Here is a 231181-nt window from a genome sequence, read left to right as displayed (position 1 = left end):
AACCCTTCGGTTAATGATTAGCAATAACTGTAAGCGAGACGTATTTAAAGATAAATTTTGCTCACGCAAACGACTATCAAAACACTGCGGAATGTTAAGATCAGTGTTTCTTAATCAGGTGAATGGTTCACCCCAAGATGAATTAAATTTTTGCGGGAGTGAACCAACCAAAAGGGGTGAATAAGGGTGAACCGTTAGAAATGGATTATAGCTTGCGAGCCGGGCGGATATGTCGGGTGGTTTTATATATAGACGAGATAGTTTTATCATATCATGAGACAAAGGTGAATGAAATCCGGAGATGGAAGCTAGGGGTGAACAAAACTAAAAAAGTTTAAGAAGCTCTGGTTTAGATCACCACTATAATTTGACTGGTAACACCAACACAAAATGCTTTTATTAAATAAATGGTTTCTACGTAATTTTTAGGATAGAACATCACACTGTAGAACCTATCGTTTTGACAAACAAATAATGCTCCTTACATTTCCATACCTATGTTAAAAAATTAGACATACAAAATGCGGCCATGTGGTGTTTGGGCAGTTGAAGAACCATGGAGTTATAGTAAACGTCGGTCATAAATAAATTGCAAAGGTTTTCACAATCAGGGACAGTGACAGAAACAAAGCGGGAGACGTAAATAAACAAATAAATAGGCCAAAGTTAAAAGTTTACCAAACCTATATTTTTACAGGTATTTAAAGTTTAAAATTGAGTATAAACATTTACTGAACAAAACATTACCCAGGCAAGAACCTCAAGTGAAAATGCTATAAACAAATTTAAACCCAAAGCTTACGTAAGTCGAACTATAGTTTAATTATAGCCATGTACGCAGTACCTGTGGATATCCTTTATTAAACAATTGTTGTGACCCTACGTTAACAACTGCGGCCCAACACTTAAAAAATCGATGCAAACATGATCACGTCGACGTCGCTAACATTACTCATCACCGAAAAATAGAGGTCAGAGGATCGCTTTGGTTAGAATACGGGGCATTCTAGACCTTGGGGCATAACATAGTTTTTGGAGATTTTAAAGTATTACAGTGTCGCCTCGCACAAACACTAATTTAGGGGTTGTTTCAAACGGAAAATTCGAACTACAAGTGCATAATTGTAAATTGTCAACGAAAAGGTGGTAACTATAACGTTTACACGATATACGGGGCTTGTAGACCACGGAGCATAACGTGATTTTAAAAGAAGGAGTTTACTTTGGTGCAGGTAAACTTTTAACTTAGTTTGTTAAGTTTAAAGGGGGTGAATAGAAACACCATATTAAACATAGGCCAACAAATGGAGGATTAAAGCGGACAAAACCCCACACAGAAATACATTGTTTAATTTTAGATTGTTTGGATGAATAAAATTGTGTCCGACACAGTCCGCTAAAATTTGATGTGTTGCTACTTTCGTCAAAATGTATTTAGGAGTTGCTTCACACAAAAAAGTCGAACTAGTTCATAATTTCAAATTGTCAAAGAAAAGGTTATAACTATTACGTTTACATGATATTTTTACGTTAAAACGATCGCTCAGGTCTAGCGTGTTTGTTTTGTACATCCCTTAACTATTCGCCGATGCAAAAAACATAACTTGGCACTGTATTTGATGAAATGTAATGTGGTGTTTCATCACCACAATGGTTTATAAAACGGTACCAAAGAATATATCTGGACAATAACAACAGGCAACAAACATTTGTTGCAAAAGGTTCTGTCTAAATTTTAAGGCTATTAGGTGAGTTTATTTGTTCAGCAGGTTGCACACCTTACGAGCGGTTACTACCATAAGGCGCGTTGTAAGTATTGTACACCTCACGACACCCAGGCGTACGATTGCCCGACCACTGGGCCATATGCCGCCATGCAAAAATATAAATCGAGCCGAGTGTCACTTGACGGCGCCGATTCGCAAAAAAACACGGAAAAAGCGGTGCCGCAATTCCGGCGGGACCGGCTCCGATCAGATGCATGATCGATATGCAGATGGAAGCCGCCCTTGCCGGTGTCGCTAGTGTGATTAACACTTCCTCAAAAATTCGTCCATCTGTCGTGCTTGCGCTTTAGCCTGGGCGAACGCTCGCCAAGCCGTGCCTGAAAGAACGATGCTGGCTTGGCCTACATTGCGCCAATTGGGTCACGCGATTGGGATTCGCACCGGTACGAGATATGTCGCTTAATCGGTATCGCAGGCGTGTCAGACTTCCTAGCAGTCGATCGCGGCCAGCCAACCGGTTAGCTTTTAAATCGAGAAGGCTCACACTTAACCATATGCAGTCTTAGGGGACGGAGTGCTTTTGTACTTTGCAGGCAGCAGTTTGAAGCAAACTATGGTTATAGGGGGCAACTAGGTTTATGTAAAACGTGTACAGGGATATAGAAAGCAGCCAGGGATGTACGAAGCAGCTAACTACAGTACAGTCCTTTGGAATGTATAACAAGGCCTGCTTCAAAGCTTATCGTGGTTACATTTTTGTATAACAAGGTCTATCGCAAAACTTATTTGGTTACATATTTACATCTGTTTTCAACAATGTTAAACAAACTGGTTTCCGTATTTGTGGGTACATGGTAGTTCAAAAATGAACACAGGAGAAGTTTTAGTTATAAACGTCAAATAGAAAAAGTTAGTCATGAGAAGCAAATTGAAAATTTTGATTCTGTTTGCAAAAGTGTTTTGCTAACGAAAATGTATTTAAATTGTTTGATATAAGTGATAGGGTACTCGTATGTTAGAAATAAATAAGTTGAAGTTACTTAATCCTAAAAGCGTCAAACCGAGAAGCACATTCGAACTTTTCTTTAGAATTTAGAACTTACATGGCGAACTTTACTTTATACAAAAAAATAATCTAGTGTAACTTCAAAGATTCGTCACAAAACAATAAAGACAAGTTTTGCACCAGGATTACATTTCATGTATAGCATGCTACGACAATTTGATCTAGACAGCGTAGCTTGATTTGCATAGCGCTGATTCTCATTATCGGCAATCAATGCTAAATCGCAATTATTTCCAATAATAACAATGTGTGCCTTTCCTATTGGATTTCAACTGGTGTCCCGCTAATCTAATTTTCAGTCGTTATTTTTAAACGATTGGTGTTTAAGATTAACAGTGTTGGCTGAGTTATTTAATTTTAAAAAAGTAATGCCTCGTTCAAAACAGAAAAAGCAATTGTGGTGGTTTACGATGGTCGATGGGTATCAATAAATTGCCATATTACTCGAAATTTATTACTTTACTTCTAATAAAATGAGAAAGGTATTTCGTTTACACACAACACAATACACGTCACAAGACTACCAAGCAGTTTAAGCTTGGACCAACGTTGTTTTTACGAATTTTGTAAATTTGACATGTTACTTTCTTTTTAGAAAATGTTTAGGCTGTTTTTTTCAAACAACTGAGTTATCAAATTGAGAAATTGGCGAACAAATCAACTTTTATCGGACTGCGTTGGACACATTTTCTCCATTCAAACAATTTAAGGTTTGTTTCAGTTGTTGTCCATAACTTATCGCCATTCACTTGTTGAGACTTTTTTGAGTTTTCCACGTTGAATTTATTCGAATTTTATCGTACCCAAAATTATAAATAAGAACAGCGCAGAATTACTCGAAATCTGTATTTCATAACAGTAAAACAGTGATAAAGCCGACTTTATATAACCTTCTAAATAAATTACAAATATTTCGTCACCTAATATGTTCCTACCAAAACTTTAATAAGATTCATTCTAGGTTTCAAAAGTTCAAACTCGCATCACATCAACCAATCAAGTCTTTAACGGTTCGTTGGACCAAAAATGGAGTCCAGCGGCGGCGGCTTCATAGTGGGACTGAACCTGTCGCTGTTTACCAGCAGCAGCAGCGGAGGCAACAGGACTTCGCCTTGTAGACACAGCGCCTTCAGTTCGGGATGCTCGCCACCAAACGACATTCTGCTGGAAGACATGATCGCCAGTCTGCTGATTCTGCTCATTGCCTACCTTACCCTGGCCTTTACTGTACAGCAGTGCAGGCGCAGGGTGCCCGGCTACCAGTCGTCGCAGTTCGTCTGATCGTATAATCGATAGAGCTGTTGCTGCGTTGAAGTGTGTTTGCCTCGTTGAAGTGTGTAAAGCCGAGCGCATGAGTTCCTGGGTCGGTTTGCTGAAGTCAAATATGAAGCTGATATATTCCACCTTGCTTTGTGTATTCTGTTGCATTTTGTATGAAAGACAGACTGGCTTACTGGAGAAGCGCAAACTAATGGCCAACCGTTTTAAAATTCGGGCGCTGGTCTATAGTGTCCTATACCACAACGCATATTTCTGTATGTGGGTTGGGGTGCGGGTTAGCGTTTGGGTTAAAGAGGTTAAGCAATATTATTAAATAATAATACTTGAACCACCCACACCCAAACGCTAACCTGCACCCTAACCCAAATATTGTGATTTGATTTAGGAATCGTTTCAACGCTGTGGTACTAGACCAGCGTCAAAATTTGCATACTGAAAGAGCAATTTCGATCTTATTTAGTTGGGCCGTTTTTTTAAACGGTATGTAAAGAAAAATTCGGCGGCTTCATTAAATCGCAACTCTAACGACCTATTTATCTGCATCCATGGGTGCCGCCGGAAATTTCCCAGGAGTATTGAAAATAATTGTCTAAATGCGAACGTGTTAGGACACTGATAACGATTTAAACCAGTGGTTCCCAAACATTTTTGGCTCGCGGCACACTAAAAAATCTTAACTATTTCGCGGCACCCATTTAACAGAACAACAATAGAGTAATTTTACAATCTCCCTTAACACACGACGAATTATTTGTAAATGTCTCAATATGATTAATTTGTAATGGGTGGTGCGTATTGAAGTTTAAAATGCTTGCGTGTATGCCTTGATAATGCAAATAACTCTCATTTCCAAATTTCAAACAGTATCGCGGCACACTTGACAATCTCTCGCGGCACACAGTTTGGGAATCACTGATTTAAACAATGGTTTAAATTGGTGTTTGAAACCTTGCAAAGGAAATTTGTTTTCGATTTCTTAACTATACGTTTTTAACAAACCTGGATGTTGAATTTATCGTTATGACGACTCCCGCAAAAAACTCACTTGTTTATGCATAAACTATCTGTTGTTGCGATTCGCTTTTTTACGAAGTAACCATGCAAACGAATTGTCGCAATTATTGTGACCGACAATCATGTTTTGTCTGAAACGAAAAATTCTTGTGATGCAAAGTTATTGACGTTTTTCAAGAAACCTTTTAGAAGCATTTCTCGTTTAAAATAAAAAAAAGTGTGTATTATATACGTGGTTGTAGATTTTTTTATTTTTTCTTTAAACGATTTTTAACATAGAAATACAAGGGGTAATATGTAAGTAGAAATACCATGTATAGGTAGAATAGATATGCAGTATAATATACAGGTAGAGAATAACCACATATAGGTAAATATGCAAAGTATAGCACAGGTAGAAATACCGTGTAGTCTATGGGTAAAATAAAAGGAAGCACACCATTAAAACACTTTTTTAAGCGTAAAGGCATTATTAAGACTGAATTATACAGGCCTAGTGGTATTATATGACTGACAAGATAAAAAAATAAATACAATATCGCCTGAGTATAAGGTTTTCTATATAGGAATATAGCACGGACATCAGTGTGGGCCCCTCTCTTAGACAATTGAAGAGAAGACGACACAAGGCGCAAAAAAATTGTCGTATTACATGTATTTGTCTTTTAATTTTGCTGTATTACATTCCTCCCAAAATACCTTATCCTGCTTAAGAGTCCCGAGTCCGACTCTGGTCAAACGTGTGATTTCGTCGAGTCCCGACCCCGGCTCTGACTAACTCGCCTGTATTCCGCCAATTTACCTAAATACGGTGGATATTCCGCAATCCGTTCATATAGGGGTAATATCCGGCATATATGCTCATCCGCATTTACAATTTACCATATCATATTTGAAAATTTGGTACGTCGGAATCGGGACTCGGTAAGTTTTACGTAGTCTTACTCGAGTCCCGAGTCCTGTGTCCGATTCCAGCGAAACAAACCGAATGCGACTCCGACTTCATAGCCCTGGTCGCAAGGCGCACCACTGTGCCTCGGCATACCGGTTGCGGGGCTCTGGTTTAGCGCATCATTGGAAAAAACAGGTAGATTTTATGGAGAAAGCCCCGGAACCAGTATTTGTGGTGAAGGGTGGCATAAAAAGATTTAGTTGCAACCAAAGAAACTCAGAAAATGGCAAAACATAAAGAAACGGAATTGTAGAAATGAACAAGAAATATCTATTTGTAAGTCATGAAATGATAAAATCAGTGGTGAGATTCAGCCGGTTCGCACTGGTTCTATAGAACTTTATGAGATCGGCGAACCTGTTAGCATTACTGGTTATTGTCAATGGATTTTTGCATCTTATCTTATACACCGATTTTGAAGCTCCAAGTAGTTCACGTGCTGTTTTTGAAACTGTGCAATGGTCAAGTTAACATAGCGTTAATTTTTTTAATTGTAACAGTTTTACTTTTTTGCGTCATAAGTTCTAATCATGAGAAGACTGCTTTTTAGTGTCGCTGTTAGCAGTGATGGGATTCAGTCGGTTCCAACCTTTTGCTGGAACCTGGGGTTGCATCCTGTTATTGCAACTACTTTTAATTATTTGCCGAAAAATATGACTTTTTGTAACAGAACCGGCTGAAAAATATGACTTTTGTGATAGAACTGGCTGACAAAAAATTGAATCCCACCACTGGCTAAAATGTATAGTTGGACTCCTCTGGTCAAGTGGACCATTGATGGTTTCACAAATGCAAACGTGATACATTTCGCCTATGTGCTTCGTCAAGACAAATAAAATATAAAATACGAAGGGGAAGAACGTAAAATTGTGGCAAAACTGTTGGATATTTAGTTCGCAGTCGCATTTTATACACACATTTAACAAAGATAAGTTTGATAAAATTAAAGACAACACCTTCACAACATCTCGGACTTTTCAGAAAGGTTCGTTCGAGTGGCGCCGTTTTTTATCTGCACAAAATATACATGAAATTATTATCAACTCCTTATTTTGAATGACGAGGAATACATTTTTCTTTAACAAATAATAATAAACATTTCGCTTCTGGAAAAAGGTTTACTTTAGGGATTTACACATTAGGATTTGTTGTTCATTAAATGAAAAACTGATAAGGGTCATTACGACTATCTTAAAGGTCGAATCTTGCTTTTTAGGGGCCCCAAGACTTCGATGCCTTATGTATGTCATTCAAAATATAAACATAATAAACCACATAAGATATAATCAATCGAAAATATAGAGAGGTTTAAGGTGATAAAAATTCATTTAACCGGGCCACTGTTTAGGCCTGAGTAGTCTGACCAACTCGAATTATTTCATTAAACACTGAGGCACAATTGAAAATTTGACTACGAAGATTTCTGTGGTGCCCCCCTCCCTTGGTGCCCTATAAACACTTGCTTAATTTGCTTTTCAATCCAGCCCTGAAAATAATAATGCGTCGACATTTTTTTATGTCTGCCAAATTGCAGTCGTACGTCGTTGCTGCAAACTCAGTTTTGGAGTATAATTGCTGTGCTGAAGGTTTTAGTAAGACGTAAACTCAATCTACTAATAAAAAACTGTGTTCATATGTCGCTTGCTTACCAGAGGATCGGCGTGTTCTTTGTGCGGGTTGTTGAAATCCGAGGCTTCTTCCACATTTTTTGCTTCTTCAGCCCCGCATCTGCAAAAGTCTTTCGCCTTTTGAGGCAAGCAGCGGAAAATCGGGTGATCGCAAATGCGATAGAGCAAGTGGGGATCCACGTTTTTGCGGCCTTTGTAGCCACCTAAATGTGCGTGTTTAAGTTGACCGTTTTAACGCGTGGTTTCATTAATTATTTTATGATTTAAACAAAATTTTACAAGCAACTAGCAAGTACGATGAAGGATAGAGGTAAAACTATATTGACTATTAGTCATAAATCTATAGGTTTGCTTTGAAATATAACGTTGGCGTGATGTCACTTCATTTGTTCTTACATGGCAGACATAGTTAAATGTTTTCTAAATGATAAGCTTCAATTTTTTTTAAGTTTAAGAATGCTGTTTGAACGTTTACAAAAATGGAATATTTCTGTTTATTTTATTTTTAGCATAAAACGTTCCCAGCAGAAAAATAGTAAATTGCTGTTTAATGTTTAGTACTCCGATATTATTCACTGGCGGTTCAACATTGTACCTGTAGCAAAGCTGACAGTCAGCCCCACCACCATCGTGAAAAGAAAGCCAAACGCGCTGTAGTAAACATACGACATCGCGTACAGCTGGGCGATGGCGGGCGGTGCCTCCTGCGGCGACGTCACCAGAGATGACGTCACGTCCTCGAAGGGTGACGTCACTGTCGTCATGGGCGCGACGCTGGTGAGATTGGTGCAGGCGGCGGTGCTGTAGGACAGCTGTCGGGCGAAATGAGGCGGCGGTGGGTAGATTTTGGAACCGACAAAGATCCACGTGGACGAAGCTACACCGACTAGAAGGCCGCTAAGGGCGCCCTGGAGGAGGTATGCAAAATTTTAATGTTTTTTACACTATATTTTTTGCTAGTAACATGGTATCGTATTGTTTATGTTAATGTTGGGAATTAACGAGAGTTTTAAGTTCTCTAAACAGACAAAATGCTGGAAAACGAAGTTCCATTCTATATATTTTTATTTAGTCTTTCTGTGAAGCCTTTTGGGACTTCACGTTTTAATTTTGTTGGTCATATAGTGTTTTTTAAGGTTTATCACAATAACTTGTCTCACGCAATCGAACATTCCATTTTTTATTGTATAAAGTGTAAGTAACGTGTAAGCTTAGTTTTGTTGCAAGATTGACAAACACAATTAAAAACGTATATAATCTTTTATAAAAGCTGCTTCAACAAGTTATCAGCAATAATCGGTATCTACTTTTGAGGTTATATACAGCATAACAGAATAAAATAAGGTACAATCATTCTACTTACGGCCGAATTGGCGCATGGAAAAATCATTCCAAGGGTGAAAAGACCCACAATGGGTCCACCAACGATCCCCATAAGGCTTATGGCTGCCTGAAGAATAGCCCCCAGCTTTGAAGTGAGGTAGGCAAATAAAATGCTCAGCAAACCGTAAACCACTACCAAGCCTGGAATTAAACGTTATTTATGCTGGGAGAGAAGTTTTGTTGAGACAATGGAACAATTCTAATAAGCGAGTGGAATTAAAGCTACATCATCTTTGTGTCGAAATGTCGTTGAACACTTAAAAAAAACAACAAGCAAAAAAGTAGTAAACTATGTCACACAACATTTTATAGGAAATAATGTATATGTCTTAAACATATTAAACAGATACTAAAGCAAGCTATCAAAACAAAAAAGTTTTGCAACTCGAAACCGCATTTCACATTTACAAACAAATGCCGATAAAGGTTGTTTATGTAAATCCTAAGAGTTTTGTTTTGTCCTTAAATAAAATTTAGTTGTCCAGCCAAAATCTTTCGAGAACCTCGTGCACACGATACTTTAATTACAATACCGTAGAATAGTAAGTGAGTTTATGCAGTGCATTCAGTATTTAACTTTTGCCTAAAACAACACTGGAAAGAGATACGGTCACGGTCATGGCCAATAAAGTTGTCAGGCGATGCTTCCTGTGGCTATAGGTCGCCACAAAAAAGCAAGTCACGCATAATCGTTTGACACACAGGAGTCGATAGGACTATAGGGACGATTAGTAACGGCACTCAACCGACAACGGGACAGATTACGTGACGATACGATCTTTCGTCAGATTTTCGCTCAACCCACGCAAACCGCAAGACTTAGCAGGCACTTTTCTTTGGTTTTTCGGTAAACAACGAACTCAAACACTTTCGCTCATTCCAAATTGGTTCTATACAAACTGATCTTTTAATGCAGGGGTGGCTAACTCAAACATACCGGCGTGCCCACTTTTATCTTATAACTTCTTCCCGCGCCAAAGTTTAGTAACTAATTTCGAATTTTGAAAGCGCATTTTTACAAGTAATAAAAATATTTTTTTGTACATGAAAAAACATTTCTCTATTTAATAAAGCAAACCATTCATATTTGACCAAAAGCTTGTATAGGCTAAAATTAAGGGAGTGCTAGCCTCCACTACAGTATAATGTTATGATATCAGAAGTAATTTTTAGTCGTCGTTATTGTAGCAGTTGTTTAATATTGTGAAACGATGGCAATTGGCTGTATAACAGATTTGGCAAATTGTTGTCAATTCACTGAATAACAAATTAGGTATTTTGGGGGGCTTGCGCGCCATTTTTTATTATGTTGGACACACCTGTTTTAATGGATGTCTGGCATTTCGTTAAACGTCTTAGATCTAGTGATTTCTATTGTTGAAGCTTGTGAAAGGTATCGGGTTTACTGGTCGAATCGCTATACATTTGGCAAGAAACATCGTGTATCGCCATCAGGGCCGGATCTAGGCCTATAGGGGCACGAAGTAATGGCCTCCCTAAAACTGTTTTTCGAACAGTTTTATCTACTGCGCAATTTTTTGCAATACATTAACTTTCTTGTGATATGTCTTAGCCTTAAAAAAACATTTTTAACCTTAAAGACTGGCATTCTACGTACCATATATCCTAAAATGTTAGTTTATCTAAACGGTATGTAGAAATTTTCTGTACTGTACGCGAATTATTTCTGTATTTTGAATAAAGAAAACGCAGATTTAGATAAAATTGTTTACTTAATGCCCTTTTTCTGTGTCACTATATAAAATAACCATGTGATTCTCTCCAAAATAAAAATTTTCGCCTAAGTTTTCAAGAAAAGGGATTGATTTGTGCTTGTGCGGATCGGTAACATCTTTGTATTGTAAAATTGTATGGTGTTATTAAGTTTACTTTTTTATGACGGCACGCTCTGACGTAAACTTGTGACGCCTTATTTCATGCTGCTAAATAGCCGTGAACACTGTTAAATTTTTTTTATAGAATTCTTACCTGCAAGAAGAACCCGTTTAGTTTTACCCAAAAATTGAACAATAAAAAAACCTACAATGAATGGTTGACCAAAACGCAAATATAGCGTTATAATTTGCATTTAACCTCAATCAGAGAGCTAAACAATTGCAAATCTGGTAGTACAATTTGGCTAGCGTACGGTCAAATTTACCACGCCATGCAATTTAGTATAAGAATTACGCCATAAAAAATTATTAATCGTTTGGAATAACTAAACCCACAGTTACAAAAACACGCCAGGTGAACAGAAAATTGTTGAAAAAAAAATCTTTGTAAATGGCCGTATTTATCTAATTCTAAACAGGGTAATCAATCAGGTGGCACTTTGTAAAGATAAATTGTATTGAATTCTCTACAAGCTTTCGCACAACCTTGTTTCATCAGGTCAAAGTAGAAATGCCCTGTACAGTGCCACCTGAATATCTTGTTTAAACAAGAATCAAATGCAGAAAGTTTGCAGCATTACCCCTTGAAAGCCAGAAGTACTTTTCTTCGTCCCAATCGAAACAGGGTCGCAGGAAATCCTGGACGGTCACGCTTGAAAGGGCAGTGATTCCCGTCGACACAGAACTGCGCAAAATTCAAATGACGTCACTTTTAATTTCCTGGCAAAATGTCGGTAAGCTCGTTCAAAACGGTCGGGGAAAATGGAAAACAACGCAGAGCATTGTCTTTTATGTCGGCCTAATGGCGGCCAGGATTAAATCGTGATTGAGGACTGACAGATTCCAGGAAAAAATCACTTGACAGAATAAAAAAGGTTTCTTAATTTCATGGTCGAACTGACGTCAAATTTTTTGCATTTTTTTTTCAAAATTCAAATTAAACGTGTGCTTTGTAGTTCCGGCAGCAAGGTGATAAGCGTGATCGACTGAGAGTATATTTACCAAAAAAACACTCGTAACATGCAAGAAAAACAGATAACTTTGTCTGCGCTGACCCAAAACCACATTGCAACATCATTGTAGTTCCTAACGGTTACTTGGGGTTTTTCGTTCTTATTGTAGTTTGTGCCGCATTTACCCGTACCCGTTTGAGTCCTATAGTTAATGGTGCGTGTTCTACTCATATAGCTGCGTTTGTTTTGCGCAGACATACTCCCGAAGAGATCATTTCAACATATAGTGCCTTTTCGCCTTAGCCCTTAGGCCAAATCTGATGACGATTGAAGCTTTGTTTTCCAGTAGATTGCTAGTTATCTATTTATGACATTCCGAAACTCGTATTTTATTTTGATAGCCCGATATTGTTGCAAATAAGGATTTCCGATTCCGATACAAATAATGTCATTTCTGTAAATAAATAAACGCAGATTAAATCAAATAAAAATATTAAAAAAATTACCCTGTTAAGGGAAAACGCTCAGTTAGATCACAAGGCATGGATAATATGCCTAAATTAATTTTGTATCGCACCAGACCCGATACCACCAGTTTGCATCTGGTATCGACAGCTATGAAATACCTCAGACACACATTTATATTTCTAAAATTTCTGTATAATTTGCACCTTAGGCTTCCTGAATAGACGCTTGATAGGAATAGACCAGGGACTCCTGGGTTGTTTCTAAAGATGTCCAGCGTCATGTAGGCTATTAGCTAAAAGAATAAATATCAGGTCAACTATACTGATATGACAAGAATTTCACTGCACAACAAACACATTGGCTTGAATAACGGAAAATACTATAGACATAGAGCTATGCGAACAAACACGTCCCTGCTTTTTTGTAGTTTCGAAAAACACTGGTACAAAAGACCGGGGATTACTGCAAAGTAAACTTACTTGATCGTAGTTCTTGACCAGTTTTATCGATACCGGGTCGCACCCTGTGTAGTAGGCGTACATGGTTAGTCCGCACAGAACTGCAAGCCCATTAAGGATAAGCAGACCAACCCAATTCAAGTATATGGACCTGTCGAAAAAAATTATTAAAAACAGATATTAGTGAATTTCTTCAAAAATGAGTGAATTTCTTCATGTTACAGAAGCTTTAAGGGGCGAAGTGAATCATTTGATTAACTAAGGATTTTCATGGGAGAGAACTATAGCCTGCGGAGAGTCTCGAACTTTTACCCTCGGCACTAGCGGGACAGTTGCTTTACAAAATTAGCTCCACAGGCACAGAGAGGAGCAAGTTAATAAGCAACCATGACACCATTTTTTGTAAGTTTTTTAATACACTGAACTTTATATTGACAAGAATCTATAGAACTGTACCAAGTCACTAAAATGTTATACACATAAGTGTACATAACAACTGCGATCTAGCCCTTCAGCAAAGAGTTTAGATCTCTTTAAATTAGTTCATAAAAAAGCAATGTTGGCATTGGTATAACATACTAAACCAAACACGGATTCAATATAAGGTTAATTTACTTACAGTTTGGCGTCCCTCAATGTTCTACACGAAAGGTATCTTTGCACCTGGGCTTGATTGACAGCCCAAAGGTAGAGGGAAATGAACACTGCCCCAACGTTGATTGTCCAAAAAGAATGTCGAATCCTAGGGTCGGTTTCGAATCTTCAAAGATTGAAAACGGAACGGTTTTACTCACAACGGGCTGCAATATATTTTACCTTTTAGGTAATGTCAACTGCAGTTGACTTTCTCCATTTTTTTATAATTCCTGGCGTATTTTTTGACAAGTGAAATTGTTTACTTTGGTTCAACTGGAGTGATGATTAATAATAAGTTAGGAATACAATAACTCATACACAAACATTACGATTTTGCTTTCAACAGAAGATAAAAGTTACATTACGGGCCCATAGAAATAAGAAGCCATTTTATAAACGCCATATTTAACAGGGCATTAACCCTTTCTACAATTTGACCTGCTATTGAATCTTTCACTGGCTCTTAATACATATACACAGCTTGATTAAGTATAGCCTTTATAAAATGGCTTCTTATTTCTATGGGCCCGTAATATTACCTTTATCTTTTGTTGAGAGCAAAATCATGAAATTAAATGATAAAAAAACGCTACAAGTGGATCATTCTTTTAAACCTGCTCATTCTAAACTTCTGCTCAACCCAAAATTCTAATCAGTTTTCTACAGCCTTTAAATAAGAGTCAATGACACGCTTAAACTGCTACTTTTCTCCTTACATCCAAAAAGCGAGTCTTCCTCCTTCGGCGCTCTTTTGCCAAACGTTTCCGAATCCTCCAAGGAGACTGCATCCTTTGATTAAAATCGAGAGGAAGCCCATCACCATGAAGATGCACTGAATCGCATCCGTCCAAACTACAGCCTTAAGTCCTCCCTTTAACGGAAAACAATTTTTTACCATGTCGGTTGAAGGATGTCATAGAAACAAACGGCCGGTAAAAGGAAATCAAGTTTTTAAGCGTAACTCTAAACTCGATTTAGACAAGGATTTGACTAGTTAGGACAAAGTTTGTTTGCCGGAAAGGTATAGCCAGTAAAAGGAGTGTGTAAAAATTCGGAGATATTACTCTATAAACATCTCGGCGCGCTCAGTTCGCTCAGGTGACAAATTGCGAGTGGTCACAAAAGAAGTAGTTGAGGAGAGGTTTCTGACGATCAGAAAGAAACAACACATAGCGGTTGTTATGCACCTTGTCGTAAAAACAAAATTTGAGATGTTTGAGTGTTATTTTCGATTCACTTTTTCTTAATGAAAAGCGGCATAATTTGTCCAGGCAAACCCTAGTATGAGCTCGTCATTGTATGTTGTAAATCCGTAGTTACATCTAAGTTCCAATAACTTACTTCCAACCAGTATTTTAAACAAGTACTTTCAAAATGTATTTTAAACAAGTCACTTCATTTAAGTTATTTGCAAAATAATTTAAGCCACAGTCAAGTCAATTTTACTCAATAGCAAGAATCCCAGTCCAACTCATTAGTTACGCAAGTCAATTTTAAGTCGCATCATTTTCTTTAAACATAACACAAAACTTTTAAGATGTTGAGCATCTTCCATTCTGATCAATATTTCGCAGAGCAAACACAAAAACCGAAATAAATAGAACGTGAACACTCATTACATTTAATATTGTATAAAAAAAACAATTTTACAGAAAAGCATTCAATTAAAACACCTCAGTCTTGTGTTAATGTCTGAATTACAATAAGTAAAGTTAAGTCATTTTACCCAAATAAATTAAGTCAAGTAAATCCATTTGAAAATAGTAAATATAAGTGCACTTAAGTCAAGTCATTAACCTAAGTCATTGCTAGACCGCTCTCAAGAGACAAATACTTACCAAAGTGCTGTACAAGATGCAGATCAGTCCCGTTGCGATTACTGAACCCCACAGGTTCAAACCGGTCACTGCAGCAAAAATAGAAAATCAGTAAAACACTTTAGTACGAAAAGAAATGGTTACACCTTGCCTTGATTCAAAGCTAAAGCAGGGGCGTAAACGACGATGCCGATGTAAAGAATGGTTTGAATCATGTAGATGAGGGTTGCCGCTAAACGAACCGCTCGGTTGAAGCGGTATTCCAGATACTGTGTGACAAAAAATGGTTGACGTTTTCTGGGATTTAAAATGGTTTTGTACGTTCAGTGAAAACAGAGCATTATTAGTTTTAATTTTTGGAGAATGTCATCTATTTTCGGGGACACCGCAAAAGTGAAAACTACACTGAGAGTAAGGTTTTTTAGGCCCTATTTCAGACATCTAAATTGGTAAACGTTTTTTGCAATATAGAGCCGTTTAAGAGTATTTTAGCAATTTAATAATTTAAATAGGTTTTATTGTCACCGCTTGAATTACGCTCATGTCGGCCATACTTCATAAGGGTGGGATTTCAGTATGACATGCCCCTGTTAATTAGCATTCAAATATAACAAAACCTTTTGTCAAACATAACTGCGATTTATAATTAAAGCACAACACCGCGTTGGAGTAACTTACCAAATGACAAAAAATAATTTTCGGATTATAAAGACTCACCTCGTATACGCTGGACAAGCCCATGTTGTAAAACGTTGGAATGAACACTTCTGCAGTTATGATGGTGACGGTTAGAAATGCGAGAATATACCTGCAAAGCAAACCGGTTCAAATTTTAACAGTATTAACCAGCTTAGATTTGTGTATGCGGACTTCAGACTGCGTTGATACCGTATGTATAGCACATGGTTAGGCTAAGTGGTGAAAGTCAGCTGAAACGGTCTGGAACGGCGTTCAGGTAAATTAATATTTATAAATACGCCGTACAGGAAAAATTGTTATATTGTTTCCAAGGTCATGTCCCTATTCAACCGGGCTATCCCACATATTTTTTTGATGTATTTAAAAGAAGATTCCAGTTGCATTATTGTGCACAACATCGTAAGACAACCTTATATTTCCCGAGGGTACTTGTTTCAGACGTCTCGCTATGACATAATTTTTGACGTAATCTTTGACGTAATATGACACAATTTTTGACGTAATCTCTTAAAATAATGGCGCCCTGATAACAAAATTGTTTGTATTTCCGTTTATTTAAACGGTTAGCCATTTAGTAAAACATCCTTTAAAGCAGTGGTTCTCAACGGGGTGCAGCGGCACGCTAGGGTGCCATTTCTAATGCTCAAGGGTGCGGAGAGATATTTGAGAATCTTTAAGAGTCTGATTTTTGCTCAACTCTTAAAACTTTTTTGTCAAGATTAGAGAGGAATAAATCCAATTGCAACTTCCTATGTTGTGTAGAGTTAATGTATTTTGTTCCAGTTACGCTTATTATTGTGACTTTAAATTACCTACAAAAATCTTGTAGGGGTGCCGCAATCTATTTGTTAATTCTGAGGGGTGCCGCTAGCCATAAAAGGTGAGAAACACTGCTTTAAAGTAAGGCGCTTAAGCCCTGGCTGAAAGTGAGTACGTAGACATTGTTCACATTTGGATGCTCTACAAGCCAGTGGTTTTTGACCTTTTATAGTGTCACCCCTGTGGAAAATTCAATTGACTATAATTACGCCTTACTGTTAAAACTGTTAAAACTTACAATACACTTAATTGCCCTGAAAATTTGTAATTAAATACATCTAAAAATGTCAAACATACCCCTTACCCAGTTTAAGAACCACTGTTTTGAGCGATATTTGCAAGGAAAAATTCTCACCAAGCGTAGGCTACCCCGAACCGGTAGACCTCAGCAGGTGTTCCCAATATAAGCACAGCTGACATGAAGGAGACGGATAGGGAGAGCGCCACGGGATATGGACTCATCGTTCTGCACAGAAAAGAACATCATGGATATTGCCATAGGTTTTGGTATACAGGGAATCTGGGATCACTAAGTGAAGGTACGAGGTTGAATTCAGAAACGCGAAAATCTGGGTATAGTATAAAGTTATTTGATATAAAAAAAATAAAACTTGAATATGTTTAAAAAAAGAAATAACTATAGACAACTGTAACAAAAAATCGTTCGCGTCAATGATAAAATACAAGTCGAGATTTAAGCATTTGATACAATCTACAACTAAGTTAGATTGTTTCTTTTAAATGGCATTTGACACAAACCCTGTTGTTCGAAATGTGACTTTCGTAAATATTTTAGGTAAAAATAAAATTGCATAACCACGTAGCAAAGAAAGTTTAATGGGGCATCATGTTAACAACAAGTTTTTTTTAAGTGAAGTCCAAGACAAAGTAATCCAAAGTTTCTCGTTTCAGTTGTGTCCGAGTAAATTTTGAAGGTTGTGAGTTTTCTGCAAAACATCTCGTGGTTTGATGCACAAAAGATGTCTGGCTGGTTCATCAGCGTATTCAGAAGAAAGCCAGGGTGCACTAAAATTCTCCAAATGCAGCTAGCGTCACATTTTAACAAGGGGGGCTTTCTACGGGTCAAAAAACTATTTACTCGAACGTGATTATCGGCAAACAGTTTCGGGCCCAAAAGGCCGGGGATGTTGGGTTCTTAATTGTTTTTACGGTCGCTGCTGTTTACTTTGTTGGCGGCAACTTTCAAGTAGCCCCGTAAGCTAATCGGTATCTTGCTGACGCACGCCTTACCAAGCAAAACCCAAGTGTATACACGGGTCTACAAATCTTTGCCGCTGTTTACGGATTTGCCCCTTCGTGATGTGACGTAAATAAAGGAAATACGTCAAGGCGAGTGAAGTGATTTGAATTGATGCCGCGGTTGTCATGATATGGGCAACACGTCGTGGAACTTTTTTTCTATGATCAGTTGCTGTTTGTACATATTAATAAGCGAGGTTAATTTAAGGCCCTAACCTTGGATAGATCTGTTGGGTTTAAATTGACAAAAATCAGTTACGGATGGCCTTGATCCTTAGCGCTTTTCGCCACTTTTAAAGTGTCGTTGATTTTGTCGCATTTTAATGATAAGGTCAATATTACGCTGGTCATATCAGACAAATCGATAGGTCGCTTTTCCTACGTGGCTGACAAATCCCGCAAAATCTAGGATTCGATTAAATTCCTAAAATTAAATAAGCGCATGGACCTTTAAAAGTGAACTTGACCCCAGTGTATTGAAATATGGCAAAATACTGAGATATCTCATGTCGTTCTGATCTTAATCTTGTTGTTTTAAAATTTGGTTATATTTTAGCCACTGTAGGGTCTTGTCCCCTAGTTTTTGCAGCCCTGCTTTTAAAGGATTGGCAAACAAAACTGTATTGGTACAGCTCTTAAATTGGACATACATATATTTACATGGATAACAGCGATAAAAGTTTCCGTAAAACTTCTGAAACAGGGGCTCTTAAACTAGGATCAATAGATCATCATTTGGGGGTTCGTGAAAATATTTAGAGGTCCATGAAGGTCAAATTTAAATATTAGTGGATGTTTAAGAAGGAATCAATTTTTTAAAGAAAATAATTTAATTAAAAACAAAGTTTCATCACTGAATGTATTTTAACTCCGTTTTATCGACATCATCACCATATTTCTAAAAGTCTATTTGTATTCTGATTTAAATTTATGAAAAAATCAGCATATTTTTGAAGTCTCCTTGATTGTGACGTCAAATTATGACGTCATTTTTGAAAAAAAAAAAAAAACCTGTAAAGCAATGCAGTTACGACTGTCGAGGTATTCCTTACCTTCCGGCCAGCAGATATTGGTCGGTGTTTTTCTGCTTTCGGTCTTTGATGGCGAAAAATAATCCGATTGCGGTGGAAAAGGCCAGCATCAGGCCGAAAATCACGTAGTCGGCGGCACCGAAACTGCGCTGGACGGAAACCATTCTGATCGCCGAGAAAGTTCAATCAAAACTTAGGAAAACCTTTTTGGAATTTGACAAACGAACAGCAGTAAGACTTAGGTCAGTAATTCTCAAACTTTTTCGCTGCGAGCCAAAAACGAAAGCGTAACTACAACAGCGAAGCTTTGGCGACCCAAATGTCTCTGCTGAAAATTTAGATAAATCTTTCTCAAAATCAATATTAAAAACCCAAACATATATAAATATTTTAGTCGGCGACCAACCAAATCAAACGGAGACCCCGAACCATAGGTTAAGAAACACTGGGTTAAGCTAATGAGATGTGTACCTGCGGTTAGAGTAAACGTTTTTCACCCGACAACCACAGCCTACCTCGTTTGTTTTAAACCATGTTTTGCCGGCTTTACCGAAACAGGCAAGACAAATGATAACTGGGGTCATTGCACGAGTATTTTTAGTTGCAAGAAATTGTTTTAAGATGGAAACGCTGCTGCGACTGCAACGTTGAACTTTGATAAATGGTGTGAGTGTCAAAACAATATTTCGTGCCAAGCACGCTTGTGAGCTGCCTTTTCGGACTCCTGCAATCTATTGCGTCGCTGGCAGAGATATCGAGTTACCAACGTTTCCAGCACTTGGACCGCCACAATTTGTCGGCCTTAATCAGCTTGTGGTTCGTGTGAAAAAGTTCTTTAGTTATTCGCAAACAGAGCTAAAAGCTATGGCCTGAAGTATTTGGCAGGCTTCGGAAAAGCGGTTTGAACTTTATTTAAAAAAGAAGAACTGCGTTACGGCATTTACAACGATCACAAACAAGAAGTTAGCCTATATGCCCACTTGATTTTCATGACATATCAATTTCTTTTAAAAGCCTAAAACTTCATTTTCACACTTAACCCGAACGCCCCTTCTATAGAAATCTAAAGTTTGATTATATGGACTAATTGATAACATTTTATGCATAATTTCGTGCGGCTAATTCTTTGTAGTGTTACAAACACTTTTGGCCTGTTATATAAGGCAAATTAACCTGTATTTTTCATAATTGGCGTTAAACCACATAGCAGAGGGTATGTAAAGCTGTAAAACGCGTTCATAGTTTTACATTATGTGGTGGCGACCCCTTTAAACCCAAATGTTCAGGTTTCACAACTTTGCAGAATATACCCACTTTTTTACACTTTTAAACGCCGCCAGGTTATTAACCTTTCGCGGGTTCATTTTGTACTTTTCCCCTTGACATTTCACGAAAGAAAAAACACACTGGATCCGTAAAATCGGACAAAGGGACATCTTGAATAACAAATTTAGGCCTGCTTAGAACGTGCCTCACACAAAATGTATTTTAGAACTGATTTTGTTAAAATTTAATTCATGCAACTTTAAACATGGTTTATTATAAAAAGTTTTAGCGTTTTTGCCCAAAAAAATTAAATAAGGTTTCGGGTTAACCTATATCATTTGTACATCTAAAAGCCCTTAGAAATTGTCACCACAATCGTGATGCAATACGATTTTATACGACATTTAATAATAGCATCAATTCGCTCGAGTAAAATCATTTCTTGATGTTGTAATACCAGCCAATAAAATCTACAATGGCCAATTGTTTATCTTAACATGTTTCCCAAAAGAAAGAGTTTCGTTTTTTAGGAACGCTTTTTAATATACAGATTGCATTTAAAAAAGTTGCCCGCCGTTGAAATTTGAAAGCGATTGAATTAGTGTTTCTTAAACCTAAGGGTCGTGACCCAAAATAACACTTAAGAAAATGTGCAAGCAATACTAAGACATGGGTCATATTAACCAAATTTAAATCAAATTTAGGCTAATATATGTTGTTTTGTTTGATTATAAATAGTTCAATGAAAAGAATTAAGTAGTCAAAGATTCGCTGTTATACTAAAGCTTGGTATTTGGGTCTTTGTGGAACAGTGGATTACATGATCAATAGAGTAAATTGATGAAGCGGTTGTCTAACGTAACTTATACTGCGTAACCTGCACAGGATATTAGCCACATACATCCGCGAAGTGTTGACGTTGTCATTCGCGTTGCTGCTAGCGAAATTTTATCAGTGCAATGTGGCTTATCTCCTAGTCGTATGACCGCCCCTAACGCTGGCTGAATATTTGTTAACCGAGTGATTTTAAATTAAAGTGTCATCTTGATTTTTAAGTTCTATCTTAAAATCTGCTTAAATAATGCATCAAAAAGTGGAAAATCAAAATAATGCACAAAAATGTTTTAAATCGAAACAACGCGTCAAAAAGTATCAAACCTAAACGATAAGGAGCCCAGCAACATATCACCTGAAACATTATAACACTGCTTCATTCGGAATGCCAGTTCTGATAGATAAACGCACATTTGGGGCGCATTCTTAAAAGTCACATTTTCGGCACCAGAATTAAGTACAAATGCAAAAAAGGGGATAATTATGCTACAAAGGCAGCCTCAAACATTATACATGGCAAGTTTCCTGCAAAACTGTTGCGCTCTTTTTGTAATTTAGACTGCATTTATATGTTTGCAAGTACTCTATACTAGAGAGTTTTTTCTGTTACAACGGAATCATTCTTCGTTTCCGAATCTACTTTTATGCAATTGGGCATCAAAACATTTCGCCTAAATCTCACAGTAATTTTAAGCGTTCCCCAACACAATAGCGTTTATTTTTTGCTACACTGCTTTGTTAACGGACTTTTCCGCTAAACGTACGTTTTCCCAAGTAAGAATGCAGCAATTATCTGCCGTTTGTTTTCTGTCCGGGGGCATTCTGCAGCCCTTTTTCTTATCTTGTTATTGAAATTCCGCGATAACAATTTTTAACGGGATGCTAAGACCCTCCACGGTGCAACTGCTCGCTATTTTTTGAAAAGAGAATTGCATTTAAGAGATCATTTCCGGCTATTTCCAGCTTTATTTTAACCGTAATTTGGGTTAAAATATCGGCGTTTCTGCAGGCGTTGAAGTGCAGTTAATGTAGGCCTACTCGTCACCCCTAAAACACTTTTGCACGACCAACAGATTGGGTAGCCCTGATTTATATAGTACTATCTAATTGATCTATTTCTGAAAATGATGGAAAACATTTCGGTATTTTTAATCTAGAGAGACAAGTATGTCATTAAAAATCTGTGGTGTCAGTTGTTCGCCATCCCTGGTAGGCCTATAGTTCAACACATAGCCTTAGGATTAGCACATAATACCGGCATGATTTTTAAGAGGATTTCAACCTAAAATATCACTAGCGTATTATAGCTGTGTAACAACGCATTGCTGCGCCTTGATTGTCCCACAATACTAGATCGTATTTGTCTATTGACAAAACAAAATTTATGAATAAACTTGATGAATTTATGCGTATATCTGCTTGCTGTTTTTATAATATTTTGGGGGGGTCTCACATATGATGAAAACTGTTTTTTCATTGAAAATAGTTTTATTTAGGTTGTTCCATCATAAAAAATTATTATCGTTTCATGATTCTGTTGTTATGGGCTATTTTGTATCTTATTTTTTTGCATGGGAACCTTATACTAGATAACGGCTATCTCTGTTTTCAGCCAAACGGTCTGTAAACACACATCAGTCTGCGAATCGTTGGACTTAACAACTCAAACGAGGCATAATTTCATTTTATGCTGTGGCACAATTCCAACAGTTGGCTTCCTTCTCGATTCTCCTATAAGCAAAATCGATCACGATCACCTATAAGAGAACTGAGCACGATTTGCAGCACTTTGCTTCGTCGACTAAGCTTTCATTTGTTTGCAAAACAAGAAAGCATATACAAGCAGAGCTAAAACCGTCGGTCGCGAAGTCTGCCTTGCTGTAAAGCGAAACAAAAGGAAAAAGGCAATTACCGATTGCGGGGTGTAGTCAAAATAGCTTTCTAATGTTAATATTGGATTATCATCAAAACAAACAAAGCATTTACGCCCAGTAACTTGATATATTTAGCTAGTACCAGACTTGGACAACTAGATTTTTTTTAGCTTTTCAAAATTAGATTCGAATTAAAATTAGAGCATTTCAGTTTTTCCAAATTAGATTAGAATTAAATCTTTTTGAGTTTTCTCAAATTAGATTAGAATTAGAATTACCAAATTCTTAAAAAAATCGAATTGGAACTAGAATTGGAACTACAATTATTACATTTGAATATGCAATCAATTTCAGTAAATCGTAAATTATTCTAATAAGAAAGTAAATGGTAAATATATATATGTGTGATAGTTTTGATGCCTTTTAGCATAAAGAATATGCTTTTCAGACTGTAAAAATTACGTTCCAACCAAAGAGTTTGAGTTCAAATTCTTTGTTTTGACTAAGAGAATAAAAATGCCGTTGGACAAAGTAGCATTTTTTGGTAAAATCCGAATTAGATTGAGAACTAGAATTACACAAGCAATTCACAAATTAGATTAGAATTAGAATTAGCCGCATTTTGCTCTAATTCAATGAATTAGAAAACTAGAATTATCTAGTTGTCCAAGTCTGGCTAGTTCTTGGTACTATTTTTTTCTTTCAATTTTACCAGAGAAATAAAAATAGGAGTTGCTCTAAGCTGCCAAGTCACAAACAGCACGATAACATGCGAACATAAATATTATCATTTTGCAAAAGCAGGTAAAAGCAGACGGAATCACAGTGGCAGATTAAAGTACGGGAATGAAAAGGTAATTTAAGATGGATTGAAGTACGCGATAGGTGCTCATTTCTTCTTGTTGTGAACCTGAAAAATACGAAACAGTGTTCGACAAAACATCATTTAACAATAAGAAATGTTTTTTTTTCAAACACTAATTACAAATTTTATGACGATCGACGACAGAATAATTTGAGAAATATCAAAACAAAAAATTGAAATACTACAAAAGTTATGACGACAGAAAGATCCTAGAACCCCCCAACAACAAAAAAATAAAAGTAATACAAATATTTTAATGCGAAATTCAAGTCAAAATAACAGGTTTAATAAGACTTCGTTTACAAAATCATAACCTTTAACAAAAAATAACAATAACGTTTTCTTGGAACACTTGAAAAAAGGTTTCAGTAACACGAAGCATTTCACCTGTTTTGCACTTAAGTATCGAAGTAGGGGAGGCACTGGCCTGCTGGCCATGGCGGGAGTTGTGACGTAGGTTCTGTCGTCATTATTGTCCCCCTTCATGTTCAGCGACACGTTGGAAAGGGTTGGTGTGGTACTGGGCCCCGATGTGCCTAAAATCATGCGGTAAAGTATGTTTTAAATAAATAAAATCTAATCAGAAACAAACTAATAAAGAAAAAATGTGTGGAGATAATTGAGACGTTCTAGACCAGCGGTTCTCAACCAGTGGGCCATAAGAACATTTTAGGTGGGCCATAGACCAATTTAAAAAAGCTAGATTTATTGAAGAATTTAGTTTAATCTCGGTCACTATACTTTACAGGAATATTAGCTTGGGGAGAAATTGAGAAGGAATGTAAATAAAACGTAAATTTCTTGTTCAGAAGCAAGTATACCTTAGTAATACACGGTTGAATAAATAATCCGTTTTGACATACGCTCCGCTATTTTTTGTTACAAACATTTTTGATAGTTTTATTTAACCGACACGGACAGTTTGAGTCAACTTTCACCACGGGATCCAATACCAGGCTTCAAAACCACATCATTTATTTCATAAAACAAAAGAAACAAATGTACCCTTCTTGAGCCTATATATACTTCTGCGTTTGTAGTCTAGTCCAAAAATTCTGTATGGTTAAAAACGAACTTGGAACTGGAAATAAAAAGCAAGCCTTTAAACAGCAAAGGTAAATTACCAAGTGTTTAAGGCGTTTTAAGCGAAACTATATTTTGCTGGTTTGCTACTCTTCTGAAACCTGGGTAACAAGGAACATTAGTTAACACAGTGTATAGTTTTAAAAACGATTTACTTGGCTTAACTTCCCATTAAGTTGTTTTAGCAAATGATTTCAAACACTCTATTTATCGTTTTAAAACACGCTTTTACCTGAAGTGGTTTTCAAAAATAACTCGACTAAAACTGTAGCGTTACGCCAAATATTCGCCCCGGGTATGACCAACCGTACAAACAGCTTGATTCGTTCGCGAAACGTTTGAAAGCGATCCAATACACAACACCCAGCCAGCGAAACAAAAAGCCAAAAACAAACCTAAAGTGACGGCGGTGCACTGCGCCGAGTTGCCGTTGCCGCCCGCACTTTGTCGATAATGGGCGTCGGTCCAGTGTTCTGCGACCTGGGAATTGCGTCCGGTCGTCCTCGACCCGATCCGGATATTGGTCATCGAAGAGTCGGCGTGCTTCTCAATGGTCGCGTTGCCCTGAAAAAGTGCATCGTAAACTTTTTAGTTTTGTTTACCCCTAGCATCTATCTCCAGATTTCATTCACCCTTGTCTCATGATATGATAAAACTATCTCGTCTATATATAACAGCACAAAATGACTTCGGTTGTTTCGCAAGCTATCATCTATTTCTGACGGTTCACCCCTTTTAGTTGGTTCACCCCTGCAAAAATTTTATTCACCCTGGGGTGAATCATTCACCTGATTAAGAAAAACCACCCTAGAGCAGAAAAAGAAAGTGTAATGGGTGAGAATGAGGAGTTTCGAAACCTGTTAACGGAAAAATGCGGCGAAGCTTGGGACTTGGATAAAACAAAGCAAGGGCAAGTTAGGGATCTTGGATAATATCGGATCGGGATCGATAGCTAAGTCCGGTTGTGTAGTATAGTGATACTATAGTTAGTTTGATACAAAGGTGGTGTTGGTGGCGTCCGATACCTATATACTTTCAAATTCAATCGTAGTCTGTGTTTTTTTCGCAGCGTTTTCTGTTTTTACAAATAGGCCTACACTTTTTGGAAAATAATATTTTTTAAATTAACAATCGAAGGTAAATTAATAATCGAGGTAACCGGGGTTGCCCAAAAAATTAAATTCGATATTTTTGACAAAAGTATCTCGATCCAAACCGAAAACAAATGACGTCAATATTAGGTCCGATCCAGAAAAATGCATAAAATGTGTCATCCAATTGTAAACATATTTTTTTCAAATTTTCCGTTCAGGTTAAATTGATGAATTTGATAACAAATCATGTTGGAAATTCCTATAATAATTTGAAATCGAATGTACCGATACAACCACTTGGTATCGGGCACCCGCTCCAATGTACACGGCTTGGCAGCAGAAATAAACTCGGACAAATGTTACCGACTTAGTTCAAACTTTGAAATCCCGCCTCTTTTGCGCGTCAGAGAATTTCCAACAAACCTGCGTGTACGCCGTGGCACCGCCGTCCGCTCTCCTCTCGATGACGTCATCAGACATTCCGATGCCGTCATCGCCTATGACGCAATCACGGTCGGTTTCGGCCTGGTATGGATCGGCGGGCGACTTTCGCGACGCTCCGTGATTCCGTCTTCTTCGCTGTTGCTGTTTCTTGCCGCTAAATGTCGCTGTTGTGCTAGCGTTGTCAACGTCATCGTCGGAGAACATTTCGTCTTTAAAAATGTGAAACGAGTTTGTTGAGAAAAATAGTTAAATTTAATTTAGAAGTAAATTATTAAGAGCTTAAGGGCTGGAGGTTGTAGCAAGACGTAATAGGAACATCAAAGCCCATACAGAAGTAAGGAGCATTTTGAACGTTTGGAAGAACCCTCTATTGATTTTCAACATCAATAAATTACTTCAGTAATATAAATGTCCGATATTTCAATACTAGGCAAAAACACTTGCGACATAAAAATATACCTAAAACAAAAATAAACGCATGAGGAAATCGTTAAATATTCCGAGAGCGTTTTTAAGGTTTTTGGTGGGCCATGGACTTTTTACAAGGCTTTTTTATTTTGTGTTTGGGCCAATAGAAGCAATAACTGCTTGAACATACAATTGATTTGTTTCATGTGATTTGGTATAACGCATTATTTAATTGCCGCATAAGAGAAGCAACTTTTGAGCGTAATGGTTGGAGGTTGTAGTGCGACGTACTACGAATATCAAAGCCCATACAGAAGTAGGCAGCGTTTTAAACGTTTCGAATATTTTCAAATCAGTAATGTTAACAGACAACCTAAGCATTTTTGATAAATCGAGGTGTTTTACAGAAGCAAAAGTCTAATACATATGTGTGATTATAAAACGTCCTTTAGTATATATGTGGCTGGCGAAATTTTACTCCGTTACAGACGTTGTGATACAACCCAAATTGCAAACCAAATTTTTGTTCTGTTATTTCGACGCGCCGGACTCAAATCAAATGCATACAATTTAAACGACTAATCCAACTCCACTTTACATTTCACCTTAACGTCAACTCGATTTCGTGGAACACTGTACACATTGCATTTCAAAGACTTGGTTTAAATATAATCTCAGTCGGCTTACCGTCGTCGAACACGGTCTCCAGTCTACGCTGCGAATCGCGACGCAAACTTTCGGTGACGTCATGCTGCTGATGACGTGTCGTGTTGTTGTAACGTGACAGCGGGTCGTCGGCGTCGGCCAGGGGACGAGTGCGCTGTCGGCCGGCGAGCCCGGCAGGGTTGCGACGTCGAGGCCGTTGGCTAAAGCTGGGAAGGCGAAAAAGACCAGGGCTTAAATAATTTGGGCCCTTTACCGCTTTTTTCAGGTGGGCGCCAAGTTTGTAATGACGTATGTATTCTAAACCTTTTTATATTTGGACTTTTCTTAACAATAAGATTTTTTTGAATAAAGCCCATACAAAAGTAAGTGTCATTTTGAACGTTTCAACTAACTCTTCTAATTTAAAAGCACGGCTGTGCGTAAGCTGGGTAATTTCAAAATTACTTTTACAGGGTTATTTTAACATATAATTGAGTTGTGACATTGCTCAAAAAAAAAAACATTGCCGAAAAAGTAGTGCAACCTTAATTTTTTAATGCCCTAGCGTTGGCCTTTATTGAAAACTTCACGAAATCGACTAAAAGTTATTTTTATATTTTACAGACAACACACTGATAAACAGCAATTTTGTATCAAAGCTAATGCTAATCTATAATTCGGTCCTTTGAAAACCTATGTTTAACCCCAACAACAGCACTTTTAGTGTAACATGCAAAAGTTGTGGTCGCCTCTACAAATAATTACAACCTATATAAACTAGGGTTTAAAATACGTTAAAGAAAGCAAGAAACCTGAAATTTAATGGATTGCCTGTCAAACGTTATATACGAATTTTAAAAAACGTCACGGATGGTGCACGCCGAAATGGAGTAGCTTGGCATCGAAAAGATTAGATAGATTCCATTAACTTAACTTAACAACTCACGGTATGCCGTCGTCGTGGTTTTGTGAAGTTTCTTCGGAGGGTTTTTTGAACTGATGGTGTTTGGGCTGGGGATGGTGATCCACGCTGCGAGAAGATAAATCATGCTTTTAATCTAGGTTTGCTCCGGCGAACAAGTTTCTTAAAATAGGATTTACTGTCTGTAATTAAGCCCATATTTAATCTTTATACCAAGTTTATTTTAGCTGATTTGCTAAGGAAAAAATATTTAGTAGTCGCGTGTAACGCCCAACTCTATTCAATATCGCCCGAGCACCTTCCTCTATACATATGCTATAACTCTTTCTGTATTCTATTTTATTGTTTTTCACGTTACACAACATGAAAAGAATTTGAATCTAGCCGGGTAATCAGGTGGCAATATATAAACAAGACAAATTGCATTGAATTTTCGACAAGCTTTCGCACAATAATAAAGATTAAACTAAGTATAGAACTTAGCAAACCGAAAATCAAGTTTGTTTGTTTGTATGTAATAGAGCTTTCGCACAACCGCGCTTCATCAGGTCAAAATAGAAATAAAAGCAAAGCAGATGCGTTTATATGGTTTATTTCTTTAATGCAAATACTTCTGGTAATCCTAGTACAAATTCGAAATCCCCATCGCTATCCCACTAGCTACAAAGCGTCATACCTATCCCTTGCTCCCTCCAACCAGTTCCTCAAAATATGATTTGTATCCGAAAATCTGTGTTTTAGCAGTAATTACCCCCATAACCTTTTTAGGAAATAATTTAAAAAGTTCTATTCGCAGCCGGCAATGAAAATAAAAAGTTTTATTTTTCGTATTATGTTTGGTTGTTTAAGGTTGCACAAAATGATATACCAAACTTCGTAAATGTCCGTATTTGTCTTCCAATCTTCACACCTATTTGGCGTGCCTGACATTATACAAATCTTCGTAAATGGCCGTACTTTTCTAAGAATTAGATAAAACAAAATGAATCTTAATGTAAATATAGTAAATGTGTTTTGGACTAACAGTTTCTTCTTTAAAGTAAACGCTCCTAATAATCCTTTTACAACCAGAAAATTATCATCGTTATAACACAGCAACATAAAGCGGCATACCTATCCCTGCCTTGACCCATCAGGGATCTTCTCAGCTCGGCGATGTTAGCCACCACTGGAGGCACCCGAGTGCCACTCTTTGGCACCATCGAGAGGCCGATCCGATCCGACATTCCTGCAGTGGTTATAACACAGGCTTAAACACGTGAGAACAGTGTACAGTGATGTCACATACAGCGAAAATATTTAGTCAATCTTGGTTGCCTTAGATAAAATTAAAAAGTTAAAGTTTAGAGTGAATTACGTACGAGATTATGAGTTTTAACATTTAATAATTTGCCAATTGCATTTTTTATTTCAGAAACAATCCCTACAGCATTTATACAGGCAATTAAACAAAATATAATAAGTCCAGGTGAGTGTAAGATTAACAAGGATTGGACAATGACTATTAACCCATACAATTTTTATTATACCAATTTTTAGTAGTCCGTTTTCAGCTAATAATGGCAAAAACGATGTTCTGGCTTTTATGTTTAGTTAAGCTTGTCGGATAAAACAATATAATATTATAAACGGTTAACTCGAGCCCAAATAAAACGTTAAAGGAGAACAAATTCGAAATACAGGATTTAAAATCTCATGGTTCTGCCGGCGCAGATTTGAACTAACTATGCTATCGCTTGTGTGTTGGTATTCGGCAAAATGCGCTCACCGAAGAAGGAGTCGTCCGTTGTGCGGTGATTCTTCGCCTTATAGTGGTTGCTATGGACTTCCTCAACGCTTTCGGCTGGTTTCGGTTTGACGTAATATCTGGAACAATCAACGCATTGGCGGGATTTAACTAGTGAGCCATATTCGTAAATACTTTACTAGTACTGCTAATCAAAATGTCGCGTTTCATTATTTATTATGTGAAGAAAATAAACTGCACATATGTTAACAATTTCAATACGTTAAAAAACGTTTTTTAAAAAGCGTTGAGTTGTATTATACTATGTATGTCTAAAAAGCTAACAGCGATTTAAAATGAATGCTAACACAGCCTGGCATAACATCCACGTCATGTTAAACCTATAGCTGTAAACCAAACGTGATTTTCCAATGTTCTGCCCAATGCTTCCAGGTTGTGATACAGTAGTTAAACTATACAAAGCTTGAAATAATTTGCATTTCTTAAGTTGCAAAAGTTAAAACTATTCCATACTGTATGTTATGAGATCGGACATATAATAAATAAATCAAAATACCAGATGTGTATGGTTTTTAATGATTTACCTGTTGCTTTTAACCGCCAGATTGTCTGTATCAGTTTCCATTATGACAGCATTGTTCTTCTTGACGCCGCTGGGAATAATGGAAACGTCGCTGGACTTTGGAAACGCCAGCTCGCCCTATGAAGTAAAGTGTAGATAGCTGAACACATTGCCTTAACCAAGGTGAAATATGACGAAGGCCTTAAAAGCATCACTGTATTTTTCAAAAGGCGTTCACCTAACTTTTTCAAAAGGCGTTTCACTTAAAATTTAGGGCGTTAATCAAGACATCGCCAATCATGCTTAAACAAAACTTTTAAACATCCAAATTAAATAGATTGAAGTAAACGGTTGAGGAAGTTTGAACAGAGTTAAACGTTATCATATTTGGGAATTACCTTTTTAAGTTTTTGTTTTTGAGTAGTGTATTTGTTTGATTATGAAAACCATACAAAACGAATGGTTTAAAGCTTTTAAATGATCCTAAACGCGGATTCCTAGAGGATTGTTGTTTAGCGCGGTTATTGTATTCTAACATTGAACGTATTGACACTTTAACGACCTTATTGCAAACATATACTACAGGTCGAGAACAAGTCGATGCCATGAAGATTTGTTGATTTAAATCCTTAACGTGGATATAACAATGATCTGTTCAATTGATTCGCGAGCGCAGTTATAACCAAATCGTGTTGACTTGTATGAGAAAAAAGCCATTTAAGCTCGCGTGCAGATCCCACGCAGTCTATTTTAAGCAAACAAAAATCAGAATTTGCACAACAAACTTTTCTAGGGCGTTTTAAAAAAATCCAAACCTGTATGAATCCCTTCATCTCTGTTTGGTTCAGTGAGGTCGGTCGCTTCGGAAGCGCTATGGAGTGCTCGGAAGAGGACTGATGGTGGTCTGAGATTCTCCGTACTTCCGAAAGGTCGCTGGGGATCTCGGGCGCGTGCTGTCGCCGGGCCAAATCACCCCCGGGTGCCGCCGGACGCCGCCGGGCCGAATCGTCCTTGGCGAGGGCGGCTTCGATGCCGTTTTGGAACGGTTTCAGGTTCGGTGGTTTTCCAGGGAAGAGCCTTTCGTTTTTGGATTCGTTGGACCAGATCTTCTTGTGGCGATCCGAGTTTCCTCGCGGACTCGCGTCTTCCTCATCCTCCGCAGGTTTAGGAGGACTTTTGGTGGACTCTTCGGATGATTTACGATTGGTGAAGACAAGTTTTTGTTGCTGCTGTGAACGCGGGCTGCCGAAGGAAAGGGTGGTTCGCTTGCGGCGTGCGTGCTCTTTTTCCTCCTCTTCTTGCTGCTCCTGGAGGAGCGAGGAGCCACTCTTCTCTGCGCCGTCCACGGGAGGAGCGTCTACCGCGATTGAAGTTTCGGGAGGAAGGGCGAAGGCCGACTGCTTATGAAGAAGAGAGAAAATTGTGGTTATGGGGTAGAATAGGAAGAGAGCGTACACCTGAAATAGCATTTTCAGCTCTTTTTTAACATATTTTGATTCGGAATCTCAAACAGCTATAATAAGACTTTTAAATGTCATTGGCATTGCACTTAAAGTCTTTGTCCCTTACTTTGTTGTAATTGATCCGATACAGCAGGGGTCCGATCAACCTATGTTTTTAACGTCATACACGGCGAATTAGTTACGTATAAGGTGGAGAGGCTGATTACATTTTTTATGTGTCGACTTTTCGGTGTAGAGATGCGACATTTGGTAAGGCTGATTCCGTTTTTAAGCGCGTATTGATATGTTTCATGCTTTTTACCAGGTTCATTTCTGATGTTTGCAAATAACAAACTGATATGAACTAACATATTAGTCGGGAACAACTGAACCAGTGGTTTTCGACGCATCTGTTTCAAGGGTTCGGCGAGCACGTCCTCTGAAATATCAATGCTGTTATTTCAAACTAAATTTGAAACTCTTTTATGTGCCACCGGTATGACGTAACGTTATAAATTGAAAGTTTGCCAATTACATAAATGCAAGTTTAAAATTTGAATATGCCCAGTTTCAGCTGCTTGGAGGAAAGACACGAATACTAATCGAAAATTTGGGGTTCGACAAACGCTTGCAGAATAACATAGGGTTTCGACAGGTTACCAAAGGTTAAGAACCACTGAACTAAATAATCCCCGAACATTTGACCTTACTTTTTTTCTTTAGTATGACAACTATTTTTTCCGATTAACAAAGCCAAGAGATAACAACTTTTTATGCATATCGTCGATAAGCTTCATTAATTAGTAATTACTATACAATAAAACACACCTTTCGAAATTCTGCTAAAACTCCACACTGGCTTAACTGCAAACAGAAACAAATCGGCCAACAGGCCCAATTCGACAGATGGCCCAAAAAATTTTAACATAACGCTGTAAGTCCAAGGCAAGTAATAAGTCATAATTAGAGCAGGTCAATTCCAAGTTAAGTCATGGTCATAAAAACTAACCTTAAACTATTAAAGTCGGCTAACCCGTCCAATTATGAGCAATAACTAAAATACTTAGCCAAGTCAAGTCGTTTGAAAACAATAACCTAAGTGCATCTAAGTCACGTAATTGACTTAAGTCATTGCAATACTAATTTCCACACCTGCTCTGGCTCGAACTAAGGCGACAGTGGCGAGTGTTGAGCCGAAAGCCTGCAGAAAAAAGCCACGCGCGCCGATGCTTGTCGAGAAGGTTGGGTGAGACTTTTAAAAATTTTTGCTTCGACTTTTGTTTTTTAGCTCAATTTGAAATGTTTAACGTTGATGAATTTTTGAAAAAATATTAATAACCTATATCGCTAAATAACTAGCGGCCAATTCCTCGCTCTTTTTCAAGAGTAGACTCGTAGATAGCACTATATGTGAGTCACTTACGGCACATTTTGATTTCAAGGCCGAATATGACTGAATATTAATATTTATAGAAATGAAATGAATATAAATATTTTATAATTTTTTTAATAAAAGTCTATTTGCTTTTTAAGTTGGGTTGCTTTGGGTAATGTGTATAAATTTCTAATCGATATCTTGTTTATACTTCAGGATATATTACACAATTAAATGTCGAGCAGCATGCTTCCCTCTGGTAACTTGACGCACACCAAAATGCCAACCAACCTTGAACTTTGAGTTTCCGACGTTAGGGAGCGTCCCACCGCCTCCAGCTTGGGACAGCAACTGGCCAGGATCGTTCTCGCCTCGGGGAGAGTCCCGGGCCGCGTGAGGGAGGCCTTTTGTTCCAAAGGAGGCAGAAACACTTCCGCCGCTCGACTCCGAACTCCTGTGATCGAGATCAGATTAGTCCCGGAACCATTTTGTTTGGGAAAGGGTAGATATTGGACAAGAGAATAAAAGCTTTATATGAGCTCAGAGGGCTGCGGGGTCAGTTATAATCCGACTTTGGTTTAGAAATGAAAAATCAAGCATCGGACATCCCTAGTCGAAATGTTAATCAAAATACTGACTTGAACTCAGAAAAGCAATGTTGAATATATATTTTCATATCAGTCCGAACTATTAAATTCTGCGCAAAACGGATCAGGTCTTAACCATCATTAATATCGTATAACAGTACAAAACTTAATAAACCGAAAATCAGTCTGTTTGTATGTTATAAAAAGATAAACATATTTCGCTATAAAGCATCATCAGTATCTAAAAACATAACACAACATAAGTCAAAGTACGCTAATAAAAACCTAAACCAACTGTTCTATGCAAGTGGTGCGCTACGCAAGCCGCAACTGCTGAAACTAAATGACGATGCAATCAGTAAAGTAACGTAAACTGATAAGACAGATAAAAGCGCGCCATGAGGTGGAAAATAAAAAAGAGAGGGCAAATAGAGAAAACTAAACCAACAAATTAAAACAGCAAAATAAAACACTATTTAAAACGAGGTAAAATCAGTTTTTGGATGTTTATGCTAGCAATTATAAGGTTAAGCCATTTGTCCTCGCACAGGTCTAGTTGGTTGACAAACTAATTTTATACCTTTTGTGTGGAATGAGGTTAGATGCAGATGAAGTCCGAGTTATAACTCTTGTTGTCTTGTCATGCGATGACGTGAGTAGGGAAAATTCAGGAGCTACGCAGACGTAGAGTGTTAGTAAGTTTTATTGGAATACTAACGTTTTGATGTTAAGATACTAAAATGAGGGCTTGCTGTCGTATAGGTAATCGACAGGAGCATGTATTGGACAAGTTGATCTGGATAAAAAAAATGTAAAAGGCGTGCATGGAATTTACCAAGTCGTGCACACAAAGACAATATTTTGGTTAGTTTGTTTGACATGCACTAACAGACTATAGTAGTCGGTTAGATTGAAAAAGGTAGGTTATAGTTTTGGAATATTACGGCGAAAACTTATCTTAATTTCTATTCAAAAATCAAAATAACCGTTGTGACTTCAAAAAAATGTTTCTTACTAAATCTTGCACTATGCTGAACGATATCGCTTGTGGTGGGTATAAAAATTGGAAACTTGAAATTAATCGTATGTGACGACATGTAAAGCTAACAAAAAGTGGGAAGAACTTGTTAGTAGCATAGTAATCTAAAGAGACTATATAGAGTAAAGTATAAGCTACAGAATGAAACCGTTTTGTTTAAAGTCCATTTGTTACTTCCTAGTTGTCCAGTTTATATAACCTAGGTTTTGTTTAATTTGATAAAAACAAAATTTATAATTACAATTTGTTATCGATTGTTTAATAAATTGAAATAGGGCAATTAGGTATCACTATATAGCCTAAAGACACATTGTATTGAATTTTCGACAAGCCTTCGCGCAACCGTGCTTCATCAGGTCAAAGTATAAACACATTCCACCCGATTAGTGCCATCTAATTACCCTATTTTAAATTAGACAAATACAGCCATTTACAAAGCTACTGAATCATGTTAGATTGCAATTTGTTCTCAACCTAATCGTATTGCGTTGTACATTTAAAAACTTGGAAAGGGTAATTTTAAATAAAATCGTAAAACTGATCCAACCAAGGTTAGTCAAAATAAAGTTTTATGAGGGAAAGTAACGAGTTGTTCCACCTGAAGATTCGCTCTGGTCTTCGAAAGGATTAGGATGTTGCTTGATCGCCGATCTGGCTCGTTCGCTAGTTGCTGACGAGATTCTCTGAAAAGACAATATATCAGAAATCTTTCTCCCAAAAAAATATCTACCCCCCAAAAAGTACGGATATTTTAGACCTGAAAGACAACTGCTAAAGAGTTATTCGGAACGTTTAAAACGACACGTATAGGGTACTTCTGTATGGGCTTTGATATTCTTACTACGTCATACTACAAACCTCCACCCATTATGCTCCGCAGTTTATTGTCAGCCAATATGGAGAAAAAAAGAAGATGTTGAAAGTGAATAAAGGGTTATTCGAAACCTTCAAAATGACACATACGCTTTGGGCTTTGGTATTTAAAATCGTATCAAAAATCCTTCTTTACAGCCAATGAATAAGGTCAAAGTATTTAAATATAGGGAAGTATCCTACCCTAATTTTTTATTAGCAACAAAACAACTGCAGAACGCTTACCTGCTTACCACCGCTCTCTCTCCTCTGTTGCATAGCAGCTACTGCGACCAAGTGTTTTTGCGCCAGCAGCCTCTGCTGTCCCGCGCTCAGTTGCCTTTTCAAAGCCGACTGGCGAAGTATTTCGTATTGCTCCTCAGCTGCAAATACAACAAAAACATTTATGGCTTTCCACGTTTAGTGTTTTTTTTGTCGGTAATGGTTAGTTTTTCGTCGTCACTGGTTTAATTGTAAAATATATATCAATGTAAAATTTATATTTTAAATTTAAACTACTATATTTGGCATTTTATACATGTTTGCTTTTACCTATATATACCTTTTAAAATGTGGCGGTGAACCTTGCAAATGGAAACAAACGCAAATGATTTGCGTCTACCGCTAATTCTCTTAAATTTCTTGTAAAGGTCTTATAAAGTTACATAATATTTAAAGAAGTGTATGCTCGATGAGCTAAGACGAAAGAAAATACACCAACAACCGTCATCAAAATAAATTGAATTACACCACAAATTGACAATGAACACTGCAAAGGTTAAATAAATAAATACATGTTAGCGTCACACGGTTAGTTCACGATCTTATCTTTTTAACAATAACTGTTACTAAGTATTTTAGCAAAATTAAAACATTTAAATAGATGTAAGGCTTTACAATTTATTGACGACACGAATAAGAAGATTTTCAGACCGCCAAGCATCTTTGAAAAAAGGTTAATTGGCATGAGGTGGAATCTTTAGTCATAAATATATACTTAAATAATTGTGAAAGATAGAACTAGTCTTACAAGGGTAGCTACTCAATTTCGAAATAGTTTTCCCACTTGAATATACGATGTCAAATTCTTTAGCCGGACAAAAAGCAGAAGGAAGAATACAAGTTTTTTTCAATACAGCAAAAATAAGCGCATTGTCAGCAACAGTCAATCAATTGTAAAGCATTTAACAGTCTGTTGCAAACTCCAAGAAGATGGTTCAAAAGGAATTCAACAATCAAAAACACACTCGATCGCCTAAAAAACGTCTACATGTCAGCTTTGCCGAGCCACGCACTAAAGCAGCTGTTGCCATTTTTGTATTTGCTGAGAATAACCTAATAAAATCGAATTAACCCTTTAAATATGTAACAAAATACGACTCCAATTTTTTTCTGTAATAAACAAAAGAAAGCTTGATAATGAAATCAGTTAATGTTTAACTGAAGATGATGTCGACCTTTTTGGCTTTGCAATTTATTATCAAGCTACATTACAGATCCGTGCTGGTGTAACCAACAAAAGAAAGGTTCCGTAATACTTTACAGCTAAATATCCCCTCCTCCCCTCCCCCAACACAAAATAAATATAAAAGCAAATGACAAAAAGATGATAAAATCATAATATTATTATTATTACTATTTTTATTGTTTATATTGGGATCTAAGCCTGTTCCAACCCGTCTAGTTGTTGATCTTTTATCCATATCGTAAGATCTAAACAGAACCATAAAGGTTAAAAAAATATCTAAAACAACTTTATTTAAAGAGAACAGAATACTATAACTGCACAAAATGCATATTCAGTTCTTTAAATAAAATTCAAATATAAATGAATGAGAATAAACTTGCGTAACTATAGTATTCTGCTTTTGTTTTGCATAAAGTAGATCTTTTTTTATAACCCTTGTGGTTCTGTTTGGAAATGACAATAAGCTAACTCTTTTTGTAATCTAGCGGTATAGGACCGCCTATACAACATTCTAAACATGAATCCCCTGAAAAAGAAAACAAATCGCCTATTTAGGTTGAATAGCAACGGTTTAAAAACCACTGCCCGTGAAGCTTCTACGAATTGCGGGCTTGTCTTCAGGTCTTAAACTGGTCGACTTAAGGCTAAGCAGGGCAAGGACACGATAACAAAGTATACTTTCGTTAAAACGTTAGTCGTCAACCCTTGGCACACGCACACACACACGTCACGAGCCGAACCCAAGATGGCCTCTTTTGTGACGTCATCGGCATCGTCACTGTCCGTTCCGCTAGAGTTGGGCTGCGGTGACCATTGGCAGGACGCGTTCCGCATGACTGGCGAGCTCGACTGCGATTCGTCCGATCCTGGTTCGCGGCGATTTTCGAAATCGCAAATACGGCGGACCGCGTGAAAAATCAAAGGTTAAGGAACGCAAATCTGTGAATCCTTTTGCGTGTTCCAACGACTTTAATATCAACGCGTTTAAAGGTACACATTGAGGCATGCATTTCTGTCTTCGTAAATGGGGAATTGTGTGGTAGAAGTAATTAGGTAGAAACAATCTGGTAAATTTGTTGTGTGTTTTAAGGACTAAATTATTTAAAAATAGGAACCTACCCTAAATGCAATTCCTTTGCCGAAAAACGTATATGAAAAAGTCTCGGCAAAAAGCAAGTCGGTTAAACGTTTTGTGTGTTCTTACGACTAAACGCACTTAATAGAACCCACTCTGAATGCAATTATTTTGCTGAAAAACGTATATGAGGAATTATCGGCAGAAAGCAATCGGATGAGAATCTCACTCTGTACTTCGATTAATATTCTAAACGTGTGCAGTGTGGTATATTAATTTTGGGTGTACCAACATCATAGGGCAGTATTGCATCCAGTTACAAACATCGCTGAAACGGCTTTGGGCATAAACAAGAAAGGTTAAGGAAGCGAAAAAAAAAATCGGATGGAAGAATTTGGTTTTCTAACAAACTCAATTGGACAAAGTTTAGAAATGATTTCCACATTTAGGCTCAACAAATTAGGATAAGGTTTAGGTATAACGCTTTTTCAGTTTGCTTACAAGACACATGGCCATTGCTAAAGCTATATATATATGCACTACATCTCACCGGACATCATTCCGAGATGGTTTGCAAGATACTGGACGGAGAAATTACCTTCGGGTGCCTTTGCGCCATTGCTATAACGCAACGGATAATCTGCAATGACACAGGAAAACTTAAGATTCGTTTGCAATTGGTGTAACCAGTGGTTAGTTTTACTTTAGTTAGCCCCTTTTGAAAAAGTTTGTTCTACTTGCGATGCACCTAACTATAGGAATTTATTCACTTTTATTTGCCACAGAAATTTTATCAATAGTTGCGCTTTTTCAACAGAAATCACTATTAATAGTAAACTATAGTATATATACGAAACAAAATTATTGTTCGACGCCCTTGAAAAATTGATGCGACGCACAAGCTCGTAGCGACAAACAGTTTGAGACCACTTGGTGTGATTATTATAATACATTTGTGCAGGACAGTGGTTGTTAGACTTTTTTACGCGGACACCTATTTTTTGCGTCGTGTGAACGGTGATTGGCAAGACATTTTCGGAGATTACGTCATAAATTGACGTTACAATACAAACAGACTTTAAAAATCTGCTGTTTCAGGTCCAGATAATGTAAAAGTGAAATCGAGCCTCAATACATTCAGTGCAACAATGTTTTAGTTTTAATTAAACTTTTGTTCGAAAAATTAATTACTTATAATAAATATATACTAATATTTCAATATGCCTCCATGGACCCCCTGAAACGAGTTCATGGACCCCAGTTTAAGAACCACTGGTGTAGGACAATGAAACACTTAAAGCACTTCCGCTAATTGCTCTCGATCAAGACTCCCGAAAAAATAACTTTTTATTAAAAGAATCGCACAAGCTTTTCTACGCGCTATCATTTATTACAATAAAGCGTTGGACTCAAAACAATGTCACGAGTTTGCGTATTTTAACCAACCTACCTTTTTTGGCGTCGGGAACCATAAGCACTCCGCTTCGAATGTAGGCCGATGTGAGGACTTCCAAATAGTCCGACTGAAGATAGGACGTAACATTGTAAATATGTCTTGTATAAAGTTTTAGCAACATAAACGAAAGGCAAATCTTCAAAAAAAGGAAAGGTGACAACAACATATGATCCGCATGCTATGAAATAACAAATAAAATGAACAGTGGGGTAAAGGTTGTGTTAAAGACTGTTTGTGTTTTACAAAAACAGAAATCCTAACTAAAATGGTTTTGTAGGAAAATGGTTACACCCAAAAAACAATATTTAAAAGAACTATACAAAGTTTTCTGAAAAATAATACCGCCTATACTTCCAATTTTAATTAAGAACGCCCCATACTTTGTATTGAGCTAAACAATAAGACTTAAAGTTTAAAAACCAAATCACAGGATTAGACATTTTTGTGTTTCTGTTGGGGTTTTCGCATTAGAGAACAGTGATCGGCAAGCAGAAACCTGCTGTCAATGGTTTGGATTTGATAAAGATACGTCCTTTAATTGAATGGAGCTAAGTCTGCCTTTTAAGCCAGTATCGGTCTTAAAATAATGAGTATCGGCCTTAAAATAGACAAAATATTTAGATGTCGTTATGCGTTCAAAAATCGTGTGGCATCGGTATTGATCCGATACAAAATCAATTTTCACTTAATAAAATGTCTGCGGTTTAATTCAGTGTTCAAAGTTTAAAAAGTAACGAAAATATAGCATTCTAACAATCAAAGTTAAATATACGTTTCCTAGCTGTAATGCAAATTTGAGCTTCACAACCTATAAAATTCACTGTGAACAATATTGCCTTAAAAATTAAATTGAGCAATATTGCCTGTTCGACAATAGTGATAACGCAATTTGGAATCGGATCAAAAGGCTGTACATTTTTTAACAAAACACAAAAAATCGAACATCCCCAAATGATACTATAGAGAATTGCTACTCAACTCGTTTGCCAATGAATCCTGTACGAGTGACGAATATCCCCAGTAACGGGTCGACATACTTCAACGACACAGTGGCCAGCTGCAGTTGAAGTATTGGTTAGTTTCACAAACACGCGGCAAAAATGGTGGTTCTTCGACGGGTTAGTTGTTGATGTTGGAAAAGAACAAAAACGGGCATGCAGAAAAGGTTAAATGACGCCGAAGTTAATAATGCGGACACCTGAAAAACGTTTTTTTTACTCACACAAACCGTTTTTTTTATAAAACGCGAAAGTAAATCAAGGTCTATTACCTAATCTTTTGCAAACAAATTTAAATAAATCGAAACAAATTTAAATGATAAACTCTGAGATTTTTCTAAGGCTTGCGATACAATGACTTGCGTAAAATTAACCATAAAGCTGAACTGGACTGCTGGCTGTTTTCATACTTTCTACAGTTAGCTAACTTTTCAGACAAATGGCACCTTTCAAATGAGATAAATGGCCGAGCTTTTTTCTTACTATGTTTAACTTATGGCGGCTAAATGTAAGTACAGGAGCAGAGCTTTTCTATATTATAAAGTAAATGACTACAACCGACTAATCCAAGTCAATTTAATGCTGTGTACGACTAAAGCAAGGTATAACAACTTACTAATTTGGTTTATTGTTCTTCTTGCTATTTGTGGTGAAAAATCATACCAAAAACTTGCATATGAACGTTGCATCCTGTCGGTGCTAAATTTCAGACTAAAACTTGTATTTCAGGTTGAACGAAAAGCACGAGCAAGAACCAAAAAAACGATAAGCGCCGAAACAAGGCTTCAGGGCGGCGCCAGGGGCCGTTTCCTTTCCTTGTCAATGCTGCCGGCGCCGCTGGTGTGCTGCACCTTCAGGCCGATGTGCTTGGATAAGTCGTTGGAGCAGCGCAACGGGAACCACTTGTGGCGCATGCTGTCCAGGAAGCTGGAAGGCACCTTGGCTGCCAGCCTCGTATCTCCGGTGCTCAACTGGGTTGCTGAAGGCGGCGTGCGGCGGTTGGCTCTCTTCACCGAGCCGACCGACTTCTTGGCGGTGACTTTGAGCAGCTGAGCGGTGGTCGGCTGCGAAACGCTCTTCTGCGGGGATCGGTTCGTCCTGCTCCTGCCGCCAAGCGCACGTGGTCCAGCCTTGGCCCTCGCCTGGTAAGCATCGCTGGCGCTGGGCGCCGACTGCAGCTTGCGCGACTTTATCATCGCCTTGGCGCGCCCGCCCTCGGGTGAGGAGGAAGACGGCGACTGGTTTCCGTTGCTCTTGATCTCAAGGATGGAGGGTAGGTTTCGCAGTTTGTGCAGCAAACTCTCGCCGGCGTAGCACGCCTGGTCGTTGATAGGCGCTAGTTTCTGGCCCCCGTCGCATTCTAGATTATGTGAGGACGCGGGGGCTTTGGCCGGACTTGCGGCTCCAGCGCCACCGGGAAGGATCGCGTCAAAGTGCAGCATGTCGCTCAGGTTGACCTGGCCAGGCGACACAGCTCTCGTTTTGCAAACGCTTTGGCCTTCGGCGGGCTTGGCCTGGTTGTGGTAGCGCAGGAAGGGCTGGCGCGTCTTCCTGTCGAGTTTAGGCGGCCTCTGAGCCGGCTGATTGCTTTCTCGCTGCCGTGGCTCGGCGGGTTGGACGGCCACCTGCGTCATGCTCTGTTTAGTGAGCGCTTGCACGTAGTTCTCGATGCGGAAGTTGGAGCAGTCGCCAGAGCGCATTCGTATGCAGGTGGGAGTCGGGCCCAAGGAACTGGTCCCGGCGCCGTTCGGCTGCTGGGTGCTGCTGCTCAGGGACGTCTTGGCCGCGCTCGGCGCTGAAGTGATAAGCTTCTTTGGCGGCTCAAACTGCACGAAGGTGGCGCGGTTGGTTTGCAGCTGCACTACCGGCCTTTCCAACTTGCGTAAAGAGAAAAAGAAAAACGCCCCTGGTCAGCTATACGTGGGAACGTGCTGCCTTTAAACTAAAGCGACTCGTCTTACTAGTTGCTAATGAAAACGCAATCCAAACCCATACAGATGTTAAGCATGTGGCTGGGTTTTAAAGTTTTTTTTTCGAAACGCCAGCCAACATGGATTAAATTTGAACGGGATTTGGTTTACGTTCTTTGGCTACCTGTAACCTAGGCTAGGCTTATTTCTTAATTTTGCTGCACTAAAACAAAGATATATGTATGCATATGAGTTTATTTAGCCTTGACTGACCTCGGCTGATTAGCTATCAAGTTTTTAAAGGCTATGCTACAAGTTTTATTAAATAGCACTTTTTTTCCTTGGAAGTGTTTATCTTTCACTGAAAATGACTAAATAAGTTTTGTTTTAAATAAAGTATGAACTTGGCCAGATAACTCCCAACACATGAAATAACAGCCCTTGAAAACTATACCTTCTGATTCGCGTTTTGTTAGAGCACCAACGATATTTAATAAACAAAAAACACCACCACCAAGAGTTAAGTACACACTTAGCACCAAAAGTTAACCCCAGATACACCTCAATACTTTAGCACCCCATGCTAGTAAACTGCAAGTAACAAACACGCACCTTCTTGGCTGAACGGTCGTTGGTTTGCTGAGAGCGATCGTCTGCAAATGCGGAAGCGGAGTGGGCAGCGGGACGAGCGGAGGTCGAGTGATCCTCCTTTTTCCGTCCTCCGCTGTTTTGTGCGTACCTGAATTAATCATTTTCGTTTAGGTATCAATAGGAATGACGTATATTAGACATTTTATCCTGAAACCGACAGCCTATATTGCGGGAAAAACTACCGCCGATTCGATCCGATAACAAATGACGTCACTGCTATGGTGAAACAAGAAAGAATTGGCGAATTTAAAGGCGCAAATGTGATGATTTTTAGGTTGCTGACAAAAAACTGCTAGCTGGAAAATAAAGGTTGAGGTAAGACTTATAGTAGGAATATAAAAACCTATACAGAAGTGTAGGCTGCATGTTGAGCGTTTTGAATATATCTAATTCAATTTGTAAATGCTCCCTACTTCTTTATGGGCTTTGATATTCTTATACGTAAAGCTGAAAAAATTTTCTGAAAAACTTTTATTTGAATTGGAACTGGGTCAGTTTTATCGTAACTTATATTTATTTGGTATTAGATCGGTACCGATATCGCCCATGTATCGGACGGGTACCGATAGTACCACTTGGCATCGGGTAAAAACCCCGAACAAACTACTGAAAAGCTATAGGCAAGATTTAGTAGACACGGTAACAGTAAGCTTTTTGGTGTTATTAGATTTTTTTAATGCTATAGCTATACAGCAGAGATGGCCAAGCCAGCGCTCACGAGCCAAATACATTCATTTAAAAAAAAAAAAGAACATTGACCAATAAATAATACAGGACGGGGTACATCATTCGCACGGACTTTTCAGGGTTGTTCACCATTTGACCACTTCTGGATATGGAGTACTGTGTATGAATACTGATTTAAATGTTTGAGTTCATATATAAGGTTATTTTTTAATTTTGTTTATTTTTTTAAATTTGTGGACTTCCCAGGATTTCATGAAGCCATTAAAAAAACTATTACAGTCTTATTTCCACAAAGAAAGGTCCGTATACCTTATTGCCTTGATTTTGTCGCCGGTTGGAATCTTGGCGCTGTGAGACATCACCTTCGTGCTTTCAGTCGAAGCGGGAACAACACTCTGCAAAAAAGATCCTGGTTAGAAGTTAACGACACCTCAAAAGGCCACGCGAAATAAAACACGATGAGCCCTATTTTGGTCGTAAAAATATAGCAATACCTAAGATTGCAGCGAAAGTGTTTATAGCTTAAATTCAATGCGGTCGTTGTTTCTTTATGAAGCGTTGGAAAGTGCTTTTGTTTATGAAAATGCACACGCAAGGAAATTGCGACATCATAAAGGTAAAATACTAGTCAAAAGCACGTTTTTAGGTTTACTGGGTTACAGTCACTAAACAGAAAAAGGATTTTGCGGGCAACTTGACGAGATATAAGAGCAGGACCAGATTACCTCCTTTCCGTGGCCCTATATACAAACACTTAACAAAATTAGCTTCACCTACATAACTAAAGGAAATTCGTGGTGTCCCACATATAAGAATTTACTAGTATATATGATAAGACAAAATAAAGGTTAACATTTGTAAAGAAATGAATTTCTATTATTTGGCATTTTTTCTACGTCTATGAAATGCAATGCCAATCCAGCAACAAGTTGTTTTGTCGCCTGCCTTTTCCTTGATGTCCTAAGCACGTGCTTGCGCAATAGTTAATTCAATATGAAAAAGATATACACTTGTCTCGTATGTGTTGTCTTTGTAAAACTACAATCCACAATAAAAAAACAGCAACGGACAAGAAAAAACATTTTATTCGTCTTGACAATCATTGCTGTTCGCGACAGCATGTGACATGTATGTTTCTATATGTTATTTTTAATCTTGAGAACCGACACCTTCAATTTTTGCTCGATTATTTTTCAAAAGCGGAAAGAAGGGATCCGCAAAATAATTTGTAACTGGCACACATCATTAATCACGCACTGTTAACGTTGGACACAAAATAAACCAAATATCAAATTTTTTAAAAAGCCATATTTTTCTCGTGAGCTTGGAATATTTGGTGAAATTCCCTCAATCGAAGTAAGGTCATCGGACCTCAAAGGAAACTATTTCAAAAGCCCTCAGCCGTAATTGTGGCGCCACAAACAGCCTGCGGCGAAACTGAATAACACCGAAAATAGTTTCCCGATTGTTACAAGCTTTAATATTTAGCCAATTTTGCAAGCTGCAGCTCCTTTTGCAAAATGCAATCTTTCAGTAAATGTTGCAAGCTACAATTATTTTTGCAAAATGCAATCTTTCCAGAGAATGTTGCAAGCTACAATTAATTTTGCAAAATGCAATATTTTTAGTGAATTTGGCAAAATGCAATCTTTCAAGCGAATGTTGCAAGCTGCAATTCCTTTTGCAAAATGCAATATTTTTAGTGAATGTGGCAAAATGCAATCTTTCAAGCAAATGTTGCAATCTACAATTATTTTTGCAAAATGCAATCTTTCCAGCAAATGTTGCAAGCTACAGTTCTTTTTGCAAAATGCAATATTTTTAGTGAATGTGGCAAAATGCAATCTTTCAAGCGAATGTTGCAATCTACAATTATTTTTGCAAAATGCAATCTTTCCAGCGAATGTTGCAAGCTACAATTCTTTTTGCAAAATGTAATATTTTTAGTGAATGTGGCAAAATTCAATTTTTCAAGTCAATGTTGCAAGCTGCAAATTCCTTTGCAAAGTGCAATCTTTCCAGCTGATGTTGCATTGTTGCAAGCTACAATTATTTTTGCAAAATGCAATATTTTTAGTGAATGTGGCAAAATGCAATCTTTCAAGTCAATGTTGCAAGCTGCAAATCCTTTTGCAAAATGTAATCTTTCCAGCTGATGTTGCATTGTTGCAAGCTACAATTCTTTTTGCAAAATGCAATATTTTTAGTGCATGTGGCAAAATGCAATTTTTCAAGTCAATGGTGCAACCTAAATTCCTTTTGCAAAATGTAATCTTTCCAGCTGATGTTGCATTGTTGCAAGCTACAATTCTTTTTGCAAAATGCAATATTTTTAGTGAATGTGACAAAATGCAATCTTTCCAGTCAATGTTGCAAGCTGCAAATTCCTTTGCAAAGTGCAATCTTTCCAGCGAATGTTGCAACCTACAATTCCTTTTCCAAAATGTAATCTTTCCAGCTGATGTTGCATTGCTGTAAGCTACAATTATTTTTGCAAAATGCAATATTTTTAGTGAATGTGGCAAGCTACAATCCAGCGTTGGAAGAGCAATGACGACGAACCACTCTGTTAGGAATGATAAAACCTCGATATAGCAGTATTGTACCACGTTTTTTTTATGCGTAAATCATATCATGGAATGGACCGGGGAGGACGACAAAACATGAGCAAATGGGTTGCTTATACAACACGTGCGATCGGGAGAAGTATTCCAATTACAACCCCCTAATCTATACTCGTAATTTTAGTATCCCACGTTATTATTATGTTTTTAGAATGTTTCCTTTTCCCGAAAAACAACGGGCGTGAGTTTTTTAAAAGCCAACATCAGGGGTGGATTTAGGGGGGAATTAGGTTATGGCACTCTAAAACTGTGTTTTTGGTGTGTTTTAACTGCACAAATGTTGAATATGTTTCTAGTATGCCTTAGTCCACTGTGATAAATCGTTTGAGCTCAAATGCGCTGTGTTTCGTATCGCATCCACAAAAATGGAAGTTTGGAAAGTTAAACGACAGAAAGAAACATTTGCTGTTTGCGAATCGACAACACTTTTGTAAGGTGGCTTTTTGCACTGTAAGTAACACCTCTCCAAAAAAACTTTACCGAAATATTTATCTATATTATCACATTTAGATGTAAAGTTGCGAAGTCATGTTTTAAACGAAAGGTGTGACGTTACTTTATGACGTAACTTTGTGTCGTCATTTATTAAACCAAATTCCAAACACCCTAAACAAAAATCCTGGATCAGACCCCTTTGCCAACACAGCGGAATAGTTAGGAACAAAATGAAATAGATTAGAAGTCGGCTTGATTGCCGTGTGAATAAGGGCGAATTGGATCCGCAGGCACATTTTCGGCGCCACCAGGGCACACTGGCAAAGTAGCGGGAGTTGCGGAAATCGTTGCCGCTTAAGTTGACCAAAATAAAGATTTACGAATCTCGCGGGACGATGCGAAACCGGATTGCAGGAATGAGCTGTGATTGGGCGACTACAAGGCGCCTCACATCGTCCTGGAGTTTCCAGAAACTGGCGGCAAAATCCCAAGCTTGGTCTGTCAACGCAAACTCGGCTGACAAAAAAATCAGGAGGTCGGCCTTTTACAGTTCAACTTTTTTTTGCATAATGACGAACAACGTTGTTTTTTGTGTGTGTTTCAAACATGCATAGACATGGGGGATATATAACCAGTTTTGGTAAGCGTCACCACTAAACGTTAATGTCAAGAAATATTTATCACCGTAATGGTTGCCTATATACTTTGGAACACTATATTATACGGATCTGTTCATAAGTTTATCACTGATGATGGCATTAGAATTTGCCGAAACGTTTGAAAATAAAGCATGTCACTTTTAACGTCTATTTGGGTTGTTATTTTCACCATTAAATTTATCACCGTTTTTTTAAGTTTCTCGGCCGTTTCCATTCTGTTTTTAGACCCTTGTTTAAAATTCAAATATTTATTACCAGCAGACTCCCGTGTGAAAATACGACACGAGGAAATTGTCCAAATATACTCTTTTAATTATGCAAATAGTAAACGGCGAAGTAAAAGCCGTTATTGGATATGAGAGTTTGATAGTCAAAACAAGAGCTTGGGGAGTTCGGATAATTTTCACATAAGCTTATTTTATAAGATAATATTCGATTGAACGTTACAGTTTTTTAAAGAAACTTTACGCGGAACTACCAACGTTGCATGTTCCAGTTTTGTAATGACTTGACTTTAACTTTTCTTACGTCTTTTTGACAAAATGACCTAACTTGACTTTGTTTTGACAAATGACTTGGGTTTCACTTAAGCGTTTTCTTTAGTAATTGTTTTCTAAAATTGGGTTATTTAATCTAATTTTTGCAATTAAAACAATCTTCTTGCCATATGTTACGTTTATTTTATTTATTATCTTGCTCAGAATCGGACGAGTTTACCAGTTTTAATAGTTAAAAGTTTTATTTTTAAGACCGGTGCTTGGCTTAAAGTTCGCTTGCTCTAATTATTATGACTAAGGCTGGGAACTTTATTTATTCGAAAAGACTTGATTTTGACTTGTCTGGATCTTAAGCTATTTTAAAATTACTTGTTTACGACACTGGCATATACCTGAAGTTAAGCCCTAAAGAGCAATTTACGTGGCTGAACTATAAAAAAAAATCTTAAAGTAAAATGTCAAACATAAATACAAACAAAATCGAGAAAAATCTCGCTGTTTATCAATAGATAACGACAAGATTTACATAATAATAGGCCGGCACTTACTGTATATACGTAGGCCGGCACCAATATACTACTAAGTTCAAACAGAAGTTCGACAAGATCGTAACAAAATGAAATAAAAAGAAAAGTATTCTTATTTCCTGAACAGGCAAGTTTAATCGGCCAGAATGTGTATTTAAATGGAATTGTTTCAATTATGTACAACTTATACCAAAGAATGTAAACATGCGTTAATGTCGGTCGAATAGGCAATAGACAAGTGGTTCTTCCCCTTTTTTCAGGCGCGCCCCCTTTGGTAATTATCCTATGCCTTGCGAACCCCTACGAAAAGCAATTCGGTATTTTTCAATTACATATCAGTAAGACAACATTAAAAATAGTAAAGGATATTGTTGGTCGCAAATTTTTTTTTTTTATTTGGTTGAATTTGCTAAACTGTAGATAATTCAGGAGACATTTCGCGTTGGGCACACAACACATTGCTCGTGCTCGACAAATTGATTTTTACCGGACTGAGTTTGACAAACATGTCTTAATTGAGTTTCAAAAGATGTGACGACACACAATACAACAGCAATATTGCAAAATATCATACATTCGCGAAAAAAGTTCGAGCCCCCTGTTGCTAGCCTGGTCAAAAAATATTACAAAAAAATAGTTGGAGAGGTATAAAAATAGTTCGTTTATCTATAAGTTGGCAAAACTGTAATTTAAATTGGGCCGTTATGCAATGGTACTCACTAAGATTTGACAGGAAAAAACAAAACTAAGAAAATAATTTTTTTTGCAGTTTCAATGTTAAAGTTAACAAAAAACAGAGTTTGTACATAGCTGTAGAGTAGTAGTGTCCATCCCAAATGCACAAGTTACCCAAGTTTCCAACCCATGCGACAATTTACAACCATACCTATGACTAAATATAGCCTAAATCAGTCGTAAAAAGTAGCAATTTTAGTTCGAAAACCGAGAAACTATAGAATTAGTATACCGAAGCTCGCAAATTGCAAAACCGTAAACTATTCATTCAGTTACTTAACTACACACGTGTAATTTTAATTTAATCATGGGACTTCATTAAAACAGAATAAACACGAAGCAAAACCATTAAAATATGAAGTAGAGTTAGCGGCTCCTAAGAATTGCTTGGCGCCCCCTGGTTAAGAACCACTGCTATCGACTATAAAGAATGTGGTTTTGTTTCGATAATCTTAAATCGTTTTGCGCATAGACGATGGGTGTGCCCCCTTTTTAACTACTGGCCAAATTTGCGTCCGGATTACATCGCGGCCCAAAAGCAACCATTTGACCAGATTTGACCAGAACCATAACCGAATTGCTAGCAAGCTAAAGTCTCTATTCGCCATGTGTTAATTAGCCAGTACTGGTCGACGAGGGGATTTCGTGTAACGCAGGGGTCGCCAAACATTTTCTATAAAGGGCCGGGTAGCTGCAAGGCCTGGCTATTGTAGGCCGGATAACTCTGGGGATTGGGAATCGCGTTTGGATATAACATTTTGTGTCATACTGTATTAACTTGATAAATTATCGTTAAACGAAAAAAAATAGATTTTGATTATGCAACACAAACTGATGTTAGCTTCAATAAATTGGCGTTTAGTTTAAAATGTACACAAAATTTAGTTTAGAATTGTATCCGATAACGTTTTAACTGTACTTTATCTTTAGTTTGAAAATATGGCGAGGGTCGGTACAATTAACACTGCGGGCGGATCTGGCCCGCGGGCTGTAGTTTGATGACCCCTGGGCACTGTGGTACCCTATATTTTCGAAAAAGGCCCCACTACGGACGTTAAACAGTTGCTAATTTCATCTAACACGAACATGGCAAAGTCCATGTTTGTGAAGCACTTTTAAATGCGCGACAACATACAAAACATAACTAGTATTATTATTCTTTATAAATTTGCCTATAGAAAGCATGACAAAACCAATGGGTGATAAGTGATAACCATATAACCGGGTCTAATTGAAAGCCATGTAATCATGTCTTATTCAGATTACCTTATCTTGTTTAAATTACCATGTCTTATTTAAAAATCGTCAGAGTATACGTGTTACGGGCCTAAAACGAAAGCCTGTCGCGAGCCATATTTTTTCACTTTGCATTCAGACCGTGGACTGCAAGTTACACACCCCTGGCGTGCACAATTAACTATTTTTCACCTATATGCCACCAGTAGCCAGTAGGCATATAGAAAATGGTATTTTAAATTATTTTGTTAAAAACCCCGAAGACATGAATTTCACACTACGATAAAGTTAAATATTTTCGTAAAACGTAAAGATTTCGTTGCTGCGATTTTCAGCTCAAGTTAAGTTACCACATTTCACCTGATCATCCCTCAGGAAAAAAAAAAATTTCTCGCGCAAGAGGAGCTTGGTCTTAAATTGTCAAGTTTAAAATCAAATTTTAAAGCCCACAAATTAAGTCACCCTCATTGACAGCATTACATCAATGCTTATTGGGTATGAGTGGCTATATCAGTAAAAAATTTAATTATGCAAGACGTATAGAGAGATAGTAAACTTAAAGGCCGCTGCGTTGCACACTGAATTTAATTTTCTTAGTTTAGTATTATATTTTTTTGTAAATCAACAAGCTTTATGTAGTGACCACTCTTGTAGACAAGTAGATATGTTTAAAAATTCGTAGAACGGTGGTGGTAAGTTTAATTTCCATTGCTTTTATTATTTGCTTTGGCCTGATGCAGCTGTATAAAAGCCTGTTAGTATTAAATTCTACTTGTTTGTTAACAGTGTCATATATTAACAGCTTTCTGTTTAGATAAACGGCTACAAATCGAAAACAATCTTTAAAACGAAATATTCGTGAATTTATAGAGCTACAGTAACTTAACAATATAGTGTTGTTGTTTCTGCCGCTTTGAAGAAAATATTTTTTATTCTTTATTCAGGAAATATTTTTCCAACTATAATCAACACATCCACAGCTTTTGAATATCTATGTCACAAACCTCATGTAGCACCAATCAAACAAACAGGATTATGTCGGGGTGTTCAGATGAATCCTACACGGTTTGCAGTCCGATTTGACCTCCTATAGTTACAGCAATCTCAGCAGAGAAACCAAATGTTCGCTGACAGCAACACAGCTCCAAATAAAATCAATACTCGAAAAGATAAAGAAAAGGATCAAGTTTGCCAGGCGTACGCAAAAAACGCCTTACTCCAACCGCTGGGAGACTATAAAAGCTCATCTGCGCTCAATGGAGGAACATTACAACCATAGAGAGTCAAGATGATTGGCCGCAAGAACGAAAGAGCGATTCCAATATATTGTGCCGTGCTAGTTTTGCTGCTGGCGGACAAGGCGCTTTCCGTTGCCCAAGTTCAGGCAAATGACTTAATGGTGTGCAAACCACAACGAAGTTATAATGGAACTTTTCTGCGTGGAATTCCTGGATACGCAGGAAAAAGAGGCCCGGAGGGCAAGGCGGGAAGGCCAGGGCCAATCGGGCCTCCAGGTCCACCAGGTATAGGCCAAAGAGGCCCGATGGGATCGACAGGCAGCCCAGGACCAGTTGGGCCACCAGGTCCATCGGCTATAGGACAAATAGGCCCAAGGGGGTTTACAGGAATGCAAGGTCAAGTCGGACGGCCAGGTCCACCGCCTACAATCAACTGGGAAAGGATTGATCGTAAAATCGACTTGAAAGTAAAAGGTAAATTATAGGGGTGTAGTGTAACGCAAAAGCAGTGGTTCTCAACCTGGGGTCCGCGAATGTGTTTTATAAGGACCGCGAAAGAAACTCTTGAGTTAATAATAATTTTAATCGATGCTCAAGCAAAATAAGAAAACACGCTTCTGTGTAAGCGAATATACCTATACGGATAACAAAAAGATAGCTGAAAAGATATTCCACATACTGCTACGCATTAAAAAGCCAGTTTCAAAGATAATACAGAAAAAAGAATAGTTGTAAAGTACCTTACTGACCCTTAACGGCCTTTATTACGTCACAGTCGTTGATACGTTCGTATTTAGTAGGTTTTATTGTGAAACAAAGTGCATGTTTTGTTGTGCTTCACAAATAAGCTCTGCTGATTGTTTATTTTAATGATACCGATATTCAATTTCGGCTACATTTTATGTTTTCCATTACTGCTATAGGTAAAGTGTATATTTTTACATCTTTTCAGGATGCTTTTAAAACGAAAATGGTATAGAACGATTGATGTAGTTATTCAGATTGCATTTTCGGATATAAAGTCAGCTGGAGATAACAGTTCAAAATCGCCATTAAAAAATGTCCTGTAGTGATTTTGGGAACAAATTATTGCTTTCAAATTCACCTTTTTGTTCTGTTTATTGCCCTTTATTTAAAAATGGACCGATAATTATGTAAAAAGTTGTCAAGGTATCAGCAAGTATTTTTTTTAAAGTGAATAAACTAGTTTAGAATTTAAAAGCCATCACAGAGTTGGTGTATAGCATTTTGTGAACAGAAAAACATCTTTATTTATTTACAACACCAGATGTTATTCGAAACGTTTACAAAACGCTGCCCACTTCTGTATGGGCCTCCAAATAGTCTATCCACGTCCAACTGCGACAACAACCAGCCATTATGTTCCAAAGTTAGCAAGCTTACTTATACCAAAATTGCCTTTTTTTAGAATTGCAAGGATGTCCAGGAGTCGTTTTCAACGGCGATTGTTTCTGGTTGCCCATCACCGTTTCGACAAGCAGACACGGAAAGGGAAAAGCGGCCGCGGCAGAATATTGTCAAATGTTTAACGGCGGCCTGATCGACATTGAAAGCGAGGAAATGTATCGGGTTCTTTACGCGTACATCCAGCGAAGTTGGAACATGTACGTAGACAAACAGATCTACACCAGCGTGGCCGTTTGGCTGGCCTCAAGATATGTGGTAAGAGGTTTTTGTTTTTTTACAGGCCACCAGGGTTGGGATTTCGCACTCTCCCGCTCACAAATGTTAGCGCAATTCGATCCGGATTCCGGACAATTGCTGATTGATATTAACTCGTTTAACTGGCTTGACTGGCGACTGTAAATGTACTTCCATATCAATCCTACCGACCGGCATTAAATCGCATTGAATGCTTCTATTGGTACCATACAACGCTATACCTTATGTAGTCAATTGACCCAGCGGTTCGCAAACTCTTTTACAAACTCTCCTTTTTGGCGGCCCGCTTTTGCTTCCTTGAAATTACAGCGGACCCCATTGGTTTCCTAACAAGGTAACTTAAGAAATTACGATAAAAAAAATTACTTTAATACTTAAAGCACTATATATACACTCTTACAAACTAATTGCTGAAACAGCTATCAAACAATATATTTAAAATACGTTTCGCGGACTTCTTAAAGCTTATTTGGACTCCAGCCATAAGATCGAGATAAGCACAACACCAACGTCCGAACAAAACACAACTCGGAATAAGGCCAAAATAGGACTAATACCTAATGGTATTTACCTGTAAATTGGAATAAGTCCTAAATTCGTCGGCTAAGACTCAAAAGGTCGGAACCAGCCCTAAACAACACTTAAACGAACCCCAAACCCCATCCCTAAGTACATCACTAACTCCCCAAATAATTTCAACACAATAATCCCAAACAGGACCAAAAATCCGGTGCCAAAACAGCGGCGCCCTGACGGCGCCGGTCAGACTAGGACATCCATACGTATAGTCACCAAAACGACCGATGGCCCACGATCGTCCCATACCCACAGGTTCGGGCGTTATTTTGGCCATTTAGGCCTTACTCCGATGAATATAAGCGTTATTCCGATAAATTTAGGCCTTTTTCCGAAGAATTTAGGCCTTATTCCGATAAATTTAGGCCTTATTCCGGCAGATTTAGGTCTTATTCAGAGGATTTTGATATTATGCTATACTGGATATTACTGCGTATTTGGCTGTATTATGTCGTTGGTCTTAATACTATGGTTTTATAGATTGTTCTGCTTTATGTATTGTTGCTTTTTATGTCTTATTGTGTGTTCCCACTTCTTTACCAAAGCCCAGGGTTGAGCGGTCGCCAGTTTGAGAACCACTGTCCTAAACGTAATGATAATGATAAAAGGGCGCGACCAACAAGGGCATCTTAAAACACATAACGACTAGACACATTTTTCCGTTTGTAAGTTTCACAGGCCTGATGAGGGTCAAAAGTTATTTTTTCTGCCCCTATCCTATCTGTTTAACGTTTTCTTTCACTTTTTTAGAACAAAGTTAAAGCTGAAGCCTATATATATAGCGAAACTCGCGATGTACGGTATTATTAGATTAGACTCTATACCCAAAGGCTAGGGATATTATTGGTTCTCGTCAGATAGCGATACTATAGCTATAAAAAACGACATGGGTGACACTTTCTTTTTTTTGTAATAGTTTTTCTTTTTAAAAACTTAGTTTGTCAGAAAATAGCAAACTAACAGTGTGACTAAGCTTCTAATAAGCTAAAACAAATAAATTTTAGTTGCAAAAATTGATTACCATGTAATGTTAAGTCAGACGGATATGCGCTTTACCCCACTTAACGGGTAGCGGTATAGAAATACACTTTGTTTGCCATACCCGAGTAATATTGACTTATGAAACAAATCTAGGTCGATTTTCACTTTCAATTAAAACCTAAACTTCGATTTTCAAGTTTTTAATTAAAACCCAAATTCATTCACGTTTGCAATTAAAAAACTGTCAGTCATTTTTCCTCTACGTTCTTATCCCACAGAATGGACAGGTGCGGAGTTCAACCGGGGGTGCAATTTACACTAAGTGGTATCCAGGATATCCGAAAACCGGTTCGGGTGTTTATTGGGTGATCAAAACTTATCCGACAAGGAGGAATTCCGGCCTGAGCAACACAGCCAACCTTGACCTAAAGACCCAGATGCCTTTCTGTCGTTTGCCAATCACGCGCTATAATTAAAAAAACAATTTGCACTGTTAATCGCCGCAAATGTATGTTGGCATGGCGTTTTCTTGTATTTACACGTACACGTTTAATTCACACAGCTTCTTCTTGTGTTTTGCTTTCTTACTGTAAATACACTTGGCCAAGTCGCATGGCTTCACCTTTGTATGATCATGATTCTGTCTGTGCGCGGAAAGCAACTACACAAATCATCTAAATGTGCTGTGCGCCTCAGAGAAAACACTACATGCCAAATATACCGTAATATACTTTTCAATATTTGACATACTCTAAGTAAGGACGTATCAGCTAAATTATCAGGGAGTTTTAGGCTTATAACGCCACGCCGAACGGTAAACGCACAAATAAGTTGTCAGACTAATGTTTTCTGATAGAGTGTTAGAAAAAAACGTGGCAGGGCAAAACAGCCAACTTCAAAGTTTGTTAACGTATAATCTTAACAAGCTAATATCCTTAAATATCAACTCCTAAGCATAAATAGCAAATGTTAAACACCACACGCTTCTGAGCACTTCTTTCAGTAAACAAAATTACAGTCACGCCGACAGGCTGTATAGACGAAAACACAGTTGTACCTGTGGTGGCCACGTGTTAATGTGAGCGATGAAAGGTTGTAATATATCAGCAATATAACTCTTACTGTTTTATAAACGTGTGTATTTCACCTATTGCTAACATGCTAGTTTTTGCGACTGAACATAAAAGCACTTTTACTTTACTTTTTGAGGTTGATTACGTTATATAAATGTTAACTAATACTTTAATGGAACTAAAGCGCCCAGTTGAAGTAATATTTTCGTGTGCGCATCATGCACACTCACACATTTTTTAAATTTAGAAAAAGCGTTTTCGCAGACCTTAGGTTCACAAATTTTGTAAATAAAACTGATAAAAGCTCCTAGGTGTGAACAAGAAATTCTACCAAATAGGCAAGCAGCTTCTATATGATGCCCTATACCAGTGCTGTTAAAAGACTCCAGACATATAGGACTACTATAGCCGACACGATAAGAATTTTGGCAGGTTAAACATTAAAATCGAGATAACAAAGATAGCTAGTTTTGCTTAAGGGTTGTCACTTGGTCACCAATCAACTTACCAGGTTTTCTTAAAATACAAGTAACCTTATTAGGCCTCATTGTTTTAAAACCCGTTTTAAACACAGATCAAACAACAAATACCGCTTAACAACAAGCGATTTACATACAGAAAAATGTTCAGATTGACAGGACCGAATCGAATCATAAAAGAGAGTAAATCTGACAAAGCAACAAAACTTCAAAATTACAATTTTAAAATTTCATTTAAAACAAATATATAAAATCTAATTCAAAAAGGCCAATAAAGAAACATGGCGCTTTAGGCCATTTATTTGCTTGAACTTGTACTTAAGAAATAAAACTTCAACTTACAAGCAATTAATTAATTCTACAAAAACAAGTATTGCGGAAATGGTTTACTTGCACTACTGTTATCCTATTAATTACAATATAAAAATTCGAGTAAGAAGTTTTCACAAAAATACTGTGACCACATATTTAACTTGACAAATGGCTTAATTAACATGTTAAAAAGTTCCAAAAAATGAGCTTTAATAGTTCCATAACTTTGTAGATAACCAGGGAGAACCTTACACAGCGGGCGTCGTGTTTCCCCTTGTGTAGCACAACTGGAATTTCCATGCGGAAGTCACACAAAAAAAGACAGCATAGTCCAAGCCACAAACGAAAAAGGCTACGGAAAATCATATTATTCAACTGAAATAAGGTTATAAAACCTAGTACCGACCACCAATCTTACCCACACGACAAGAGAGATGTCTAGAAGCAACAGCAGAGGAAGAGTTCTCCAGCTTGGCTTGACATTGCTAGTTCTGCTGCAAGCTTTCAACCTATTAGCTCACGCCCACGAACAATCCAACGACTTCTTGGTCTGCAAACCGATCGGCAGCCTATTTGAGCTTCAGCAATCCAGCAATGGAAGGAACTCAACGTCATTAGGAGGAATTAAAGGACCTTCACGAGAGAGAGGCCCGAAAGGGATTCCAGCTCCGGCTGGCCCTCCAGGAACAATGGGGCCGAGGGGATTTCCCGGGAGTGAAGGATCATCTGGATTAGAACCCTAATTTGATTTGGACGGCATCAATCAGACGCTCAACTTAAAAATACGAGGTACGTTTAGATACATGCATTGCCCCATGTTGTAAAGGAAAGAGTAACATTCACCCAAACACTGCTGTTTCACCTAGAATTTTCGAGCTGTCCCGGGGTCCTGTTTAACGGAAGTTGCTTCTGGCTTCCCATTACTGTGACAAGGTCAACGGAAAATTGAAGCGAGGAATCTATGTCTAATGCACAACGGAGCCTTGGTCGACATTGAAAACGAAGAGATGTACTCGGCGCTTTACACCTACATTCAACGGAGTTGGGGCATGTACATCAACAAGCCGGACTGGGACCGGGTCACTGTTTGGTTGGCGTCAAGCAACGAGGTTTGAAGGAAGAATCAAAGTGCCAGATTTTTAAAAGCGTCTGAATCTGTTTTTTTTTTCATTCTGCAGAGCGGAAGGCTGCGGAGTTCGACTGGAGGCCCGGTTTACGTGAAATGGTACGAAGACACAGAGACGTTTGGTCGGGCAATGTACTGGCATATTCGAACCAGGCCATCCAGGTCAATTGAACGAACGGGAATGAAGGCTGCGCACAAGATCACCTACACAGATGTCGTGCCATTTTGCCGCCTAGGAGAGTAGAAACGAGAGCCCGTTTAACGTATATATAAATTATTCGAATTAGACAATTGGACTGGTGTAGAGAAATGTAAATTGCAGCCCTTGGCCAGCCATATACTTCCTAAAAAACTGTATAAATCGCAATAAAAGACAACGTGTTACTTACTTGTGAACAAGTTAGCAAGAGTCCAAATTTGAGAAGAAACTAGGTGAAACGAAAATAATTAGAAGCATTTTGACTCAATTTAAAGAAAAAAGGATAGAACAGTTGGACACACCGAGCCAAACGTGACGTCAGATTGGTAAACGATTGCAAGCCAATAATTGCGTGATGCTCGTTAATATATATATCGAGACAAAAAACAAAAAAATATATCAACTACAATAATTTTACATCGAGGAATCATACCGAAATTGGAATAAGATTAAAATTAAACAAACAACTAACATTAAATTAACAAACTAAGTGGGAATTAGTCCCAAATCGGTATAAAAGCGAAACCGTTAAACAACCTTTTATCTCAACCAAAACCACAAAACCTATCTTTATTACGAACTCCGCTAATAACTTTGCCTTAACTTAGATCAGTGGTCGGCAAACTGTGGGTCGCGGTTGGACCGTCGGGCCATTTTTAGTGGGCGGCGGGTTACTTTCGAATAGCTTTGTGTTATCATGTAGTTGCGGGCCGCGTGATAACAATACATTAATTGCAGTTTATTTAAAAAGTGGGTGTGGCAGATATATTTTAAATTAGCTCAGCTTGAAAAGGCCCACGTGCCAAATATGGTCCCGATAGCCTATCGAACTATATTTTTTGCCAACTTTAAATGTAAACGAAAAATTTTTCGCGCCTGGCGCGCATACTTTTTCGTTTTATAGTATGTTTTACCTTACATTTAAAAGATTTGAATAAAATAAATCCAATTATAACTTCCTACGTTCTTTAGAGTTGATGTGTGTTGGTTCAGTTGAGTTGATGTATATGTTGTTTCCGTTTATTGAGACATTCTAGTGAATTACCTACAGAAAAATCTTGTAGGGGTGCCGCAATCTGTTAATTATTTCTGAGGGCTAGCCATAAAAAGCCGAGAAACACTACATTATGGTATAGTAGTGTTTTGGGCATCAAAGCGGCGTGTAATATTTCATCTTAATATCAAATATCCTGAATCCGACACTGTTTTCGTAGCGGTTTACGTATTGGGCCTTCAATAGCTCTGAAAAGAGTACTTTGGGCCGCGGCAAAAAAAGTTTGCCGACCACTGACTTAGATATTACTCTACATTTTATTTTATTATGAAGTAGGTCGTAATACGATGCCATTATATTTTTTATGTATAGACATTGAACTTTATAGGGTACCGTATGCTTGTGTGTTTCTCATTAACTAGGCAAGGCGAAGCACAGTATCTAGACCAAAACGCGCTTTATAGACAAAGTCTAACATTATTATCTTTCAATTTACACTGAATTGCAAAACTGCAGAGAAAGTATTTCATCAATCGACTAAATATCAGTATATTTGGCAAAAAGAATGTTTAAACAAAGAATTTTTGCATTTGAATCGGTGGCAAAACATATGGGCAAAGCAATAATGCGGAAGTGACATGAATTAATCAAAATACTTATGTGACAGACCAGAGACTATTGCAGTCGCACCCAATAGCGACAATAGTTTATTACAATATGCTTTAATTCAGGCGGGAATTCCACAAGGTAATAAAGTTGGGGGCATGACAAACAAGGTATTAAAAACTTAACGGGTTTTACTCGGTTGCAGTGGTATTCCACATTTCTGCTCAGTTTATCAAATTAACTTATCAATTAACTTTTAACTTGCGGAATATGAAAAGCATTTAAATTTCGCGTGGATTCGATCTGCTCGACCTATTTTGCCTTGTTATTCATTCCTAAATTGTATATCAAAATTGCAAAACGTTTCGCCGCACAATGAAGAGTCTCCCGAGCGAAAACGGTGTGTCACGACACACAATTTGAGGGTCACTGTAATGCAGACAAACCAAACACGTTTTTTATATGTAAAGCAATTTTTACTAATTTTAATAAAAAGGATATCTAACAATAACAAACCAGGCCGTTTTGTTAAAAGAATTGTTTTGCTAAAAACGATAAGCTAGCGCACCAAACGTTTCCAGGTCAGCCAAAATGTAAATCCACTCAATAAACGACCCCAAAACAGTGGTTTCCAAACATTCTTGATTACTACCCAAATTTTATTTGCAAAAAGTTTAAAATGGTTTGATGGCGTTATACTTCGTTGACCTATTTACAGCTAAAATATTGTTTCATAATCAACTGAACATATATTAAACTAATGCATATTTTATTAATGGAAGTGACTCGAATCCCGCCAAAACTGCTCATGATGCAATAACTTACTACAAAACTAAATAAATCCGTTTTATACAAGTCCGATCTATGTTGGGATCAATTGAACTTGAATAGAAAGAAAACAAAACATAGATTATATGTTTACAAAAGTCCTTTTTTTGTGTCTCGGTCCAAGAACCACTGTTCTAAAAGATACATAGGACAAAGAAACACACAGCAGCGACAAAGGTTGAAAAGCGCTCTGCATGAATAGCAACACGAAATCACAGGTTTATGAAATTAGGGGGCAATTTTTTTTTTTCTTAAAAAAACCTGAAGTAAGCACTTGGCCAGCAACGTGCTAGGAACATTTGCTGCAACAAAAGTCTGAAAAAGAACTCAGGGAAGCCAGGTGCGAACTAGAAAAAGGCAACCGAAACATTATCCAACTTCTGCAAGGTTATAAAACCTAGTACCGACCACCAATCTTACCCACACGACAAGAGAGATGTCTAGAAGCAACAGCAGAGGAAGAGTTCTCAAGCTTGGCTTGACATTGCTAGTTTTGCTGCAAGCTTTCAACCTATTCGCTCACGCCCACGAACAATCGAACAACTTCTGGGTCTGCAAACCGATCGGCAGCCTATTTGAGCTTCAGCAATCCAGCAATGGAAAGAACTCAACGTCGCTAGGAGGAATTAGAGGAACTCCAGGAAAGAGAGGACCGGGTGGCAGGCCAGGTAATCCTGGGCCTCCGGGAAGAATGGGGCCCAGGGGCTATCCAGGAATCCCTAAACCGCCACGACCGCCGAGACTTATCGATTGGAATAGAATCGAACAAAGAATCGACTTGAATGTGAAAGGTATTGTTTGAAACGTACATTCCTTCCTATAGAATATTTTGCAGCGGTTCTTAATTTTAACCAATTGCGAGTTTTTAAAATTGAATAAAAAACAAAATAATAACCTATTCCAGGTTATTAAGTTAGGATCTGTAATCATAGAATAAAAACAACACTAGAACGACATGCTAAATTGCATTCATTTGAACCTCGAAAATTTAAACAACTGATAGGTTGGTTTGGATAAATGTACTACAGAGATCTAAGAAAGCATCGCAGAACATAGTCAGAATTATTAACATCAAATGGTAGTAATATTACTCCTTAGGACAGAGGTTTTTAACCTTTCAGAGACATGGCCCCTTCCATTGGCTCTTAATACTTTGTGGCCACTCTTGCTCACGACTTGGAAAAATGTCTAAAGTTTCAAATGAAAACGACAAATTTGAGTTTAACTGGCTATTGCAGTGATTCTCAACCTTTAATGGCTAACGGCACCCTTTGAAAAATAATAAGTATTTTACTGAAGTGTTGCTCTTAAAAAAACTCAAACATGTAGGAATAATGTCATTAGATATAATGATCTCTAAACGTACACAAAGAGTTCTATCAAGAAGCTTACCACTCCGACCCCCGCCACGGTTTAGAAACGCTACCTTATGGGGTGCATTATTCATAAGTTGCTGCTCGTAGATAGTCTTGTACGGTTTGCGTTTCCAGAACGAATGAGTTGCCGCGGCGTGATATACAACGGGCACTGCTACTGGCTTCCTGCCACGGTGGCGCCGAGCAATTACGGAAGTGGGAAAGACTACGCGGCGGAGATTTGCACGTTCTTCGGCGGCTCTTTGATCGACATCGAGAGCCGGGAAATGTACTCGGTGCTCTACGACTACATTAAGAGAAGCTGGATTATGAACATCGATGAACCGTCTTGGACCAGCGTCAGTGTTTGGCTGGCGACAACATACACGGTGGGTGGAGTGTAGGGATGTCCGATAATACTGTAAGGGGGCCGATACCCGATGCCAAGTGGTATTATCGGTACCCGTGTGATATTTTTTCTAGGCTAAAGCTTTTTTGGCTTGAAAAATGGAAGAAATACGTTTGCACGGTCCAATATGGTTACTTTTTTCCTCTTCCAAAATACTGGTATTGGTATAAGAACACACAACCCTATAGTTTAAAGCAGTTTTAGACAAATAGTTGTACCGACGACTTTTGGTAAGGTTAAACAGGTTTAATACCACACTGCTTTAGCAACACATTATTTTAAGTAATTATTTTTTATTGCAGAAAGCGTATTATTTTATTTGTTTTAGTTTTTCAAGGTATCTTGATTTATTTTTTTTCCGGATATCAAACATTTGTGCCAAAATAATTTGCTGTTTTGTTTGATTGCAAAACTGCATTATTTTTTTCTAACCAGCAGAACGGCATGGCCAGGGGTTCGGCCGGTGAGACGTACGTGAAATGGTACGAGGGACACCCCAACACAAACGGCGATGCGGCAATGTACTGGGTGATCGGAACCAAACCGTCGCGTGCACTCGCACATACCGGGATGAAGGCAACTCAAAAAACCACCTACACAAATGTAGTTCCGCTCTGTGGCATGACACACTCGCTAACCCACGAATAGACCGCGCGGTTGAGATTCTTACGAAATTTTTTGTAAATAAAATGACAGAAAACGGAGAGTGGACATAAGGGCATTGCAAACAATATTTGTAAATAGCCGTATTTGCCTTATTCGAAATAGGGTAATTAGCTGGCACTGGATAAAGACAAATGGTTGTGAAAAAAATCGCAAAAAAGGTTGCCATTGTAAATCAAGGATCTTAAACAAAACCCACATGTACTTTCAAATCTGAAACAAAACCCCATGTACTTTCAAATCTGAAACAAAACCCCATATACTTCCAAAGCGTAAAATATATCTTGGCAAGGTTTACTAAGAGTGGATTAAAAATTACTAATCGGTTGTGAGCAAAGTAAAATGCTGACATACGTCTGCAAAAACGGAAATTTTTAGGTTTTAGTGCTGTTAATCATCTTGATTTGGCAGTGATGATTCGATTACAAGGACATTACAACCTCTCGAAAGGTAAGCGGCGAAACTTCATAGGCGTAACATAAAACTGTATAGAGCCGGAGAGTGCAAAAAACGTTAAGCAACAAGGTGACCAGCAAAGTGTAAAATAAGCCAAATTGTCAGTGGTAAATGAAAAGTAATATTCGAAACAACATTTTAAACAAGACATAAAGGTTATTAACCGAAATTATACAAATTGCAGTAACTTTAACACATTTCGTTCGTAAATCGCAATAGATGGTAACCAGGGAATAAAAATTTTAATTTTAAGTTCATTTACCGCTGAAACAAGTTGTACCTGTTTTTTGATAGTAAAATCGACAGTAGGTTTGAGTAATACAGTCGAACATAAACCAAGCAATTGCCAACAAGAATAAAGCCTGCCACTCACTATTTATTTACAACCACTGAACCATACCATTTTACATTGATGTGTGATTCTAAGAGAAAATAACACTGACAGATAAAAAATGTGAATGTTTAGGGGAGTAGTGTCAAACTCGGTTAGTATTTTCTTAACTAAAACAAATTAAGCTTAACTTCGTGGGACACGCCAATAACTCTGTTGAAGCAGTTCTGGTCAACGATTATCATTATAGGATAACAGTGACTTCAGATAGGCCCTCTTCAGTTAATACTAAGTCAATTTGGTAAACCAGGATTAAGCTGAAGCAAGACAAGACAAGAAGTAAGTGACCAGCGATGAGATTATACCTTGATTTTATTTAGCCTTGCCTTGCTCGTAAAACATTCCCGAATGGGTGATTTCACTATGAGCTTTTTTGAAGAGAGACATCTAACATATTGTTATTTAAAACTATAAGATATATTTTCGCTTTTGCTCGTTAACTATCAATAACCAGGTAATTAGCCAGCAAAATTAGTTGTCTGCAAATTTTAAACCCATTGCTGCAAAGAAAACGGCAATTTAAAGCGCGCTTTAAGTCTATACAATTTAAATAATCGATAGGATTAAAGTTATGTGTCCATATTTGGTCACAAGTCGACCGCCTCAGGACCGTTACCTTGACGGGAATTACCCGGCTGCGCTCTCGCCGAGTGCGCATTTTCTTCTTGCGCTGCAGCTTGGGGGCGATCGCGAGCAGGTGGACCGGAAGTCCGTCGTCGCAGGACGAGTCCGACCCGGAAGTGTCCGACTCCATGTCGCTGTAGTAGTCTTCGATGTTGATGTCCTCCGATCCTGGATCGCGTAAATTGTTTTTTCAATTATTAAAAAAAAGGATTTTTTTATTTTATTTTTTTAAAAAGGGAATTTTTTATTTTATTTTTTGAGAATAAGAATTTTTTTATTTTATTATTTGAAAAAGGGGAATTTTTTTATTTTATTTTTTTAAAACGGGGAATTTTTTGTTTTATTTTTCTAAAAAGTGTACTATTTTATTTTATTTTCTGAAAACGGGGTTTTAATAGGAAAAACACGAAGTAAAGTCAGGGTAGTCCACACTGCATCTTGGGCTAAAATATCGTTTGTGTGTTATTCGCGGGCCGCGTACTTCCATATTAACTTGGTATAGGATCGGCACCGATGCAACCCTAGATCACACGAGTGCTGATACGACCACTTGGAATCAGGTATCGGCTTCGATCCGGTAATATCGGACATATAAAAATATTCCTATAGGAACGACTGTTGTAAAACTGAACAAAAACTAGCGTTTTTTAACAAAACGTATGGAAAATAAATGTAACCTTTTGTAAACAGTTGAAAAACTGGAATCCACTTTTGAACGGCGAACACCAAATAAATTCAAGAAATAAAAGAAAAAACATAATCTCAAAGAACGGTTCAAATCACATAAAAAATGTTGTTTTCTACTCGAGTTTAGCGACGGCGCAAGAGTCAACGCCATAAAACAAGTGACATTGTACAACCTAAACCACGTACCTTGCAGACGCAGCTTGCGCATAATCTGGCGGCGCATGCGCTCCTGTAGTTCGCACATACACGCCTCGGCTTTGGAAAGGTCGGGGTCGCAGTAATCCAGTAACGTGTCGCAGAAGTGGTAGCCGATCAGCTCCAGGTCGTGTGACCCGAGGTGAGTGTCCTTGCGCGCTCCAGGCAACGAAGTGCCGCCGAACGTCGCCTCCAGAGTGTAGCTGAGCAACAACATAGCAACGTTATGCGTACAGGGCCGGATTGAGATTTTGATGGACATGGGGCTATATGATATAATTGCTATAGTGCAAGTTTTCTTAACCTCTTAAACATGGGTGCGAGAACTGTTAATGTAGTTAACGGTTCTACTTGTGTTAAAATAATTAACTGTTTTACTTGATAAACATAAAGGGCTCGAAGAGAAGTTCTAGTTGTGTTAATGTTTATTGTTGAAAGATGTCTTCACGAAAATATAGTTTTGTCAACTAGAACTCGACACAAAGCGCGATGCCGCACCTGTGTTCTTTTCGGCGATGTGATACAACGTACGTTTTTCTTCAAACACATTGCGGCCCCAGATGATCAGTCAAGACCAATCAGCGAACAAAAACACAAGAAAAACAACAAATCGTGTGTATCGCTGTTTATATGTGCGGTTGGTTGCAATTTGTCGCTTTATAGGAAATCTGTCTTGCATGTTATGCCATTATCTTGATGAAGGCGTCTTGTATAGGACGTCGATACGTCGATTGTTTATAATAAAACTGCTGGATGAGCAGCACTCCGTTATAGAACGTTATGCGGTGCATACAGGGCCGGATTGAGATTATGGAACTGGGGCTATATGCTAGCGCAGGGTTTCTTAACGAGGGGTGTGAGGACTGTTTCTAGGGAAGCGGGGATGCTAAATCAAACAAAAAAATGTTTTACTGTAACATATTTCTTTGCTCAGTTAAATGTAAACTAACTCACATCTTTAGTGTTGTGTTACTGTGTTATCAGTTTTGGTATAAAAATAAAAGTAAAATGGTTTTGTTATTTGAACAATTCGAGAAGGGGGTGCGAAAACTGGTTGGTGAAAAAGAAGGGTGCAGCAAGGAAAAGGTTGAGAAACACTGTGCTAGTGTGTTGGGCCTATTCAAATCATCTATGACGTCACAAATTTCGTCATAACGTTACGTTATAATTCAAGTGAAAATAAGAAGTGGGCGCTGTCGAACGACTAACATGTAACACTTTATTTTTACAACCATCGCAGTGTCCTTTTGTTTGATGGCCTGGGGCTACAGCCCAATCAGCCCCAGCCTTAATCCGATCCTGGTTACCTAATATGAAGAGGATTCTGGTGTACAGGGCCGTAATCCCAACATTTTAATCGATACTTTTTGGTGTGCAGGCGAACTATGCACACAAGATAGTTGAAGTATACGACGATTCTTTTGCTGACGTCGTCTCAAGCGTGTAGCTTAACGAAAGATCAGAATCTTGTTAAACGTGGATAGATATCAGGTGGTGGTTTATTGCGATGCTGTTCAGCAATAATGAAACAAAGATTTTTTTGTATGAATTAAAAAGTAGCACAAACAAATCAGTCAGTTATTTTAGCAGGTGGCTGAACGTCGCATCTAAAGTGCAACTAAGCGCCAGCATAAAAACGTTCGGTTACTGGTACGATGCCATGATCGTTTAACAATGTTCGAAATGTATAACAATTTGTAAAGTGGACCTCCGAATGGCGTTGATTTGTGCTGTAAAGTAGGTCCGCCATCATCCGTTAAGGTCGTGGGCGCATTTTTAGTGTGCAAGTGAGTGATTATAGAAATGTTACAGATCAGGAAAGGTTTACACCGCTTTATAGCCATTGGTGAATAGGGATAACATCAAATAAACTAAAACGTCGCCTAGTGTATAACCAAACAAAAACTAAGGCTAGATCGTGCTCCTTTATCCAGTTAAGCAATCGTGTTTTTTGGAAAAAAAGATGGTCTATGCCTACACAGTAGCGCCAAGGCAGTCATACCTTTTACGTAAAAAATGGTTCGTTTACAAGGACCTTTATGTAGATAGCACAACCAACTTCCAAGTCTCCGTTAGTATAGGTTTCAAGAAGTAAAACGTATCTTTATACCACACCACCAAAGAGATATACTTGGGCCCATCATGTAACCCAGAGCAATGCTCCAACGCTTACCTGTTCATTATGCCGAGGTAGAACATGACGATCCTTCCGGTTCCTTCCTTGCTCTTCTGCACTTTGTACTTGCAGCTGTCGAAGGCAAACGACTGATGCGCGTTCTTGGAGAGCATCAGCGGAAAGATCTAGATCACAGCTTTCGTGTTAGGTATAGTTATCCCTGGATCCTTTAATTAGCCCGTCCAAAAAATTAAATTATAACATTAAGACAAGTTATGAGCTAAAATACTTTTTTATATAAAAGAAATTTCTTGCAGCCAATAAATAAATAGTCTTGCTTCGAATCAGTTGAATAACTACATTTTGACGAAACTTTTAACGAAACGACAACTTCATAAAGATTTTTTCTAATTATAATATAATTGAAAAAAAAACTAAAAAAACGCCGGTAAATTGAAAATTGGATTGGAACTAAAATTAGGCCGCTCAATTAGTTTACAAATTAAAACCATACAATTTTCAGCATACTGCCATAATACGACGAATTGAACAACTAGCATTATCTCGTTGAAGTCTGTTCAGGTATAACACCGATGCCAACAACAATTGTCAAAGACTTCGCGCGCTTTCGGTCGCAGAGTAACTGTATACCACAATAAACAACTACAACGGATACAAGATCGCGTCCAAACGCTCGACAACGGGTCAATCAAACAACAGCAACAACAACAGCAGTCAAAGACTCACGCGCTCTTTAAAGCGGCGCTGCGGGTTGTGCTTGTTCTCGCAGCCGTAGATGAAGATGTTGTTCTTGCGCGAGTGGCCGTGCAGGTCGCAGTAGAGAACCACCTCGCGCTCGGCCCGCAGACGCTTCACCATCATCTTGGTGTGCCAGATCGACGGGAACGAGTCCTTGAGCACCGACTTGTAGTTGCGGTTCAGGTCGCGCCCGGCCAACGAGCACCTGCGCCGAAACGAGATTTTTTTGCAACGTGAGAAAGGTTCCACTTGTAAAGTTGTTCTTCCGGTAATATTTTGTTAGAGCAGCACAACGTTTCGACCACCTATTCGGGCAATTTTCTTCAGGGCTATATTCCCTAATAGGTGGTCGAAACTTTGGTATAAAATTTTGCCGGAAGTACATTTTACAAGTGAAACAATGCCTGGTAGCAGCGGCATATTTAGTGAGGGAGGTTGTTCGTTCTTTCTGGGCTTCGGCACTTCAGACAGCGAAAACGGCGTTCAACCGATACCAACTGGTCTAATATCAAGATTCAATTTATTAAAACAGTTAAATTCAAAGGATTGGAGCGCGATTCGTATTTTGTTGGGTCAAAGGCTTTTCTTAGCAAATAACTTGTACTACCAAGTTTTTTAACTAGCTTTCCAGATGTAGGAAGGTACTGCATCGTAAATAACGGAATACGCATTCAGTATAGTGATTTAGTTAATATTGAACAAAGAACAACAAGTCCACTCACATAGTATCAGCGATGTAAAATTAGTAGTGTTTCCTTATGATTTAAGGTAAAGATGAAACAGGGCGAAGAAGATCGGTTTAAACTCAAAGAAATGTAACCGGCTTTCGTGACAATTTTTTTCTGAAGAAAACTATAAAGTAAACAGTTGAATTACCTGTAATTTCCCACGATTACACCGTCAGGATTCAGCATCGGAACAATTTTGAAAATAAACGTATCGCGCAGCAACTGAAATAACAACAAGGATATTTAAAAAGGGGATAGCACATAAGCCGTTTAAACAATTCTACAGAATAAAAAATATCGATATTACATAGAATTAAAATAGTTAAAGCTAACGATACACAAACGCTGCTAAACTTTATACACCTCTTTTCAAAAAACAAGCTTTATTTTCAAACCGTTCCAGACTAAACAACGAATCCTGTGAAAACTGTACAAACATTTCCAGAGCTAATTTCACTCCAGAGCGGGAAATCAAATGTGGGTCCACGATAAAAGTGACTCGTTCTGCAGCGATTAGAACCATATTGTAAAATTAACAACTTGTTAAAACTACAGTAGCCGTCATATCATCTATATTTTTACAACAAAATACAATACGTTAGGTTGTAATGTGTTTTTCTCGAATAAAAAAGTAAAACAACATAAAAAGCTTGAACATTTATGGAACAATATTACCACACGTTTAAATGAGTTTGACAAAACATAAGCTCTAAATTTGCGCAAAAACAATAAAGCTTCTTGGCTGCTGTAATACTTTCTACAACATAAAATTTGTTTAGGTTAAAAAAAATTTGCTTTTTAAAATGGGCCTGAAATATTTTCATTACACTTTTATATCAAATATGAATTGAGCCTCTACCTTAAAAAGTTTAACCCTAATTTTTCTTCACTTTAAAACTGGTAACAAATGCATTCAGTACAGAAGCAAACAGCCAATCGAAATACGTTGCAATCACCGCCTACAACTTCCGAATACTGCACAGCAAATGCGCTACGCTAATCAACTACACTTTGTTGAAGGTTCGAGTTCAAAACTAAAAAAAAAAATACAGAAAGAAGGCAGCCGGAAAACGTAAACAGGCCTCAAAAAAGGTAAACCGGCTTTTTAAGAGGCCAATAAAACAAGCTTGGGGATTAAATTAAGTTAATTCTGTTGGACGACAAAGATCTAAAGAAATATATATGATTGAAACCCTGACGTACGTTAATCAACAAATAAACCCTTGTATCAATCAGGGCCAACTTAGGGGAGTAAGAGGCTATATGCCCTTCAAACTTAATGCTTTTTTCCCCAATTTGAACTACGTAATGACAAAGTTCTCAAGTGAAGCGATCCTTGTTTGGATTTGTAATATATTTTTCCGTTTTGAGAAAATCTTCTTAAGGGTGCTCTAAGAACCTTTACACGTCCTAATTCAAGCTAGAAAAACTTAATTTATAGGCTATACATTGGCATTTTTTATCCTTCCGAGATGTTTTCCGTCTTATATGTATGAACAATACCACGAGAGCATAAGGACCGCTCCCAATGTAACGCCCTTAATTTAAAAGTATTATGACTTCACTTCAACTGAACATTAGCCCCCCAAGGACTGTATCTATCCTTACCTTGCTATAATAACTGGTATACCTTCTCGAGCTCTTAAAATTAGCTTCTCGGTATAAAAACAGATCGACAGAGGTTGTCAGCTAATATATACATGATACATCGGCTATAACATCGTTCTGCAAAAACGACTTGCAACAACGTTATGTTGGATATGGAATAAGTCTTCTGAACGATACATCTTTAAGTACAAACACCCTAAATTGGTTGCCGGCCATAACAAGGGTCAGTATAAAAAGTCAAAAGTCTATATTTTAAAAATCTATAACTATATTTGAATTAAAAACAGTCTCAAACTAGGTGTCAGTGCTACAGAAGTCAGCAAAAAAATATATTGGCAAAAACGGCTACAGAAAAAGTTGTTACTGTCTCTCATGGGGGTCAGTAGTAAATCAGACCTTAGAAAAAGCCAAGAAAAAATGTGCCGGCCGCAAAATAGGTCGGTGAAAAAATATTTGGGCGAAAAACACCACAAAAGCTTGCAACAAAGCTATGTGACTAAAGCATTGGTTAAAAAACGGCTTAAAATTCTTAGAAATGCGATTTTGAGACAAACGGGCCAATATTACAGGCACAACAAATGCTAAAAAAAGATTGAAAAAACAACAACTAAAACAATAAAAAGACAAGCACCTTGGCGTCGGCCGAGCTACCGGTGAGGTAATCAAGGAAGCCCTTCATCATCCACGAAGCGTTGGTCTCGCCCGGGTGTACGCGCGCACTCAGAACAACCGCTCGCTTGGCGCGCGAAATCTCGGGGTTGCGTGAGGGCGACGTGATGGTTAGGATGTAGACCAGGTTGCCTGCAAAACAGGGGGCGAAAACTTTAAAGTGAATGAAGCCAGGTGACACCGCGGCACTCCCGACACTCGACGAGATCTCGCCAAGTTATACGAGTAACTTGCTGTAGATCAGGGGTACATAATCTAGGGTCCATGGACCACTTGGGGGTACGTGAACTAGTTTTGGGGGTCAATGAGTCCTAATTGAAATATAAGTCGATATTTGAAATAATATCAATTTTTTAAAGAAAAAAAATTTACTGAAAATAAAACGGTTTTGCACTGAATGTATAGTGAATACTTAGACTCCTTTTCACGTTTACAATTTTTTTGGCTGGAAACAGCACATTTTTAGTTAGCGATAATTTATGACGCCATCCCTAAAATTCCTTGCCTACCTTGGTCCACGCGCAGTAAAACCAAATTTCAGACGGTGCGCGGTAAAAAAAGTTAACAACCCCTGAAAGGCAATCGACAACCACGATATATAAAGCTTTCTGTGTCAGAAACAATGGATACTTTCGTTCAAGATATACAAGTCGATTTATAGGCTGGATATTTAAACTACTACAAGCAGGCGAGGCACTTTTATGTATTAAACCATGCAGGCTGGTAAATATTTAACCTGTACGTACGCATCGCAATATACAAAATAGATAACGATGATATTTTTTCTGTATTACAACACGTAGATATTTTTTCTGAATTAAAAGTACAAATAAGTGGTACGTGAGCACTATATTGGTCAAGTCAACTTTACGAAAAAAATCTATATTGTTTTATTGCGGCTGCCGTAAGTTTTAATCTAGCTTTACCACATTAAAGTATCCTATCTTCCTAAATATATGGCTTATGAGGTTACAGGGTTTAATTTTTTTTTAATACCTAAAATTAAGTAGTTTTTTTACTGCAGCTCTAACTTGTGATATTGTCGATCCCCGTTTGAAACCTATGAACGTATTACAACTGATCCTGTGGTCTAATGCAGCGCTTTTATTTAGAAACTTTTTTTTTTGAATAAAGTAGGAATATTTCGCATTTGATTTTAAAAATAAAAGCCTGTAATATAAGGTTTTCCAGTCAAAATGTGCGCGTCAACTCATAATTTTTGACCATATGGGTATCGGACTATCGCTACAAAACACCAAGGCTTGTGAATTAACTCATTGATTTACACTTTTGATATACACCAGCGTTAAGCAATTTTAAACTTAACAACCCTAAAAAACATTTGTTTCAAGTTTCGCTTTTTTAACCACAGCAATGACGTCATTTGGTATCAGCCATTCGTCAGTTACGCGTGATTAAGAAAGGTTATAGTTGGTTACCTGCGAGTGTCCTGCATAAGACGCGTTGTTTGCAGAACCTTGAGCGGACGGGATCGTTAGCTAGCAACAAAAGATACTCCTGGAAAGTAAAAAAGGCAATGTTAACCCCCAAAGAAAGTAAACACGTAAGGCCAAGAAATATCGAGACCTTAAAACAAAGTTAACGACGAAAATAGCAGTGACAAAAAGAGGCTATAAGGCAGAAATTTAACGATGAACAAAATAAACTGGACACATACGAATACTATGGAATTTAAATGATGGTTTACATACAACTTTTTTTTTATATATAAACGTTTTTGTCGTAGACAGGCTAGTTGTTAATTTTATACGTATAGAGTCGGAGTATATCGTCCTATGACATCTTATCAAACAAATAAATTTGGCCAACGGGAATATAGATGGTTGTGACTTTCATACAGAAAAAAGCCAAACCAAATTTAAATCAAGTACAAAAGTAAATGTTTCGCACTTAACATAAATTAAATTCGCTTCCAGTGCTTTGGTATTATATGGTTAGTGTTGGTAACTTTGGTATTATATGGTTAGTGCTCGTAACTTTGGTATTATATGGTTAGTGCTGGTAACTTAGAAACTATCTTTGCCAAATTATTGAAAAAATTATTGAAAGCATGACATGCGGCTATTCGGTCCAAACAGTTTCGCCACTGCAGTAGTACAGCTTTATCAACAAGCAAGTGAAATACCTGCAGGTCGGTGTAAGTGTAAGGGTAGCAGTGCGCGAAGTAGCAGGAGTCCTCCTTGTAAGGGAACTCGCACTGCCAGGTGAGCGAGTAGAAGCAGCGGCCGTCTCGACTGCACAAGTTGTTCCTGTAGTAGCGAATGTTCGTGCCGAACCGGGTCCAACCGATCTACGAAGAAAACACGTTTACAAACCGGCTGCCGAATGAAAGGAACGTGCTGCGTACAGGCAGAAAACTGCAGACGGACAAAAACAGGTAAATGGACAACAAGAAACGAGCTGACGAATATATTTAAAAGACGGATGGATAGACCCTTCTACACAAAATTGCGTACAGACTTAAACCGACAGGCCTACAGACATAGACAGACAGACACAACTAGATACACAGATGCATACGCAAAGAGATACAGAAACAGACGGACAGAAAGGCGAAACAGACGGACAGAAAGGCAAAACAGTTACACAAGCAGAAATAGGCGGATAAAGAGAAAAAAACAGTCACACAAGCACAAATAGGTGACAAAGAGACAGAAACAGGCAGGCACTAACATGCTGGAAGGTAAACAAAAACAGTTAAGCAGACAATATACGGAGAACGACTAAAACAGACAGACAGGTGGACAAAGAGAAACTAGCTGACAGACATAAATAGGAGGATAGATCAACAAAAATATGTGGACAAACACAATTAGATTAACAGGGTAGCAATCAGACAAAAACAAAAATACAGACACAAAGTAAACAGAGGACAATAGGTAGACAGATAAACTGCAACAGACAGTCGAACAGACATGTAAGCTGGAGTCACACAGACACAAACAAGCAGCTTGCTCTGTTATACAAACAAGCCAAAAAAGCACAGCAAAATGTGATGTCATCTTGTTACAAAATCAGTTGTATAGCACTTGAATTTTGTGCATTTATAAAAAAAACGCGGTCGCCCACCTTGTTTTTCTTGGCATTGGCTTCAGAGTAGAAGACGGGTTTCATGCCCTGGTTGTACAGACTGGACGGCTTCATGAGGTTGACGATTGTGAAGCGGTACGTTCTCTCAGGGCGCATATTGCGCACTCTGCAACGGCAGATAATTGTTTGTCACAAACTCTAGTACAGGGGTTCTTACTAGTACAGGGCGGAAACACGGTCGGCAACAAATTTTCAAAAATGACGTCATAAATTTACGTCACAATACAAATACAATTTCAGAACTATGCTAATGATTTAGGTAGAATGGAGTCCAAATACATTCAGTGCTAAAACGTTTTATTGTTAATTAAGCTCTTTTCTTAAAAAAAGTAATTTACTTTCGTAAGGGTTCATGGACCCCAGTTCAAGAACCCCTGCTCTAGTAGGTATCAGGTGATTTTGGAATGGAACCAACACACGATGTCAAGTGGTGGTATCGGCACTTTTGTACTATACCGGTGGGATCGGTAACGATCCGAAACAATATTAATTTAAGCGTTTCAGCCAAGGCTTGCGATAAGTGATTTGCACTTTAAAAAATTTGCAAGCATTAAGCAATTTTTAACTTATTGTGTTTGCGTGTTTGAATTTCGCTTATTTAACCGCAGTTATGATGTTATTTGATATCGGACGGGCGGCACTTTTTGCCTAAAATATAAGGTAGGATATACTGCCATAGCAGACTACTTTACAGCGGTAAAACAAATTGAGTTTTTTGCTTTCTAACACTCACTTACGTTGGATTTAAAAGGTTTGAAACACACCAATAGTATTCGCGATACGATATTGTATTGCATTGCTTAACAATATGTGGTCGGGTTTTATTATCAGCGCAAAGGTGGCAATAATTATCCAGACAAAATGTTTTTATGGAGACAAGGAAACCAACAGTAGTGATTGACAAGTCAATAGTCAAGGCAACGGTATAGTTCGAATACTTAAAATAAATCTTGATAATGATTCTCAAAGCCACATATAGGTCGAGGAAATCGACATCATTTTTATAAAGACGCATTTGTATCATCAGCAGTTAATGTGACTCAAATATATCTAAACTTCACTTATAAAAGTTAGAACGCAATTCTTATAATTCGGAGTTTTTAATTATGAGTGCAGTTTGGATATTTTTTAGTCACAATAACTGCTGATGAAAAATGTAAGTACCGAAACGTCTTTATCAAGATGGTGTTGTGTTGATTTACTCGACATTTTTGGCTATGAGATTCATTATCAAGCTACATTATAGATCCGTGCATAGAATACCTCCGCATAAATTTCATGTCAAAATTAAAAATGTAAACTAGCGAATAAGAATAAAGACAAATCTAACCACGAGAACAACGCATTTCTCGTGGTTAGAAGCAACGCCAGTCGCTGGTTTACCTGAAGAAGTACCATTGCGTGTGCTTGTTGGTGTACAGGTCTGTTCGCAGCGTGAGCTCGTACTCGAAATCGGTTCTGTAGCAAATTAAAAGCGGATTAGCAAAACTCGAAAAGCGGCAAGTAAGGGAAGCAGAGGTGCTCGAAATTGAAGTCCCAATCCCAACAGCGCTCTGCGAACGACAACAATTTCGGTTGAATAAAAATGTAAAGAACAACAACTGTACAGTGGCGGCCCTAGGGGGCCCTTTTTGCAAATCCGAGCAAATGAACAATTGAACTTGAGAGAACAGAGGTTGCAAGAACTGCTATATTCACATTGTCGCTTTATTCAGTAAGGTTACCCACGTTTCAAGCAACTTATCTTTGCCTGTATTTTAGTTTTAAATTTATCCTATTTGGAATTTTTTCTTCTTGTTCACATGACCAATCACGTCTTGAAGAACGCAGCGCTCATTAAAATGCAGCGCAACATTAACCAAAATAATTTTCGTTAATGCTCTATTTTTATCTTATCGTTGGTAGTTTAAGTAATAGACTATAATGTAAATATAAGTTTCGTTAACACATTAAACCTATGCGATGCAAAAAAAGGCAGTTTTGAGTTTATTTGTTGGAATTGGACTACATGACATTCAACTTTGCTTTATATCTTTAAATATTTTTCTCTTTTCATTTTTCAAGTTTTGAACTGTAAGGTCAATCAGACTTACAGATAGCGCACCGAAAATAATTTATTTTCAACATTTAAACATAAACGAGAGCAGACTATTTTCTTTAGGTTCGCTTTGTGTTTGCTAAAAAACTGTACGGACAAAATTTCTTAATACTATCAGAAATGTCAATCTTAATAGTAAATCTTAGAGTTTTGTTAAAACTTTGTTTCATGGTATCTTCGACAATTTATTTTGGCGATAAATCTTAGATATTTAGTTTTAACAATTAAGTTTAAAATTTTATTGTGTTAAATATCCACAGGTATAATTTTTTGGGGGGAGGGACTTTTTTTCTAAAATTCCTAACGGGGTTAAAAAGTTAGCTTTGTAAACGTACTTTTTCGACATAACAGCAACATGTTCTATTTACGCTAAAAAACAAGGAAACAAGGCAGCTCACATTTTATCAACTTTCATCAAATTGCCGCTCTCAAATCTCGACTCGAACTCAAGCGTGAGATTGTCCTCGGGGAATTCCCGCGGGGTCAAGGTCATGCTGCGCATCGCCAATCGACAACCCGCGACCCTTGACCTCATGAAGTAGAGGTCACGGCCCGGGTCGTTGTAATAGATCATCTGCGAAAGAGTGTTCTATTTAGATGTTGTAAGGTTTTCTACAGTTTGTACAAATTGATTTAAATATAAAACTAACCAGTTCAAGTAGGTTAGAAATTAAACATGTAAGATACTTGACATACTATTCCGAAACCGATAGCGATATTTTTAACCAAAATATCGTAATCCGATACCAAATAAAGCCGAAACAGATAAACTGTTATTAAAAAATGTAATGATTTCCTAGTTTTAGGGCAAAAATTGGTTTAGCGGTATTAAATTTAGTAACCTCCAGCCGTTGACCTACTATTTTTTGATAAGATCACCTTGCAAAGTAGAAATCGCAGCGTTGTATCGCTAAATTACGACGGAAAAGTATATTTTAATTGGGTATCGGATCGGCACCGATACTATAGCATCGGGCGGGTACCGATACTACCACTGAGTAAGGGGCATCGGCTCCACACCCATAATTTCGGACACCCCTATTAGAAACTACAAGTGAAGTTGAACTGTTTTTAAAGAATTGAAAACAGACAGCCATGATAGGAAAACGTTTACCTTGCTTAAAAAAAGGTATCTGCTCAAACGTGCATTCCGCCTAAAAGCCTTTCTTTACATAAAAAAAATCTAGACTTATACTTTGTATTTTAAAAAAGATTACGAAAACATATTTATTCTGAGGGAGACAAAAGTTGTGTATTCGAAGGGAGACACTGCTATAGGCTGCAATTTTAAATCCTATACCGCAGGCTTTCACTGGCCTTGTAAGCAATGTCTTGATTACAAATGAATCCCTATTAATTTTGGCACCTCTAATTGGGTAAGCCGGTTAAATAGCAGTGCACAAACTGAAAGAGCTTCTTACCTCGCCGATTTGCGGGCCTCGCACCGATGGCGTCGGCTCTTTGCCGGTTGCTTTATACAGCGGCTCCGGAATGGGTGGAATAGCCTCGATAAAGCGGATGGCCGGACATACGACCTGCATGTGGGACGGCCATCTGCGAAATAAGCCATTCGTTACTTTAGAACGGCAGGAAAATGGAACGTTGGGAAGCAAAAAAAGCGGATCATGATCCGGCGTAATAACGTTCAAAAGCATATACTGTATCTGGCACAATTAAAGGAAATCAGTTTTCATTATCGCAACACAGCTACAATATTGCCTGTAAAAAGGAAATCGTCAAATAAAAGTGAAGCGTTGAGAATAGCAAAAGGAGACGGTAAAACAAAAAGGAATTGCAAAACGAGTTATTTTGTAGTAAATCTATTGACTCTATAGGCTGAGTATAGCCTGAGAGGCCCAGTCCAATTACTGTCGTGTACCAGTCATACAAGTACCATACAAACTTAACTATAATTTAAGTAATTCACATTTAAAACGCATGAAACTTAAACAACTGAAAAAGTGTACAAAAAACAAATGAGCCTGTCTATAATTAAACTAGAACAAGCAAAAATATTCCATCCAAAATAGTAAAGGCAAGTAACTAAGTTATTGCTTGATCGCACTTAACTAAAGTCATTACAACACAGAACCATGTTCTTACAGGCATTCAAAATTTATTAAAAATCGGATTTTTCTACATGGCCTTAAAAGTGGATTTTCAAGCAATAGTCAACCAAGTCGTGGGAACAGTTGCCTTGATATAACCCACTTCAAAGTAAACAACAGGGGGCGAGGCGGATGTTAAACCACATAAAGTATGTGAAATATATACCGATGCTCTCTTAGCAAAACATGTCTGGAGAGCTTCCTTGTTTTGTTCAGACAAAACTGCCTCCAAGTCAAAGATGTTGACAAGCATCTTCCGATTTTTAACTAAATTTATTTGGGCTATATTTGATAGCATGGGTCTTGGTGTTTCCGCCAAGATGTTTTACACTGGGTGGATGTTCGTTTTACTGAGCACAAATAAAATTAGACGAATTACAAACTTTGTTAGCTAGTATAAAATTTACTAACTATGTGGAAATTTCACACTTAACCCGTATCGTCTTTCCTTTTTAGTGCTTTTCCACTGTTTATACAATTTACCTAGATTTATTGTTAAAGCTGTATAGACTGCTTATCCTGCGCAAAAAATTCCGCAAAACGCAAATTTAACGGCGAAAAATTTTTCTGTGGTGCTGCGCTGATTCATGAAGATTTTTTAGCAAAATGTGTTATCTTTATCGTTTTCCTAGGACAAGGAGTACACAAATCGTAGCTTGGCATTGCACAATGTGATTCAGCGTATATATGTAGCAAAAAAGCATAACACACCTACAAAAAATATGGGAGGTTGGTCAAGCGATATAGAATAGGTTTCCAGATCGTTTAACCGACTGTGGCTTACAATATACGACTCGCGGTAAACAGCCCCCATGTTCAAATGGTCCAAAATGACTTGACTTGGTTTAAGTCTTATATAGCGTTTTCGTTATTTTTTAGTTGAGTTATTCGCATAATCGGACGAAATTACCAATGTTAATAGTTTAACGTTATTTATATGTCAATAAAATTGACTTGAATTTGACTTGACTTGCACTGGGGGTGAATTATTATTTTTGCAAATGAGTTGTATTGGACTTAATTTATTTTTTAATTGACTTGACTGCGACTTAAGTTATTTCAAAATGACTTGTTTACAACACTGCTGGCAACACACTATCGCAAATGAGTGTGTGTCAACATGCCCTGTTATTTTCATTCACGCTGTTATACCTAGTTGCCTGTTGGGGTCCGGCCTCCTTGGTAAGGGCGTACAGGTTGCGCGGCTCACGAAGCTTCGGGATCTTTCTGCCCGCCTGGTACTGGAAAACTAGCTGTGTGGTTCGGTGAAGAAGGTCATCAGGCAGCTGGCCCTCGCCTGAAAAAACTGGATAAAAGTGGTGCTTTAAAAAATAGAAGTAGAATGTCTAAGGTATCTGCAAAAGCAGTTCGATAAAGGCCTTTTTAGCAAAAAGATAATGCAGTTTTACATATACAGTTTTTAATTTTTTTGAGTCTTTTTCTGTAGGTTTAATTTTCTGTCAGCAGGGTGAATAGAAGTAATAAATTAATATGGTGGAATACTTAATGTTTTTTTGCTCTGGAGAAATTTGTAAGGGAGGAATATGAAAAAAAAAACTTTGAGAACCACCGGGATATAATGTATTTTTCGTAAATGGGGGAATATCATTTATTTAAACAAGCCTTAAAAAATTAGTCTTTGTTTCTAAAATGCAATGATATTATAGCAACACACCAAAAAAAAGTATTTATAAGTTCAATTGGGGCTTTTTTCTGTTAAACAAATTGCCACAGATATAAACTTACATGGGCCATCTAGCATTCTGTTTTGTAGAGATCCACCGTTTTTTCCCAATTGCTCTTCCATTATTGACAGGTTGTGTTGTCCACTAAGCCGAACATCGTAATTTCTCCGCCATTCCTGCAGGCTTTGAAAATTGTCGCGGAACGTTGCATTTCTTCCTATGGTTAAACAGAAAAATCATGAATGGTCATCTCTAAGTAAAATGTGCTAATTATTATAAGCCGTCGTTCAGAGATTAGGTTATAAAAATAGAAATACAAATAGTTGTAGGCTATTTAAGCAGGGTTTAATTATGTATTTTTTAGTTTATTATTCTCAATTTTCTTCAATATTACAAAAAAAAGTTTAAAATATGTTTAAATCGATTAAGTTTTGGTGAAAACTGCTAGCTGAATTGCTTAACATTTTAACAATGGTAAGTAGACTGGTATAATATTTTTAAAAGAAAACTTATATAATTTTGCCAAACGTACAATCACGTAGTTTAAAATAAACTAAATTAGTTGAAAAACAAATATCACTAAATGTTAATTGTTTGCATTATTTAAGAAAAAAAATGGTAATGAGATTACAACCTGTTGCCTTTGGTTCTGCCATTATTTCTTGCATAGTTAGATTATTAATTTTACACTAGAAATGCATTTTTAACAATTAAAAACGGTAACATTGGCCTATTTAAATAGATCTTTAAGAATCTGAAAGGAATATTTCTGAATGTGAATAATCTATCTAAGTACTTAAAAATTAAATTGGGTAGAATTTTTTTACATCTCTAACAAAATACAATGTTAACTGCAGAGCATAATTACAACTAATCCTAAAAAATCTTTGTTAAAACTTATTATATCTGTGATTATGCTCTTCATGATTAACAGTATAGTTCATGTCTTAAAATCTATGCCAACATTTCAATTTTCAAACTATGTTTTGAGTATGTGTTGACTTCACTAGTATCTGCACCTTATAATTGTAGCTAACCAACCACTGACTTACCTAGCCTTACTTATTCTCACCGAAGAGTTTAACAACAGATTGCCTGGCAGTGTACACAAATAAAAAGTTTACTGCCGGCAGGAGGCAGCCAAACAAACGCACCTAGCCCGCTCTTTTGTGAAAGTAAGCAGAGATACAATAGCCCTTGATAACGCCGCTTTTGTTAAGCAGTTTAGAGGATAAACATGTCCATTCAAGTAGCAGAAGTACTTATCTCAGCAGGGCCGTTGTTGTTGTTTGAAATGCTGAAAAGCAGTTTGCTTACTTGCCAAACAGTTCAACTCTGATTGACAGTTGCAAGCTTTTTATTCCTTAATTGTTTTTATTTTTAGAGGATTACGTTTCTTTTATGACAAGATACAGACCAACAAAATAGTTATAATGAAAGTATTAGAGAAATTATAGGTATTTTAAAACCAACAGTTTCAAAATGTAGATGAAATCTCAGGATTACACCATAATTTACTGAAAATGGTTATTCGTGGGAAAATACATTCATATAGAAAAGATGAATACTATAATTGGATCTAAAAACATCTAAGATTACAGTAAACAAAACAAGGAAATAGCCATGTGAAGTACTGCTTCAGTAGTGAGCATGTGATGTTTAGTTATTTAAAACATTAAACTTCAGTTTTTTTACCAGGCTCCTAAATTGTAAATGACGTTTTTCATTAATACTGTTAATTGAGTTGTAAGTGTGTTAAATTATATTTAGGTTAATATCTATTCTTTAAAACTCTGTAGTTTTTCATCTTTAAATAGTTTTTGTTTTAAGTCTGTTTTTATTTTTCTAAGCCATTTTTCAATGATTTGTATATTGTCAAATACTTTTCATCTATGAAAGACACACAAACATATGTACTTTTCATCTACGCGTACTTAATCACCAGCAGGCTAAAGGTCTGAAAACAGTTGCTCAGAGAAACTGATAGCTCAATTTTGCCACTAAATTGGTACAAGCCACACCATGAGGACCATTGAAGTGCAATCGAAACGCGTTGACGAGACGGAATTTCCTCACCGCCGGCTGGCAATTAGGTTTCTCTTAAGTGGAACCTTTTGCACAAATCCCCTGATGAAGCCTCTTCACAGGACAAGAGATTTATTAAACAGGGGTTACTACTGTACGGGATACTCTGCAGTTGTAGGATCTAAATAATGAGGCAAGATCTTTGCAGTTTAATTTGTCACTCTTAAATGTCAAGTCAAGGGGCGAGCCACACTAAATGTTAGTTTTTGTGTCAGAGAAATAGTTTTTCAAGCGTACATTTTAGACACTTGTTTGTGACATCAAGAGTGAGATAAGTCTTGCTGAAACATTTGATTGAAGATAAATTAAAACATTTAAAATAATGGCTAAGCAGTAAGATATGGCTTGTGTAGTAAATGTTGTTCAAGAAAAATTAAAGGTAATGGATATTTTTTTACATCCCAACCAAAAAGTGTGGGAAACCTTCAGTTATTTTCAAAGGCAAAACATCGTTTGATAAATAAGAGCATTTCTACACTCCAATGGGATACCATGAGTGGCCTAAGTCCTGTTGAGTCATTTTCCAAGGAGAAAAGTTTTTTTTGTAATGTGAAAACAGCAAACACTTATGTACAAATGAGTAAAGGCGTGAAATATTTTCCCATCAGAGCTTTATTATTCTCAGATAACCTAAAGTGTGTTTGTACTATAGATTCATACAGTTTGCTGTGACACAGGCTTTAGTTTTAGGGTTTTCGAAAAAAACAATATAATCTCAAAATGAGAAGCTATGTTTGTCTAAAACAAATAAATTTATTGTCTAGCATGTAGCAGAAAAAAGTTACACTACTTAATAAAACTGTACCAGTGTAATATCCATAATGCTGTAGATGTCTTCTCATAAACTTGTCATAAGGGTCCTGTAAAGGGTAAAAGGATAAAAGCGGAATCAAGATAAAAGTGAGAAAAAATCTAAAAGCTTAGTAGCCTTCTACTTTCTAAATATAATATGGGAAAATGATTTAAAGAATACTAATAAAAAATTCTATAAACAGATTCTGATTATTTTGTGTTAGTAGTAGAGCAATCATGGCAAAGCATGTTAAATGCATTAAAACACACAGCAGATGAGCACATTATTATATATAATATAGTAAAGTTTTGCTTGCAAAATCAACCTAACTGAAACATTTCTGCCAACAACTACAGGTTTAATGTAACCCTATTTGCCACACTCACGCTTATGTATATTTCCTAGTTTCATTTTTTAAGCATTTGTTCTTCTCTGCTGCTCTAATTTAGTTTACTTAGTTCTTTATTTTAATCAGACTTACACTTTCACAGTACTCAACACCGCTATCTGTAAGGTTGTGTAAAGTTTCCATGCACTTCTGTGGAGAATACCAACCACACTTTGGTGGGAGATACCAGTATGTCTGCAACAAATTTTAAAGGTTTCTGAAATAAACTTATCTGTTACTCACATTAGGGGCAGTATTTTATTTTAACAACTGTCTGGTAAAATCTACTTCTCATCTTTCAATAATTTCCTTAGTAAAGAGTTGTTCTTGACTCAATGGTTGCTGACATAAATATTGGTCAAATTGCTGCTATTTAGTTCAGGTGCTAGTTAATTTAAACGATATTTAACAAATTGAAAATATAATAATTTGACCTGAATCAGACTGTATTTACTTGATAAACAGATAGCTTTATACTTGAACTACAAACATACTGTGCCTTTGTACAGTGTTAATAGGCCAAATTGAAAGCAAATAAAGCCGGCTATTCAATCAATGGAAAGACAAATATTAGATCTAAAGATTAAACTCCAGACAGCTTTGATAATGTTTGAACAAAGGATCTTGGTCAAACAGAGTGTCTTGAAATATTCGCTTTACAATCAAGTATACTATGTCGAACATGACACTTTGGTATATAGACTGAGGTACCTAGTATGAAACCTAATGAAATGTCTTGCTGCTTTTCACCTGTCTAACAAGCTACTCATACGTAAGTAGCAAGTTATTATGATAATAATGTGAGGAGATATAAGCGTGTGTAACAAAAGCAAACAAGATAAAAACTAACAAACTGAAACTCTGAGCACTCAGATACACAGAATATAACAGCAAAAGTTTAAACCTTGACAAAACATAAAAGGCTAACGCTAAAGCACTTAATCCCAAATAGGCAAACTAAAAACTTACTGGAGTAGTTGAAACCTGCTCATATAACACAAATGTTTTTACAGACTGTGACACAATACAGTAAATATAGCAGTGTTGTAATGACTTAAGTCACTGTTTTTAAATGACTTGACTTGACTTAAGTCATCTGGGCAAAATGACTTGACTTGGATTTTAAGTCTTTCCGACAAATGACTTGACTTGACTTAAGTCTTTCGGACAAATGACTTGACTTGACTTAAGTCTTTTGAACAAATGACTTGGGTTGAAATAAAGCATTTCTTCAATTATTTTTTTTTAAAGCTCCAAAATTTGCACAAAGTCCAAATTTTTGCAAAAAAAACAAATTGCATGCTATAGGTTCCGTTTTTCTTATTTTTAGTTCAGTTATTGTTCATAATCATGCGAGTTTAAAAATTCTAATAGTTTAACGTTTTATTTTTATGACAAGGAGATGACTTGAAGTTGACTTGCTCTAATTATAACTTGACTGGGACTTGACTTGGGCAACCGGTGACTTGGACTGGGGCTTGACTTGTTAATTATTTGAAAAGACTTGACTTGGACTTAAGTTATTTTACAAATAACTTGAATGGGACTTAAGTCATTTTACAATGACTTGTTTACAACACTGATATATAGCGTATTGATTAATAAATAAAAATAGATATCATTTTAAATACAGATCTTCACTTGTACTTTCAAAGTAAAACAGTAAACAAAAGTGAGTAGCAATGTGTAGGCTATACAAGAATTGCGATACACAGAATATTCCTCAGAATAAGTAATTTGAAAAAAATGGGGGAAATCATAAAATGTAAAGTAATGCGAAACCAACAAAAAGAAACCTGGGATGATGAACTGTTTATGTCCTCTTCAATTATGTTATCTTCGTCATCATCTACAGTTTGCTCAAAATCAGCTTGCAAGATGTTTTCCATTTATGGCCTGCAGTGTCCTGTTGTAACAAATTAATTTCATGTTAGACTATTTACAAAGCAGGGATAGCCGGCGGTGAGGAAAAAAGTCATATCGCACAAACATTACTTGTTGCGGTAGTGGTGCTTTAGGCAAATGGTAATATTTAACATGGCTATATGAATACTTTTAACCCATTTCCATGGATGAAATTGTTCAGTAGGGGACAAGATTCAGACTGTCAACTCCAAGAGAATGTCTTTGTTGTATTTTGTTTTTTTAAACAAGCAATTACAGTTACACCCTGATAGTTTTTGCATGGAAACCAATAGTGATGATATGCTCTGATGAAAACTATTTAAATGTGGAAAAATTTATTTAATGCAATCTAAATATTATTTACAAATATTATTGCATTAAAAATTAAAAACTAACTGACAAATATAAAAGGTATCTCTGAAACACCATGAAAGAAGGGTATATCTAAAAAAAGGAAATAGTTAATTTATTTTTCTGGTGTTAAATCGAACAGACTAAATTATATAAATTTTAAATAATATTGGTGATGTGGGTCTTTCTGTAGTGACATATTGGTATTGAGTCGATTTACAATGGAAAGTTGTATCAACCACACACACAAACAGTAAAACCAAAGAAAGAAAGACGGTGCATCATTCACCAGGACAGTTCTTACCTATCATTCATATCATGTTTCCCTATGACCTAATTCACCAAACATTTCGCAGATAATAAACTTTGTTTACAACACAAGTTATAACAAATTATCTGTATACAACGTAACGTATTCGATTACGACTGCTGCGAGACTCACATGAAGCCACACAGTTTCTAGGCAACGATCGTAGCACACAACCTAGCGGTTTACATTTGCTTAGTTTCCGAACCGGTATGTGGTGCTCAAACTAGTACGAAAATGTCGCTCTTATCCAACGACACTGTCAACTGGTACGTATCGCGACAGCAACGGAAACTTAGCCGTTCGCAATGTGATCGCAATAAGCTTCGAAGCTGCAAAAGTCCACAATTTTTAAAGCCAGAAGTGGTTTGGGTGTCTAAGCCGCACGACCCACTAGATCTTCGCAGTACAGCTCCAGTACCAAGGGGAAAATTCCTGGAAGAAAACAATTTCGGAAAAGAGAGCAAGCCTTATCACGAACCTTCCATTACCCTGCAGAGATGGGGCAAAAAGTGGGCAAGAGATATAGTTCCTTCGATGCAAAGTACCCGCTGTGAAGAGTGGTCCACCCTTAGAGCAATGTTGCCATCAGAAGGTCACCCAGTAAATATTTCACCTCCAAACTGGGGCACCGGTGCATCCCCGGCACCACAATTGGTCCAGTCAAATGTCAGTCGGTTTCCAATCATCAACAGCCCAATGACCCGTTATGTTGACGATATGCATCGGACTAATGGCTTGTTTCGCCTACACTAAACTGTGTCAAGTGTAGCTTGGTTAAATACATTTTTGTTTATACTATGTTGTGTTGAACGACTTAGATGAAGGAGTAGATCGTTATTTGCGCCACACTACCTTTGCACCATGAGTTGTTATAACTAAGAAGTTTGATTTTAATTGGGCCTGCATATTTATTAAAAGATCTAATTAGCTATTTGCAATAAATTTTAGCAAGTAAAATCGTAAAAGATTACGCCAATATTTTGGCGTAAATACACAAAACTACTGGCAAAACATTTTATCGATATCAGCATCGGAAAAAAAGTTTTTCGATACTAAACACAAACAATGAAGGCTAGCCAAGCCAATACATCCTAAAAGTATAAGTAGGGTCATCTTTAAACATTGACATTAAGTCTAAAAAAATCATTCCTATTTACTTGCATTGTTCACGATAGACAGTTGAACATAAAACTCTACATTGTGTAGCTTGACAATAAACTTAAAATATACTTCAGTATCAGCAAGTCAGCAATAAAGTAGAATTGCTTAAAATAACACAACCATGGTAATTTTATTTTTATACAAGTACCGTAACTGATAACACAATAGCAAAATAAGGGTTAGTTTTGTCATCTAACTAAGGAAAAAATAAATTACAGTAATACATTTTCTGTCTCAGATTTAACATCACCCCACCTCACAAGGAAAAGTTTTCACACACCTAGGTAAGAAACCCTGTTTTAAACCAATGGTTGGAGCAGTGTTTTTTAAACTTTTTTACTTCAGGTATTTTTTCGTAACTGCTTGCAATTTTTTTTACATTTTTTTACTGGCTTTGTTCTATATCTTTAAAACTACTGTTGGAGCACATCTTGAAATTACTGTTGGATCGATGAGCAGGGGCGAAAACGGAGTTAAAACATTTAGGATTTTTATAGCAAAATATATTTTCCTTTTGCCCGCGGCGCACCTGGCAACTTTCCATAGCGCACAGGTTAAGAAGCACTGAATTAGAGAGACCCTCGAGGTTAAGTTTTTGGAGAACAAAATAATGTAAGAACCCACTAGACCAGCGGTTCCCAAACTTTTCTAAAAATTTTGCCTGGCGGACCCGGTGCAATTATTTTAATATTTCGCGGCCCTACAAAATTTCAAGGGTCAGTTGACCCATATTTCTTGTAGAAGACTAGTGCAGTCACGATTCTTTCTAATGTAACAACCTTCTAACTCAGGGTGGTCCACGGTTGACAGCATCGCGGGCCACAATATTTCTTGGATATTCTTTGCGGGCCACATAAAGTAGGCTAAATGCGTACCAGGAGCGGATCAACGTTTTTCGTTTGGTCGAGGCATGAAATGTTTAACGTCACAAAGTAGCATCGAAAGACAGATACGCTCCAAAAACTTGCTTCTGTCGTCGAACTTGTGCGCAAATAAAATCGAATGTTATGAGACTGGGAAAACTGGTGTGCGCGAAGCGCGAAAAATTTGCGTATTTTACAAAAAATTTAATTAGAAGACTGTATTTTATAAGCGTAGAATGTTCGCGTAAAAGAGATGTTGTACAATCGCTAAATTACAAAGACGTTATCACAAAAAGGTTTAATTAACCAGATCAACTTGGCTGAAATTGCAACTGGGTTTGGATTTGGCCCACAATGTTCTAACTAATGCGAACGATTCGATGATAGCAGGTAGTACAGCATAATAGATGCTTTATGATGTCACAAGAGACATCATAAAACACGCTATGATGATCGAATAATGAAGCATAACTAAAGACAAAAAAGATGACAGATAATGTTTAAAACATAGACTAATGTTTAAAACTTTAAAGACTAATTCCCCTTGCGGACCCTCTGAAACTGCTGTACGGACCCCAGTTTGGGAACCGCTGCACTAGACTTTTAAAGAACAGTTTCGAAAAGTAGAAAAAGAGTGGGACAAGTAAATGATAAAAGATTCATTGTTTTATTTGCTTACGTTTCGGCAAGTGCTTATGCTATCTTCAGTGCGGTAAAATTTATCCTTTATTTAGGCCATTCTTTTTCTACTGAAGAATAAGGAACAGATCCGTTCTTAGTGTTCCTCGAAAACTTTTCACAAAATACACTTTTATTTGGAGACCTTATGTGGGTCATAGCGATTCGGTTAGAAAGCAGAATGCTGCCTTTTTCATATTTTCGGCTTTTAATATTTTACAGAAAAACGCTTTGCCCTAAATTTCTGGGTTTTACTCGACCAACCTGCTTACAGTTCCCATTCGAGTTACAACAAATACAACAATCGTACACAGTCGAGAATTTATTCAGGCAAACTTTGGAATTTTGGTTTCCGATGTGAAGCAATAGTGTAAATAGTGGGACATCAAATTGAACAAAATAAGGGAGGGGCGAAAACGACTGAGACACAAATGCGGAACAGCAAGAAACAAACGACGACATTACGGCACACGCAGCCGGGTATACAAGGGTCGGGGAAGGCGCATGCGGATCACAAATCGAAACCAACACTAGAATATTTCAGGAAAGCACTTCACCCTGTAGAAACAAGAAAGAGATTGAAATTCTTTGTTTGCATTACTTAAGCTAAGGACGTTATAAAATGGGTAAAAGGCAAAATATATGATATCTAAAAATGGCGAATTTGATGTGATGGGTGAATTGGATTGGTTTTAATATTTTATACAACTTATGGATCCCAATCCGGAACCACTTAAATTTAGCTTACTTATGAATAAGATATTTTTAAAATATAACATTTGAATATTCGAAAATTCAAGATGAGGGATGTCAGAAAATTTGCATATTATTCCGATACCGATATCCGATAATTTAAAGACAAAGTATCGCGATTCGATCCAATACCATATAACGTCATTGCTTTGCAACAATAGGCAAAATTGATAAAATGCAAACGTTTTAAGGCATTTTTCAGGTCTTGACGTCAAGATTTGCTTTGGCGTTAAAAGGCTTGGCAAACTCCAGCTGTTTCCAATATTTTGTGACAGATTTACGTTTCAAGGTAAAAATTTCTGAGTTTGATCGCAAATTGTAACTGAAATTCATACGTTAACTTATTATCGGATCGGCACCGATATCACCCTGCCTAATACCGATACTCAACCACTTGGCATCGGGTATCGGGTAACATTCGAAATTATCGGAGATACCTATTCAAGTTTATTGAAACATTGGCGGCAAAATGGCGTTGGTGAAAAACACGTGAGAAAAATTTACAAAGGATTTTCAATTTACCTTTCAAAGTGGCCATTCCCGCTCTCATCATTTCGTCTACCAGAAGCAAGTTGGACGCAATAACAGTGCTGGAAGATAATAAGTAAAAAAATATTACCTTTGAAGTTGATGTAAACAGGTTACTTTTAAATACAGATTCCTAAGCGTTTTAGCATTGTTACCCCTCAAACGATTTTTTTTTTGTACAAAAAAGAATTAAACAAAAAAGAAAACATCAACGAAAGAAAGGATTAATAATAAATTGCTATTATGCGGCTATAATTATAAACAACATATAATATCATGGTAACATTGAACCTAGAAAGTCAAGTCTCGAAAGACCAATCATCAGCAAGTTAAATAGTTATAATCGTCATTCGTTATAGGCACGCACCACGAGTTGAGAAGTTGCTTCAAAACACAGTAGTTGTCCAGAATGCCAGAGTCGGCCGGTGAGCATGGTTCGCCTGTGTAAAGAGAAAACAAATTAACACTATTTGACAAAAAAAGTAAAAATATGTAACAAATTTGGAATATTAAATATTGAATGCGAGACGGCAAACAACGTACCAGATTGCAGGTCGATTCCAACTGGTACACTGGAAATAGCGTACTCCTGGTTCAGTTTCACGATGGTTTCTTGGGGATCGAGGCCGGCGTTTTGCGCAAGCACTTTTGGAATGACGAGCAGAGCTTCGGCATATGCCTGAAAAAATAATGGAAATCGCGTTTAAGGGGTGCTTTGGCAGAGGATAGTACATAATACACCAGGAATGTCAGGGCGGAAAACTGACTGCTGATGAAAACGCATCTTGATTTTTTTATATTTTTATTCACGAACTTCGTTGTAATGTGAATTTAGAAAAAAACTCTTGGTCATATGAAAGATCGAATTCAATTCTATGTGTTACCGCCACAATTGCTTTACAACTGAGTAAAGCAATTAAATCTGTTAATGCTGTAAAAGGACGTTGTGACTATTGACTACTCGTAATAAACTGAGATCTATTTTACAAGGCACATTTTCCATATACTTTGCTGGAAATCTGAGCAATTTACCTGAACTCCCAGTTGAGCTCTTCCCTTTACTGAAGACTTGAATCGCATAAGGGCGTCGTAAGCCGCAATCTGGAATCCGCCGGCACCAGGTACAACGCATTCTGGTGGCAAGAAACAATGTTGGTCAGTTGTCCGACATTTGTCAAACTTATAAACCAGAAAAAACCAATGTGGACACAAGAATAAATTTTGTTTTTGTTCTGTTAACCCACAACGTTAAATTTGATAATGTTTTCGTGATCTCTTTGTTTTAAAGATTCCTGATAAAGAAATATCTCTCGTTTTTTGACGTTTCAATCATAAATTTAGTTATTAGTTTATGAAAATTATCAATTATAAATTCTATGAAAAAAAAAAACCTTTAAGAAAACAATCTTGGACCGAAAAACTCACCGTCTTCAATAGCGTTCTTAACAGCGCGCAGTCCGTCCCGCACTGCGTCCTTGATCTGGGTGATGGTGTGCTTGTTGGGTCCCTTGATCAGGATGGTGACACTTCGCGGGTCCTTGCACTCCTCGACGAACGTGTACTTGCTCTCGCCCTAGAGGAATACGAAATACAAAGGTGGTTGGAAACTTAACCGACTGGCAACTTGGTCTACTTACACGGGAATAAAATACAACCGGTTAATAATTTTTCTAAACATTTTAGGTAGCAATGGGCTCGAATATGAATAACGTTAAGAAAACTACAAGTTCAAGTTTAGTGTGTATAACGGTACAGGTGATAAAGCAACTCATTTTGAAAAGTTAAATATCGGCATTATTAAAATTACCACCGGTTTTGATATTTCCAAACAGGGTTAGTTTTCAACAAACGGTAAAAATTGCACGAACACGGAGAGACATTTTAAAAACTTTTCAGAAAATGGAAGCCAATATTTTTTTTTCGCGAATAAACTTACATTATTATTTCTGAAAATGTTTAACGCTTGTTTTTTCTTTAAGCCTCGTAAAAAAGCTGACTAAAAATCTTGTGGTGCTTTTTAACATTAATACCATTTTTTCTAAAAATTTTCCAATTTTTTTGTTTATAAAACTATGCCAGATATACAAAACACGCTAAAAGATTGGAAGCCAAAGCTTTCTCTCCAACGCCTCGCGTAACTTCGGCCAACAAAAAGTTAATTAAAAAAACACACATACATATTAATGGAGTGAAGCGTTTTGCTTACCAAGACATGCTCATAGACGAGCCCGGCGTGGCCGAGACAATCTAGAGTGAGTTCGTCGACCGAGTTCATGGCCTGGCCACCGCAGGCGAGCACCAGCCGCTCCATGTTCCTGCGCTTGGCCCGTCTAAGCGCCACAATGCCATTCTTGGCCAACATGTCAAGCGACATTGGGTCGATGCCCTGCGTTCAGGAGTAATTTTTTTCGATTTTTCTGGACAAGTAGACCTCAAGGGTAGCAGGACTTGTTTAACTACACAGCATACCGCATTTGACATACATTCCAATACTAACTAAATTAAGGTTACCACAAAAAAAATTTCAAGGCACTCAAAGCTATTGCAAAGAAAATGTATAGCTTTTAATTTACCTTAAATTAGATCGCTCGATGTTTTTTAAACCATGGCTGGCACAATAAAAATAGTTACAAAAATGTTTTTTTTATCGGCATGCAAGAAATAACTTAAACTGGTCTAAAAATAAATTTAAAGATAGACTTTTTAAATTATAAATCAGTTCATAGACATTTAAAGACCTAAAAATAAAATAAAATGTGGCAAACCTGTGATTACAAGTAAATTTGATGATTAATTCAAATGATAAAGTGTAAACTGAGCATACACTTTTGAATATATCAAATATTTCCCTGTTCAAATTTTTTAGACAGTTTCTGAAGAGGATATAAAGCAGGAAAAGAACTTAGCTGATGTGGGGTCAAACATGTTTCAACCAACAATTTTCATTATACAATGTTTTTGTGGTCAGGCTTGTCACTTAACTCTACACAAAACTATTTTTTTGTAATATTATTGGAAAAATATCTTTGTTTATAAAACCGATTCCTAGACATAAAAAACGCTAAAATTTAAGCACCTTACCTTTTGGTTAATCAGAACAAAACCCTTTGATTTGTCTCCTGATCCTCCACAAACCTGCACAGATAAAGCACAAAAAATTACACAATTGTTTAAGCTTGTTTTAAAAAGAAGTTAAGTAATTTAGGATCACCAAAACTTTCAAGACATCATTCTACAGCAGGGTTTTCCCGAACTTTGAAAATTAAAAAAAAAGTTTAAAAAAAAAACACACATATTCGTTGTACAGTACGTACCCTTTCAATAATTGCCACAGTTATTTACACCTAATGATTTTGAAAGCTTTTGCTATCCAGTATCCCAAATCTTACTTGTTGCGCGAAGATTAGTGAGTAAAAAGTGAGGCAGAGAAGATAAACGAAATGAAGTTATAGGACAATTTATTTGTGTAATTATACTGCCATTGAATTAGTTGTTAAGTTCAGTAACTTAACTTAAATTGTATTGTGGCCCGCGATAAAACAGATTCACAAATAGTGGTCCGTGGTCCGAAAAGGTTGGGAAACCCTGATCTACAGTCTTATATTATTAATTGACACCAAACTACTATGACATTGGTTACATAGTTATAGGTTCACACCATAAACACAGCAACGAAATGTAAAAAATCTTACTTCATTCTTGAGTTGGATGACCTTGTTTACTTTGTCATTTGTGAAGCTTCTTTCGGCTGCAACAAGTTTTTCCCGCTCCTCTGCTGATTTGTAGAAGAATCCAGCATTAACTTCACTGCAAAGTAAATAAAACAATTTATGCTTGAAACATTTCTATTCAGCATTCGTTCTTGGAAAGTTGGATCTTTTCAATTTAATTTGCATGGTTGAAATGTTGGAATAAAAACACACACATATAGTACATATATATATATCTTTAACCAATGGAGCTAGTTAATATTAAACTACAAACAATTCTACAGATATATTTTATTTTTACCAGAAACTTAAAATAAAGAGGAATTTGATTTTTAAGGTATATATTTGAATTTTACCTCTTTTCATACTCCATTGAAACATTGCATGTGAGGATGTAGGCATCTTCAACTCGCTTACTCATGTCGGGGTGTCTGGCTCCATGATCCATGACAATTCCATTGATTAAACTAATCCACATAATTTAAAAATCATTAAAAAAACCCTAGTTCACATTAATAAATGGTAAACTTGGAAAGGTAGCCCCTCCAGCTCAATTAGAAAAAAAAAAGGAATTCAGGTGCTAAAATCAAAAGTTAGGCAGACAGATTTAGCTAAAATCGTTTTTTTTATCCCACTGGACTTTATTAAAGTTGTTTAAATTGAAAATATTGTTTGTTGAGTGAAACTATGAGGGCAAGCGCCAAGCGCCCAGCACTATAACCAAATCATTTGATATGCAGCTTTTCAGAAGCTTCTTAAATTTTACACTTTGCTATAATTATTTAATAAAAAATCTGTTTAGCACAAGTTTGACCTAATTCACAAATGCAGGAGCTGTCACTATTCACAACAATGTTCCTACCTAGTGTCACAGTCGAGTTTATGCTGCATCTCCATAATCTCAACCATGTGCAGATTGACAGGGCTGTCCTCCTGCCTGACCGCCAAGATCGCATCAACCACTACCTCGGTCAGCTGGTCAGCCAGTTTGTGGTGGACTTTGGTTGCTAGAGATGTGCGGGCGACGTCGATCAACTTCTCACGAGTGATTTTGAAGTCGCATTTGATTGAGTCCAGGACCTCGAGAGCCTTGGTCTTGGCCAGCTCAAAACCCTCCGCTATGATTCTGGGGTGGACTCCCTTGATAAGAATTATAATGCAAATGTTAGAATTTAGTAAAGTTGTATAGTGAAGGAGGTTATCGCCCAAAACAGCCAGGAAAAAAGTTCTGTTTATAGGGCATTTTGTTACTGTTTATCTCAAAACTCAGACAAGAAAACTATGGAAACAAATGTATGAAATTAATAATAACAAAATGTAAACCAGGTAATTCGGATGAAGCAAAAACGGTTCATCATTTTTTTACTTATGAAGTATACATTAATGAAAACAAAGGATATTTATTATCTATGCATCATATTGCCATTTACGTTTTGAACTTTTCAACAGTAAAAGCTGGGGATGACTGTAAATCAACTCACAGACATTCAAATACTTTACTCAAGACTTTGTGGCAACCCTGTAGTAAAACTAAATGGTCGGGATTAAAGAAATTGTTCTGTATGTGTAGATATGCATGTGAAATTTTAGAGCCATGCATTTTTTTACCTCTTGGATATAGTTGTCTGCCTGCTTCAGTAACTCGCCAATAATTAAAACATTTGAGGTGGTGCCATCTCCTGTAATGTCATCTTGAGCTGTGGCAACCTGGAATATAAAAAAATCATTACAAATTAGACATGTTATTTTTACTAATTTGGGTTATGTTAAAACATTTTATAAAACATACTACAAAGCCAGCCTGCATTCTGTGGCAGGTGCATACCAGATATGTTTTCTAAATATTTTGGAAGATTAAACAGACAACACCCTATCTAACTTCGAAGTCTTGACAACCGATCCATTTTCAATATAACATAAAATTAGTTTGCAATTACAACTAAGAAGTACCTTGTTGTAATATACTTTAGCTGCACAATATTTGGTAAGTCATTAAAATTATTACTTTAAAACCTACGCAAAGGCTAAACCGTATCCAAATTATGTTCGCCGTAGTAGGATTCTAGACAAGCGGCAAACCTATTTCCCACCAGTTTATCGAACTTTGAAATTTGCACTACAGTAACTGGTTTTAGCAATAAATCGTATTGTGATTTTGCAAATTCAGTTACAGTAGTGCGAATTTCGAAATTCAGCAAATCGACAAGCCAGGCAAACAACACTTAATGTGCACAACTAAATTTGCATATTGCGCAATTTAATTAAAAAAAAAACAATAAAATTTGGTAAGATTTCTAAACCTAAAATGTGCAAAAAACATATTTGCACATCTCAAATTTGGTTCTGCACATCAGACATTTCTGTGTAAAGCGACATGAAATTTAGACTGGATCTAAAGTAGTGTTATTGTTTGGCTTAAGATGCGGGCCAGATGCGAAAATTTGGAGTTTGCGTGGGGGAGACGATTTTGCAGCTTGAAATTGCGCGGCTGTAATAACGGTATTTGCAAGCCTGAAAATGGAGCACTATACTGAAAACCGTTAGCGCGACGTAAGTTTTGTACGTTTAAGCGGCTGACCGCATTTAACGTTGAATTTATGTGAAATGCGCGGCTATGACCGCGGCTGAGCGAGAAACTGCACGGGGGATTTATCCTTACTTTTCGACCTGGGACACAGCTAAATCCCTGGCGCAGGCCTTGCTTTCCAACCTGGGGTGCGGGTTAGCATTTGGGTGAATTAAGTAATACTATCAACAAAGAGTATAATAATACTTGACCCACCCACACGCTAACTCGCAAATTATGTGCTTTGATTTCATAACTGTAGTAGGATTCTAGACCAGTGTCTAAAGATTAATAATTACCATTCTATTTTTTCAAGCCTAAATTAAAATGAAATAAATTAACCTTTGCAATAAGACTTGCTGTTGGATGCTGAATTTGCATTTCATGCAAAAGCACATTTCCGTCTTTGGTGAGTTTAATGTCTCCTGCACCAGACACCAACCTACAAACCAATATGTTAATTGTTTCAAAGCCACAAAAATACCAATTAAACAATTAGCAAAATAAGTAGGCTGTTTTGTCAATCAGTTACATTCTATAGTTTAAAGCAAATTAAACGGGTAATACTAATTTACGGAATGATGAATGATCGGAATGGTCGGAACGCTCACTAATTTAAGTGTTACCCCGTTAAAACAATTGTTAAACCAAAGCACAACATTTGGGTTAGGGTGGGGGTTAGCATTTGGGTGAAGGTGGGTCAAGTGTTATTATATTTGATAATAATGCTGTAAGCGTTCCGACCATTCATCATTCCGTAAATTAGTGTTACCCAATTAAACTCCAAAATAATAATTTTAAAGTACCTATTAACGCACAATAAGTGAGACATTTTAATTAGTAAAAATTATTCGCTTTAAAACCAATTAGCACACACAATACATTTAGAACATAATTAGGCCAACACCAAATTCCAATTACATTTTCATGGTTCCTTTTGGTCCAAGATTTGTTCGCAAAACATCTTGCAGGCCTCTTGCCGCGCTGATGTTTACTGCTAAGGCTTGAGTTGACCTGGCTACCTCTGCTTTAGGGTTTAGAGATTTAATTGCAGCCATGTTGGAAATAAAAAAGATACAAATTGAACGGTGCAAGAACTGTAAAAATACACTAATGAAGCTTCAAATTGTAGGCGGTATCCAAGACAAATTAACGGTTAAAAAATTTCCCCTAGGATTCACTTTTAAACACAACGATTCATTTTGTAAGGATTTTAATACAGCTTCTTATACCGATTGTTTGCAATGCTTGCATGAAAAGCATGAATGTTTGCATTATTAAATAAATTATTGCATTTCATATCTTTTTTTAAGCGAGCAAAAGCTAAAAAAAACAATCCACATTATTTGTAAAATAATAAAACTTTGATAGTTGTGAATATAAATATTCTCGAATTGTCCGCTTCTGGAACAATCCGCACGTGCAACTTGCTGTAATCTTTACTGACACTTAACGGTAAATTTCGTTCTACATATTGAGCACTAGGCGACTATATCATCAGCACTTCTTTGATTTGCTGTACTTTCTAAAATTTAAATTTTGCAAATGCGCGTTTTGTTCAATGCGATAACATTTACGAAATTTTTGTGCTTCTCATATTTTCTTGACAAGTTTATCCGAATAAACATAATGCTCGATCAATATTTATAAAGCTACAGATACAAAGTACAACATTCTTTATGTCGAATCATTGCAGTTAAATATTTTTTAATAATGCGAATCAAACGGGTATTGGAAGTTCAAGGCTATTTATTTTTTGCTATACATCAGTTTGTGGGAATCTTTCTCTTTCTGAATTATTTGAAATGTCAGAGTTGTGCGATAAAATATAGTCTATAGTTAACTACTTTTTATTTACTGTTTTACAATGTTCTGGCTTTTAAAAATATTCTACTTTCACTCCTTTATCAGACATTTAATCGGAAATATTAAATTTAATCGGAATACCGGACACCTCAAACTTCGTTATACCGTGTTGGCACAAACAAGTAATTATTTTGCGTTATTTTAATGCGTAAAAATAATCTTATGGTTGGTTTTTATTTAACATAAGCAAATATACAAGTTTACAGGCTTTACAAAACAAAATTAGAACAAAAGAAGGAAAATATTGTAGGCATTTGCATGTTTATATCAATTTTAAATATTTGTCGAAAGTAAAACCGAAAAAACTAGGCCAAAAATGTTTTGTTCACAAATATTTGTATCCGTTTTCCATGTAGAATTAACACTGTTTGCAAATAGAACTAAACACATAGAATACGACATCTCATAGATATTCACAAATGGTACAAAAAATGATTCAAACACCGCCCTACACCACAACAAATACCATAGCGTAATGACCAGCAAAAGCATGTGCGGTAAAAAAAAACGATCCGACGCCAGACCAGCAGCACCTTTTGTTGTATTATATGCCCAGTGTTGTTAACAAGTCATTTTGAAATGACTTAATTTCCAATCCAGTCATTTGTAAAATAACTTAAATCCTAGTCAAGCCTTTTTAAATAAATAACAAGTCAAGTTCCAGTCAAGTCATAATTAGAGCAAGTCACGCCCCTACCGTCAAAGTAAAATGTTAGACTAATGGTAATTTAAAACTCGAAAAACCATGAACCATGGCTGAACTAAAAATATAAGAAAAACGCAACATATAGCAAGCAAATTGTTTCATATGCAAAAATTTGGATAAGTAACCCAATTTTATAAAAAAGATTTACATAAAACAATTTACTTCACCCAAATCATTTGCCAACAAGACTTAAGTCAAATCAAGTCATTTGTGAGAAAGACTTAAGTCAAGTCATTTTGCCCAAATTACTTTAGTCAAGTCAAGTCATTTTAAAACAGTGACTTAAGTGCATTGAAGCCAAATCATTGACTTAAATCTTTGCAACACTGGTACCACCCCAGAAAAAACCTCGGACCAGTCTTTCACTAAGACCTGTCCCAATCCGCCGTGCAGTTCAACGCGCACGTTCAAAGGCAAAAGTGCTTGGTGACCTCGCGGGAGCACTGCTCGCAGGTCACTGTGCAGCACCAGTGAAAGCGGCACTCGCACTTGTACGTTTCTACGCCTGTAGCGTTAGAGAAGCCTCTTCCGCAGCAGAGCGCAGCGCAAGACTTCTGACCTCGCTCGCTAGCGCCATCGCACGGCCGTCCTGCTGTGTTGCAAAACTGAGGGGACTTGCGCAAGAAGGCCAAAGCTAATGGTCGATGACTTGGCGTTTTTGGACGAAGACGTGCGATGCCGGACGGACTCTGTATCACGTGGACCTGAAAGCATAAGCGTAGCCTATGTTGGCATGAGCAGTTTTATCCATAGTATCTTGCCTAAAAGGAAATTCGCCCTATCAACCAACTCAGGATCGGTGGTAAGGCTGTTTCATGTACGATTGAAACAAGATTGTAAGCAATATAATCAAACATAATTCGTTTACTGAGTTACGTATTACGAATTTGAGACCCGACACTCAAAAAACATAAAGAAAAGTTTGATATGCAGTATTTCATCATCATTTTAGGCAGATTGGAAGTCACATCCAGCCTTGGTAGGCTACTAGATGTTGTTAAATTATTTTAACTAATATCGTTAACCAATAACTATAAAATGTGTGTTGTTCTATTTGTTAAAGCATCGTTTGCAACCAATTACCAATTAATTGGAAATTGTTTAATCTACGATAATAAATTTGAAGACCTCTTGAGATCCTTATTAAATGTTAGAACAAAAACATGAATTAATATAATTGCCAAGCCTATTGCCAAACATATTGTTTCGAATTCTGATACTGTTATCCATAGAATTTTTTCATGCAGAAAATCTATAAAAAGAAGCAGGATAAGAAGTTAACATGTAAAGTTTATTAGATTTTCTTTCCACAAGAAGGATATATTTCTAATACTTGAACGTTACTTTTTGTCAACAATATAGTTGCACCAGAGTCCATGTAAATGACTATTTTTTACACCAAGGTCGGACACTTGCCTGTTGGGCTTCGCTGTAGCTTTCCTTAAGAGCTTTGCCCAGCTCGTGAAAGCTGGGCATTGATCTCCAACAGGTGAAACTCATGCAGGAGCCGGTCATCCCGTGACACTTGCACTTTTGCTTCATTCTTCTAGTTAGTTCCTGAAAAAACAAAACAATATTAAGCTTCGCAAACCTCAAAATTAAGTGTTAAGATATTAGATAGTATTTCAATATGGCGAGAGAATGAGCGGCAAGCAATATGTCAATTGCCAAAAAGAGGCGCCCGCTGTAAAATCTCGCGTGTTTTTGAATGCGGTTTACATGGGGAGACATATTAAAACCTACAAAGCAACAGTACCTAAAGCAGAATAATCTATAGTACCATATAGTATTCATACCAACGATTTTTTCGGAGTGCGTTTGTATGCTAACGAGATAATTGCTTGATTTGTTTTCAACATCAAAATGTTCTCCAAACTTAAGTCGAAACAAAATTCGAGGAAATTCAAACATAAATTAGCGAAAGACGATAGTAAATTGAAAAATAGGCAAAACTGTAAAATGAACGCCAAACTACAAAACACCAATAGTAAATCGTTTCATCCGTTGTTTTTCTTTATAGAAGCTCAAATTAGAATTACGCTTGATTGCCATGGTTAAAGTTTCCTATCAGACACAGCGCCGAAACCAAAAGCGAAGATGTTTCAACGAGGTCGGCGTCTCCCCTTGTTTCGCACATACTCCGTTGGCTGTGGTTTAAAAAGTGAATAGCGCGAGAACAACGGCCAACACCGGAAGCCGTCAAATTGGCCTCGCTTTTAATTAAATCGGCACCTCCCCCCGGCCCAGAAGAACGAAAAAATCGATGCGACCAAGTGCTCCGCCATTGTCCCCGACCAACGACGGCGATAAGTTACTTCTTGGTGCTCGAGAGGCCAATTTCGCGGCGGTAGCGACTCGTTTTGCGGCGCGAAAGATAGCGAAGGTCGCGAGCCGAACCAGACGAACGCGAATCGATTCGTTTGCGCAGCGCCTTCGCCATTGTGCAAGGGTAAACACTCGACAGGGGGGCTAACTATTTTCTTGTTAGACCCCCGCCCCCCCTTTCCTGAATGTGTGTGACGTCACAAACGCCCACGTGCGCCACTCGAGCGCGGCGGATCGGAAATTGTTGGCGTGCCTTTCGGGTGGCGCGCAACTCCTTTTTAAAGCTATAACCAACTCACACCTGCTCCAATGGATTAGGAACCCCTGGCTATTGAAAACAAAATAGCTACTAGCAAATTTAGCATAAACCAAAATTTATTATCTATTTGCTACTTTGAAATAATTGTTATTCAAAGAACTGCCATTATTTTGCTAAAATATTACAAAACAAGTTTTTTTCTGTTTTTCAGATAAATCTTCTGTTACTCTTTCGGTATAAAAATTATACTCAAAAGAAACCTTGTATAAGCTTACAAATAAAACCTTATTATATTACACAAGTTGAGTGGTTAAACCAGTTGTTCCCAACAAGGGTGCCATTTTAATGCTCAACGCGAAATATTTAGAAATCTTTGGGAATCTTTGCATACGATTATAGTATAATATAACAAAATATATCCCTACATTGTGTATAGTTCATTGAACTTGTATTGTTCCAGTTTCGTTTATTATGATAATAAAGTAAACCATAAAAACTAATAGTGCAATATACAGTAATGATTTTTTCTAGGTGTGCCGTAAGCAATCAATGGTTGGGAACCAGAAGGTACCAAAGATTTATTTAAATTACTGTCGTGCAGGGGCGGAGTTAAATTCATTTTTTGGCCTATTTTAACTGAGTGAACGAATTTTTTTGTTTATAGTATCTTTGAGCCTGTTTTGTCATATGGTTTTGCCTGAAAGCGTTGTGCGTCTCGTCGCACCTAAGTTTTGGCAACTTAAAAGATTTAAACGAATTTAGTTGCTCTACGCGAATGAATAACATGACTATAAGGTAGATTTTGTACTAAAAGTAACACCTCTCAAACGTTTTATAAAGTAACAACTCTCCAAAACTTTTTAAAATAGACGAACTGTGTAGTGTTCTTAAGGTTACTCCTGATCACAACTCCACGTTTAGATGTTACTTTGTGACGTAACGTTTTGACAAAATTTTGTGACGTCACGTTATGATATAGCTTGGTGATGTCACGTCGGAAAAAAAACATGCCCCGCTCCAAAAAATCCTGAATCCGTCCCTGCTGTTGTGTCCACCAAATTTTTCTGGCGTACGTGGAACACATTTTGCGAATCCCTGATAACCTTGACTTTGCGCTTTGATTAAACTTACTTCCCGTCCGACGTCGTTGTTGTGCAGGTTGACGAAGTGCTCGTTGGTGACTCGCTTGCGTAACTTGCGTGACTTGCGCGACTTGCGCGTCCGGCTGCGACGTCGTCGGCGCCGTTCGCGTCTCACGTCGGTGAACAGGCGCGATATCTTGTTGCCCCAGTGGATGTTGTCCGAGCAGCCTCCCCATGTCACACTCCCGGTGGTCACCTGATCTCCCCAAGTCTCGTCGCAGCCGCAGTCACGTGACGCGCCGCTGCTGCAGTCACGCGTGACGGCGAAGGCAACGGCCGCCGAGCTGAGCGCGTGAATGTAAGCGTCCTCCTTGCTGGAGGCTGGAACGCCGTCGGCGCTGCCCAGAGAGTATGAGCGTCTTCTGCGTCTCCTGTACGGCGTCGAGCAGTTCCAGGGCTCGTTGCTGAACTGCCGCTGACACTCAGACATGGCAAGCGACGCGCCGCGCGCCACCGAACCCATGGTGGACGAGTGCTGGCGACAGAACTACGGAAAAAGCGTGTTTGGCGACCGTTTTAATCGAATTCATTAATAGTATGTTTTTGTGCACAAATTTTATTAGTTTGTGTGCACACATTTGGTTAGGTAGTTAACTTGTGATTTAGTGCAACCTACACAAATTAGAGAAGCCAAAACTGTCTATTACTTGATCGGTATGCTTGACTGGCGACAAAACTATACGGAAAAAGCGTGTTTGGCAACTGTTTTGATCGAGGTAGGTTTGGGTGCACACTCGATTACTTTTTAATGTGAATTTAACACCATTTTAATGTCATTACTATGTGCATTGTGATGTCATTACATGATCGGAACCCAAACCCGATGCTAATTGTTTTTACGCTATTAACCGATACTATACGGTGCTATTTGCGCCATCCGAAACCAAAAAGTATGCATATCCGATAATATCGAAAGAGAGTCGATACCCGATGCCAGGTGATGCTATCGGTATTAGTCTAATACAGTGCTTTTCAACCTTTAAAATTTTATCCGCACTTTTTTATTTCGGAAATTTCCATCCGCACAAAACAAGCAGAGTAAGCTTGCAACTTTTAGTTTTATTTGTAAAATACCAATGAAAGGGTTTGTGTGTGTGCCTAAGCCTTAGCCGATATAAAATAGCTTAAGCTGCAATGAACCACTATACGAGACTATATTATTATACCTGTAACGCATAAGTGGGCGCATTAGCTTATTTGAATACTCTATTACACATAATAAAATATAAAAATTTGCCATTTTCATTCGTACATTCATTCGCACGACGTTAGTCATCTGCATTACAGGTATTTTCTTCCGCACAAGTGCGTATCATCCCAAGGGTTAAAAAGCAATGGTCGCAAACTAGAACGGTTTCAGTGTCGATCCAATGCCCAATTAATATAGGGATTTTTTCATGATTTGTGACCCAACGCAGCGTTTCCTACTTTGAAAAGCGATTTTTAAATTGGCACTAAAGAATTAAGGTTAAATAAGCCTTCGAACGCATAAGCAATTTTGGGGCAAATATCCGAGAAACCATTACCATTCTCGTTTCGATTTTGCTAACATGATGGATGTACTTTTATGAACAAATATAGACACCGGTATCACACAAATACAAAGAGTCCCAAATGCAATATTTAAACCATCCAGGTTAAATAACTATATGGATTTTACATTTAAAATATAGCGAAAGGAAACCAAAGCAATACGTCGCAAACAAAGGTTTCTCCTATTATATTGTTACGAATTGTCACATTTATATAGTTCCTATATATTTGTGGATAAAATTAAGAGCTCAATTGAGTAAATTTATAGTTTCTATAGTAAAAATACATTTGGGAAAAATTAAGATCTCAATTTAGTAAATTTATAGTTCCTATTTTAAAAGTACCATTGGGTACAATTAAGATCTCAATTTAGTAAATTTATAGTTCCTATTTTAAAAGTATATTTGGGTAAAATTAAGAGATCAATTTGCATTTGGGTAAAATTAAGAGCTCAATTGTGTAACGGTTTTAAAAAGGTTTCAGTTTTCAACTTGTATTTTATTTTTTGTTATTTCATTGACTCGAATTTGACAAATTCTTTTTCAGAGTTTGGCAATTCTTTTATTTGACGTGCTTTATTTGAAAATTTATTTAGCGGGTTGCAATTTGAATTAAAATTTTGTAGTAATGACACATTATCTCACCTTTCTCTGCGTTGAACTCAGATAAAAGTTACGATCGCACGTCATTAAAGGTCGGGTAGAAGTTCCAACCGACATGATTTTCCCGAGAGACCTAAAAGGTTATTTCAACTCAATTTTTGTTCGTCATATGGTTGGAATAATTCGTGCAAAATATGTTGTACTTAACTTCTATTGATAGAAAATTTAATCAACTTTTTCTCTCCTATGGATTCAATACGAACTTGGTATGTTTTAGGTAACAGTTCAGTATGAATGTTTGAAAAGATGCCACCTAAACACTTCGCTGTTTGAAATCGCTGTTTCAACGTCAGTTTTGATTTCATTTATATAGCATTCAAAGTGGTTATATGTATGTCAAATACAGCTTGGCAAAATAATCCATTCACAAATAGATTTTATTAGGTATGAGTTTTTCTTTATTTAAAAGGACGTTTTAAAAACAGATAAAAGAGTTTCTTCTAAATACCATTGGAAAATGTGCATTTAAAACACTTCAAAATTTTACTTACAACCATTGCAAAGACGTCACAAATCCCATCAGCGAAACGTAAAAGACGATAAGCACCGGGCAGAAATGATTCCTTAGTTTGGCAGGCCCGGGGTAATTATGATCGTTTGTCATTGGAAGGCTTGAAAAGAATTTACAAAACCTTTTTTTGAAATATTATTATGCCAGGTATCCTACTGATCAGAAAGCGACCTTCGCAAAACTTCGTATCCGGAATCTGCCTACTACCAAACTACGCAAAAAATGATGGACAGTAAGATCCTTAGTAATGATAGTAATTAAATAATATTCTATTTCTAAGGTAAAACAAACCAAATCCCAGTTTTTACATATGTGGCCCTATATTAAATTGTAATTTAATTTTTTTCTCTTTATTGTTAATTTGCAACCTTATATAGAGTTCCGCTAACTGCCCAAAATCGAGGAAACAGGTCCAAAAATACCTGACGCAAATAAAAATATTGGATTACAATTGAATGTTATAAAATTTATCGCCGTTTGAACATAACTATTATCAAAATTTCTGCTTTGCATTTGCTTTCGTGCTTTACTTTGGTCTTTCTGATAAAAATTCTTCGCTAAAGCTTTATTTCGGAAGCTTGCTGAAAAGAATTTGTTCTCATCATCAACGTTGTGGGCAAGTAGCAACCTACGACTAAACTGCAGTCCCGTCGGAATTTCAAGGACAAAAAAATAAAAAAAAAAACACTTTCGTAGGCAGATAACTTGTCGAAATGCCGAGCGTCGTTTATCGGCTCATTTCCATATTGCCCACTTTCCTCTTCGATCGCGCCAAGCACTCTAGCTCGAGTGGAGGAAGGCCGCCAGCTTGGTTTGTAAACTCATCTGCTTTTTCACCGAATACGGCGACTGCTCATCCCGACACTCGAGTGGAAACTATTGTTGACAGTATCGGCGGGCCTTTGTGCGCCCAAACATCCTGCCATAACAAATACCAGGGGCGGCCAAGTTTTCGCGCAGAGAGACAAAGAGGAACGGGGCGATTTTGGCTAACACTTTCGGATGGCGCGATCTACAAACATTTTTGTAAAAGTACCACAGTTTTTTTTTAATTCTAACACAATCAAAAACTTCAAAGCTTAGGTGAGGTTGTGTGCATGTTTAAAATGACAATTAAAGGACGTACAGATAAATCGATTCGAATAATCTTCAAATTATTCTTGAAGCCTTATTAAAACCATGCTGGGTTCTTCGTTTGGGAACAGCCTTGTTTTTAAATAAAAACAGTTTCTAAATTATTTAAAAAAATTAAAAATAAATACCAAAACAGCCTCTTTGTTTCGGCGTTTCTTTTATAGCTGCGAATAATTCGTAGCCCGCGAAAAGAAATAAAGATAAATAAATCCTTGACTATTAGTAGCTATAACAAGAAATATCCTCGCTGTTTTTGGATTAGACCGGATAATTTCTGCGGCAATTAAACGTTTATAATGGAGTATCGGTTTAAAAGGGAAATGGTTGAACGTTTAATGAACCCTTTTGGACTAAACAAGAAACAATCGTTTTATTCTGTGTTTTTACAAATTGCCTAAGAAAAGCATTATTGAGGCCGGGCCTTAAATGCAAAGTGTTGATAAATTAGAATAGTTTCGCCCCAACAAATCAGCAGATACTTTAACATGCTCTCTCGACAACTCTGTTTAAACTTTAAAGTATTTCCCATATATATGCAGCGAACTATGTTTAAGAGAGCAAGAGTTTAAATTTTTGCACACCAAAAATAACTTTCTTCAAGCGGCTATAACGCCGCATTTTGAAACCCAAAGGGGTGAACCCGTTCCCACTTTCGCTAACATTTCGAGCAGCGGACGAAGGGCCAGTGTGTGTGTTTGGCGGAGCAGCGGTGAGTCGAAAATTCCGCGACGAGCGAAAGCGCCAAACTTATGACAGATGACAGCTCCATGGTTTGAGGACGCTCGAAAGACACTCGAGGGCTCTTGGAGCGCGGGGCGAAACTGCGCGACGAAAGGACACCGAAAATAATGTTGTGTAAGCAGAATATCAGCCGACGTCTATTTTTTGAACATCAGCGTTTACGTTGTTCTTGCGTAAGTTCGCCTTTGTGTGGTCGCCGTGAGCCGTTCGGCCTAATTTTTAGCTATATATGCTTTCGCTAACATTGTCATGGGCCTTCTTTAAATGCGTTGCGCACGTGGGGCTTATATGTAGTTATGTGATGACAGCCCAAATAAAAATCAATGAGGACTCATCCTTTATTAGTCCTAAACCTAAAGGAACAAGTTAATCACTTAAATCTGACACACTTTTCGACAACAAAAAACTAAGGAAACAAACAACATTATTATAAATTGAGTACGATTGTACATGTCAAGTACAAACAGTTTTAAGATTTTCGCTCCATTGACATATTTGGAACATGTAAAGCGTCCAGCGTTCGTCTTGACTAGATTTTTGTTTGTATTATTTGGCCTTTTAGTAACTTGGGTTCATTTTGATCGAGTTCCGCCTGTGCTACAACGTGTCTGCGTTGGGAAACAATGACTTGCATAATAGGCTGATTTTGGTCGTGTGATGACAACCCAAATTAAAAGTAAAAACACATCGTCAGGCAGCTGTGTCATTACGCGTTGTATAGTAATCAATTAGTAAAAAAACAAGAAAATCCCTGCAAGGCGTTTTTGAAGAGTGATTGAGATTTTACTGACAAACATTGCCCTAAATTGACCGATTGTAACCGGTTAAGCAGGAATCAGCCTTAACCCATTTGTTTTGGGTGACATCGTATATCGTCGTACATAACTAGACGCTTTGCTTTCCACTGCTGCTTGCATTGCCTACAATAATGCATTGTGTACACTTATTGATTTCCGCTAAGGCTTGTATGTGTTGTTTGGATAACAACCAAAATTAAAACAAAGAACACATTCTCAGACAACCGCCATAAAGTATATGATTTGGGAAAAAAACAAGGGCAACCTCGGTATTATTTGTATTAATATAACGCTTTTTACAAAGCAATATCTCAGTGTTTGCGGAAATAAACACAATAAAAATATATGATATAAATTTTTATACACTTTGTTACCAAATCGAATGACAAAGCGACAAATGTACAATAGAGAACTGCCATTTGATTCATATTACGTCAAGCTTTTAATTTGTTTCCCTTTACACACGGACGCTCAAGACGGCCTTATAAAATCCTGTTCCATTGTGAAGGTAAATGTCTTTTTTTCAGTTGAATAATTGCATAGGGGTCCAGTGGCGTTTCTGAGGAACACTAATGGCGCTATTTTTGTATTGTTTACCTCTTTTCTTGATACGGAATGAGAACCCGTTAAGTCAACCACTATACTATAACAATAATGATACTCCCACGGAAACCAAAGTGACTCACAAATAACGGAAATAACAGCACGCAAACCGACTACGCAATTAACATACCTATAAATACTCACACATTGAGTTTGTCTGGGCATGTAGGCAGGGTGGTGTGTATAGTTTGCAATTTTAACGCAGGGCATTTGTTTTCGCTGACGAAAAAGCAACAAAATGACGGAGGAGTACAAACTAACAATAAAGGTAAGGTTTTGGTTTGGTGCAAATTAAGTTGGAAGTTTTCGTGACATTAGTCCCAGGTTACTCCAGTAAGTTTGTGTACTGTAAGTAGTTCGCGTACTAAACTGAGATGAAACAAGGCATTCTATTTTAACACCAAAGGCACAATCGTATACTGTAGTGTATAATTTTAAATAAATCCATTTTATTATCCTACGACATAGATAAAATTAAACCTTAATTAACAGATAAAAGCAGACCAACCAAAGGAGTTTAGTAATTAAACTGCAAACCTAATGTTGTGCTATCTCTGCATGGCGTGTCAAAACATTAATCAACAGGTTGTTTTATACAATACTGGCTATAGGCTACAATTGCATGAGGAATGATTTAATGTAAGCCATTTTGCGTATATGGGCAACAATGGTTCACTTCTGCTTTAAAAGTAATCACAAGGCAATCTTTAACAACTAGCAAACAAAATAAAAATGTTGCAATCTCCTATCAAACGTATTTCTTCGGTTTCGCTTTATTGAAATGAATTATTGCATTAAAAATAGTTTTGATATATTTAAGGCATTTTATTAATTAAATCATGTATAAGTTCAAGCTTGGGTTGTATAATGAACAATATTGGAGCTCAATAGTTTAGTTTTAATAAGTAGGGCAGTGGAATAAAACCCAATCAAACCATTTTCAACTCTTTCCCAACAATTACTAAATTCTTTTAAAACTAGCATGCTTTATACTAGTTTTTCGTGTTTTGAGCTGCGGGGTGTTCATAAAACTCAATAAATATGGATCGAGCTTAAAAACTTTGAGAACCACTGCCCTAAAGTAATCAGGATCAAATCATGGACTTCATGTAAGTTTTTACTTTCAGACTTCGGACCGCTTCGAATATGCTGGAACGATCGCGACGGTTTGCGTCCAGATCGTCGGCCTGGATGCAAACAGCACCGAATTTCACACACTCGACTACTTTTTCAGGAACGACTTCCAGGCCGGTTCGACTGAGACCTACACGGTTCAACACAGTGAGGAGAAGGGTGTGGTCGGCGCACCCCTCATGCTGCATTTCAGTAAGTGCTGGTCTGTTGGGTTAGGATTGCTGACTGTATAGTGTAGTTTAAAACTTTTCGGCGAAAGCTGATTATTTATTGGGCGTTTAAGGTACACTTTTCCTGCATTTAATGCTTTCGTAACATATGCAACACAAATTAAAACAGGTGAATTTCTTTATCCCGGATAGCTGTACTTTAGGGTGACAATTTGTTAAAGCAAAAAAAAACGAAAAACGCACAGGTGATAAAAAGTTCCGACTATTTTGTTAAAACACATTCGCTTGTATAACTGCCAGTGTTGCAATGACTCAAGTCAATGACTTGACTTAAGTGCACTTAAGTCAATGTTTTCAAATGATTTAACTTGACTTAAGTCATTTGGGCAAAATGACTTGACTTGACTTAAGTCTTTCGGACAAATGACTTGAATTGACTTAAGTCTTTTGGACTTTTATTTAAGTATTTTTTATCAAATTGAGCTATATATCTAAATATTTGCACATAAAACCAATCACTCGTACTGGTTTAAAAATTTCTGATAGTTTAACGTTTTATTTTTATGACAAGGACATGACTTGAAGTTGACTTGCTCGAATTATGACTTGACTGGGACTTAACTTGGTATTTGTTCTAAAATACTTGACTTGGACTTAAGTTAAAAAAAATTGGGACTTAAGTCATTTCAAAATAACTTGTTTACAACACTGATAACTGCCTTAACTTTTCCTATTTGAATCTTCCTGTTTTTCCTGTTTTCGTTGCACCCGTGTTGAGGTAGTACAGCAGAGCTAATAACTCGAACTAAACTGTTGCAAGCTGTTTTGTTTCGAAAATGTTTTTTTTTCAAACAAGAGTGTCTTAAAGTTTAGTATTAGAAATCCTGAAACACCGTCAAATGTAAGGTAGAGTTATGCAAATCTGTTAGTTGTTTTCATGACAAATGTAGTACACTCAGGATTTTTTTGTTAGCCATTTCTTTTGTAAAATACTTCGAACACCAAAATTATTTTATATTGAGTTAGAAAAATGTGCCCTTATAATCTAAAACCAACACTAACACTTATCGCACTTTAGTTAATAAATTATAGAAACGTAGGCTATTGGTAGTGGTTAAAAGCAATGTGACGCTATATTCCAAACCCAGTGAAGATATATATATCTATCTATAAAACACAAATCTATGCATAAACAGAACTGAAAGGCCTCAAAGCGGATGCGTGGCTCTGTGACGACATAGAAGTGGGGTACAATGGATTCGAATACTCGTTTCCTGTGTACGACTGGCTAGAAGATGAACTGGTTGTTTTACGAGGGGCTGGTGAGTAATCACCGCTGCAATTTAATCACAATAAGCATAGGTTTGTGTTTAGCAGGCCATAGTAAATTGTCCTATACGAAGTTGGTACGCAACTGTCTTAGTTAATATGTTGTCGTTGTACAATCAGAAAGTAGCAGGCTTAGATACTTGCTAGTTACATTACTGCTGTGCCTACGTATAGCTTAACCGGTTGATTGCGACTGTTATTATAAATAATTTAATCAAACGAATCTTACGACAGTCGCCTAGTATAGAGTCAATAAACTAACTTCTATGCAAGAAGTCCATTCAATAATACCGCACCTCAAACAAAGTATCTGCATCAACTTCGCCTAATAAGTACTTGAACCAATCTCTTCCTATAAGTACGTCAAGCGACAATTTCTAAAAAAGTGACTCAATCAATTCCATTCAATAAGGTACTTTAACCTCTTCTACCCAAATTAACCCCTTAAAACTAACCTCAAACAATTTCTTCCATTAAAGTACCTGCATCAACTTTGTCTAATACGTGGCCCCTTTTAACCAATCCCTTGCGATAAATACCTCAACCAATACCTTCCAATAAAGTGCGATAACCTATCCCATTTAATGTGGAACCTCAATCAATCCCATTCGTTTATAAGTGTCTATAAACTCTGGACCCATCCATGCGATTTGACAAGATCCAAATCAAACCTCTTTTTTGCCGGGAATTGTCACCGTTTGACTATCCCTTGAATTTGTTTATAGCGCAGCTACCACAAACAGTCACAAACGAGCGGGTAGCGGAGGCCAGACGGGCCGAAATCGATCGCAATCTGGTGAAGTACCGCTGGCAGAAGAAGGCCACATCTGAGGAGGAACTGGGTTGGGGTATGCCACGGTTTATTGACTCCAGTGCCGACCTGCCTCGCTTGCTGGAAGAGACTAAATCCAAGTTGAAACAGCAGCGCGCAAACAACTGGAAGACCCGCCTGAACGAAATACGCAACCGATTGAGAGGTGCTGGTTTTAAAATTAAGCATAGTGTTTTAACAACTTAAGGCCCTTGGTTTACACAGGGATGCGGAGTCGGTTAAAAATAACCCGAGCCCGACTACGGCCAAAAACATAAACCGTCCCATTTTACGTAATTAAATCAAATTAAGGTGAATATTCGCAACCGGTGTCTTTTTTTTCTACAAGTCACCCCGTCCCACAATACACAGTTGGAAAATATTCAACCATATGATATTCCATATTTACAATTTACAACAGTTTGCAACCTTATCGGTTGAAATTTGGTACTGCACATCTGCAGTCGGACTGGGGTCTCAGGTAATCTTACGTGGTCTTACTCGAGTCCCATATAGTCCCGAGTCCGACTCCAGCTAAACAAACCGACTCCGTCGAGTTCCGAATTCCACCCCGACTTCGACTCCGCATCCCTTGTTTCATATGTACATTTACGTATAATTACATGACTTAACCATCTTGTGGTGCAGAACAATTGGGTTAGAAGGACCATTCGTCCATATATTTAACGCGATTGCTACTTGCAACACTGAATCGGAATAACTCATCTTATTGGCGTTTTAAGGACTTTTTCAAAGCCTTTTGTCTCCGGCGGATTACAAGGCGTTATATCGAAGAATCGGTGTAAACGATCCACCTTTCATAACGAAGTAAGTGCCACTGCCTTTGGGCTGTTAAACAACTGTTTCAATCAGTTAGGCTTCCGAATGAAAACATTAACAAGCGTACAGACAAATCTATTTAAAATGCGTAAAACTATGCTGACGCTTCGCATAAGAATTCGTTACCAACAGTGATGTAAACAAATCATTTTTAAATAAGTCAAGTCAAAACAAAGTCTTCTTGAATAAATAACAAATCAAATCCCAGTCAAGTCATTGTTAGCGCACGTCAGAGCCAAGTGAAATCCTTGTCATGAAGAATAAATGTTAAACTATTAAAATTGATAAACTCCTTCGATTATAAGCAATACCTCAACCAACAAAACAGCAAAAACGCAACCTGTAGAAAGCAAATTGCTTAATGTGAAAAATTAAGATAAATGACCCAATTTTATGAAACACTTCATTTTAAACCAAGTCATTTCTTTAAAAGACAAGTCTAGTTATTTTTCCCAAAACATACAAGTCAACTAAAGTCATTTGAAAACAGTGACCTAAATGCACTTAAAGTCATTGAAATTCAGTCAACCAACGGTGAACAAAGCCAATCACGTTTTGTCATATAACTGTAACTAGCGACAACAAACTTTTGAAGTCGGAAATGTCAGAAGTAAATAGCCAGCTGGCGGCGTGAATTGCAAAGTTCCCGAGCAAGATTAATAGCTTTCCTAGCTGAAATTTAACTTCGGTTAAAGAGTTGAAAAAACAAGTATGAAAGATATACGATGAGATGTTGTTTTGCCTTTCAGCTGGCGAAGGGACGAGGAACTTGGACGTCAGATGCTAACGGGGGTTTCCCCGCTTGACATCGAGAGGTGTACGGAGCTCCCTGAGTTCTGCGAGATTTGCGGAGAAATGGTCGATCCACATTTGCCCGAAGGTTCGACTTTGGAAAGCGAAATGCAGGTGCTTGATTGACTATATACCTTCCTGTTTATGGCGAAAATTGCGTAGAGTATTTCCTGTAAATTCTATAAACCCTCCTAACTTGATCGGGAAATATTATGAAACTTAACGATCGAAATAAAGACATTGTTTAGCCAATCGTTCAAAATATAAATCTTTAGTGGAAATTAACGACGACAAAACCTTTTTAGATTAGCGTATGGTTCGAACAATGATTTGTGTTGGGCCAAATTTGTGATGGACATAAATTATTTTGGCTGTCTTTAAGATGAAGAAACGTTAAACAAAGACATAAAGCAGTTGTATTTTACTGCATGAAAGACAACAAAGTAATTTAGTTGAAAACAAAACTGGACTTGGGTACACTATGCACGGATCTGTAATGTAGCTTAATAATAAATTTCAAAGCCAAAAAGGTCGAGTAGATCGAAAACTGGAGTTAGAAGAAATAAAACAACCGCAATGACTTGACGTAAGTCTCCGTTTGGAAATAAACCGCCTTAACTTGGTTTGACTTTAACCTGTGTCTTTCTCACATATCCATTGACTTGATTAGGAGAGATAAGTTGACATGTTGGGGAGTGTACTTGGACAAATGTTGACTTTATCAGCGCCTATGGTTCTTACTTGTAAATAACTTGAATTTAACTAACGTCAGTTTGCAAATTACTTAAAACGACTTCATTAGGAGAGATAAGTTGACTTGTTGCGCATTTTTCTTGAACAGCTGTTGACTTGTCAGCGCCTTTTATCCGTTAGTTTGCAAATTAGTTGAAACGACATATTTACAACACTGTCTATGGCAGGCGGGCCGAATCTACATCGCAGACTACACGGGCGCCAGCGAAGTCGATCGGAACATGAATCCGCGAGGAGAGGACAGTACTGGTTTGTACGAGCACGCAAACTGCTTGTGCCTCTTCCACGCCGGTCGAGACGGTCAATTCATGCCCCTGGCCATTCAACTGAAAATGTGGGACGAGGAAAGCGTGTTCACGCCGGCAGACAGCGACTACGACTGGCTGTTGGCCAAGATGTACATGCGCTGCACGTCGCAGAGTTTCCACCAGGTATGTGTGCTAAGGGTGGATTGAAGAAGGCATTTAACATACGTGCTACAAGTTGATCTATTCGTAAAAAAGGGTAAGATTCACAATCAAACTTTGTTAATACAGACGTGCGGCAAACTAACAGTTCAGGTCTAAACTACAAATGTTAACATCTAGTTTTGACAGCAACTTGATGTTTTCATAACCGTTTGACAAAGTGATGCATGTTCTGAAATTTTAAACTTTTAATACACATTTATAGCTAACCGGGCAAAAAGTATCTGGATTATCTTGAAACTTAAATTCGTACAGTGGAAGTACCGATACCTACACACAAACGCCGTATCGGAAACCTACGCAGTTGCAACGATGCGAAACCTGGCGCGATGCCACCCAGTGCACAAACTGTTACGGCCGCATCTCCGCACGGTGGCGCACGTAAACAGGGAGGCGCGGGAGGAGATGATTGACGTGGACTCGGACATTAATAAGTCGGTCAGCTTAAGTAAGTAAGGTTTCAAATCAAATGAATAGCGTGAAAATGACGTGAGACGTGAGAAACATTTACCTTTTCTTATACAACGCAGATACTTTGTCCATGATTCGTCACAGTTACAAGAGTTTCACATTGGATGATTTGCACATTCCGAAGGTTTTAGAAAAGCGCGGTAAGTTGTCAGTAATAAGATAATAGGCCTAGTTTTTGTGTAAACTCTGCGTGTGGATCGAAATTATAAGTAACACAGGGACTATCAAGAGAATATGTTACTTAGTATTTAATAGAATGAGCAAAACGAGAACAAAAACGGATAAGTATGAAGGTCCAAGTCATTTTTGATAATTAGTTTAAAGTTGTGGGTTAGGTCGAATATTGTCGGCCTTAGCGTATGCCAAACACATTTTTGTTATGTATTCGGAATGAATGCCCTTAAAACGGAATGGGCGATCGTGTTCGTTATTTTATATTTATGACTGCCAAAGAAATATTTCAACTAAGTACAAAAGCTGCGACACTACTTTATCTAAATAACATAACTTCATCTAAAAAGTCAGCGAAACTGTCATTCACCTGGTTTACATGTTACCTAAATGTTTGGCGTTATTAGAACAAGGTCATTCTGCTCGTCGAAATACGTAATACACTAAACTCGCAATCCTACAGCATACGTGTCAAACCTGGAGTGCTTTGTGCATCAATAATCTACCTGTGAATTATATTTTAATTCATGTCTTGATCTTGGGTGAAACTGATATTCTTAAAGGTCTTATGGATCGCGACTTGCTTCCCAACTTTCACTACAGAGACGACGCGGTGGATTTGTGGCAAGAAGTTGAAACTTACGTTTCCGATGTTCTTCGATGCTTCTATGAATGCGACAAGGTACGTTGGGTTTCAGAAAAACATTGTTGTTTACGCAATAAAAAGATCCAAAACGGTTTTGGACTTAGCATTTCAAAATTGGAAATCTAGAGATGTTATCACAACGAAAAGTTGTTCTTCTGATTTACATTCACTAAAAGACAAGAAAAAATGTTCTATTTGTGTAGTGTCAACGCACTTCAATAAGTAAGTGAGACCCTATTATTTAGTTAAAAGTGGTATCAAATCAAAAAACTATTTGGTAAAACCAGAAAAAGAACCATCAAATGATGTCTAAAATGGCCGCCTCAAGCGCTGACAACTAACAATTTTTGCAAACTGTGTGAATGTGATTCAGCACACACAACCCGAAACTGCTGGCAACTTGCACATAACGCATATAGGATACCTTGGTTACAAGAATAAAACTAAACTCAACAGCTTGAGCATGACGTCTCAATGTTATGTACCACAGAGCGTCAAGGAAGATTTTGAATTGCAAGCCTGGGCACGCGATGTCGCCCTCGAGGGGTTTGGTTGGCAAGACGGTAACACTAGAGGCGCTCCGGAGCAGATTGTATCAAGAGATCAACTGGTATATTTAAATAGATTATGGTCAATCAAATTATTTCATATGACAAATTATTTCATATAACTTATAGTTTGTAAATTGGCAAACTCGGTAGTATTGCCGTAAACGGAGTAGTATTGCCGTTATTAGTTGTACAAACAAAACACGCGATTTCATAGAGAAAGGCAGTTTATCGAAATGTACAACAGATAACAAAACAATAGCGTACATTCACCTTTGCCCTTATAATAAATATATTTCTTGAAAATGTGTCGCCAGTGAAACATTCAGCCAGTAACCACTGCCAGGTTTTATTTAGATAGAGTTGTGCACCTTGGTCGTTTTTACGAGTTCGGTTCAACATTCCCTGCTTAACAACGGCCAGATGGAAACCTACCAGTTCATCCCAAACGCGCCCTGTTGTATGCGACTACCAGTGCATTCAAAGGGACAGGTAAACAGGGATCGTTTTGTGTATTAACTTTCAATGAAGTAGCATGTTAATGGTTTTGCCCTGGGTTTTTGTATAGTCCTACTGGCTTGTTTATCAATAATTCGTGCTGTTGCCCATTTAACGTAGCGAGTTACAGATAAATTTGAGATGGTATGGTGCCCAGAAATATAATGTGTCTTACCAACTCCAGACCATATTTGTTTAAAACGATGGATTTCATATGTCAACGCCATTTCACTTTCATAAATAAAATAGAGTCTAAATAGAACTAGGTAACCACAGAAATGTGTTTTTCGAATCAATACAATTTCATATAACATTACTTATTTCTGAATGATCTTTAATGCTTTTATAGGCCGAAAAAAAATGGATAAACTTATGTCGGACACTAAAGGCGATTATAAAACGACACCTTTTATATTTTCAGGGTACACTTGAGCGAATCATGGACACTCTACCTGATTTAAAGGCGTCCAACGTAATGATATCCTTCTCGTACGGGCTCTCACAATTCGCAAAGGACGAGGTGACCTTCAAATTATGAATTTTCGTCACACAAATCTAAACAAAAGAACGAAACATTTAAAACGGCCTTGGCAATTGACAATAACATATTGCTAAAATTTTAGCTTTGCTATATTATAAACTGTTGCTACCAAGCATAATGATAATGATGAAAAACTTGTTATCATTATTTTTGCAGTTATAGTAAAATATATTAAAGAAACATCCATCCTTAATTAAGACTGAGTATGCACCGCCTTTAACTGCAACACTATGCGCAAGCAAATTAAATCCCCTGGTCTTGTCGTATTCTTATAATTTTTCTCTTTTCTCTGAAAGGTTTTTCTGGGCGAAACTCTGGAAAAGATGTTCGTTGAGGCAAAGGTGGTAAAGATACAGGAGGAATTTAAAGAGTGTCTGGAGAAACTGGAGAGAAAGTTTGAGGAACGAAACAAAGACTTACCAATGCCCTACACTTCATCGCTTCCAAGCGCAATTCCACGGAGCATAGTAAACTGAAATGGAGTCCATTTGTGGTCGGTTTCAGTTATGAGTCCATCATATACGATTGATGTTAAACAAGCTTAGTGTACCTGCTAGTAAACTTTGACTTCAACTTCAAACTTTACTTTAATATTTTAATGATAGGCAAATTGACGATAAATTAGAAGTTTAAACCAAGAAACAGTCCATTCAAAGCGGAAATTGTGTTTTATTCAGCATGTGTAATAAGGTAATTAGGAGCAATTAGGAGCGTACATTTTGTTAACGCTACATTTAAGTCAAGCAAAGTGCTATATTCATGATTCGAAATGGTGGTCCTTATGTATTGTTCTCATCTGTGACATTTTTTTCTGTAACAGCGAAATACATGTATTCACGCAGCATCTTGCAATTTTTTGAAGGTAATATGAAGTTAAGGTCGTCGTACAAAAAACATGAAAACAGATGAAGAAAAACAAAAGAAAACTAAGGAGAAAAAATATCGCTCATTAGTTAGTAATCTGTTAAAGTCCCATTATGAGAAGAATAGTATGATAGCACAACATAGTAATAGTTTATTTAGTTAACTTTGAGTCAGTGGAAGGGGCGTTTCGTGAATTTACAGACAAGTATTTTCTGTCAACTCCTAAAAATTGTAAGAAGCGTTGCATGAACACAAAAAATACTTTTAGTTGAATGAAATTCGAAAACATTTGTTTGGCGTTTTAGTTGGAGTCGTAAACGTATGTTTCATTCGCGCGACAACCAGAGTAATATTCCTCCACTTATCAGCAATTGCGGAAGGAAACAAGCGCACAGTCACCGCACGGTAGGGGCACATCAGCAGGTTTTCGATTTCAATAAACCGGGAGAATCTGGCTGGCGTGAAAGTTATAACTTCCTTCTGAGCAAATTAAGTCTCAATAACTTGAGAGATAAATCCAACGTGTCGGACCTGCTTTAACAATTTAAAAACTTTTCAGTCGTGTTGTTCATTTCGCGTTAATGATTTTGTTCTATATTTTGAGTGTAGTTGCACCGCAAAGTGAACCAAGCAATTCACACGAATTCCTACTTAATCTAAAGCAGGGGTCGGCAACCCCTGGCACGCGAGATGATTTTTGAGGGCACGCCAAATGGTTTAACGCGCACGTTATATCACCTTAAGAAAGTGCAACCATTTCATTACTAGCACATGGATAACATTAATATTACATCACCAACACAAGCGCTAAATAAATGGTTGCACACATTTCTAGTTCGATCTGCAGTGTTCGACTGTTTGTGTCACAAAATAAGTGTATTCAACTGTTGTATTTAACATTTTTTCTAACCGTTCGTTTTACGTCACAGTGCCCTAAATTGGCATAATGTTTACTGCGTTAAACACGTGTGTTTTTGTGCGACTTAGAAACCAAGCTAAAAGCGAAACTGATAGTTAACACTTATATAGGTATCGGTTGAAAAGGGTTTAAGTATATTCCAAATAGCGGCCAAAGTAATGTGTTCGCGATAGTTCGTTTTTTTTTTCAGCAGGGTTAGGGTATCTTTACAGAATTCAACTTCTGAAATTAGATTGATTGGCATCTCCTAAGTTATGTAAATTAGATGTCAGATCATTTGAAAATTAAATATCAGAGCTGCGGAGTTAGACTTGCGTAAGACTAGGGGAAATTACCCGAGAATAGCATATGGTGGCATGTTTTTCATGATCCACTATAAGTGGAGTGCTGATATCCATTGTATTTTAGTTACGTAAATCCGGGAAAAAAGGCTGTAGAATCTGAGCCGTTTTCGGGACCCGATGAAATTACACATTTGGCCGGAATTGGACTCGGGTTTTTTTAACCGATTGCGCAGCCCTGGTTGCCAGCGCAAAACCATACTTAGAAAAATGTTTGGCAAGCAAGATGTTGATATTTTGAAATTATTCATAAACTGGTTCACTGCATACGAAAGGTTGCCGACCCATGATCTAAAGATTGTAACCAAAGGCAATTGAACCTTTTGATAAGATAGCCAGTCTTGAAAACCAAGCTGTTTGCAGTAAGATAGAAGAATAATGAAATATCATTCTAATTTTATCTTTAACAAAAAAAAAAACAGAATGTATTCGGGATACAATGAACTAACTAAAAAGTGGTATCATTGTGGATAAAATATCAATATTTTTGTTTTGTTTTGTTTGAAAAATAAAAGTAATTTACACTCAATGCTCTAAATGAAACCAACACGGCTGACGGACTTAAAGACATAAAAAAATTATCAATGTGTAAACATTTACAAGTGATTGATGCAGTAAAACATTCGTTGAAAAAGAATTGGGTCCTGCTGTATTGAATGGGCTACGACACCTTGCCTTTTCACAGGCGCTATCCCGCTACTGAACGACGTGGGAACTTTTGGCTGCTCCCTTACGGGCCTGGCCCGGTTCGTTCCTCCTTGGACAACTTGGACATCTCAGGCTCCCCCGAGATCTCCATATTAACGCCGAGCTTAGCGCGGACGCCCGATCGACATAGGTCAATGCGCCGCAGAACTCCCATTCTCAAGCCGTCCTCCAACTCTAGCTTCCGAAGTCGTTCGGATTACAGGCCCACACCAACGAGCCCGGCGAAAAAGCGAGTCGAAATTGGGCCTATCAATGTGGCCGCAGACGCGCAGCCCTATTAAATGACGTCATTAGATGAGCCGACTGATCTAAGTATACTTTCAAGCTACGGAACTGGCTGTACAAATCAACAACTAATGCTAAAAACGAATTAAAACAATTGATTGGTGTAATTAGTTGTTAGACACTTCATTATCTAGTGAATTGCAACACACACGTGTTCTACTAATCAGAAGTTAAGCACTCGGGCAAGGAAAAAATAAATTTTTTCAGGTAATAGAAAAACTGCATACAAAATTCTGAGTGTATCGGTGCATTTACGAATATTAAAATCACACCAAAATTTGGTGCAATACATAATGTATATTATATACTTTCACCAGTCTCTAAAACAATTATCAATTTTAATTGAAAACGACAGCTTAAGAAATAATACATTATAAAATGTCTTCCAAAAGTGGTTTGTCGTTGTCCAACTTACATTTTGATATATCGACGATGGTTACGTGTGAGGAAAAAACTTTGTCGTGAACCATCTCTGTTCTATCTCGTGATTTACATAATGCTCGTTTGAAATTATTTCTGCCTTATCGTAACAACACACCCAATCTTCGCCAGATTGATTATTGTTTTATCTTTAGTGAGTAGTTGCAACGCAAAGTGAACCAAAGCAATTCACACGAATTCCTACTTAATCTAAAGTGCGTAACCAAAGGCAATTGATCCTCTTGATAAGATAGCCAGTCTTGGATACCCAGCTGTTTGCAGTAAGATGGAAGAATAACGAAATAGCATTCAAATTTTATCTTCAACAAAAACAACAGAATGTATTCGGGATATAATAAACTAACTAAAAAGTGGTATCATTGTGGATAAAATATCAATATTTTTGTTTTGTTTTGTTTGAAAAATAAAAGTAATTTACACTCAATGGTCTAAATGAAACCAACACGGCTGACGGACTTAAAGACATAAAAAAATTATCAATGTGAAAACATTTACAAGTGATTGATGCAGTAAAACATTCGTTGAAAAAGAATTGGGTCCTGCTGTATTGAATGGGCTACGACACCTTGCCTATTCACAGGCGCTATCCCGCTACTGAACGACGTGGAAACTTTTGGCTGCTCCCTTATGGGCCTGGCCCGGTTCGTTCCTCCTTGGACAACCTGGACATCTCAGGCTCCCCCGAGATCTCCATATTGACGCCGAGCTTAGCGCGGACGCCCGATCGACATAGGTCAATGCGCCGCAGAACTCCCACTCTCAAGCCGTCCTCCAACTCTAGCTTCCGAAGTCGTTCGGATTACAGGCCCACACCAACGAGCCCGGCGAAAAAGCGAGTCGAAATTGGGCCTATCAATGTGGCCGCAGACGCGCAGCCCTATTAAATGACGTCATTAGATGAGCCGACTGATCTAAGTATACTTTCAAGCTACGGAACTGGCTGTACAAATCAACAACTAATGCTAAAAACGAATTAAAACAATTGATTGGTGTAATTAGTTGTTAGACACTTCATTATCTAGTGAATTGCAACACACACGTGTTCTACTAATCAGAAGTTAAGCACTCGGGCAAGGAAAAAATAAATTTTTTCAGGTAATAGAAAAACTGCATACAAAATTCTGAGTGTATCGGTGCATTTACGAATATTAAAATCACACCCAAATTTGGTGCAATACATAATGTATATTATATACTTTCACCAGTCTCTAAAACAATTATCAATTTTAATTGAAAACGACAGCTTAAGAAATAATACATTATAAAATGTCTTCCAAAAGTGGTTTGTCGTTGTCCAACTTACATTTTGATATATCGACGATGGTTACGTGTGAGGAAAAAACTTTGTCGTGAACCATCTCTGTTGTATCTCGTGATTTACATAAATGCTCGTTTGAAATTATTTCTGCCTTATCGTAACAACACACCCAATCTTCGCCAGATTGATTATTGTTTTATCTTTAGTGAGTAGTTGCAACGCAAAGTGAACCAAAGCAATTCACACGAATTCCTACTTAATCTAAAGTGTGTAACCAAAGGCAATTGATCCTTTTGATAAGATAGCCAGTCTTGGATACCCAGCTGTTTGCAGTAAGATGGAAGAATAACGAAATATCATTCAAATTTTACCTTCAACAAAAACAACAGAATGTATTCGGGATATAATGAACTAACTAAAAAGTGGTATCATTGTGGATAAAATATCAATATTTTTGTTTTGTTTTGTTTGAAAAATAAAAGTAATTTACACTCAATGCTCTAAATGAAACCAACACGGCTGACGGACTTAAATACATAAAAAAATTATCAATGTGTATACATTTACAAGTGATTGATGCAGTAAAACATTCGTTGAAAAAGAATTGGGTCCTGCTGTATTGAATGGGCTACGACACCTTGCCTATTCACAGGCGCTATCCCGCTACTGAACGACGTGGGAACTTTTGGCTGCTCCCTTACGGGCCTGGCCCGGTTCGTTCCTCCTTGGACAACCTGGACATCTCAGGCTTCCCCAAGATCTCCATATTGACGCCGAGCTTAGCGCGGACGCCCGATCGACATAGGTCAATGCGCCGCAGAACTCCCATTCTCAAGCCGTCCTCCAACTCTAGCCTCCGAAGTCGTTCGGATTACAGGCCCACACCAACGAGCCCGGCGAAAAAGCGAGTCGAAATTGGGCCTATCAATGTGGCCGCAGACGCGCAGCCCTATTAAATGACGTCATTAGATGACCCGATTGATCTAAGTATACTTTCAAGATCAACAACTAATGGTAAACACGAATTAAAACAATTGATTGGTGTAATTAGTTGTTAAACACTTGATTATCTAGTGAATTCTTACACACACGTATTCTACTAATCGGAAGTTAAGCACTTGGGCAAGGAAAAAATATTTTTTTCAGGTAATAGAAAATCTGCATACAAAATTCCGAGTGGATCGGTGCATTTACGAATATTAAAATCACACCAAAATTTGGTAAAACACATAATGTATATTATATACTTTCACCAGTCTCTAAAACAATTATCAATTTTAATTGAAAACGACAGCTTAAGAAATAATACATTATAAAATGTCTTCCAAAAGTGGTTTGTCGTTGTCCAACTTACATTTTGATATATCGACGATGGTTACGTGTGAGGAAAAAACTTTGTCGTGAACCATCTCTGTTGTATCTCGTGATTTACATAATGCTCGTTTGAAATTATTTCTGCCTTATCGTAACAACACACCCAATCTTCGCCAGATTGATTATTGTTTTATCTTTAGTGAGTAGTTGCAACGCAAAGTGAACAAAGCAATTCACACGAATTCCTACTTAATCTAAAGTGCGTAACCAAAGGCAATTGATCCTCTTGATAAGATAGCCAGTCTTGGATACCCAGCTGTTTGCAGTAAGATGGAAGAATAACGAAATAGCATTCAAATTTTATCTTCAACAAAAACAACAGAATGTATTCGGGATATAATAAACTAACTAAAAAGTGGTATCATTGTGGATAAAATATCAATATTTTTGTTTTGTTTTGTTTGAAAAATAAAAGTAATTTACACTCAATGGTCTAAATGAAACCAACACGGCTGACGGACTTAAAGACATAAAAAAATTATCAATGTGAAAACATTTACAAGTGATTGATGCAGTAAAACATTCGTTGAAAAAGAATTGGGTCCTGCTGTATTGAATGGGCTACGACACCTTGCCTATTCACAGGCGCTATCCCGCTACTGAACGACGTGGAAACTTTTGGCTGCTCCCTTATGGGCCTGGCCCGGTTCGTTCCTCCTTGGACAACCTGGACATCTCAGGCTCCCCCGAGATCTCCATATTGACGCCGAGCTTAGCGCGGACGCCCGATCGACATAGGTCAATGCGCCGCAGAACTCCCACTCTCAAGCCGTCCTCCAACTCTAGCTTCCGAAGTCGTTCGGATTACAGGCCCACACCAACGAGCCCGGCGAAAAAGCGAGTCGAAATTGGGCCTATCAATGTGGCCGCAGACGCGCAGCCCTATTAAATGACGTCATTAGATGAGCCGACTGATCTAAGTATACTTTCAAGCTACGGAACTGGCTGTACAAATCAACAACTAATGCTAAAAACGAATTAAAACAATTGATTGGTGTAATTAGTTGTTAGACACTTCATTATCTAGTGAATTGCAACACACACGTGTTCTACTAATCAGAAGTTAAGCACTCGGGCAAGGAAAAAATAAATTTTTTCAGGTAATAGAAAAACTGCATAGAAAATTCTGAGTGTATCGGTGCATTTACGAATATTAAAATCACACCCAAATTTGGTGCAATACATAATGTATATTATATACTTTCACCAGTCTCTAAAACAATTATCAATTTTAATTGAAAACGACAGCTTAAGAAATAATACATTATAAAATGTCTTCCAAAAGTGGTTGTCGTTGTCCAACTTACATTTTGATATATCGACGATGGTTACGTGTGAGGAAAAAACTTTGTCGTGAACCATCTCTGTTGTATCTCGTGATTTACATAATGCTCGTTTGAAATTATTTCTGCCTTATCGTAACAACACACCCAATCTTCGCCAGATTGATTATTGTTTTATCTTTAGTGAGTAGTTGCAACGCAAAGTGAACCAAAGCAATTCACACGAATTCCTACTTAATCTAAAGTGTGTAACCAAAGGCAGATGATCCTTTTGATAAGATAGCCAGTCTTGGATACCCAGCTGTTTGCAGTAAGATGGAAGAATAACGAAATATCATTCAAATTTTACCTTCAACAAAAACAACAGAATGTATTCGGGATATAATGAACTAACTAAAAAGTGGTATCATTGTGGATAAAATATCAATATTTTTGTTTTGTTTTGTTTGAAAAATAAAAGTAATTTACACTCAATGCTCTAAATGAAACCAACACGGCTGACGGACTTAATTACATAAAAAAATTATCAATGTGTATACATTTACAAGTGATTGATGCAGTAAAACATTCGTTGAAAAAGAATTGGGTCCTGCTGTATTGAATGGGCTACGACACCTTGCCTATTCACAGGCGCTATCCCGCTACTGAACGACGTGGGAACTTTTGGCTGCTCCCTTACGGGCCTGGCCCGGTTCGTTCCTCCTTGGACAACCTGGACATCTCAGGCTTCCCCAAGATCTCCATATTGACGCCGAGCTTAGCGCGGACGCCCGATCGACATAGGTCAATGCGCCGCAGAACTCCCATTCTCAAGCCGTCCTCCAACTCTAGCCTCCGAAGTCGTTCGGATTACAGGCCCACACCAACGAGCCCGGCGAAAAAGCGAGTCGAAATTGGGCCTATCAATGTGGCCGCAGACGCGCAGCCCTATTAAATGACGTCATTAGATGACCCGATTGATCTAAGTATACTTTCAAGATCAACAACTAATGGTAAACACGAATTAAAACAATTGATTGGTGTAATTAGTTGTTAAACACTTGATTATCTAGTGAATTCTTACACACACGTATTCTACTAATCGGAAGTTAAGCACTTGGGCAAGGAAAAAATATTTTTTTCAGGTAATAGAAAATCTGCATACAAAATTCCGAGTGGATCGGTGCATTTACGAATATTAAAATCACACCAAAATTTGGTAAAACACATAATGTATATTATATACTTTCACCAGTCTCTAAAACAATTATCAATTTTAATTAAAAACGACAGCTTAAGAAATAATACATTATAAAATGTCTTCCAAAAGTGGTTTGTCGTTGTCCAACTTACATTTTGATATATCGACGATGGTTACGTGTGAGGAAAAAACTTTGTCGTGAACCATCTCTGTTGTATCTCGTGATTTACATAATGCTCGTTTGAAATTATTTCTGCCTTATCGTAACAACACACCCAATCTTCGCCAGATTGATTATTGTTTTATCTTTAGTGAGTAGTTGCAACGCAAAGTGAACCAAAGCAATTCACACGAATTCCTACTTAATCTAAAGTGCGTAACCAAAGGCAATTGATCCTCTTGATAAGATAGCCAGTCTTGGATACCCAGCTGTTTGCAGTAAGATGGAAGAATAACGAAATAGCATTCAAATTTTATCTTCAACAAAAACAACAGAATGTATTCGGGATATAATAAACTAACTAAAAAGTGGTATCATTGTGGATAAAATATCAATATTTTTGTTTTGTTTTGTTTGAAAAATAAAAGTAATTTACACTCAATGGTCTAAATGAAACCAACACGGCTGACGGACTTAAAGACATAAAAAAATTATCAATGTGAAAACATTTACAAGTGATTGATGCAGTAAAACATTCGTTGAAAAAGAATTGGGTCCTGCTGTATTGAATGGGCTACGACACCTTGCCTATTCACAGGCGCTATCCCGCTACTGAACGACGTGGAAACTTTTGGCTGCTCCCTTATGGGCCTGGCCCGGTTCGTTCCTCCTTGGACTACGACACCTTGCCTATTCACAGGCGCTATCCCGCTACTGAACGACGTGGAAACTTTTGGCTGCTCCCTTATGGGCCTGGCCCGGTTCGTTCCTCCTTGGACAACCTGGACATCTCAGGCTCCCCCGAGATCTTCATATTGACGCCGAGCTTAGCGTGGACGCCCGATCGACATAGGTCAATGCGCCGCAGAACTCCCACTCTCAAGCCGTCCTCCAACTCTAGCTTCCGAAGTCGTTCGGATTACAGGCCCAAACCAACGAGCCCGGCGAAAAAGCGAGTCGAAATTGGGCCTATCAATGTGGCCGCAGACGCGCAGCCCTATTAAATGACGTCATTAGATGAGCCGACTGATCTAAGTATACTTTCAAGCTACGGAACTGGCTGTACAAATCAACAACTAATGCTAAAAACGAATTAAAACAATTGATTGGTGTAATTAGTTGTTAGACACTTCATTATCTAGTGAATTGCAACACACACGTGTTCTACTAATCAGAAGTTAAGCACTCGGGCAAGGAAAAAATAAATTTTTTCAGGTAATAGAAAAACTGCATACAAAATTCTGAGTGTATCGGTGCATTTACGAATATTAAAATCACACCAAAATTTGGTGCAATACATAATGTATATTATATACTTTCACCAGTCTCTAAAACAATTATCAATTTTAATTGAAAACGACAGCTTAAGAAATAATACATTATAAAATGTCTTCCAAAAGTGGTTTGTCGTTGTCCAACTTACATTTTGATATATCGACGATGGTTACGTGTGAGGAAAAAACTTTGTCGTGAACCATCTCTGTTGTATCTCGTGATTTACATAATGCTCGTTTGAAATTATTTCTGCCTTATCGTAACAACACACCCAATCTTCGCCAGATTGATTATTGTTTTATCTTTAGTGAGTAGTTGCAACGCAAAGTGAACCAAAGCAATTCACACGAATTCCTACTTAATCTAAAGTGTGTAACCAAAGGCAATTGATCCTTTTGATAAGATAGCCAGTCTTGGATACCCAGCTGTTTGCAGTAAGATGGAAGAATAACGAAATATCATTCAAATTTTACCTTCAACAAAAACAACAGAATGTATTCGGGATATAATGAACTAACTAAAAAGTGGTATCATTGTGGATAAAATATCAATATTTTTGTTTTGTTTTGTTTGAAAAATAAAAGTAATTTACACTCAATGCTCTAAATGAAACCAACACGGCTGACGGACTTAAATACATAAAAAAATTATCAATGTGTATACATTTACAAGTGATTGATGCAGTAAAACATTCGTTGAAAAAGAATTGGGTCCTGCTGTATTGAATGGGCTACGACACCTTGCCTATTCACAGGCGCTATCCCGCTACTGAACGACGTGGGAACTTTTGGCTGCTCCCTTACGGGCCTGGCCCGGTTCGTTCCTCCTTGGACAACCTGGACATCTCAGGCTTCCCCAAGATCTCCATATTGACGCCGAGCTTAGCGCGGACGCCCGATCGACATAGGTCAATGCGCCGCAGAACTCCCATTCTCAAGCCGTCCTCCAACTCTAGCCTCCGAAGTCGTTCGGATTACAGGCCCACACCAACGAGCCCGGCGAAAAAGCGAGTCGAAATTGGGCCTATCAATGTGGCCGCAGACGCGCAGCCCTATTAAATGACGTCATTAGATGACCCGATTGATCTAAGTATACTTTCAGGATCAACAACTAATGGTAAACACGAATTAAAACAATTGATTGGTGTAATTAGTTGTTAAACACTTGATTATCTAGTGAATTCTTACACACACGTATTCTACTAATCGGAAGTTAAGCACTTGGGCAAGGAAAAAATATTTTTTTCAGGTAATAGAAAATCTGCATACAAAATTCCGAGTGGATCGGTGCATTTACGAATATTAAAATCACACCAAAATTTGGTAAAACACATAATGTATATTATATACTTTCACCAGTCTCTAAAACAATTATCAATTTTAATTGAAAACGACAGCTTAAGAAATAATACATTATAAAATGTCTTCCAAAAGTGGTTTGTCGTTGTCCAACTTACATTTTGATATATCGACGATGGTTACGTGTGAGGAAAAAACTTTGTCGTGAACCATCTCTGTTGTATCTCGTGATTTACATAATGCTCGTTTGAAATTATTTCTACCTTATCGTAATAACACACCCAATCTTCGCCAGATTGATTATTGTTTTATCTTTAGTGAGTAGTTGCAACGCAAAGTGAACCAAAGCAATTCACACGAATTCCTACTTAATCTAAAGTGCGTAACCAAAGGCAATTGATCCTCTTGATAAGATAGCCAGTCTTGGATACCCAGCTGTTTGCAGTAAGATGGAAGAATAACGAAATAGCATTCAAATTTTATCTTCAACAAAAACAACAGAATGTATTCGGGATATAATAAACTAACTAAAAAGTGGTATCATTGTGGATAAAATATCAATATTTTTGTTTTGTTTTGTTTGAAAAATAAAAGTAATTTACACTCAATGGTCTAAATGAAACCAACACGGCTGACGGACTTAAAGACATAAAAAAATTATCAATGTGAAAACATTTACAAGTGATTGATGCAGTAAAACATTCGTTGAAAAAGAATTGGGTCGTCCTGCTGTATTGAATGGGCTACGACACCTTGCCTATTCACAGGCGCTATCCCGCTACTGAACGACGTGGAAACTTTTGGCTGCTCCCTTATGGGCCTGGCCCGGTTCGTTCCTCCTTGGACAACCTGGACATCTCAGGCTCCCCCGAGATCTCCATATTGACGCCGAGCTTAGCGCGGACGCCCGATCGACATAGGTCAATGCGCCGCAGAACTCCCACTCTCAAGCCGTCCTCCAACTCTAGCTTCCGAAGTCGTTCGGATTACAGGCCCACACCAACGAGCCCGGCGAAAAAGCGAGTCGAAATTGGGCCTATCAATGTGGCCGCAGACGCGCAGCCCTATTAAATGACGTCATTAGATGAGCCGACTGATCTAAGTATACTTTCAAGCTACGGAACTGGCTGTACAAATCAACAACTAATGCTAAAAACGAATTAAAACAATTGATTGGTGTAATTAGTTGTTAGACACTTCATTATCTAGTGAATTGCAACACACACGTGTTCTACTAATCAGAAGTTAAGCACTCGGGCAAGGAAAAAATAAATTTTTTCAGGTAATAGAAAAACTGCATACAAAATTCTGAGTGTATCGGTGCATTTACGAATATTAAAATCACACCCAAATTTGGTGCAATACATAATGTATATTATATACTTTCACCAGTCTCTAAAACAATTATCAATTTTAATTGAAAACGACAGCTTAAGAAATAATACATTATAAAATGTCTTCCAAAAGTGGTTTGTCGTTGTCCAACTTACATTTTGATATATCGACGATGGTTACGTGTGAGGAAAAAACTTTGTCGTGAACCATCTCTGTTGTATCTCGTGATTTACATAATGCTCGTTTGAAATTATTTCTGCCTTATCGTAACAACACACCCAATCTTCGCCAGATTGATTATTGTTTTATCTTTAGTGAGTAGTTGCAACGCAAAGTGAACCAAAGCAATTCACACGAATTCCTACTTAATCTAAAGTGTGTAACCAAAGGCAATTGATCCTTTTGATAAGATAGCCAGTCTTGGATACCCAGCTGTTTGCAGTAAGATGGAAGAATAACGAAATATCATTCAAATTTTACCTTCAACAAAAACAACAGAATGTATTCGGGATATAATGAACTAACTAAAAAGTGGTATCATTGTGGATAAAATATCAATATTTTTGTTTTGTTTTGTTTGAAAAATAAAAGTAATTTACACTCAATGCTCTAAATGAAACCAACACGGCTGACGGACTTAAATACATAAAAAAATTATCAATGTGTATACATTTACAAGTGATTAATGCAGTAAAACATTCGTTGAAAAAGAATTGGGTCCTGCTGTATTGAATGGGCTACGACACCTTGCCTATTCACAGGCGCTATCCCGCTACTGAACGACGTGGGAACTTTTGGCTGCTCCCTTACGGGCCTGGCCCGGTTCGTTCCTCCTTGGACAACCTGGACATCTCAGGCTTCCCCAAGATCTCCATATTGACGCCGAGCTTAGCGCGGACGCCCGATCGACATAGGTCAATGCGCCGCAGAACTCCCATTCTCAAGCCGTCCTCCAACTCTAGCCTCCGAAGTCGTTCGGATTACAGGCCCACACCAACGAGCCCGGCGAAAAAGCGAGTCGAAATTGGGCCTATCAATGTGGCCGCAGACGCGCAGCCCTATTAAATGACGTCATTAGATGACCCGATTGATCTAAGTATACTTTCAAGATCAACAACTAATGGTAAACACGAATTAAAACAATTGATTGGTGTAATTAGTTGTTAAACACTTGATTATCTAGTGAATTCTTACACACACGTATTCTACTAATCGGAAGTTAAGCACTTGGGCAAGGAAAAAATATTTTTTTCAGGTAATAGAAAATCTGCATACAAAATTCCGAGTGGATCGGTGCATTTACGAATATTAAAATCACACCAAAATTTGGTAAAACACATAATGTATATTATATACTTTCACCAGTCTCTAAAACAATTATCAATTTTAATTGAAAACGACAGCTTAAGAAATAATACATTATAAAATGTCTTCCAAAAGTGGTTTGTCGTTGTCCAACTTACATTTTGATATATCGACGATGGTTACGTGTGAGGAAAAAACTTTGTCGTGAACCATCTCTGTTGTATCTCGTGATTTACATAATGCTCGTTTGAAATTATTTCTGCCTTATCGTAACAACACACCCAATCTTCGCCAGATTGATTATTGTTTTATCTTTAGTGAGTAGTTGCAACGCAAAGTGAACCAAAGCAATTCACACGAATTCCTACTTAATCTAAAGTGCGTAACCAAAGGCAATTGATCCTCTTGATAAGATAGCCAGTCTTGGATACCCAGCTGTTTGCAGTAAGATGAAAGAATAACGAAATAGCATTCAAATTTTATCTTCAACAAAAACAACAGAATGTATTCGGGATATAATAAACTAACTAAAAAGTGGTATGATTGTGGATAAAATATCAATATTTTTGTTTTGTTTTGTTTGAAAAATAAAAGTAATTTACACTCAATGGTCTAAATGAAACCAACACGGCTGACGGACTTAAAGACATAAAAAAATTATCAATGTGAAAACATTTACAAGTGATTGATGCAGTAAAACATTCGTTGAAAAAGAATTGGGTCCTGCTGTATTGAATGGGCTACGACACCTTGCCTATTCACAGGCGCTATCCCGCTACTGAACGACGTGGAAACTTTTGGCTGCTCCCTTATGGGCCTGGCCCGGTTCGTTCCTCCTTGGACTACGACACCTTGCCTATTCACAGGCGCTATCCCGCTACTGAACGACGTGGAAACTTTTGGCTGCTCCCTTATGGGCCTGGCCCGGTTCGTTCCTCCTTGGACAACCTGGACATCTCAGGCTCCCCCGAGATCTCCATATTGACGCCGAGCTTAGCGCGGACGCCCGATCGACATAGGTCAATGCGCCGCAGAACTCCCACTCTCAAGCCGTCCTCCAACTCTAGCTTCCGAAGTCGTTCGGATTACAGGCCCACACCAACGAGCCCGGCGAAAAAGCGAGTCGAAATTGGGCCTATCAATGTGGCCGCAGACGCGCAGCCCTATTAAATGACGTCATTAGATGACCCGATTGATCTAAGTATACTTTCAAGATCAACAACTAATGGTAAACACGAATTAAAACAATTGATTGGTGTAATTAGTTGTTAAACACTTCATTATCTAGTGAATTCTTACACACACGTATTCTACTAATCGGAAGATAAGCACTTGGGCAAGGAAAAAATATTTTTTTCAGGTAATAGAAAATCTGCATACAAAATTCCGAGTGGATCGGTGCATTTACGAATATTAAAATCACACCAAAATTTGGTAGAACACATAATGTATATTATATACTTTCACCAGTCTCTGAAAGAGTTATCAATTTTAATTGAAAACGACAGCTTAAGAAATAATACATTATAAAATGTCTTCCAAAAGTGGTTTGTCGTTGTCCAACTTACATTTTGATATATCGACGATGGTTACGTGTGAGGAAAAAACTTTGTCGTGAACCATCTCTGTTGTATCTCGTGATTTACATGATGCTCGTTTGAAATTATTTCTGCCTTATCGTAACAACACACCCAATCTTCGCCAGATTGATTATTGTTTTATCTTTAGTGAGTAGTTGCAACGCAAAGTGAACCAAAGCAATTCACACGAATTCCTACTTAATCTAAAGTGCGTAACCAAAGGCAATTGATCCTCTTGATAAGATAGCCAGTCTTGGATACCCAGCTGTTTGCAGTAAGATGGAAGAATAACGAAATAGCATTCAAATTTTATCTTCAACAAAAACAACAGAATGTATTCGGGATATAATAAACTAACTAAAAAGTGGTATCATTGTGGATAAAATATCAATATTTTTGTTTTGTTTTGTTTGAAAAATAAAAGTAATTTACACTCAATGGTCTAAATGAAACCAACACGGCTGACGGACTTAAATACATAAAAAAATTATCAATGTGAAAACATTTACAAGTGATTGATGCAGTAAAACATTCGTTGAAAAAGAATTGGGTCCTGCTGTATTGAATGGGCTACGACACCTTGCCTATTCACAGGCGCTATCCCGCTACTGAACGACGTGGGAACTTTTGGCTGCTCCCTTACGGGCCTGGCCCGGTTCGTTCCTCCTTGGACAACCTGGACATCTCACCAAGATCTCCATATTGACGCCGAGCTTAGCGCGGACGCCCGATCGACATAGGTCAATGCGCCGCAGAACTCCCATTCTCAAGCCGTCCTCCAACTCTAGCCTCCGAAGTCGTTCGGATTACAGGCCCACACCAACGAGCCCGGCGAAAAAACGAGTCGAAATTGGGCCTATCAATGTGGCCGCAGACGCGCAGCCCTATTAAATGACGTCATTAGATGAGCCGACTGATCTAAGTATACATTCAAGCTATGGAACTGGCTTTACAAATCAACAACTAATGGTAAAAACGAATTAAAACAATTGATAGGTGTAATTAGTTGTTAGACACTTCATTATCTAGTGAATTGCAACACACACGTGTTCTACTAATCAGAAGTTAAGCACTCGGGCAAGGAAAAAATAATTTTTTTCAGGTAATAGAAAAACTGCATACAAAATTCCGAGTGTATCGGTGCATTTACGAATATTAAAATCACACCAAAATTTGGTGCAATACATAATGTATATTATATACTTTCACCAGTCTCTAAAACAGTTATCAATTTTAATTGAAAACGACAGCTTAAGAAATGATACATTATAAAATGTCTTCCAAAAGTGGTTTGTCGTTGTCCAACTTACATTTTGATATATCGACGATGGTTACGTGTGAGGAAAAACTTTGTCGTGAACCATCTCTGTTGTATCTCGTGATTTACATAATGCTCGTTTGAAATTATTTCTGCCTTATCGTAACAACACACCCAATCTTCGCCAGATTGATTATTGTTTTATCTTTAGTGAGTAGTTGCAACGCAAAGTGAACCAAAGCAATTCACACGAATTCCTACTTAATCTAAAGTGTGTAACCAAATGCAATTGATCCTTTTGATAAGATTGCCAGTCTTGGATACCCAGCTGTTTGCAGTAAGATGGAAGGATAACGAAATATCATTCAAATTTTATCTTCAACAAAAACAACAGAATGTATTCGGGATATAATAAACTAACTAAAAAGTGGTATCATTGTGGATAAAATATCAATATTTTTGTTTTGTTTTGTTTGAAATATAAAAGTAATTTACACTCAATGCTCTAAATGAAACCAACACGACTGACGGACTTAAATACATAAAAAAATTATCAATGTGTATACATTTACAAGTGATTGATGCAGTAAAACATTCGTTGAAAAAGAATTGGGTCCTGCTGTATTGAATGGGCTACGACACCTTGCCTATTCACAGGCGCTATCCCGCTACTGAACGACGTGGGAACTTTTGGCTGCTCCCTTACGGGCCTGGCCCGGTTCGTTCCTCCTTGGACAACCTGGACATCTCAGGCTTCCCCAAGATCTCCATATTGACGCCGAGCTTAGCGCGGACGCCCGATCGACATAGGTCAATGCGCCGCAGAACTCCCATTCTCAAGCCGTCCTCCAACTCTAGCCTCCGAAGTCGTTCGGATTACAGGCCCACACCAACGAGCCCGGCGAAAAAGCGAGTCGAAATTGGGCCTATCAATGTGGCCGCAGACGCGCAGCCCTATTAAATGACGTCATTAGATGACCCGATTGATCTAAGTATACTTTCAAGATCAACAACTAATGGTAAACACGAATTAAAACAATTGATTGGTGTAATTAGTTGTTAAACACTTCATTATCTAGTGAATTCTTACACACACGTATTCTACTAATCGGAAGTTAAGCACTTGGGCAAGGAAATAATATTTTTTTCAGGTAATAGAAAATCTGCATACAAAATTCCGAGTGGATCGGTGCATTTACGAATATTAAAATCACACCAATATTTGGTAGAACACATAATGTATATTATATACTTTCACCAGTCTCTGAAAGAGTTATCAATTTTAATTGAAAACGACAGCTTAAGAAATAATACATTATAAAATGTCTTCCAAAAGTGGTTTGTCGTTGTCCAACTTACATTTTGATATATCGACGATGGTTACGTGTGAGGAAAAAACTTTGTCGTGAACCATCTCTGTTGTATCTCGTGATTTACATAATGCTCGTTTGAAATTATTTATGCCTTATCGTAACAACACACCCAATCTTCGCCAGATTGATTATTGTTTTATCTTTAGTGAGTAGTTGCAACGCAAAGTGAACCAAAGCAATTCACACGAATTCCTACTTAATCTAAAGTGTGTAACCAAATGCAATTGATCCTTTTGATAAGATAGCCAGTCTTGGATACCCAGCTGTTTGCAGTAAGATGGAAGAATAACGAAATATCATTCAAATTTTACCTTCAACAAAAACAACAGAATGTATTCGGGATATAATGAACTAACTAAAAAGTGGTATCATTGTGGATAAAATATCAATATTTTTGTTTTGTTTTGTTTGAAAAATAAAAGTAATTTACACTCAATGCTCTAAATGAAACCAACACGGCTGACGGACTTAAATACATAAAAAAATTATCAATGTGTATACATTTACAAGTGATTGATGCAGTAAAACATTCGTTGAAAAAGAATTGGGTCCTGCTGTATTGAATGGGCTACGACACCTTGCCTGTTCACAGGCGCTATCCCGCTACTGAACGACGTGGGAACTTTTGGCTGCTCCCTTACGGGCCTGGCCCGGTTCGTTCCTCCTTGGACAACCTGGACATCATCTCAGGCTTCCCCAAGATCTCCATATTGACGCCGAGCTTAGCGCGGACGCCCGATCGACATAGGTCAATGCGCCGCAGAACTCCCATTCTCAAGCCGTCCTCCAACTCTAGCCTCCGAAGTCGTTCGGATTACAGGCCCACACCAACGAGCCCGGCGAAAAAGCGAGTCGAAATTGGGCCTATCAATGTGGCCGCAGACGCGCAGCCCTATTAAATGACGTCATTAGATGAGCCGACTGATCTAAGTATACATTCAAGCTATGGAACTGGCTGTACAAATCAACAACTAATGGTAAACACGAATTAAAACAATTGATTGGTGTAATTAGTTGTTAAACACTTCATTATCTAGTGAATTCTTACACACACGTATTCTACTAATCGGAAGTTAAGCACTCGGGCAAGGAAAAAATATTTTTTCAGGTAATAGAAAAACTGCATACAAAATTCCGAGTGGATCAGTGCATTTACGAATATTAAAATCACAACAAAATTTGGTAGATCACATAATGTATATTATATACTTTCACCAGTCTCTAAAAGAGTTATCAATTTTATCTGAAAACGACAGCTTAAGAAATAATACTTTATAAAATGTCTTCCAAAAGTGGTTTGTCGTTGTCCAACTTACATTTTGATATATCGACGATGGTTACGTGTGAGGAAAAAACTTTGTCGTGAACCATCTCTGTTGTATCTCGTGATTTACATAATGCTCGTTTGAAATTATTTCTGCCTTATCGTAACAACACACCCAATCTTCGCCAGATTGATTATTGTTTTATCTTTAGTGAGTAGTTGCAACGCAAAGTGAACCAAAGCAATTCACACGAATTCCTACTTAATCTAAAGTGTGTAACCAAAGGCAATTGATCCTTTTGATAAGATAGCCAGTCTTGGATACCCAGCTGTTTGCAGTAAGATGGAAGAATAACGAAATATCATTCAAATTTTATCTTCAACAAAAACAACAGAATGTATTCGGGATATAATAAACTAACTAAAAAGTGGTATCATTGTGGATAAAATATCAATATTTTTGTTTTGTTTTGTTTGAAAAATAAAAGTAATTTACACTCAATGCTCTAAATGAAACCAACACGGCTGACGGACTTAAAGACATAAAAAAATTATCAATGTGTAAACATTTACAAGTGATTGATGCAGTAAAACATTCGTTGAAAAAGAATTGGGTCCTGCTGTATTGAATGGGTACGACACCTTGCCTATTCACAGGCGCTATCCCGCTACTGAACGACGTGGGAACTTTTGGCTGCTCCCTTACGGGCCTGGCCCGGTTCGTTCCTCCTTGGACAACCTGGACATCTCAGGCTCCCCCGAGATCTCCATATTGACGCCGAGCTTAGCGCGGACGCCCGATTGACATAGGTCAATGCGCCGCAGAACTCCCATTCTCAAGCCGTCCTCCAACTCTAGCCTCCGAAGTCGTTTGGATTACAGGCCCACACCAACGAGCCCGGCGAAAAAGCGAGTTGAAATTGGGCCTATCAATGTGGCCGCAGACGCGCAGCCCTATTAAATGACGTCATTAGATGAGCCGACTGATCTAAGTATACATTCAAGCTATGGAACTGGCTGTACAAATCAACAACTAATGGTAAACACGAATTAAAACAATTGATTGGTGTAATTAGTTGTTAAACACTTCATTATCTAGTGAATTCTTACACACACGTATTCTACTAATCGGAAGTTAAGCACTCGGGCAAGGAAAAAAATATTTTTTCAGGTAATAGAAAAACTGCATACAAAATTCCGAGTGGATCAGTGCATTTACGAATATTAAAATCACACCAAAATTTGGTAGATCACATAATGTATATTATATACTTTCACCAGTCTCTAAAAGAGTTATCAATTTTATCTGAAAACGACAGCTTAAGAAATAATACTTTATAAAATGTCTTCCAAAAGTGGTTTGTCGTTGTCCAACTTACATTTTGATATATCGACGATGGTTACGTGTGAGGAAAAAACTTTGTCGTGAACCATCTCTGTTCTATCTCGTGATTTACATAATGCTCGTTTGAAATTATTTCTGCCTTATCGTAACAACACACCCAATCTTCGCCAGATTGATTATTGTTTTATCTTTAGTGAGTAGTTGCAACGCAAAGTGAACCAAAGCAATTCACACGAATTCCTACTTAATCTAAAGTGCGTAACCAAAGGCAATTGATCCTCTTGATAAGATAGCCAGTCTTGGATACCCAGCTGTTTGCAGTAAGATGGAAGAATAACGAAATAGCATTCAAATTTTATCTTCAACAAAAACAACAGAATGTATTCGGGATATAATAAACTAACTAAAAAGTGGTATCATTGTGGATAAAATATCAATATTTTTGTTTTGTTTTGTTTGAAAAATAAAAGTAATTTACACTCAATGCTCTAAATGAAACCAACACGGCTGACGGACTTAAAGACATAAAAAAATTATCAATGTGTAAACATTTACAAGTGATTGATGCAGTAAAACATTCGTTGAAAAATAATCGGGTCCTGCTGTATTGAATGGGCTACGACACCTTGCCTATTCACAGGCGCTATCCCGCTACTGAACGACGTGGAAACTTTTGGCAGCTCCCTTATGGGCCTGGCCCGGTTCGTTCCTCCTTGGACTACGACACCTTGCCTATTCACAGGCGCTATCCCGCTACTGAACGACGTGGAAACTTTTGGCTGCTCCCTTATGGGCCTGGCCCGGTTCGTTCCTCCTTGGACAACCTGGACATCTCAGGCTCCCCCGAGATCTCCATATTGACGCCGAGCTTAGCGCGGACGCCCGATCGACATAGGTCAATGCGCCGCAGAACTCCCACTCTCAAGCCGTCCTCCAACTCTAGCTTCCGAAGTCGTTCGGATTACAGGCCCACACCAACGAGCCCGGCGAAAAAGCGAGTCGAAATTGGGCCTATCAATGTGGCCGCAGACGCGCAGCCCTATTAAATGACGTCATTAGATGAGCCGACTGATCTAAGTATACTTTCAAGCTACGGAACTGGCTGTACAAATCAACAACTAATGCTAAAAACGAATTAAAACAATTGATTGGTGTAATTAGTTGTTAGACACTTCATTATCTAGTGAATTGCAACACACACGTGTTCTACTAATCAGAAGTTAAGCACTCGGGCAAGGAAAAAATAATTTTTTTCAGGTAATAGAAAAACTGCATACAAAATTCTGAGTGTATCGGTGCATTTACGAATATTAAAATCACACCAAAATTTGGTGCAATACATAATGTATATTATATACTTTCACCAGTCTCTAAAACAATTATCAATTTTAATTGAAAACGACAGCTTAAGAAATAATACATTATAAAATGTCTTCCAAAAGTGGTTTGTCGTTGTCCAACTTACATTTTGATATATCGACGATGGTTACGTGTGAGGAAAAAACTTTGTCGTGAACCATCTCTGTTGTATCTCGTGATTTACATAATGCTCGTTTGAAATTATTTCTGCCTTATCGTAACAACACACCCAATCTTCGCCAGATTGATTATTGTTTTATCTTTAGTGAGTAGTTGCAACGCAAAGTGAACCAAAGCAATTCACACGAATTCCTACTTAATCTAAAGTGTGTAACCAAAGGCAATTGATCCTTTTGATAAGATAGCCAGTCTTGGATACCCAGCTGTTTGCAGTAAGATGGAAGAATAACGAAATATCATTCAAATTTTACCTTCAACAAAAACAACAGAATGTATTCGGGATATAATGAACTAAATAAAAAGTGGTATCATTGTGGATAAAATATCAATATTTTTGTTTTGTTTTGTTTGAAAAATAAAAGTAATTTACACTCAATGCTCTAAATGAAACCAACACGGCTGACGGACTTAAATACATAAAAAAATTATCAATGTGTATACATTTACAAGTGATTGATGCAGTAAAACATTCGTTGAAAAAGAATTGGGTCCTGCTGTATTGAATGGGCTACGACACCTTGCCTATTCGCAGGCGCTATCCCGCTACTGAACGACGTGGGAACTTTTGGCTGCTCCCTTACGGGCCTGGCCCGGTTCGTTCCTCCTTGGACAACCTGGACATCTCAGGCTTCCCCAAGATCTCCATATTGACGCCGAGCTTAGCGCGGACGCCCGATCGACATAGGTCAATGCGCCGCAGAACTCCCATTCTCAAGCCGTCCTCCAACTCTAGCCTCCGAAGTCGTTCGGATTACAGGCCCACACCAACGAGCCCGGCGAAAAAGCGAGTCGAAATTGGGCCTATCAATGTGGCCGCAGACGCGCAGCCCTATTAAATGACGTCATTAGATGACCCGATTGATCTAAGTATACTTTCAAGATCAACAACTAATGGTAAACACGAATTAAAACAATTGATTGGTGTAATTAGTTGTTAAACACTTCATTATCTAGTGAATTCTTACACACACGTATTCTACTAATCGGAAGTTAAGCACTTGGGCAAGGAAAAAATATTTTTTTCAGGTAATAGAAAATCTGCATACAAAATTCCGAGTGGATCGGTGCATTTACGAATATTAAAATCACACCAAAATTTGGTAGAACACATAATGTATACTATATACTTTCACCAGTCTCTGAAAGAGTTATCAATTTTAATTGAAAACGACAGCTTAAGAAATAATACATTATAAAATGTCTTCCAAAAGTGGTTTGTCGTTGTCCAACTTACATTTTGATATATCGACGATGGTTACGTGTGAGGAAAAAACTTTGTCGTGAACCATCTCTGTTGTATCTCGTGATTTACATAATGCTCGTTTGAAATTATTTCTGCCTTATCGTAACAACACACCCAATCTTCGCCAGATTGATTATTGTTTTATCTTTAGTGAGTAGTTGCAACGCAAAGTGAACCAAAGCAATTCACACGAATTCCTACTTAATCTAAAGTGTGTAACCAAATGCAATTGATCCTTTTGATAAGATAGCCAGTCTTGGATACCCAGCCGTTTGCAGTAAGATGGAAGGATAACGAAATATCATTCAAATTTTATCTTCAACAAAAACAACAGAATGTATTCGGGATATAATAAACTAACTAAAAAGTGGTATCATTGTGGATAAAATATCAATATTTTTGTTTTGTTTTGTTTGAAATATAAAAGTAATTTACACTCAATGCTCTAAATGAAACCAACACGACTGACGGACTTAAATACATAAAAAAATTATCAATGTGTATACATTTACAAGTGATTGATGCAGTAAAACATTCGTTGAAAAAGAATTGGGTCCTGCTGTATTGAATGGGCTACGACACCTTGCCTATTCACAGGCGCTATCCCGCTACTGAACGACGTGGGAACTTTTGGCTGCTCCCTTACGGGCCTGGCCCCGTTCGTTCCTCCTTGGACAACCTGGACATCTCAGGCTTCCCCAAGATCTCCATATTGACGCCGAGCTTAGCGCGGACGCCCGATCGACATAGGTCAATGCGCCGCAGAACTCCCATTCTCAAGCCGTCCTCCAACTCTAGCTTCCGAAGTCGTTCGGATTACAGGCCCACACCAACGAGCCCGGCGAAAAAGCGAGTCGAAATTGGGCCTATCAATGTGGCCGCAGACGCGCAGCACTATTAAATGACGTCATTAGATGACCCGATTGATCTAAGTATACTTTCAAGATCAACAACTAATGGTAAACACGAATTAAAACAATTGATTGGTGTAATTAGTTGTTAAACACTTGATTATCTAGTGAATTCTTACACACACGTATTCTACTAATCGGAAGTTAAGCACTTGGGCAAGGAAATAATATTTTTTTCAGGTAATAGAAAATCTGCATACAAAATTCCGAGTGGATCGGTGCATTTACGAATATTAAAATCACACCAAAATTTGGTAGAACACATAATGTATATTATATACTTTCACCAGTCTCTGAAAGAGTTATCAATTTTAATTGAAAACGACAGCTTAAGAAATAATACATTATAAAATGTCTTCCAAAAGTGGTTTGTCGTTGTCCAACTTACATTTTGATATATCGACGATGGTTACGTGTGAGGAAAAAACTTTGTCGTGAACCATCTCTGTTGTATCTCGTGATTTACATAATGCTCGTTTGAAATTATTTCTGCCTTATCGTAACAACACACCCAATCTTCGCCAGATTGATTATTGTTTTATCTTTAATGAGTAGTTGCAACGCAAAGTGAACCAAAGCAATTCACACGAATTCCTACTTAATCTAAAGTGCGTAACCAAAGGCAATTGATCCTCTTGATAAGATAGCCAGTCTTGGATACCCAGCTGTTTGCAGTAAGATGGAAGAATAACGAAATAGCATTCAAATTTTATCTTCAACAAAAACAACAGAATGTATTCGGGATATAATAAACTAACTAAAAAGTGGTATCATTGTGGATAAAATATCAATATTTTTGTTTTGTTTTGTTTGAAAAATAAAAGTAATTTACACTCAATGGTCTAAATGAAACCAACACGGCTGACGGACTTAAAGACATAAAAAAATTATCAATGTGAAAACATTTACAAGTGATTGATGCAGTAAAACATTCGTTGAAAAAGAATTGGGTCCTGCTGTATTGAATGGGCTACGACACCTTGCCTATTCACAGGCGCTATCCCGCTACTGAACGACGTGGAAACTTTTGGCTGCTCCCTTATGGGCCTGGGCCGGTTCGTTCCTCCTTGGACAACCTGGACATCTCAGGCCCCCCGAGATCTCCATATTGACGCCGAGCTTAGCGCGGACGCCCGATCGACATAGGTCAATGCGCCGCAGAACTCCCACTCTCAAGCCGTCCTCCAACTCTAGCTTCCGAAGTCGTTCGGATTACAGGCCCACACCAACGAGCCCGGCGAAAAAGCGAGTCGAAATTGGGCCTATCAATGTGGCCGCAGACGCGCAGCCCTATTAAATGACGTCATTAGATGAGCCGACTGATCTAAGTATACTTTCAAGCTACGGAACTGGCTGTACAAATCAACAACTAATGCCAAAAACGAATTAAAACAATTGATTGGTGTAATTAGTTGTTAGACACTTCATAATCTAGTGAATTGCAACACACACGTGTTCTACTAATCAGAAGTTAAGCACTCGGGCAAGGAAAAAATAAATTTTTTCAGGTAATAGAAAAACTGCATACAAAATTCTGAGTGTATCGGTGCATTTACGAATATTAAAATCACACCAAAATTTGGTGCAATACATAATGTATATTATACACTTTCACCAGTCTCTAAAACAATTATCAATTTTAATTGAAAACGACAGCTTAAGAAATAATACATTATAAAATGTCTTCCAAAAGTGGTTTGTCGTTGTCCAACTTACATTTTGATATATCGACGATGGTTACGTGTGAGGAAAAAACTTTGTCGTGAACCATCTCTGTTGTATCTCGTGATTTACATAATGCTCGTTTGAAATTATTTCTGCCTTATCGTAACAACACACCCAATCTTCGCCAGATTGATTATTGTTTTATCTTTAGTGAGTAGTTGCAACGCAAAGTGAACCAAAGCAATTCACACGAATTCCTACTTAATCTAAAGTGTGTAACCAAAGGCAATTGATCCTTTTGATAAGATAGCCAGTCTTGGATACCCAGCTGTTTGCAGTAAGATGGAAGAATAACGAAATATCATTCAAATTTTACCTTCAACAAAAACAACAGAATGTATTCGGGATATAATGGACTAACTAAAAAGTGGTATCATTGTGGATAAAATATCAATATTTTTGTTTTGTTTTGTTTGAAAAATAAAAGTAATTTACACTCAATGCTCTAAATGAAACCAACACGGCTGACGGACTTAAATACATAAAAAAATTATCAATGTGTATACATTTACAAGTGATTGATGCAGTAAAACATTCGTTGAAAAAGAATTGGGTCCTGCTGTATTGAATGGGCTACGACACCTTGCCTATTCACAGGCGCTATCCCGCTACTGAACGACGTGGGAACTTTTGGCTGCTCCCTTACGGGCCTGGCCCGGTTCGTTCCTCCTTGGACAACCTGGACATCTCAGGCTTCCCCAAGATCTCCATATTGACGCCGAGCTTAGCGCGGACGCCCGATCGACATAGGTCAATGCGCCGCAGAACTCCCATTCTCAAGCCGTCCTCCAACTCTAGCCTCCGAAGTCGTTCGGATTACAGGCCCACACCAACGAGCCCGGCGAAAAAGCGAGTCGAAATTGGGCCTATCAATGTGGCCGCAGACGCGCAGCCCTATTAAATGACGTCATTAGATGAGCCGACTGATCTAAGTATACATTCAAGCTATGGAACTGGCTGTACAAATCAACAACTAATGGCAAACACGAATTAAAACAATTGATTGGTGTAATTAGTTGTTAAAAACTTCATTATCTAGTGAATTCTTACACACACGTATTCTACTAATCGGAAGTTAAGCACTCGGGCAAGGAAAAAATATTTTTTCAGGTAATAGAAAAACTGCATACAAAATTCCGAGTGGATCAGTGCATTTACGAATATTAAAATCACAACAAAATTTGGTAGATCACATAATGTATATTATATACTTTCACCAGTCTCTAAAAGAGTTATCAATTTTATCTGAAAACGACAGCTTAAGAAATAATACTTTATAAAATGTCTTCCAAAAGTTGTTTGTCGTTGTCCAACTTACATTTTGATATATCGACGATGGTTACGTGTGAGGAAAAAACTTTGTCGTGAACCATCTCTGTTGTATCTCGTGATTTACATAATGCTCGTTTGAAATTATTTCTGCCTTATCGTAACAACACACCCAATCTTCGCCAGATTGATTATTGTTTTATCTTTAGTGAGTAGTTGCAACGCAAAGTGAACCAAAGCAATTCACACGAATTCCTACTTAATCTAAAGTGTGTAACCAAAGGCAATTGATCCTTTTGATAAGATAGCCAGTCTTGGATACCCAGCTGTTTGCAGTAAGATGGAAGAATAACGAAATATCATTCAAATTTTATCTTCAACAAAAACAACAGAATGTATTCGGGATATAATAAACTAACTAAAAAGTGGTATCATTGTGGATAAAATATCAATATTTTTGTTTTGTTTTGTTTGAAAAATAAAAGTAATTTACACTCAATGCTCTAAATGAAACCAACACGGCTGACGGACTTAAAGACATAAAAAAATTATCAATGTGTAAACATTTACAAGTGATTGATGCAGTAAAACATTTGTTGAAAAAGAATTGGGTCCTGCTGTATTGAATGGGCTACGACACCTTGCCTATTCACAGGCGCTATCCCGCTACTGAACGACGTGGGAACTTTTGGCTGCTCCCTTACGGGCCTGGCCCGGTTCGTTCCTCCTTGGACAACCTGGACATCTCAGGCTCCCCCGAGATCTCCATATTGACGCCGAGCTTAGCGCGGACGCCCGATCGACATAGGTCAATGCGCCGCAGAACTCCCATTCTCAAGCCGTCCTCCAACTCTAGCCTCCGAAGTCGTTTGGATTACAGGCCCACACCAACGAGCCCGGCGAAAAAGCGAGTCGAAATTGGGCCTATCAATGTAGCCGCAGACGCGCAGCCCTATTAAATGACGTCATTAGATGAGCCGACTGATCTAAGAATACATTCAAGCTATGGAACTGGCTTTACAAATCAACAACAAATGGTAAAAACGAATTAAAACAATTGATTGGTGTAATTAGTCGTTAGACACTTCATTATCTAGTGAATTGCAACACACACGTATTCTACTAATCAGAAGTTAAGCACTCGGGCAAGGAAAAAATAATTTTTTTCAGGTAATAGAAAAACTGCATACAAAATTCCGAGTGTATCGGTGCATTTACGAATATTAAAATCACACCAAAATTTGGTGCAATACATAATGTATATTATATACTTTCACCAGTCTCTGAAACAATTATCAATTTTAATTGAAAACGACAGCTTAAGAAATAATACATTATAAAATGTCTTCCAAAAGTGGTTTGTCGTTGTCCAACTTACAATTTGATATATCGACGATGGTTACGTGTGAGGAAAAAACTTTGTCGTGAACCATCTCTGTTGTATCTCGTGATTTACATAATGCTCGTTTGAAATTATTTCTGCCTTATCGTAACAACACACCCAATCTTCGCCAGATTGATTATTGTTTTATCTTTAGTGAGTAGTTGCAACGCAAAGTGAACCAAAGCAATTCACACGAATTCCTACTTAATCTAAAGTGTGTAACCAAATGCAATTGATCCTTTTGATAAGATAGCCAGTCTTGGATACCCAGCTGTTTGCAGTAAGATGGAAGAATAACGAAATATCATTCAAATTTTACCTTCAACAAAAACAACAGAATGTATTCGGGATATAATGAACTAACTAAAAAGTGGTATCATTGTGGATAAAATATCAATATTTTTGTTTTGTTTTGTTTGAAAAATAAAAGTAATTTACACTCAATGCTCTAAATGAAACCAACACGGCTGACGGACTTAAATACATAAAAAAATTATCAATGTGTATACATTTACAAGTGATTGATGCAGTAAAACATTCGTTGAAAAAGAATTGGGTCCTGCTGTATTGAATGGGCTACGACACCTTGCCTATTCACAGGCGCTATCCCGCTACTGAACGACGTGGGAACTTTTGGCTGCTCCCTTACGGGCCTGGCCCGGTTCGTTCCTCCTTGGACAACCTGGACATCTCAGGCTTCCCAAAGATCTCCATATTGACGCCGAGCTTAGCGCGGACGCCCGATCGACATAGGTCAATGCGCCGCAGAACTCCCATTCTCAAGCCGTCCTCCAACTCTAGCCTCCGAAGTCGTTCGGATTACAGGCCCTCACCAACGAGCCCGGCGAAAAAGCGAGTCGAAATTGGGCCTATCAATGTGGCCGCAGACGCGCAGCCCTATTAAATGACGTCATTAGATGAGCCGACTGATCTAAGTATACATTCAAGCTATGGAACTGGCTGTACAAATCAACAACTAATGGTAAACACGAATTAAAACAATTGATTGGTGTAATTAGTTGTTAAACACTTCATTATCTAGTGAATTCTTACACACACGTATTCTACTAATCGGAAGTTAAGCACTCGGGCAAGGAAAAAATATTTTTTCAGGTAATAGAAAAACTGCATACAAAATTCCGAGTGGATCAGTGCATTTACGAATATTAAAATCACACCAAAATTTGGTAGATCACATAATGTATATTATATACTTTCACCAGTCTCTAAAAGAGTTATCAATTTTATCTGAAAACGACAGCTTAAGAAATAATACTTTATAAAATGTCTTCCAAAAGTGGTTTGTCGTTGTCCAACTTACATTTTGATATATCGACGATGGTTACGTGTGAGGAAAAAACTTTGTCGTGAACCATCTCTTTTGTATCTCGTGATTTACATAATGCTCGTTTGAAATTATTTCTGCCTTATCGTAACAACACACCCAATCTTCGCCAGATTGATTATTGTTTTATCTTTAGTGAGTAGTTGCAACGCAAAGTGAACCAAAGCAATTCACACGAATTCCTACTTAATCTAAAGTGTGTAACCAAAGGCAATTGATCCTTTTGATAAGATAGCCAGTCTTGGATACCCAGCTGTTTGCAGAAAGATGGAAGAATAACGAAATATCATTCTAATTTTATCTTCAACAAAAACAACAGAATGTATTCGGTATATAATGAACTAACTAAAAAGTGGTATCATTGTGGATAAAATATCAATATTTTTGTTTTGTTTTGTTTGAAAAATAAAAGTAATTTACACTCAATGCTCTAAATGAAACCAACACGGCTGACGGACTTAAATACATAAAAAAATTATCAATGTGTAAACATTTACAAGTGATTGATGCAGTAAAACATTTGTTGAAAAAGAATTGGGTCCTGCTGTATTGAATGGGCTACGACACCTTGCCTATTCACAGGCGCTATCCCGCTACTGAACGACGTGGGAACTTTTGGCTGCTCCCTTACGGGCCTGGCCCGGTTCGTTCCTCCTTGGACAACCTGGACATCTCAGGCTCCCCCGAGATCTCCATATTGACGCCGAGCTTAGCGCGGACGCCCGATCGACATAGGTCAATGCGCCGCAGAACTCCCATTCTCAAGCCGTCCTCCAACTCTAGCCTCCGAAGTCGTTTGGATTACAGGCCCACACCAACGAGCCCGGCGAAAAAGCGAGTCGAAATTGGGCCTATCAATGTAGCCGCAGACGCGCAGCCCTATTAAATGACGTCATTAGATGAGCCGACTGATCTAAGAATACATTCAAGCTATGGAACTGGCTTTACAAATCAACAACAAATGGTAAAAACGAATTAAAACAATTGATTGGTGTAATTAGTTGTTAAACACTTCATTATCTAGTGAATTCTTACACACACGTATTCTACTAATCGGAAGTTAAGCACTCGGGCAAGGAAAAAATATTTTTTCAGGTAATAGAAAAACTGCATACAAAATTCCGAGTGTATCGGTGCATTTACGAATATTAAAATCACACCAAAATTTGGTGCAATACATAATGTATATTATATACTTTCACCAGTCTCTGAAACAGTTATCAATTTTAATTGAAAACGACAGCTTAAGAAATAATACATTATAAAATGTCTTCCAAAAGTGGTTTGTCGTTGTCCAACTTACAATTTGATATATCGACGATGGTTACGTGTGAGGAAAAAACTTTGTCGTGAACCATCTCTGTTGTATCTCGTGATTTACATAATGCTCGTTTGAAATTATTTCTGCCTTATCGTAACAACACACCCAATCTTCGCCAGATTGATTATTGTTTTATCTTTAGTGAGTAGTTGCAACGCAAAGTGAACCAAAGCAATTCACACGAATTCCTACTTAATCTAAAGTGTGTAACCAAATGCAATTGATCCTTTTGATAAGATAGCCAGTCTTGGATACCCAGCTGTTTGCAGTAAGATGGAAGAATAACGAAATATCATTCTAATTTTATCTTCAACAAAAACAACAGAATGTATTCGGTATATAATGAACTAACTAAAAAGTGGTATCATTGTGGATAAAATATCAATATTTTTGTTTTGTTTTGTTTGAAAAATAAAAGTAATTTACACTCAATGCTCTAAATGAAACCAACACGGCTGACGGACTTAAAGACATAAAAAAATTATCAATGTGTAAACATTTACAAGTGATTGATGCAGTAAAACATTCGTTGAAAAAGAATTGGGTCCTGCTGTATTGAATGGGCTACGACACCTTGCCTATTCACAGGCGCTATCCCGCTACTGAACGACGTGGGAACTTTTGGCTGCTCCCTTACGGGCCTGGCCCGGTTCGTTCCTCCTTGGACAACCTGGACATCTCAGGCTCCCCCGAGATCTCCATATTGACGCCGAGCTTAGCGCGGACGCCCGATCGACATAGGTCAATGCGCCGCAGAACTCCCATTCTCAAGCCGTCCTCCAACTCTAGCCTCCGAAGTCGTTTGGATTACAGGCCCACACCAACGAGCCCGGCGAAAAAGCGAGTCGAAATTGGGCCTATCAATGTGGCCGCAGACGCGCAGCCCTATTAAATGACGTCATTAGATGAGCCGACTGATCTAAGTATACATTCAAGCTATGGAACTGGCTTTACAAATCAACAACTAATGGTAAAAACGAATTAAAACAATTGATTGGTGTAATTAGTTGTTAGACACTTCATTATCTAGTGAATTGCAACACACACGTGTTCTACTAATCAGAAGTTAAGCACTCGGGCAAGGAAAAAATAATTTTTTTCAGGTAATAGAAAAACTGCATACAAAATTCCGAGTGTATCGGTGCATTTACGAATATTAAAATCACACCAAAATTTGGTGCAATACATAATGTATATTATATACTTTCACCAGTCTCTAAAACAGTTATCAATTTTAATTGAAAACGACAGCTTAAGAAATGATACATTATAAAATGTCTTCCAAAAGTGGTTTGTCGTTGTCCAACTTACATTTTGATATATCGACGATGGTTACGTGTGAGGAAAAACTTTGTCGTGAACCATCTCTGTTGTATCTCGTGATTTACATAATGCTCGTTTGAAATTATTTCTGCCTTATCGTAACAACACACCCAATCTTCGCCAGATTGATTATTGTTTTATCTTTAGTGAGTAGTTGCAACGCAAAGTGAACCAAAGCAATTCACACGAATTCCTACTTAATTTAAAGTGTGTAACCAAATGCAATTGATCCTTTTGATAAGATAGCCAGTCTTGGATACCCAGCTGTTTGCAGTAAGATGGAAGGATAACGAAATATCATTCAAATTTTATCTTCAACAAAAACAACAGAATGTATTCGGGATATAATAAACTAACTAAAAAGTGGTATCATTGTGGATAAAATATCAATATTTTTGTTTTGTTTTGTTTGAAATATAAAAGTAATTCACACTCAATGCTCTAAATGAAACCAACACGACTGACGGACTTAAATACATAAAAAAATTATCAATGTGTATACATTTACAAGTGATTGATGCAGTAAAACATTCGTTGAAAAAGAATTGGGTCGTGCTGTATTGAATGGGCTACGACACCTTGCCTATTCACAGGCGCTATCCCGCTACTGAACGACGTGGGAACTTTTGGCTGCTCCCTTACGGGCCTGGCCCGGTTCGTTCCTCCTTGGACAACCTGGACATCTCAGGCTTCCCCAAGATCTCCATATTGACGCCGAGCTTAGCGCGGACGCCCGATCGACATAGGTCAATGCGCCGCAGAACTCCCATTCTCAAGCCGTCCTCCAACTCTAGCCTCCGAAGTCGTTCGGATTACAGGCCCACACCAACGAGCCCGGCGAAAAAGCGAGTCGAAATTGGGCCTATCAATGTGGCCGCAGACGCGCAGCCCTATTAAATGACGTCATTAGATGAGCCGACTGATCTAAGTATACATTCAAGCTATGGAACTGGCTGTACAAATCAACAACTAATGGTAAACGCGAATTAAAACAATTGATTGGTGTAATTAGTTGTTAAACACTTCATTATCTATTGAATTCTTACACACACGTATTCTACTAATCGGAAGTTAAGCACTCGGGCAAGGAAAAAATATTTTTTCAGGTAATAGAAAAACTGCATACAAAATTCCGAGTGTATCAGTGCATTTACGAATATTAAAATCTCACCAAAATTTGGTAGATCACATAATGTATATTATATACTTTCACCAGTCTCTAAAAGAGTTATCAATTTTATCTGAAAACGACAGCTTAAGAAATAATACTTTATAAAATGTCTTCCAAAAGTGGTTTGTCGTTGTCCAAATTACATTTTGATATATCGACGATGGTTACGTGTGAGGAAAAAACTTTGTCGTGAACCATCTCTGTTGTATCTCGTGATTTACATAATGCTCGTTTGAAATTATTTCTGCCTTATCGTAACAACACACCCAATCTTCGCCAGATTGATTATTGTTTTATCTTTAGTGAGTAGTTGCAACGCAAAGTGAACCAAAGCAATTAACACGAATTCCTACTTAATCTAAAGTGTGTAACCAAAGGCAATTGATCCTTTTGATAAGATAGCCAGTCTTGGATACCCAGCTGTTTGCAGTAAGATGGAAGAATAACGAAATATCATTCAAATTTTATCTTCAACAAAAACAACAGAATGTATTCGGGATATAATAAACTAAAAAGTGGTATCATTGTGGATAAAATATCAATATTTTTGTTTTGTTTTGTTTGAAAAATAAAAGTAATTTACACTCAATGCTCTAAATGAAACCAACACGGCTGACGGACTTAAAGACATAAAAAAATTATCAATGTGTAAACATTTCGAAGTGATGCAGTTAAACATTCGTTGAAAAAGAATTGGGTCCTGCTGTATTGAATGGGCTACGACACCTTGCCTATTCACAGGCGCTATCCCGCTACTGAACGACGTGGGAACTTTTGGCTGCTCCCTTACGGGCCTGGCCCGGTTCGTTCCTCCTTGGACAACCTGGACATCTCAGGCTCCCCCGAGATCTCCATATTGACGCCGAGCTTAGCGCGGACGCCCGATCGACATAGGTCAATGCGCCGCAGAACTCCCATTCTCAAGCCGTCCTCCAACTCTAGCCTCCGAAGTCGTTCGGATTACAGGCCCACACCAACGAGCCCGGCGAAAAAGCGAGTCGAAATTGGGCCTATCAATGTGGCCGCAGACGCGCAGCCCTATTAAATGACGTCATTAGATGAGCCGATTGATCAACATATACTTTCAAGCTACGGAACTGGCTGTACAAATCAACAACTAATGGTAAACACGAATTAAAACAATTGATTGGTGTAATTAGTTGTTAGACACTTCATTATCTAGTGAATTGCAACACACACGTGTTCTACTAATCAGAAGTTAAGCACTCTGGCAAGAAAAAAATAACTTTTTCAGGTAATAGAAAAACTGCATACAAAATTCCGAGTGGATCGGTGCATTTACGAATATTAAAATCACACCAAAATTTGGTACAACACATAATGTATGTTATATACTTTCACCAGTCTCTAAAGCAGTTATCAATTTCAATTGAAAACGACAGCTTAAGAAATAATACATTATAAAATGTCTTCCAAAAGTAGCTTGTCGTTGTCCAACTTACATGGACGTTGGTTACGTGTGAGGAAAAAATTTGTCGTGAACCATCTCTGTTGTATCTCGTGATTTACATAATGTCGTTTGAAATTATTTCTTCTTTATCGTAATAACACACTCAATCTTCGCCAGATTGATTATTGTTTTATCTTTTGAGAGTAGTTGCAACGCAAAGTGAACCAAAGCTATTCACACGAATTCCTACTTAATCTAAAGTGTGTAACCAAAGGCAATTGATCCTTTTGATAAGATAGCCAGTCTTGGATACCCAGCTGTTTGCAGTAAGATGGAAGAATAACGAAATATCATTCTAATTTTATCTTCAACAAAAACAACAGAATGTATTCGGTATATAATGAACTAAATAAAAACTGGTATCATTGTGGATAAAATATCAATATTTTTGTTTTGTTTTGTTTGAAAAAGAAAAGGAATTTACACTCAATGCACTAAATGAAACCAACACGACTGACGGACTTAAAGACATAAAACAATTATCAATGTGTAAACATTTCGAAGTGATGCAGTTAAACATTCGTTGAAAAAGAATTGGGTCCTGCTGTATTGAATGGGCTACGACACCTTGCCTATTCACAGGCGCTATCCCGCTACTGAATGACGTGGGAAGTTTTGGCTGCTCCCTTACGGGCCTGGCCCGGTTCGTTCCTCCTTGGACAACCTGGACATCTCAGGCTCCCCCGAGATCTCCATATTGACGCCGAGCTTAGCGCGGACGCCCGATCGACATAGGTCAATGCGCCGCAGAACTCCCATTCTCAAGCCGTCCTCCAACTCTAGCCACCGAAGTCGTTCGGATTACAGGCCCACACCAACGAGCCCGGCGAAAATGCGAGTCGAAATTGGGCCTATCAATGTGGCCGCAGACGCGCAGCCCTATTAAATGACGTCATTAGATGAGCCGACTGATCTAAGTATACTTTCAAGCTACGGAACTGGCTGTACAAATCAACAACTAATGGTAAACACGAATTAAAACAATTGATTGGTGTAATTAGTTGTTAAACACTTCATTATCTGGTGAATTATTACACACACGTATTCTGCTAATCGGAAGTCAAGTACTCGGGCAAGGAAAAAAAAATTGTTTCAGGTAATAGAAAAACTGCATACATAATTCCGAGTGGATCGGTGCATTTACGAATAATAAAATTACACCAAAATTTGGTGCAACACATAATGTATATTATATACTTTCACCAGTCTCTAAAAGAGATATCAATTTCAATTGAAAACGAGAGCTTAAGAAATAATACATTATAAAATGTCTTCCAAAAGTGGTTTGTCGTTGTCCAACTTACATTTTGGTATATCGACGATGGTTACGTGTGAGGAAAAACTTTGTCGTGAACCATCTCGTTTGTATCTCGTGATTTACATAATGCTCGTTTGAAATTATTTCTGCTTTATCGTAATGACACACCCAATCTTCGCCAGATTGATTATTGTTTTATCTTTAGTGAGTAGTTGCAACGCAAAGTGAACCAAAGCAATTCACACGAATTCCTACTTAATCTAAAGTTTGTAACCACATGCAATTGATTCTTTTGATAAGATAGCCAGTCTTGGATACCCAGCTGTTTGCAGTAAGATGGAAGAATAACGAAATATCATTCAAATTTTACATTCAACAAAAACAACAGAATGTATTCGGGATATAATGAACTAACTAAAAAGTGGTATCATTGTGGATAAAATATCAATATTTTTGTTTTGTTTTGTTTGAAAAATAAAAGTAATTTACACTCAATGCTCTAAATGAAACCAACACGGCTGACGGACTTAAATACATAAAAAAATTATCAATGTGTATACATTTACAAGTGATTGATGCAGTAAAACATTCGTTGAAAAAGAATTGGGTCCTGCTGTATTGAATGGGCTACGACACCTTGCCTATTCACATGCGCTATCCCGCTACTGAACGACGTGGGAACTTTTGGCTGCTCCCTTACGGGCCTGGCCCGGTTCGTTCCTCCTTGGACAACCTGGACATCTCAGGCTTCCCCAAGATCTCCATATTGACGCCGAGCTTAGCGCGGACGCCCGATCGACATAGGTCAATGCGCCGCAGAACTCCCATTCTCAAGCCGTCCTCCAACTCTAGCCTCCGAAGTCGTTCGGATTACAGGCCCACATCAACGAGCCCGGCGAAAAAGCGAGTCGAAATTGGGCCTATCAATGTGGCCGCAGACGCGCAGCCCTATTAAATGACGTCATTAGATGAGCCGACTGATCTAAGTATACATTCAAGCTATGGAACTGGCTGTACAAATCAACAACTAATGGCAAACACGAATTAAAACAATTGATTGGTGTAATTAGTTGTTAAAAACTTCATTATCTAGTGAATTCTTACACACACGTATTCTACTAATCGGAAGTTAAGCACTCGGGCAAGGAAAAAATATTTTTTCAGGTAATAGAAAAACTGCATACAAAATTCCGAGTGGATCAGTGCATTTACGAATATTAAAATCACAACAAAATTTGGTAGATCACATAATGTATATTATATACTTTCACCAGTCTCTAAAAGAGTTATCAATTTTATCTGAAAACGACAGCTTAAGAAATAATACTTTATAAAATGTCTTCCAAAAGTTGTTTGTCGTTGTCCAACTTACATTTTGATATATCGACGATGGTTACGTGTGAGGAAAAAACTTTGTCGTGAACCATCTCTGTTGTATCTCGTGATTTACATAATGCTCGTTTGAAATTATTTCTGCCTTATCGTAACAACACACCCAATCTTCGCCAGATTGATTATTGTTTTATCTTTAGTGAGTAGTTGCAACGCAAAGTGAACCAAAGCAATTCACACGAATTCCTACTTAATCTAAAGTGTGTAACCAAAGGCAATTGATCCTTTTGATAAGATAGCCAGTCTTGGATACCCAGCTGTTTGCAGTAAGATGGAAGAATAACGAAATATCATTCAAATTTTATCTTCAACAAAAACAACAGAATGTATTCGGGATATAATAAACTAACTAAAAAGTGGTATCATTGTGGATAAAATATCAATATTTTTGTTTTGTTTTGTTTGAAAAATAAAAGTAATTTACACTCAATGCTCTAAATGAAACCAACACGGCTGACGGACTTAAAGACATAAAAAAATTATAAATGTGTAAACATTTACAAGTGATTGATGCAGTAAAACATTCGTTGAAAAAGAATTGGGTCCTGCTGTATTGAATGGGCTACGACACCTTGCCTATTCACAGGCGCTATCCCGCTACTGAACGACGTGGGAACTTTTGGCTGCTCCCTTACGGGCCTGGCCCGGTTCGTTCCTCCTTGGACAACCTGGACATCTCAGGCTCCCCCGAGATCTTCATATTGACGCCGAGCTTAGCGCGGACGCCCGATCGACATAGGTCAATGCGCCGCAGAACTCCCATTCTCAAGCCGTCCTCCAACTCTAGCCTCCGAAGTCGTTTGGATTACAGGCCCACACCAACGAGCCCGGCGAAAAAGCGAGTCGAAATTGGGCCTATCAATGTAGCCGCAGACGCGCAGCCCTATTAAATGACGTCATTAGATGAGCCGACTGATCTAAGAATACATTCAAGCTATGGAACTGGCTTTACAAATCAACAACAAATGGTAAAAACGAATTAAAACAATTGATTGGTGTAATTAGTCGTTAGACACTTCATTATCTAGTGAATTGCAACACACACGTATTCTACTAATCAGAAGTTAAGCACTCGGGCAAGGAAAAAATAATTTTTTTCAGGTAATAGAAAAACTGCATACAAAATTCCGAGTGTATCGGTGCATTTACGAATATTAAAATCACACCAAAATTTGGTGCAATACATAATGTATATTATATACTTTCACCAGTCTCTGAAACAATTATCAATTTTAATTGAAAACGACAGCTTAAGAAATAATACATTATAAAATGTCTTCCAAAAGTGGTTTGTCGTTGTCCAACTTACAATTTGATATATCGACGATGGTTACGTGTGAGGAAAAAACTTTGTCGTGAACCATCTCTGTTGTATCTCGTGATTTACATAATGCTCGTTTGAAATTATTTCTGCCTTATCGTAACAACACACCCAATCTTCGCCAGATTGATTATTGTTTTATCTTTAGTGAGTAGTTGCAACGCAAAGTGAACCAAAGCAATTCACACGAATTCCTACTTAATCTAAAGTGTGTAACCAAATGCAATTGATCCTTTTGATAAGATAGCCAGTCTTGGATACCCAGCTGTTTGCAGTAAGATGGAAGAATAACGAAATATCATTCAAATTTTACCTTCAACAAAAACAACAGAATGTATTCGGGATATAATGAACTAACTAAAAAGTGGTATCATTGTGGATAAAATATCAATATTTTTGTTTTGTTTTGTTTGAAAAATAAAAGTAATTTACACTCAATGCTCTAAATGAAACCAACACGGCTGACGGACTTAAATACATAAAAAAATTATCAATGTGTATACATTTACAAGTGATTGATGCAGTAAAACATTCGTTGAAAAAGAATTGGGTCCTGCTGTATTGAATGGGCTACGACACCTTGCCTATTCACAGGCGCTATCCCGCTACTGAACGACGTGGGAACTTTTGGCTGCTCCCTTACGGGCCTGGCCCGGTTCGTTCCTCCTTGGACAACCTGGACATCTCAGGCTTCCCAAAGATCTCCATATTGACGCCGAGCTTAGCGCGGACGCCCGATCGACATAGGTCAATGCGCCGCAGAACTCCCATTCTCAAGCCGTCCTCCAACTCTAGCCTCCGAAGTCGTTCGGATTACAGGCCCACATCAACGAGCCCGGCGAAAAAGCGAGTCGAAATTGGGCCTATCAATGTGGCCGCAGACGCGCAGCCCTATTAAATGACGTCATTAGATGAGCCGACTGATCTAAGTATACATTCAAGCTATGGAACTGGCTGTACAAATCAACAACTAATGGCAAACACGAATTAAAACAATTGATTGGTGTAATTAGTTGTTAAAAACTTCATTATCTAGTGAATTCTTACACACACGTATTCTACTAATCGGAAGTTAAGCACTCGGGCAAGGAAAAAATATTTTTTCAGGTAATAGAAAAACTGCATACAAAATTCCGAGTGGATCAGTGCATTTACGAATATTAAAATCACAACAAAATTTGGTAGATCACATAATGTATATTATATACTTTCACCAGTCTCTAAAAGAGTTATCAATTTTATCTGAAAACGACAGCTTAAGAAATAATACTTTATAAAATGTCTTCCAAAAGTTGTTTGTCGTTGTCCAACTTACATTTTGATATATCGACGATGGTTACGTGTGAGGAAAAAACTTTGTCGTGAACCATCTCTGTTGTATCTCGTGATTTACATAATGCTCGTTTGAAATTATTTCTGCCTTATCGTAACAACACACCCAATCTTCGCCAGATTGATTATTGTTTTATCTTTAGTGAGTAGTTGCAACGCAAAGTGAACCAAAGCAATTCACACGAATTCCTACTTAATCTAAAGTGTGTAACCAAAGGCAATTGATCCTTTTGATAAGATAGCCAGTCTTGGATACCCAGCTGTTTGCAGTAAGATGGAAGAATAACGAAATATCATTCAAATTTTATCTTCAACAAAAACAACAGAATGTATTCGGGATATAATAAACTAACTAAAAAGTGGTATCATTGTGGATAAAATATCAATATTTTTGTTTTGTTTTGTTTGAAAAATAAAAGTAATTTACACTCAATGCTCTAAATGAAACCAACACGGCTGACGGACTTAAAGACATAAAAAAATTATAAATGTGTAAACATTTACAAGTGATTGATGCAGTAAAACATTCGTTGAAAAAGAATTGGGTCCTGCTGTATTGAATGGGCTACGACACCTTGCCTATTCACAGGCGCTATCCCGCTACTGAACGACGTGGGAACTTTTGGCTGCTCCCTTACGGGCCTGGCCCGGTTCGTTCCTCCTTGGACAACCTGGACATCTCAGGCTCCCCCGAGATCTTCATATTGACGCCGAGCTTAGCGCGGACGCCCGATCGACATAGGTCAATGCGCCGCAGAACTCCCATTCTCAAGCCGTCCTCCAACTCTAGCCTCCGAAGTCGTTTGGATTACAGGCCCACACCAACGAGCCCGGCGAAAAAGCGAGTCGAAATTGGGCCTATCAATGTAGCCGCAGACGCGCAGCCCTATTAAATGACGTCATTAGATGAGCCGACTGATCTAAGAATACATTCAAGCTATGGAACTGGCTTTACAAATCAACAACAAATGGTAAAAACGAATTAAAACAATTGATTGGTGTAATTAGTCGTTAGACACTTCATTATCTAGTGAATTGCAACACACACGTATTCTACTAATCAGAAGTTAAGCACTCGGGCAAGGAAAAAATAATTTTTTTCAGGTAATAGAAAAACTGCATACAAAATTCCGAGTGTATCGGTGCATTTACGAATATTAAAATCACACCAAAATTTGGTGCAATACATAATGTATATTATATACTTTCACCAGTCTCTGAAACAATTATCAATTTTAATTGAAAACGACAGCTTAAGAAATAATACATTATAAAATGTCTTCCAAAAGTGGTTTGTCGTTGTCCAACTTACAATTTGATATATCGACGATGGTTACGTGTGAGGAAAAAACTTTGTCGTGAACCATCTCTGTTGTATCTCGTGATTTACATAATGCTCGTTTGAAATTATTTCTGCCTTATCGTAACAACACACCCAATCTTCGCCAGATTGATTATTGTTTTATCTTTAGTGAGTAGTTGCAACGCAAAGTGAACCAAAGCAATTCACACGAATTCCTACTTAATCTAAAGTGTGTAACCAAATGCAATTGATCCTTTTGATAAGATAGCCAGTCTTGGATACCCAGCTGTTTGCAGTAAGATGGAAGAATAACGAAATATCATTCAAATTTTACCTTCAACAAAAACAACAGAATGTATTCGGGATATAATGAACTAACTAAAAAGTGGTATCATTGTGGATAAAATATCAATATTTTTGTTTTGTTTTGTTTGAAAAATAAAAGTAATTTACACTCAATGCTCTAAATGAAACCAACACGGCTGACGGACTTAAATACATAAAAAAATTATCAATGTGTATACATTTACAAGTGATTGATGCAGTAAAACATTCGTTGAAAAAGAATTGGGTCCTGCTGTATTGAATGGGCTACGACACCTTGCCTATTCACAGGCGCTATCCCGCTACTGAACGACGTGGGAACTTTTGGCTGCTCCCTTACGGGCCTGGCCCGGTTCGTTCCTCCTTGGACAACCTGGACATCTCAGGCTTCCCAAAGATCTCCATATTGACGCCGAGCTTAGCGCGGACGCCCGATCGACATAGGTCAATGCGCCGCAGAACTCCCATTCTCAAGCCGTCCTCCAACTCTAGCCTCCGAAGTCGTTCGGATTACAGGCCCTCACCAACGAGCCCGGCGAAAAAGCGAGTCGAAATTGGGCCTATCAATGTGGCCGCAGACGCGCAGCCCTATTAAATGACGTCATTAGATGAGCCGACTGATCTAAGTATACATTCAAGCTATGGAACTGGCTGTACAAATCAACAACTAATGGTAAACACGAATTAAAACAATTGATTGGTGTAATTAGTTGTTAAACACTTCATTATCTAGTGAATTCTTACACACATGTATTCTACTAATCGGAAGTTAAGCACTCGGGCAAGGAAAAAATATTTTTTCAGGTAATAGAAAAACTGCATACAAAATTCCGAGTGGATCAGTGCATTTACGAATATTAAAATCACACCAAAATTTGGTAGATCACATAATGTATATTATATACTTTCACCAGTCTCTAAAAGAGTTATCAATTTTATCTGAAAACGACAGCTTAAGAAATAATACTTTATAAAATGTCTTCCAAAAGTGGTTTGTCGTTGTCCAACTTACATTTTGATATATCGACGATGGTTACGTGTGAGGAAAAAACTTTGTCGTGAACCATCTCTTTTGTATCTCGTGATTTACATAATGCTCGTTTGAAATTATTTCTGCCTTATCGTAACAACACACCCAATCTTCGCCAGATTGATTATTGTTTTATCTTTAGTGAGTAGTTGCAACGCAAAGTGAACCAAAGCAATTCACACGAATTCCTACTTAATCTAAAGTGTGTAACCAAAGGCAATTGATCCTTTTGATAAGATAGCCAGTCTTGGATACCCAGCTGTTTGCAGTAAGATGGAAGAATAACGAAATATCATTCTAATTTTATCTTCAACAAAAACAACAGAATGTATTCGGTATATAATGAACTAACTAAAAAGTGGTATCATTGTGGATAAAATATCAATATTTTTGTTTTGTTTTGTTTGAAAAATAAAAGTAATTTACACTCAATGCTCTAAATGAAACCAACACGGCTGACGGACTTAAAGACATAAAAAAATTATCAATGTGTAAACATTTACAAGTGATTGATGCAGTAAAACATTCGTTGAAAAAGAATTGGGTCCTGCTGTATTGAATGGGCTACGACACCTTGCCTATTCACAGGCGCTATCCCGCTACTGAACGACGTGGGAACTTTTGGCTGCTCCCTTACGGGCCTGGCCCGGTTCGTTCCTCCTTGGACAACCTGGACATCTCAGGCTCCCCCGAGATCTCCATATTGACGCCGAGCTTAGCGCGGACGCCCGATCGACATAGGTCAATGCGCCGCAGAACTCCCATTCTCAAGCCGTCCTCCAACTCTAGCCTCCGAAGTCGTTTGGATTACAGGCCCACACCAACGAGCCCGGCGAAAAAGCGAGTCGAAATTGGGCCTATCAATGTGGCCGCAGACGCGCAGCCCTATTAAATGACGTTATTAGATGAGCCGACTGATCTAAGTATACATTCAAGCTATGGAACTGGCTTTACAAATCAACAACTAATGGTAAAAACGAATTAAAACAATTGATTGGTGTAATTAGTTGTTAGACACTTCATTATCTAGTGAATTGCAACACACACGTGTTCTACTAATCAGAAGTTAAGCACTCGGGCAAGGAAAAAATAATTTTTTTCAGGTAATAGAAAAACTGCATACAAAATTCCGAGTGTATCGGTGCATTTACGAATATTAAAATCACACCAAAATTTGGTGCAATACATAATGTATATTATATACTTTCACCAGTCTCTAAAACAGTTATCAATTTTAATTGAAAACGACAGCTTAAGAAATGATACATTATAAAATGTCTTCCAAAAGTGGTTTGTCGTTGTCCAACTTACATTTTGATATATCGACGATGGTTACGTGTGAGGAAAAACTTTGTCGTGAACCATCTCTGTTGTATCTCGTGATTTACATAATGCTCGTTTGAAATTATTTCTGCCTTATCGTAACAACACACCCAATCTTCGCCAGATTGATTATTGTTTTATCTTTAGTGAGTAGTTGCAACGCAAAGTGAACCAAAGCAATTCACACGAATTCCTACTTAATTTAAAGTGTGTAACCAAATGCAATTGATCCTTTTGATAAGATAGCCAGTCTTGGATACCCAGCTGTTTGCAGTAAGATGGAAGGATAACGAAATATCATTCAAATTTTATCTTCAACAAAAACAACAGAATGTATTCGGGATATAATAAACTAACTAAAAAGTGGTATCATTGTGGATAAAATATCAATATTTTTGTTTTGTTTTGTTTGAAATATAAAAGTAATTCACACTCAATGCTCTAAATGAAACCAACACGACTGACGGACTTAAATACATAAAAAAATTATCAATGTGTATACATTTACAAGTGATTGATGCAGTAAAACATTCGTTGAAAAAGAATTGGGTCGTGCTGTATTGAATGGGCTACGACACCTTGCCTATTCACAGGCGCTATCCCGCTACTGAACGACGTGGGAACTTTTGGCTGCTCCCTTACGGGCCTGGCCCGGTTCGTTCCTCCTTGGACAACCTGGACATCTCAGGCTTCCCCAAGATCTCCATATTGACGCCGAGCTTAGCGCGGACGCCCGATCGACATAGGTCAATGCGCCGCAGAACTCCCATTCTCAAGCCGTCCTCCAACTCTAGCCTCCGAAGTCGTTCGGATTACAGGCCCACACCAACGAGCCCGGCGAAAAAGCGAGTCGAAATTGGGCCTATCAATGTGGCCGCAGACGCGCAGCCCTATTAAATGACGTCATTAGATGAGCCGACTGATCTAAGTATACATTCAAGCTATGGAACTGGCTGTACAAATCAACAACTAATGGTAAACGCGAATTAAAACAATTGATTGGTGTAATTAGTTGTTAAACACTTCATTATCTAGTGAATTCTTACACACACGTATTCTACTAATCGGAAGTTAAGCACTCGGGCAAGGAAAAAATATTTTTTCAGGTAATAGAAAAACTGCATACAAAATTCCGAGTGTATCAGTGCATTTACGAATATTAAAATCTCACCAAAATTTGGTAGATCACATAATGTATATTATATACTTTCACCAGTCTCTAAAAGAGTTATCAATTTTATCTGAAAACGACAGCTTAAGAAATAATACTTTATAAAATGTCTTCCAAAAGTAGCTTGTCGTTGTCCAACTTACATCGACGATGGTTACGTGTGAGGAAAAAATTTGTCGTGAACCATCTCTGTTGTATCTCGTGATTTACATAATGTCGTTTGAAATTATTTCTTCTTTATCGTAATAACACACTCAATCTTCGCCAGATTGATTATTGTTTTATCTTTTGAGAGTAGTTGCAACGCAAAGTGAACCAAAGCTATTCACACGAATTCCTACTTAATCTAAAGTGTGTAACCAAAGGCAATTGATCCTTTTGATAAGATAGCCAGTCTTGGATACCCAGCTGTTTGCAGTAAGATGGAAGAATAACGAAATATCATTCTAATTTTATCTTCAACAAAAACAACAGAATGTATTCGGGATATAATGAACTAAATAAAAACTGGTATCATTGTGGATAAAATATCAATATTTTTGTTTTGTTTTGTTTGAAAAAGAAAAGGAATTTACACTCAATGCACTAAATGAAACCAACACGACTGACGGACTTAAAGACATAAAACAATTATCAATGTGTAAACATTTCGAAGTGATGCAGTTAAACATTCGTTGAAAAAGAATTGGGTCCTGCTGTATTGAATGGGCTACGACACCTTGCCTATTCACAGGCGCTATCCCGCTACTGAATGACGTGGGAAGTTTTGGCTGCTCCCTTACGGGCCTGGCCCGGTTCGTTCCTCCTTAGACAACCTGGACATCTCAGGCTCCCCCGAGATCTCCATATTGACGCCGAGCTTAGCGCGGACGCCCGATCGACATAGGTCAATGCGCCGCAGAACTCCCATTCTCAAGCCGTCCTCCAACTCTAGCCACCGAAGTCGTTCGGATTACAGGCCCACACCAACGAGCCCGGCGAAAATGCGAGTCGAAATTGGGCCTATCAATGTGGCCGCAGACGCGCAGCCCTATTAAATGACGTCATTAGATGAGCCGACTGATCTAAGTATACTTTCAAGCTACGGAACTGGCTGTACAAATCAACAACTAATGGTAAACACGAATTAAAACAATTGATTGGTGTAATTAGTTGTTAAACACTTCATTATCTGGTGAATTATTACACACACGTATTCTGCTAATCGGAAGTCAAGTACTCGGGCAAGGAAAAAAAAAATTGTTTCAGGTAATAGAAAAACTGCATACATAATTCCGAGTGGATCGGTGCATTTACGAATATTAAAATTACACCAAAATTTGGTGCAACACATAATGTATATTATATACTTTCACCAGTCTCTAAAAGAGATATCAATTTCAATTGAAAACGAGAGCTTAAGAAATAATACATTATAAAATGTCTTCCAAAAGTGGTTTGTCGTTGTCCAACTTACATTTTGGTATATCGACGATGGTTACGTGTGAGGAAAAAACTTTGTCGTGAACCATCTCGTTTGTATCTCGTGATTTACATAATGCTCGTTTGAAATTATTTCTGCTTTATCGTAATGACACACCCAATCTTCGCCAGATTGATTATTGTTTTATCTTTAGTGAGTAGTTGCAACGCAAAGTGAACCAAAGCAATTCACACGAATTCCTACTTAATCTAAAGTTTGTAACCACATGCAATTGATTCTTTTGATAAGATAGCCAGTCTTGGATACCCAGCTGTTTGCAGTAAGATGGAAGAATAACGAAATATCATTCAAATTTTACATTCAACAAAAACAACAGAATGTATTCGGGATATAATGAACTAACTAAAAAGTGGTATCATTGTGGATAAAATATCAATATTTTTGTTTTGTTTTGTTTGAAAAATAAAAGTAATTTACACTCAATGCTCTAAATGAAACCAACACGGCTGACGGACTTAAATACATAAAAAAATTATCAATGTGTATACATTTACAAGTGATTGATGCAGTAAAACATTCGTTGAAAAAGAATTGGGTCCTGCTGTATTGAATGGGCTACGACACCTTGCCTATTCACATGCGCTATCCCGCTACTGAACGACGTGGGAACTTTTGGCTGCTCCCTTACGGGCCTGGCCCGGTTCGTTCCTCCTTGGACAACCTGGACATCTCAGGCTTCCCCAAGATCTCCATATTGACGCCGAGCTTAGCGCGGACGCCCGATCGACATAGGTCAATGCGCCGCAGAACTCCCATTCTCAAGCCGTCCTCCAACTCTAGCCTCCGAAGTCGTTCGGATTACAGGCCCACATCAACGAGCCCGGCGAAAAAGCGAGTCGAAATTGGGCCTATCAATGTGGCCGCAGACGCGCAGCCCTATTAAATGACGTCATTAGATGAGCCGACTGATCTAAGTATACATTCAAGCTATGGAACTGGCTGTACAAATCAACAACTAATGGCAAACACGAATTAAAACAATTGATTGGTGTAATTAGTTGTTAAAAACTTCATTATCTAGTGAATTCTTACACACACGTATTCTACTAATCGGAAGTTAAGCACTCGGGCAAGGAAAAAATATTTTTTCAGGTGATAGAAAAACTGCATACAAAATTCCGAGTGGATCAGTGCATTTACGAATATTAAAATCACAACAAAATTTGGTAGATCACATAATGTATATTATATACTTTCACCAGTCTCTAAAAGAGTTATCAATTTTATCTGAAAACGACAGCTTAAGAAATAATACTTTATAAAATGTCTTCCAAAAGTTGTTTGTCGTTGTCCAACTTACATTTTGATATATCGACGATGGTTACGTGTGAGGAAAAAACTTTGTCGTGAACCATCTCTGTTGTATCTCGTGATTTACATAATGCTCGTTTGAAATTATTTCTGCCTTATCGTAACAACACACCCAATCTTCGCCAGATTGATTATTGTTTTATCTTTAGTGAGTAGTTGCAACGCAAAGTGAACCAAAGCAATTCACACGAATTCCTACTTAATCTAAAGTGTGTAACCAAAGGCAATTGATCCTTTTGATAAGATAGCCAGTCTTGGATACCCAGCTGTTTGCAGTAAGATGGAAGAATAACGAAATATCATTCAAATTTTATCTTCAACAAAAACAACAGAATGTATTCGGGATATAATAAACTAACTAAAAAGTGGTATCATTGTGGATAAAATATCAATATTTTTGTTTTGTTTTGTTTGAAAAATAAAAGTAATTTACACTCAATGCTCTAAATGAAACCAACACGGCTGACGGACTTAAAGACATAAAAAAATTATCAATGTGTAAACATTTACAAGTGATTGATGCAGTAAAACATTCGTTGAAAAAGAATTGGGTCCTGCTGTATTGAATGGGCTACGTCACCTTGCCTATTCACAGGCGCTATCCCGCTACTGAACGACGTGGGAACTTTTGGCTGCTCCCTTACGGGCCTGGCCCGGTTCGTTCCTCCTTGGACAACCTGGACATCTCAGGCTCCCCCGAGATCTCCATATTGACGCCGAGCTTAGCGCGGACGCCCGATCGACATAGGTCAATGCGCCGCAGAACTCCCATTCTCAAGCCGTCCTCCAACTCTAGCCTCCGAAGTCGTTTGGATTACAGGCCCACACCAACGAGCCCGGCGAAAAAGCGAGTCGAAATTGGGCCTATCAATGTAGCCGCAGACGCGCAGCCCTATTAAATGACGTCATTAGATGAGCCGACTGATCTAAGAATACATTCAAGCTATGGAACTGGCTTTACAAATCAACAACAAATGGTAAAAACGAATTAAAACAATTGATTGGTGTAATTAGTCGTTAGACACTTCATTATCTAGTGAATTGCAACACACACGTATTCTACTAATCAGAAGTTAAGCACTCGGGCAAGGAAAAAATAATTTTTTTCAGGTAATAGAAAAACTGCATACAAAATTCCGAGTGTATCGGTGCATTTACGAATATTAAAATCACACCAAAATTTGGTGCAATACATAATGTATATTATATACTTTCACCAGTCTCTGAAACAATTATCAATTTTAATTGAAAACGACAGCTTAAGAAATAATACATTATAAAATGTCTTCCAAAAGTGGTTTGTCGTTGTCCAACTTACAATTTGATATATCGACGATGGTTACGTGTGAGGAAAAAACTTTGTCGTGAACCATCTCTGTTGTATCTCGTGATTTACATAATGCTCGTTTGAAATTATTTCTGCCTTATCGTAACAACACACCCAATCTTCGCCAGATTGATTATTGTTTTATCTTTAGTGAGTAGTTGCAACGCAAAGTGAACCAAAGCAATTCACACGAATTCCTACTTAATCTAAAGTGTGTAACCAAATGCAATTGATCCTTTTGATAAGATAGCCAGTCTTGGATACCCAGCTGTTTGCAGTAAGATGGAAGAATAACGAAATATCATTCAAATTTTACCTTCAACAAAAACAACAGAATGTATTCGGGATATAATGAACTAACTAAAAAGTGGTATCATTGTGGATAAAATATCAATATTTTTGTTTTGTTTTGTTTGAAAAATAAAAGTAATTTACACTCAATGCTCTAAATGAAACCAACACGGCTGACGGACTTAAATACATAAAAAAATTATCAATGTGTATACATTTACAAGTGATTGATGCAGTAAAACATTCGTTGAAAAAGAATTGGGTCCTGCTGTATTGAATGGGCTACGACACCTTGCCTATTCACAGGCGCTATCCCGCTACTGAACGACGTGGGAACTTTTGGCTGCTCCCTTACGGGCCTGGCCCGGTTCGTTCCTCCTTGGACAACCTGGACATCTCAGGCTTCCCAAAGATCTCCATATTGACGCCGAGCTTAGCGCGGACGCCCGATCGACATAGGTCAATGCGCCGCAGAACTCCCATTCTCAAGCCGTCCTCCAACTCTAGCCTCCGAAGTCGTTCGGATTACAGGCCCTCACCAACGAGCCCGGCGAAAAAGCGAGTCGAAATTGGGCCTATCAATGTGGCCGCAGACGCGCAGCCCTATTAAATGACGTCATTAGATGAGCCGACTGATCTAAGTATACATTCAAGCTATGGAACTGGCTGTACAAATCAACAACTAATGGTAAACACGAATTAAAACAATTGATTGGTGTAATTAGTTGTTAGACACTTCATTATCTAGTGAATTGCAACACACACGTGTTCTACTAATCAGAAGTTAAGCACTCTGGCAAGAAAAAATAACTTTTTCAGGTAATAGAAAAACTGCATACAAAATTCCGAGTGGATCGGTGCATTTACGAATATTAAAATCACACCAAAATTTGGTACAACACATAATGTATGTTATATACTTTCACCAGTCTCTAAAGCAGTTATCAATTTCAATTGAAAACGACAGCTTAAGAAATAATACATTATAAAATGTCTTCCAAAAGTAGCTTGTCGTTGTCCAACTTACATCGACGATGGTTACGTGTGAGGAAAAAATTTGTCGTGAACCATCTCTGTTGTATCTCGTGATTTACATAATGTCGTTTGAAATTATTTCTTCTTTATCGTAATAACACACTCAATCTTCGCCAGATTGATTATTGTTTTATCTTTTGAGAGTAGTTGCAACGCAAAGTGAACCAAAGCTATTCACACGAATTCCTACTTAATCTAAAGTGTGTAACCAAAGGCAATTGATCCTTTTGATAAGATAGCCAGTCTTGGATACCCAGCTGTTTGCAGTAAGATGGAAGAATAACGAAATATCATTCTAATTTTATCTTCAACAAAAACAACAGAATGTATTCGGGATATAATGAACTAAATAAAAACTGGTATCATTGTGGATAAAATATCAATATTTTTGTTTTGTTTTGTTTGAAAAAGAAAAGGAATTTACACTCAATGCACTAAATGAAACCAACACGACTGACGGACTTAAAGACATAAAACAATTATCAATGTGTAAACATTTCGAAGTGATGCAGTTAAACATTCGTTGAAAAGAATTGGGTCCTGCTGTATTGAATGGGCTACGACACCTTGCCTATTCACAGGCGCTATCCCGCTACTGAATGACGTGGGAAGTTTTGGCTGCTCCCTTACGGGCCTGGCCCGGTTCGTTCCTCCTTGGACAACCTGGACATCTCAGGCTCCCCCGAGATCTCCATATTGACGCCGAGCTTAGCGCGGACGCCCGATCGACATAGGTCAATGCGCCGCAGAACTCCCATTCTCAAGCCGTCCTCCAACTCTAGCCACCGAAGTCGTTCGGATTACAGGCCCACACCAACGAGCCCGGCGAAAATGCGAGTCGAAATTGGGCCTATCAATGTGGCCGCAGACGCGCAGCCCTATTAAATGACGTCATTAGATGAGCCGACTGATCTAAGTATACTTTCAAGCTACGGAACTGGCTGTACAAATCAACAACTAATGGTAAACACGAATTAAAACAATTGATTGGTGTAATTAGTTGTTAAACACTTCATTATCTGGTGAATTATTACACACACGTATTCTGCTAATCGGAAGTCAAGTACTCGGGCAAGGAAAAAAAAAATTGTTTCAGGTAATAGAAAAACTGCATACATAATTCCGAGTGGATCGGTGCATTTACGAATATTAAAATTACACCAAAATTTGGTGCAACACATAATGTATATTATATACTTTCACCAGTCTCTAAAAGAGATATCAATTTCAATTGAAAACGAGAGCTTAAGAAATAATACATTATAAAATGTCTTCCAAAAGTGGTTTGTCGTTGTCCAACTTACATTTTGGTATATCGACGATGGTTACGTGTGAGGAAAAAACTTTGTCGTGAACCATCTCGTTTGTATCTCGTGATTTACATAATGCTCGTTTGAAATTATTTCTGCTTTATCGTAATGACACACCCAATCTTCGCCAGATTGATTATTGTTTTATCTTTAGTGAGTAGTTGCAACGCAAAGTGAACCAAAGCAATTCACACGAATTCCTACTTAATCTAAAGTTTGTAACCACATGCAATTGATTCTTTTGATAAGATAGCCAGTCTTGGATACCCAGCTGTTTGCAGTAAGATGGAAGAATAACGAAATATCATTCAAATTTTACATTCAACAAAAACAACAGAATGTATTCGGGATATAATGAACTAACTAAAAAGTGGTATCATTGTGGATAAAATATCAATATTTTTGTTTTGTTTTGTTTGAAAAATAAAAGTAATTTACACTCAATGCTCTAAATGAAACCAACACGGCTGACGGACTTAAATACATAAAAAAATTATCAATGTGTATACATTTACAAGTGATTGATGCAGTAAAACATTCGTTGAAAAAGAATTGGGTCCTGCTGTATTGAATGGGCTACGACACCTTGCCTATTCACATGCGCTATCCCGCTACTGAACGACGTGGGAACTTTTGGCTGCTCCCTTACGGGCCTGGCCCGGTTCGTTCCTCCTTGGACAACCTGGACATCTCAGGCTTCCCCAAGATCTCCATATTGACGCCGAGCTTAGCGCGGACGCCCGATCGACATAGGTCAATGCGCCGCAGAACTCCCATTCTCAAGCCGTCCTCCAACTCTAGCCTCCGAAGTCGTTCGGATTACAGGCCCACATCAACGAGCCCGGCGAAAAAGCGAGTCGAAATTGGGCCTATCAATGTGGCCGCAGACGCGCAGCCCTATTAAATGACGTCATTAGATGAGCCGACTGATCTAAGTATACATTCAAGCTATGGAACTGGCTGTACAAATCAACAACTAATGGCAAACACGAATTAAAACAATTGATTGGTGTAATTAGTTGTTAAAAACTTCATTATCTAGTGAATTCTTACACACACGTATTCTACTAATCGGAAGTTAAGCACTCGGGCAAGGAAAAAATATTTTTTCAGGTAATAGAAAAACTGCATACAAAATTCCGAGTGGATCAGTGCATTTACGAATATTAAAATCACAACAAAATTTGGTAGATCACATAATGTATATTATATACTTTCACCAGTCTCTAAAAGAGTTATCAATTTTATCTGAAAACGACAGCTTAAGAAATAATACTTTATAAAATGTCTTCCAAAAGTTGTTTGTCGTTGTCCAACTTACATTTTGATATATCGACGATGGTTACGTGTGAGGAAAAAACTTTGTCGTGAACCATCTCTGTTGTATCTCGTGATTTACATAATGCTCGTTTGAAATTATTTCTGCCTTATCGTAACAACACACCCAATCTTCGCCAGATTGATTATTGTTTTATCTTTAGTGAGTAGTTGCAACGCAAAGTGAACCAAAGCAATTCACACGAATTCCTACTTAATCTAAAGTGTGTAACCAAAGGCAATTGATCCTTTTGATAAGATAGCCAGTCTTGGATACCCAGCTGTTTGCAGTAAGATGGAAGAATAACGAAATATCATTCAAATTTTATCTTCAACAAAAACAACAGAATGTATTCGGTATATAATAAACTAACTAAAAAGTGGTATCATTGTGGATAAAATATCAATATTTTTGTTTTGTTTTGTTTGAAAAATAAAAGTAATTTACACTCAATGCTCTAAATGAAACCAACACGGCTGACGGACTTAAAGACATAAAAAAATTATCAATGTGTAAACATTTACAAGTGATTGATGCAGTAAAACATTCGTTGAAAAAGAATTGGGTCCTGCTGTATTGAATGGGCTACGTCACCTTGCCTATTCACAGGCGCTATCCCGCTACTGAACGACGTGGGAACTTTTGGCTGCTCCCTTACGGGCCTGGCCCGGTTCGTTCCTCCTTGGACAACCTGGACATCTCAGGCTCCCCCGAGATCTCCATATTGACGCCGAGCTTAGCGCGGACGCCCGATCGACATAGGTCAATGCGCCGCAGAACTCCCATTCTCAAGCCGTCCTCCAACTCTAGCCTCCGAAGTCGTTTGGATTACAGGCCCACACCAACGAGCCCGGCGAAAAAGCGAGTCGAAATTGGGCCTATCAATGTAGCCGCAGACGCGCACCCCTATTAAATGACGTCATTAGATGAGCCGACTGATCTAAGAATACATTCAAGCTATGGAACTGGCTTTACAAATCAACAACAAATGGTAAAAACGAATTAAAACAATTGATTGGTGTAATTAGTCGTTAGACACTTCATTATCTAGTGAATTGCAACACACACGTATTCTACTAATCAGAAGTTAAGCACTCGGGCAAGGAAAAAATAATTTTTTTCAGGTAATAGAAAAACTGCATACAAAATTCCGAGTGTATCGGTGCATTTACGAATATTAAAATCACACCAAAATTTGGTGCAATACATAATGTATATTATATACTTTCACCAGTCTCTGAAACAATTATCAATTTTAATTGAAAACGACAGCTTAAGAAATAATACATTATAAAATGTCTTCCAAAAGTGGTTTGTCGTTGTCCAACTTACAATTTGATATATCGACGATGGTTACGTGTGAGGAAAAAACTTTGTCGTGAACCATCTCTGTTGTATCTCGTGATTTACATAATGCTCGTTTGAAATTATTTCTGCCTTATCGTAACAACACACCCAATCTTCGCCAGATTGATTATTGTTTTATCTTTAGTGAGTAGTTGCAACGCAAAGTGAACCAAAGCAATTCACACGAATTCCTACTTAATCTAAAGTGTGTAACCAAATGCAATTGATCCTTTTGATAAGATAGCCAGTCTTGGATACCCAGCTGTTTGCAGTAAGATGGAAGAATAACGAAATATCATTCAAATTTTACCTTCAACAAAAACAACAGAATGTATTCGGGATATAATGAACTAACTAAAAAGTGGTATCATTGTGGATAAAATATCAATATTTTTGTTTTGTTTTGTTTGAAAAATAAAAGTAATTTACACTCAATGCTCTAAATGAAACCAACACGGCTGACGGACTTAAATACATAAAAAAATTATCAATGTGTATACATTTACAAGTGATTGATGCAGTAAAACATTCGTTGAAAAAGAATTGGGTCCTGCTGTATTGAATGGGCTACGTCACCTTGCCTATTCACAGGCGCTATCCCGCTACTGAACGACGTGGGAACTTTTGGCTGCTCCCTTACGGGCCTGGCCCGGTTCGTTCCTCCTTGGACAACCTGGACATCTCAGGCTCCCCCGAGATCTCCATATTGACGCCGAGCTTAGCGCGGACGCCCGATCGACATAGGTCAATGCGCCGCAGAACTCCCATTCTCAAGCCGTCCTCCAACTCTAGCCTCCGAAGTCGTTTGGATTACAGGCCCACACCAACGAGCCCGGCGAAAAAGCGAGTCGAAATTGGGCCTATCAATGTAGCCGCAGACGCGCAGCCCTATTAAATGACGTCATTAGATGAGCCGACTGATCTAAGAATACATTCAAGCTATGGAACTGGCTTTACAAATCAACAACAAATGGTAAAAACGAATTAAAACAATTGATTGGTGTAATTAGTCGTTAGACACTTCATTATCTAGTGAATTGCAACACACACGTATTCTACTAATCAGAAGTTAAGCACTCGGGCAAGGAAAAAATAATTTTTTTCAGGTAATAGAAAAACTGCATACAAAATTCCGAGTGTATCGGTGCATTTACGAATATTAAAATCACACCAAAATTTGGTGCAATACATAATGTATATTATATACTTTCACCAGTCTCTGAAACAATTATCAATTTTAATTGAAAACGACAGCTTAAGAAATAATACATTATAAAATGTCTTCCAAAAGTGGTTTGTCGTTGTCCAACTTACAATTTGATATATCGACGATGGTTACGTGTGAGGAAAAAACTTTGTCGTGAACCATCTCTGTTGTATCTCGTGATTTACATAATGCTCGTTTGAAATTATTTCTGCCTTATCGTAACAACACACCCAATCTTCGCCAGATTGATTATTGTTTTATCTTTAGTGAGTAGTTGCAACGCAAAGTGAACCAAAGCAATTCACACGAATTCCTACTTAATCTAAAGTGTGTAACCAAATGCAATTGATCCTTTTGATAAGATAGCCAGTCTTGGATACCCAGCTGTTTGCAGTAAGATGGAAGAATAACGAAATATCATTCAAATTTTACCTTCAACAAAAACAACAGAATGTATTCGGGATATAATGAACTAACTAAAAAGTGGTATCATTGTGGATAAAATATCAATATTTTTGTTTTGTTTTGTTTGAAAAATAAAAGTAATTTACACTCAATGCTCTAAATGAAACCAACACGGCTGACGGACTTAAATACATAAAAAAATTATCAATGTGTATACATTTACAAGTGATTGATGCAGTAAAACATTCGTTGAAAAAGAATTGGGTCCTGCTGTATTGAATGGGCTACGACACCTTGCCTATTCACAGGCGCTATCCCGCTACTGAACGACGTGGGAACTTTTGGCTGCTCCCTTACGGGCCTGGCCCGGTTCGTTCCTCCTTGGACAACCTGGACATCTCAGGCTTCCCAAAGATCTCCATATTGACGCCGAGCTTAGCGCGGACGCCCGATCGACATAGGTCAATGCGCCGCAGAACTCCCATTCTCAAGCCGTCCTCCAACTCTAGCCTCCGAAGTCGTTCGGATTACAGGCCCTCACCAACGAGCCCGCAAAAAGCGAGTCGAAATTGGGCCTATCAATGTGGCCGCAGACGCGCAGCCCTATTAAATGACGTCATTAGATGAGCCGACTGATCTAAGTATACATTCAAGCTATGGAACTGGCTGTACAAATCAACAACTAATGGTAAACACGAATTAAAACAATTGATTGGTGTAATTAGTTGTTAAACACTTCATTATCTAGTGAATTCTTACACACACGTATTCTACTAATCGGAAGTTAAGCACTCGGGCAAGGAAAAAATATTTTTTCAGGTAATAGAAAAACTGCATACAAAATTCCGAGTGGATCAGTGCATTTACGAATATTAAAATCACACCAAAATTTGGTAGATCACATAATGTATATTATATACTTTCACCAGTCTCTAAAAGAGTTATCAATTTTATCTGAAAACGACAGCTTAAGAAATAATACTTTATAAAATGTCTTCCAAAAGTGGTTTGTCGTTGTCCAACTTACATTTTGATATATCGACGATGGTTACGTGTGAGGAAAAAACTTTGTCGTGAACCATCTCTTTTGTATCTCGTGATTTACATAATGCTCGTTTGAAATTATTTCTGCCTTATCGTAACAACACACCCAATCTTCGCCAGATTGATTATTGTTTTATCTTTAGTGAGTAGTTGCAACGCAAAGTGAACCAAAGCAATTCACACGAATTCCTACTTAATCTAAAGTGTGTAACCAAAGGCAATTGATCCTTTTGATAAGATAGCCAGTCTTGGATACCCAGCTGTTTGCAGTAAGATGGAAGAATAACGAAATATCATTCTAATTTTATCTTCAACAAAAACAACAGAATGTATTCGGTATATAATGAACTAACTAAAAAGTGGTATCATTGTGGATAAAATATCAATATTTTTGTTTTGTTTTGTTTGAAAAATAAAAGTAATTTACACTCAATGCTCTAAATGAAACCAACACGGCTGACGGACTTAAAGACATAAAAAAATTATCAATGTGAAAACATTTACAAGTGATTGATGCAGTAAAACATTCGTTGAAAAAGAATTGGGTCCTGCTGTATTGAATGGGCTACGACACCTTGCCTATTCACAGGCGCTATCCCGCTACTGAACGACGTGGGAACTTTTGGCTGCTCCCTTACGGGCCTGGCCCGGTCCGTTCCTCCTTGGACAACCTGGACATCTCAGGCTCCCCCGAGATCTCCATATTGACGCCGAGCTTAGCGCGGACGCCCGATCGACATAGGTCAATGCGCCGCAGAACTCCCATTCTCAAGCCGTCCTCCAACTCTAGCCTCCGAAGTCGTTTGGATTACAGGCCCACACCAACGAGCCCGGCGAAAAAGCGAGTCGAAATTGGGCCTATCAATGTGGCCGCAGACGCGCAGCCCTATTAAATGACGTCATTAGATGAGCCGACTGATCTAAGTATACATTCAAGCTATGGAACTGGCTGTACAAATCAACAACTAATGGTAAACACGAATTAAAACAATTGATTGGTGTAATTAGTTGTTAAACACTTCATTATCTAGTGAATTCTTACACACACGTATTCTACTAATCGGAAGTTAAGCACTCGGGCAAGGAAAAAATATTTTTTCAGGTAATAGAAAAACTGCATACAAAATTCCGAGTGGATCAGTGCATTTACGAATATTAAAATCACACCAAAATTTGGTAGATCACATAATGTATATTATATACTTTCACCAGTCTCTAAAAGAGTTATCAATTTTATCTGAAAACGACAGCTTAAGAAATAATACTTTATAAAATGTCTTCCAAAAGTGGTTTGTCGTTGTCCAACTTACATTTTGATATATCGACGATGGTTACGTGTGAGGAAAAAACTTTGTCGTGAACCATCTCTTTTGTATCTCGTGATTTACATAATGCTCGTTTGAAATTATTTCTGCCTTATCGTAACAACACACCCAATCTTCGCCAGATTGATTATTGTTTTATCTTTAGTGAGTAGTTGCAACGCAAAGTGAACCAAAGCAATTCACACGAATTCCTACTTAATTTAAAGTGTGTAACCAAAGGCAATTGATCCTTTTGATAAGATAGCCAGTCTTGGATACCCAGCTGTTTGCAGTAAGATGGAAGAATAACGAAATATCATTCTAATTTTATCTTCAACAAAAACAACAGAATGTATTCGGTATACAATGAACTAACTAAAAAGTGGTATCATTGTGGATAAAATATCAATATTTTTGTTTTGTTTTGTTTGAAAAATAAAAGTAATTTACACTCAATGCTCTAAATGAAACCAACACGGCTGACGGACTTAAAGACATAAAAAAATTATCAATGTGTAAACATTTACAAGTGATTGATGCAGTAAAACATTCGTTGAAAAAGAATTGGGTCCTGCTGTATTGAATGGGCTACGACACCTTGCCTATTCACAGGCGCTATCCCGCTACTGAACGACGTGGGAACTTTTGGCTGCTCCCTTACGGGCCTGGCCCGGTTCGTTCCTCCTTGGACAACCTGGACATCTCAGGCTCCCCCGAGATCTCCATATTGACGCCGAGCTTAGCGCGGACGCCCGATCGACATAGGTCAATGCGCCGCAGAACTCCCATTCTCAAGCCGTCCTCCAACTCTAGCCTCCGAAGTCGTTTGGATTACAGGCCCACACCAACGAGCCCGGCGAAAAAGCGAGTCGAAATTGGGCCTATCAATGTGGCCGCAGACGCGCAGCCCTATTAAATGACGTTATTAGATGAGCCGACTGATCTAAGTATACATTCAAGCTATGGAACTGGCTTTACAAATCAACAACTAATGGTAAAAACGAATTAAAACAATTGATTGGTGTAATTAGTTGTTAGACACTTCATTATCTAGTGAATTGCAACACACACGTGTTCTACTAATCAGAAGTTAAGCACTCGGGCAAGGAAAAAATAATTTTTTTCAGGTAATAGAAAAACTGCATACAAAATTCCGAGTGTATCGGTGCATTTACGAATATTAAAATCACACCAAAATTTGGTGCAATACATAATGTATATTATATACTTTCACCAGTCTCTAAAACAGTTATCAATTTTAATTGAAAACGACAGCTTAAGAAATGATACATTATAAAATGTCTTCCAAAAGTGGTTTGTCGTTGTCCAACTTACATTTTGATATATCGACGATGGTTACGTGTGAGGAAAAACTTTGTCGTGAACCATCTCTGTTGTATCTCGTGATTTACATAATGCTCGTTTGAAATTATTTCTGCCTTATCGTAACAACACACCCAATCTTCGCCAGATTGATTATTGTTTTATCTTTAGTGAGTAGTTGCAACGCAAAGTGAACCAAAGCAATTCACACGAATTCCTACTTAATTTAAAGTGTGTAACCAAATGCAATTGATCCTTTTGATAAGATAGCCAGTCTTGGATACCCAGCTGTTTGCAGTAAGATGGAAGGATAACGAAATATCATTCAAATTTTATCTTCAACAAAAACAACAGAATGTATTCGGGATATAATAAACTAACTAAAAAGTGGTATCATTGTGGATAAAATATCAATATTTTTGTTTTGTTTGAAATATAAAAGTAATTCACACTCAATGCTCTAAATGAAACCAACACGACTGACGGACTTAAATACATAAAAAAATTATCAATGTGTATACATTTACAAGTGATTGATGCAGTAAAACATTCGTTGAAAAAGAATTGGGTCGTGCTGTATTGAATGGGCTACGACACCTTGCCTATTCACAGGCGCTATCCCGCTACTGAACGACGTGGGAACTTTTGGCTGCTCCCTTACGGGCCTGGCCCGGTTCGTTCCTCCTTGGACAACCTGGACATCTCAGGCTTCCCCAAGATCTCCATATTGACGCCGAGCTTAGCGCGGACGCCCGATCGACATAGGTCAATGCGCCGCAGAACTCCCATTCTCAAGCCGTCCTCCAACTCTAGCCTCCGAAGTCGTTCGGATTACAGGCCCACACCAACGAGCCCGGCGAAAAAGCGAGTCGAAATTGGGCCTATCAATGTGGCCGCAGACGCGCAGCCCTATTAAATGACGTCATTAGATGAGCCGACTGATCTAAGTATACATTCAAGCTATGGAACTGGCTGTACAAATCAACAACTAATGGTAAACGCGAATTAAAACAATTGATTGGTGTAATTAGTTGTTAAACACTTCATTATCTAGTGAATTCTTACACACACGTATTCTACTAATCGGAAGTTAAGCACTCGGGCAAGGAAAAAATATTTTTTCAGGTAATAGAAAAACTGCATACAAAATTCCGAGTGTATCAGTGCATTTACGAATATTAAAATCTCACCAAAATTTGGTAGATCACATAATGTATATTATATACTTTCACCAGTCTCTAAAAGAGTTATCAATTTTATCTGAAAACGACAGCTTAAGAAATAATACTTTATAAAATGTCTTCCAAAAGTGGTTTGTCGTTGTCCAAATTACATTTTGATATATCGACGATGGTTACGTGTGAGGAAAAAACTTTGTCGTGAACCATCTCTGTTGTATCTCGTGATTTACATAATGCTCGTTTGAAATTATTTCTGCCTTATCGTAACAACACACCCAATCTTCGCCAGATTGATTATTGTTTTATCTTTAGTGAGTAGTTGCAACGCAAAGTGAACCAAAGCAATTAACACGAATTCCTACTTAATCTAAAGTGTGTAACCAAAGGCAATTGATCCTTTTGATAAGATAGCCAGTCTTGGATACCCAGCTGTTTGCAGTAAGATGGAAGAATAACGAAATATCATTCAAATTTTATCTTCAACAAAAACAACAGAATGTATTCGGGATATAATAAACTAACTAAAAAGTGGTATCATTGTGGATAAAATATCAATATTTTTGTTTTGTTTTGTTTGAAAAATAAAAGTAATTTACACTCAATGCTCTAAATGAAACCAACACGGCTGACGGACTTAAAGACATAAAAAAATTATCAATGTGTAAACATTTCGAAGTGATGCAGTTAAACATTCGTTGAAAAAGAATTGGGTCCTGCTGTATTGAATGGGCTACGACACCTTGCCTATTCACAGGCGCTATCCCGCTACTGAACGACGTGGGAACTTTTGGCTGCTCCCTTACGGGCCTGGCCCGGTTCGTTCCTCCTTGGACAACCTGGACATCTCAGGCTCCCCGGGATTTCCATATTAACGCCGAGCTTAGCGCGGACGCCCGATCGACATAGGTCAATGCGCCGCAGAACTCCCATTCTCAAGCCGTCCTCCAACTCTAGCCTCCGAAGTCGTTCGGATTACAGGCCCACACCAACGAGCCCGGCGAAAAAGCGAGTCGAAATTGGGCCTATCAATGTGGCCGCAGACGCGCAGCCCTATTAAATGACGTCATTAGATGAGCCGATTGATCAACATATACTTTCAAGCTACGGAACTGGCTGTACAAATCAACAACTAATGGTAAACACGAATTAAAACAATTGATTGGTGTAATTAGTTGTTAGACACTTCATTATCTAGTGAATTGCAACACACACGTGTTCTACTAATCAGAAGTTAAGCACTCTGGCAAGAAAAAAATAACTTTTTCAGGTAATAGAAAAACTGCATACAAAATTCCGAGTGGATCGGTGCATTTACGAATATTAAAATCACACCAAAATTTGGTACAACACATAATGTATGTTATATACTTTCACCAGTCTCTAAAGCAGTTATCAATTTCAATTGAAAACAACAGCTTAAGAAATAATACATTATAAAATGTCTTCCAAAAGTGGTTTGTCGTTGTCCAAATTACATTTTGATATATCGACGATGGTTACGTGTGAGGAAAAAACTTTGTCGTGAACCATCTCTGTTGTATCTCGTGATTTACATAATGCTCGTTTGAAATTATTTCTGCCTTATCGTAACAACACACCCAATCTTCGCCAGATTGATTATTGTTTTATCTTTAGTGAGTAGTTGCAACGCAAAGTGAACCAAAGCAATTAACACGAATTCCTACTTAATCTAAAGTGTGTAACCAAAGGCAATTGATCCTTTTGATAAGATAGCCAGTCTTGGATACCCAGCTGTTTGCAGTAAGATGGAAGAATAACGAAATATCATTCAAATTTTATCTTCAACAAAAACAACAGAATGTATTCGGGATATAATAAACTAACTAAAAAGTGGTATCATTGTGGATAAAATATCAATATTTTTGTTTTGTTTTGTTTGAAAAATAAAAGTAATTTACACTCAATGCTCTAAATGAAACCAACACGGCTGACGGACTTAAAGACATAAAAAATTATCAATGTGTAAACATTTCGAAGTGATGCAGTTAAACATTCGTTGAAAAAGAATTGGGTCCTGCTGTATTGAATGGGCTACGACACCTTGCCTATTCACAGGCGCTATCCCGCTACTGAACGACGTGGGAACTTTTGGCTGCTCCCTTACGGGCCTGGCCCGGTTCGTTCCTCCTTGGACAACCTGGACATCTCAGGCTCCCCGGGATTTCCATATTAACGCCGAGCTTAGCGCGGACGCCCGATCGACATAGGTCAATGCGCCGCAGAACTCCCATTCTCAAGCCGTCCTCCAACTCTAGCCTCCGAAGTCGTTCGGATTACAGGCCCACACCAACGAGCCCGGCGAAAAAGCGAGTCGAAATTGGGCCTATCAATGTGGCCGCAGACGCGCAGCCCTATTAAATGACGTCATTAGATGAGCCGATTGATCAACATATACTTTCAAGCTACGGAACTGGCTGTACAAATCAACAACTAATGGTAAACACGAATTAAAACAATTGATTGGTGTAATTAGTTGTTAGACACTTCATTATCTAGTGAATTGCAACACACACGTGTTCTACTAATCAGAAGTTAAGCACTCTGGCAAGAAAAAAATAACTTTTTCAGGTAATAGAAAAACTGCATACAAAATTCCGAGTGGATCGGTGCATTTACGAATATTAAAATCACACCAAAATTTGGTACAACACATAATGTATGTTATATACTTTCACCAGTCTCTAAAGCAGTTATCAATTTCAATTGAAAACAACAGCTTAAGAAATAATACATTATAAAATGTCTTCCAAAAGTAGCTTGTCGTTGTCCAACTTACATCGACGATGGTTACGTGTGAGGAAAAAATTTGTCGTGAACCATCTCTGTTGTATCTCGTGATTTACATAATGTCGTTTGAAATTATTTCTTCTTTATCGTAATAACACACTCAATCTTCGCCAGATTGATTATTGTTTTATCTTTTGAGAGTAGTTGCAACGCAAAGTGAACCAAAGCTATTCACACGAATTCCTACTTAATCTAAAGTGTGTAACCAAAGGCAATTGATCCTTTTGATAAGATAGCCAGTCTTGGATACCCAGCTGTTTGCAGTAAGATGGAAGAATAACGAAATATCATTCTAATTTTATCTTCAACAAAAACAACAGAATGTATTCGGGATATAATGAACTAAATAAAAACTGGTATCATTGTGGATAAAATATCAATATTTTTGTTTTGTTTTGTTTGAAAAAGAAAAGGAATTTACACTCAATGCACTAAATGAAACCAACACGACTGACGGACTTAAAGACATAAAACAATTATCAATGTGTAAACATTTCGAAGTGATGCAGTTAAACATTCGTTGAAAAAGAATTGGGTCCTGCTGTATTGAATGGGCTACGACACCTTGCCTATTCACAGGCGCTATCCCGCTACTGAATGACGTGGGAAGTTTTGGCTGCTCCCTTACGGGCCTGGCCCGGTTCGTTCCTCCTTGGACAACCTGGACATCTCAGGCTCCCCCGAGATCTCCATATTGACGCCGAGCTTAGCGCGGACGCCCGATCGACATAGGTCAATGCGCCGCAGAACTCCCATTCTCAAGCCGTCCTCCAACTCTAGCCACCGAAGTCGTTCGGATTACAGGCCCACACCAACGAGCCCGGCGAAAATGCGAGTCGAAATTGGGCCTATCAATGTGGCCGCAGACGCGCAGCCCTATTAAATGACGTCATTAGATGAGCCGACTGATCTAAGTATACTTTCAAGCTACGGAACTGGCTGTACAAATCAACAACTAATGGTAAACACGAATTAAAACAATTGATTGGTGTAATTAGTTGTTAAACACTTCATTATCTGGTGAATTATTACACACACGTATTCTGCTAATCGGAAGTCAAGTACTCGGGCAAGGAAAAAAAAAATTGTTTCAGGTAATAGAAAAACTGCATACATAATTCCGAGTGGATCGGTGCATTTACGAATATTAAAATTACACCAAAATTTGGTGCAACACATAATGTATATTATATACTTTCACCAGTCTCTAAAAGAGATATCAATTTCAATTGAAAACGAGAGCTTAAGAAATAATACATTATAAAATGTCTTCCAAAAGTGGTTTGTCGTTGTCCAACTTACATTTTGGTATATCGACGATGGTTACGTGTGAGGAAAAAACTTTGTCGTGAACCATCTCGTTTGTATCTCGTGATTTACATAATGCTCGTTTGAAATTATTTCTGCTTTATCGTAATGACACACCCAATCTTCGCCAGATTGATTATTGTTTTATCTTTAGTGAGTAGTTGCAACGCAAAGTGAACCAAAGCAATTCACACGAATTCCTACTTAATCTAAAGTTTGTAACCACATGCAATTGATTCTTTTGATAAGATAGCCAGTCTTGGATACCCAGCTGTTTGCAGTAAGATGGAAGAATAACGAAATATCATTCAAATTTTACATTCAACAAAAACAACAGAATGTATTCGGGATATAATGAACTAACTAAAAAGTGGTATCATTGTGGATAAAATATCAATATTTTTGTTTTGTTTTGTTTGAAAAATAAAAGTAATTTACACTCAATGCTCTAAATGAAACCAACACGGCTGACGGACTTAAATACATAAAAAAATTATCAATGTGTATACATTTACAAGTGATTGATGCAGTAAAACATTCGTTGAAAAAGAACTGGGTCCTGCTGTATTGAATGGGCTACGACACCTTGCCTATTCACATGCGCTATCCCGCTACTGAACGACGTGGGAACTTTTGGCTGCTCCCTTACGGGCCTGGCCCGGTTCGTTCCTCCTTGGACAACCTGGACATCTCAGGCTTCCCCAAGATCTCCATATTGACGCCGAGCTTAGCGCGGACGCCCGATCGACATAGGTCAATGCGCCGCAGAACTCCCATTCTCAAGCCGTCCTCCAACTCTAGCCTCCGAAGTCGTTCGGATTACAGGCCCACATCAACGAGCCCGGCGAAAAAGCGAGTCGAAATTGGGCCTATCAATGTGGCCGCAGACGCGCAGCCCTATTAAATGACGTCATTAGATGAGCCGACTGATCTAAGTATACATTCAAGCTATGGAACTGGCTGTACAAATCAACAACTAATGGCAAACACGAATTAAAACAATTGATTGGTGTAATTAGTTGTTAAAAACTTCATTATCTAGTGAATTCTTACACACACGTATTCTACTAATCGGAAGTTAAGCACTCGGGCAAGGAAAAAATATTTTTTCAGGTAATAGAAAAACTGCATACAAAATTCCGAGTGGATCAGTGCATTTACGAATATTAAAATCACAACAAAATTTGGTAGATCACATAATGTATATTATATACTTTCACCAGTCTCTAAAAGAGTTATCAATTTTATCTGAAAACGACAGCTTAAGAAATAATACTTTATAAAATGTCTTCCAAAAGTTGTTTGTCGTTGTCCAACTTACATTTTGATATATCGACGATGGTTACGTGTGAGGAAAAAACTTTGTCGTGAACCATCTCTGTTGTATCTCGTGATTTACATAATGCTCGTTTGAAATTATTTCTGCCTTATCGTAACAACACACCCAATCTTCGCCAGATTGATTATTGTTTTATCTTTAGTGAGTAGTTGCAACGCAAAGTGAACCAAAGCAATTCACACGAATTCCTACTTAATCTAAAGTGTGTAACCAAAGGCAATTGATCCTTTTGATAAGATAGCCAGTCTTGGATACCCAGCTGTTTGCAGTAAGATGGAAGAATAACGAAATATCATTCTAATTTTATCTTCAACAAAAACAACAGAATGTATTCGGTATACAATGAACTAACTAAAAAGTGGTATCATTGTGGATAAAATATCAATATTTTTGTTTTGTTTTGTTTGAAAAATAAAAGTAATTTACACTCAATGCTCTAAATGAAACCAACACGGCTGACGGACTTAAAGACATAAAAAAATTATCAATGTGTAAACATTTACAAGTGATTGATGCAGTAAAACATTCGTTGAAAAAGAATTGGGTCCTGCTGTATTGAATGGGCTACGACACCTTGCCTATTCACAGGCGCTATCCCGCTACTGAACGACGTGGGAACTTTTGGCTGCTCCCTTACGGGCCTGGCCCGGTTCGTTCCTCCTTGGACAATCTGGACATCTCAGGCTCCCCCGAGATCTCCATATTGACGCCGAGCTTAGCGCGGACGCCCGATCGACATAGGTCAATGCGCCGCAGAACTCCCATTCTCAAGCCGTCCTCCAACTCTAGCCTCCGAAGTCGTTTGGATTACAGGCCCACACCAACGAGCCCGGCGAAAAAAGCGAGTCGAAATTGGGCCTATCAATGTAGCCGCAGACGCGCAGCCCTATTAAATGACGTCATTAGATGAGCCGACTGATCTAAGAATACATTCAAGCTATGGAACTGGCTTTACAAATCAACAACTAATGGTAAAAACGAATTAAAACAATTGATTGGTGTAATTAGTCGTTAGACACTTCATTATCTAGTAAATTGCAACACACACGTATTCTACTAATCAGAAGTTAAGCACTCGGGCAAGGAAAAAATAATTTTTTTCAGGTAATAGAAAAACTGCATACAAAATTCCGAGTGTATCGGTGCATTTACGAATATTAAAATCACACCAAAATTTGGTGCAATACATAATGTATATTATATACTTTCACCAGTCTCTGAAACAATTATCAATTTTAATTGAAAACGACAGCTTAAGAAATAATACATTATAAAATGTCTTCCAAAAGTGGTTTGTCGTTGTCCAACTTACAATTTGATATATCGACGATGGTTACGTGTGAGGAAAAAACTTTGTCGTGAACCATCTCTGTTGTATCTCGTGATTTACATAATGCTCGTTTGAAATTATTTCTGCCTTATCGTAACAACACACCCAATCTTCGCCAGATTGATTATTGTTTTATCTTTAGTGAGTAGTTGCAACGCAAAGTGAACCAAAGCAATTCACACGAATTCCTACTTAATCTAAAGTGTGTAACCAAATGCAATTGATCCTTTTGATAAGATAGCCAGTCTTGGATACCCAGCTGTTTGCAGTAAGATGGAAGAATAACGAAATATCATTCAAATTTTACCTTCAACAAAAACAACAGAATGTATTCGGGATATAATGAACTAACTAAAAAGTGGTATCATTGTGGATAAAATATCAATATTTTTGTTTTGTTTTGTTTGAAAAATAAAAGTAATTTACACTCAATGCTCTAAATGAAACCAACACGGCTGACGGACTTAAATACATAAAAAAATTATCAATGTGTATACATTTACAAGTGATTGATGCAGTAAAACATTCGTTGAAAAAGAATTGGGTCCTGCTGTATTGAATGGGCTACGACACCTTGCCTATTCACAGGCGCTATCCCGCTACTGAACGACGTGGGAACTTTTGGCTGCTCCCTTACGGGCCTGGCCCGGTTCGTTCCTCCTTGGACAACCTGGACATCTCAGGCTTCCCAAAGATCTCCATATTGACGCCGAGCTTAGCGCGGACGCCCGATCGACATAGGTCAATGCGCCGCAGAACTCCCATTCTCAAGCCGTCCTCCAACTCTAGCCTCCGAAGTCGTTCGGATTACAGGCCCTCACCAACGAGCCCGGCGAAAAAGCGAGTCGAAATTGGGCCTATCAATGTGGCCGCAGACGCGCAGCCCTATTAAATGACGTCATTAGATGAGCCGACTGATCTAAGTATACATTCAAGCTATGGAACTGGCTGTACAAATCAACAACTAATGGTAAACACGAATTAAAACAATTGATTGGTGTAATTAGTTGTTAAACACTTCATTATCTAGTGAATTCTTACACACACGTATTCTACTAATCGGAAGTTAAGCACTCGGGCAAGGAAAAAATATTTTTTCAGGTAATAGAAAAACTGCATACAAAATTCCGAGTGGATCAGTGCATTTACGAATATTAAAATCACACCAAAATTTGGTAGATCACATAATGTATATTATATACTTTCACCAGTCTCTAAAAGAGTTATCAATTTTATCTGAAAACGACAGCTTAAGAAATAATACTTTATAAAATGTCTTCCAAAAGTGGTTTGTCGTTGTCCAACTTACATTTTGATATATCGACGATGGTTACGTGTGAGGAAAAAACTTTGTCGTGAACCATCTCTTTTGTATCTCGTGATTTACATAATGCTCGTTTGAAATTATTTCTGCCTTATCGTAACAACACACCCAATCTTCGCCAGATTGATTATTGTTTTATCTTTAGTGAGTAGTTGCAACGCAAAGTGAACCAAAGCAATTCACACGAATTCCTACTTAATCTAAAGTGTGTAACCAAAGGCAATTGATCCTTTTGATAAGATAGCCAGTCTTGGATACCCAGCTGTTTGCAGTAAGATGGAAGAATAACGAAATATCATTCTAATTTTATCTTCAACAAAAACAACAGAATGTATTCGGTATATAATGAACTAACTAAAAAGTGGTATCATTGTGGATAAAATATCAATATTTTTGTTTTGTTTTGTTTGAAAAATAAAAGTAATTTACACTCAATGCTCTAAATGAAACCAACACGGCTGACGGACTTAAAGACATAAAAAAATTATCAATGTGTAAACATTTACAAGTGATTGATGCAGTAAAACATTCGTTGAAAAAGAATTGGGTCCTGCTGTATTGAATGGGCTACGACACCTTGCCTATTCACAGGCGCTATCCCGCTACTGAACGACGTGGGAACTTTTGGCTGCTCCCTTACGGGCCTGGCCCGGTTCGTTCCTCCTTGGACAACCTGGACATCTCAGGCTCCCCCGAGATCTCCATATTGACGCCGAGCTTAGCGCGGACGCCCGATCGACATAGGTCAATGCGCCGCAGAACTCCCATTCTCAAGCCGTCCTCCAACTCTAGCCTCCGAAGTCGTTTGGATTACAGGCCCACACCAACGAGCCCGGCGAAAAAGCGAGTCGAAATTGGGCCTATCAATGTGGCCGCAGACGCGCAGCCCTATTAAATGACGTTATTAGATGAGCCGACTGATCTAAGTATACATTCAAGCTATGGAACTGGCTTTACAAATCAACAACTAATGGTAAAAACGAATTAAAACAATTGATTGGTGTAATTAGTTGTTAGACACTTCATTATCTAGTGAATTGCAACACACACGTGTTCTACTAATCAGAAGTTAAGCACTCGGGCAAGGAAAAAATAATTTTTTTCAGGTAATAGAAAAACTGCATACAAAATTCCGAGTGTATCGGTGCATTTACGAATATTAAAATCACACCAAAATTTGGTGCAATACATAATGTATATTATATACTTTCACCAGTCTCTGAAACAATTATCAATTTTAATTGAAAACGACAGCTTAAGAAATAATACATTATAAAATGTCTTCCAAAAGTGGTTTGTCGTTGTCCAACTTACAATTTGATATATCGACGATGGTTACGTGTGAGGAAAAAACTTTGTCGTGAACCATCTCTTTTGTATCTCGTGATTTACATAATGCTCGTTTGAAATTATTTCTGCCTTATCGTAACAACACACCCAATCTTCGCCAGATTGATTATTGTTTTATCTTTAGTGAGTAGTTGCAACGCAAAGTGAACCAAAGCAATTCACACGAATTCCTACTTAATTTAAAGTGTGTAACCAAAGGCAATTGATCCTTTTGATAAGATAGCCAGTCTTGGATACCCAGCTGTTTGCAGTAAGATGGAAGAATAACGAAATATCATTCTAATTTTATCTTCAACAAAAACAACAGAATGTATTCGGTATATAATGAACTAACTAAAAAGTGGTATCATTGTGGATAAAATATCAATATTTTTGTTTTGTTTTGTTTGAAAAATAAAAGTAATTTACACTCAATGCTCTAAATGAAACCAACACGGCTGACGGACTTAAAGACATAAAAAAATTATCAATGTGTAAACATTTACAAGTGATTGATGCAGTAAAACATTCGTTGAAAAAGAATTGGGTCCTGCTGTATATTGAATGGGCTACGACACCTTGCCTATTCACAGGCGCTATCCCGCTACTGAACGACGTGGGAACTTTTGGCTGCTCCCTTACGGGCCTGGCCCGGTTCGTTCCTCCTTGGACAACCTGGACATCTCAGGCTCCCCCGAGATCTCCATATTGACGCCGAGCTTAGCGCGGACGCCCGATCGACATAGGTCAATGCGCCGCAGAACTCCCATTCTCAAGCCGTCCTCCAACTCTAGCCTCCGAAGTCGTTTGGATTACAGGCCCACACCAACGAGCCCGGCGAAAAAGCGAGTCGAAATTGGGCCTATCAATGTGGCCGCAGACGCGCAGCCCTATTAAATGACGTTATTAGATGAGCCGACTGATCTAAGTATACATTCAAGCTATGGAACTGGCTTTACAAATCAACAACTAATGGTAAAAACGAATTAAAACAATTGATTGGTGTAATTAGTTGTTAGACACTTCATTATCTAGTGAATTGCAACACACACGTGTTCTACTAATCAGAAGTTAAGCACTCGGGCAAGGAAAAAATAATTTTTTTCAGGTAATAGAAAAACTGCATACAAAATTCCGAGTGTATCGGTGCATTTACGAATATTAAAATCACACCAAAATTTGGTGCAATACATAATGTATATTATATACTTTCACCAGTCTCTAAAACAGTTATCAATTTTAATTGAAAACGACAGCTTAAGAAATGATACATTATAAAATGTCTTCCAAAAGTGGTTTGTCGTTGTCCAACTTACATTTTGATATATCGACGATGGTTACGTGTGAGGAAAAACTTTGTCGTGAACCATCTCTGTTGTATCTCGTGATTTACATAATGCTCGTTTGAAATTATTTCTGCCTTATCGTAACAACACACCCAATCTTCGCCAGATTGATTATTGTTTTATCTTTAGTGAGTAGTTGCAACGCAAAGTGAACCAAAGCAATTCACACGAATTCCTACTTAATTTAAAGTGTGTAACCAAATGCAATTGATCCTTTTGATAAGATAGCCAGTCTTGGATACCCAGCTGTTTGCAGTAAGATGGAAGGATAACGAAATATCATTCAAATTTTATCTTCAACAAAAACAACAGAATGTATTCGGGATATAATAAACTAACTAAAAAGTGGTATCATTGTGGATAAAATATCAATATTTTTGTTTTGTTTGAAATATAAAAGTAATTCACACTCAATGCTCTAAATGAAACCAACACGACTGACGGACTTAAATACATAAAAAAATTATCAATGTGTATACATTTACAAGTGATTGATGCAGTAAAACATTCGTTGAAAAAGAATTGGGTCGTGCTGTATTGAATGGGCTACGACACCTTGCCTATTCACAGGCGCTATCCCGCTACTGAACGACGTGGGAACTTTTGGCTGCTCCCTTACGGGCCTGGCCCGGTTCGTTCCTCCTTGGACAACCTGGACATCTCAGGCTTCCCCAAGATCTCCATATTGACGCCGAGCTTAGCGCGGACGCCCGATCGACATAGGTCAATGCGCCGCAGAACTCCCATTCTCAAGCCGTCCTCCAACTCTAGCCTCCGAAGTCGTTCGGATTACAGGCCCACACCAACGAGCCCGGCGAAAAAGCGAGTCGAAATTGGGCCTATCAATGTGGCCGCAGACGCGCAGCCCTATTAAATGACGTCATTAGATGAGCCGACTGATCTAAGTATACATTCAAGCTATGGAACTGGCTGTACAAATCAACAACTAATGGTAAACGCGAATTAAAACAATTGATTGGTGTAATTAGTTGTTAAACACTTCATTATCTAGTGAATTCTTACACACACGTATTCTACTAATCGGAAGTTAAGCACTCGGGCAAGGAAAAAATATTTTTTCAGGTAATAGAAAAACTGCATACAAAATTCCGAGTGTATCAGTGCATTTACGAATATTAAAATCTCACCAAAATTTGGTAGATCACATAATGTATATTATATACTTTCACCAGTCTCTAAAAGAGTTATCAATTTTATCTGAAAACGACAGCTTAAGAAATAATACTTTATAAAATGTCTTCCAAAAGTGGTTTGTCGTTGTCCAAATTACATTTTGATATATCGACGATGGTTACGTGTGAGGAAAAAACTTTGTCGTGAACCATCTCTGTTGTATCTCGTGATTTACATAATGCTCGTTTGAAATTATTTCTGCCTTATCGTAACAACACACCCAATCTTTGCCAGATTGATTATTGTTTTATCTTTAGTGAGTAGTTGCAACGCAAAGTGAACCAAAGCAATTAACACGAATTCCTACTTAATCTAAAGTGTGTAACCAAAGGCAATTGATCCTTTTGATAAGATAGCCAGTCTTGGATACCCAGCTGTTTGCAGTAAGATGGAAGAATAACGAAATATCATTCAAATTTTATCTTCAACAAAAACAACAGAATGTATTCGGGATATAATAAACTAACTAAAAAGTGGTATCATTGTGGATAAAATATCAATATTTTTGTTTTGTTTTGTTTGAAAAATAAAAGTAATTTACACTCAATGCTCTAAATGAAACCAACACGGCTGACGGACTTAAAGACATAAAAAAATTATCAATGTGTAAACATTTCGAAGTGATGCAGTTAAACATTCGTTGAAAAAGAATTGGGTCCTGCTGTATTGAATGGGCTACGACACCTTGCCTATTCACAGGCGCTATCCCGCTACTGAACGACGTGGGAACTTTTGGCTGCTCCCTTACGGGCCTGGCCCGGTTCGTTCCTCCTTGGACAACCTGGACATCTCAGGCTCCCCCGAGATCTCCATATTGACGCCGAGCTTAGCGCGGACGCCCGATCGACATAGGTCAATGCGCCGCAGAACTCCCATTCTCAAGCCGTCCTCCAACTCTAGCCTCCGAAGTCGTTCGGATTACAGGCCCACACCAACGAGCCCGGCGAAAAAGCGAGTCGAAATTGGGCCTATCAATGTGGCCGCAGACGCGCAGCCCTATTAAATGACGTCATTAGATGAGCCGATTGATCAACATATACTTTCAAGCTACGGAACTGGCTGTACAAATCAACAACTAATGGTAAACACGAATTAAAACAATTGATTGGTGTAATTAGTTGTTAGACACTTCATTATCTAGTGAATTGCAACACACACGTGTTCTACTAATCAGAAGTTAAGCACTCTGGCAAGAAAAAAATAACTTTTTCAGGTAATAGAAAAACTGCATACAAAATTCCGAGTGGATCGGTGCATTTACGAATATTAAAATCACACCAAAATTTGGTACAACACATAATGTATGTTATATACTTTCACCAGTCTCTAAAGCAGTTATCAATTTCAATTGAAAACGACAGCTTAAGAAATAATACATTATAAAATGTCTTCCAAAAGTAGCTTGTCGTTGTCCAACTTACATCGACGATGGTTACGTGTGAGGAAAAAATTTGTCGTGAACCATCTCTGTTGTATCTCGTGATTTACATAATGTCGTTTGAAATTATTTCTTCTTTATCGTAATAACACACTCAATCTTCGCCAGATTGATTATTGTTTTATCTTTTGAGAGTAGTTGCAACGCAAAGTGAACCAAAGCTATTCACACGAATTCCTACTTAATCTAAAGTGTGTAACCAAAGGCAATTGATCCTTTTGATAAGATAGCCAGTCTTGGATACCCAGCTGTTTGCAGTAAGATGGAAGAATAACGAAATATCATTCAAATTTTATCTTCAACAAAAACAACAGAATGTATTCGGTATATAATGAACTAACTAAAAAGTGGTATCATTGTGGATAAAATATCAATATTTTTGTTTTGTTTTGTTTGAAAAAGAAAAGGAATTTACACTCAATGCACTAAATGAAACCAACACGACTGACGGACTTAAAGACATAAAACAATTATCAATGTGTAAACATTTCGAAGTGATGCAGTTAAACATTCGTTGAACCTATTCACAGGCGCTATCCCGCTACTGAACGACGTGGGAACTTTTGGCTGCTCCCTTACGGGCCTGGCCCGGTTCGTTCCTCCTTGGACAACCTGGACATCTCAGGCTCCCCCGAGATCTCCATATTGACGCCGAGCTTAGCGCGGACGCCAGATCGACATAGGTCAATGCGCCGCAGAACTCCCATTCTCAAGCCGTCCTCCAACTCTAGCCTCCGAAGTCGTTCGGATTACAGGCCCACACCAACAAGCCCGGCGAAAAAGCGAGTCGAAATTGGGCCTATCAATGTGGCCGCAGACGCGCAGCCCTATTAAATGACGTCATTAGATGAGCCGACTGATCAACGTATACTTTCAAGCTACCGAACTGGCTGTACAAATCAACAACTAATGGTAAAAACGAATTAAAACAATTGATTGGTGTAATTAGTTATTAGACACTTCATTATCTCGTGAATTGCAACACACACGTGTTCTACTAATCAGAAGTTAAGCACTCGGGCAAGGAAAAAATAATTTTTTCAGGTAATAGAAAAACTGCATACATATTTCCGAGTGGATCGGTGCATTTACGAATAATAAAATCACACCAAAATTTGGTACAACACATAATGTATATTATATACTTTCACCAGTCTCTAAAAGAGTTATCAATTTTAATTGAAAACGACAGCTTAAGAAATAATACATTATAAAATGTCTTCCAAAAGTAGTTTGTCGTTGTCCAACTTACATTTTGATATATCGACGATGGTTACGTGTGAGGAAAAAAACTTTGTCGTGAACCATCTCTGTTGTATCTCGTGATTTACATAATGCTCGTTTGAAATTATTTCTTCTTTATCGTAATAACACACTCAATCTTCGCCAGATTGATTATTGTTTTATCTTTTGAGAGTAGTTTCATTGCAAAGTGAACCAAAGCTAATCACACGAATTCCTACTTAATCTAAAGTATGTAACCAAAGGCAATTGATCCTTTTGATAAGATAGCCAGTCTTGGATACCAAGCTGTTTGTAGTAAGATAGAAGAATAACGAAATATCACTCTAGTTTTATCTTTAACAAAAAAAACAGAATTTATTCAGTTTATAATGAACTAACTAAAAGGGGTATCATTGTGGATAAAATGTCAATGTTTTTGTTTTGATTTGTTGGAAAAATAAAAGGAATTTACACTCAATGTAGCCTACTAATTGAAACCAACACGGCTGACGGACTTGAAGACATAAAAATATTATCAATGTGCATAAACATTTTGAAGTGATGCAGTAAAACATTCGTTGAAAAAGAATTGGGTCCTGCTGTATTGAATGGGCTACGACACCTTGCCTATTCACAGGCGCTATCCCGCTACTGAACGACGTGGGAACTTTTGGCTGCTCCCATACGGGCCTGACCCGGTTCGTTCCTCCTCGGACAACCTGGACATCTCAGACTCCCCCGAGATCTCCATATTGACGCCGAGCTTAGCGCGGACGCCCGATCGACATAGGTCAATGCGCCGCAGAACTCCCATTCTCAAGCCGTCCTCCAACTCTAGCCTCCGAAGTCGTTCGGATTAGAGGCCCACACCCACGAGCCCGGCGAAAAAGCGAGTCGAAATTGGGCCTATCAATGTGGCCGCAGACGCGCAGCCCTATTAAATGACGTCATTAGATGAGCCGACTGATCAACGTATACTTTCAAGCTACGGAACTGGCTGTACAAATCAACAACTAATGGTAAACACGAATTAAAACAATTGATTGGTGTAATTAGTTGTTAGACACTTCATTATCTAGTGAATTGTAACACACACGTGTTCTACTAATCGGAAGAAGCTTTCGGACAAGGAAAAAATATTTTTTTCAGGTAAGAGAAAAACTGCATACAAAATTCCGAGTGGATCGGTGCATTTGCGAATATTAAAATCTCACCAAAATTTGGTGCAACACATAATGTATATTATATACTTTCACCAGTCTCTAAAACAGTTATCAATTTTAATTGAAAACGACAGCTTAAGAAATAATACATTATAAAATGTCTTCCAAAAGTGGTTTGTCGTTGTCCAACTTACATTTTGATATATCGACGATGGTTAGGTGTGAGGAAAAATCTTTGTCGTGAACCATCTCTGTTATATCTCGTGATTTACATAATGCTCGTTTGAAATTATTTCTGCCTCATCGTAACAACACACTCAATCTTCGCCAGATTGATTATTGTTTTATCTTTAGTGAGTAGTTGCAACGCAAAGTGAACCAAAGCAATTCACACGAATTCCTCCTTGATCTAAAGTGAGTAACCAAAGGCAATTGATCCTTTTGATAAGATATCCAGTCATGGATACCAAGCTGTTTGCAGTGAGATAGAAGAATAACGAAATATCATTCTAATTTTATCTTGAACAAATACAACAGAATGTATTCGGTATATAATGAACTAACTAAAAAGTGGTATCATTGTGGATAAAATATCAATGTTTTTGTTCTGTTTTGTTTGAAAAATAAAAGGAATTTACACTCAATGCACTAACTAAAACCAACACGGCTGACGGACTTAAAGACATAAAAAAATAATCAATGTGTAAACATTTCGAAGTGATGCAGTAAAACATTAGTTGAAAAAGAATTGGGTCCTGCTGTATTGAATGGGCTACGACACCTTGCCTATTCACAGGCGCTATCCCGCTACTGATTGACGTGGGAATTTTTTGGCTGCTCCCTTACGGGCCTGGCCCGGTTCGTTCCTCCTTGGACAACCTGTACATCTCAGGCTCCACCGAGATCGAGGCGGGGATGCGAACATATTTTGCACAATGTGCGAAAAAATGTGCACGCCAAAATATGCAAAAAATGTGTGCACATTTTAAAATGTCTTTAAAAATGTGCTCACTTTTTTAACAATGTGCGCACATTTTAAACTGTCTTCCAAAATGTGCGTACTTTTTTTAACAATGTGCGCACATTATGAACTGCCTTAAAATATGTGCGCACATTTTGAACTGCCTTCAAAAATGTGCGCACTTTTTTCACAATGTTCGCCCATTTTAAACAGCCTTCCAAAATCTGCGCGCTTTTTTTCCAAGTTGCGCACTATTAAAATGCCTTCAAAATTTGCGCACATTTTTAGGTTAAGAGTTACTAACTCTAAAAAAACTTACTCTAATTTAAACATGTACGCCAATTTTGAAGGCATTTTAAAATGTGCGCACATTTTTGAAGGCAGTTTGAAATGTGTTTACATTCTGCAAAATAACGACACGTCCCCTGTTGCCGAGCTTTGCGCGCACGCCCGATGGATATAGGTCAATGCGTTAGAATAGATCAGCTACGTAGTATTTCCAAGTTATTTTGAAATGACCCAGTCTTAACCAAATGCACTGCAATATATCCTACGTACCCATCCGGACTTTCTTCAACAATTTTTTCAAAACGTAGTAGATTTAACGGATTCTTTTACATATTAGAAGGGTACCGTTAAAAAAATGTTAGAGCAGACGAGCTGGCGTAGCCCAGCTTAAAAAATTCAGCGATGTAAAGTTGGAAGAAAGAGGATAATAATTATTATGCAGCCGGGCATATTTTGAAGAAAAATGCGCCTCACCATCTCTACATTGGATCTACGTAGAGTACCGACTTACTTCTGAGACAACTGTTGTTATGAAAGGCGAAAATATTTAGCGCATCCTAGTCATGGGTCAAGTGGTTACAGGACTGTTATATAAAAGGGGGTAATACAAAAGGGGGAACTTCTCATGGCCCTACTTACACAATCAAGACCACACGGTACAAAGGGATTTTTTTCTATTTATTGATTTTCCAATCGGGGTTGTGGCTCTACTGGCGGTTCTTCCACGCTTGCAGTGGGCCCTTGTCGGGCTTGTACTGACAGGTGACGCCGTCCGGGATAAGAAGACCTTCGGCCAACATTGACTGGTAGTCCTCGCGGTTCCACTTGGTGAATCCCCACTTCTGCGACTCGTAGATCTGTTCGAATTTAAAGAAACTAAAATAAAACACCTTATGCTACTAGAAATCAATTGCCCTCTTTGCTCTTGTGGTTGTAATCAGATCGTTTCGTTGTTCTCTTGTCATGGTTTGTTTTCAGAGAAGAGACATGAACAAATCATCATATTTCATAACTAGTTTTAAAAACAAGCGTCCACAAAAGGCAACCATAGCACAAAAAGCTCACGTTGTATATTTAGGTTGAAAACGTGTGTGCTTTATTATTCCTCTTCTGTGGATCTATCAAAATGTTATATATTGCGCACAAGTATTTATATAATGGGTAGCCTACAAGTGAAGATAAACAAGCCATTTACCACTATGTTAAACGCAGTCATACAATATGATTCACAGGCAAAATTAAATAACAGCATTTCTTCCTCAATACCACATTAACATTACTTAGCTATATATATGTTTTGAATGTCACACCATTACAATACTTATTGTTATTACATTGACTAATAATGGGAAGTTTGTAGGCAAAATAAACAGATTGAGCTGCAGATCGTTAAAACAACATTTCTCTTTCGATGCAAGAACCACTGAAACACAGTGCTACAGAGCGCAATTAATCCAAACAACTAACTTTAGTTAATCAGAAAACAGAAAAAAACAAAAGTGTTGCTAAGTTACCAAATACATTTACTACAGTTAATTTAAACACATAATAACTCCTGAACATATTTATCTGAGTAATCATGTCTTAAAATCAGTTCTGCAAAATCTCCCAAGATTTGCACAGTTGCACTTAACAATTCAAATATTACAATTTATTTAATTAAACAACCTAAAAGCACCTCAACAGTGTATTTTTAGTAGGACCCTAATGTATTTACCTTTTGTCTGCCAGGGTACTTGAACTTGGCACGTCGGAGTGCTTCGTAAGCTCGGCTTTTGTTTCCATCTTTGCATCTGATGGACATGATTGGCTGGCCAATCTTAACACGAGCGACCAAACCCTGTGGTTTGCCAAAAGCACCTCGCATACCAGTCTGGAGCCTAAAATGTACCATGTAGACAAAATGTTAATTGGAAATCAATTACCTAGCTGAATACCTAGGTTAAAGTTGGGTCTAATCTCCCAAGTTTGCCACACCCTTCTATGAATAAAATTTCAAGACTTGTCAATAAAAAATTATAGGTGTTAAGAGTCCTAAAATTAGATTAAAAACAAGACAATTTAAATGCAATGGTTAACAATGCCAATTTCAAATCACATAAATTAACCTAGACCTAAAGTAAACTCAATTTAAGTGTTTTTTAAAAATTTCTCAATAAGCAAATTAATTTAAGTGCTTTGTGGTAACCCTGATTGTTTTATCAGCCATTCAGTGTTTTTCTATATTTTCTTTTCATTTGTTAATGTTCAGAGAAGAGACATGAAAATATCATCATCATGGCTGCCAAAACAGATACAATTAATTGCTATTGATAAAAAGGCATAAGGTTTTATTGAAAATAAAAATGCAAACTTAATTACTTTACCTATCGGCTCCAGCACACGACAACATTTTATTGATTCTGACAACATGGAAAGGATGAACTCTAACCCTCAAGTGAAATGCATCCTTTCCGCAGAATTTGGTCATGTATCTATAAAAATTATATTTCTTAAGTATTTAGAATATATTGGATAAACAGGTAGTTATTTAGCACCAATTTTAAATCTTGACATGTTAAATTCCTACTTAAACAGTCAAATTAAAAAAAAAGTTCATTAATTAATAATAAACTGACAAAATTACTGTTTTGTAATCTAAAGATATTTGGTTTTTTGAAAAACTTTTTTTTAATGATTTTAAGGCACAAATTTATTGGTAAACACCAGAAAGATTGTAAAACATTGTGGTAATGGTGTTACTGGTAAAATTATAGACAAACTACATCTTAACTCTACAGTGTGTACAAAATGGCAGTTTAAAAGGATGGGAATTATGTAAACAAAAGGCCTTCATGTCCTAGTTTACTACAACATTAGAATACTAAAAAGAACAAGGTAATTTGTTGTGTAAGTTAGACATGGCTTCCAAAAAGTTCTCACTTGTTGGCGCAAATCCTAGCGGCCTCCAAAGCCTCCGCACTCAGTTGTTCCAATTCGTCGGACACCATATGAATGCATAGCGGAAATTCTGTTACATCGGCCCTCTTTCGACCCAAGTCATAGATGCGGATCTTCGGGTCGGGTACACCACGACAGAACCGAGACTTGGGATAAGGCTTGTTCTTGCAATATCTATAGCTAAAGATAGGCGATGAATTGTTTATATAAGAATCATGTGATATTCAGGTTTACATATAAACACATATATGTGTCTGAACACAGTTAATGTTTTATGCTTGATAAGGTATTCAAATTTATATTATTAGCGCTGTTGTAAGATCCACTTGTTAGGTGGAGTAACAAAACTAGTCCAAATTGAAATTGTAAACAGAACAAATATAATAATACTTTTCCACCTTGCTAACCAGCACCCTAACCCAAATATTGTTTGTTAATTTAACAATTATTTCAACGCTGTCCTAGGAAACAAGTCCAAGCACTGGTGTGCATAAAATTATTTTTCAGCTTGCAGAATAACACATGGGTTCAACAGGATACCAAAGGTTAATTGCTTACATTTGGGTTAGGGTGAGAGTTAGCATTTGTGTCAAGTATTAATATTATCTTTATTCTCCCATATTTATATCATCCAAGCATTTTAAGCTTGACAACTTGTTCATTACTGTAATAAAAGGGTAGGATTTTGGCGCTGGTCTAGAATCCTGCCACAACGCAAATTATTTGGTTTAGAGTGGGTTAAGTATTATTATTAAATAATGAATATAATAATACTTGACTCACACTTAACGCTAACCAGCACCCTAACCCAAATATTGTGCGTTGATTTAATAATTGTGGTAGGATTTTAGACCAGCGACCATTCGATATACCAAGATATAATATATAGTTGTAAGAAAATATCAGCACTCAGAAAGAGAGAGTTTTATCATCAATTGTAAAACAGAGCACAATTGTTTCATCACGGTGCTGATAACATTAAACAAAACCCAACATCAATCAATAACATCACTTACCAACGAGCAGGTCGACGCCCCATGATGCCTGAAACACAAATGCAGGTTCTGTTTTTATAATGCGATAAAACTGTGCAGAACTCGGAGACTACGAACCGATTTTAACAGATTATTATTCATAAAAAATATTTCAGCACACTCCTCACCTGCTGTGTAGAAAAGGATGACTAAGAGTATTTGTCAGAAGAACCCGGATTAAATGACGTAGCATAAAGTGGTGCAATCGTTGGTTGCCAATTTTATTTTAATGGGGACAAAAGTAAAAAAAAACACTATTTTGTTTATTATTAGATATTAAACAAAAAGTATGCTTAAATATTTTTAATAGCTTCAACAATTTAATATTTAGTTATTAAACGCTTAATAAGTACAAAAATGAAAATGATTTTCCTATAGGTTTTTAATTTCGGGAATTTCAACAAAAAAATTACTGTCATCAAAATAATTAAATATTAAATCGATCTAATTTTTAACTTTAAATATATATAGGTTTAATCATGAATATATTTTTGATCATTGTGGAAATAAACAGCTGATCGGCGGTCCCGTGATTGTCAATGAAATCAACCAGGCGTGACCAAAAATAAATCGACCAACTTTTAAGAAGTTTCAAATAATCTTCTACTTTTCACAAATTTTAGTGGCATTCGTTGTTTACTTGCCAATAACTTATCATGGCTGCTCAACGGGGAAAGCTTCTGGCGGTAATCGCTGACGAAGATACCTGCACGGGATTTTTGTTGGGAGGTATAGGTGAAATGAACAAGAAACGTCAACCAAACTTCATGGTTGTGGACAAAGAGACCGCAACGTCGGACATCGAGGAACAATTAAAGTAAGCATATTTCTACATCTTCAAAATAACATTTAAAAAGGAATACAATGCAACGTTGTGCGATTTTGATCAAGTTCAGTTGTGAGTTACTGCTTTCAGTACATGTTAACATGCAAAATTTTAAAAAATGTTCTGAAATTAATATAAATAGAAGTTGTTTTGTAAATAGATATATAAACACATATTGTTATCCATCAAATATTATTAAAAAATCAATAAAATAATGCTGGCAAAGCTTATGAAATGTAATGATGGGAACTATAGAATATATACAATAATTTTTTTATAGGAGTCAAAGGTAGGCCTCCCATGATTTACATGATCTGCATCATTGGCATTGTAGTTTATTAATTGTCCTTAAAGTTAGTCTGGTTGATTGTAAAATATTTAAAGTGCCAGATTTATAAAATAGGTGTCATATGGTTGTTTTCCACAAAAAGGAGAATATCTTTAGAACCAAAGACATTGTACTGTATCCATTTTTATTACTTGCTAATGACCTGCTTAGTCAACCATGCTAGTGTTGAACGTTTAATTATTTGGTCAATATACATAACAAGCAGACAAGTGTAATAATATGGACTCACATGCAGCCTTAACTGCATTTTAGTGTGGTATTTTATTCCGTATCATACAGTTTTAATTAAACCAAATACAACCCAAATAAGATAAAAAATACCAATAACAACATTTTAAATGCCTCACCTTGCAAATCATCTATATAGGATTGTAAAGCATGCAATTATGTCTTGTTATATTACACCAAAAATGTTATGCATCATGTTATAACATATAATAAAATACCTGATATAAAACGCATTGAATTTCAGCAATTAGAAAGCATTGTTTCGAGTAGTGATCTTCATCATGTTATAGAAAGAAGGAATACATAAAATAAAATAATCTCTAGGTTTTACTAACAATTGCAGTAATCATTTAAGCTGTTTGTCCAATTAAGTGTAATAAGGCCAGTTTCTAATTTATGCTTTCAATTGGATGTAATGGTAGTACGTTTCCACTATATAATATTGATAGATGGAAAAATAAAGGCATTAATATACTGCTCTTGCGTTCATAGGGATAGAGGTCTACTTACTTATAGCAATTTCTGAACAACTAATTGTTATTTTTCAGGGCTTTTTTGAATCGACAAGACATTGCTATTATTCTGATCAGTCAGTCGATTGCGGATGTTGTGAGGCATGTGATTGATCTGCATGTTGATCCCATTCCTTCTATCCTGGAAATTCCCTCCAAGGATGCTCCATATGACCCTTCTAAGGTAACAATCATGTAAATTTTTGGTATATCAACAACAAGAATATAATGCTAAAAATAGTGTACATAATACTACTATAAAATATGATATTTGATGCTTAAAGAGATAGGTGGTGACCTACTAGGACCTACTAGTCCTGTAGGCCAATTGACTAGCACAACTATTCTGCTGGGTAACGAAAACAGTGAAGTTAAGTTTATAAGTGTTGAATGTGACCTTCTCAACACAAACTACCCCTTTTTAGCAGTGTGTTTGTTTTGTGTGAAAAAAAAACAGTTAACACAGGTTAAGCAGGAGAGTGGTTACTGTCATTGAGTTAATTACTTTTTCTCTTTGGACTCAAAAAATAAAAATAAAAAAATAAAATAAAATCTTAAATAAACACACAATAATATAGGATATTTTCTTTTATCTCTTTGCTAAGAAAACCCCAATGAAGCTAACTTGCTGAACACTGTCTAAATGAAATTGACCAAGAAAATATCTTGTCTTGGAATGTCATATGTTTTTTTCATTTGTTTTCAGGACTCTATACTGAGAAGAGCAAAGGGAATGTTCAGTGCGGAGGACTTCAGATAAACTTTTTGTCATTTGTGCTCCTTTTAAATTGTTTTTTAAGGAGTTATAGCACTTTTGTTGTTGTTTGCTTTTTTCAGCACAGAATCGAAGTAATGCTTCACTTACATAGAATCTCTTTACACATGCAGTTGTGAAAAACAATTTGCAAATTATTAGTTAAAAAATATTTTTGCTTTGATTTTATAGATTTTAGGTTGATACCTTTTTGCCAGGTGAATCAACTTTATTAAAACAGTCAAACAATTAAGATACATGTTGTGGTCGTATTTCTGTTTTCTGTGCAATACAAAATATAAACATGTGTCTTGTTTTTGCAATTTTTTGCGTGAAACGGGCGTATATTGTGATATCAATAATTGAATAGTTAAAATATTAAATAAAATATTTGAGATTCAGACTAACATTTACATGCTAGTGAAGGTATTTTACACACGGTTTTAGATTTCTAGAGATTAAACACGTTGTAGATTGGAATTCTAGCCACCATTGTTAAAACATGATTTAAGCCTGCCACAAGATGGCAACATAGTGTCGTAATCTTTTTTTCAAGCCATTTTTTATGTTTGTTTGAAAAAGGCGAATAAATAATAATAATCATTGGTGAATTCAGTAATTTTCGATTTATTCTGAGTTTAAATATTTATACAAATATTTTTCATATATAAAAAGTTTTCTTAATCGAAAGAAATACAATGGAACCTGGTAAAAACATATTTAGAAGTTCAAACGGCGTGTTGTCCACACAAAACATACCAAAAAGAAACGGACGAAGCTTGGTAATGTGTAGTGTTTCTTTAAATTAACTTGACATAACCTAAATTTTAGTTTTTTTGACATAATTGTACAAAGAATCAAGTTTTTGTCAGCACGATCATATACTTGTACCTTTTCCCCCAAAGGTTTCAGTTTGAAAGCAACACTTGTGATAAATTATAAAATGCAATAAAACAAATTTGAAATGTCAGTAGCATAGAACTTTCCAACTCTAAGCGCATTCTTTCGAACGTATTCCTGGTAAGAGGACCAGTTATGTGGCATGAAATTTGAACACGTAACTGCTAAGCCATATAACAAAAGTCGGCGCTGGTCTAGAATCCTGCTGAAGCCTTTGAACAATTAATAAATCAACGCACAATGTTTCGGTTAGGGTGCAGGTTAGCGTTTGGTTGTGGGTGGGTAATGAAATAGTTAATAATAATATGCTTAACTTACCACGACCCAAAGGCTAACATGCACCCTAACTCCATTTCCCAAAACCAAATATTGCGCGTTCCGGTAGGATTCTAGACCAGCGCCCAAAAGTCACCAACATTAATCAAGAAACGAAAAAACTGTACTCCGAAATAAGTTTAAACAGTTTCTATTCCCGGCAGGCCGTCACGACGGTTTGTCAATGGCGCGAAACAGCAACAGGGCGACACGACCTTCTAGAAATAATTTCCACTTTACGCACTTGTCGCCGGTTATTTGGGAATGCGAGCCCACGCGCACGCCCGTCTTATGGCAACCGTGCAGATCACGCCGCCCATAAATAGCCGACTTTCACCCTCCCGAAACTGCACGGAATTGACCGTAAATGGCGACCGAAATGACCGTGGTCGCAGGTCCGGATGGTGACCGCGCCCAATGCGACAATCCTTGGATTGCTAAGTAAACAGGTTGTGACTTTTGTTGTCTTGGTTGGGAGTGGTCTAAAACTAAACAAAATGTGCTCGGCTTGCCTGAATTGTCGGCGTTGACGGGGCACGCGTCTAAGTAGATGATATCTGGAATGTTTTTTATATCTTGGGCCGCCAGCGCTTTACAGCTGCTTCGTTTTTCAGCAAACAGATCAAATTAATGATTTAAGTGCTCGTTTTAACGATGGTCTATCCCCTCCAATGTAGCCCAATACAAATTCCAAATCTTGTTTGTATGTGTAACATTGTGCTCAATGTTCCTTGGTGCCCAAACTGCCTATGCCGGTTCGAAATCCTCTGGGCGACTGCTTGGTAAACAATTCTGACTGAATTACGCCACTGACGTTAAGGTTATACGTTGAACTGTGGTTCTCACTGCATGTGTAATGCTTTATTTATATTCTATCTATATATCACATTATGATAAAAAACGCGTGTCTTAATCGCTTGTAATCAAAAGCGTTTTGAGAAGTATAAACAAAGGGGGAGTGTCCTAATTCTGACGCGGAGATAAGACTGTCTGAAAATTGCTCAGGTGGTCGCTTCTAAAAGTAGAGATTAGCGTAAACGCCAACATCGTGAGCGTTAGTTCAAATACACCAGACAGTGATTCAAGTGAAACTTTGGAATTTAACGTCTGCTTGGTTGACTCACTGCGGTTAGACAAACACTAAACCTAACTGAGATGGGAAATGATTTCAGCGAGTAAATATCACAACTGGTGTAAGTACGTAGGAGTCGATTCTTGCCCTGCCAAAGCGAACTTAACGACGGCGGTTGCTTTCGTGTTTTACGTTTATTGCGATCGTCGTTTAACTGAACACTATAAATTGGCAAGCGCCACAAGGAGAAGTAATGTCGACATCCAAAGTCACAGAACACTCGTAACGAACTGTCAGCATTCCAAAGACGTAAACGCGACTGTTATCATGCTCAGCGGTGAATGGCAATGGCGTGGACGGCGTATAACGTTGTATGAAACATAACGTTGAAAATATTCGGGAGTAGTCAAAATTCAAGGACTGCACAGACGACAGTAAATAAAGCGATAAATTCCAATCGGAGAAAATTGGACGTTTGCGTTTGCTTTGGAAAATCGTTTTAAAAAGTGAAAGACAAATTAGCTCTACGATATTCAACACGGTGATAAACGTGATAAGTCGTTCCTGTTAAGTCTACATCAAAAGAACTCAGAGTGTGATTGAGGAAAACTATTTCGTCATGCCTTTACCGAAAGCGGTGCATGCGTTTCAAACAAATAAGTTACTAGAAAAAAAGAAAGAAAAGAGATACATACTGTTAAAGGGGTTGCTTAAAACGGCAATAATGCATTGCGACAAAATGGAACTTGACAAGAAAAAACAAGAAAAAAGAAAACAAAAAAGAAAATGGCGAGGAATAAAGGAATCCCGGGTCACAAAAAACACATACGGCCAAACGCGCTTTTTAGCCGACAAGTGGTTCAGCAAAATACAAATTCAAACAGCGTGTAGCTGCTTTTAAAGTTTTCAACATCTGTGATAGAAAACAGAACGAGAGGGTGCCAGTGCAGAACCGAAAATAATACGAAAGAAACGCTGACATATGGTGCCCCAAGCAGAGGCCATTTAAGCATGTAGCTAACTGGGTCAGTGAGCCTTACGAAGGCCCAAGACTAAAGGCGCGAGCTGTCAAAAACAACCCGGCGAAAAGCGAACACAGATCGCACAGCCGCCCTAAAACACGGGTCATGTTCACTGCGCTTAACCGCCTGAGCAAACAGGATTAGGCGTTAGTAAAAAACTGACAAATTTTACGGTCTAAAGCCGCTACCTTAGCCTTGGGTGCAAACGTTATTCGGGCTCAACGGCGCGCCAAATCCATGCGCTAAACATTTGCTGTTTTTGCACTTCCGCCTCGCTTTTTTTGGCCAGCTGTGACGCGCGTTCAGCAAACCGGAACGCCACCCAGACGACCTTTGTGATGTAACAGGCCTGTTTTGCCGCTCGTCGGTTTTTGAATGACGCCTTTTTGGTTTCTTATCCGAGAGAAGGCAGCGCTTTTTTGGGGAAAAGGGGTGATTGATCTGGCAAAGTAGTTACCGCGAAAGGACTTTCTCAACAGACCGCTCTTTGTTATTGTTCCTAACCTCGTGGCTGGGGTTGTAAAAAAACAAGCATCAACCAGAGCTTTAAACCACTATGTAATTCTTTTTAAAAGAGGTAAAACCAACACCAGGGTCAAATTCAACCAGACTAACCAAAAATTAATATCTAAACGGTTACGTTATGTATTTTAAAGTGTCCAGCGTTCAATAGGGTTCGTTTAACTTTGAAACCGATTATGTCGGATCACGTCATCATTAACGTCAACGAGATCAGCACCTGGTCTTTATCTAGCTCTCGCATCAAATGCTGCTGTACAGCACTTAAAAGCGGTTCTGGTTCATACGGCAAAGCTGTGCAACACGAGATGGTAAACACTCATAAAAGCGCCATTTCCGTGCCTGGTTTGCTCAGCCGGTGCCAAAGGCCCCAATCGCATCGCAAGCTTTCCAGGTTTATTTACAAGTTCGTACAGCCAGATACGCGCAAAGGCCACTAAACGGAATTGGGCCTCGCATCTGGCCTAGCAAAGCGGCCACATAGGTACCGAATACTGGTGAGAAAAAAGCATGATAAGCAGGCCTAATCGCGCTTCCGTTCTGGGAGGCTGGAAACGCAATACAGCTGTCATCGGCGGTTTTGGATCAAGGCCTGGCCAAAAGTGGTTGAGAAGCGAAGCAATCTGTGTTCGTGAATCCTATGAAATACTTTGGTTTCGGTAAACATTGCACTGTTATGCGGAAATGCCGGTAAGAACTCCCAAAGCGGAAATCTCAGAAAAGAAAAACTTTCATAGGGTAATAGGCAGCAGAAATTTTAAATCGTTGTCAGAAAAAGTAAAGTATTTCGTTTTTTTGTGTGTGAAAGGTTGAAAGTGGAGAGACCCATACACAAGAATGTAGGCAAGTGTTTGAAGTTTTCAATTTAAAGGTATTTGTCAAAAACAGTATTGCGCTACGTTTAAACCAGCTGCGAAAACCACCGCCAGACGTTAAATACGCTAAGAGAAAAGAAATGTCCGCAACACGGTCAGTTCCGCAATCGTAGTTTCGCCACTTTGCGCAAGATCGAAACCCGCGTTTCGTCAATGGCGAAAGCTGTCCACCAAAAAACAAAAGCACCACGACTATCGCGACTCCTTGTCGGCTGTTTGGTAGCGGGGAACCACCGCGAAGTGGGTGATCTCCATTCGCCCCTCGCCCTTGAGGTCACCCAGCTGGAGGGCCCCCGTCATGACGTAGCCGCGCTCAAAGTCGTCCTTCGTGACGCGCGCCGAGAGGTGGAGCCGGAAATCGGGGTCCTTGTTCCTCTTAAATCTTCCGGCCACGGTTAGGGTGCCGTCCCGGTTCTGGATTACCTTGCCCAGAGAGGAGATGACGCGTCGACCGCCGGCGCGAACTTCCGTAACGGTACAGTAGCGCTTCCACCATCTGCGAAATTAAGTGGAGGATTTTAAGGATTGCTAATGAGGCCTGTTGCCCCATAGTTAAGCTCAAACCCTATAAACAAAAAGGGCGTATCTTTATGGAATCCTAAACCATAGGCAGCAGGTTTCTGCCTGTCGATCACTGTTCCGCTGACGCGTTTATAAACAATAAAAGTTTAAAAACCTGATTAAAACCGGGATTGTTTTTACTCAGGTTTTCAAACTTTGAGTTTAATTGTCCATAAACAAAAAGTGTTTAAAAAGTTTATTCACACAGGCAAAAAATAGAACAATTTTAAATTGTTACATTGCATTTGGTGAATACAACAAATTTTATTTTTACAACACGACAAATACCATTGGATATTGAAGTCAACACAGTTAAAAAGACTTTATTTCAAAAAGTCAGTTCTACTCTTGCAAGTTTGGGTGTGAAAATATTAAAACATCTCCGCCTTTTTCTAGTTAGCAATACACAGCAAGTTAACAGTGAAAAAAAAACAACAAAGAGAAAAAATGCGTGTTTAAGAAGAGATATTTATTTTGTCATATTTCATCAAAACAATATTTCAGTTCTGCAACTATGACCATTTGTTATACTTTGCCCGGAAAACAGTCGCGCACGCAAATCAGATAGCAGTAAGTAAAAAACAACAAAAAAATTCGCAAAAAAATTCAAAGCGGCGATGAAAGTCGCGCAGCACGGAGCGAAAAATACCTTGACAGGTCGTGATAGCGTAGAGTGTCATCCTTAACCGGGGTACAAAGATTCGTTCGGGTCGATAGAATATTTACCCAAGGGGGCGTCGAGAACCAGTGTCAGCGCGCAGCCCGACGGATTACGTAAACCGTGAGACTGGTTTTGATTCGGGCTCAGTCACGTTTATTCAGGTGCGGCCGCAATCCGAAAATCCCACTGTGCGCCGATACACAGCGGCGCCATTCACGACCGCCATAGTTGATCCCCGGTGTTTGGCCTGACCCTTTGTGTGCCCTCGAGTTCCGCACGAAATAACGCACGGCGCCGCTATAGCTAAACTTGACTGCGTTGCTGCGGAATAACAAACGACCCCTTCTGTACCCAAGGCGGCGCGAGGTTATGAGTATTTATCCCGCGTATTGACGCAAGCGAGACCACCCTAGCTCGGTGTCTATACTAGTTGGGTGGGCGTTTAAACAGCAAATTGCAAGCGGGTAAATCGTGTTGCGCAGGTGCAGTGATCGAGTTGTTAGCCGCGTTGTTTAAACAGCCGCCCGGCGTGCGCTCGATAATATGTGCTTCCGGCAAGCTTGTTGGGATTTACCTAAATCTCTTTACGATGAGACTTGATTTACACCCAGGCTACGCGGCTACACAGCTTTAGCGGTCGACGACCGTGTTTTAATAACAAGCATATATTCACTTTTCAGGTGCTAAACGATGCATTTTTACACAGTAATCTTGAATTTTTCTGTGTTTTCAAAATAAAAGATTTGAAAACGTATATTTACCGTGGCCAAGCATCATACTGTTTTTACACTATGTTCCTTATAATTTTCCTTGTTTCGTTGGGTATCCATCCTATGAGGATTTAATAAAAGGTGATTTGTTTGTTTTATGTTCAACTTTAAATGTGAGAAAACTTAATACAGATGCTTGTTATTCATGTCAAAATCGGGATTTTACATCGGTTTAGGCAATGATCCTGTACTTATATTGGGGTTTGCTCCTATTTCGACACACGTCCTTCAATCGTAAGGATAAACCAGCAAAAATACCAAGGAAGGTTCCTGGTAAAAAAAACATTATCTGCATTCGATACTGGTGTTTTCGTTGACGGGTTAAACGACCATGGAACTGATTACGAGTTGGGTTCCCCCCTCCAAAAAAAAAAAAATAAATGACCTTGATGGTTCTAAACAATCGCGAAAGTCGACCAACCTGTTGATTTTGATGCTCCACTGAATGCCGGGTGCATTCCTGGCCCACTCCTCTTCGGGGTAGAGCAGCACCCTCGTGCTTGTACATTTGCCGGCGGCGGGAGCCTGCTGCTGCTGATTTTGGCGCTGCTGGTCTAGCAGCTTGTGGCACTTCTGCGCCAGGCTGATGTCGTAATAGCAACTGCTGCTACCGCTTCCGTCCTGCTTGTCGCTTTCCGGCACTTCTCCGTCGCCCCGACACGACTCGGAAAAGAGGATGTTCTCGTACACGGGAGTCTCGGCGGATTTGGTCTTTGCGGTCGTGACGTCATCGTCGTCGTCCACGTATCCGCACTGGAATGACGTCAGAGCGTCGTCGAGTCCTTGATTTTTCTGAGACATGGCGTGCTGGTGCCGCGACCGGTTCGTAGCGCTCTTTTTCTGCGTCCTTCGCTCGCGGTATTGGAGAAGCGCAGGGTTCAGTTTGTTGTTGTTGTTGCTATTTTCGTTGTTTATGATGCTTCTGCTGACTTCCTTGGCTTTCGCGAGGTCGGCGGTCGGAAAGATCAGCACGTCTTGGTAAGACGGGTTCGGTCTGTTGTGCTGCTGATGCTGGCCTCTTTGCGCTTGAGTGTTCGCGAGTACTCCCATGGCTGGCTGGGATGCTTGGGCGTTCCTTCGGCAAGCTTTATATCGCCTTTGTCATGAAATATTAATCGCGTCTGCAAAAGGGCAAAAAGAAAGGGCGCGTCAATTAAATATGGAAGGAGCCAGAAAACGCTCGGCCTCCACAAACGAGAGGAAGCAGCGACTGCCGACGGCGCGAATTGCGGCCCACTAAAAGCGCCTTAACCTCGTTATGTCGAGGCCGGCGGTTGCTCGTTTGCTCGGCTGCCTGGGAGCTACGACCGCGCGAGACTTTCCAAAGCGCAATTAGACGCCACGAGAATTTTTGTCAGTCGATTTCGCCTACTTTTGCTTCAGATAGCGACTGTTGTGCAATATTCTGCCGAACGTAGTGCTCATTACTAACTACTCTGCCGATATAAAGCACACTTCTTTCGGGTCGGGATTGACAATTCTCACCGTCACTTAATATTGCTGCATAACAATAGTTAAAAGCCGCAATAACCTACGGCTAAACAGTGCGTCGTAGCACGTCTTCTTTCGACTTATTTTTCGACTTTACTATGCTGAAACGTTCTGTTTTACCGCACGCAACGCTGACTTGTTTAAGCTTTCACTCCAAACAACTTCCAAAAAACATGCATGGATGTTGCGTCGCATTCGAAACAAAATAACCTGCAACGCTCAGTCGCCAGGCAAACGTCAGAATAAAATTCGATATCGAACGATGTGCTACACACAACCCGTATAAGGCCGTGCATAACCTGAGCATTTTCAAGGTCGCTGCTATTCCAAGCAATTAAGCCCGAACATTGATCGGAGGGCCGAATGGCGAGATTGGAGCGTCGCACAAGCCTAAAGAGAGGGCGTTCGTTCCCCGAGGGATGGCGTCGCCTGTCATACTTTCGATCGATTCAAGGACGCTTTAAGGCCAGCAGCTAGCATAACCGTTTCGCAATGCGCTTTGCGTTTTTTTTTTTCGTTTCCGTAAATCTTGGTAAAAACCCTTGCCGCTTTTATCAAAGTCAACTGAAGATGGTCGTTTTGAAACGCGCTTAGCATGTTTTGCACAACTGGGCAAATTACATTCCATCCTATAAAATCATTCAGCCTTACTTAAGGTGAAAAGCAAAAAATACATATTAATGCCGTACAAAATTATGGAAGCGGCAAAACATTTGCCTTGCAGGTTTGTCTTAACATTAAGGCAATTTTTCTTAACTCCACATTGGAAAATTAAACAGAAAAAATAATAAAACTCGGATCCGTTTTTAAATCAGCCATGTAAACAGACATAAGTGAAGGCTACGTCTTCGAGCCATGGAAACACCTCGTGTCTCGCTTCATCGAGCATGTAATGACGACACACCCTATAGCCGTGACGTCAGCAAACAGAAAAGCCCGGCGCATTGTCTCTCGGTGCAATCGATCGGCACAATAGGCGCAGTCATGTACAGCCCCCCGGCGGGCCGTCGACTGTTCTCAGGCCAAGTCTACACGACCAGCAGAAACGTCACAGGCCGTTTAGGGCGGCGCGACCAGCACAATCTCTTCGCCTATGACCAAGACCCTAAAGTTTGCTGTTTTTCTTCGCGAAACAAAACACGACTCGTAGACGTTATTTTTTTCCCGATTTCTGCGATAATCGCCAACGACAAAGTCGGCCTTTGTGTTCGAACCTGGTATATCCTGCATTAAAAGACGCGCGCCGGTAAAAAAAAAGATAACTGGCAAAACAATAAATTGTAAGCAGCGGAAATTAGTTAATCATACAACTATAAAGCGATTACATGATCCAAACGTTATTTTTGACATATATATAACTTTGTTAGAGCAAAAGGGCGGAAACAGTGATATAACAAAGCCACGCGACCCAAGACGCAATCACGATCAGGACTTAAAGTTTTAGCACCTATACTAATCTTCCTGTCTTTGCCGCGAGACAGCGTCTCACATCGCGCCCAACCCATTATCCGAAAAGTCGCCCGCGCGACGACAGATCCTCTCCTTCCGCGAAAGAAGCAAGCCAACGAAGCGACTCCCGAAAATTCCGGGTAATGGCGCCTCTGGCTTCCGCCGCGTCGAGTCAAGGTTGGGCCAGTGGCCAGATAGTGACAATTAACCGTCACAGCCAACCGCGCTATGCCGGCCGCGCGTTACAGGCTTTTCGTGCAACCGACAATTAAGCGTACGACAGGCGCCTGTGACTACTCGAGGAACGTGTGATTTTAACTGGAAAATTCCCAGGAACACTTTAAATTTAAAACCAGAAAAACATCTCGCAACTTGGTCAATTGAATTACGCACAAGTTTAAGAATCGCAAAGTTCTCGCCTTTCAACGAACCTCCTGTTTTGCTATGTCAAAAGCTAATCGGTTGGTGCTTTAAGTCAAAAGCTAATCGGTCGCCATGCAAATTTAGCCCTTCTGTCATTTTTCGCCGTTTAAAAAATCCTGACACACAGCTTGACCACATTCTGACACAAACTAATGCCTTTAAAACAAAGAGGTAAACCAAAATACTTAACAATACCTTACTTGTACCTCATCTGACATGTGCCAATCTAAACGCAGATAACCCGGAATAATAACTTGATTTGTCTACGTTTCATCTCCCTTTCACATTTCTACCATGTTATCGGAGCATCGACGCAAGCTTTCCAAAATTAAGCTAAGCTACTCGGAATCTTCCCGAAAACACGTTTTAGTCTGATTTCTTTCGTATAAGCTCATTTCAAGGCAGATAAGAAACGCGATAACCTGAGAAGGGCTAAAAACGACTGAATCGCCAAACTCAAACCGCATGCGCCGGCAAGCCAAACGCGACTGACGCCAGCATCGCGGCAAGACTCCATCAAAAAGCACCTGAAAGTGCTGGCACTTGCCTTTTTCCCCAGCGCACTCATGTGGCGTGTAATTTGGCGAACGCACGCGACAGCCAACAGCGAGCAACGAGCAATTTTTTTGAGGCGCTTCGCATTTGCTGTTTGTCATATCTGAGACAAAGCGTTTAATTTATTCCCTTGATTTTCTATTTTAAAATTACACACCATATGCCCTGTAGTTGCCGATATTGAATATGTACGACTGTTGTTGAATGGAAATTTACCATAATGATTACAATCGTCAGAACAAGTTTAGGTGTTGGTACAAAGAAACCCATATTAGTTAATGTGTTTTTTTTAATTAAAAATGATTTAGCTATCCGCAAGGCCGACCTTAAAATATTAATAACATGCAGTATATACTACATATTATTATCAGTATCATAGTGTCAAAATATGTTAACTTCTTAATCGAGTATCTGTTTTTTGCAAAACATTCAACAAAAACGATTTAAGCTATGAAGAGTGCAACTTAAAATCTAGCACTACCTTAAAAAGTACATGTTAAATTGTCTTCAATTTTGTTGTCAAAAAACATTAAAAAAAACATTAAAAAGCAAATCATTCGACAAAGACATAACCGCAAAAAAATTCCGATACACGCGCAAGCCGTATCGCTTCTGACGTTTTCACTTGTCAAAAGCCGCCTGTTAACAGCAAACCGGGCCGCACCCTGCTAAACGGCAATTTCTTCATTATTTGGGGGCAGCGGAGATTCATCCCTCGGTCCGTCGCAATTTGCTCGACACTAACGCGTTTTCAAGGTCAAGAGGTTCATCGCAGGTCCGGCCGTTTACCGCTGGTAATTTGTCACATTCTGAGCGATTCCCGATTGCCTTGCCATCGTCCGCTGAAGAGTCTTAAGCACACCGATACGCAAGCAAACGACCTGGTCCGTTTGCTGTGAAAACAGTTTGTGCAGCGCTAAGCCAGATAACCCAAGGCGATTCTGCCACATTGGGACGAATTTGTAAGAGTAACAAAGTTTCTATGGCCCTTAAATCTGAGGTATGCGACTGTTTTAACTTTAACCGAACCTCAATTTCTTCTATGTAAACACGGCTAATGTATTTACTTTTTTAATTTGCAACATATAGCTTAAAGATAATCGAAACTCTGAAACAACTATTTATATCGAAATTTCTTTGAAACACACAACACATTAGCTTTGATTTTGCCTTGCTTGTATGGCATGTTTCAAAAGCTTTGCAGTATTTTATAGGACTTATTATAGCGATCCAACATTCGGCCGGAGTTTGTTTCCCATCAATTTTCCCGTCAACTCTTTATGACACCGACGTTGCAAGACCAAACCGGTGCCTAATCACGTCAGTTCAGCGGACCGAGCGAGATATTAATAAGGTCGCCGGCGTACAGCAAGCGGGCAATAACTTTATAAGGCCTTTCAACTAGCACGTCGAAAAGGCCGGACGGTCGTGGCCGTTTGTCGCTCGGAAGGAATTCGCGAAATCCGAAGTTTACGATTTGGCGCCTCGGCGTGGGGCGCTGGACCAACGCACAGGGCACACAGAAACGCAACAATCGGCAACATCGCAATAGAGAGGCGACGCTGTATGAAAACATCAGCACATTAAGGGCATTCCATATCTTTGGCGGGCGCTCCGAGTGTGGCACATTGCCGAGGATGGGCAATTATGGGCCCATTTTTGCGTAAGGACCTTTTTAAATAGCTTCAGGCTCCCTTTGTACACTTTATTTCAGCCTGGCGGGTGGGAATTGCGGAAAATTGCTGTTAGGGTGGCCGTGTAAAATGGTACGAATTGCAGCTTCATCCAATCAGCAGTGTTAAAATGACTCAAGTTAATGAATGACTTGTCTTAAGTGCACTTTAGTCACTGTTTTTAAATTACTCGACTTAACTTGTCTTGACTTTAGTCTTATTTATCTTAATTGTTAAAATAGTTTGCTGGTAGTATATTACGGTTTTGTTAACTTTAGTTGAGTGATTATTCGGACAGGTTTACCAATTTTAATACTTCAACGTTATATTATATTTATAGTTTTTTATATGAATGACATGACTTGAAGTTGGCTTGCTCTCACAATGACTTGACTGGGACTTGACTTGGGCAACGGATATCTTGAACTGGGACTTGACTTGTTGTTTTTGCAAAAGAGCAGCCTTACACGTAAGTTATTTTCCAAATGACTAGCATGGACTTAAGTCATTTCAAAACGACTTGTTTACAACACTGGCGGGCAGTGAAAAATGACGAGATTACAAGGCGGAAAAAGATAGACGACCGTTTGTGAAGCGGCTACATTTACTGTAAGAAGCCTACAATCAGGCCTTGTGTGGCTTGTTGACTTAGCACCCGGGTCCTCGGTAAATGCCAATGTCAACACTTGGCGACTATTGCGAGGCACCACAGGCGCGCTGATTGGAGGATTCACGCCGCCGGAATGAACGGAATCTCGGCGGCATATTTACGGAAAAGGCTCTTCTTTGCTGATGGCGATTATGCCGCTCCCTTTTTGTGGCAAGTCGGCGGGAGGGGCAGGTTTTAGAATCACAACGGGAGGCCGTTTTAAACTTGACAAGGCGGGAATTTTGGTTTGGAATGCCTTGCGACAAAGAGGGGGGACTTTGTACAGATATACTGATGCGGTACAATTGGTAGCATTTTCTAGGCGTACTGTAAATTCGAGTAAAATACAAATGTAAAACTAGCCAAACTCGGGTATTTAAAAAGTATTGATTGTGCAGTACTCGTTTGAACAAAAGCAAATAAGTCTGTTTGCTTTTGTTGCGTGTTTTTCTGATCTACAGGCATTATATGCCGCGCGAAATTGCTCGTTATCAAAAAAAAGCTGTACAATTTTGCAATTCGGTCGCTTTGATGCTGCAATTTGCACGTTCGAAGTTGCTTAACGGCAAGAGACAGCTTCAAACGGAATACACCGCGAGTCGGACAAGGCCGAATTACTTATTCAGGAAACGCACGCTCATAAATAAATAAATCGATCGATCAACGGTTTGCTGACATATGCAGTCAGTGCTATACGGTGACTGTGGGCCGCCCACAGACCGCTACTCAAACCGTTTGATTCCCGGTCGCGGCTGCTACGGGCCCCACTTGGCTTTGGAGATCAAGTAACGCAAGGCCCCGTTTTTCATGATCTAAGCGGCTTACGGGCGAACGTGCTGATCACAGGACACCGATGCCGGCCAATCGCTCACTTAGACTGGCTCAGCCGGCATCTGTTCAGCCTCGCGACCACCTTTGAAACAATTGGTTCGCTGTTTTCCAACCACGTGTATAAGTTCCAAGTTCGAAAAAACTACGGGGATCAATTGAATTTATAGCATAAGCATACTATATGGCAACATGATTAAGGTAATCCACAAGAGACAGTAAAACAAGGCGCCTATAACTTTTTAAATGCCGGCCAAACTTGACCGTTATTTTCTTTGTAGATCAATCAGCGCTTGGACGACAACTTGGTGTTGTGGTGCTGAGAAGTTGAGTGAGGTCAAAGTGTCAGCCATGGCGACGATTCTGTAATGTCTTTGATGGTTGTTGCTCGATAGTACTAACTATATGTGCGGTGTGCGGGTGTCGAAATTTGTGGAGTATTTTAATATCTCTTATCATACGAAATTCAGTTTGTTTACAAAACAAAACCTTTAAAATTTTTTTTTTTCGGTATAAAATAATATTTAAAAATTCTTTCTTGGGTGGAGTGTTTTTTTAACAGTGGCTAGAAATATATGAGAGATCGCCTTTTATGTTTAAATGAAAAGTCTAGTTATCATTCAAAAAACATGCTTTGGTCGATTTATTGTGCTTTTAAAAGTTTTTTTCTAAACCGAATTACATGCGTTGTTATAAATATTTAACAATATTTTTCCAATTTTAGAACGAAAAAGATATAGTTTTTCGCATTTGAATTATCGTTTGAACTGTGCGTTTTGATTCGTTTGAACATGATGGATTACAACGTGAGTGCTACTGGACCATATTGTCCACACGTCACGGGCCAGCGTATGTTAAGATCGCGCTTTAGCGATTTCATAAAAAAAGCTACAGCGAACCTAGTAATGAATTTCCCAACGAAAAAATGCGATTGCTGCAACTCGAAATGAGGGGTCTTCAAGTTTTGCAACCGAGTCCGGCTTTGGTGCAAGGTTTAAAGACGCGAGCGGCGTCCGTCAGACTTCGCTTTGGCCGGTGTCTGGTTTCAATTCCGGCCAACCAAAATGCGATTAAGCGATTTCGCGCGTCATCCAACGTAAGCCGAGGCGCCGCGTCAGACGCCTCGCTTTAAAGCTTAGGCTGCGCGACAAAGGACCCCGGGTCGACGCACCCGGCCCCCTGTACCCCGCGGTTGGGTGTCGAGGTAAAGGCTGCCCCAGTTTGGCGGCCCTCCGTTCCAGAATTCGTCGATTTCAATCCTAAGCGCGTAAGCAGTTACCGCACTTTGATAGCTCCACCTGCTCGAATGACGTGAGTGTTGATAAAAGGAAATTTCATGGCACTGGGAGCACACTAAAGGGAGGACTTTTGGCATTTCTAGAAAAAAGCTTTTAACAAAGAAGGTGTTTTGTTTATTGTTTCCTTGTTTTGGAGCATAACGGTTTGAGGTCGTAATAATATGTATAGAAAGAATATAAAAGCCCGTACAGAGATAGGTTTCGTTTTAAAAAATCGAATAACTCTTTTTTTATTTTCAACATGAAACTTTTGGATGGGCTTTGATATTATTACTACGTTTTCCATGTTTTGTAATATAGAAAATTGGCAGAATCATTGCTAAACACACTGATGTTAAATTAGAATTACGTATACCCGCAAAAGCAATGGTTTGATTCACACTAAATAATAAACAGACTCTTGACAATTTTATCAAACATTGGAAACTGACAACTGTGCATTTAAAATTACAATTGAAATCGTATTTGAAGCAATACACTTAATGTTATCTTCAGTTTCGCAGACGAACGGGAACTTACTTTTTGTTTATTTCCTGTATTGCACAAACGAAGGCCTGTTTAAATACATACGTTGCCCACGGGATCGCAATAACGCGACTTGTTAATGATTTATGAGCAGTTTCTCGGCACACAAAGAGAGCGTATATCTATAGCGTGGGTTTCGGCTCAAATCGATCTAAATCGGATTTTCCCGTCGGTGTGTCCAATCTGATTGCTTTGGGCGCAATTTGGACATATGCGAAAGCAATAGAATAGATAAGCATATGCACGAAATAGATAACCATATGCACAGTAGAACGTAACAACAAATATATGAAGTGTCCTAAATGCATATTTTATAGATGCTGTTTCCTTAATGATGCCCGATTACCGAGTGGCAACTAAAATTTGCAATTGGGTTTAAAGTTTTAAACTTATAGCATTTTAGACAAGCCTCTGTGCAAAGTTTAAAATATATCAGCAAACCTTAGGAAAAGTAAGCTTTTTCAAAGTGTGCTAATAAGCGTTGCCCTGCTTCCGCGCTGCGGTAAGTCGTAGCAACGGGTATTTGGGTCGCAACTATTTAACTACTACTGCTTACTGCTTAGGGGAGAACGATAAACCGTGAAATACCAACAACGATAAAGTTGAATCAACGACATTCCAGCATACCTACAGTCAATGTAAATGATTGCCTTGTAGGGTCAAGGCGTGATTCACACAAGCGAACAACACTATTAACGTGCTATATGTTGTGGTGTCGTTGTGGAGACGAATCCGGTTTTGTCACGCGGCGTAAAACCTTTATTGGGGCGGAGCAAATAAAGTGGCCCGATGTGTACCCATGAAATAATTAAAACCGTGCGACACACAAGGGTCGCCACGGGCGCGAAGTGTAGCTTGCTATTTAACAACTTATTGTGCAAGGTCTATAAGCTTTTGAATTGGGGTGTTTTGCGGTGGGGAGAAAGTGGTTTGCTGACTTTCGTTTGGATCGAATTTGTTCACACTGTTGCATGTGCTTGACGTTTAACTTGGAACTTGTAATAAAGCACGATTACTATTAATTGCGAGGCACTGGCTTGAATTCATTGATAAAAAACGTACAGTGAACGCCACAATCTTCTTTTAGTCAAGTTTACTGTATAGGGTAATTTCGCGAAAACGAAGTAAAAACTATTTACAATGTAGTCTGTTTTTGCAATTTGGAATATTTGACTTTTATTTTAGGAGAGTAGTTCCCAACCTCGGTGTCGGATCACCAAGGGGGTCCTAAGAGGTTGTCTGGGGGTTAAATTTTTAACGTGTACTTATTATTGCACACTCTTGAATGCGTAATACAGCTGGACATACACAAACGTCTGGATACTGACTTGAGTTGCGTTGTGCGTAAATCTAAACACAATAGTTTTAGTAATAGAATTTACTTCTGATATAATTTATACCTTCCAATTTATCGTTTAATAGATATGCACAGGGGCCAGTTTTAGCGCCCATTATTGACATAATAGCACGTTTTTGTTAAGAGATAACACGATACATTGTCCCGAACATTTGAACCTGGCCCGAAGCCTTAATGGTCTCGTGAAACGGCAGAAATGAGCTGACGCAAACGTTTAAAGACTGCCGATTTAACGAGGACCTTCAAATCCCATATAAACCACCGATTTTCGCGCAAGGTTCGCAAAACGAAATTACCTCCAGTTACGACCGGGCGACGCGAACCGGTGTTTGTTTGCTTAAAAGTCACTTCCTGCTTAAGCCGATGGTCTTCCAGAAACCGACCAGGCCAAATGACGTCAAGCGATGTTTGGACTTGCCTAATAATCGCTCGTCTAAGTCATTTATCTGGTGATCATTGCCAGGGCCGTGCCCGTTATTAACTGACTTAATTGAAAATACAAGATGCACCCGAGGCTCGTTTTCCTCGTGACCTACATCAGCAGGCAATTTAGTACAGGGTTTAAGTCTTTAACGATTATTCCAAATTTATCAAGCTAAGTAGTGGTTCTTAACCTTTTCAGTGTCAGTTCTTTTGAAAAGTACTTAATGCACCTCAATTACACCTTTCGTAATATATGCTACGTTGTAACCTGCGATCGTTATAAAGTTGTGACCTATACTTGTGACGTTATGGCCTGCTTTAACTACTAATAACTTCCATTCTAAAAAATCTGCAAGCAAATGAAGTGAATAATTCTATTCCCCTTTTGTACTATATTTACCGTTTATGATCAATTACAAATAACTTGCAAATGAAGCGAAAAATTGAAGTAAAAAAACAAACTATAAACAATTATGAAGAAAGGATATTTTTCGCTATGCAACATTTTAGGATAGCAAATCGTATTATTTACATTATTAGCCTAATTTAACTGTCAAATCACCCCCTAAAAGGTTTTTGTAAAATTTATTCGATTGATTTAATTTTAAAAGGAGTTACAGAAAAACTTTTCCAATTTGTTTACATTTTTGCTAGCTTAACAGATCACAAAATCTACTGTTGGGTGTCCTGCGGCCTCAAGATAATGAGAAGGTCAACTCAGGTGGTCTTACCATCGAATCAAAGGTATTCGGTTGGTCGTGACTTGGTCCTTCCCAAATTGCCGAGTCGTGCCGGCTTGTCGTTTAATTGGGTTCGGTCCCGGGCCTACTTCAAAAGATTTGCCCAACGCATTGTTTACCTTGTAGGCATGTAGCTGTGTTGTTTCGTCGTTGGTCTGAAAATTTGCAGCCGAGGTTTGACACAAACAAGTTAAGTGCGCTTTATTGTAACTTCAAAGTCGTAAATCGCCACCGCAACGACGTTATTGGAAACTGTAATAGCTTTCAAGTTTTATTTTGTTTGTCACCTACGCAGTGTACTTAACTTAGGTTGTAGTTAATTCTTGCGAAATGTATCAACCATTATTGTCCTAACTATTCTACCTTGGCAGCTTGTCTGTTCAACAAGGGTCATCAATATAAGTTATAGGACTACAGTGCTGGAAACTAGTCACTTTGATATGACTTATGTGCGAGACAAGTCGTCTTTTTCAAAGTCAAATCATTTTCAACACATAAGAAAATAAAAACACAAATGTGAAGTGAAGTAATTCTGCCCAAAAGAGTTAAGTCAAGTCAAGTCAATTGAAAATGACCAAACTTTACGTTCTAGCGTGCGATTAGACGCACGGCACACTTGAGCTAAAATGATTCTATCAAAATAGGGCTTAACCGAACAGAAACATAATTATGATTTTTTGTTTTCGTTGATTGAATAATTAGGCAAAAATACAGTTTAGAGGGGAAACATGGCCCCGTTTACTACCCCTTGGATTCGCCTCTGATCAAGGCATGTTCCCATTTATTTGACCGATGTAGCGTCAACGGCTAAAGCAGCTCGGGTGGGAATTGGTGACTATTGTTGGTGACTTTTGCGGCGAGCGCCGGCCCGACTACAAAGGGCGAGGTGCCGCGCGGTCGACGTTTGAGGAAATCTGCTGTCGCGATTTGTCTCCGCTAACACAGGGATCGTGGTTGCCCGGCGCTCTGAAAACGGATCTGGCACGCCGAGGCAACTTGCAACTTTACAACGTTAACAGATTGTGAAATCCTATCGGATACTAAATGAGGTCTCTTCTACGGCCAAATTATCAAAAATGCAAAAATTAATAAAAATGAATTTTGACGAATTATCAAAAATGATTTTGAAGCTCAAAGGTGGTTTAATGAAAAATTTAGGTTGTTCCCCTTCTTATTTTCTAAGAAGATTCAGAATTTTGAAATTTTAACGGTGTTGTTAAGTTAGTGTGTTCTCCGCTTAAAACTGTTAAACAACAGGACAAAAAGTTCTGGCGAAGACATGAAACACTTGTTTTGTCGTAATTGACGAAACTTGTACGTTAAGCCAATCGCTAAAAATAACTATATACTATATATGCTTTGATCAAAGTTAGTTCTAATTTTGTAACTTGATATAGGCAATGTCCCACTGGGAGTGTTATGTCCTTTAGCCAATTTAAAAATAAACGTCCTATATTTGGCTGCGTATAAAATCGCTATTTAACAAGCTCCATTGGGATAAAACATGTCGCGAAAATGCCTCCAAACTGCGAAAAACGATAGATACCATTAACTTTCGGCGGAAAAAGGTGTACCTCAAACGACTGTGAGTGATTACGATATTTGAACGATTTTTCGCTTGTAAACGCCCCACGATCAAACGTCTCCACTCCGACAAGGTGTTCCTTTTTGCGCAAGCAATCGAGTTGATGTATCTGGGGCGGTACCGAAAGACGAATGCGACTAGCAAATAACATCAAGCGCGTTATCGACGTGGGCGACCGGCGAAAGCTGGTATTCGAAATGCTATACGTTTAAACTGTGTTTGTCCTCACGTGTTGTGTGCCTTTTGGGTTCGAGTCTTTTCAAGGCCGGAATCAGGCTTAGAATTGGACCCTTACACAGTAGCACTTGTAAACAGTTTATATTTAAAAAAAAACATACCTTTCAAATTTAATAGGTAGCCTACTTTTTTATGATTCTGTTTTAGTATGTAGCCTACCTGATTTCTGTTATCTTATGAACCTAATTGACCTGCCGCTTTGAAAGTGCCATCTTTATTTAAATTTTATTTACAGAGTTAAGGGCATTAAGGTTAAGGGTTTGGCTACAAGAGCCGTAACTCTATAATCCTAAATTATAGAGACTACCTGTTAATTTAACAACGTGTAACTAAACAGACTAAAACAGCAGTTCGGTAACCTTATGTTGATGCGCAGTTGTTAATTCCAAAAGCAAAATCGTTTTACAATTCTTTGTAAAACTTGACGAGTCAGAATTCGTAGGCCGCATTTAAAAGTTAGCACGTGCTATAAAAGTATTAAAAATTATTTTATGCAAATAGGAGGTATTTGGTTGCGTGTTGCAGTAAGATTTGCTTCTTGCGCTCTTACAAAATGCCAAACAAAAATGGACTAAATAGTATTATCATTCAAAAAGGCCAAAAAACCGGAGAAACTAGTGTTTTAAATATTTGCTTTTGCTTTCTAATTTCACACATGGCAAGTTTTCAAATAATTCAGGACTCTCTCTCTCTATGTATTTCAATGTTAAGGCTTACTTAAACAATTGATTTTTCAAGTAATTTCGTATTTCCTTGGCATTAAGCCTTTTCCCGGTCCCTCGTAACAACAACCATAACAGATTTATTTCGATTGTCTTCGATTTCGACGTCATAATACGCGGCACGTGCCGGCTGCCAAATCCGGAAAGACGCGCCATTAGAAATCTGTCAATGCGAACGTGATGTCATTATCACGTCATAAAGAGATATATGCTCCCTGTAGGTAACGGCTTGTGTCGTCGCTAATCCGCACTTATCGCATTTCAGATACATTTGTAACATTTTAATTACATCTTATTCTGAAAGCTTTCGAAAAACAGAGTAAATTAATTTACTGTTTTATTTTAGGAATAGTTCGTAATTATTCAGTTCGTAATTTCGTTTTTTAAAATGTAAACCTGCTTATTGTGCCCTATGTGGGATTAAGCTATATGCCATTCAGTTTGAAGCTTTAGAAGTTTTTGGGCTTCTGGATTTCTATTGATATTTCCAAACTTTATTGTTTCAGTTTAAAAAAATATATATACATTTGATAATGCCTCATTACTAAAAGCAAATGCCAAGCGTGTAATAAACAACAAAGTTAAACAGTGTAATAATATGTGTCACGATTGGTAATTAGTAGTATATTTCGTAAATTGTGCGAAAAATACAATGGTCTAAATGTTCGCACGATTTTTTGATTTGTCCAAGGCCGAATGTACGTATAGATATACCGTTTTCTAATATAGAAACATGTTCACTCATTGTTCCGTAACCGTGTATTGACTTTTTTCCGCACCGAATATGAACAACTCAACACTCTGCCATGGTCTTCATAAGATATGCTGTTTAAGATATCCTTTTAGCCTTTATGGCCAACGGACAATGTTTTCAATCAGCGTAAGTGTTCCCGGACTCAAGTAATAATGGTTTATCCTTTAAATTTAAGTAACAGTTTAAAAAAAAACAGGCTTAAAGGCAACTAAGCAATTTATTCGTTGTGGCGATCAACAAATTCATCAATTAGAGTTTAAGATGGTTGAATCAAGCGGAAATAACGCCAAAACTAACAAAAATTAGAATGGGTTTTAGATCAGTTTTGGCACGGATGTGGTCATTCGTTCATCATACTATGGGTGAAAGAAAAAAAAATCTTACCATAAACATGAAAACACATCCAGGTAACGTCACAAAAATACGTCATTAGTTTAAAACAAGTAACCTCAAGAGACCTATGAGGTTATCATTCGATGTCGTCCACCAATTTGCCACTGAAATCTAGTTTGGGGGTTGGTCTGGTAAAAAGACTATTTTTTACCGAAACGCCATTCCCGACCGCTTATTTATACATAACGGAGTAAGCTCATTAGCGGCTCTAAATATTTCGCGATCCAATTGAGCACCAAAAGTGGACGCTAAACGCTCACATTCGACGCAGTTAAAGCTGTATTTACGCCAGGAAGAAGAAATTTCCCCCAGCCGTTTCGGCCCAGGCGACTGCACCTGTTATTACTCTACTGTAGACTTGATCCCGCACGCACACGGCTTGTAATAAAGGGATTACGTGGCGCTGGGCCGCGGGTAAACGCTCTGGGTCCAAGGCGGTAGTTTACACCCCGTCGTCTTGCCGTAACTCGCACGCAACGTTTACTCGCGCTTAGGTCGGGTATTACGACTCTATTCCTGGCCAGCTTGTTTTTCTCTTCGTCGCGGTTTTGCTGCGAATTATCCGGGTTTGCACGAGACGGTCGGAACATCTTCTCCCGAAAAGGGGAGAGGCTAATTTGGCCTCTTCCAGACATTCACAAATTTTGGTGAAAACGTACACACGCTATTTATTTAGAAAAACATTATGGATAACTATATAATTATAATTAATGTTGAATTCCATAGACGGTGTAGGATGTAAAAAAATCTGGTTGCAATTTTTTTGTGTGTATTTGGTTAAGTTTACTTGTTTTATTTGTTATTTTTTCGCTTCTAAGAGTTGGCTTGTAATTGACTTATTATGGCAATAGCTTGGACTGTGATTTGACTAGGACACTAGTTTAAAAATGACTTGTTTACAACACACTTAATGTCTAAAAAGGAAAATTATTACAATTAGTTTAGTTTGATGACCTAGGTCGTCTCCTAATCGCTGCACAGACAATGTATTTTATTCCTATTTTATTGGACAAGGTAAACCCGAACAGCTTCACAATTCAATGCGTGTTGTTCTTTGTGGCGTACTTTATAGCGTGTCAGTTGCGCCGTCAACATTTCTAGCCTTTATCAAAAAGGACATGAGCGATTTACCAGTTATGGCACTCCCCTTTCCGTTTAAAGGCTCTCAATTGCGACCAATACATCGGACCTATACTTGGACCGAAAGCGGTGGTCGGTCGCGTGTCAGCGAAAACAAAGCGCAGAGCTCTCGTTTTAATGTCGCCAGGTGCGACGTCAATTTCACGCCATAGCAAAAGCAATAGAACGATGCGCGCGAGTGTTAACGAATCGAAGTGAGACGCAGCCCCAATCGAATTAGTACGTCACGGCGCCCTGAAAATAACCGACTGCTGCTATGGGCGACGGAGAGCGCACCTCATACAATACATTCGTGGAGACCCCGAAAACATCCGATAAAAGTTGTCACACACAAGTACACTCTGGGGCAGTGTTTCCCAACCTGTTGGTCGCGACACAAAATTGCACCGACGTTTGATTTATTTTGGTCGCCGACCGCACTATTTCACATGTTTAGATTGTTTGAGATCTTTCTAAGAGCTAGTTCTCTCCAAGAATTGAAGAAAATTGCGGATGCAACAAGAAGACATGGGCACATGGCTGATAGTAATTAAACTGGAATTTACGCTATTTGTTATTGTGTTTTGTTTACTAAAATACAGTGAAGATACTTGGGTTTTCGAAGCTTTCACTGTTATAAAGCTACATTGTTGCGCTTGATATTTGGGTCGCTTGGGTAAAAGGTTGGGAAACACTGGTCTATGGGGTGCGCAACTGTGCAGCAAAACTTGTGTGTCGCACACTTACCGAAGCAATAAAACTGAACAAAGCGTGTGAAAATTGGAAGATGATAAAGACAAAATAAATCTTAAACGTTTATTTTAGAAAAATTTCATCGTGAACTTACAAATTTACGGGTTTGCTTTTTTATTTAGGACTCTTTTTAATCAGCCTTACAATATCCTTAAAAAACAAGTATGGGAAACTCTCTGCGAGATTACATCACGCGCAATATTGGTTTGTCATACCTATACTTGCTTTAAGGTGGGCCATGACCAAAAATAGGGGCGATTTGGCGACGAAAGAAACGAGACACCTGTCTGCTTGCGCTTGATTCGTAATTGTACTTCGACGTGGTGTGTCACCTGGCGACAAATGCCTTTTTGGACACCGATAAAGGGTGTTTCCGTCGCGAAACCGGGCAGCATTATAATATTTGTGATCTATTTCGTGGTAATTGCGTTTCAAACTGTATACTTTATAAGGGATGGGCGGATGCCTTTAGAACAGTCGCGACTTTTCCCCTTAACGATCCTATGGGTACTCCTGTCGAATTGCCCAACAATTTAGGTTTTTTTTTGTGACTTGCACTATATTTTTTGATTGATCGTGTCAAAATAAAAATAAATGACGTACGCGAGGTTTTAATTTTAATTTTTTATTGCAAATTTACAATTATTTCTGCTATGCTGGTAAAAAGGCGAGGTCGGTAAAGTGATTGATTAAATTGATGAATATTAATCCAACTACTTTTCTATGTTTAGTAATAAAGTGATTTTAAAATGTCTGAAGTCCCAGTTGAGTTTTTTTTTAAAACAAGTTCCAGTCCAAGTCTTATGAGAGCAAGTCAACTTCAAGTTATGTCATTGGCATCAAATATAAAGCGTTAAATTATTAAAATTGGTAAATACATGTTAGAAAAAAAAATCAACTAAAACTAACAAAATCGGATTGTACAACAAGTTTTACGTGTATAAATAGAGATAAATAACCCAATTTTATCGAAAATTATTTAAAGTTATTTGATACAATGGCATTGACTTAAATCTATTACAACACAGTATTTGTCGTTAAAAATTATTTTTATTGATTAGGCCCAATATTAAAATGGTGATAATTAGACAATTGTGTTTTAAACTTTGGTCTTAACCACGTACGCAAGAGAAGCTTGCTGTGGCAACCCGTTAGCTAACCAGGGAAGCTGTTGGCGTTCCTATTCGTATGCGCCTTTTTGTATTTCCATCCCTATTGTGTGCTTATCCTAGAACACAGTGCGTCACACTTTTATTAAGGCCTTTTGTATTTAGCAATAAAAATCCAGCGGTCGTGGCAATAAAAGAAACCCTAAAACCGGCTTAACTTTGTTATTTGGACGTGTTTTGAGACTCGATTTTTCCAGCGTAGGCCAACGATCTCGTGTGACGCGAGAACGCGAAAGCTGCTATTTGTTCCCCTCATCACAAACTGAAGGACAAACGGCGCCGCCACCCCCGCTGTCTGTTTGTGGGTGGACAACGGTCAGGTCTAAATTTAGAAGGCCACCTCGGAATGCCGGCGCTGGCATTTGGGCGCGATGCTTGGCCTAGTAATCGCATCTCAGGACTCTGATTTGTTTCTCACGCTATTCGGTTTCGCGAGTAGCGCAGTCTTAACGCCGCTTGGAAGCAGTTTTCTTGATTGAGCTGCTCGGTTCAAGTTGAAAACGCGCGCCCCCGCAATATTTCATGTGATGGGCCTCTTTTTGTTTGAAGTAGGCGCGATTTGGTGAACGACGTGTACTATAATCCCCCCCCCCCCAAAAAAAAAAATAAGTCTGATGAATGGCGATCAAAGCTAAGGAACAAGATAAATATGGGTTTTCCATGAGCATACACTGTAGCAAGTGTGGGCGTTACCTTTGAAATTCGAAGTCGTAAAACTTGATCAAAGCTGGAAACGTCGATTTGCAACATGCTAATGTGGATTGAGTGCCGTCGAAAATCCATATCCTAAAATAATTTGCGACCCAATTTTCCGAACACAATATCCCAAAAATTGTCTTTCTAGTCATCTGTATTGAAGTTCAGCATTGACAGATCATAAAACAGCTTCTATGTATTACAAAGCCCCCCAAAATGCCACAGATAAACTTAACATAAACTCTTATGGCGAGCACAGGACCTTATAAATGATCGCAAGTTGCGTGCGGGCCCGCCCGGGATAAAAATAGCCTCCTCGCATGCTATTTGTGTGCGCTTGTCGTCGAATAATGACGTTCTTGTTGCGGAAACGCAACCTACAATTCCGGCAGAAGCCTTGCCGCTCGAATGGCACGCCAAAAAGCGGCTCGTGTACTGCTACAAGCCACAATAAGCCCCTTAGCCCGGCTGTTTGCTCAATAACATAGCTTGCGGTTTACCCGATAAGCACAGTTCTACGGCAAACACCAGTCGTTGAGGTGTGTAGCCCTTTGTGTCCTACCTGCTGAATCCCTGCTGCGCTGCAATGCATGTTACCACTGTTTTTGTTGCAGTTTTGAACACGTTTTCGAGGCGAAGTGAATTGCCTGAGCTGACAGCATTTGTACAATTGATGTTGAAAATGAATAAAGAGTTATGCGAAACGTTCAAAAAGATACCTACTTCTGTATGGGCTTTGATATCTCTATTACGTCAATTGTACAATGATCGGGATCGGTTGTTATACATTTTATACAAGAACTTCTTGACTTGAAATTGTTTTTAAACTATCGGTAAACTAGCCGAATGTGACCTAAAAAGACGGGCAAACAAAGTGAGCCGTCAATATATTGGGGAAGTAAACTGTTCATTAGAATGCCTGTATATTAATGCACTGCGATTAAAAAGAAGAACTATCAGGCAGTGTATTTATTTTTGATGTGTTATTATGTGACGATATTTGGATCGCATTGGTCACGCTAACCAACCAGTTCTTAAAGGGGTTCGAGCTCTACAATAAAATATTTTTTTAAAGCTACAAAAATATTTTTCTAAAGTACAGTAATTTAAAAAGTTGAATTCGACGCTTTGTGTTAATTCTGCTTTTGAGCTGTTTGAGTTTCTCAAAATAACATATACCGGTATGCGTAGTTGAAGTAACTGCAAAATGGTTCATGATTTGGCGCTAACAAGATTTTAAACTTTTTGGCCCTAACAAGATTTTAAACTTTCAATTTTCAATAGTTTCTCAATGTTTTGGTGCTTTCTATCTGTTGTTTACTTTGTGAGAACGACGTTAGCTTTGTTTAGAACGATCTAGAACAGTCGATGGAGATCTTTATTGTGCACAGGGATTGGCCACCAGGTGGTGCCCTCCACCGAACTATATTTTTTACCAATTTCAACAAAATAATTTCTTTCCAGTTTTGTAGAGAATTTTGAGCTCTAAGTCTCTCTGCATCCAATAATTTAGGTTTTATTATGATTAAAAAAACACAATTATCAGAGTTTTATTTAGTGTGATGAATTTAGGTAAACCTATATCGGACCCAATTATTTCATTTAGCCTTATTTGTTTACAATAATGAATTTAGGTATTTATTTATTAGAGTGAAATTAGATAGACCTATATCGGACTTCAA

The 231181-nt window shown here is 38.1% G+C and overlaps 10 protein-coding genes and 57 non-coding genes across 68 annotated transcripts; 4 read left to right on the top strand and 63 right to left on the bottom strand.

Annotated features, from left to right (window-relative positions):
* Positions 1–5840: 5840 nt before the first annotated feature.
* Positions 5841–20888, bottom strand: LOC146137751 (sodium-coupled monocarboxylate transporter 1-like). 2 transcript variants are annotated; one of them, XM_083393252.1, is made up of 14 exons: positions 19109–20888; positions 17152–17262; positions 15996–16086; positions 15430–15547; positions 15300–15367; positions 14178–14332; positions 13445–13585; positions 12847–12976; positions 12571–12659; positions 11528–11631; positions 9032–9192; positions 8264–8576; positions 7690–7871; positions 5841–7052 (listed from the first exon to the last, which is right to left on the bottom strand). In XM_083393252.1, exons 1-14 carry the CDS (start codon positions 19249–19251, stop codon positions 6999–7001), a joined length of 1860 nt encoding a protein of 619 aa, XP_083249378.1. In that variant the 5' UTR covers positions 19252–20888; the 3' UTR covers positions 5841–6998. The 2 variants fall into 2 exon arrangements, with proteins under 2 accessions (XP_083249378.1, XP_083249379.1); XM_083393253.1 differs by lacking the exon at positions 19109–20888 and having other exon boundaries at positions 17101–17212.
* Positions 20889–23055: 2167 nt separating this feature from the next.
* LOC146137748 (uncharacterized) lies at positions 23056–86756 on the bottom strand. Its single transcript, XM_083393415.1, has 37 exons — positions 86668–86756; positions 85904–86013; positions 85077–85091; positions 83732–83786; positions 80903–81058; positions 80309–80462; positions 78470–78602; positions 77447–77622; positions 76334–76408; positions 74930–75056; positions 73986–74150; positions 73279–73357; positions 71802–71971; positions 69711–69784; positions 68823–69039; positions 68133–68260; positions 65951–66162; positions 65070–65245; positions 44681–44766; positions 43646–43772; positions 40120–40192; positions 39220–39309; positions 38335–38460; positions 36373–36509; positions 35873–35957; positions 34816–34909; positions 33940–34102; positions 31647–32231; positions 30854–30969; positions 30291–30388; positions 29636–29750; positions 28547–28630; positions 27643–27827; positions 26527–26756; positions 25405–25573; positions 24314–24462; positions 23056–23971 (listed from the first exon to the last, which is right to left on the bottom strand). Exons 2-37 carry the CDS (start codon positions 85994–85996, stop codon positions 23951–23953), a joined length of 4938 nt encoding a protein of 1645 aa, XP_083249541.1. The 5' UTR covers positions 85997–86013; positions 86668–86756; the 3' UTR covers positions 23056–23950.
* On the top strand, positions 52376–56173 carry LOC146137750 (uncharacterized). The gene is made up of 3 exons (XM_083393962.1): positions 52376–52796; positions 53752–54005; positions 55841–56173. The coding sequence occupies exons 1-3, from the start codon at positions 52481–52483 to the stop codon at positions 56036–56038; spliced, it is 768 nt and encodes a 255-aa protein (XP_083250088.1). The 5' UTR covers positions 52376–52480; the 3' UTR covers positions 56039–56173.
* Positions 61616–63591, top strand: LOC146137749 (uncharacterized). The gene is made up of 3 exons (XM_083393707.1): positions 61616–61970; positions 62670–62923; positions 63379–63591. The coding sequence occupies exons 1-3, from the start codon at positions 61616–61618 to the stop codon at positions 63589–63591; spliced, it is 822 nt and encodes a 273-aa protein (XP_083249833.1).
* Positions 86757–89682: 2926 nt separating the features above from the next.
* On the bottom strand, positions 89683–98075 carry LOC146137747 (T-complex protein 1 subunit zeta-like). Its single transcript, XM_083394326.1, has 14 exons — positions 97854–98075; positions 97275–97374; positions 95975–96073; positions 95229–95506; positions 94723–94833; positions 94349–94463; positions 93738–93791; positions 92863–93042; positions 92082–92229; positions 91689–91789; positions 91200–91335; positions 91024–91096; positions 90651–90718; positions 89683–89933 (listed from the first exon to the last, which is right to left on the bottom strand). The coding sequence occupies exons 1-14, from the start codon at positions 97988–97990 to the stop codon at positions 89929–89931; spliced, it is 1605 nt and encodes a 534-aa protein (XP_083250452.1). The 5' UTR covers positions 97991–98075; the 3' UTR covers positions 89683–89928.
* Positions 98076–99911: 1836 nt separating this feature from the next.
* LOC146137746 (protein Wnt-4-like) lies at positions 99912–103693 on the bottom strand. The gene is made up of 4 exons (XM_083394425.1): positions 103611–103693; positions 103220–103568; positions 100921–101061; positions 99912–100208 (listed from the first exon to the last, which is right to left on the bottom strand). The coding sequence occupies exons 1-4, from the start codon at positions 103691–103693 to the stop codon at positions 99912–99914; spliced, it is 870 nt and encodes a 289-aa protein (XP_083250551.1).
* A 5694-nt stretch (positions 103694–109387) lies between these two features.
* Positions 109388–118858, top strand: LOC146137745 (polyunsaturated fatty acid 5-lipoxygenase-like). Its single transcript, XM_083394274.1, has 14 exons — positions 109388–109479; positions 110339–110537; positions 111712–111837; positions 112570–112821; positions 113399–113483; positions 114245–114401; positions 115208–115471; positions 115763–115955; positions 116038–116118; positions 116713–116831; positions 117286–117405; positions 117701–117835; positions 118263–118361; positions 118679–118858. Exons 1-14 carry the CDS (start codon positions 109450–109452, stop codon positions 118856–118858), a joined length of 2040 nt encoding a protein of 679 aa, XP_083250400.1. The 5' UTR covers positions 109388–109449.
* A 2279-nt stretch (positions 118859–121137) lies between these two features.
* On the bottom strand, positions 121138–121437 carry LOC146137744 (signal recognition particle RNA). The gene has a single exon (XR_014501511.1).
* A 1029-nt stretch (positions 121438–122466) lies between these two features.
* Positions 122467–122766, bottom strand: LOC146137743 (signal recognition particle RNA). Its single transcript, XR_014501503.1, has one exon.
* A 1030-nt stretch (positions 122767–123796) lies between these two features.
* LOC146137742 (signal recognition particle RNA) lies at positions 123797–124096 on the bottom strand. Its single transcript, XR_014501480.1, has one exon.
* A 1007-nt stretch (positions 124097–125103) lies between these two features.
* LOC146137741 (signal recognition particle RNA) lies at positions 125104–125403 on the bottom strand. Its single transcript, XR_014501502.1, has one exon.
* Positions 125404–126431: 1028 nt separating this feature from the next.
* Positions 126432–126731, bottom strand: LOC146137740 (signal recognition particle RNA). Its single transcript, XR_014501478.1, has one exon.
* A 1109-nt stretch (positions 126732–127840) lies between these two features.
* Positions 127841–128141, bottom strand: LOC146137739 (signal recognition particle RNA). Its single transcript, XR_014501520.1, has one exon.
* A 1029-nt stretch (positions 128142–129170) lies between these two features.
* Positions 129171–129470, bottom strand: LOC146137738 (signal recognition particle RNA). The gene has a single exon (XR_014501477.1).
* A 1008-nt stretch (positions 129471–130478) lies between these two features.
* LOC146137737 (signal recognition particle RNA) lies at positions 130479–130781 on the bottom strand. The gene has a single exon (XR_014501516.1).
* A 1029-nt stretch (positions 130782–131810) lies between these two features.
* LOC146137736 (signal recognition particle RNA) lies at positions 131811–132110 on the bottom strand. The gene has a single exon (XR_014501476.1).
* A 1109-nt stretch (positions 132111–133219) lies between these two features.
* LOC146137735 (signal recognition particle RNA) lies at positions 133220–133520 on the bottom strand. Its single transcript, XR_014501518.1, has one exon.
* A 1008-nt stretch (positions 133521–134528) lies between these two features.
* Positions 134529–134821, bottom strand: LOC146137734 (signal recognition particle RNA). Its single transcript, XR_014501514.1, has one exon.
* A 1028-nt stretch (positions 134822–135849) lies between these two features.
* On the bottom strand, positions 135850–136149 carry LOC146137733 (signal recognition particle RNA). Its single transcript, XR_014501475.1, has one exon.
* A 1008-nt stretch (positions 136150–137157) lies between these two features.
* LOC146137732 (signal recognition particle RNA) lies at positions 137158–137460 on the bottom strand. Its single transcript, XR_014501515.1, has one exon.
* Positions 137461–138487: 1027 nt separating this feature from the next.
* On the bottom strand, positions 138488–138786 carry LOC146137731 (signal recognition particle RNA). Its single transcript, XR_014501506.1, has one exon.
* A 1129-nt stretch (positions 138787–139915) lies between these two features.
* On the bottom strand, positions 139916–140216 carry LOC146137730 (signal recognition particle RNA). The gene has a single exon (XR_014501519.1).
* A 1029-nt stretch (positions 140217–141245) lies between these two features.
* Positions 141246–141545, bottom strand: LOC146137729 (signal recognition particle RNA). The gene has a single exon (XR_014501483.1).
* Positions 141546–142553: 1008 nt separating this feature from the next.
* LOC146137728 (signal recognition particle RNA) lies at positions 142554–142853 on the bottom strand. Its single transcript, XR_014501504.1, has one exon.
* A 1008-nt stretch (positions 142854–143861) lies between these two features.
* Positions 143862–144160, bottom strand: LOC146137727 (signal recognition particle RNA). The gene has a single exon (XR_014501517.1).
* A 1029-nt stretch (positions 144161–145189) lies between these two features.
* Positions 145190–145489, bottom strand: LOC146137726 (signal recognition particle RNA). The gene has a single exon (XR_014501474.1).
* Positions 145490–146516: 1027 nt separating this feature from the next.
* LOC146137725 (signal recognition particle RNA) lies at positions 146517–146816 on the bottom strand. Its single transcript, XR_014501465.1, has one exon.
* Positions 146817–147845: 1029 nt separating this feature from the next.
* On the bottom strand, positions 147846–148145 carry LOC146137724 (signal recognition particle RNA). Its single transcript, XR_014501489.1, has one exon.
* Positions 148146–149172: 1027 nt separating this feature from the next.
* On the bottom strand, positions 149173–149472 carry LOC146137723 (signal recognition particle RNA). The gene has a single exon (XR_014501464.1).
* Positions 149473–150499: 1027 nt separating this feature from the next.
* On the bottom strand, positions 150500–150799 carry LOC146137722 (signal recognition particle RNA). Its single transcript, XR_014501463.1, has one exon.
* A 1028-nt stretch (positions 150800–151827) lies between these two features.
* Positions 151828–152127, bottom strand: LOC146137721 (signal recognition particle RNA). Its single transcript, XR_014501494.1, has one exon.
* Positions 152128–153146: 1019 nt separating this feature from the next.
* On the bottom strand, positions 153147–153446 carry LOC146137720 (signal recognition particle RNA). Its single transcript, XR_014501467.1, has one exon.
* A 1012-nt stretch (positions 153447–154458) lies between these two features.
* LOC146137719 (signal recognition particle RNA) lies at positions 154459–154758 on the bottom strand. The gene has a single exon (XR_014501509.1).
* Positions 154759–155785: 1027 nt separating this feature from the next.
* LOC146137718 (signal recognition particle RNA) lies at positions 155786–156085 on the bottom strand. The gene has a single exon (XR_014501497.1).
* A 1027-nt stretch (positions 156086–157112) lies between these two features.
* LOC146137717 (signal recognition particle RNA) lies at positions 157113–157412 on the bottom strand. Its single transcript, XR_014501482.1, has one exon.
* Positions 157413–158441: 1029 nt separating this feature from the next.
* LOC146137716 (signal recognition particle RNA) lies at positions 158442–158741 on the bottom strand. Its single transcript, XR_014501485.1, has one exon.
* A 1027-nt stretch (positions 158742–159768) lies between these two features.
* Positions 159769–160068, bottom strand: LOC146137715 (signal recognition particle RNA). The gene has a single exon (XR_014501481.1).
* A 1029-nt stretch (positions 160069–161097) lies between these two features.
* LOC146137714 (signal recognition particle RNA) lies at positions 161098–161397 on the bottom strand. The gene has a single exon (XR_014501488.1).
* Positions 161398–162424: 1027 nt separating this feature from the next.
* LOC146137713 (signal recognition particle RNA) lies at positions 162425–162724 on the bottom strand. Its single transcript, XR_014501551.1, has one exon.
* A 1028-nt stretch (positions 162725–163752) lies between these two features.
* LOC146137712 (signal recognition particle RNA) lies at positions 163753–164052 on the bottom strand. The gene has a single exon (XR_014501493.1).
* A 1011-nt stretch (positions 164053–165063) lies between these two features.
* On the bottom strand, positions 165064–165363 carry LOC146137711 (signal recognition particle RNA). Its single transcript, XR_014501505.1, has one exon.
* A 1029-nt stretch (positions 165364–166392) lies between these two features.
* LOC146137710 (signal recognition particle RNA) lies at positions 166393–166692 on the bottom strand. Its single transcript, XR_014501496.1, has one exon.
* A 1027-nt stretch (positions 166693–167719) lies between these two features.
* Positions 167720–168019, bottom strand: LOC146137709 (signal recognition particle RNA). Its single transcript, XR_014501473.1, has one exon.
* A 1029-nt stretch (positions 168020–169048) lies between these two features.
* Positions 169049–169348, bottom strand: LOC146137708 (signal recognition particle RNA). Its single transcript, XR_014501487.1, has one exon.
* A 1010-nt stretch (positions 169349–170358) lies between these two features.
* LOC146137707 (signal recognition particle RNA) lies at positions 170359–170658 on the bottom strand. The gene has a single exon (XR_014501508.1).
* A 1029-nt stretch (positions 170659–171687) lies between these two features.
* Positions 171688–171987, bottom strand: LOC146137706 (signal recognition particle RNA). Its single transcript, XR_014501495.1, has one exon.
* Positions 171988–173014: 1027 nt separating this feature from the next.
* LOC146137705 (signal recognition particle RNA) lies at positions 173015–173314 on the bottom strand. The gene has a single exon (XR_014501472.1).
* A 1029-nt stretch (positions 173315–174343) lies between these two features.
* Positions 174344–174643, bottom strand: LOC146137704 (signal recognition particle RNA). The gene has a single exon (XR_014501471.1).
* Positions 174644–175672: 1029 nt separating this feature from the next.
* Positions 175673–175971, bottom strand: LOC146137703 (signal recognition particle RNA). Its single transcript, XR_014501510.1, has one exon.
* Positions 175972–176997: 1026 nt separating this feature from the next.
* Positions 176998–177297, bottom strand: LOC146137702 (signal recognition particle RNA). The gene has a single exon (XR_014501469.1).
* Positions 177298–178324: 1027 nt separating this feature from the next.
* Positions 178325–178624, bottom strand: LOC146137701 (signal recognition particle RNA). Its single transcript, XR_014501550.1, has one exon.
* Positions 178625–179647: 1023 nt separating this feature from the next.
* On the bottom strand, positions 179648–179947 carry LOC146137700 (signal recognition particle RNA). The gene has a single exon (XR_014501492.1).
* A 1023-nt stretch (positions 179948–180970) lies between these two features.
* On the bottom strand, positions 180971–181269 carry LOC146137699 (signal recognition particle RNA). Its single transcript, XR_014501499.1, has one exon.
* A 1023-nt stretch (positions 181270–182292) lies between these two features.
* Positions 182293–182591, bottom strand: LOC146137698 (signal recognition particle RNA). Its single transcript, XR_014501498.1, has one exon.
* Positions 182592–183603: 1012 nt separating this feature from the next.
* Positions 183604–183903, bottom strand: LOC146137697 (signal recognition particle RNA). The gene has a single exon (XR_014501507.1).
* Positions 183904–184932: 1029 nt separating this feature from the next.
* LOC146137696 (signal recognition particle RNA) lies at positions 184933–185232 on the bottom strand. The gene has a single exon (XR_014501500.1).
* A 1027-nt stretch (positions 185233–186259) lies between these two features.
* On the bottom strand, positions 186260–186559 carry LOC146137695 (signal recognition particle RNA). Its single transcript, XR_014501470.1, has one exon.
* Positions 186560–187589: 1030 nt separating this feature from the next.
* Positions 187590–187889, bottom strand: LOC146137694 (signal recognition particle RNA). The gene has a single exon (XR_014501486.1).
* A 1027-nt stretch (positions 187890–188916) lies between these two features.
* LOC146137693 (signal recognition particle RNA) lies at positions 188917–189216 on the bottom strand. Its single transcript, XR_014501549.1, has one exon.
* Positions 189217–190245: 1029 nt separating this feature from the next.
* On the bottom strand, positions 190246–190547 carry LOC146137692 (signal recognition particle RNA). The gene has a single exon (XR_014501484.1).
* A 1023-nt stretch (positions 190548–191570) lies between these two features.
* On the bottom strand, positions 191571–191870 carry LOC146137691 (signal recognition particle RNA). The gene has a single exon (XR_014501491.1).
* A 1023-nt stretch (positions 191871–192893) lies between these two features.
* On the bottom strand, positions 192894–193193 carry LOC146137690 (signal recognition particle RNA). The gene has a single exon (XR_014501466.1).
* A 968-nt stretch (positions 193194–194161) lies between these two features.
* LOC146137689 (signal recognition particle RNA) lies at positions 194162–194462 on the bottom strand. The gene has a single exon (XR_014501521.1).
* A 1031-nt stretch (positions 194463–195493) lies between these two features.
* LOC146137688 (signal recognition particle RNA) lies at positions 195494–195793 on the bottom strand. Its single transcript, XR_014501513.1, has one exon.
* A 2192-nt stretch (positions 195794–197985) lies between these two features.
* On the bottom strand, positions 197986–201436 carry LOC146137687 (large ribosomal subunit protein uL16-like). Its single transcript, XM_083393309.1, has 5 exons — positions 201279–201436; positions 200245–200442; positions 199689–199796; positions 199040–199202; positions 197986–198179 (listed from the first exon to the last, which is right to left on the bottom strand). The coding sequence occupies exons 1-5, from the start codon at positions 201299–201301 to the stop codon at positions 198030–198032; spliced, it is 642 nt and encodes a 213-aa protein (XP_083249435.1). The 5' UTR covers positions 201302–201436; the 3' UTR covers positions 197986–198029.
* Positions 201437–201854: 418 nt separating this feature from the next.
* LOC146137686 (V-type proton ATPase subunit F-like) lies at positions 201855–204274 on the top strand. The gene is made up of 3 exons (XM_083393631.1): positions 201855–202113; positions 203248–203395; positions 203918–204274. Exons 1-3 carry the CDS (start codon positions 201953–201955, stop codon positions 203969–203971), a joined length of 363 nt encoding a protein of 120 aa, XP_083249757.1. The 5' UTR covers positions 201855–201952; the 3' UTR covers positions 203972–204274.
* Positions 204275–206419: 2145 nt separating this feature from the next.
* On the bottom strand, positions 206420–214487 carry LOC146137685 (uncharacterized). Its single transcript, XM_083393463.1, has 2 exons — positions 211082–214487; positions 206420–209164 (listed from the first exon to the last, which is right to left on the bottom strand). The coding sequence occupies exons 1-2, from the start codon at positions 211708–211710 to the stop codon at positions 208861–208863; spliced, it is 933 nt and encodes a 310-aa protein (XP_083249589.1). The 5' UTR covers positions 211711–214487; the 3' UTR covers positions 206420–208860.
* Between the last annotated feature and the right edge of the window lie 16694 nt (positions 214488–231181).

The sequence above is a fragment of the Ascidiella aspersa genome, chromosome 7, assembly GCF_963924565.1.
Source record: "Ascidiella aspersa chromosome 7, kaAscAspe10.2, whole genome shotgun sequence".
Lineage (NCBI taxonomy): Eukaryota > Metazoa > Chordata > Ascidiacea > Phlebobranchia > Ascidiidae > Ascidiella > Ascidiella aspersa.
The sequence above is the reverse complement of the archived record's forward strand: the minus strand, read 5'-3'. Positions and strand labels throughout refer to the sequence as shown.

Bases quoted from the DNA above. Each gene is read 5' to 3' on its own strand.
- LOC146137751 (XM_083393252.1), bottom strand. From the start codon at position 19,251: ATGGTTTCCGTCCAGCGCAGTTTCGGTGCCGCCGACTACGTGATTTTC. The intron at 17,263-19,108 runs GTAAGGAATACC...TTTTCTGTGCAG, and splicing joins CAATATCTGCTGGCCGGAAG to AACGATGAGTCCATATCCCG. The intron at 12,977-13,444 runs GTAAGTAAATTA...TTTTTTCGACAG, and splicing joins ACATTGAGGGACGCCAAACT to GTCCATATACTTGAATTGGG.
- LOC146137750 (XM_083393962.1), top strand. From the start codon at position 52,481: ATGGTGTGCAAACCACAACGAAGTTATAATGGAACTTTTCTGCGTGGA. The intron at 52,797-53,751 runs GTAAATTATAGG...GCCTTTTTTTAG, and splicing joins AATCGACTTGAAAGTAAAAG to AATTGCAAGGATGTCCAGGA. The intron at 54,006-55,840 runs GTAAGAGGTTTT...CTTATCCCACAG, and splicing joins GGCTGGCCTCAAGATATGTG to AATGGACAGGTGCGGAGTTC.
- LOC146137749 (XM_083393707.1), top strand. From the start codon at position 61,616: ATGTCTAGAAGCAACAGCAGAGGAAGAGTTCTCAAGCTTGGCTTGACA. The intron at 61,971-62,669 runs GTATTGTTTGAA...TTGCGTTTCCAG, and splicing joins AATCGACTTGAATGTGAAAG to AACGAATGAGTTGCCGCGGC. The intron at 62,924-63,378 runs GTGGGTGGAGTG...TTTTCTAACCAG, and splicing joins GGCTGGCGACAACATACACG to CAGAACGGCATGGCCAGGGG.
- LOC146137748 (XM_083393415.1), bottom strand. From the start codon at position 85,996: ATGGAAAACATCTTGCAAGCTGATTTTGAGCAAACTGTAGATGATGAC. The intron at 81,059-83,731 runs GTACAGTTTTAT...GTTTAACCATAG, and splicing joins GCATTATGGATATTACACTG to GAAGAAATGCAACGTTCCGC. The intron at 40,193-43,645 runs GTGCGTGTTTGT...TCCTATCTTCAG, and splicing joins ACGACCGTTCAGCCAAGAAG to TCGGACTATTTGGAAGTCCT.
- LOC146137747 (XM_083394326.1), bottom strand. From the start codon at position 97,990: ATGGCTGCAATTAAATCTCTAAACCCTAAAGCAGAGGTAGCCAGGTCA. The intron at 96,074-97,274 runs GTTAATTTATTT...TTTATATTCCAG, and splicing joins CAGCAAGTCTTATTGCAAAG to GTTGCCACAGCTCAAGATGA. The intron at 94,464-94,722 runs GTAAAATTCAAA...TTTACTTTGCAG, and splicing joins TCAATGGAGTATGAAAAGAG to TGAAGTTAATGCTGGATTCT.
- LOC146137746 (XM_083394425.1), bottom strand. From the start codon at position 103,693: ATGGGTTCGGTGGCGCGCGGCGCGTCGCTTGCCATGTCTGAGTGTCAG. The intron at 103,569-103,610 runs GCCGTACAGGAG...CTCTCTGGGCAG, and splicing joins GAGCCCTGGAACTGCTCGAC to CGCCGACGGCGTTCCAGCCT. The intron at 101,062-103,219 runs GTAAGTTTAATC...TTGTTTTTTCAG, and splicing joins ACAACGACGTCGGACGGGAA to GAACTAACTAGAAGAATGAA.
- LOC146137745 (XM_083394274.1), top strand. From the start codon at position 109,450: ATGACGGAGGAGTACAAACTAACAATAAAG. The intron at 114,402-115,207 runs GTGCTTGATTGA...TGTCTATGGCAG, and splicing joins CTTTGGAAAGCGAAATGCAG to GCGGGCCGAATCTACATCGC. The intron at 117,406-117,700 runs GTATATTTAAAT...GGTTTTATTTAG, and splicing joins TTGTATCAAGAGATCAACTG to ATAGAGTTGTGCACCTTGGT.
- LOC146137687 (XM_083393309.1), bottom strand. From the start codon at position 201,301: ATGGGGCGTCGACCTGCTCGTTG. The intron at 199,797-200,244 runs GTGAGAACTTTT...TAATTTTTATAG, and splicing joins GCTAGGATTTGCGCCAACAA to ATACATGACCAAATTCTGCG. The intron at 198,180-199,039 runs GTAAATACATTA...AAATTCGAACAG, and splicing joins AGTACCCTGGCAGACAAAAG to ATCTACGAGTCGCAGAAGTG.
- LOC146137686 (XM_083393631.1), top strand. From the start codon at position 201,953: ATGGCTGCTCAACGGGGAAAGCTTCTGGCGGTAATCGCTGACGAAGAT. The intron at 202,114-203,247 runs GTAAGCATATTT...GTTATTTTTCAG, and splicing joins GACATCGAGGAACAATTAAA to GGCTTTTTTGAATCGACAAG. The intron at 203,396-203,917 runs GTAACAATCATG...ATTTGTTTTCAG, and splicing joins CTCCATATGACCCTTCTAAG to GACTCTATACTGAGAAGAGC.
- LOC146137685 (XM_083393463.1), bottom strand. From the start codon at position 211,710: ATGGGAGTACTCGCGAACACTCAAGCGCAAAGAGGCCAGCATCAGCAG. The intron at 209,165-211,081 runs GTTGGTCGACTT...TTAATTTCGCAG, and splicing joins TGGAGCATCAAAATCAACAG to ATGGTGGAAGCGCTACTGTA.